Source organism: Pipistrellus hanaki (assembly GCF_964339955.1).
Source record: "Pipistrellus hanaki genome assembly, chromosome: 3".
Lineage (NCBI taxonomy): Eukaryota > Metazoa > Chordata > Mammalia > Chiroptera > Vespertilionidae > Pipistrellus > Pipistrellus hanaki.
In genome coordinates this window covers 178204054-178455963 of record NC_140505.1, presented here as the reverse complement: position 1 = coordinate 178455963, position 251910 = coordinate 178204054, and the positions used below count along the sequence as shown (strand labels likewise).

General features: G+C 52.2%; 2 protein-coding genes across 4 annotated transcripts; one reads left to right on the top strand and one right to left on the bottom strand.

Moving 5' to 3' along the window:
* Positions 1 to 33362: 33362 nt before the first annotated feature.
* On the bottom strand, positions 33363 to 235264 carry CHST11 (carbohydrate sulfotransferase 11; the record flags this gene model as incomplete). 2 transcript variants are annotated; one of them, XM_084880143.1, is made up of 3 exons in its annotated part: positions 33363 to 34648; positions 139438 to 139523; positions 235128 to 235264. In XM_084880143.1, 3 exons carry the CDS (start codon positions 235228 to 235230, stop codon positions 33794 to 33796), a joined length of 1044 nt encoding a protein of 347 aa, XP_084736269.1. In that variant the 3' UTR covers positions 33363 to 33793. The 2 variants fall into 2 exon arrangements, with proteins under 2 accessions (XP_084736269.1, XP_084736268.1); XM_084880142.1 differs by having other exon boundaries at positions 33785 to 34648; positions 235113 to 235230.
* Positions 235229 to 239490, top strand: LOC311620614 (uncharacterized protein; the record flags this gene model as incomplete). Of its 2 annotated transcripts, none has more annotated exons than XM_084880146.1 (2): positions 235229 to 236172; positions 239217 to 239490. In XM_084880146.1, 2 exons carry the CDS (start codon positions 235229 to 235231, stop codon positions 239227 to 239229), a joined length of 957 nt encoding a protein of 318 aa, XP_084736272.1. In that variant the 3' UTR covers positions 239230 to 239490. The 2 variants fall into 2 exon arrangements, with proteins under 2 accessions (XP_084736272.1, XP_084736271.1); XM_084880145.1 differs by lacking the exon at positions 239217 to 239490 and adding an exon at positions 237313 to 237420.
* Positions 239491 to 251910: the final 12420 nt, after the last annotated feature.

The window sequence follows — 251910 nt, the reverse complement described above, 5'->3', positions numbered from 1 at the left end:
TCTGATCTAGCATCCAAGTGTGGCAGGCATCCTTTCCCCTGGGCACCGTCAGTTTCACCCTAGAAGGTCTCCCTACCCTCTTGCAGGCTCCGTGCCACGTGCCAGGCAGCCCTCTGGGTGGGCACCCACTTCTTCCTCCTCGGAAGGCTTAAGGACCACTCTTCTGTGATTGGCCCTCCCAGCTAGTATCCTCTCTTCCCCTCTTCCCTCCAGTTGGTATGGTGATGTCTGACCTCTATGGTGAGGTCAGTCTTAAATTGCATTGGACAAGGAACAGCCATTCATTGTATGGATGGGACCATTCTTCTCACTATGCTCCTGGGCCCTGGCCCAGCCTCCCCACTGGCGACAGTGTGTGTGTTAGGCAGAGGTTGTTGAAGGAAAAAAATTCAAGGACCCTTGTTAAGATGGTAAGGTGGACTTTATTCAGGACCGTCACGAAAGGACCACTGCAATGGGATTCTGCAGTGGGGAGAGACATGGGGCTCAACTCCAAATGCAGACCTGTGGGAATTATAGCCAAATATCGGGGTGGGGTGAGTGCATGGAAAATGCCTATGAAGAAACAGCAGAGGTAAAGGCCATTCTGGCTAAGTTGGCCTGACAGGATTCTTCGCTAAAGACAGGCCAGGGTGCTCAGACGTGGCTTGGGGGTGGAGGATGAAGAAGATGATCAGATATTGAGAGTGTTCAGGTTCAAGGGTGAGGGTGATGGTTAACCTGACCCAGGAGCGTTCTTGCTAGGAGTGGGTTTTACAGGAAGTTTAAGGGACCTGACCAGCGTTGGAATCTGTCAGCATGCACTGAAAGGAATCACATCCGGAAATGCAGGGACCACAGCCCAGAAGTTCAAGACGGGACATGGATGCAGTGTGTTAGTCTATACTTACACTAGAGAATTCCAAACAGTAAAGTTAACATGATGAGAAAAATTATCCTCCCCTTTTCCTACACACTTTCTGGTAATATTAGCATTTTTGTCTTCCATAACGAAGTACAGTAACAACCTTTGAGAAAGTCCTTGGAAGTCAGTATTCATGGGATAGGGGTGGTGAGGGGGGAGAAGGCTGGGAGTTGGTGGCGGGTTCTGAGGTGGATGATGTAACATGAGCAACAATAGATACAGTATTAGTTGAGTGGTGTTAGGGAACTGCAGAGACCAGAAAATCTATCGTTTCAATACAAATAGGTTCTGGAGAGCCAGGGCGTTGCAAGTCATCATCACAGTTCTGCTATCTCTATCCTAACAGTGGGAGAGAGTTGCCGGGAATGGCGTATTGGACAATAAATAATAACACAGCCGATTGTGCTTGGGCACAAGGAAGAATCTTTGTTTGCCTTTACTGGACAATCAACAGATATATAGGCTCCTCTTTTCTACTCGTCTTATTAAATCTTCCTTGGATATTAAAGGAAGACATGACCCAGGAGGCTGCCACGCTCGAAGCTGTTTGGGGAACACGAGAAAGAGAGACCCATCCAGCGAGGTCCCTCAGCCAGCCACCCAGTCCAGCTTCTCCGGGCAGAAAACCTAATGGACTTGTGTCAGGCCTGACATCCAGTCAGCTGAGGCCAAGTAAGGGCAGGGACACAGGGTAATTGGATGCGTCTTCCTCTCACCAAGCGAAGAAGGCAGAGGAGACGATTGTCACCTCTGAAGTGACCACACGCCAGTCTGCACATCAGGGGGAAGGTGGCCCGAAAGGCCATGTTATCAGCTGCTAAGAATGGGTCAGAAAACCACCTTTGTCTTAGGCCTTATGCAATACCGTAAGCAGGCACCTTGAGGAGTGAAAAAGACTCAGGTGATTTTTTTTCAATGGTAACTCTCCGGTGGCCTCCAGGTTGCTTAGGAAGCAGGATACGCTTAGATGGAGTTTGGCCAAACCTCTTTTCCCATTGCATCAAAACGAGGGTTTTATTCAGTAAAACAGGCTGGACACAGCTTCAGAAACTCCTCCTGGGATGCAATCTAACTCGGTTGAGTTGTATTTCTGCAGCAGCTCTGGGCCCAGGGCTGGGCAGATAGTCAAGTCCCAAGTGGATAAAACTATAGCCTTTCATGGTGATTTCTGGAAGTTTTCCACTCCAAGGCAGTGATCAGGTAGCTTCAGGATCTAAGAATCCTTGGTCTTGGCAGTCTACTTCTCTTGATGGCTCAGCAGTTGGTTTTCATATCATTGAGGCATTGCCATCACACATAGAATAAATGTGTGTGTGCCTTGTGCACAGGTACACGTATGCTGCTTGCACCTGGCTGTCGAGCCTGCTCTCAATGCTGTGATTTGCAGTTGATGGTGTGTATCGGCACCAGGAGCGCAGGGAGGGTAGTTAGTTTATGCCAGGTAATGCCTGTGGTTTTTCAGCAGTTCCTCTGAACAGGGGACTTGGTTGCTGGCACCATAAGTCAACACGCATGATGCATTCATTGCAAAGTGTTTTTTTTGTTTTGTTTTTTTAAATCATTACTTGAGTTTTGATTCTCTAGTAGGTACCCCAATGGTCTCTGTGAATAGCGTTTCAGAAATTGAATAAAACAAAACACGAGATGCCTCTTTACAGAGCGAAGAGCTCCTGGCGGATGCTAATTGGACTTGGCATGATCTGGCGATCTCCTGTCGCTCAGTGTTAGGGAGACGGGTTTGATAGGCCCCAGTGGAAGCTGGCCTGGGCCGTGAGTGAAGTTCACCTGTGAAACCCCTGCTCTCAGCACGGAGGGGAGTTCAAAGGATGGAGCAAGGTCCTTGCAGATCATGGCAAATTATCTGTGAGCGGGTCAGAGATTAATGTCTGAGAAAAGTCATAGCAGATACTGATATGAGTAAAAACGGTAAGGCATCTGAATGTCCAACAGTAGAGGGAGCGTTAAAAGTTTAGGGTACCTAATTTACAAAATATGTATAAAATACGTATCATTACAGATAGTCATACTTTCCAAAAATATTTAATGACATGGGGGAGAGTCTCACAATATAGTGAAAAAAATCAGGATATATACAGTGTGATCTTATGGTGGACTAGAGGCCCAGTGCATGAAAATTCATGCACTTGAGGGGGGGTCCCTCAGCCTGGCCTGCCCCGTCTCAGTCTAGGAGCCCTCAGGGGCGGGAGGTGACCTGACTATCAGGGGAAGGTGATGCCCCATTATACCTCTGCTGCTGCCACTGCCTTGGCTTGCCCTAGTTACCTGAACCTCGGGTGGCCAGGCAGCTGCCATCTGAGGCTTGCCTGGTCCTTGGGTCGGCCTTGGATGGTTGGGGAGCTGAGGGAACTGCGGGACTCTGGAGGCAGGCACACAGCAAGGCTGGGCTCCCAGGTGGGCACAGCCTTGCTACGAGCCTGCTGCCCTGGTGGGGCTGAGGGGACTGGGCACCGCCATCTTGTGGCTGTGGGCACCACCATCTTTGAGGGTGGGGCAGTCAATTAGCATATCCCCTCCTTATTGGCTGTGGGCGCTACCATCTTTGCCATGGCATGAGGGTCAATTAGCATATCCCCTCTTTATTAGATAGGATTGCCTTCCACCACCCCTGCCCAGGGATCAGGGAGAAACAAAGAAGCCACTTTCTCAATTTTCCCGGGAAGTCAACGCAAGGACACAAGTGCAACCCAGGCAAGAAGTATATGCCTCGGGAAGGAAAAGAATCCTCCCTGAGAGGTCAGGTCTCTAATTTCAGATCATATTTTAGGAAAACGGCCTCAGAACTCCACTTTATCCATACCCCCATGGTCTCCGTCTCAACCCCCTCACGCCCCAATCAGTGGTCACTGAGACCCGCGCTCACTGCTGCCCCTGATGGAGTCAACAGAAACTGCCACCCACCTGTAGCCCTCCTCGGGCTGTGAAATTTGCAACGCAGGCAGGAGCAGGGCTTAGAGAGCTTGCTATTTCTACAGGGAAGAGTGGCAGTGTGCTCGAGGGGAAAGGAGCAGGTTGGAGAGACCACGGGGAAGAGGGAGAAGAGAGGAGAATTCAGTGAAGTCCCGTGTGGCACTGCCCCGAAGGCCTAGCCGGCATGTCTCACTACCCCACATTCAAGTCCCCCGAGGGCCTATAAAAGCACTAACTCCGAGACCCCCTAATGAGTCAGCTGTGGGGCCAGCCACCTCATGGTCCTAATGCAGCCAGGGATGCGGCTGATCAGCTCCCCGGCCCCTCCCACGTCAGTATGACTTTGCAACAACCACTGAGCCACTCGTCCAAGGCCTTCCGGTCTCCTTGGTGGCGTGTGCACCTGGTTCAGAGAGAGGGTCCATGGAGGCGCTGGCCTCCTGCTACCTTGGGTGAACCGTGGCAGCCCCCTCACCGTGGACCGCTGAACATTGGGGGGCATCAAATAAAGGCCCCAACTTTGCTCTTCCCTAACGGCAGCTCAGACATGCTCCGGACTCATGGAAGGGGCTTCCACAGGACTCAGTGGCTTTGAGCTGGAGGAGAGATAAGAAATATATTGATGTCATAATTTGATGAACGAGAATAGATCCAGCCGAAACCGGTTTGGCTCAGTGGATAGAGCGTTGGCCTGCAGACTGAAGGGTCCCGGGTTTGATTCCTGTCAAGGGCATGCACCTTGGTTGCGGGCATATCCCCAGTGGGAGGTGCACAAGATGCAGCTAATCGATGACTCTCTCTCATCGATGTTTCTAACTCTATCTCTCTCCCTTCCTCTCTGTAAAAAAATAAATAAAATATATTAAAAAAAAAAAAAAAGAATAGATCCAGAGACAAATGGGACGGGGGGGGGGGGGGGGAGGAGATGGGGGCATTCAGTTAGAGAGCAACCAAAGGACTTGTATGCATGCACATTAGCATAACCAATGGACACAGACACTGGGGTGTTGGGGGCTTGCCTGGGGTGGGAGTGGCTGGGGGGAGTGGTCAATTGGGGGAAAAGGAAACATATGTAAAACTTTAGACAATAAAAAAAATTTTTAAATTTAAAATGAAATATGTTGATGTATAGCTGCATTTTTAGAAGATTGGAAGGAAACAGCAAAATAATAACAATCTTTAATGGTAAGATTTTAGGTGACAATTCCTTTCTTTTCATGCTTTGCTAATTTTCTCAAATCTCCTGCAGCAAACATGTATTTTTATGATTGCATTTTTTTAAAGCTACATAACCTACAAGCAAAAGCAAGCCTAGCCTTCCGAAAAGCATGTGTTCCGAACGGGGTTTTCCAATGAAATCTGCTGCTGAAGCATTCCCATAGCTCGAGAGGTTATGACAGAGGCTGTCTCTTTGTCACCCAGGCTACCACCTGTCTCCGCCTTTAGTGCTAACTTAAGGCTGATTGACATCATCACAGGATCGTGATTTAAAGATTTCCCGCATCTTTTTACGCTGAGTAACTAACACTTTTAAAATATATATATATTATTGATTTTTTACAGAGAGGAAGGGAGAGGGATAGAGAGTTAGAAACATCTATCAGCTGCCTCTTGCACACCCCCTCCTGGGGATATGCCCACAACCAATGTACATGCCCTTGACTGGAATTGAACCTGGGACCTTTCAGTCCGCAGGCCGACACTCTATCCACTGAGTCAAACGGGTTTTGGCAACTAAAACTTTCTGCATGAAATGTCCAGGGCTCTGCATTGCATTTCCTAGGCTTCAAAACCCCTATCAAATATCTCTATGGCAAAATATATTCTAACTTGTTCTATTAATGAGTATTACACACCGCAGTATCTACTGAAGCCCTGCAAAAAAGCATATTAAATACAGCTTCGGTTATTAATGTCTCATTCCCGATCAAGTAATTGGAGTGTGCCATCCTTTGGGTTCAACCATATCCGCCATGCCCATTAGGATGGCCATCAGAAGTAAGATGGTGCCCTTAAGTCTATTCATCACAGAGGCCCACAAAAGCACGGGGTTAATTACAGGAACATCGGGCCCATTCAGAGTGGTAACCTGAGGTGACTTGCTTAGCTGGAGAAGATCGTGGCTCCTGACACTACTAGCTCAGATGACAAAAGTCCTTCTTCCAAAGGATCTGCTCGGGGGAAGCAAGCCTTTTCTCGGGTGTCTATCTTTCAGACCCCCTGTGATGGGGAGACATGGGGAGGGGTGATGTTGAGGTTTCATTCAAAGATGCCATGAAGCATGTCCCATGAGGAAGAAATGCAGACTCCTTTGCTATTTATCCAGAAGGCTGAATCATCTCAGGGCAAAGGCACATGTGGTTAGCGGCCTCAAAGGAATCAGTGCAGTAAGCCATCCCGCAGGAATTGAGAATCGATTCTGTGCGAGTTAATGGATACAATTAACACCAAAGCGAGACGCCATCTGTAAGTAATTGGGGCTGTTTAACGCCGTTATTGACTGTGAGTCTCTGGGCTGCGGATTAGGCAGCCTCACCAGTCATCAGAGGGGGTAATTAACAACACTTGATTGGATTTTAGTGTTGGCTCCAGAGCGGATTGGAAGGGAAGCACCTTGGTAGGTAGTTTTCCCTGAGAAGCATGCCCGAGGTGTCATCATTTGGATGTTTGCTTTAAACTGGGTCAATGTCTACTTTTAGATAGCTCCAGTTTACCCAAATTTATGCTAATTCTCATCACACCCCTCCCATCCCTCTTTCCCCCCACTTCCTTAAGAGGCCTTTTCTGCCCAACCACCCAAGCCCTTCATGGTTCTCCCCGTCACTCATTCGGCTTTGACACAGGCCTGGCTGGCATTGGGGCTGGCCTCCTCCTTGTCCTTTGACCAGCGGAGCTCTCTTCTTTTTTTTTCTTAAAAAAAATATATATATATATAATTTTTTACAGAGAGGATGAGAGAGGGATAGAGAGTTAGAAACATCAATGAGAGAGAATCATTGATCAGCTGCCTCTTGCACACCTCCTACTGGGGATGTGCCCGCAACCAAGGTACGTGCCCTTGACCGGAATGGAACCTGGGACCTTTCAGTCCGCAGGCTGAGGCTGTATCCACTGAGCCAAACCGGTTTAGGCCGAGCTCACTTCTTGTTTTCCTCCCTGTTGCCTCCTGTCCATCAGCGGGCCAAGAGGCATTTATTGAGAAAAATGGAGCTACAATAGGGGAGCCCGTGGAGAAGGGATGCGTATTTGAATCTGCAAGGGAGGCAGGCGCGGTAAAAGCTTTCCTGAGATCTAATCGGACGGACCCTTTTGTGCAAAGGTTTTCCACGCCTGCGCCGAGCTGAGCATTGGAATCACCTGGGAGCTTTCAGAAAGGCCTGGGTCTCCCCTGGGAGGTTCTGAGGAACTGCTTGGAGGTGAGGCCCAGCCATCCCAGTGCTCTCCCAACGCTCAGGTGGTTCGGAGGGCAGCCAGGTGGAGAACCACGCCTTGGGGACAGGGCTGGGCCCACGCTGACCTGCAGGGAAGTCACGGGCGGAGGAGGGGGGGGGGTGCGGGGGCGGGGGAGCGTCAGGACGAAGATTCTGGCTGGGCAGGCGTGGCGTGCGGCCTGGCGTTTTGCATTCCTGCAAAGTCCCTAAGCGATGCATCCGATTCCACCTGCAGCCTCTCTCCAGGCCTGGTCCATCTTCTTCGTCCCGGCAGGAGAGGAAGAATGTTGATTGGCTCCAAACTGGAGAAACTGCCTCCTGACACTGAGTTTCTCACTTACTGGAGCGAGATGGCCAGCGCTGACGGATGCGGGGGCCGGTGGTCCCGAATCTCACCAGTGGGAGCATCACCCGCTTCGGATTCTTGCAGGATGCACCTGGAAATGAAAAGTCAAACACTACGGAGATAGAGTCTTGCTCTCCACTCCTTCCCGGCTGCTCCTAGGTAAGCCCTTTCACTCATTTCCATCTCTAAGTCTTCCCGTGGCTACCGCCATAGCTCCAAACCCCAGGCACACCTCGGAGGTATTGCGGGTTCGGTTCAGGCCATTGCAACAAAGTGAGTCCTAATCTTCTTTGGAGGAGGTTCCCTGCCTTCAGTGTGTAAACACGCCACCCGGGGCAGCGCAGTAAAACCAGGCACGCCTGCACATGCTTACCCCGTGCCTCAGGAGTGCTTGGTCTTAAGCCTGTGTGTACTAATGGCCAACATGAAACATGCAGAATCTAATTCACACCGTCTCCTCCTGTGACACCTCCCTCTGCATTTTGTTGGTTATACTTTTTAAAGAACGGGCTGTTATTTTGGATACTTTTATAACTATAAGTAATTTGTTTACATGTCTGTTTCTTGATCCTTAATTGTTGGATACTGTTCCTTTACTCACCAACAGGCAAGGCAAGAGCATGTGTACCCCTGCCTTTCCCTCCACTTCTCCCTCCTTCCCAAGTCCCGTGCGCTGTGTTGTTACTTTGTCAAGTTTGTCTAAATGGAAAACAGAGCTTAGGAAGTTATGTTTCAATTAAACCATTTAATGAAGGCCCAAGGCAGGTTGACTGGATGCTTAAATAGGAAATCTAGTCCTACGGTGCTGCCGCTCACACTCATGCCATCAAAGGGGAGAGTCAAAGTCAAGGTCAAATTGACCCTCTTCCCTTCAACCCCATCGAATACTCTGAATTGTTTTGTGGTTGTTTGTGTTGCTTTTGGAATTAGTATTCTTGTACTGGCTTCCCACCGGGTGTTTTAAAATTATCTTCTTGTTGATGGGAAACCAATTTCTCTATCATTAATATCTTCCAGCTGTTTAATACATGTTGAGCATGCTAATATACCCTGACTTCCTAGGCTCGTTTGCATAGAAGTTGTCCTGGGATTACTTTTTGTTACATTCTTTAATTAGTTTCACTGTACTTGGAGCTGATGTTATTGTTTCTTGGATTTGTTTTTCCTTTTGACACAGTAGATCCTTAAGTTACCTTTTCAGATAAAGAATATAGGTGTTTGCGTGTCTGAAATATAGGTGTTTTTGCATATCTGAGCTTTTGCATGTCTGAAAATGTATTAAATCCTCCCCTACTCCACTGGATTAATATTTTGGGTAATTCTACATTCAAAACCATTTTCCTTCAGACATTTGAAGGCATTTCTCTACTAGCTTTTAGAATTTGGTATTCGGAAAAAAAGAAAAAAAGAAAGAAAGAAAAAAAAAAAGCCAAAATGGTTTGGCTCAGTGGATGGAGTGTCGGCCTGCGGACTGAAAGGTCCCAGGTTCTGGTCAAGGGCATGTACCTTGGTTGCGGGCACATCCCCAATAGGGGGTGTGCAAGAGGCAGCTGGTCGATGATTCTCTCTCATTGATGTTTCTAACCCTCTATCCCTCTCCCTTCCTCTCTGTAAAAAAATCAATAAAATATATTTAAAAAAAAAAAAAAAAAAAAAAAAAAAAAAAAAAAAAAGCCATGGCCAAGGGTACAAAGCCAGACTGGTTTGAATCCCAGTTCTGTCACCTACTGGATGTGTATCCATGGGTACGTTCCTCTGTATTTTCACCTGAATAATTATAGTAGTAAGTCATAGAACGATTGTGAAGATTAAATTAGTAAAAAGTGATTAAAACATCTACTTGCACATAGTAAGCCCTATAAAATATTAGCTTTAAAAATTAATTTAATCATCATTACCATCTTTATATTTATCCTGGGTGTTCTGAAATTTCATAATAGTATATAGCTATGTGGGCCTTTTTGCACTCAATGAACTTGGAATTTGAAAGATCCTTTCAAGTATTTTCCTTAAGTTCTGGGAATTAAAAATTTTAAAAAAAATTATGCCTTCTATTTTCCTCCCCCCTCCCTTTGGATATCTTGGTCAAATGTGGCCCTTTTGGATTGAGATTATATGTTTCTTATCATTTTTATCTCAAATTTTCCACTTCTTTGTCTTTTAGTCTTATCTTCTGAGAGTTTTTTCCTCATCTACTTCTTCCACCTAACGTATTACATTCTTAATGTCTATATTTATATCTTTATCGCAAACTGTTCAGATTTGCTTTTGGTTAACAACTTGGGGTTTTGAGTGGATATAATCTCCATATCTCTTTGTGGCTCCAGAGATTTGTTTTATGACTTCCGATTTCTGCTACATTATCTCAGTCCCTTTCAGAATGTGATGAATAATATATTTATAGGTGCCTCACGTCTTTCAAACACTCTCTCTCGATTTTTCCATGATATAAATTCCACTCTCCCAACTCCATGTGACTAGGACATAGAATATGCTCCTTTGAGAGCTTTGACTCTACAGTTAGCTCCTCGGGGAACTGCTGGCACCCCGGCACCCCTCTTGCACTGGGGGAGGCAGAGGCCGATCCTTTACCAGAATAGTTCTGCACGGTCGCTCTGGGCATTGTTCCTGGAGACGTAGCCCAGGATCCATTCCTCCAGGCCTTTCAAAGATTGTCTCAGATGCCTAACATCCAATAATAAATACTTTCCTGATGGATGACTTTCCAGCTGGATGTACCCCCCAAATGCCAGATTTTGTTCAAACTTCCCACACGACCTTGCCACATGGACATCCAGTGAGTGTGCCCACCTCTTGGTATTCATGCCCTTGTGTCATCTTCCTTCCTTGGGTGTGGGCAGGCTCGGCATATTGACTCGCTTCTGATGAGTAGAGTATGGCAGACAGAATGGGATGTCCCTTCAGTCTTGGTGCTCGTTCTCTCTACTTCTCTCTTGGGTCATTCTTCCTGGGGGAAGCCAACCGCCGCGATGTCAGAAGGCAGCCCTGCGGACAGGCCTAGGTGGCAGGAAAGTGAGGCCTGCAGAAACCAGGGGAGCAGATCCCATCCATCTCAGTTGAGTTTTCAAATGAGACCATTGCCCCAGCTGACAGCCCCTCTGCTACCTCAAGAGAGACCTTGAGCCAGAGGCACCCAACTAAACTGCCCCCAAGTTCTGACTCACAGAAACTGTGAGACAGTAAATGCTTGATGTTTTTCAGCCACTAAATTTTGGGATAATTTGTTATGCAGCAGTAGCTAACTAATACAGGTATCACAGATTTAACTTGTTCAAGTAATGCTCCTCCCTCATAGTCTCCCCATCTTAACAAATGACTACTCTATCCTTCCACTTGCTGAGGCCAAAAACTTGGAGCCATCCTTCATTTCTCATTTTCTTTTTTTACAGGAACAAGAAGGGGTAAATTCAATTGCTCAATGATATGCCCCTTGGTGTGGTATTTTTTGTTTGTTTGTTTGTTTTAAAAAATATATATTTTATTGATATTTTACAGAGAGTAAGAGAGAGGGATAGAGAGTTAGAAACATTGATGAGAGAGAATCATTGATCAGCTGCCTCTTGCACACCCCCTACTGGGGATGTGCCCGCAACCAAGGTACATGCCCTTGACCGGAATTGAACCCAGGACCCCTCAGGCCGACGCTCTATCCACTGAGCCAAACCGGTTTTGGCTGTTTGTTTGTTTTTGATTCATTGTACTTAACACATAGAATTCCTCCTTCTGGGGACATGTCCACTATTATTTGATAACTTCCTACTCACTGTTTTATCTCCCTGGAATTCCTATTACTTGGCAGTTGTACCTCCATGAGAGATTAACCTCCTGTCTCATCTTTCTTTTCTATCTTTGTATTATTTTATTTTATTTTAATTTAATTTAATTTTATTTTATTATTTTATTTTTTTACTTCTCTTTGTGAGGTTTCTTTCTCTCCCTGTCCTTGGTTGAATTTATTTTGGCTATCCTATTTTTCATTTCCAAGAGCTCTTTTCATTTCCTGTTCATCCCCTGTTCTTGGTTGGCATTTCTTCTTTTATGAATACAGTACCCTCTCTTACCTCTTGAAAGATACCAGCTCTACCTGGTACTTTTTATATTTGTTTTAATCTTCTCCATTTCCTCTGGATTTATTTTTTCTCTTTCCTTGGAGGGCTTTCTTTTGCTTTGGATGGGTTTCCCAAGTATTTGGAGATTCCTAGGTGGTGTGCTTTGTTAAAAGATAAACCGAGGCATATTAAAACTTTTAAGAGTCGATTTGGCCAAAAACAAATTCGAATTGGGAAGCACCAAACCAGACATGGTTAGGGGTTCTCTGCCCACAGGAGTCAAGGGAAGACTTACAGAGAAAAGGCACAAAAGCAAAGAAAGGAAGTTAGTTGACTGGGTACAGCTTAACGCCTAGCTGGCTGTTTGCAATGGGCTGTCCTTGGCATTTTGATTTCATAACCTTGAGGCATTTACAGGCTTATATTTGGATTTGCTTTGTGTGGGTTGCCAAGGTATTAGACCCACTTCAGTCTAATGGCCTCCTTGTTTAATTAACTTAACAGCTTCTATTCAAGAGTAAGCCCAGGCCTGGGCTTCCTTTGTTGACTAATGGATTTCACTTTAGAATAATTAGGACAATTGAGCATTTCTATGGGGAGCATTTCTCTGGGATCCGGAGTGATATGTATATTGCAAGAGGCTTATTCTCACACTGGGAGGCAAAGAATAAGAGTCAATCATACCATGGAAAATGTCAGAAATTACGTATCGCTGTCCAAACATGATTTCCATCCAAGATCCTGAGCTTTTGCCCTTACCATATTTTGCTATTCATATCCTATAACCTGTGACCAATGAGAGGACACACACTGCTATTTATTCACCTTTATATTCCTCGGTGTCTCAATAAATGCATGTAGAATGAATGGATATGCTAAGCCCCACGGGGATTTACTTAAAGCCTTGCCCAGCACCTCGAATTAACACCAACCCAACACTGTTGGCTGGCTTACTGCTGGCTGCTCAGTGGTCCCTGCCCAGGCCCTGAGTGACCCGCTCCCAGTGAGGCAGTTCCGACCTCACGCGACCGAGACAAGGGTCTGCCTGTGCCCAGGGCCCAGCAGGCGGAGAATGGCCTCCCACTTGGCTGTGTCACGGCTCATTCTTACCGACGAGGCTAGGTTCATGGTTGGATCCATTTTTACCAAAACTCAGCATGAAGATAATGGCTTCCAACTATAGAGTGAACCCAACTCCCCCCTCCCAACCCCCCCCCCCCCCCCCCCGTCCCTTGGCCTTCCCTCTAGCCCGAAGAGCCACTTGTCATCTGAAAACATGCCTTCCTTGAGACCAACACTGAACCTTATATATCGATTTTCCATCCAGGAAAAGAAACTTTATATCCCTCCTTACTTTCCCCTCTGTAAGTCAGGTTGTGTCACATTTTCCCCCACGCCAGATAATTAACATTTTTATTGGCTTTCTTCAAACTTTCTGGAAGCATCAACAGATGACGCCTTCCCCGGCGAAGCACGTGTTACTCATTTGCATCGAACTGGGTGCAATCGTGGCTGAAGAGAAAAGCGTTCCCTTCAGAGCGGTGCCGTCAGGAGGGGGGAAAGCCTACCAGCAGAACTAATATAGGTCTGGCAGGTATTATATTAGTTCTAACACCTCAGACACAGAGTGCCGGGGATGGAGAATAAGCCAGGGCTCTCTCTGTGACCCGCGCTGGGTTTCTACATGGCTGTCACATGTGTGAGTCACATTTAAAATCGGGAACATTACCTGGTGCTTTGCTTTTGTAACTCCCCACTTGGATTTGCAAATAAGCAAATGGATAAATTTAAAACCAGGACATTGCCGTGTGTGCTTTGCTTTCCCGCCGCCCCATCCTGATTTGCAAATGAACAAATGGAAAACTGAAGTGACAGGCAGGTGGGAAAGAGAAACAGCTGCTTTAAGGAATAATATTGAAAACGCATAAAAGCTGTTAATAAATAAAAAGAAGCCCATATGCGTATTTAAAAAAAAATCCAAAAAACACTTCTTTCCTGGCTTATTCATAATCTCTAAGTGTAAATAACCTTTAAAAAAATTTTTTTTTTTTTTTTTTCCCTCGCTGGTTTGGCTCAATGGCTAGAGTGTCGGCTTGCACACTGGAGGGTCCCGGGTTCAATTCCAGTCAAGGGCACAGGCCTGGGTTGTGGGCTCCGTCTAACGTGCAGAAGGCAGCCAATCAATGATTCACTCTCATCATTGATGTTTCTGTCTCTTCTCCCTTCCTTTCTGAAATCAATAAAAATATATTTTAAAAAAATGTTTTTTTAACCAAATCTGCCCAAATATCCAAAGACCCTCAAGGAAGCATAAAGAATAAGGTATGAGTTGATGTAAAAGGTTAAGAATGATGGGTGTTAGAAAGGAAGGCGGAGCAAGCATGAGAGACAGAACCACGGCTCACAGTGTAGCTGGGGGGACCCTGAGGTGATGAGGGTTGGACCCAGGAGAGCAGCTTGCCTAAGACTCCCTTGAGATTAACGCTGAGGGGCTTCTGAGTGTTCCTGGGGGACTGAGCCTCCTCCACCGCCGAAGACCAGAGCAGCTCTGGGGGTGTCTCTTTTTCAGACTGGACTTCTGCACAGGATTTCGTTAGGACCCGCTGTTTGGCAGTTCACACAAAGTGTAAGGAAGGCTACTGATTCGGCACCAAGAGCCACTTAAGGGTGGGAGGGGCACCTGTATGCAATCTAAGGCAAGACCCAATCACAGAAGCCGGCGGTGTAATACCCGCCAAGCAGATGGAAGGCACCTGATGAGCTAGAACAAGCCGGCCCCACAGTGTCTAGGGCAGTGTTTCCCAACCTTCTCTCATGATGAGAATCACCTGGTGGAGTTGTTAAAACACAGATTCCTGAATCCCAACTAAGAAGTGCTAAACTAGAATTTTTGAGAACATATAGGTAAAATTGCATACCTAACTTAGTGCTCTGTATATAAAATCTGTCTTAGAGCACTAGTTAAGTATACAATTTTACCTATATGTTCCCAAAAATTCTAGTTTAGCACTTCTTAGTTGGGATTCAGGAATCTGTGTTTTAACAACTCCACCAGGTGATTCTCATCATGAGAGAAGGTTGGGAAACACTGGTCTAGGGCTCCAGAGGAAAGGCCAGGGTAAATGGAAGTCATTAAAGATCAGTATTCTAAACCGAACGGCAATCTCAATTTAAGTCATTTGGGAGGGAATGGCAGAGAAACCCACCTCGGTGCAATGTTCCAAGAAAGAGTTTCTGAATTATAGACGGGGTCTTTTAAGGAGTTAAGAAGAAGCATTGAGACGTAAATACAAAACAAATTTGGAGTTTACTTATCCCTTAACTGTAAAAAGTAGAAAAAGAAGGCTTTGGGGGAAACTTGCACAAAGCTAAGAGAAATGGGATTGTCAGTGTTCATGGGGCTGTAGGGTTGGTTGGGTTAATCTTTGAAGGTCAAATTGACCTTTAACCTGACCTTTAGCATAGACTAAAGTGATTGCTTTTTCAGAAGCCAAAAGGAGCTTTGTAATAATGGTAAGAATTGCCCTGGCTGCCGTGGCTCAGTTGGTTGGAGCTTCGCCCTGTACAACAAAAGGTTGGGGGTTTAATTCCTAGTCAGGGCACATATCTAGGTTGGGGGGTTCAACCCTTAGGGACACATATGGAAGGCAACCAATTGATGTTTCTCTCTCTCTCTCCCCCCCCTCCCTCTTCCCCTCCCACCATCCTCTCTCTCTCTCTCTCTCTAAAAAAATAAAATAAAACAACAACAAAAACATCTCCTGTGGTGAGGATGAAAAAAATAAAAGAAGAAAATCTAACCATCTGATCCTGGACAGTGTGGCTCAGTTGGTTGGGCATTGTCCTGTGCACAAAAAGGTTGCCAGTTCAATTCCTAATCAGGGTACGTGCCCAGGTTGCCAGGTCCATCCCTGGTAGGGGAAATGCAGAGGCAGCTGATCATGGTTTGCTCTCACATAAATATTTTTCTCTCTCTCTAAAAAAAAAAAAAAAGTCAATAGAAATATATTTTTTTAAATCTAATCATCTGTTACTTAAAGAGACATATTTAAAAATGAAAGGCATATGCAAACTCTTTAAGCTATGTGAAAAACAGAACAGATAATAGCATACTGTCCTACAAAATGTAATGAGGTTCTACAATTTAAATGCCATTAATTCCTCTTGCTACATCATCAAGGTTGATGAACAGATGAGTTTATATACAAGAAAATCCAGACGGATTTTTATATACAAGAAAATTATCTTACGGGAAAATGCACAATTTTCCTAGCAATGTAAGAAAAAAATAATAAACGGAGCTATCTTCTAGGCACCATTACTCATGGCTTCAACTAATGAAAATAAATTTAAAAGAAAAAGCCCAATGCTGGTAACCAAGAGAAATATGTATTCATATTACAGTGCTATCCAGGGGCAATTAGAAACTATTGCAACAAGGACTATAAAATTGTTCATATCCTTTGTTCTAGTAACTCTAATAAGTCTCAAGAAAATATCCTCTAAAGAAAATAAAAGGTTTTTTGTTTTTTTTTAATAACAATGTTCATATTGGCACTGTTTATAATTGCTTTAAAATTAGAGTTCTTAGTGTTAAGGGATTAACTAAATTCTCAGGGTTAAGGGATTAACAAAATAAGCTGTGTAGTATTGACTTCACTATTGCTTTTGAAACAATAAGCAGACTTCTGTATGGGACCATGAAGGATAAACACAGTGCAGCCCCACCTCCAACCCCCAACCCTAAGAAAGGAAGCCCTAGAAAAATGGAAAAATACAGAAAACAACTATTTCAGACATCAGGCACCAGGCTGAAACAGACTGAGATCCCTGAAAAAAGGGAACCATTGAGGTGCGGTCTACCATGGCCAAGGCTTCTGTCTGGTGGTGATTCCCAGACTCAGTCCATTCCTTCTGAGTTGAGGAGTAGACTGAAGTTCTGAGAGGCCAAGGTGTCTGGGATTGTCAGAGTAAGGGTACCTGAGTGAGAAGAGCTACAGTAAGAAAGAGCTTCAGAAATGTGGAGAGAGGGCCTTTCACTGAATACTGGTGAGTGCCTGTATAGGGTAAAACTCCATCAGATGAGACAAGAACAACTTCTCGGGGAAGGACAATTGCTGGGGAACTCTACAACCAGTAGTTCCCAGGGGTCACTCAGTGCCAGGTATTATCTGAGTTGCCTTTAGCCAGAGTGAAAGAGTTCATTGAATATTTGGGACCAGACCTTATCCATGGAGCTTAATTAGCTCCAGAAAAAAGTCTACTCTAGGCCCCTCCTGAATGAGTTTAAAAAATTTTTTTTAAAAGGATCAATCTAATCCACAAGTAATATAATTGCTTTCTATAAAGTCCAACATCTCTCTCTTCTTTAAAATATATTTTTATTGATTTCAGAGAGGAAGGGAGGGGAAAGAGAGATAGAAACATCAGCGATGAGAGAGAATCATTATTGGCTGTCTCCTGAATACTGTACACCCAGGATGGAGCTTGCTGGTAATAGAACCATGACCTACTGGTTCATAGGTCAATGCTCAATCACTGAGTCATGCCAGATGGGCCAACATCTCTTAAACAAGGGATAAGGAAACTTTTTTTTCTGCAAAGGGCCATTTGGATATTTATAATATCATCCCTGGGCCATAAAAAATTATCAAATTATCAATTAGCCACTACATTTGGTCAAACATTTAATTAACTCACCCCTAATGCCTTGGCAGGGCCAGACAAAATGATTTCGTGGGCTTTATATGGCCCATGAGCCAGACGTTCCCACCCCTTTCTTAAAGGAATGCAAGCACTCAACAATGTAAAAAATACCAGCATCAAATTAAAAGTTGGTAGACCTATGAAAAGGCAAGAAAATGTTAAAAATCAGTCAATAGAAACAGACCTCCCAATGGCATATGAGAGAATAGCAGACAAGGACATTAAAGAAATGTATAAATAATTCCCATTTGCAAGGATATAAAGGAAAATGGGATCACTCTAAGGAAAGAAGAAATGGAAGATTTATAAAAGACACAAATGGAGCTTACGTATTTAAAAAATATAATGTCTAAGAGGAAAATTCCACTGTGATCAACAGCAGAAAAGACACTGTGGAATTAAGAACCAGTGAACCTGAAGACATAGCAATAAAACAAAGTGAAGCACCTGCAGAAAACAAAAACTAAAAAATAAGTAGCACATAGTGATGAATGGGACAACGTCAAGTGGCCTAATATTCAAGTGGAGTCCTAGAAAGAGGATATAGGCAGAAAAAAATGTTAATCAAGTAGTGGCCACACATTCAAATTTGATCAAAAGTATTTAGACAAACAAAAGATGAGAGGACTTATTGCCAGTAGGCCCGCAGTGCAAGAGATGTGGAGGAATGTTTTCAGGTTGAAGGAAAATGAAACTGGATATTTAGAGTTATGCAAAGAAACAATGAGTGTCAGAAACGAGATGAATATTACAGTTTTTCTCATCTTTGGGTTCTGTAAAGAATAATTGACTGACAAAGCAAAAATAATAGCAATATATCACATAGTTTATAACAGGCAGGACAAAATGTATCACAGCAATAGCAGGAAAGAAAAGAAGTAGTCTGCTGTGGAGTTCTTATGCTAACTGTGCATATTGCATAATATTATTTTGAAGGTAGACTGTAATAAGTTTAAAAATGCACACTATTCATTCTAAAGCAATCACTAAAAACAAATAAGCCAAGAGTGAAAAAGTGGAATCATTAAAAAAAAAAAAAAATTAAATCTAAGAAAATGAAGGGAAAGAGAAGAAAAAGTAAAAATAAAAGATACAGTAATAGAAAACAAATGACAAGATGGTAGATTCTTTTAGAAATAGAAGGAACACTTCCTATGTCATATTATTAGGCCTGCATTACCCTGGCACCAGATGAAGACATTATAAAAAAGAAAACAATAGGATAGTATTTTCCATGAACATAGTTTCAAAATCCATACTAAAATAGTGAGTTGGCCACTTCAATTTATTGATAGAGGGCATCTACAAAAGACCTACAGCTGTGTTCATACTGTATCATGAAAAATTAAATGCTTTCTACCCGCTTTTATTCAACCTGGTAGTGCAATGTAAGAAAAAAAATAAAGCATACCGGAGGAAAGTACTCTACATGATTTCAAGGCTTCCTGCAAAACTACAGTAATTAAGACAGTCGATATCAGCATGAGAACAGGCATGTAGATCAATGGAACAGAGTCCAGAACAATACCCACACACATGGGGTTTCTTGATTTTGTGTGTGTGTGGTCACTGATTTTTTTTTTTTTACAAAGGCACCAACATGAGAAAAGTACAATTCTTTCAACAAATGACACTAAAAAAAAAAGCACTAAAAAAAACACTGGATATCGGTATGGTCTTTATGACCCTTACTTTATACCATATACAAAATCATCTCTACATAGATGTAGATTTAAATGTAATTATATATAAAAGCTAAACCATGACACCTCTATGAGAAAATATTGGAGAAATGCTTGGAGACCTTAGTTGGGAAAAGATTTCTGAATAAATGGGACATAAACCTGCCATAAAGTAAACATTGGTAAATTGGACTTAATAAACATTTCAAAATGATTGCTCTTTGAAAGATACTGTTAAGAAAATGAAAAGGCAAGCCACCAACTGGGAGAAAATATTTGCCTAACGTTTCTGACAAAGGACTCCTATACAGAAATGTACAATATAAAGAATTCTTATGATTCAACTAGAGGCCCGGTGCATGAAATTTGTGCACGGGCGTGGGGAAGTGGGGTGGGGAAGTTGTCCCCTCAGTCAAGCCTGCACCCTCTCCAATCTGGGATCCCTCTCATAATCCTGGACTGCTGGCTCCTAATTGCTCACCTGCCTGCCTGCCAGGTTGCCTCAAACTGCTCTCCTGCTCCTGTCCTGATCTCCCCTAACTGCCCCCTCCCCCCCACGCTGGCCTGGTCATTACTTACTGCCCCCCCCCCTGCCAGCCTGGTTGCCTCCAACTGCCCTCCTCTGCAGACCTGGTTGCTCCTAGCTGCCCCCTCCCCCCCACTGGCCTGGTCGCCCCATGCAGCCGGCTTGTTCAGTCATTTGGTCATCCCTCACTAACCCCCCTGCCGGCCTGGTCGTAGGCAGCCATCTTGTGAGGGTGTGAGGGTTAATTTGCATATTACTCTTTACTATATAGGATAATAAGACAAACCAATTTTTTAAATGGGCAAAAGATTTGAATAAACACTTCTCCAGAGAAGATATCCAAATGTGTACATCAAATAATATAAAGTGGTAAATACACTTAAATGTGTAATTCATGTGTACACAATGGTGGGAAGAATCAGAAATGAGTCAGTAGACATCGTTGAGTTCAGTATTTACTGAAGTATTTTCTTTTAAAAATCTTTATTGTTGAAAGTATCACAGATGCCCCCATTTTACCCCCATCATCCCCTTGTAGCCTGCCCCCATCCCCCACCCCCCACCCCAGGCCTTCACCACAATATTGCCTGTGTGCATGGTTTATGCATGCCATTTTAGAGTGTGCACAGTTTCAGAGGTGACTCGCTGACTCTTGTCTGGCCGACAATTTCTAGCTCTGGGTTTATTCCTGCCAGGAGAATAAAATCTGTCCTTTGTTGAAGGAGCAGAGGAATCGGGAGCAAGCCCTGGTTCTGAAGAGATGACAAAGCACAGGGACGCGGTTGGTTCTCCAAAGCACTCAAACGTCTTTTCAAGAAAGAATCGGTGTCGGACCCGCCGCAGGCCCCCGTCTGTGGGAGGAGAATAGCGCCCCAGGAGCCGTCCCTGCTGGTTGGCCCGCGTTGGCTTCGTCTCCATCACGGGTACAATGAGCGTTCGCCGCTTTCACTCCTTTGGAAGGCTGCTGGGTCTGTGTCGCCCAGGAGGCTGGAGCCGATGGATGCTGCCATCCCGGGGGCCTGGCTTGGGCGCAGTGCGGTCAGAGCACTCAGAGGCGCCTGTCGAAATGGGGAGCTCAAGGGTAGGGACTGGCATGTGATACAGGGGAGCCATTGTGTTACCAGAGGCAGGTCCTCGTGCCTCTGATGCTGGTTTCTGTCTGAAAACATACAATACATAGCCTGCGGGGAAAAGGCCTGGACCGTGGACTCATCAGCGTGGTCCTCAATAAGCTTTTTGGAACAGGTGTGATGCGGAAAGAGGGCAGGGTTTGAACCGTGGCTCCTTCATGTGCTTAACCTCTCTGAGCCTCAGTTTCCCCACTTGTGAAACTCGGGTAAGACACGTTCATAGCTCTTACCTGAAAACACTGGATCAGATGTGTTTGGGAACTCAGAATTTTTCAAATGTTAGAAGAACAATGCTGTGGGAATGGCTTGTATTACCCAGTCCTCTGGGGGGTGGGAGGGGGCTGTTCCCCTCAAGAAAACATGAGTACTCCCTGCAGGAAAATGTATGAATTTTCACAGTACGTGGGATCAGTAAAAACTATAATTAGTCGCATGTCAGCGAAGGCCAGCTTTTGCTGCCAAGTGGGCTCGCTGCGAGTCTACGAAAAAGCCTTTGGTTTTCAGGGTTTTGTAGATTTTAAAACTGCAGGTGACGTGGAACTGGGCTTTTGTGCAACTTAGAACAGTACACCTTTGGGTGGTCAAAGCCCCTTTGCCCATTACCGACAAGCAGGGTAAGAAAAAAAATGCATCCCTTCCTTCGGGGTCAACGTCAAATGGCTCCCTCACCCAAGTACCTTTGTGCCCCACCAACCAGACCCAGCGGCTCTCTTCATACTCGTGTCAGGGAGGGTGGCAGAACAGGCAGTGATGGGCAATGGTCCCTCTCCCCTTTGGTCTGTCTCTTGTGCATTAGACCAAAGCTCCTCAGATGGGACTGTACATATGAATCACTGGCTGCTTAAACTACATTGAGTGACCAGATTATTATGATCTCTGAACACATACTGATCTGGCCACTCAGTATATATGTATTAGAGGCTTGGTGCATGAATTCGTGCATGGCCAGCCTGGCCAGGGCGAGAGGACATGGGCAGTTGGCCGGCTTGCCTGCTGGTAGAACTCCTGGTTGAAGGGACAATTTGCATATTAGCCTTTTATTATATAGGATATACACTGAGGGGCCAGATTATTATGCATTCAGAGATCATCATGATCTGGCCACTCAGTGTATAAGAGGTTTGGTGTAGGGCCTGAAACACCGCCTTTCTGGCAAGCTCCCAAGTCATATTTATGTCCCGGTCCGGGAACCACACTTTGAGCAGTGAGTTCCAGACGCACTGCCCCATCTCTCCTTGGATGGCCCACGTGAAATGAGTTCAGCATGGCCTCCCCGGAGCCTGCTCCTGATGACCGGACCTTCATGATGGCCCCAAGCTCCAGCCATGGTTTCCAAATTGGGATCATGCCACTCCTCCTCGCTGCCTTCTCCTTCTCTTCGTCACCCGCACATCCATGGGTCACTAAGAGCCACAGAGTGTACCCTCTTAATATTTCTCGGTCAGGGTTTCCCAGCCTCCGCATTTTTGAGCCAGACAAGTTTTTGGGGTAGAGATCTGTCCACCAGGGGGCAAAATCACTCCCTGATGAGAGCCACTGCTCTAACCCAGGGACTTGCAACTGCAGGGTTTTCTAAAAGCCATGCAATACCTGACTCTTTAGTCAGGGGCACTGGCCTCTCTTCCCTTAAAATCTAAGGCTTAGGTTGTCAAATTAGGTTGTGTTCACCGGTCAACACAACGAGAGCCATCCAGTGTGAATGAATCAATATTACACCTACTTTTTTTTTTCTTTTTTTTTTTTTTTCTTTCAGATGGGCAAAAATACTTTTTGGTGTGGGGCAGAATTTTATTAATTAGTTTATGTGTGCTGTGAGATGAAAGAGGTTGAAAATTGCTGCTCTAATCCCTCACCTTCTGTTTCTCCAGTTTACTGACTTGGATTGCTTCTTTCTGAGGCAGAGTTTGCATATATACTGAGTGGCCAGATTATTATGAACTCTGAACGCATAAAAATGTGGCCACTCAGTGTATCTGTGTGTGGGGGAGGTGGGGGTCCAGCCAGCCTGGCCAGGGGGAGGGGACATGGGCAGTTGGCCAGCCTGCCTGCTGGTTGAAATCCTGGTCGAGGGGACAATTTGCATATTAACCTTTTATTATATAGGATATACACTGAATGGCCAGATTATTGTTATTAAGCTTTTATTATATGGGATATACACTGGCTACTCAGTGTATATTTTGATTATCTGTTAACATTTCTGTGTTTTCCTCTTGATTACAAGTCCTCAGAAACCCCATATTCTTGGCATTGTGCATGGGGTCTGAAACAGGCAGGTGATTAACACATGCTTGAATTGATGAATTAATGAATAAAAGAATGAATGAACACATCCTCGGGCAGCTGCAGGTTCCTAGACAGGTGGGGAAGCCCAGCACTCAACTCACAGGTCTGCCCAGACCAGGTGGCGCCTAGCACACCTGCTGAGAGCCCAACCCAGCAGAGGGCGCTGTGGAGACCAGAGCCCGAGGTTGTCCACAGCTGTCTGGGCCCCAGGATACACTCGTCTGCCCTCCAGCCTTTCCCGCTTCACCTGTTGTCCTCTGGCCTCTGTGCCGTCACCCCAGGGTGCACTGTGCAGCGCCCTGCGATGGCAGCAGCTGCTGGAATACAGTGTCTTCACCCTGAACAGCCAGCCACCTTTGAAATTCAGGTTGGGGCTGATGGGTGGCACCAGGTTGACCTGCTCTGTCCAGACTGTCAGAATGCTCAGGGCTTAGTCCATTCAGCAGGCCTGAGTCCCCTAATTTAAACTTCACTTCAGCTGCCCGGTTTTTATTTGAAGTTCAGCCTTTTGCTGAGTAGTTTTTCCAAATGTATTGATTATTAGCCCAGTTGTTTTGGCAAGATACTGGAATAGACAACTGTGATACATACCTGTCCTGGTGCCTGGCACAGAGCTCGCCAAACCCTTGTAATTCCCAGGCGATCAGAGCGCCAGAGGCCTCTGCCGTTAGGATATCGGCGCCCTGCTGCTGACACGGAGCTCCTACATCCCCTGGGATTTCCTGGGGGATGGCAGCGTCTTCTGATCCCATAAGGTGATTCTTGGTGAGCTCCTGGCGCGGGGCTGATTCCCAGAAAGACCAAAGCATGACTGGAAGCTTGGGTTTCAGCCCTCCCCCCGTTACTCGGAGCGGGAGAGGGGCCGGAAATGGAGTTAACGCTCGATCATGCCTAAGGGAGGGGCGCTCCATAGCAATCCCCCCAGTGTGGGTTCCGGAGAGCTTCCGGGCGGGTGACCCCAGGAAGGCTGGGGCTGTGGAGGGCTGGGAGGGAGCATGGCCAGCCGGTGCCGCTCCCACAGACCGCGCCCTGCGCCTCTCCTCCGCCGGAGGCTCATCTGTAGCCTTCATCAGATCCTTTTATGATAAATAGCAAGACAACTGTTTTCCTGAGTTCCATGAGCTGCTCTCGCGAATTCGTCGAACCCGAGAAGGGGTCGTGGGAACCTCTGATTTATAGCCCATCGGGCGGAAGCCCGGGTGATGTGTGATTGGCATCTGAACGGGCGGGAGGTCATCTTGTGGGTGACCCGATGCTGCCCCACTGTCAGTGTCAGCGGAAGCGAGTCTGGACGAGAACACCCCCCGTTTTAGTGTACCCCCCTTGGAGTCAGACAAATCCTTCCGTCATTGTAGTGGGTCTTACCCCCCTCCCACCTCCTCGCACACCTGGTGTCAGAGTGCCGAGTGTGACACTGGTGTGTGAGAGTAAAGGGAAGCAAAGAGGGGGCTTTCCTATGTCAACAGCACAGGCAGAAACTTTATTTTATTTTATTTTAAAAATATATTTTTATTGCTTTCAGAGAGGAGGGGAGAGGGAGAGAGAGAAACACCAATGATGGGAAAGAATCATGGATCTCCTGCCTCCTGTACGCCCCACACTGGGGATGGAGCCTGCAACATGGGCTCCATCGAACTTCGACCTCCTGGTTCACAGGTGGACACTCAACCGCTGAGCCACGCCGGCTGGGCAGAAACTTAGTTTATTTAGATAGTCCTTTAGTTTTCTCTGACTTTTGTCTGACTCTGCCCTTTCATTCCTCCAGCTTCTCTTTTTAATTCTCTTCCTATCTTTCAATTGTATTCCATCAGTTTTGGCCACTTTTGGCTAAAGTGTTCATCTCTCTCCATGTCTGTCCGTAGCACCATCATCCGCAGATTTAGACGCCTGGCCTCCGGGCTTGGCCTAAGGGATGCTGGTTCCCTTGGGCTGGGGAGTCAACCGGACTTGGTGTGAGCCCTGGCTCTGCCATTCATGACAAAATCAGGGCAGGTTACTTAGTGACTCATCTTTTCTATTCCCCTTTCCCTGTAAGAGGATAAAAGTACACCCGGCTGGTGTGGCTCAGTGGTTGAGCAACCAGGAGGTCACCATTCAATTCAATTCCTGATCAGGGCACATGCTTAGGTTGCAGGCTCGATCCCGTGTGGGGCATGCAGGAGGCAGGTGATCAATGATTTTCTCCCATTATTGATGCTCCTATCTCTCTCTCCTTTCCCCTCCCTCTCTAAAATCAATAAAAATATATTAAAACACACACACACACACACACACACACACACACACACACACACACAAAGGGTACAAGTGTTTGGATGTTAGGAGGAGTAAATGGAAAACATCTTAACACATTACAAGGCACATTATAAACTACATGAGTTCATAGAAGTTAGCCACTTTTATGGCCAACTTTCCTTATGGAACTAGATATTTTTGGAAAAGATCACATTAAAAGCAAACATCTCCCAGCCACCTCCCGTCCAGGTTGTGCTCCTTGTGCAGCGATGCTCGGGGCACCGGTGTCGCAGTGAGAGGTCCTTTCATTTCCTCTGTAGGTGTTTTCCTTCGCCCTGCTGCCAGTTTGGTCCCAGCACCACGTTGCTTCTGGTGTGATCTGCCGGGTGGAAGTCCCAGGCTGCAGGCAGCTGCAGACAAGACCTCCCTTCCCGGCTGGCTTGTCCAAACCAGCGTGAAATCCAAGGCCCTTGCTATTCCCTCAGAATGAGATGCTCTCATTTTTAAAAAAACAGAGGCAGATGAAATACAGAGTCTGTTTTTCTGGTCGAGTCTCTTCTATTTCAAATGAGAGAGGTTTTGTAGGGATCTGGAGCCGCGTTTCCCTGGTAGACCATTTGGAAAGAGGCGTGTGAACTCTGCTTCCCATCTTGTTTCCTGCGTCTGCCTTTAGCTTCTAATCCCCCCCCCCCCCCCAATTTCTTCTCTCATATTGTAATCTCATTCAAATGCCTTAACTCCCTTCTTAAAGCAGTTTTTACGTCCAGGGGACTAGTTGCTAAGGGGCCTTTTTGGCGTAAAGCCACAGAGCGAGTCACAGAGGAAGATTTGGGTAGATCATTAGAGCATGTCAACGCTTGGAAGGGCTTAGCGGGCATCTAACTTAGTGGTTCTCAAACTGTGTTCCTTGGAACCCCAGCGGTCCAGGGAATTCCATTGGACCTTTACAGGGAAAAGAGGCTCTGCTGGGCCTCACGCTATTCAATCCTGACCTCTCTGCTTCATTTGTTTTAGATCTGAGTGTTCAGCATAAAATAATTTAAGGGGCTCATTTAAGAAAAATTAAAAAATCTTTTCATTTTGCAAATGAGGACATTGAGGCCCAAATGATTGCCTCTAGGTTATGAACAATTCCTTGGTGGTTGAACTGAGGCTGGCGATCTCAAAGGCGCGCTCGCGCTCTCTCTCTCTCTCTCTCTCTCTCTCTCTCTCTCTTTTCCTTTTCCTTTGTTTTTGTTGTTAATCCTCACCCAAAGATACTTTTTCCATTGATTTTTAGGGAGAGCGGAAGGGAGGAGAAGATAGAAACATCCCTGTGAGAGAGACACATCCATTGGTTGCTTCCCACAAGTGCCCCATCCTGGGCCAGGGATTGAGCCTGCAACCGAGGTGTGTGCCCTTGACCAGGATGGAACCTGTGACCCTTCCGTCTGAGGGCCAATGCTCTAACCACTGAGCAAATGGGCTAGGGCTCAAGGGCTCTTATTTATGTCAACTCTGGCATCATTCAGATGTTCCTGTTTCTCCTATGTCAGAGGAAGAGGCTGAGGTAGTGTGTCTGTGAACAGTTCTTAGCCAGCTACGTATTCGGGATCAACGGGCAACTTCCATCGACAGTTGCTGTGATGTGGGACGAGGCTGGCGCTAGGAGAGGATTATGGGATGGGGGAAAGGTTGTTTTATTCCCATGTCAGTTTTGCTAGAAAGTCCTTTTTTTTGTTCTATATTGAAATGTCCTTCACTCTGGGCCCAAGACATCTGATAAGCTCTCTATGGTGAATGAACACAGACCAGTCTTCAGCTTCTTGTAAGCCACTCAGGACCTCAGGGATCCAAATGCGAGAGCAGGCACATGGGTACCAGCTGTGCAAAGCTCAGCACTGCACCCCAGGAGGGATTTCCCTGGAATTCTGTTCTCCACCAAGCCCTCGAGTTTCTGCCCCTCACTTCATGTCTCTAATGCATTCGTGGCCAATGGTTCTTGGTCTTTCTGGATGTCATGACTTTTTAAGAAAATGTTTGAATGACTTTGGAGGCTGAGAATGGAATTGCCAGCATTTTACTTTCTAATATCAATGCACATCTACCGTTATAAAAAACTATTTGGACACCAAAAACGTAAGCAAGACATCACTTGAGAAAGGAAAGCTCTTACCAGGAAAGGACACCTGAGTACCGTATGCTAATCATTCTGCCAGGTGCAATTTTTGTTCATTAGGTGGTGGATCAGTAGTGACCCCGCCCTGGCCTGGCCTGGCCATGGTCTAGGCCAGTGGTTGCCCACCTTTTGGACTTCATGGTCCACCCGTGGTCTGCAGACCACCTGTTGGTGACCGCTGGTCTAGGTTCTGTGGCTTCTGTAGCTTCTACAGTGCCAGACAGTGGGCACCTGTGGCACCAATGAAGTACCAACTGGTTAGCTGGCCACTGACAAGAGGCCATTTGTCTTACCCCTAGGGGAGTAAACTAAAATTGGGGATGTTCTTAAGATGGACGGGGGCAGGGAATGACACAGTTCTATCCACTTACCACATTAAAAAGGAAGTGCATTTTCCATTAATTTCAGACAACTAAGCTCCATGTCTAGACATTTCCCAACCTTATGGGATCAGAGCAAGGGCAGCGATGACACCAGGCATGGGTGGGAGCCAGGCCACTGGTGATGAGAACCATGCCTATTAGGGCTGAAATATGAAATATACTTTTTAACCCAATAGTTTTGTGTTAAAATGTTTAGATAACACATTTTAAAAAACAGTAGACTACAATACGACAGAGAAACAACTTTGAGGGATTTCTTCTTTAGCAAAATGTAAATAAATAAATCGTGTTTTTTAATTTTTTTTAATTTTTATTTTTTTATCAATGAAGCTAAGAAATGTCCATCCATGGAGCAGAAAAAAGCTATATGAGAGAGGGGCATCAGAAAAGGAATGGATTTAGAATTGGGCAATTGGAGATTGAATGACAGGACTTCTGGACGGTGGGACATTTAAAGAGACATGTCATTTAGTGCCCAAAGCATGGGGGATTCTGAAGGTGCATCGACCCAGGTTCCTATACTGGCTGCCACCAATACCACTTAACCTTTTGGAGTCTGTTTCCTTATTATTAATCAGAGGCCTGGTGCACGAATTCGTGCATATTAAAAGGAAATTAGAAGGTGGCTGGTGGGGCGGGACTCGGTGAGACAGGCCAGGCACACCCTGGAGCCAACCTCCCCGGTCTCTCCCTGGCAGGCTGTACCTGGGGTGGTGCCGGGGCTCGAAGCAGGGTCCCTCCAGCAGGTGGGGTCCCTCAGCCTGGCCTATGAGGATTGGGCTGAAACTGGCAGTCCAGCATCTCCTGAGGGACTCCGGAGTGTGAGAGCTCAGCAGCTCCTGCATTGAGTGCCTGCCCCCTGGTGGTCAGTGCGAGTCATACCTACCGGCTGGTTGGTTGGTTGCTTAGCCTTTTATATATATAGATTGTTACGGAATTTTAGACAGAAAAGGAGAAAGAGAAACATCAATATGAGAGTGCAACATTGATCGGCTACCTCCTGCATGCCCCTTACTGGGAATCAAGCCTGCAACCCAGGCATGTGCCCTGACCAGGAATTGAACTGGTAACCTCCTAGTGTGTGGGGCGACATCCAATCAACTGAGCCACACCGGCCAGGGCTGTTTCCTTATTTTTCACGTGGCTGGTAGGACTGTGTGGTCATGGCGGTTCTCCTATCCCATAGTCTACAAAGAGTTTCTAGACAAGACAGAATAGAGCAAGCTCGTATTCATCCACTAATCAGGAAGGTTCTGGATTGATGGTGGTCTTTGCCTTGGCCAAGACAGGGGTCTGCATCCTGGACTTCCTCCATTCTCTGCGGCACCCCGGCAAAGTAACACAGCCCAGCCCACCCCGCCCGCCGTCTGCCAGGGAGCCATGAACAAACCATACACACAGAGAGAAGTTTCTTTTTCTCTTCAATTTAATTGAAGTTACTTAGAAAAATAATCAGGCTTGAATGGCTTTTCCCGAAGGAAGGTTCAGGAACATTTCACGCTTCTGTTGGCAATGTGGAATTCAGCTTCTCGAACAGAAGATACAGGGAGAGTTTTCTACAACAAGCCCTCTACTGCATACAAATATGTAAAAAAAAAAAAAAAAAAAAAATCACACTCCACAGAGATGTTAAATTATATGTCCGTATGCCGTACGGAGCATGCTCCTAAGAAAACAGTACGGGCAGCCCCTTCCGTACCTGACAGAGTAGCAGACGGCAATGTGCCTGTTGACGGCCAGCAGGCAAGCTGGCTGTAGAAGGTCCTGTTGCCTGTTCATAGGGTCCAGCTGGCTGTGAGGGGAAAAGGCTGGAGGAAATGTAGGAACATGGGGAGTGGGGAGGTCAGTCCTGCTGACATAGGAGTGGGCAAGGGAGGGATTCTGCTCCCCAGGACTGTATGTGCATGCACGTGTATCTGTGTATGTGTGTGTGTGCATATGTGTGCACATGTGTGCATGTGTGTGCATGGGGAAGGACTGGGCTGAGAGATGTGCTCTGAGCACCACCCACCGGGACAGAGTCCCCCGGCTTCTTGCCAGGTTTGAACAGGGACTTTTGCAATCACCAGGCCCCACCAACTAAGTGGGCTAGGGACTAGCTTTGAGCCCAGCACTAGTCCAGACCCCACCAGCTAAGTTAGGGGATTTGCTGGCTTGGTTAAGGGAACCTTCTATGGGCAGGATTCAGACCCTGGGCTTCCAGGCCTTTGCCATTAGAAGGACTGGTCTGACTGGACTTTCCACTGCCTATCGCTCTCCTGTGGCATCCGGGTCCTGAGCAAGCAGGACGGTGACGCTCACCTGCTGGACAGGTAGGAGGGAAGGAAGGAAGGCCCCCCTCTGAGACACCGGGGTCAGCAGAATGCCCTTCTTCCCAGACCAGCTGGGGAGGCAAGGGGGGCAGGTTTCAGAGAAGATGCAGGGATTCCAACGCTGTGGCCAATAGGTCAGCAGGAATGTCCTTGTCAGCACGGCCCTGACGGCACCTGGTTTTGCACACCCGGTGGGACCCTCGAAAAGTGGCTCGGAGGTGGGCCCCCTGCCTGTACTTTTCTCCAGCGAAGCACGCCCCAGAAAGCATTTCTCACAGTTCTCTTTAAACAAAACCCCACCAAGTTTTGTTTTCCAGGCACATTGTTAACCATGAGTTCTTTTTTAACCAAGGACACACTATTTTCTACATTCGGCAAAAAAACAGTTGAGTCAACTAAAAAAAATGTTTATCCCATTAGAAAATGGAACCTGAAGACAGAACGCAAGGCGCAAGAGTCGCTGCAGAACCATAGGAGGCGCCATCCCCCGAGGGACAATCTTTCTCGCTGTAGAGAGCGCGGATGACAGAAGGTGGTCTGCACACAGCACCGAGCTCGTGCACACGGCGGATCAAAGGCAGGCACGGAAATGCGAAACTCAGGAAACCCAAGTGACTTCCCACTTAGAAACCAAAGAACACACAGCGAATAATTCCATCCGATGGGACTGAAGAAGCACACATCAAGCGTGGAGCTCACTCCGCTTGCATTGAGCAGCCTAAGGCTTGAGGCATAGGGGGACCCCTGTGGCCTTACACCCCACCCCCTTCTGTCCTTACCGCCCCAAACTTCCCTCCACTGGCTTGGGAGGGATGAAGAACCATTGCACGTAAGGAAAAGTTGAATTTGTTTGATAAGGTACCTCTGTTGCTTGGACACTGTGGTGCTGTTCTTTGATTTTGTGTTTGGTTTCTGGAGAGGGGTTAAGGAGAGGCAGTTCTTATCCTGGAAGAACGAAATCATTTGGGGCTAAATCAACCTAACCAAAGTATGCTGCCCTGCGGGACGCTAGCTCTGGGAGATGATCTGCAAAATAAGAGCACGCTGGTCCTGTCCGTTCAGGAAATGCTGCTGACGCAACGATCCTCTTGGGAGTCTCAATGCGCAGCACACATTCGAGGCTCTGAAAAGTCCCGCAGAAAGAAAACCGACTTGACTTCGTTTGCCAAGGACATATGACCACAAAGCTCTTAGTTGGCGTCCCGTGAACTTGACACTCCCTGGGACCTGTGTTCTGTAGGGCACACATTTTAAAACGCTGGACAACCTGTTTGACCCGCAGAAGCCCTGTCTCTGAGGAGAACAGTTTCCTCAGCTGGAAATGGAGTCCAGAGTCGCGGTTCCAGGGCCGGCCGGAGACGGCTGCTCTGCGGGTAAAACGGGTTGCATCCATCTCTGTCCATCCAGGGTAGAGTCCCTGTGCCCTTCAGTGAGGGAAGAAGGTGCACAGCGTTTATAAATAGCTCCGGCCACTTCCTCCCGGGCACACCTCACTCACATTCAATAAAATAATTTCCTCGCTGAGCTGTGGCAGCTGCTGCTCACTGAGCTGGCTCCGAGCTTTAGCATACAATTTTAATAGTTTCTGTGAATAAATTATTCAGTTTTTTTTGTTTTTGTTTTAGAATAGTCTTCTTACCCCTTTGGCTATAGACTGCATCAAAAAAAAAAAAAAAGCAAAACTTACCCACACCCCAGTCCATCCATCCCCTATTATTAGAACTATTATTATTATTATTATTATGTACAGTATCAGCTACCAACTCATTCACTAGCTGTAAGAGAGGTGTGGCTCCAATTTCAACCAAGATGTGGGACGCGGCTGCAGGTGAGGGGCGTGAGCAGGTGGTCGTTAGCCAAGAACAGGAAGTGGGCGTTTCCAGCCTTTCGGAGGAAAGGGGCATGAATGACCATCCTGGGAGGCTGTCCTTGCTGCTCGTGCCTGGCGATCACACAGGTGCTGATGGCCTCTTAGCCTTGGGAGGACTTGAGAGAGGGCACGCGTGTGCACAGATATGTACCAAGAGTCCACCCCTAACCTTCATGAGTTCTTCATGATGGGTAGAAACGCCAGAATCCTGCCATGGTATTGTGCGGCAGGAACAGAAAACAACATGGAGACATGGGTGCTGGGCTGGAGGTGACAGGAGGCAGCACTGGGAGCAGCTGAAGCTCCCCTTCCCTCACCCAGAGCAGACATCACTAATCGATCCCCGGGCGCTTCTGAGCAGTGCCTGGCAAATCTGCTCTGGGGTTAAGAGTGGACACTACCCATACATTAGAGCAGGCACAGGATAGGAAGTGCTTTTGCCATCTATGGTGTGGGGGCCTTGAGCGTGGATGACGCACCATGTTTGGGGGCCTGCTGCAAGCATGTGGCTTTCAAATTTGGATCATAGAAAAATGCAAATGTATAGGAGTCATGGACCTGCTTATAAACAACCCAAGATATCGGAAGTTTGGTAATTGTCAAGCTGGATACCCGGTGTCCATGTAAAGCTTCTTGAGGGCTGAGACTACCAGTATTGTTCAATGCTCTCTCTGCAGGGCCTGGAACGAGGCCCAGCACATAGTAGTTGCTCAATAAATACTTGCTGACTATAAAGCAACAGCCATCTCCTCTTCATCACCACTGGCACTGCCAGTTAGAAATTTCTTTAGAAAAGCTTATTCTATCAGAGTATTAATTCTGGTGGTGGTGGTGGTGGTGGTGGTGGTGGGGTTGGGAAGGGGGGGGGAGCTACAGTCAGCTCTCCTTGGGTTTAAAAAAAAAAAAAAATCACAGCCGAAACGGGTTTGGCTCAGTGGATAGAGCGTCAGTCTGCAGACTCAGGGGTCCCAGGTTCGATTCTGGCCAAGGGCATGTACATTGGTTGTGGGCACATCCCCGGTGAGGGGTGCGCAGGAGGCAGCTGATCGATGTATCTCTCTCTAGCTCTCTATCCCTCTCCCTTCCTCTCTGTGAAAAATCAATAAAATATATTTTTAAAAACATCACATTTCTTTAGGGCAAGGGACTTTGGGGTTGACGGAAAACCGGTGTGGAATTCGTCCCTCGCAAAGGTGCCTCTCTTCCGGTTTATTTCCGGCAGAACGTCCAGCAGGGTGGCATCCACACCCGTCCCAATGGCTCTGATCACACGGGGAGTCTGTGAGCGGCGGGTGAGAGCATCCACAGCCCCGCATGCGCGAGGAGAGCAAGCGCAGGACGAAACAACAGATCTCTTAATGCTGCCACACCAAGAAACCTGTACAGACACGTACGTTTAAATAACTATAAATAACATTCATTAGAACGTATGGAATGCACAGTTCGTGGAATTCCCCGGAACACAAGGAAACCTTGGAGACAGTACTCTGGTCTTAAAAAAACAAAAACAAAAAACACCAAAACAGGGACCCCCCCCCACCCCCAACCCAATTCTCCCTGCCAAGACGGCCGTCCTCCCCGTTCCCAAAGGGTTTTAAATAACTCTCACTTTATGCTGCTCGCAGCAATCATCCCCCGAAAGAAATATTACTTTACAAAATAACCCCATATGCATATAATTCTTTTTGACAAATAAAAAAATCTTAAATTAAAAAGCAACGCTTCTCTCCCGCGTCCCCCCTCCCCTCCCTCCGCCGCCTCTCCCCTCCACCCCCCCCCCCCCGCCCCCCGCCCCTCTTCCCTCCTCCCCTTCCCCACCCTCCCCTCTATTCCAGTTTCAGGTAGCTTGGCACTGAGTAGTTGAACATCAGAAAGTCGAGCTTGTAGACGTCGTACAGCTGCGCCTGGTGCTCGGCGCTGATGTTCTGGAAGAACTCGGTGGTCATCTCGTCCGTAGTCCGCGTGGACTTGGCGTAGGTGGGGAAGCGGAGGGCGCCCCCGACGCCGGCCAGCCGCAGCACGAGGTTGGAGTCCTCCTCCAGCGTCTCGTACTTGCCCACGAGGTCGTAGCGGATGTGGCACGGGTGGCAGAGCGAGTGCACGGTCTGCCAGTGCTCGTTGAAGGGCTCCTCGCGCCGCGTGTGCGGGTCCACGAGGTAGGCCACGAACTCCTCGAAGCGCACGTCGTCGCCGCGGCGCAGGGCCTCCTGCGTGGCGTTCCGGCGCTGCCGCCGGATGATCTTGGTGCCGTAGCGCTTGTGGAAGGACGTATTGTACTTCTGCGTGAACTTGTTGCGGTAGGCCGACACCAGCCGCTCGAAGGGCTCCCGCACGAACAGGAACTTCAGGTAGCGCTTGAGGCGGTGGTTGATCTCGGGGATGCTGTACTGGTTGAGCGTCTTGAGGTTGGCCGCCACGTGCGCCTCGCTGGCCGGGATCTCCATGGGGTCGCTGTACTTGCCCCGGCCCGTCAGCACCATCATGAGGCGCTTCCAGTTGGTGCAGGCCACCTTGGGCACGTAGCAGTAGATGAGCCCGTGGTCCTCGTCCACCACCAGGTGCTTCAGGTCGCTGGGCGTGAGGACCCGCCGCTTGCGGCTGGCCGCGCTGCTGGCCCGGCAGGCGTCCGCCACCTGGTCCCGCCGCATCTGGTGCAGGACGGCCGTGCTGGACAGCTCGAGCTGCAGAGGGGACACAAGAGGGGGCGGAGGGGTCAGTGCTGGGCGGGATTGGTAGGTGCACGGGGCCACCGTGCGTTGCCGTGGTGGCCGGAGCAGGCCACGGAGACAGCTGGCGGACCACTGAGTGGCCTGTCTCCGGCCCCTATTTTTTTTTTAAAAAAAATATAGATTTTTTTTTTTTTACAGAGAGGAAGGGAGAGGGATAGAGAGTTAGAAACATCAATGAGAGAGAAAGAAACATCGACTAGCTGCCTCCTTCATACCCCCTACCGGGGATGTGCCCGCAACCAAGGTACATGCCCTTGACCGGAATCGAACCTGGGACCTTTCAGTCCTCAGACCGACGCTCTATCCACTGAGCCAAACTGGTTCCGGCCCCTATTCTTGCTCTTTGTTCCATGCCGGGAACCGAAACCTAACATTGTCACTGGTAATAAAATGTAAAAAGAGCTAGCCAGGCTTGATGAACTATTTTTCCAGTCTCTCTTTCCATTTTAGTGTGCGGCCTTCTCCAGAAACCGGACCCTGAGTGGGCCCTGAACCACGCGGGTCGTGTTAAGGGATCCCACAGTTCCACTCTCCTTCCTTTGTGAAATAACATAATGATCGGCTCTATAACGTATGCATCACCCTCTCCATGCCTGGCATTTTGCTATGGCTACATACAGTTTTTCTTTTTTAAAACATATTTGTATTGACTTCAGAGAGAGGAAGGGAGCGGGAGACAGAGTGAAACATCAATGATGAGAGAATCATTGCTCTGCTGCCTCCTGCACGCCCCCTCCTGGGGATGGAGCCCGCAGCCCAGACATGTGCCCTTGACTGGAATCAAACCTGGGACCCTTCAGTCCGCAGGCCAACGCTCTATCCACTGAACCAAAGTGACTAGGGCTATACATTTTTTCTTTTCACTGTACAACAAATTTGAACCGTTGTTATTTATTTAATACTAGAGGCCTAGTGCATGAAATTTGTGCACTCAGGGGAGGGGGGCCTCAGGCTGGATTGAGAGAGGGCGCAGGCCAGGTCAAGGGGCCCCACTGGTGCAGGATCAGGGCCAGGGAGGGACACAGGAGGTTGGCCAGTCAGAGAGGGGTCGTGGGAGAGCTCCAGGGTGTGTCTGGCCCATCTCGCTCAGTCCTGATTGGCTGGACCCCAGCAGCAAGCTAACCTACTGGTCGAAGCATCTACCCCCTGGTGGTCAGTGCACATTATAGTGACTGGTCAACCAGTCGACTGCTCCCTGGTGGTCAGTGCACGTCATAGCAAGCAGTTGAGCTGCCTTAGCATATCATTAGCATATTATACTTTGATTGGTTGAATGGCTGACCGGACACTTAGCATATTAGGCTTTTATTCTATAGGATTACCAAGTACCTGTCATTGTACCAAGCATCATGCTGCCAGGCACTGCAGATGCATTAATAAAACAGTACACCCCCCATGTCCAGCACCCCATCTTCCTAAAGCAAGCACGCAGGGCTGACATTTGATTATTCTATTTTGATTGTGGGGGGAGGGCACTGTTCCTACACGCCCGTCACTGTGGACATCTGTTGCTTGTTGCTTCCTCTGGCACCAGGGCCTCCATTTCCCTCTGGGAACCTGTTCTCCATTCTCAGTTCCCTTTTCTCCCAAGCTGCAGAGCTGTGTGGATGGCCCCCCCTGGGGCGTGGGGACGGGAATGAAGGGCGCGGAGCAGAAAGACACAGGGACGTATCCCGGTGACATCATCTGAACACCTAGGCCTGTATGAGGCTGACACCAGACCCCTGACTCCTGGGCTCTTGTTATGTCAGTGAGTACAGTTGCTTTGCTGTGTAAGGCAAGTTGGAGTCTGGATGATATTATCTGCAACAAAAACATCTGGGTATTTGCACGCGTCACCTCTGAGCTTTTCGTTTCCGCCATATTCGTGTACCCAGTCAGATGTGCGCAGACCTAACCGTGCACGAGGCCCTCCCTCTGTTCTGCTCCGCTGGGAGCACGCCCTCTTCCTGCAGGGCTCACAGGCCAGGAGGGTGCCAGGGAGTCAGCAGCCTCCATCGGGCCTCGGGGAAAATGTGTGCGCTCCTCTACCTTCCAGGAGCAGAAGTTCCTCCCCAAGAGGCTGTTCCCTCCCAGGCTGAGCCAGTTCTCATGAACCACCTAGACCAGAGGTTGTCAAACCACAGCTCGCGAGCCACATGCGGCTCTTTGGCCCCTGGAGTGTGGCCCTTCCACAAAATCCCACAGGGCGATCGAAACTTCGTGGCCCATGCACAGAAGTCGGTGTTCGGCCTGGGCGAGGCTATTTTGAAGAAGTGGCGTTAGAACACCCAAGGGGTCAAAGAGCCGCAGGTGGCTCTCGAGCCGCGGTTTGCCGACCACTGACCTAGAATCAGAGACAGGAGACCAGCCCGCCTTGGCGCTCTTGCAGCTTGGCCTCCAACGCCTCCCTATTGTTCAGCCCCAGGTCACGGACTCACTGTTCATTGTGAACAGGAAAACGATGACCTTTGCACACCCTGACTTCTTAGCAGATCTCCCCCTCACCCGAAGAAGAACGTTCATGCCACTAAAAACAAAACAACCCATTGTCCTAAAGGAACGAGGAGGGCCGGGAAGGAAAAGGGCCCATCCATTTTGCCCACTTGAAATGCGACAGACAGTTCTGAAGGCAATGCATTATTAACAGAGCGGATAAACGGGGGCCTCAGCACCCCTCCCGCCCGCCGCCTGTCCCCCAGCTCCTTTCAGAGGGAGACAATTCTCTCTGCCTCCTGCGTCCCCGGGGAGGCCGCATGTCAGTGAATACCGCAGTCAGGACCACAAAGCCATGCACCGTGGAAAGGACAGCAGCTATCGCTTTACGCCCCATTGTAGAGCCGGGAAAGAACTCCTGGGGCTTCGCGATGTGGTATCTGAGGTTCCTCCCTCTTCCATTTCCCCCTCCTTGGCGCCAGCTGGAGTGGCGAATGGCACACCGGTAGCAGCCAGGCACGCACCGTTTCCCCAGGACTCAGGGGCCAGAGTGGAGAGAAGCAGCCCCTTCTCAATCGCATTTTCATAGCCAGGCCCCTTCGAGGAAGTCCACCCGGGCTTCCAGTGTTGAATGTTTTGGACAAACTTTTTTTGTAAAATTTTTTATTTTAAAATAAATACAGACGGGTGTTGATTTAACGTATTAAAAAAAAAAATTACAATGTTACTGCCAAAACGGGTTTGGCTCAGTGGATAGAGCGTCGGCCTGCGGACTGAGGGGTCCCAGGTTCGATTCCGGTCAAAGGCATGTGTTTTGGTTGCAGGCACATCCCCAGTAGGAGGTGTGCAGAAGGCAGCTGATCGATTTTTCTCTCTCATCGACGTTTTTAGCTCTCTATCCCTCTCCCTTTCTCTCTGTGAAAACTCAATAAAATATATTATAAAAAAATACGTTACTTAAAAGATGCACAAATGTAAGAATAGGAATACGTGACCCACACAAATGGGAACATGGGAACAGATATATTAATGGACGGACGATGTGGTTTTACTGGAACCGAAGTCCTGCTGAAAACATGTCGGGCACTCGCTGTCTGCCACTCGCCGTCGGCCGGGGGCAGGTTCCCGGCCACCTGATACTCATTCCCCTGTGCACACGAGGACTCAGTTTCCCCACCGCTTCTCATTTCCAGTTCCTGTAAAACCCAGCCCCTGTAACACCGCATGCTCTTTACTCGCTACAGACCCCTCCTCTGTCTGCTTTCTGTCTTTGCCCATTTCTGATGACCCCAACGGCGATTTTCAATATTTTTTTTCATTCATGGCACACACAAACTAATTACTGTAATTCTGCGGCACACCAAGAAATAGATGATGTGCTGACCCGACCAAAAAATAGGTATCATTTTGATTAATCCACACCGGATGGCTATTGTTGTCCTTTTTTTTTTTTTTTTTTTTTTACTTGACAATCTTAAGACAATGGTTGGCAAACTCATCAGTCAACAGAGCCAAATATCAACAGGACAACGACTGAAATTGCTTTGGAGAGCTCAATTTTTTAAACTTAAACTATATAGGTAGGTACGTTGCTATTAACTTAATTAGGGTACGTGGTATTTTGTGGAAGAGCCACACTCAAGGGGCCAACGAGCCGCATGTGGCTTGTGAGCCGCGGTTTGCAGACCACGGATCTAAGGGAAAAGAGGTCAGTGCCCTGACTAAATAGTCAGGTGTTGTGTGTTGTAAAAATTCTTTCGGGCTCGCGGGTTGAAAAACCACAGGCAAACAGCGAGTTCTAACCTTAAAAACATGCGAATCCGGTCCTGTCACTTCCACACTGGTCCCCAAGCAGGGCTCACAAGAGCTCCAGTAAGAGTAGTAACTCCAGCAATGGACACGTCCCCTCAGTATCACCCACAGGGAGGGAGCAACAAGAGGACAAGGGCATAAAGAGGACTCGCTGATGGACAGTTTGCTCCCTTGTCACTGAAAGAGAACACCTGTCTTTCCCAGCCAAGTTTTACCAATTCACTCAGCAGAGGATTGTTGATCTTGTAGCTATCTGAGCTGTGAGAGGAATCTCTTTCTTCTTTCACTCCCTTCCCCTCTCCTTTTTTTTCCTTCTCCCTAAAGGTATTTGAAGCCACCACGAAGGATATAGAAGCCAATATAAAACTGAAATAGGAAAATATATATATATATATATATATATATATATATATATATATATATACATACATACATATATATATATATATACATATATATATACACACACACACACACACACACACACACACATACACACACACTAACCACATGGGCTGTGCTTAAAGATCTCACTCAGTTGTGGGCTTCCTAGTAGCAAGAGCAAAAAGGGAAATGTGATTAAAGTTGTTTTTTTTTTTTTTTTTTTTTTTTTTTTTTTTGTGCTCAGAAAGGAGCAGCATTCCAAATGCTTGGGGTGGAAAATGGACGAGATTTTAAGCGACTCAGAAATTCCAGTCATTGAGGGAGGCTCTTGGATTCCATTTTCTCACTTTATTATTTATTTATTTTAAAATATATTTTATTGATTTTTTACAGAGAGGAAGGGAGAGAGCTAGAAAAGTCGATGAGAAAGAAACATCGAAAAAAAAAAAAAAAATAGAAACATTGACCAGCTGCCTCTTGCACAGCCCCTACTGGGGATGTGCCCACAACCAAGGTACATGCCCTTGACCGGAATCGAACCTGGGACCTTTCAGTCCACAGACAGAAGCTCTATCACTGAGCCAAACCGGTTTTGGCCCATTTTCTCACTTTAGAGTGTTAGGAGGGTTGCATGCCCCAGCTGACTGAATCCCAAGGTTACTCTTCACCACCACCTAAAGTCCACAGAATGTTCCAGCACTTACAGAACACTACCGCATACACCATCTCATTAAAGAGCCCGCTGGAACTTCTCCGGCGCCTACTAAAAGAAGGTTTATATATTTAACACACCAGACCACGTTTCCAACCACATGCCATTTTGGGGGGGCTGGTTACCGCCAAGTATTAATACTTCATGTCCGTGGTTCTCAGCCACCAGCCCACGTGGACATCACCTGGAGGGCGTGTGAGCATGCAGCTGCCGATGTGGGAGGTCAGGGCTGGGCCTGAGAACTGGCATTTCTAGCACATTCCCTAGTGCGCCAGTTTGCTCGGGCTCCCATACCAGAGTGTGGGCAGCACAGCAGAAACTTACTTCTCACAGTCATGGAGGAGCGGGCAGGGGTGGCCTCTCTCCTTGCCTTGCATACACTGAGTGGCCAGATTATGATGATCCCTGAACGCATTATAATCTGGCCACTCAGTGCATATCCTATATAATAAAAGGCTAATATGCAAATTGTCCCCTCCACCACACACACACACACACACACACACACACAGAGTGGCCAGATTACTACGCATAATAACAAAGATCATAATAATCTGGCCACTCAGTATATGTCTGCCTTCTTGTTGTTCATCACCTGGCTGTCCCTTCCTCTTTTTTTTTCTTTCTTTCTGGGTCTTTGTCTTTTTTATTTTATTAATATATTTTATTGATTTTTTTACAGAGAGGAAGGGAGAGGGATAGAGTAAGAAACATCAATGAGAGAGAAACATCGATCAGCTGCCTCCTGCACCCCCCGCACTGGGGATGTGCCTGAAACTAAGGTATATGCCCTTGACTGGAATCGAACCCGGGACCTTTCAGTCCGCAGGCCGATGCTCTATCCACTGAGCCAAACCGGTTTCGGCTGTCCCTTCCTCATCTTACAAGGACACCAGTCCTACTGGATTAGGGTCCGCCTTAGATGAACTCAATTTAATCACCCCTGTGAAGGCTCTGTCTCCAAATCCAGTTACATTAGAAGAGGCCGGGGGATGGGACGTCAACGTGTGAACTTGGACTTGAGGGGAGCGCATCCCATGGGGGGGGGGGGGAATGCTGCTGGCCGGGGCCCCGCGCTGAGAACCACGGCGTTGCACTATGGGGGAAGGACTGTGACATGACACCCCTCGCCCATGCGCAGCTACCCCTAATGACAGAACACGGGACCCAGGTCCGCCGTCCGCTGCCAAGGGTGTCCCAGAGCGGCCTCCGGTTCCTGCCCCGTCCCCCCTCTGCCCTTTCATCTCCCGAAAGTATCCATTAGGCCCGAGCGAGGGCTGGTTGTAGGAAACCGTGGCCACGGCCGCAGGCTCTGGGCTGGGGCCTGCCTTCTCGCTTGGATGCCTATGTTTAATTTGGACATTTTTTTAAAAAAGGCATCTATAATCAGTTCAGGTGCCACATTGAGGGACGGTTTGAAAACGTCTTTCAAACTTTCTTGCGCTTCATCTTAGCAGGAAGAGAAGCTGGCTGCCCTGAAATGAAAACATCCTCTGTGGTGTTTACATGTCTCTCACGCAGGAGGACCCCGCCGAAGAGCAGCAGCCTCCCGGAGAACAGTGGAACCCCAGAGAATAAGGTAAATTCGGAGGCATCAGGTGATGGGGGGGCTGGGCGAAATCTGCAGTTAACAACCGTTAGCTTGGGCCCAGCCTCGGTTTCTCCACTTGAAAATCCTAATACAAACCTTCCACCCCCCAACCCCTCATTGCTCGACCATCCATCAGCCTGTGGTGTTTAGGATCGGGGAGGGGCAGAGGAGACGCCGACCGCCTGACCTGCTGTGATTCTATATTGCTTCCAGGTACAGAAATTCCCAAACTCTCACGAAAAGGGCAAGTCACAAGGAATCACTGGTGACACCACACCCACAGCCAAAAGGAGGCACACAGCATAACTAAGCATACTTGCTACCATTGACTGAGCACTTACTATATGCTCCAGCCCCTGTTAATCCTTAGCGTTCTAAATAAGATTAGTGTTCCCAATTTATGGATGGGAAAACTGAGGGGCAGGGAGAATAAGTAACTGGCTGACGGTCAGGCTGCTAGACACGGGGGCTGAGGTTCAAATGCAGGCAGCCTGTGCTCTGAAAGCACCCCTGTGCAGCCTCCCACGGTGCGAAGACCCGCCTGGGGGTCAGGAGCTCCAGGGCAGCCCTGAAATCATGAGTCTCCACCCTGGCTGCTCCCTGGGGCCACAGGGGAGCTTTAAACTCCAGGGAGGCCTGGGGCCCACCTCAGAGATCTGGGGCACCTGCTCTGGGTGTGCCCAGCTCTGGGGATGCTAGAGTAGCCCAGCTTCAATGCCAGAAGCTGCAACCTAAAGCCCAGACTGGACTCGAGCAGGGACCTGCATGTGGCCTCGGGCAAGTTGCACCTTCCTGGCTCTCAGATCGAATGGAAATGGGCTTTCCACTCAACAGGGCCAGAGGTCAAAGGTCTAGAACACATGTGTCAAACACAAGGCCCGCGGGCCAAATCCAGCCCGCCAGGCCTTGCAATGTGGCCCGCACCGCGCTGTCATCACTGCACTCCGCTGTCAGTTTATGACATTGTCAGTTTATGACTGTTCAGTAAACCATTTGGCCCGCGATTTAGGCTGGATTTTAGATTTTGGCCCCTTCTCTGATTGAGTTCGACACCCCTAGTCTAGAAGGTCAGGGGGTCTCAGATGTCTTTGGGCGTGTCCACAGAGGACCACTGGGAGTTCTAGAATGCTTACACGTCCATGTTTAGAAAAGAAAGGAGAAAGATATTGGGCCTTTAAAGAACCAATCTGGTTCAGGAAAGAGGGGATTCCCGGTTAGCGGACAGGAACATGGCCAGGGGAATGGGTTTCGTAGGATTTGAAGCCACCACAAAGGGAAACACCTGTTTGATTGCAAGGATGGAATCTCTTTCCAAAGCAAACGGAAGGAAAAGGTGCAGTGGGTGGGAAGCCCTGGGCGATGAGGCGGGGTGCAGGAGGCGTCTTGTGGGGTGACTCAGGGCTGACACGGCGAGCCAGGCTCTGAGCTCCGGGGGCAGAAACAAGCGAGCCCAGGAAAACCTCGCTCTGAGGGGCTAATTCCGGCGAGGGGGTGTCTGGGAAAGCCAAAAGTTCGCTATATAATAAGTAGGTTTTCCGAATGTGTCTGTTAAAGAATTGACAAATTATCAATAGTTAGTTACTTGTTTTTACTAATGCAGACACATTTGTGTAATTAAAGTTAAGTATGCATGAAAGGTTTAATTTCACAGAAAAGCTTTCTATACGTATGACAGTAATTTTAAATTTATACTGAACAGGCCTAGTTAATGCGTGCATCCACCAGTCGCCATGAGTAAACAAATGCATGTGGCGGGGGCGTGACTTAGGGGGCGTGGCCTCAGCGCGTGGGAACATCTGCTCCGGCAGAAAGGTCTGGAGACACAGGACAGGACGGATTACCGCTTGCAAAGCAGTACGGTCACGGGTTAATCCTTCCCAAACTCTGTTTACGGGAGACGCCTCTTGGGTTTCAACACCTAGACTTGAGTTGCAGATATGTAACATTTATTTATGCCGGCGAAATTACTACCGTGTGTTTTCCAACACATGGCCTATTCGCTAAAATTTACCAAAAAATAACACTGAATTAATAACGACAAAAAATAATCTGTTAGTTCAAGCAAATCTTGGTTAAAAGCATTTTAAAATTGAACAGGGTGTTGATTTCCCCGTATGACATACGGATCAGAAATTCTGTCCGTTAAATCTGAAGTCTGTGAAATGGAGGCCCGCACCTTGGAGGGTTTCCTGTAGGATCCCTTTAGGCTTGTGGGTAAGGTACCTCTTTTGTGCGCAGGGTTTGAATCTGGTGACCTCGGTTAGGGTCACACACTCAGCTGCCCTCCAGCGTGTCCCTGGGCCACTGGGAGGTGGGAAAATGGGGACCCCAATCAGCCTTCCCCGCGTGGTCATGAGGGAATGGGGACCCCGTCTTTGAAGGCCTTTCAGTTTCTGGAGAGAAGCCAGAAAGCCAGACTGTGTGTGTCATCCCTGCGTTCTTTAATGTTAGCTACCATTGAGATAATTTTTTTTTCTTAAACTTTGTGGGCCAAACCTTGCTTATTGGGGCTGCAGGCCACCAGTTGGCGCCCTCGCCCGGGCATGTGAGGTTGGGGCCAGTGAGGAGGGCCCTCGTGGAGCCCCTGGCCACCTGCCTGGCTCAGGGGGGCAGTGCGGGCGGGGAGCCGGGTGGAATGGGCAGACAGACTGCAGGGGCTCCAGAGTGCGGTGGGGACGCTGACCGTCAGCAGCAGGGACTGAGAGAAACCGGTGGAAGCCCAGCTCTCTCGGCCCTTCCCGCCCCACACCTCACCTGCCTCTGTAATCCTCGACGCAGTTTCCACACTTATTCTGTGTGTCTCTGCCTTCTAGAAGGCAAGCTCGGGGGGCAGGTGGCTTCTGTCTTTGGTTCACTCTGTATCCCCGGTGTCTGCACATAGCAGGCCCTTAACGCTTTGCACTCCGCTGTCCCCTCTCAGGGGACATCGGAATTCTAGCATATCACTCAGATGTCCCCTCTCAGGGGACATTGCAGTTTATTAGTGATTACGGGGAATTGAGTTATTTCAACGCACGTTTCCGCCGCAAAGTAGCGTCGAGTAGCTGGTAGCCAACGTCCAGAATGGTTCGGAGTGCAAAGGGTTAAAGTAGCAGTTGCTACCCTTTCGGACCTCACAAACCACCCGTGTCCATGGACCGCTGGTTGGCGACTGCTGCCTTAAAGCTTTGTGGAGTGAATGAATGAATGAATGAATGACTGGGGGGCAGTGGGGATTTTAAGGCCACCACATGCCTGATGAGGCTGCGCAGGCTTCCTGCCCCTGCGGCCCGCCCTCCCCCTCCCTCCCCCCTCCACCCCCCTCCCCACGGAGGGTTCTGGCACAGATCCTGCAGCCGAGCCAGAGCTCAGCATCGGCCCGGCGGCTGGAGGCCAAGCGGGGAGAGGCAGCTGGGCGCTGGGTGTCGGGTGGAAACGGGCTCCGGTGGCCGCAGCAGCCTCTGCTGACGGGGGAACGGGTACTTTCCACCCATCTGGCCAGGCCAGGAAACGGGAGGAGGGGTAGGGGCCGCCCGGGGCTGCCCTGGGGTTTTGGCACGGGGTGCAGGCTGCCAGGCTCCCCTCCAGCCCGGCCAGGTGCGGCGAGGAGGCCTCCTTTCCGGCTCGGATCAGCTGCGCGGGCTTCCGGAGGCCTGGGCAGGCGGCGGGAGGGGCACGGGAACAGGGACGGGGCGGCTGCCAAGCTGGACGGCTCCGATGAATGGTGGCCCGGAACGGGGACAATGGTGGGGAAGGGACGTGGTGCCGGGGAGGCTGGGTTTCCTGGGAAATCAGAAGTCAGAGGGCGGGCAGAGTGTGCACCTGCAGACGGGGCTGAATGCTGGCCGGAGGGAGGGAGGAGGGTTCCGCTGCGCAGCCTCTAACCGCTGAGGGCACCCCAACCCATTGCCCCCCCCACCCCCAAAGGCAGTGCTATTCAGGGCGCTGTGACACCCCCAGCTTCTCCCTCTGCTCTCCCTGCCTTGGGCCAATGGGCTCTGTTGATTCTTCCTACTTCTCTTCCTGGACTCACCAGAATGTTCTACCACTCATACTCTGTCCAGATCACTTGACCTTTTCAGGCTTGCTTTCCCGTCTGTGAAATGGGGACCATTGAGAGTGTCTACTCCTCTGGGTTGCTGTGAGGGTTCAGCGGGAGCCCACCAGGAAAGCACTAGCCTGCCACACAGAAGGCACGCAGGGACCAGCAATTCTCCTCATCGCTGTACGTGTGTGAGGGCTGCTTCCTAAGGCTGGCAGCATAGCAGGGATGTTGCTCTGCCTTCCTCTGCCTCATAGCAATTCTCAATTTTTTTCTTTTTAAATATATTTTATTGATTTTTTTACGGAGAGGCAAGGAGAGGGATAGAGAGCTAGAAATGCCAACGAGAGAGAATCATCGATTAGCTGCCTCCTGCACACCCCCTATTGGGGATGTGCCTGAAACTAAGGTACATGCCCTTGACCGGAATCGAACCCGGGACCCTTCAATCCACAGGCCTACGCTCTATCCACTGTGCCAAACCGGAAAGGGAGCAATTCTCAGTCGTCAGTGTCGCTGAGAATCACAGCAGGTGCTTGGTACCACGGGGACTCCTGAGACACTGTGACTCAGTGGGCCCGGGTGTCCTCGGCACCTGCTCCTGACCGCGGCCCCGGGGGAGGGGTCCTGCGAGGCTGCTGGTCCTGCGTCTCCACTGAGAACTGCTGAGGCAGCATCTGCTTTCCCGCGAGCGGGTCTGCGGTTAGCATCCGACACATCTGTCATCTGTGCGAAAAGCCTGGCGCGCGGCCACTCCGTCTCGCTGACACAGGCGACAGGCGGAGGCGAGGGGCGGCAACATGGACCGGCAGCTGCTCAGCACAGGGGCGCTCTGCAGCGCCGTTTTCCCGGTTCGCAGGGATTAGCTACGCATGTGTCTCAGTACGGAATTCCGAAGGGAACTATGGATGGAGAGGTCCAGAGAGGTCAACGTACTTTTTTTTTTTTTTTTAATATATATATTTTATTGATTTTTTACAGAGAGGGAGAGAGATAAGTACCGCGCGCTAACCGATTGCGCCACTGGAGCTCCGAGGAAGGGAGAGATATAGAGAGCTAGAAACATCGATGAGAGAGAAACATAGACCAGCTGCCTCTTGCACACCCCCTACTGGGGATGTGCCCGCAACTCAGGTACATGCCCTTGACCGGAATCGAACCCGGGACCCTTTAGTCCGCAGACCTACGCTCTACCACTGAGCCAAACCAGTTTCGGCTCAACGTATTTCTTAATCAAGCAGCACGTTTCAACAGTATCCCATGTCCCTTTGTTCCAAAGGCACCCTCAAGATACGCTCTGGGGATTTCAAAGGGCGTGTTTTGTGTGTCTTTCTTTCCTAAAGAGGTGAGGCTGAGCCAGCTCTGCGAATGGGGCCCCGAACCCTCCTCCCACTCCTGCCCTGGAGCACTGCTCCCTCCTCCCCCACCCCCACCCCCACCTCACCTGGGCCCCCATGGGGCCACCTTGACCTCTGCCTTAAGCTGCTCCACCCTGGTCACAGTTCCATCCCCGAGAACGAAGGGCGTTTATCGCACATCCCTCCTCCGGGGCCTCAGGACAGGGCCTGGGCATCTCCCCGCCCAGTGCCAGGCGTCCAGTGCCCAGCACTTGCAGGGCTTAGACAAGGGTGAGCAGCTTTGTGCCCACACATTAGGGCCTTTCCAGCGCGAAGATTTGTCTGCCTCATCACCTCACTGCCTCTCCCTCTCCCTCTCCTCCAAGGATGGTCCACTTGGGAGCTTAATGGAAGGCCACCGTCAAGCACTTCAGGGGCAAACACATCTAAATGCACCTGCTCTGTCCTGAGAAACGTACAGATTTTTTTTTTTTTTTAAATCCTGGGCTGCCTCTCAGATCACGTCTGGGGCATACAAATACATATGCCACTCCATACGTGATGTCCTGGGTGGGCTTCAACCTGGGGCGCAGACATGAATAAGACGCCCCAGAGCTTTTGAGTGATCCACTGCCCTGGAGCCGTGGTCGGCAGATGCGGCCTCAAGAGGCCAGAGGCGCCAGGGCCCCTGTGGGTGGGGCTCGATGGCGGTCCCTGAACACGCCAGGCCGCCCAGAAAGAAAGCTTCGCAGAGGCGATGACACCGTGGAGCGACGGATTCTCCTTTTATACACCAGGCGGCATTCTCCGAGACAACGCAGCGAGCAGCGAGGGACAGAAAGCAAGTGGGTCAGGGCCTGGGGAGGGGAGCCGATTTCCATGGATGAATCTGCTCCCTGTGCTGGCTGAACCCGCACCGGAGGCCCTGCAGCTCCAGGAGACAAAGGCACCTGGGGACGGCAGGGGACGGCGGGGGACAGGCCACCAGCCTTCCCGGGGGAGAGCCAGGGCCCACCCGCCCGCCCCACGGCTCACTTTCCCTTCCCCTGCTCCAGGCGGGGCCCTGGGACAAAAGCAGGGAGGACAGCACTTCCTTGCCTTCATTTCTTCTGAAAAAGTGTAAAAACTAGTCACTCCAAAGGAGGCGGGGATGTCTCCAGTCTTGTGTCTCCTGCACTGCCCTCCGGAAGCACTGGGCAAAGGTCTGGAGGAAAAGAGAATGATCTAGAAGAGTCTGGACCCACTGACCACGCATTGGCAAGGCCCACGACCCCAGGGTGGCCCACAAAGTCACCTGCAGGCTCGGGCGGAAGAAGGAGGAAGACCAGGCGACGCAGTTCCTGAGGTCAGTGTCTAGTGAGCGCACGCCAGGTGGCAGGGGAGGGGCTGGGTCCCGTGGGGGATGGCAGATGGTGGGCACAGGGATGGACCAGGACGACCCCAGGCTGGGAGACTTGGGGCTCTGCGTGGAGGTGGACTCCTGCCTGGAGGAGGACCAAGCGGACTGAGAAATTAACTGGCACTTGGGAGCGCCTGCCTCTTTATTCTCTGCCCTTCAACGGAGACATGGATAATCGGAGCCAGAGTGACAGCCAGAGGACCAGCACGGAGTGACATGATGCTGGCGGCCACTCCCACTGGCACGCACCTAACTCTCTCTCATTCTGGTAACTCTGTGCCGTGTACGCCAACACCTCCATTTTGCAGATGAGGAAACTGAGGCCCAGAACGTTAAGCAGCTTCCCAAGGCCGTCGGCCTGTCTTTGCTCGCCGACCCGGCTGAGCTGTCATTTGCTCTGTTGGGAGCCACGGACACGCACGAGTGGAAGCCCAGCCTCGTGGCCTGAGAAGTCTGTCCCGTCCGGGCCTCCTCACAACACCCTCCACCAGGCCTGTGTGTTCTGTGCCCGAGCGCAGTCCGCGTCCCACGGGAGGCGCTGGTGGGGCCTGTCTGGTGACGGGGCAGGGACTGGGTGCCCGCCAAGGCCACTTGCTGAGCACTTGGCAGTTGCTGTGCCAATGAAGGCTCACCAGAACCTGAGAAGAGTTACCCCCACTTCACAGATGAATACACTGAGGCCCAGAGAGCTTCACCACAAATCTCCCTCTCTCCCAGGGAACACAGCACACTCAGCTCATGTGGGTGACTGAACTTCCTGCCTTCCACCTGGGACGCTCTTTGCCCGGATGTTCAGAGACAGGCGGGCAATGGTTTTGCAGGGAGGACCCTTCCCGGGGGAGCAGAAAGCCTGGCCTCACCTTCCCGTTGGTCATCACCCAGCCACCCCCGCACAGGAACCCCAAACTCCCAATATCTGAAAGTGCGTTGTCACCTGCCTCTTCCCCCAAGTCCTTGCCTTCGGGCATGGCACTGCTCTCTGCCCAAGTGCCCTGCCAGACCCCTGGACATCCTCTCCCTCAGCCTGGCCGCTCCTGCACAGGCTGGCAGCCTGGGCACAAGTCACACCTCCTCCGGCCTGACGGCTGCTCCAGACCCTCGGGACCAGCTCAGTCCCTCTAAACCCGGCCCGGAGTCCGTCGTTCCTGCCCTCTAAGAAGCCACCACGCGTCTCTGCGGCCTTCCACGGGGAGTGCAGCTTGGAACACAGGCCCCGAGTGCCCGGTGCCGTCTTTCCCTGGCTCCGTGCAGGGCTGCCCGGCGGGCACGGCCGACGGCCGGGGTTTCCCAAGAAGCGCTGGGTTTTCTCTCAGGGGAGTGAGTGCTCCTCGGGGAAGGCCACTGTTTCACTGCAAAGCACATTTTGGAATCATTACACGCAGGACAGGACTGCACAGAGAAGAGAGGGGAGGGGAGGGGAGAGTAGGAGAGGGGAAGAGAGGGAAGGGACCCAACATCCCAGAAACCTTTCCTTGGTGCTGGAAATCTGGAGAGGGATTTCCAGAATCCCCTCAACCCCGAGAGGCTGACTCATGGAGAGAAACATCGGTAAGAGAGAAACATCAATCAGCTATTTCCTACATGCCCCCTACTGGGGATTGAGGCTGAAACCCAAGCATGTGTCCTGACCCGGAATAGAACCGGTGACCTGATGGTGTGTAGGTTGATGCTCAACCATGGAGCCACACCGGCCAGGCCCTCCCTGTTTTCTTGAGTTGAGCCAGGGGGACCCCAGCACCCTGTAGCCAGCACTTATCACAGGGACATTGCAAAAGGCAGAGCACTATTGAGAATTAGTTTAAAACCCAGGTCCGGGGACTCTGAAATCCACCCTAGCCTCAGCCGGGTGGGTGGCTCGTGTCTGAGATTGCTACTCCAGTTCCTTGCTTCTTAAGGAGAACAGACTCTCAGCTGATGCAGACTGACCTCAAGACTCTCCTCCCTCCCTCCCTCCCTCCCTCCCTTTTTTCTTAAAAGGAGTTTGGATTGAAGACCCTTTGGTTATTCCAGATGCTTCTGAATCAGGACTAGGAAGCCCCGTGTGCTGCCTGTGGGCACGCTGACTTCCTCTTTTCTTTTCATCAGAAATCCAGCAGGCCCCTCAGGGTTTGATTTACACAAAGTCACCGCTTTGGGGAAGCTTTAAGGCCAAGCCCGAAGGTACTTGCAAATTAGTTCCTTGGAAGACTTCTGAATAGAGCTAATTACAATCTCTATTTCTGAAGGGACCTCTCACTTTTTAGAGCTGCAGCCCATGAAAAGGAAGTGAAAATCCTCTTGACAGAGAGCAGTGAGCAATTATTATTATTACTGTTGTTGTTTCCTAAAATCATGCTATGCCTCAAGGCCATCCACTCTTTCAATACTGAGTTTTACCCCAACACACTCTCTGCTGCCTGGGTCCACTTCTCCCTCCCCTTTGCCTGCAGAATTCTAGCTTCCCTGTCAGGCCTCGGCTAAACAGCTGCTTCCTGGGAGGACTTTCTTTCTTTTTTTTAAAAAATACATTTTATTGATTTTGTATAGAGAGGAAGGGAGAGAGATAGAGAGTTAGAAACATCGATGGGAGAGAGTCATCGATCAGCTGCTTCTTGAACCCCCCCCCCCCCCAACCAAGGCACATGCTCTTGACCGGAATCGAACCCGGGACCCTTCAGTCCCCAAGCTGACGCTCTATCCATTGAGCCAAACTGGTTTCGGCCTGGGAGGACTTTTCTGAGCTGATGCTATGACTATGTGCTTGTCCCCCCGCCAGTCCATAAACTCTGTCCTCAAGGGTTTGTTTGCTGTGTTCACGGCTGTGTCCCAGAACCTATAATATTGCCTGGCACATGCACCGAGTGGCCAGATTATTATGCGTTCAGAGATGATGATAATCTGGCCACTCAGTGTAAATCCTATATAATAAAAGGCTAATATGCAAATTGTCCCCTCAACTAGGAGTTCAACCAGCAGGCAGTCTGGCCAACTGCCCATGTCCCCTCCCCCTGGCCAGGCTGGTCAGACCCCACCCATGCACACATTCATGCACTGGGCCTCCAATATCTCTCTCTCTCTCACACACACACACACACACGCACACACACATGCACACACACACACAGACACACACACACATACTCTTTCTCACACACACTCACACACACACACATACACAGACGCGCACACACAGACACGCACGCACAGACACACACGCTGAGTGGCCAGGTTATTATGTGTTCAGAGATCATCATAATCTGGCCACTCAGTGTAGTAGGTGCCCAGTGAGTACCCATCGGGTGAGACTAAATGAAAGACACCGGAGGAGAAGCTTGTCTTCCTTGGGTCCTGAGTGTAGATGTCTGTGTAAACCCGATTATAAAAGCCATGAACTCATTCATTCATTCAGCAGTTAGGAATGGTGGCAGAGTGTGTAGGATGGTGGACTGGCGGGTCCAACCTCATCACCTCCTCCACCACCCTCCAAGAAACCACGCCAGGGTGCGGTTCTGGATCCCGGAGACCCACCCGCTCACAATCACACTGGTGGCCTACGGCGGCTCCGAGGACCACACAGGACTGCCAGCGGCCAAATCTGTCCTTCCTAATTATTATGCTCATTACGTAACCACCTGACTCGCCCTAGACGTGTCCCTGATACCGTCCCTTTTCCGTCTACCCAACGTGATCCTGCCCCAGCGTTCTCCCAGGGGTCCTCAAACTTTTTAAAGTGGGGGCCAGATCACGGTCCCTCAGAGAGCTGGAGGGCCGGACTATATGAACTACTAATTCCTACTGTAACACCTCGGCTGCGCTCACTGCCCAAAAAACCTGGCGGGCCGGATCAGACTCCTCTGCGGGCCGCATGTGGCCCGCGGGCCGTAGTTTGAAGACCCCTGTAGATGAGATGGTTCAGATGCAGCAAACCTTGCTGATGGGTTCCTTAGCGTATTCCAATCACTCACAGCAAAGCCCAGTTAGTTACAAAACATGTGTCTAAGAAATCCTTGAGAAATTACCCTGTGATGTCTCAGCCCTCATATCTTACTTAGCACACCCCATCCTCATCCCTACCTCAATCACCAGGATCACCCTTTCTAGAAAATTCCACTCTGGAGCTGACCTCCTTTGCCCGGGGGAGGCGGGGCCGGGGGTGTGGAGGTGAGAGGGCAGATGCCTGCTGACTCTCGTTTTGTGGTCCCCCATCGCTGGGATCCTCCCGTCTGCCTCACGGGAAGAGTCCATTTTTAGCTTCCCTCGCAGGTACCACTCCCAGGCCTCTGGCTCCCACCACAGCCTTTTAATTACAAGCCCCCGAGGTCCGCCCGGGACCCAGCTGTCCCTCCCCGCACGCAGAGGGGCAGGTCCGTGTCTCCTTCAGGCTCGGCACCGGGACCTGCAACGTGGTCCTCGCTGGTCAGCAAGGACCACCCAGACCCAGCTTCTAAGCGTTCCGTCAGATAATGAGAAGGGCAGAAACGCCTTTGAACTTCAAAGCTGGACCTCCAGCAAAGGAGTAAGCGGTCTTCGGTTATGGGTTTTGCTAAGGATTCTAGACGGGACACTGAGAAGAACCCCTTACATGAAATAGGCAATCAACCTTCTCGGTGGTGCACAGGGCGGCATATCTGTCCCCTGTCCTGCCCTTTGGCTTGTTAAGGGAGGCAGAGTAGGGGCACACGGGTCTAGAATACTCTAAAACAGGTGCTGTCGTTTTAAAAAGCCCCAGAGCAGTGTCCAACCAGCTAACACTCCACCGCGAACACCCTCCACTTCCTGTTTGTGTGATTTATTCTGTTTCTTTTCTTCTTCTTTTTTTTTTTTTTTTTTTTTTTCCCCCCCCCAATTTAGCTTTCTCCTGCTCATGGATCCTCTCCAATGTGTTTTTCTTTTCTAATTAAAGAGCAAATCAAAAGGAAAGCGAAGGGAAGCTCGCAGTGTTCTCCCTCAAAGACCAAGCGTCTGTTGGCTTTGTTCGGCCTTGGCGGCCACCCCAGCAGGTCATACTGTCGTTTCAGATCAGTAGCTGTAATGATTCATCTTAGGGGACGTGGGTGCTAGATGGCTGTGATCCTGGGGAGACCCCCAGGGTGACAGGTCTTGCCCAGACCATGGGGTGAGTGTGGCTGCAGCTCAGACCCTGGCCCCTCCCCCGGGTCCCGCTGTCTGAGGCGCCTGCAGGACAAAGCTGGAAGGGGAGGCTGAGTCGTAGCCCTCAGGGCCAAGAGCAACACGGAACCAAAGGCAAACATACTTCCCCCAGAGAGGCAGGGACGACGGCCCGAGCCTCCAGAAACCGGGGTCCGGTGTTTGTCCGCGGTGGACAGCATGAATCCGGACCCCGCCCCTCAGTATTACTAGGTTGTGGACAAGCTTACAGAACCTTCCTCGGTTCCTTCTTCCTCATCCGTGAAAAGGGGAAAGGCATAGTACCCGCCACCTGCGACTGTGGGGAGGGTAAAATCAGATGGCGTGGGTAAATGCTTGGCACACAGTAGGGCCTCGGGGAAACGGGGGCGGGTCCAAGATTCTGACACCATCCTGCCTGCTCGGTGGGCACGTTTCAGGAGGGGGTGTGTTTCTGGGGCCCCACCAGAGAGGTCCATTCATTCCATTTACAAAAAGCAGCAAGTCTGCAAGACCACACGGCCTCAGGCCCAAAGGTGTGGCGGAGCCTGGAAGGCAGGAAGGTCTGGAGGGCAGGGTGAGTCCCATTCTCACAGTCCAGGAGCTGGGTGTAAAGCTGGGAGATGGTGGCTTGGGCCGGTGGTTCTTGGCGCTTCGGGGGAGGGGAGGGGCGGGGAGTGGAGCCTCAGGCCCGGCCACCCTCCCTGACCACCTCCAGGGGCCAGCCCCTTCTCCGGCCTGCTCATCCTCCGCGTCCCACCCCTGGGCCTGCGGGCCACCCGTTAGCTCTTCGTTCTGAGAAATAAATGAGGAGTTGCAGCTAAAGGGGGGTGTTTATAACTCAGAAAGTGCTGATAGAGCTACCAGCCATGCACCCTGAAGTGGGTATTAGCCAGAACAGCATTTCTTAGAATTAAACGAGAACTATGAATAGACAGTGATGCTGTGTCTGCAGGCAGGGCCTCCGATTAATGGCAGGAAGCCTATATTCCTGTCGGACCGCAGCCAGCATGGTGTGTGTGTGTGTGTGTGAGAGAGAGAGAGAGAGAGGGAGGGAGGGAGGAAGAGAGAGGAAGAGAGAGGGAGGGAGAGAGGAGAGAGGGAGAGAGAATGAATGATGGTGGCACGGGGCCAGGGGAGGATATATTTGATCTCACAGAGTCATCCAGAGATGCAATGGACAGGATTTCACACAGTAGGGCCTGGGGAAACTATTCTCATGCCAACACAGCGTCTCATCGCACACCCCTTTCACCCAGAAGGGGAGGCTGACATCACTGCAAAGGGACATGGGGACCCCAGAACTCAACCCTGGCCCTCCCAGCCTGGATGCCAGCTGCGGAGGCCAGAGTCACAGGCCCAGGAGACAGTGCCCTGGGGGTGACCTTGCACCGGGTTCCCCATTCTGGAACCACTGCAGCCCAGGATCCGGGGGCAGGGCACAGCCTCCTGCAGCTCGCCCTTCAAGCCTTTAGTACCTTCTGCCTTTTGGGGGAAAACCTCCTTGTCTTAATTTGTAGCAACAGGATTGAAATTGTTATGCTTTTACAGAGAGGAAGAGAGAGGGACAGAGAGTTAGAAACATCGATGAGAGAGAATCATCAATCAACTGCCTCTTGCACACCCCCTACTGGGGATGTGCCCGCAACCAAGTTACATGCCCTTGACCGGAATCGAACCCGGGACCTTTCAGTCCGCAGTCCGACGCCAGTCCGACGCTCTATCCATTGAGCCAAACCGGTTTCGGCTGTTCGTTATGCTTGCTCTCAAGTGTGGTATCTGCTTGCTCATCGCAACCTACAGGCCACTGGCTGAAGGCAAGTCCTGGGGGCAGGGTAGAAACACCATGCAATTCTCCTACAGAGCAGCGATCACCTATTTACCTAGATCACCTATTTACCTACAAGGAGGAGGGGTGGTTGGGTAGGATTAAACAAGGCCAACACTCATGGCAGGGGCTGGAGGCAGGGGAAGGGGGGGGGGGAGGGGGCCGAGAAGACGATGAAAATATTTTTTTGTAAAATGAGTTCTTCACCAGTAACCCACGGTGAGGCAGCTTAAGAAAGAGCCTAAGTAGGGTACTTAGAAGCCGGGAATGTTGGGCTGGCCCCCAAGCCATCTTGGCCTCAGTTTCCCCATCTGAGCAAGGGGGATTCACAGGGCGTAGACACTCCAGAGTCACGCCCCCACCTTCGGGCCAGCACCTTGACTTTCCTGAAGACCCTCTCCCACGGTGCATCTAAAACGAGAGGGGATGGGGACAGGCCCAGAGCGGGTGCAGGTGTGACTGCCACCCCCAGGGGTCCATCTGGCCCAGAGGACGGCAAGTCCCCATGCGAGCAGGTGCCTGGGGCACCGGTTCTGTGGCTGAGGGTGTGTGTGTGCGTGTGTGTGTGTGTGGACGTCCATGCTAAGGAGGGTCCCGGAGCCCTTGGCACCCCCCTTTGGAAAAGGAGCACCGCCAGACCCATCGGAGCCCTTGGCCTGCAGCCCGCTCAAGGCTTGGCAGGGACCCCACGTCTGAGCCCGCGCGGGGCCGAGCCTGCCCACCGTCCACGGGCCTCTCTTGACTGCTCGTTCCCAGCGAGCACAAGGCCGTCCATTTAAAGGCCGATCCCACGCCGCTATCCGCTGGGCGAGCTCATCAAGATTCATAGGGTGATGCTCACGCGACGAGAGCCAGGCGCGGCGCGCATGAGCTCATTTCTTCCAGCGGCAGCCGCTTCCCGGCCCATTCATCCCTGAGCCACGCTCCCCGGGAGGAGGGGCATTGAGATGGCAGAGCTCCCTGCTGGGAGGGGAGGGGGGGTGAGCCACAGGGGCCTAGGTGAGGGCGGGAGGGGCCGGTGGGCCTGCAGGCTGCCAGGAGCTGGCTGCCTTCCCTCCATCCACACCTTCCCCACCTCTGGGGCCCGGGTTTCCACATCCATCACATGAGGAACAAGCACAGCCTGCCTGATGGGGTCGGGAGGACGAGGGGAGACAGAAGGGATTGCTTTGCTTGGCGGCTGGCACCTGATGAGTGCGATAATGCCGTGTGTCCTATTGAATCCCTCACAGTGGCCCGGACAGAAGGGACCACGAGGGTCTCCACCTCACAGAGGAGGAGCTAAGGCTGCCTGAGGGGCTGGGACTGGCCCATGGCTGCCCGGCCAGGCAAGGGCCCGGGCAGGATTCACGCCCGGGGACTCCACACTGGGCTCTGCCTCTGGGTCCGGATTTGGACATTAGGCCTCGAGGTCCAGGCAGGTGTCGGCAGCTGCCCCACGCCCGTGACCTGCCGTTGGAAACCCTTGTCGAAAATACTGTCCAGAGTATGGGCGAGGCACTGCATACACCTGGAACGGGGGCCCCTGCCGGGGTTTGGGGGGCATACCCATCATGCTCAGAGTGGGCAAAGCCAGGAAGGCAGCCCTGCCCACAGGATGCTGTCTGGGGGGGAGGGGTGCCTCCATCTCCGAGGTGCATATGCCCACGGTTCCATCGTGGCCACAGGGTGTCGCAGGGAGCCGGGCCACGTCCAATCTCCAAGCAGAATATACGCAGCTCAGCCAGGCCCTGGCATATACCTGCCGGCGCTCCGGGGAGGGCCTGGGCGGGACTGACCACAGCCAGGCCGTGTTTGCAGAGGCCGAGCTCCCAGCCCGGCGGACAAGGCAGGACCTGTCCTCCGCAGCCGCCGGGAGAACCGAGAGCACCCTGCGTCCTCCCAGCCCGGCCGCCGCGGGCCGGGGGCTGGGGTCCCCCCACCGAGGGCATTTCCCTCTCTCTCTCTCTCTCTCTCTCGGGGTTCCTGTGGAAGGAGGCTGGGAGAGGGCCCGGACGTGCTCGCACAGAACGATTGTCCCCCGAAGTAACACACCCCCTGCTCCCAGCCACGGAGAACCGCCAGCCGCACGGTGCAGCGCTCAGGCTGGCATCACCTCATAAATCCGCTCAGCCCAGGAGGAAGGGCATTTATGCTGGCAGAGGAGAGGGGTGAGGCTGGAGGCGCGGTGACCTCCGCTTGAAGAGTCTGCATGCGGTGTGGAGGGCCCGTGGAGGGAGACAGGCCCTGGCTACACAGGACTCCTCCTGGCTGGTAGCTCTGGGGGTGAGCAGCCCATCCATCCGCGGAGACCTGCCCGGCTGCCTTCACACCGAATGCTGTCTGCAGGGCTCTGGGGCCACCGAGGACCGGGGGGCTGATGGGGCTCTGAAACCAGCCAGACTGGAGCTGTTATCTCAGCGCCGCTGCTGTCGAGCTGTGTGACCCTGGACAGGTTACCTAACCTCTCTGGTCCCGACTCCCCGCTCTGTGAAGGGAGGGCAGAGCGGAGCGGTGAGGGGGCTGTGAGGAGCACGATTTCAGAAGGAGCATCGTCTGTTCTTTCTGCTCCTGACCTCCTCCTCCGGGGGAGCTGAGGAGCGAAGGAGTGGGTTCCAGGTTTTACCTCTCAGCTCACTGCCTCGGTTTCCTCAGGTGCACGATGAGAGTAATAAAACAGTACCCACCGCAGAGACACCAAAGGACACCATTTATAAGACGCTCACGCAGACCCTCAGGCACGGCGGGTGCCGGGGGGAGGGGGCTCTGCCTGTCTTTTCCATCCTCACAGCTCCCTCCCGGCCCTGCCCAGCCCAGCCCTGCGCTGTCAGCCCAGCAACACGTTTCCAAGGAGATTCAGCTTTTCCAGAGACGCCGATTCCTTTCCCACTGACGTCTGGTGCTCCCCACCGCACCCTCCCGGAACGCTAATTTGGGGGATCAGAAGAAGCACCGGCGAGCTGTGGCAGATGCATCCATCTGCGGCGGTTTCTCCTTTCCCCTCAGACGGCCATCGTGGGAGGGACCGAGCCCAAGGTTAAGGTGACCAGGCGTCCCGCTTTTGGCGGGACAGTCCCGATTTTTAACAATTTGTCCCGCGGCGTTTTTAAAAAGTCCCGATTTTTGTCCAACTTTTTAAAAACGCTGCGGGATGCAAGACAAATAGTTAAAAATCCTTCTGGTCACCTTACCCAAGGTGGACTCGGAACCGAGCGAGGCAGGTCCACCGGGGCCCGCGTGCTAGTTGCTTAGTGTTTTACAAGTTTCCAGAAGCATCCCCCCTCCTCAGAGCGCCTGGCCGCCCGGTGGCCCCAGCCCTCTGGAGGCCCGGCCAGTCCCGCCCCCCCTCGGGGACCCTGCTCAGGAAGGACACGCCTGTGGCCGCGGAGAGAATTCGCCCCTCATGCCCCACCCCCACGGCCCAGATTTGGATTCAATTAGCAATTGTCTGCCGCTGCCCTTGGGTCCTTCCCAAGATTAACAGAAAATCAGCATTAAGGGCATTAAAAAAAAAAAAAGAAAAAAAAAAAAGAAGAAGAAGCCTGGCTTTGGGTCTCGGAGGAAGGAAAGAAGGGCCGCTTCTCAGTGCTCTTTCTAGCATCTTCTGGTGATGTCCCCGCGGAGGCTACGGGACAGGTGTGCCAGCAAACAGACCAAGACCCCGTGGGACGCCACCACGTCAGCTTTCTTTGTGGTTTTTTATTATTATTATTAAAAAAAAAACTTTTATTCATTTTTATAGAGAGGAAGGGAGAGGGATAGAGAGCTAGAAACACTGATGAGAGAGAAACATTGATTAGCTGCCTCCTGCACACCCCCCACTGGGGATGTGCCCCCAACCAAGGTACATGCCCTTGACTGGAATTGAACCTGGGACCCTTCAGTCTGCAGGCCGACGCTCTATCCACGGAGCCAAACCAGTCAAAGCTCTTTGGGATTTTTTAAAAAGCCCTTGCTATTGATTTGGATACAGAAGCTATTCAAATGGTATGGGAGTGGGGTGTAGGGGGGTGGGGGCGGGGAGAGGGGATGGGGGCAGCGGCAAGAAAACACCAGGCCCTCCACACTGTATGCAAATTCTTCAAGTCCAAGCCATGGGGGCATTTCAGGCACTGTTTTAAAAGGGACCTCCTTATTTTATTATTTTTTTAAAATACATTTTTATTTATTTCAGAGGGGAAGGGAGAGGGAGAGGGAGATAGAAACATCAATGATGAGAGAGAATCATTGATTGGCTGCCTCCTGCATGCCCCGCACTGAGAATTGAGCTTGCAACCCTGGCATGTGCCCAGACAGGAAATCAAAACCGCTACCGCCTGGCTCACAGGCCGACACACCATCACCGAGACACACTGGCGGGACGGAAGGGGCGTCTTTAAAAAGCATTCACAGGGCATCTCAGGAGGCCATTCCGTGGACAAGCCCCTCCTGGCATGAATAGTTTTATTGAGTATGACCCACTCCTCCAGGGAAGATGCGGGGGTCTGACCTCCCGTAAAATCTCCATATATATATATATATATATATATATATATATATATATATATATATAGATATATATATAAAAGCCCAAGCAACCAAATGACCGAATGACCAGATGAGAAGACCGACTGACCGGTTGCTATGACATGCACTGACCACCAGGGGGCAGACGCTCAACACACTGACCACAGTGGGAGCGCCGCTCAGCTTATGGATGGGTGCCAGATGCTGGGCTCATAGCTGGCAAGCACAGCGGTACAAGCCTCTCCCCATCTCCACTACCGAGCGAGCGAGAGTGGACTGGCCCGGGCCCAGGCTCCTCCCCGCTGCCTGCTGCTTCCCGCACAGTGTCTTATATTAATTTTTGCTCCCAAAGATGCGCTAGATCTTATTTTCAGGGGATGTCTTATTTTTCCATGCGCTAGGTCTTATTTTCAGAGGATGTCTTATTTTCGGGGAAACAGGGCAGCAGCCTGACATCCCTGAGGGGTCCTGGATTGCGGGAGGGCGCAGGCCAGGCTGAGGGGCCCCGCAGTGCACAAATTCGTGCGCCAGGCCTCTAGCATTCTCTAACTGTATCAGGATATTAAAATGGGAGTTTCTGCTGAAGCATGAGGCTCTATCAGGAGGCTCGACCGAAGCAGGCACTGAGCTACAGGAGGCTGGGAGGGAGGCACTAAGAACTGAGCTCCCGACTCTCCACCCTGCTCCACAGTCCCACCCGGCCTTGCCCACGTCCTCGCAGAAGGCCAGGTTTACTGCAGAGAGCGGCTCTAACGCCACAGGCACCGCCTGCCCACACACCCCAGGCGGAGAGGTCTGCCTTTCATCTTAAAGGGAGAGAGGGGCTTCGAAATCACCAGAGAATAGCGTACGTGTGCCCCTACCACGTGCCCCCGGCAGTCACCATCTGCCTGAGGCTCGCACCTGCCACTCCCCAGCAGCTACAGGCAGCCCCTCAGACCGCATCGGGGAGGGGGGAGGGAGGTGGCTTCCCGGGGACCGACGAGGGGCCTCGCTCGGAGGAGGGCTGCCAAGGATCCACGAGGATCCACGAGGAGCTGTCTGCAGGGGGAGTGACTATGGGATCTCCGGGCCCTGGGGCTGCAGGGGCTGAGGGACCAGGTGGAAGCAACAAGCCGGGAGAGTGTCTCATTAAGGAAACCGAAGGCCAGCGATGCCCAGGTCTGGGAAGTGCCCAAGGACCCCAAAGCGCCATGGAGGGAAGAGCCGTCGGAGGTACGTGCCTGGTGGAGAGAGAGCCGACAGCAACTCCAGACCGAGTCAGCCGTCCAGACTTCCCTCCCATCTTTTCCACTCCTCCCACCTTCCTCACCTAGAGGCTGGAGGAAGGGAGGGAGAGAGGGAGAGGAGGGGAGGGGAGGGGAGAGGAGAGGAGGAGAGAGGAGGGGAGAGGAGAGGAGAGGAAGAGGAAGGGGGAAGAGAGAGAGAGAGAGAGAGAGAGAGAGAGAGAGAGAGAGAGAGAGAGAGAGAGAGAGAAAGAGAAAGAGAGAGAGAGAGAGAGAGAGAGAGAGAGAGGGAGGCTGACCCAGCTGTTTCCCAGCTGCGGGGACAGGCCAGCTGACAGAAGGGAAAGAGGGCTCACTTTAAGTGGAAAACGTTAGAACCGCTTTCTTTTTCCTTTTGAATACATTTTTATTGATTTCAGGGAGGAAGGGAGAGGGAGAGACAAACAGAAACGTCAAGGATGAGAGAGAATCACTGACCGACTGCCCACACTGGGGTTGGAGCCCGCAACCGGGCCCGTGCCCTTGAGCGGGAATTGAACCCTGACCTCCTGGCTCATTGGTCGACGCCCAACCACTGAGCCACACCGGCCGGGCTAGAACCACTTTCCTGAGATACAATCCACCCATTCAAAGCGTACTACTGACTCAATGCTTTCCGTCTTTTCTCAGAGGGGGAGGTCGGCCATCACAATTAATTTGAGAACAACTGGCATTACAGAAAGAACCTGTACCTATCACCCCCCCGCCCCCCCCCTTAGCTATCACGCCCCATCCGCACCTCTTACCCACCTTCTGTCTCTGTGGACAATTCCTAGCAATGGACGCCCCGGCTCTGCCCCTTCCTGGTCCCGGCCCCGCAGGCCCCAGCAGGCCCTTCCTCTAGGGGAGGTGGTTCCCAGCCTTCCCAATGCCGCGACCCTTTAACACAGCTCCTCATGCTGTGGTGACCCCCAACCATAACATTATTATTATTTTTAAAATATATTTTATTGATTTTTTACAGAGAGGAAGAGAGAGGGATAGAGAGTTAGAAACACCGATGAGAGAGAATCATCGATCAGCTGCCTCTTGCACACCCCCTACCGGGGATGTGCCCGCAACCAAGGTACATGCCCTTGACCGGAATCGAACCCGGGACCTTTCAGTCCGCGGGCCGACGCTCTATCCGCTGAGCCAAACCGGTTTCGGCCGTAACATTATTTTTTGTTACTGCTTCCTAACTGTAATTTTGCTCCGGTTATGAATTGTAGTGTGAATATCTGTGTTTTCCGATGGTCTTGGGCTCTACAGCAGCGGTTCGTGACCCACAAGCTGTGGCTGGGGGTCACCACCACAGGAGGAACTGCATTAGAGGGTCGCGGCATTAGGAAGGCTGAGAACCGCTGCTCTAGGGGAAGTGGTGAGGAGGAAAGCAGATGTCCCCATTTCACCGCCTCGCGCGACGGTGTCCTCTCCCCGCCCCGGCTCGCCCGGAGCTGGCGGTGAGACCCATCGCCCAGCACGCCCGGGGCCCGCCCAGGGCTGTCCCAGCGCCATGTGCAGACATCTGTGAGGCCGGGTCTGTCCCCCGCGCTCCTGTCCCCCAAGGCGCCTGGCACGGCGGGCACAGACCGGAGCCTCAGCAGCACTTACTCGCTGGCGGCTGAGGATGGAGGGAAGCGGGGGAGAGAGAGGCCTGCAGCTCACGGGGTGGGTGAGCGAGGCGGCTGGTGGGTGAGGGGGTGGGTGAGGGCACAGCAGCCCCCGGCCTCCCTCATGGGGACGCCTCTGGGAGGGCCAGGAGGCGGCCACTCTGCTCTCTGGCTGGGTTTTCAGCGTCCTGTGAGTCTCGGGCTCTTTGGCACGGACACCCGCTGCTCTGTATGGCTCTGGTGTGACTCCCCATCTTATAAACGAGGCCCCCAGGACCCGGGAGCGGCCCACGTCACACAGCGGGAGAGGCACGTGGTCCCCACGTTCCTGCTGGGCCTCGCGTGCCCACAGCGCGTGCCCGCGGCCAGCCGACCAGGAGGCAGGCGCGGCCTCCATCACCCCCATGCCCAGCGAGGAACCGGGCTCCGTGAAGCGCGGGCGCCTGACTGATGCCACTCTGCCAGGTGCAGAGATTCGAACCCACGTCTGCTGGACTGCCAGGAGGGGCCGGCTATGCCCTGGGGCTCCCGGCCGGCCGGTGTGCAAACCCGAAATGGCCCGGGGTCTCCACGGTGGGGGAGGGAGGCGACAGCATGCGAAATGGAAGAAATAAGGATGCTCTTGTGCACACACGTGTGCATCTATGACTGTGTCTGTGTCGATGTATACATGAGTGTGTGTGAGTGTATCTGTGTGATGCGTGCAGATGTGTGTGGTTTGCATGTAGATGCATATATGGATCACTGTGTGTGTGCTGTGTGTGGATGTGTCTGCGTGCATCCGTGTGTGTCCATGTGCTTGTGTGCCGGTGGATGAATGAGTATGTATCTGTGTGTGTTTGTGTGTCTTTGTATGTGAGTGTGTCAGTAACTTCACGCGTGTCCGTGGAGACGTAGGAGGTTAGGTCCCCTCCACAGTAGAACGTTTTTCATTCCCTCTCTTCCCCCCAGTTCACGGGGAACAAAGGCACCTTTTCTCGGTTCTGCTCGGGCCCCGGAATGTAAACTTGACGGGACTGGGTTCACAGTCTCGAAGGGGAGAATGCTCCCTTTGAAGACCGAGCCTGAGGGAGCTGGGGATTCACTGCTGCGTTGCGCTGCCGCTGCTGCGGTGAGAACTAAAGTGCCATTCCGTGGGTATAAAGAGAATATATAGGTACGTGCATGCCTAGTCCTGAAAAACAGTGCTTCCTGTGTGTAAGGAGCTCTGATAGCTTCAGTTCTTCTCTATTCCATTTTTTAAAAATGCCACTTTATCTGTGGGTCACAAAACGGAGGTCCCAACCCACTAATGGGACATAGCCTGCAGGCTGAGAAATTCTGGTCTAGGGTGACCCCCCCCCCCCAGCTCTGTGTGAAGGGGTTTCACCCACTCATTTCGCCAAGAAACACTTGCAATGACCAAGAAGCAGTTACTGGGTGCCACCTGCTTTCCTAGGTTCGTGGGAAAAAAGTCTCCTGCCCTCCTGGCGATCTCACCCTAACATGGAAAATGAACCTCACATGCCAAACTACCTACCTAAGGTCACTTCAGGTGGCGATAAGGTCTCTGAGGATAATTCCGTGGGCTGGTCAGGGAGGACTTCCCGGAGGAGATGACATTGGCGCCGAGACCCGAATGATGAGAAGGAGCTGGCTACGCAAGGGGACGGGGAGAAGGCCTGTCCCGTGTCCTGTCCTGTCTTCACTGTCAGAGATTAGAGACTGACCTTGATCCGGACACTGGCCGTGATCCCATCCCTCCTCCCCAGCCCCGTCCTCCCCGCTTCCGGCTACGTGCTGCCCCAAATATTCCACATTAACGTTTGGCAGCCCTGCAGTGGCACACATTCACTCTTTCCCTGGAACATTTAAAAATAACATTGGGTCCGACTAATTCCATTATTCAGACAAAACTCCTTGGAGGGAGGGTGATTCGTCTGGTGAATCAGGCTTAGAAATGAAGGCGCAGACCAGCCGGCCTGGCTCAGTGTTGAGAGTCATCGACCTATGAACCAGAAGGCCACGGGTTCGATTCCCAGTGAGGGCACATGCCAGGGATGCAGGCTCCGTGCCCAGTGTGGGACTTGCAGGAGGCAGCTGAACCATGATTCTCTTTCATCATTGATGTTTCCATCTCTCTCTCTCCCTCTCCTTTCTTCTCCGAAGTCAATAAAAATATACTTTTAAAAAATATAGATATTTTTTATTGATTTTTTTACAGAGAGGAAGAAAGAAGGATAGAGAGTTAGAAACATCGATCAGCTGCCTCCTGCACACCTCCTAAGGGGGAGGTGCCCACAACCAAGGTACATGCCCTTGACTGGAATGGAACCTGGGACCTTTCAGTCTGCAGGCTGACGCCCTATCCACTGAGCCAAACCGGTTAGGGCCAATAAAAATATACTTTAAAAAAAGAAATGAAGGGGCAGAGGCCAGGTGTTGGGGCTCAAAGAGCCATGTCTTGAAAAGCCCTCGGCAAAAGATGCAAAGATGATGATGACGGAGGGCGAGCCTCCCCCGAGGCTGGTCCATGTGCTGCACGTCACCCAGTATCTGCACAGCCAGCTCCCTGGCCACCTGCACGTTCTTGCTCCATCACCATCGACTCAGAGAGCTTCCCCTGCCATGCTCTTTACCCTGCAGCCCGCCCGCCTGACTTACCCGTTTTACTGTTCACCTGGCTCTCCTCTGGCTCTCCATCTAGAACGTTTACTCCACTGGGGCAGGGGGCTTTGTCTGTGCTACTCTCCATCTAGTACACAGTCGGTGCTCAATAAAGAGCTGTTGCACAGAGCAACGAGTAACAGCTCCCGTTGGGGGACTGGGCACAAAACGGGGAAGGGGCTGAGGAGTGCAGATCGGCCGTTAACAAAATCATCACGGGGATGTCAAGCACAGCCCGGGGAATGCAGTCTATGGTGCTGGAATAACCACGTATATGGGGCCAATATTCTGGAAATAGTGGGGGGAACAGTTTGCGACTGTTCGAACACGACGCCTGTACACCTGAAATGAACACAAAATAAGACTGACTGTAAACTACCACCGGAAAAGGACACGGTGAGACGCGGACTGGAGAAACGGAAACACGCACACATACACGGAAAGACATCCCGGCTCCCGCTTTCTGAGCACCTAGGGCAGGGGTCCTCAAACTTTTTAAAGTGGGGGCCAGATCACGGTCCCTCAGAGAGCTGGAGGGCCGGACTATATGAACTACTAATTCCTACTGTAACACCTCGGCTGCGCTCACTGCCCAAAAAACCTGGCGGGCAGGATCAGACTCCTCTGCGGGCCGCATGTGGCCCGCGGGCCGTAGTTTGAAGACCCCTGACCTAGGGGTTGGGCTCTTGCCATACCAGGTCCCTCGTCCTGACCGAGACCCTGCAAGGCGGTGAGTCCCGCTCCCCCGTTATGGGTGATACAGAGATGGCTCCCAGACGTAACGTGAAGGCCAAGAGCAAGCGATGCCCTTGGAGCCGAAACTCGACGCCAACCCCCCCAGGCCATGAAGCTCCCCCTCCCAAAACGACGTTGCATAAACCGCACGACCGGAGCCAAGATCCTTCTGGAGCCGGCCCCTGCCAGCTCGGCGGGCACAGGGCAGGCTGCCCATCGGCGGGAGGCTTCCGGCCAGGCGGAGGGTGGTCACCCCCTCGCCGTGGGGGGAAAGCCTCACGGATTGTTATTCCCGGGAAGTTTCCATGTCTTTTTCTTTTCTTTAATATATTTTATCGATTTTTTTAGAGAGAGGAAGAGAGAGGGAGAGAGAGTTAGAAACATCGATGAGAGAGAATCATCGATCAGCTGCCTCCTGCACCCCCCCCCCCCCCCACTGGGGATGTGCCCGCAACCACAGTACGTGCCCTCGACCGGAATCGAACCTGGGACCTTTCAGTCTGCAGGCCGACGCGATACCCACTGAGCCAAACCGGTTTCGGCTTGCCTTTGTGTTTCCACGCGCCGCAGCCCACAGAACACAAACAGGCAGAAAAAAACTTGCCACGAACCCGGAGGCTGAAACTGGGTGTGGGCCTCCGAGGGCCATGCTAAGGTGACCGGACGTCCCGCTTTTGGCGGGACAGTCCCGATTTTTGTTAAAAATCGGGACTGTCCCGCCAAAAGCGGGACGTCCGGTCACCTTAGCCATGGGGCGTCCTGGGGGGAGGAGGGGGCCCTTCGTCCCCTCCGTACATCGGGGACCAGCAGCCGAGGTCCAGTTCGCCAGAGGAGGCCTCCGAGGCCGGGGTCCCGGACCCCCGCGGCCTGGCTCTGCAGGAGGACAGCAGCTGCTCCAGATGATGAGCTGCTCTGCACGGAGGAGGACTCACAAGGTCTGCCAGCCCTGGGAGGAGACCCGGCCGCTCGGGCCACAGCCTTCGTCTGCGAAAAGGCCTGACGTGGTGACAGCAGGAATTCCTAGGTTGCCGGGGCGAAACCGGGCCACAGGTGAGGTGTGGACCCGGCCACCCAGCTCCTCTCGGAGGGAAGCTGCCCCATCTCTCTCTCCCGGCCCAGCCACCCCACACACCTGGTCAGGAGCTCAATGCCCACCGGGAGACCCTGCCCCTGGCTCTCCCCATGGCCTGGGGCCTGGAGCCGGGAGCAGGGAGCTGGGAGCCGGGAAGCAATGGCTATGCCCTCAGAAAGGGACCCAGGCTGGGTACTTCCCAGCGGGCGGTGGGGACCGGCAGGAAACTTGTCCCCGGAGGGCGCAGAGAGGGTGGGCTCTCATCTTTTTCCCAAACTGTGACATTCTCGTGGCCTGTGCCGAGCGGGGCGTGTGTGCCTCAGACGGTTCACCTCGGCATCTTCCTTTTGACAAGCATTTGGGTCCCCACTGGGTGCGGCACAGGCCGGGCCCCGGACGTGCAGCCTCAGTGTCTGCTATCCGTTAGGTCCCATGGCCCCCTGATAAGAACACAGCAATAACCAACAGCCAGGGAGCCGCCCGATGTTCTAAAAAATGCTTTTCACGTGTTAATTCCCTCATCGCTGGGAGCCATCCAGAGTGGCTTCTAAGCAGAGGGCCCCAGGGAAGGGAGGAAGGTAAACGAACCAGGAGCATACCTGGGGAGGCAAGACAGAGGCAGAGTTTGGTATGTCCCTGGCGTGTGCCCAGCAGGTGCCCGGCGTGTGTGAGGAACCGCAGTGAGCCCGGAATGGGGAGGGCCCGGGCCTTCCTTCCGAAGCGGAGGGGTGAGTGCAGGACAGACGTGATCCGACGGAGGCTCTAGAGCCGCTCTGGCTGCAGCGGGAGGGAAAGGGGGTGGAAGCTCAGAGGGTTGGGGAGACGGGGGCAGGGGCAGCAGGATGGGGTGGGGGGGTAGGAGGGGAGGGGAGGAGAGGGAAGAGCCACCATACTCCTGGTCTGTGTTGAAGGTGGAGCTGAGAGGCTCTGCATGGGGCTGAAGGCGTGGCATGGAAAAGAGGGTGCTGGGGGGGGGGGGGCGCTCTGAGGATTTTGCCCAGGCCAGCTGAAAGGGGGGAGGGGTGCCCTCTGCTGAGCCGGGGAAGTGAGAGGAGAGGTGTGTTATGTTAGTAACGTCCAAAGCAGAGCCCCAGCCAGCAGACGGGGCGAAGGGCCTGGAGTGCCAGCGGAACCCTGCTATGAACCGAACCTCAAACGCTTCCCTCACCAAACCCTCTCCTGCGCAGGCCCAGCGGGGAAGAATGAGGCATTCCCGGCCTCGCAAATGCACAGGAACCAGCAGGCCTGGAGGTCCTGAGGGCGGCCAGCGAGGTCGGGGAGCCCGAGGGCCAGCGTTGCTCTTTATTGGTCCCAGAGGGGAGGGGGGGGGGCGGGGAGGGGCCAGGAGGCCAGCCATGACCACCGCCTGCTGAGCCCTCCAGCCCGCCTCGGGGCCAAACTCCTTGGGTTGCTTGTGCGTGCGTGCGTGTGTGTGTGTGTGTGTGTGTGTGTGTGTGTGTGTGCAGCGCCCCACAGCTGCTAATGCACCAGAAGGACGCGGGTGCCAGGCTCGCATGAGATCTGAACGGCGTCCAGTCTGCTGGAATCCATTATCGGCTCTGGCTGGCCCGCTGTCTGGCCTTGGAGAAAAGTCCAAACTATATCTGAGCCAACAGCAGCTCAGATGAACAGCAGGGCCAAGCTAATGTTTCCAGCGTGCTTTAAGACACTGCCTGGGGGTGGGGGGAGGGGGAGAGATGGAGAAACTGGGAAGGAGCGGAGGGAGAGATGACAGACCCCCTGGGACAAAGGACTGTCTGCCCCCTTCCGGATGCTCCCTTAGGGGCCTGTGGAATCACCTGGCCCAGTCCTCCTAGACCCCATCGGTCTGTGTCTTCCTTCATGTGCAGTCAGAGCATGATGGGGGACCCCCCTTGCCAGATGCATGGCTTTGGGCAAAGGACTCGACCTCTGCATGCCTCTCCCAGGGCCAGCACCTGTAACCCAGGGCCTCCGTGAAATGTCACCGGTGGTTCGGTGAAACGGCACAGAGCAGGCCCGAGAACACTGTCCGTTGAGCCACACACAGAGAAAGGACTTGCTAAGGGTTAGGGCTGTTATTGAATGAGCATGTATTGATAGAATGTGGCGGCATTCAGGATTTCTCTGAAGCGGGCAGCGGACAACTGGGCAGATGGCCTGGCGGACGAAACACGATCGAGAGTTCCCCAAGGCACACGACGGTTCTCTGAAAATGGGGGGAGGCAGACTTCTCGGCCTGCTCGTCCGAGGAAGACGGGCTTCCAGAATCCCAGGGGACCTTGGTGACCACATGACCACGACCCGAGCCCTGCCCTCCCAGGCCCAGCCTGGCTGCCAGGGGTGAGAGCCTGCTGAGTCCCAACCTGGGTGAACTGGGCTCAGGGAACTGCTAGAACCCAGGACTGGGCCACACTGGGTCCCTGCCACGTGCCCGCTCCCAGGTGGGCATCAGGCTCCATCTTCTCTGCTCAGTCCCTCTGGAACTGAACACACTGGCCAGCCTTGGGGGGCCCAGGTCCCGGCTTCCTCATTCCTGACTCCATCCTGAGCTCTCACCTGGAGCCACCTCCTTGGTCTGCTCAGTGCCCAGAGTGCCAGACGCTGCACCTTCAGCCTTGATTCCTGCAGGGTCAGGGAGCTCCCCATACCCAGGCAGCCGAGCCCACCATCCTGCTTTCATCATCACCTGACACCCCCGAAACCCCTGGTCCTTCCGGGACAGCCCCACCCCCATGCAGCAAGCCCGGGGGTACTCTCCCCAGCAAGCAGGGCCTCTGGCTCCAACCTCGGGGGTTTGGTTTTGCCTGCTCTTCCATCATGTTGGGGATGAAAGAGTTTTATTAAAGGAAAAGACTTGCAGACACGTGGAAGGGATGGATCCCAGCACCTTGACAGAGAGAACTATGAAGCAGTAGAAAGAGCAGAGATCTTGCCGAAACCGGTTTGGCTCACTGGATAGAGCATCAGCCTGTGGACTGAAAGGTCCCGGGTTCGATTCCGGTCAAGGGCATGTACCTGGGTTGTGGGCACACCCCCAGTAGGGGGTGTGCAAGAGGCAGCTGATGGATGTCTCTCTCATCGATGTTTCTAACTCTCTATCCCTCTCTTTTCCTCTCTGTAAAAAAAAAATCAATTAAAAAATATATAAATATATATTTTAAAAAAAGAGCAGAGGTCTTGTCGGCTCAGGTTTGGACTGGACCTGGCAGCAGCAGGTTCAGCCTGGACTCCGCCTCTGAGACGCAGTGACTACAACACCGGGGCGAACGGCGTGGTTGTGAAGATGAAACGAGACCACGTGTGTGACCAGCATGACCCAGCACTGGGACTGAACTACGGCGGGCGTTCAGTATGACTGTTCTGATTATATTTTGTCTAGTTCCTAGGACTTTTCCTTTCTGGATCTTATGGCTGCTTACACCCTTAATCCTTTCACTGGGCCATTTTTTTCCCCCCCCATAAAAGCTGCTATCCTGGGGGAATTTCCCTTCTCTGTGATATTGGGGGTATACCTGGCATAACACTGAGTGCAGAATAAAGGTTTTTGAAACGACAATCATAACATCACCAGCAATAATACCCATATGTCACCAGGTGCCAGGTAGCGTGCTAATTGCTTTATATGTTATTCTCATGGAACTCTCTCCATCTTACACATGAGTTTATTATTAGTGTGATCCCCATTTGAAGATGAGCAAACTCAGGCCCTGGGCTCATTTGCTCACAGTCACATAGCCAGTAATTCGTGGGGATGGGATGTGAGCCCGGATGATTGGAGCTTGCCCTCTGCACACCATACTGCCTCGTGAGTACACAACCCTCAGAGCAGGGTGGAAGGGTTTTGAAAAAAAACAACAACACAAAAACACACAATGATGTTTCATCTGGCACTTCCAGAGTTGAGTCAGGCATTGGTAATGGGGTAAAAATGAGTAACAGACTCCAGAAGCTGTGTAGGTTCAGCTGCAAGAAAGATGGGCAACGCAGCTCACAAGAGGGGGCGGGGCGATGCCTGGCTCCAAGGGAAGCCAAGAGGTGCCCCGGGGAAGGGCTGCAGCAGAAGATGGCATTATGGGGGATTCCCGGGGAGGCCTCTGACCTCAGGTCTCATCAAGTAGGGGCGGCACCGTTTCCTGGCCCCACTCGGCTATGCTTCTCAGTCACTGTTAGTGGAGGTCTAAGACCCTTCCTCCTAATTCACTGGCAAGATGCTACAAGAAGCGGATAACAGGGCTTCGGTGACTGCCCATTTTACAGATGAAAACACAGAGGCCCAGGGAAGTCTCCAGGCCCACAGAAGGCAACAGGAAGATCATGTGTTACTGGTCAACTGCATTCATTCATCCATCCATCCATTCATCCATCCATCCATCCATCCATCCATCCATCCAATGGACACTTAGCGAACACCAACTATTGGAAATTCACCAGGAGGTAAGCACCATGTTCTTAATGACTCAACAATCCCATGGAGATAAAATGCAAGTCACACTTGTAATTTAAAATGCTCTAGCAGCGCCTGGCTGATGTGGCTCAGTGGTTGAGCATCAGTCTATGAATCAGGAGGCCATGGTTCCATTCCTGGTCAGGACACAAATCTGGGTTGAGGGCTAGATCTGCAGGGCAGGGGGGGCCTACAGGAGGTAGCCAATCAATGCTTCTCTCATCACTGATGTCTCTATCTCTCTCTCCTTTCCTTTATTAAATCAATAAAAACACATATATGAAAAATGCTCTAGCAACTACAATAAAAGTTAAAAGAGACAGGCGAAATAAATAATTTAGCTCAACAGATCCAAAATCTATTGTTTTGACAAGTCCTCCCTATTTAAGAAATATTAACAAGGGGAGCATTACGTCTTAGAAATTGGTGGTCTTTTTCACCACCAGCACATCTCCATGTGGACTGAATGCATTCCAGGTGGCCAATAGCACATGTGATGAGTGGCTACCAGGCAGGGCAGCACAGACCTAGGCCCATGGTTCTCACTCTCACTGTGAGATGGAGTCAAAGGGAGAGCTTGTTAACAATGCAGACTTCTGGCCCCACCCAGGGAGATGATTCATTAGCTTGAGGACCAGGCCTGGGAATCTGCATGGGGTCCCCATGCAGCTGGAGTCAGTGAGCTGACAGGATGCAGCCCAGGCATCTGGTGCATGTCACACACAGACTGGCCGGCCAGCCAGGCAGTAAGGTCTCTTTCCCCAACTCGTATTGATTTGGAAGAGCTTGATCTTAATTAGCAAAATCTGAATTAAAGATGGGTTGATTACATCCAGTCGAACTACTTTTATAAATAGAGAGTCAAATCAAGAGTTTTCAAGTAGAGAGTGTTTGCTTTAGATAAGACTTCCTGATTAAAAATGAAGACTATTCATTCATCACTATGTTCAACTCTTTAAAAAACCAATTACTTTTCTCGAGATTAAACAAACCTTCAGTCATGTCTACAGCACTAATTTGCTCAACAGAAAAACTTCCTGAACAGATAACGGCTGGTCAGGTGGCCGCGCTGCCTCTACTGACCTGGTAAGAGCAGCAGAAAAGGAGTTGGGAGATAGTCATCAAAAACTTTCATTAAGCCCTAACTGGTTTGGCTCGTGGATAGAGCATTGGACTGTGGACTAGAAGGTCCTAGGTTCCATTCTGGTCAAGGGCGCATGCTTGGGTTGCGGGCTCGATCCCCAGTAGGGGGCGTGCAGGAGGCAGCCAATCAATGATTCGCTTTCATCACAGACTAAGGCCCGGTGAATTTGTGCATGGGTGAGGTCCCTCGACTTAGCCAGAAATCGAGCCGCAGGAGGTTGGCCAGTGGGAGGAGGGGCTGCGAGAGGTTGGCTTTGGGAGCGTACTGACCACCAGGGGGCAGCTCTGCATTGAGCGCCTGCCCCCTCGTGGTCACTGCGCATCATAGCGACTGGTCAACTGGTTATTCGGTCATTTAGGCTTTTATATAGATATAGAAGTTTCTATCTCTCTCTCCCGCTCCCTTCCTGTCTGAGAATCAACAACAACAAAAATACATTAAAAAACCTTTAATTAATCACCTTCTGCATGCCAGGCACAGTCCTGAGCCCCGAGGCTAAAGAGGTGGCTGGTGAAACAGAAAACGACGCACGGAGCTCTAATGGAGCATAGAAAGGAAAAGGTGAGCTCCATCTTGGAGCAAGGGGGAAGCTCCTGGATAAGAACCAAGCCGAGCCTCACGTGACCACAAAGCAATGAACAAGCACTGACCGGAGGGAACATGGGCAGAGGGAGTAAGAACAGTGTCACCATGAGTTTGCAAAACTGAGGGCAAGGATATTGGATGCCGGAGTGGATAAGATGCTGGGGGAACAGTGGAGGTGGGGTGGGAAAAAGCCTCGAAGGGCAGGCCACGGCATCTGGACTCGATCCAGCAGGTAACGAGGGGCTGTAATACACAGATGCACATGGCAGGCTTCCGTCGATGACGGGTGAATCAATGGGCTGGTCACGGATTGCATGAGATGAATGGAAGCACTAAGTGGGGGGTGGGTGGGGGGGACTGAAGCTAAGAGGCCAGTGAGGATGAGGGGTGTCTGTGCAGGTGAGAGGTGGGGGGCGAGACGTGGACCACGTGCTGACCGCAGGCGGGAGATGCGGTGCGGATATTTTCAAATGTCCCGGAGTGGGAGAGTCAAGGCTGGGTGAAACTGCTGTGGGGATGCCGAAACCGGTTCGGCTCAGTGGTAGAGCATCGGTCTGAGGACTGAAGGGTTCCGGGTTCGATTCCAGTCAGGGGCATGTACATTGGTTGCAGGCACATCCCGGTAGGGGGTGTGCAAGAGGCATGATCGATGTTTCTCTCTCATCGACGTTTCTGGCTCTCTATCTCTCTCCCTTCCTCTCTGTAAAAATATCAATAAAATATATTAAAAAAGAAAAGAAAGACCGGGTGGAACTGCTGCGGGCAGACGCCTTCACTCGGCCGGGCCAGGATGTGGTGCTGCTGGCAGGATGCAGCTCAGGTGGGTGGGAGGCTGAAGTCCCAGGAAAGGGGGCGAGGACGCTGTCTCCCCCAGAGGGCTCAGCTCCCCAGGAAGGGAACAATGGAACTTTCTTTGGAGAGCCAATTTTTTTAAAACTTAAACTTCTTCTAACGCCACTTCTCCAAAATAGACTCGCCCAGGCCGTGGTATTTTGTGGTATTTTGTGGAAGAGCCACACTCAAGGGGCCGAAGAGCCGCATGTGGCTCGCGAGCCGCAGTTTGCCGACCACGGCTCTAGTATAAACAACGCACAATGGGGATCTCTGTGGGGCCTCTTTATGCTCTAGGGCAGTGTTTCCCAAACTTTTGACACATGTGTACCCCTTCTGTAATTTCCGTAACGCTGAGGACCCCTCGTACTCATGAGAACGTAGAATTCGGCGCAGCTAAGCACGGGGCAGTGCATATCCCCGCCAAACTCCGGTGCAACGCGTACCCCTACCAAACTCTTCCCGTACTCCTGGGGGTGCACGTACCACACTTTGGAAACACTGCTCTAGAGGAATTCTCCAAAAGGGACTGCAGACAATGAATTCCTGTCTCTCTCTCTCTCTCTCTCTCATTCATTCATTCATTCATTCATTCATGTCTCCTTTAAGGCGGGCCCTTTCTCGCTGTTTCTCTCCACTGGCCAGAGGAAGGCCCCGGATGCCAGTTTTCATGCTTCCCCTTCTCACATGAGCTGGAGTCGGAAGTCACTTTTTACTGCCGCCCAGCAAGGAAACGGGCAAAGACAATGAAAACACCAAGTCACACCGATTTCGGGGAATTGAAAGGAAAAATACAAATGAAATGATGCAACCCTGGCAACACGGACTCCTGCAGGGGGGCCTGTCCTCACGGCCCCGCACACTCTCCTGAATGCAAGTGCGCCCACACACTCCCCTTGGGGGGAGCCGGCAGCCAGGTTCCCGCCTTCTCACAGGCACCAGCTGTCTGGATGAAAGTGAAACCCTGCGGCTCTCTCTTCCCGATCCTCCCTCTGCCCCTCTCTTCCCGATCCTCCCTCTGCCCCTCTCTTCCCGATCCTCCCTCTGCCCCTCTCTTCCCGATCCTCCCTCTGCCCCTCTCTTCCCGATCCTCCCTCTGCCCCTCTCTTCCCGATCCTCCCTCTGCCCCTCTCTTCCCGGTCCTCCCTCTGCCCCTCTCTTCCCAGTCCTCCCTCTGCCCCTCTCTTCCCAGTCCTCCCTCTGCCCCTCTCTTCCCAGTCCTCCCTCTGCCCGCTGGCTTCCTGCGGCTGCTCGGGACTGACGCCTGTTTCAGTCTCCGCGGTCACAAGAGCCTTCGCCCACCTGACCGGGGAGATGCTTGCGATGAGACAAATTAAAAATACTCTCCACATCGAGTCGACCCAGTTTTGATCTAAATTATGATTTCTGCACAGCGGTTTTAAATGAAAAAAACATACACTAGCATTTTGTGAAAGAGGGATATGTGAGTGTGTGTGTGTGTGTGTGTGTGTGTGTGAGTGTGTGTGTGTATGTGTGTGTGAGTGTGTGTGTGTGAGTGTGTGTGAGTGTGTGTGTGTGTGTGTGTGTGTGTGCAGGAGGGGGACAGGAAAGAGAAAAACGGACAGAGAGAGGGCTGGGGAAAGGGCATGCTGGGGTGGGGTGGGGGGCTGGGTTTTTCTCCTGAGATCTGTGTGTGTGTGGGGGGGGGGGGGGGCAGGGTGGGGAGGGAGGGAGTACTCTGCCTCTCCCGGGGCAGCCCTCCCTTCTCCCCTGTGCTAAAGGCCAGGTGCCTCCCCCACCCAGTCTCTAGCCTTGCACGGGGACCAGGATGTCTTGGGCTCTGTTGTAACACAGCACCTAACACAGTGCCTGGCACAGGGCAGCATCAGACAAACGCAGTTACTGCCACTCGTTCTGTGAGTAGCTACAGGGAGCGCTCAGTGAAAGGCTGTCGAATGAATGCATGAAGAGAACCGTGACCAGCTCTGCTCCCCTCCCCTCAGCGTCAGGCTGTGGAGGTGCGGGCTGTCCTGCCTTCCCCAGGGCACACTCACACACCGGGCCCAGCTTCACACGGGGCAGGGGGTCACGGCCCCCACCCTGGGCAGGCGATGGAGAGGCACCCAGTGTACGTCGAGCGGAGGGGAGCAGGCAGAGGGGAGGCTGCAGGCGATGGGTGGCCCTGAGGCTGCAGGCTGGGCCCGAAGGGACAGGGGCGAAGTCAGAGACCAGGATGAGAGCTCCAGGCATTTTCCTGGACCCAAACCCACCCTTTCTAACAGCAAACTTTCCATCCAGAGTTAAAACCTGGTGGACCTGCCGTGCCCTGAATGCAAAGGGTCAGGATGGGACCCGCAGGCCTCCAAGGTCCTCCTTTGCTGGGACGGCCTTCAAGCCACAAGGTCCCAACTGCCATCTAAACTGTGATCCATACTGGTTTTGCCCATCTGTGTGGTCCCTTCTGCCCCCCTCCCAGCCCCGCCCTGCAGTGCGTGAGAGCTTCTGCACAGCCTGCCGACACTGGGCACTGTCAGTCCTTCCGGTTTAGCTGTTTTGAAAGGGGAGCCACGGCCTCCCACTGTGGCTGTCATTACAGCTCTCTGACGGTGAACCTTTCCCCACGTCTGTGTGCCACTTGCACGCTGCCTTTCATAAAATGACGGTCGATAGCATTTACTTATTGTTACATGGATACTGGCTGCTACTTCCCTTTTATTTTTATTTTTTTTAAATACATTTTATTGAGTTTTTACAGAGAGGAAGGGAGAGAGACAGAGAGCTAGAAACATCAATGAGAGAAAAACATCGATCAGCCGCCTCCTGCACTGAGGATGTGCCCGCAACCAACGTACATGCCCCTTGACCGGAATCGAACCCGGGACCTCTCAGCCTGCAGGCCGACGCTCTATCCACTGAGCCACACCGGCTTTGGCTGCTATTGCCCCTTCGGATGAATACATAAAAGGCATGAGTCTAACAAAGAGCCACGCTGGGACTTCAAACACAAAAGCCCACACCCTCACACGTTGGTATTCTTCTCAGAATTCCAAGGCCCAGGCGAAGCCACGTCGGGCAGTGACACACGAGAAACCACCACACCGTTGCCCGATTCAAGTTAGAATGTTAAACGCCTCCCCCCCCCCCCACTCCACACACACACACACACACACACACACACACACACACACACACACGCCGGCGACCAGCAGGAAGCAGAATGACCACGCAGTCTCCTCACCAGGACGACACACGGTCGGGCCTGACAACAGCAGCTCCCGCCGCAGCTGACCGCATCGGGGCTGCTGCGCAATAAGAACGGTCATGAAAATCGGACTTTGTGGGAGAACTTTTCCTTTGCAGCTACCAGGGATACGATCATTCTGGGCGGAAAAGGCCACTTTTATTTATTTACTTTTTAAAATATATATTTTATTGATTTTTCACAGAGAGGAAGGGAGAGGGTAGAGAGCTAGAAACATCGATGAGAGAGAAACATCGACCAGCTGCCTCCTGCACACCCCCCACGGGAGATGTGCCCGCAACCAAGGTTCATGCCCTTGACCGGAATCGAACCCGGGACCTTCCAGTCCGCAGACCGTCGCTCTATCCACTGAGCCAAGTCGGTTTCGGCAATACAAACAACTTTCAAACCAACCCCAGCCGAGAGACAGGAAAACTGATTCACAATAGAAAACCTTAAAAAAACAAACAAAAACAAAAAAAAACCCCACCAAGATCAACAATAACAAAAATAGCCTAGGCCTCCTTCCTTTTGACAGTGCCCACAGGGACAAGCCGGGTCCAGAAGACGGGAAGTCCAGGGTCAAGAGCCCACGGGGAGCGGCACAGAGGAGCTGCCTGTGCGGAGTCAAGCCTCCGGCCCTCGCTGACAGCAGTCCTCACCCGGCCCCTGGTGAGGTGTCCCCCGTACCCGGGAGAGCAGCGACGTGCAAAGGATTGCCCCTTAGCGTGTGTCCGTCCCTCAGCCTGCCGTTCGGGGACAGCCCGCCGAGCCCTGTGTCACAGCGAGAGAAGGCGAGCGGCTGTCCACGTGACTGTCAGGAACAGTCAGGCCAACCCTGTGAACCGCTATGTAGGAGTGCTTTCAAGGGTTTCTGGAACCATCAGAAATCCCGGGGCTGTCTGCCAGAGGTGCCCAGGCAGAGCGCAGGGGAGTGGGGTAAGACGGTGCCAGTCTGGGGGGGCGCACAGCGCCCCCCAGCGCCCGGAGCTGTGGCTGTCATCGAACGCGCCCCGGATAGGGGTCCGGGCCCAGTGTCTCACACAGAATCCTCCATCGGCCCACCCACAGCGACAGTGCTGCCGAATAGCATCCACGAAGTCCTTCTGCGCCAGGCACCGCACATGCATGATTGCATGTCACCGTCACAGGGGTCCTGAGGCGGGGCTCACCGAGCGATGAATCCGGAGCTCAGGTAGCCCAGAGGCTTGCCTGGCATCATACTGCTAAAGGGTATTTGAGTCCCTGGTCACCGATTCATATATTACGCCTTAATGATCAATGCTTAAACATGGAAAAAAGCCTGGCCAGTGTGGCTCAGTGGTTGAGTGTCAAACTATGAACCAGGAGGTCACCGTTCGATCCCCAGTCAGGGCACAGTTCGATCCCCAGTGGGGGGCATCCAGGAGGCAGCAGATCAATAATTCTCTCTCATCATTGATGTTTCTATTAGTATTTCTTTTTTAAAAAAATATATTTTATTAAATTTTTTACAGAGAGGAAGAGAGAGGGATAGAGAGTTAGAAACATCAATGAGAGAGAATCATCAATCAGCTGCCTCCTGCACACCCCCCCACTGGGGATGTGCCCATAACCAAGGTACATGTCCTTGACCGGAATCGAACCTGGGACCCTTGAATCTGCAGGCCGACGCTCTATCCACTGAGCCAAACGGGTTTTGGCTAGTACCTCTTCCTCTCTCTCTCTCTCTCTCTCTCTCTCTCTCTCTCTCTCTCTCTCTCTCTCTCTTCCCCCCTCTCCCTCTCCCTCTCCCTTCCTCTCTGAAGTCAACACACACACACACACATACACACAAAGAGCAGACACAACAAAATAAAAATGGAAAAAAAAGTCTTCATCATTTATCACTGGATGATAAATCATAGCTCAATTTTCCTCAGTACAAAGCAAGTCTAAGTCACAAGCATATGCATTAAGAGTCATAAAGTTGAGGTAGTTTATACCACACAAACTAGCTCGCTTACCTGTACATATAAAGGGGTAGGAAGGCAGCGTTTTCAAGCCACCGCTGATACAAAGCGTGCGGCCCCATGCCACCTCGATATCTTAAAGAGTTTTAAAGAGCCTCACCCCTAATGCTTCTGGAGCAATAAGACGGAGGACTGGCTTTGCAGATTCATCTTCGCAGAAGATCATGCTCACCATGTGGCTGGATAAGATAACCACACAGCCATAAAACCTTGGCAACCTCCAACTTAAGAAAGATTGCCTGGGAGCGGAGAGGAGAGGAAAAAATCCATGCTGTCTGCTGGAGGAATTCCACAGCGATCGCAGCGTTTACTGAGACTCTGACTTGCTCCCGCCCTTTCCTCATAACCTATTTGCCGCGCGGGGGTCTGCAGGCCGCCTCGGGGGAAGCGGCTGTATGGACAGTAATTCCTTACAGCTGCGGAGCACCTGGATGGAACCGAGGTGCCCGCTTTTCTCTGAGCTTTCCCTGGGCCCTTAGAGCTGGGGAGGGGCAGGGTTTTTTTTGTTTGTTTGTTTGTTTGTTTTTAAATATATTTTATTGATTCTTTACAGAGAGGAAGGGGAAGAGATAGAGAGCTAGAAACGTTGATGAGAGAGAAATATCGACCAGCTGCCTCTTGCACACCCCCTACCGGGGATGTGCCCGCAACCAACGTACATGCCCCTGACCGGAATCGAACCTGGGACCAGTCCCCAGACGATGCTCTACCACTGAGCCAAACCGGCTTTGGCAGGGGCAGGGTTTATCGTCCTCTCTTTCCAGACGGCAAGACTGGGCTCGGAGCGGCAACAGGCCGAGAGCTCTGACACTCGAGACCCGTGCTCTTTTCACAACCCGCCCACCCGTTCCCCTACCTGTTGGCCCTCCTGTACTTCCTACCAGTAAGCAAATTAGGATTTTCTAAGACTTTCCGCAGGGTGGGGCCCCGTTTCATCTTTTCCCCCCGCCCGGTGGTGAAGGACACGAGTCATTTCCAAAGGAGAGACAGAGAGCCGCTGACTCCAGGCGGGGGTCCCTGAGCCTTCGGCCCGGCCTCGCTGCCCGGGGAGGGCTGTGTTTGGAGGGTGTCTCTCTGTTCCCATTCCCTCTCCCCAGAGCCGCGTGCAGGGCCGAGGCCAGAGCAGAGCACCGGCTCCCGAGCCTCATTCAAAGGCGCCCATGGCTGGTGAGGGACATCCAGGGCCTGCGGCAGCGCTGGTCTAGAGAGAGTAGGGGTTCTGGCCCTCGAGGGGTTTACAAGCACACATCCCCTGTCCTCCCCTTGCCTCTCTCCTGTGTGTGTGTAAGGGGTGGGGTGGGGGTGTCTAAATGTGCAGAAGACATTTGGGTCCGGACAGCATGGGCTCGAGAGGCCGGAATTGTCTGGGCTGGAATTTTTTTTTTTTAAAAAAAATGTATTTTATTGATTTTTTACAGAGAGGAAGAGAGAGGGATAGAGAGCTAGAAACATCGACGAGAGAGAATCATCGATCAGCTGCCTCTTGCACCCCCGCCCGCCTCCCCGCCCCCACTGGGGATGTGCCCATAACCAAGGTACATGCCCTTGACCGAAATCGAACCTGGGACCTTTCAGTCTGCAGGCCTAGCTCTATCCACTGAGCCAAACCGGTTTCAGCTGGGCTGGAATCTTGACTCATGTGCTAGCCAAGTGACCTTGAACCAAATCTCTCTCAATGTCAGTGTCCTCGTCTCTGAGCAGCGATGGCCACCCTCACAGCGTGGTGGGTGTCCTTCCTCCCTCATGCACTCAGCCGACGTTTCGGGAGAGCCTCCTGTGACCCAGGAGCTCAGCGTCGGGTAGAGTCTTTTATCTGGAGGATCGCGGCAGAAATAAAAATAGAACTAAGATTGTGAGCCCAAGTACCTTCCCCTCCCTCCGTCTCCGCCTCCCACGCGGATGGAACGGGGCTGGCTGGGGCTTAACTTCTCAGGGCTGCCGTGAGTGTTTAAAAATAAATGTATCCAACTCCGGAGACGGAATCCCAGCAAGATGTACATCATAAATAAGAATAAAATGAAAGGTGGCAGAATGGCCTGGCGCAGGATGGATGCTCGGTGAATCTTTATTGCGACTCCCTGAAAATATGAAATGCAGTCTGGTCTGGCCGGCGTGGCTCCGTGGCTGGGCATCAACCTATGAGCCAGGAGGTCACGGTTCTACTCCCGGTCAGGGCTCATGCCCAGGTGGCAGGCTCGATCTCCAGTAGGGGGCATGCAGGAGGCAGCCGATCAAGAATTCTCTCTCATTACTGATGTTTCTATCTCTCTTCCACTCTCTGAAATATATATATATTTTATATATTGCATGAAGAAATAGGGTGTTTTGACAACTTGCATGGAGAAATGGGGTGTTTTGTTACACGGAATGGCTGTAGCAATCGACAACTGTTACAGTTGCTAAATTAACTCAGCAATACCTCTAGGAGCAAGAACAGCAAAGGCTCAGGTCCTGTGGTGGGAACTAGTTTGGCAGGTTTGATGAACTGCTGGGCCAGAGGGCAGGGTGAGATGAGATTGGGTGGCAAAGGGATGGGGAAAGACCAATCACCATCCCTTTGCCACCCAATCTCCAGCTGCACGGTCCCTAAGGAGGGCCAGCCCCGCATCTGAACTGTGGTGACCGCACAGAGGGACCGGACCTCCTCCTCCTCCTCCTCCTCCTTCTCCTCCTCCTCCTCCTCCTCCTCCTCCTCCTCCTCCTCCTCCTCCTCCTCCTTCTTCTTCTCTCTCTCTCTCTCTCTCTCCCTCTCTCTCTCTCTCTCTCTCTCTCTCTCTCTCTCTCTCTCTCTTGTTCTCCACTGGTTTCTCCCACTTCCCAATGGGCCGCCTGAAAGATTTATACCCAATTCCCCCTGGAAACACCGTCTGACCCGTGCGAGGCTGATCAAACAGCGCTGCTATTCAGGGGCCATAAAATATCTCGTGCCTCTTTTCAAATCGACGCGGTTCCAACAGGCCGCCGTGCTCCGCGGCCTTCACAATAAAATACTGTTTGACAAGCTAATCTGCGCCCCACTTCCCCTCGGCTCCACACCTATCCTCCGCCGGCTGAATGCCGCCTTTGTCCCCCGCACCCGCCCGCCTTGCCCGCCCGCCCGGCCTGGCGGCCGGCCCCGGGGCCGGTGCTCTCTCCTCGGGGCGGGCCAGGATCAGGAACCCCGAGACCCGCACGCTCAGACCCTGGTTCGTTTTCACCAAGACACGGGGCTCTGTTTGTTGTTACGGGAGCATTAAAAATAATTGAAAAGCCATCATCGTGGAGAAGAATGGCTCCCATTTTTTGAGAGCCAATTAGGGCCAGGCGCTCTGCACACTCTACTTCCTTTTGGGCTCCGGAAGGCCCTGCGACACGGGAATGGGAGCCTCAGTTTTTCCCATGAGGGAGGGAGAAAGTGGAGCTAAGATGTGACATGCCTGGGGCAGGGGGAGCTGAGACTGGGACTGAACCTGCCAGGCCCCAAAGCCAAGGCAACGCCACGCCAGGCAGCGCCCCAGGGGTCCGTGCCAAAGGGCGGGTGCGCATCGTGCTGGGCAGAATGACGGCCCCCGGGGCCCAGCCCCATCCCCAGGGCCTGTGCCTGGGGGACCTTCCCCGCAGGAGGAGGCCTGGCAGGTGGGCATTAGTGAAGGATCTGGAGATGGGAGATCCTCCTGGACCCGACGCAACTGATGTCTGTTATAGTTTCTCAAGGAGACCGATTTCAATGGTAAAATTATTCAACGATGACGCTCAGCCTCATCTATTTCTGGTTTACATCTGGCCAGAAGACTTCAATATTAGCGTGTTCCCCACGAAACTGCGGTGTAGTACTACACTTATCTAACCTAGATTTATCTGAGGAAACGAAATGTAGTAAAAAAAAATATATATATATCTTGAGAGTTGTACAGCACCTTTCTTTAGAAAAACACAAAGTATCTTTATATTTTACTTTTCAAGTTCAATTGTATTGAGATGTACTATTATTGAGCCTCACACTTTACAATGAGGGTGGGCAGATTATTATGATCTCGGAACACATAATAATCTGGCCACTCAGTATATATATATATTAGAGGCCCGGTGCATGAATTTGTGCATGGGTGGGGGTCCGGCCAGCCTAGCCAGGGGGTGGGGACATGGACGGTTGGTCAGCCTGCCTGCTGGTCAAACTCCTGGTTGAGGGGACAATTTGCATATTAGCCTTTTATTATATAGGATATATACTGAATGGCCAGATTATTGTGTTCAGAGTTGGGCACAGGTGTAGTAGAAGTTGGGGTGGCACAGGGGAGGTGCCCATCACTCTAGCCTGGGGAACAACGGATTGGCTAGGAGGCCGAAGCCACTGCAGGCCCGTGAAATCTTGAAAGGTTAACCGCCCCCAAACCAAGATTTCCCTCTCTTGCCTTCTGGTTCCCCATTTCCTCTCGCTTGCTCTGGGACCCTGCACTGGCCTGCCCTGGGGTCTTAAGACCCCACATGCGATGGACCGCGGCTGGGAATGCCACCTGAGCCCGCCAGGAGCTGGCCTGGATGGACTTGAATATGAAGCCAAAACTCTGGACACGGCTTTTCATTCCAGCCCTGCCGAAGGCAAGCTTGGACTTCTTCCAGGGTGGACAGACAGAGATGGGACACTGAGGGGGAACCCCCTTAATTTCACATCATCAATAAAGCTTTCTACAGGACCCCATCCTCCCCTGGGGGCCTCAGAATTCTTTTCCCAGCGGCTCCCAAGAACTCCACTTCCACTGACAACAGTCTCCGCCAGGGGGCGACGGAAACACCCTAACCTGCGAGCAAAGAGGGACGTAGGTTCCTCAGTTCATATTAATTAATTGACATTCCACATTCAATGAACTCCATAAAACACTGGCAGGACTCTGTGCTTCCTAGAAATGGTGGCGGCCATTCCTGAGGGGCTGGGGGGTGGCTCAAACACAGCTGTGGAACTCCGGTGCCCGGGTTCAAATCCACCGACCAGCACCTGGGTGGGGTAACGGGCAAGCAGCAGCTGGAACCTGGGGCCTCATTTCTTTCCAGGTTTGTGACATGGAGAGTGCAATGGTCCCTCCTTCACAAGGAGGAAACAGGGAGTGCCCAGGACAGCGCCGGGCAGGGAGTGAGCGCTCTGTAAGGGTGGCTGTTGTTATAGAAATACTAGCTGCCCCAGGACTTCTGATCCGGTCACTGCCCACCGTGACAGACCACCGAGGGAAAGGACGCAGCGTTTTAAGGAAGGAGCAGGTGTTCTAAGCACACAGAGTTAGAATTTACCTGGGAACCTTTTATTTATTTATTTATTAAATATATTTTATTGATTTTTTTTTTTTTTTTTTATAGAGAGGAAGGGAGAGGGATAGAGAATTAGAAACATGGATGACAGAGAATCATTGACCAGCTGCCTCTTGCACACCCCCCACTGGAGATGTGCCCACAACCAAGGTATATGCCCTTGACCGGAATGGAACCTGGGACCTTTCAGTCCGCAGGCCGACGCCCTATCCACTGAGCCAAACCGGTTTCGGCTACCTGGGAACCTTTTAGCTAACGGCACAGCTACCGACGGATCAGATCGCTAACACACTTTCTCCCCAAACATACGCCCTGGGACTGCCATCTGGAATGCGCAGCCTTATCGGTTCCCGACACGGAAGAAAAATTTGGCTCTGAGGTGGAAATGGACTAAAACTAACAGCGAGCCGCTCACCACAGGCGGGGAGAGCGGGCAGCGGGGGAGGCCACGCCGCCGTCAAGGCTCCCGCGGGGAAGGGAGAGGCCGCCAGGTGTGCAGAGCAGCAGCCGCCGGTGACCTGCTGTCTCTCACGGTGCAGCCAGCGGAGGCCGACGCCGACCAGATGCCACATGACCGACCCCTTTTCACTTTTTTAGCAGCCCTTCCAGGCTCAGAGAGGTTAAGGAACTAGCCCAAGCTCACACGGCAACATCTTTCTTTCTTCCTTTTTTAAAAAAAATATATTTTATTGATTTTTTACAGAGAGGAAGAGAGAGGGATAGAGAGTTAGAAACATCGACCAAAGAGAGACATTGATCAGCTGCCTCTTGCATACCCCCCACTGGGGATGTGCCCGCAACCGAGGTACATGCCCTTGACCGGAATCGAACCTGGGACCTTTCAAGTCCGCAGGCCGACGCTCTATCCACTGAGCCAAACCGGTTTCGGCAGCAACGTATTTCAAGCTGTATTTTAAAAAATATATATATTTTATTGATTTTTCACAGAGAGGAAGAGAGAGGGATAGAAAGTTAGAAATATCGATGAGAGAGAGACATCGATCAGCTGCCTCTTGCACCCCCTCCCCCCCCCACTGGGGATGTGCCCGCAACCGAGGTACATGCCCTTGACCAGAATCGAACCTGGAACCTTTCAAGTCCGCAGGCCGACGCTCTATCCACTGAGCCAAACCGGTTTCGGCAGCAACGTATTTCAAGCTGTATTTTGACTAAGCCAAGAAGTGGAGACATAGAAGGCCAGCACGCTGGAAGAAGACACTGAATGCTAGGTGAGTGGTCCAGGCTCACAGATAGAGTGGACAGACTGATGGTTACCGGAAAGGAGGAAGATTAGGGAACTGGGTGAAAAAGGTGAAGGCATTAAGATGCACAAATAGGCGGTTATAAAATAGTCACAGGGATGTCAAGTACGGCACAGGGAATATCCTATAGAATAAAAGCTTTACTATGCAAACTGTCCCCTCCACCAGGAGTTCTACTGGGAGTTTGACCAAGGAGTGGGGCTGGCTAGCCAACTGCCTGCAGCCCCTCCCCCCGCAGCCACTTCTGCCCTGGCCAGCAACCCCTAGGGACCCTACTAGTGCACGAATTTCGTGCACTGGGCCTCTAGTAATGAATAATATTGTAATAACTATGTATGGTGCCAGGTGAATACCTGAAATATTGGGGGGGGGGGCATTTTGTAAAGTATATGATTGTCTAACCACTCTGCGGTACACCTGAAACTAATACAAAATAACATTGAATGCAAACTATAATTTAAAAAAAGATAAAATTTTTAAAAATGGCAAAGTACATAACTGAATAAATGAGTGGTCTAGGAAAGCCTTGTTGTCTGGGGGTAGGTTCCAATGCGACTATGACCCCATGGTAACCACCATCAGGAGAGCTAATATTTAAAGAAGGCTTGCTGTGTGCCAGACAGTACTCAAGGCATTATTCCTCACGTGCATTTACTCAATCCTCACGGCAAGCCTACATGTCGGTGCTACTATTCGTATTCCTACTTACAGGCGAAGAGAGCCAGGCCCAAAGGGGTGAAGTCACTTGCGCGAGTCACACAGCTGGAAACGAGTTACCAGATGTTTCTTCTTGGGGAAATGCCCGGGGCTGCCCACAGAGAACCTCCTCCAGGCAGGGCTAGTCCGTAAGGCTCATCTTGCCAATAAAAGGGGCCACGGGCTGAATGTGGCCCCAAAGACACACCCACGGCCAAATCCCCAAGAACCTGGGAATGGCTCTTAGAAAAGGATCTTTGCAGATGTGATTAAGGATCTTGAGATCAGCCCAATGACAAGTGTCTTTCTAAGAGACAGAAGACACAGAAGATGGGACAGACTGGGGGCGGGGGGTGGGGGTGGGGGTCAGAGGCGCCCCTCTCCCTAACCAGGAGCTGGAAGAGGAACCGATGAACCCTTCCCTAGAGCCTCCAGAGCAGGGGTCCTCAAACTTTTTAAAGTGGGGGCCAGATCACGGTCCCTCAGAGAGCTGGAGGGCCGGACTATATGAACTACTAATTCCTACTGTAACACCTTGGCTGCGTTCACTGCCCAAAAAACCTGGCGGGCCGGATCAGACTCCTCTGCGGGCCGCATGTGGCCCGCGGGCCGTAGTTTGAAGACCCCTGCTCCAGAGGGAGCGGGAGCTCGCCCACACCCCGATCTCAGACCCTGGCTTCTCCAACTGTAAGAGAGCTGTTTCTGTTGTTTTAAGGCACCTAGCTTCCGGTCATTTGTCATGGCAGCCTCAGGAAAGTCATGGGAAAGGTATGATCCAGCATCAGGAGTTCAGCTAACCTTCAGCCTGGCTGTCTGGGCGGAGCCGTGGGTGGGACAGGGTGCCATGCGGGTGGCATGGGAAACCCGGGGTAAGGTTCACTGTAGGAGGAAGACTGGCAATCAATACAAGGAGCCAGCTCTAACCGGATTGGCTCAGTCGATAGAGCGTCAGCCTGCAGTCTGAAGGGTCCCAGGTTCGATTCTGGTCAAGAGCATGTACCTTGGTTGCAGGCACATCCCCGGTGGGGGCTGTGCAGGAGGCAGCTGACCGATGCTTCTCTCTCATCGATGTTTCTAACTCTCTCTTCTTCTCCCTTTCCCTTCCTCTCTGTAAGAAATCAATAACATACATATATATACATATACATACATATATATATATATATATATATATATATATATATATATATATATATATGGAGCTAGTTTCCAGCCAGGAGAGCCGCCTCGCAGTGTGTGCACTCCTGGTCATGTACTGAGCTGCTGTCACGGGGATAACCTCGCCCAGCTGGGGGGGGTGTTCCTCCCGTGGTCTCTCTTTGGAGGCCGACCACACACACGTTCTAGCACTGAAGGACCAAGGCCGGGCGGTGGCCAGCTCAGGTCACATGGTATCTCATCAAGCCGGGCTCCTTCAGAATGTTTGGTCCAGCTGAAACTGGTTTGGCTCAGTGGTAGAGCGTCGGCCTGCGGACTGAGAGGTCCCGGGTTCGATTCCGGTCAGGGGCATGTACGTTGGTTGCGGGCACATCCCCAGTAGGGGGTGTGCAAGAGGCAGCTGTTCGATGTTTCTCTCTCATCGACGTTTCTAGCTCTCTGTCTCTCTCCCTTCCTCTCTGTAAAAACCAATAAAATATATATTTTTTAAAATTAAAAAAAAAAGAAAAGAACGTTTGGTCCAACTGCAGTATTTCGGAGGAACCTGCCCGGAAGCAGAGAGCAGCATCCTCTTTATCCTCCAGGTCTGCAGCTGTCTGCTCCTTCCACCCCTCTCTCTGCGCAGACATCGCCGTGGACAGCTGGGACCCTGCGTGGATGCGTCCGTGCGACTCACATGAGCTACGATGCCTCGGGCTGGAGCTGACCCTGGAGCAGGGCCGTGCCCCCCTCCTCCTGCAGCCCCCCAGCCCCTGTGCACACCCCTAGCTTCCTGTGCTTCTAGAAACAACCGTCCTTGCACTTCCCTGGCATCCGCAGGCACGCCACAGTCAAGGAGGAAACACTCGGGCTCTCTGAATCCTCTCACACGTACAGCCGGAGCAGGAGTGCTGGCGCTCTCTCCTCTGGGCGGACAATGAAAATGTTTTCTAACCGGTGACGTGGCCACGGAGCAGGGACCCCGAGGACATGCTGGCAGTGCCCCCCAGCTACAGAGAGGAAACCACCGTCACTCCGGGTGTGCCAGCCTCACTGTACCCCTGGCTCACACCTGCAGGGGGCGCCCGCAGGGCTGTGGAAACTCTCCCCACTTTATGCAATGGCGGGGGGGTGGGGGTGGGGGGGAAGGGAGCGGGGGAAGAGAAAGCAAAAATTAAGTTTGGGTGAAATGTCTAAAAATATAACTTAAAGGGGGCCTTTGTATTAGTAAAAGATTCTTTTGTAAACAGAGTATCGGCTGGCGTAGAACAGTGGCTTTTTCATCGTTGTGGTCCTCCTCCTCCGACGTTGAATGAGAGACTGTTCTGATTTTTTTTAATTTGCTGCCAGGCCCTTGAGGGTCTAATAAGTGCTTTGGTGACCAAAAAAACAAAAACAAAAAAACAAAACAAAACAAAGAACACACACACAAAAAATCCCCCAACAATAAAAGTAATAAACTCACAAAAATAACACTACGAGCAACAGGAAGACAACGTGGCCAGCCAGCGGAGCATCTCACTGGCTATTCACAATGACCCCGTGAAACAGGGGCGGAACCTGACCCCATTCTGCAGGGGAGGAAATTAAGACGCAGCAAAGCCAATGAGCTTGCAGAGCCCAGGTTTTTCAATCGAGCAGCCTGGCTCCGACCTGCTCGCCCACATCCCAGGGGAGCACAAAAGCACAGCGCCCAATCAGAATGGAGATCATGGGGGGCTTCCCGGAGGCGGGGGTGCGGGCCAGCAGAGTAGATGTCAGCTGACCAGAAAGAGCACCTGCCCGCTCCACGCCGCCAGGAGAAAAGATAACGCTGGCCGTGCTTTCACGGAAGCCTTCCAACCTGGCGGTGTTTTCTCGTCTCCATACATGGTCGTAGGGGTTTCTGGTTTGCCCATCACCTTCAGAGGGGCAGGGTGAGGGGGATCCCAGGAGGAGGGTGCACAGGGAACACGGGGGAGATGAAAGGATTTCATGGAGGAACTGGAATGGAAAGGGGAGGAAGGGCCACTGGCCAGGGGCGGTGCCGGGGCAGCCGGCGCTCACAGACTCTGAGTGTGGGGGTGTCTCTGCCACAGGCAGGCCCCCTCGGGAGGGTCCCCCTTAGCCCGGCCAGGACAGAGGGAAGCCAGCAGACCAGGGGGCCTTCTGGCCAGGGCGCACCAGGGCATCCTTCTCCGTCTCTCCCCGTTAGGGCAGTCAGACCGTGAGCAAGCCGAGTGCAGAGCACAGATTCTTCAACATCTTGGCAAGCTCCCACTACTGTCTGGCCACGGGCTTGTTCAGCCTTTCGGGAAGGCGGAGGGGGTGGGGTGGAGTGGTGGTGGTGGTAATTTAGATTGATCAAGTGCCCCATGCCAGGGGAGGAGGTGTGTGGTGTGTGTGTGTGTGTGTGTGTGTGTGTGTTATCTATCTATCTAGCTAGCTAGCTAGCTATCTCATTTAGCATTGGTTGCATTGAGCACATTCTATGTGCAGGCGCTAGCACTTTATTTTTTAATTTTATTTTTTAAAAAATATATTTTATTGATTTTTTTTTTACAGAGAGGAAGAGAGAGAGATAGAGAGTTAGAAACATCGATGAAAGGGAAACATTGATCAGCTGCCTCCTGCACACCCCCCCACTGGGGATGTGCCTGCAACCAAGGTACATGCCCTTGACCGGAATTGACCCCGGGACCTTTCAGTTTGCAGGCCGACGCTCTATCCACTGAGCCAAACTGGTTTCGGCTGGCACTAGCCCTTTAAATGCATTAACTCAGCCAGCCCTCTCACTCCCTTTTGAGAACTCCCTGTCATTTTCAACGTAAAGACAACTCAAAAAAGAGACAGTTAGGATCACAGAACGAGGTAATGGCAGAGCTGGGGTTTGAACGCAGGTAGTCTGGCCTCCTGAGCAATAGGAAGGAGCTGGGATTGCACTCATTTTACAGATGGGAAAATGGAGAAACAGAGAACGGTGCCCACATGGCTCATGGCAGAGCCTGGCCTGACCTCGGTGGGCCTGGATCCGAAGCAGGCTCTCTGACCTCCAAGCCCCCTGCCCCGCGTGCTGGGAACGCTCACAGCCGGGTGTGTGCGGGATGGGGAGCCGTCTGCACACAGGAGCCCGGCCGGGGACGGGGAGCTGTCTGCACACGGGAGCCCGGCCTGGGACGGGAGCCGTCTGCACACGGGAGCCCGGCCGGGGACGGGGAGCCGTCTGCACATGGGAGCCGGGCCTGGGACGGGGAGCCGTCTGCACACGGGAGCCCGGCTGGGGACGGGGAGGCGCCTCCTGAATGTTTATGGACAGCCTGAATGGAGAATGAACAGAACCTCAGCACAGGCCCCCAGGCCTGAGGCTGCCCTCAGAATCCGACCTCGGGGCAGCGGAGGGACCAGAGGCATCCTTTGCAGAGAGAGAAGAATCATGTGCACCGTTTCCGAAATCCGCTGGGGGAAGGAGTGGGGAGAGGAGGAGGAGGAGGAAGGGTGCAAAAACAAGCAAGGCTCCCCACGCGGCGATAAATACCTTCAATTACCCAGAGAGTTTAAAAGCCTCCGCGCTGCTCCCTTTCCCAGCAAGGAAACAGGCTCGCGATTGTGCGGCCCCGAATGGAACATTCAGCGGGTGCGGAGCCGGCGGGGCGGGGGAGGGGGGGGCAGGGACAGAGCCCGGTGCCCAGGAAGGCTCGGCCCAGCTGCTGGCGGAGACAGAGCGGGCGATTGTGCGGGCCGGGCTCCCGGAGGAGTGCCTGTGGCTAAGGCTCGCTGGGCTGGGGGCTCCCTCCGTGCCTGGGCCCTCCTCCCGGCCCGCAGACATGCGGGGAGAGAAATGTCGGGGTGCGATGGCTGCCTGCGGCTTCTCTGTGTCCTTACGGGAAAACTCCTGGGTCCATGCGAAAGAATGAGAAGTTCCCGGAGGACCGTGAGCCCCCAGAACCCAATTCCCTCCGAAAAGCACGGGTTTGGGGTGAGCTTCTCTCTCTCTTCCTCCGTGACCACGACATCTCTGGAAGCTGCAGTTTCTTTCTTTCTTTCTTCCTTCCTTCCTTCCTTCCTTCCTTCCTTCCTTCCTTCCTTCCTTCCTTCCTTCCTTCTTTCTTTTTTTAAATAACAGCTCTATCTTTTTAAAAAAATATATATATTTTATTGATTTTTTTACAGAGAGGAAGAGAGAGGGACAGAGAGTTAGAAACATCGATGAGAGAGAATCATCCATCAGCTGCCTCTTGCACACCCCCTACTGGGGATGTGCCCGCAACCAAGGTACATGCCCTTGACGGGAATCGAACCCGGGACCTTTCAGTCCACAGGCCGATGCTCTATCCACTGAGCCAAACCGGTTTCGGCGAGGTTGCAGTGTCTGAGGCGTGAATTAGTGCCGTTCACCCAGGAGGAGCAATAAATGGTTGCAGCCGAGACAGACAGAAGGACCCAGGATGCCTCTCTCCTGGGCCCCACAGCCGCTCTCCAGCCCCAATGAATGAACATCATGTCCAGAGCACGTGTCTGGGCCCACGTGTGTGGTCGGCTGCAGCCCTCGGATGGGGCAGACCCCTGGACTGGACACTCCGCTCAGCGCCGCGTTCTGTGCTCCGTGAAGGGAGGGGCACGGTCTCGGGGAGCGGGTCCGCACGCCTGTGACCTCAGAGAATGCCCGTGTCTCTGTGTCTCTGCGTTCACCTGTGGATGGTGAGAGCACCTACCACCTCAGGCTGTTATGATGATGAAATGAGTCACAAGATGCTTATCACGTATCGGAGGCTTCCTCTGTGCCAGGCGTTTGTAAGACCTGGCATGTTTTTTTTTTTTTAAATGTATTTTATTGATTTTTTACAGTAGGAAGGGAGAGGGATAGAGAGTTAGAAACATCAATGAGAGAGAATCATCGATCAGCTGCCTCCTGCACACCCCCTACTGGGGATGTGCCCACAACCAAGGTACATGCCCTTGACCGGAATCAAACCCGGGACCTTTCAGTCCGCAGGCCGACGCTCTATCCACTGAGCCAAACCGGTTTCGGCGACCTGGTGTGTATTATCTCATTTAATCTCCATGGGACTCTACGACAGGTGCTCATCTTGTCCCCGTCTTCTTGTTGAGTAAACTGACTTCCAGGGGAGTTAAGTCGTGGCTCGAGGTCAATGGTCAATGGCTGTGTGTGTGAGGAGGTGGGAGGCTGGGGTAGGGGGGAGTGCTGGGGTTAGAACCCATGTATTCCACTCCAGCTCCTATGGGTTGGTGGTGCTGGCTACACTGCCTCCCAAAGAGAAGGCTCCGTGGATCCAGTTCCTTTACAATAAGTTTAAGGCCCAGCTGAGCCTGCCATTCACCTCTGAGGATGTAAAGCGTAGGAACTCCCAGGCCCCTGTCTCCAGAGTGTCTGATTCTGATCTCTGGGCCTGGGCATCTCAGGTCTTTGAAAAGGCCCCCAGGAAACTCAGACGTGAGACCACAATCACCTGGGCCCTCAGGCGGTGCTACGGAGCTGACGGCCCCGATCAATCCTCAGGAGCTTTCAGGGTAGGGTCATTCTGGCCCTGCGTGACAGAGGAGGGAAGTGAGGCCCTGGGGAGTTCCTGGATGCCCAAGGTCAAAGCTGAGTGGGAAGCAGAGCCGGGGTGAATGCCGGAGTCTCTTCGAGTTCAAACACCCTGCTTTGGGTGGAAACACGGATGGAGAGCGAGGTCAGGGCCATTCCCGAGTGCAACACTGCCTCTGTGTCCACTGGGCCCTTCCCAGCACAGGGCAGAACCCTGCTCCTAATTGAGAGGCAAACTAAGGCTGATACGAAACACAAGGGCCAGAATTTCCAACAGTATGTGTGTCATTACCGCGTGACGTTTACCTAGAGCCAGACCCACGTTCTAGCAAATCCCGTGAGAGACAAGCGTTGGCTGGCCATCCCTGAGCCAGAGGACCTGGGAGAAATACACCACCAAGTCCCTGGGCTGAGGCTGCATCACTAACATCTCTATATATAAAAGCCTAACATGCAAAGTGTCCCCTCAGGTTCGACTGACTGGGAGTCCGATTGCTCGCTATGATGTACGCTGACCACCAGGAGGCAGCACAGAATGGAGGAGGGCCCAGCTGGTGGAGGGCAGCTGCTAGGGACCCTACCTGTGCACCAATTTTGTGCACTGAGCCTCTCGTTTTATTGTAAAAATAGTGGTTGGGACATCTGTAGGTCTCCATGGTGCTGCTGTCAACTTCTTCTGAGGGGCTAGAAGAACCTTCATGTTTGCAGGCTAGGGTAGTCACCCATCCCTGGCACGATTTTGGAGAACAAGGTAATTTGTCATTCTGGCTCTGTCCCGACCACAGCACACACAGTGCTGGAGAACTGTGGACATGGGGTTACCAGATTCCTCCCCACGCCTCTGCAGGGACCTAGCCCCCAACCTGCTGTAACATGAGACCCTTCTTCTCCCCTCCCCTCCTCTTCCCTTCCTTCCCCTCCCCTCCTCTCCTTCTTAGTTTAATCAAGAAACAATTGTTGGCCACCCATTGTATTTCAGAGCGAAATTCGTATTTCATGCATGTTGGGCCTTGAATACTGAATTTGAATACCAATGACGCAGGATGCTCATATTATTCCATCCCGTTTTATTTGTCCATAATCACACCCTCTAGAATTGAACATGCAGACAGATGCAAATAAATTACAAAAGTGCAGCGTCCCAGGAACAAGAGAAGGAAATTGAATAGTTTTATCTTAATAAGATCTGGCTTCGGCAAGGCAGAGGGGTGCAAGAGGCTGCTCACGTCTCACAATAACCCCTGATCTCCTGTACTGCGTTTTTGTGGGGGGAAATACACCCAAACTTCCCTTATTAAATTTCAGGTGTGGGTTTTTGTTTTGTTTTGTTTTGTTTTTTGGGGGGAGGGGTGTGAAGAATCTATAATTGCCACAATTTCAAAGTATTAAATATATCTTTTAATCAGTTCAAACTGATCTTGCAATTGACAGCTATTTAAATTAAGTAACCTGATGCCAATTCTATATATCGATATGTTGGTTCAAATATGCTAAGGAAAGAAGGAAAGGAGGAAGGAAGGAAGGAAGGAAGGAAAGAAGAAAAGACTAAATGGGTTTTTGTATCCAGAGGAAATCACAAATTTTTGTTTCAAATTTACATGTAAAGTCTTCGATAGGCACACAAAATAAAAAAATTAGAAATGCTACTACTCACAGTTATAGAACATATATGCGCCAGACACTGCCTGGCATTTTAGGTTGATTACCTACGTCAGCGATTTTCAAGCCACGTGCCACAAGAATTTTTAAAACATGCAACATTTGACAATTTAGTCAGGGGCACTGCCCTCTTTTCCCTTAGATTGCCACACACACACACAAAAATGACAACAGACAACACAACAAGAGCCATCCCTTATGAATGAATCAAAATTATACCTTTTTTTTTTCATACTGGCAAAAAATATAACATGTTTTGGTGTGCCGCAGAATCTCAGTAATTAGTGTCTGTGTGCCATGAGACAAAAGAGGTTGAAAATCGCTGACCTCAGTTAATCATCACAACATCCCCATGAGTAGTCGCTATTATCACCCCAAGTTTACAGGAGAAAAGGGAGGCACCCCCCCCTTACCTAACACCCAGGCAGTGCACCTGCAGACTCTGCACTCGTAACCTCTACCCTCGGCTGCCTCTACAGAGATGGCACAGTTTGACGCGAGACTTTCCAGACTACGAAACATACATTTTTACAATTCTTTAAAAAAAAAAAAAAAAAAAAAAAATATATATATATATATATATATATATATATATATATATATATATATATATATATATAATTTTTTTATTGATTTCAGACAGGAAGGGAGAGGGAGAGGGAGAGAGAGAAATATCAATGATGTGAGAGAATCACTGATTGCCTGCCTCCTGCATGCCCCCTACTGGGGATCGAGCCAGCAACCAGGGCATTGCCCTTGACCAGAATCGAACCTGGGACTCTCAGGTCCAGGCCGAAGCTTTATCCACTGAGCCAAACCAGCTAGGGCTGATACATTTTTAAATGATGGCAAAGGGGTGTTCCCTCTCTCTCTCTCTCTCTCTCTCTCTCTCTCTCTCTCTCTCGCTTTCTTTCTTTTCTTCCTATGCTCCCCTTCCAAAGCTCTATTTCCCCCCAAATCCTGAGATGAGTGTGGTTAGTATACACCTGCCTTTTCCAGATGCAGAAATAAGCCCAGATGCATAGTAATTTAACCAAAGCCATGCAGCTAGCAAGAAACTGGGCAAACAGAGTCAGACCTCAAGGCCTTTTGTTCCGAAATGTCCAGGCCGTGCCCATACACCTGCCACCCACCTCACAGCGGCCAGATGACCAGGGAGAGAACAGGGGGGAGAGGATGAAGGCCAGAAGGCTTGTGAAGGTGGCCGCTGGGCCACGCCACGGGGAAGGTGTGACTGCGGCACAGGAAGAGCGAGAAGCCACTGTCTGTCTGTCTGTCTGTCTGTCTGTCTTTCCTGAACAGCCTGAGCGTTGGCCACATCCTCTGAGGTTTGCCTCGGGATTGGGCTTATTAAAAAATATTTTAGGCCGAAACCGGTTTGGCTCAGTGGTAGAGCGTCGGTCTGCCGACTGAAAGGTCCCGGGTTCGATTCCGGTCAAGGGCCTGTACCTTGGTTGCGGGCACATCCCCGGAAGGGGGTGTGCAAGAGGCAGCTGATGGATGTTTCTCTCTCATGGACGTCTCTAGCTCTCTATCTCTCTCCCTTCCTCTCTGTAAAAAATCAATAAAATATATGTTATAAAAAATATATATTTTAGTATCTTTAAAAAAACACACCCACATACGGTGTCGATCCATTAATGGAACGAATGGGCCCAGGTTGGTGACATGGAGAAAGGTTTGCCTGGAACGGCTCTAGCACCATGTTCGTCAGTGGCACATGTGAAGCTGGAGGATGTCACCGAGACCCGCTGGAGAAACGCGTTCCCTGGCAACCTGTGCCAGCCTGGGGGGGTCGACATGGCACCGCCAGAAAGAGAACCACCGCATTTCCCCGGCACACGTGCGGCCCCTCTGTCCCAGGGGGCGGGGTGCTCACACTTAGGCCCTTTTATTTTATTTTTATTTTTTAAAATATATTTTACTGATTTTTTACAGAGAGGAAGGGAGAGGGATAGAGAGCTAGAAACATCGATGAAAGAGAAACATCGACCAGCTGCCTCCTGCACACCCCCTACCGGGGATATGCCCGCAACCAAGGTACATGCCCTTGACCGGAATCGAACCTGAGACCTTTCAGTCCACAGGCCGACGCTCTATCCACCGAGCCAAACCGGTTTCGGCACGTAGGCCATTTTGCAGTCACTACTGCCGGCAGCCAGTGAGGGCTTCCTCCAGTGATGCTCCCCTATATATTCCCCCCCCGCAAAATTAACCTTACCTCTTCACACAAAGCCCTGCTTCCCTAGAACAAGTCACAGGGAGGGGAGAGATACTGCTTGAGCCTAGAGAGTCAGCCTTGCTGCCTCTCAGAAACCTGGAAGACCACACCAAAAAAAAAAAAAAGGCAGAAACACTAAAGTTATCAAGAAGTTGGTTGTCAGCGTCCCCATTCTTCTCTGATGTATGAGATACAGAATCGCCGTGTTGAGAAAGGGCTTTTTAAAAATGTTGCTGCCGCCACTTCAGCCTCTCCTCGAATGTTCAGCTCATTTTGTGGCCTCACGCAGCCCGGGGCCGTGGTGTGTCGGCGTTTAGGGATTTATAACCAGGATGTGGTACAGCTTCTTCCCTTGAGAAGGAGGGAAGGAAGAATGACCTGTTATACCCCTGGTTTTCTGCCAAGGAGCGGGCTGGACTGGCGGATCCCAGGGTGGGGAACACAGATGGAGGTTACCATCTCCTGCCCGGGGCAGATGGAGATTCTGGATGGAGATTGGTATCTGAGTGGGCAGGGGCTGCATCATGGACCTCTCTGTACCCTTCCCACCAAATCCAGGGCCTGCCACAACTCAGTTGCTTAGTACGTGGGATGGGCGGATGGGTAGATGGATGGATGGGTGTTTGGACAGAAAGAACAGCTGGACAGTATGCTGAATGGATAGTTGGATGGGTGGGTAGGTGGATGGATAATTGGGCTGAAGAAGGACAGAGAGGATGTTAGATGAATAAATGAAAGGATGCATGCATGCATGCATGAATGAATGGATGGACAGAAGGAAGAAAAGAAGGGAACAGAATCACGAAGTCATCCTCAGGGACTTGTTAAGCAGAGAACCTTAAGTGGACTAAAGAAAGGACCAGAGGCATCGATATTATGTCAGTGCCCTTGAAATGGCATTGAAGGAGCCCAAACAAAAATGCACAGCGGCAGGCAATGCCACTGTCTGCAGGGGCACGAGGCACGTGGGTAAACCATTCCCAGGGCGTTACCCGCTCTTAGGGTTGGTCTGCCCACCCCCCCTTTGCACATCAGCCCTTGACTATTGTGGGGGAAAACTGCTCAAAAAAGATAAATGGGTAAAACAAAACAAAAATATAGGCTATGTCCATTTAAAATAGAATAAAAACCCACAAAGATGTGTATCAGAGAAAACAGTCTGGAAGGATATTTATCAAAATTGCTAACCGTTGTTATCTCTAGAGGGTGGGTTTGCTGGTGAATTCTAGTTCACTCGTTTGATGTGTCTATTTTATATATTTCCTGTAATAAATATCTCTTTCCTATCCGAGAAAGAAAGAAAGAAAGAAAGAAAGAAAGAAAGAAAGAAAGAAAGAAAGAAAGAAAAGAAGAAAGTCAGCAATTGCAAGCAATCTCCCATGGCACCCGAAACGAAAAAGCAAGAGCCAAACAAACCCACTGGCCCCGTCTACACCACAGACTCAAGACCCTGTTTCCCCGAAAATAAGACAGTGTCTTATATTAATTTTTTCTCCCAAAGTTGCGCTAGGTCTTATTTTTGGGGAAACACGGTAGATCATCACAAGGTCAGAGGAGCTGTGAGAGGGTGTCGGCCCCCGCTGACGCCGGGGGAAAGCGTGTGCAAAAGCCTGGCAGCTGCTCTGCACGACGTGAGGATGCCGCGACGCCGGTCCCTCCACCCCAGCCGGTACACCTCGCCAGAAGCGCAGAGGTGAGGGCAGGGGGACCAGGGCTTCCCGGACCTCGGACCTCAAGGAAGAAGCCCAGCCTGGAGGACCTCACCCAGACCAGCCTGCCAGCCCCGCCTGCTGCTCCCCCAAGGCCTTGCCCAATCCCCTGGGAACCCCTCCTGCTTTTCGGGGTGGAGGAGAACCGTCGATATTTGTTTTCCCTTTGCCTGTGCTGAGACACAGCTGCAGCACGCAAACCGCATGAAACGCATGGCCCCAGCGTGGGCTGTGGGCACCGCTTCTCATTCATACAATGCCTCCCGTTTTGCTGTTTCAACTAAATCATGTATCCATCCCTTCACGGATGTCAATACACCCCAGCATCTGGGGGCCTGTAAGCATTAAAATAAGGAGCTGTAAAAAATATTAGTGAGCCAATTAAAACCTCAAGTAGCAATAAACTCGACTCGCGTTACACCTACAAAACAAAAACAGGAACGCCCCCTCCCCCCTCCTGAAATTAAATAAACATTCGCTATCAGCCGTTTTTTCCAAAGGGCTTTTTCTTCCTTCTCACCGAGAGCTCCTGCTCTCCCAGCTGCTGCCTCGGGGAGCTGGGGACTCCCGTACGGACCGGGCAAGAAGGCATGGGAAGAAGGAAGCCTCGGTTTCTGTTCTCGGGAAGCAGACGTGGTTGGTATTTGGTTGCAAGAGTTGGGAGATGGCCTAGACACTTAGCGTTTGAGAAAAAAATCTGGGTTGAATCATAACTGGGAATTGACTAATGTTTACCCAAATCAAATAAAAAAAGAGGCACAAAATTATTATCATTAACGATAGCAATTAAGGATGCGGCGCGAATACTCCGTGTTTTGCCATTGGCAAAGCCCTTTCATTTCGGCATGCGATCTTCGTGACCGACTTTTAAGATGAGGGGTCCCTGGGCTCAGAGATGGAGCGTGGCTTGCTGAAGGGGTCGTGGGCTCACGAGAGACCACACTAGTGCTCAAACCCGGGTCTAGGCCTCCAGAGTCCTTTTCCTTTCTTCTACCGCCTGCTTTAGGTATCATGCCAAGGACAAGGGACCAGCTGTGGCCCTACTGTGTGCCTGGTGCTGTGTGCCTGAGGTCCTACTGTGTGCCAGGTGCCGTGTGAGCCATGTGGACCTCTGGGTGTTGTCAATAACCCCTGTGGCCATCTGAGTTTATATTCCTATTAAAAATGACTTCCCGCTCCCCTTCTCCTCCACCCGCATGGAGCTCACTTAATCATCCCCAAATGGGAAGTGAGGCTCAGGATGTTTAACTAGAAGGAATATCTCCTCTTGGCCAAGATTCCTTGTTCTAATCCCGACACAAACAGGAAGCGCAGGTGGCCCTGGAGAGCCAGGCAGAAGGACTGGGAATTCCCGGCTTCCAGACTCCCTGTCTGCCTGGGAGAGAACTCTTCATCGGGGTGTGTCATCACATCGGGGTGGAAATCTTGTGTGTGCCAGAGACGGCCACAGAGCCCGGCCTCCCTGTGCCCCCCTGTCCTGCAAGAGGAAGGAAACCCCTGCCCTGCTGCCACCTGCCTACCCCGCTCTGGGCACCGCCTGGTGGTGTTCACGTATTACCTCAACCCCCACAACGAGTCAGGCTGGTGCAACTATCCCCACTTCTTTTCTAAAATATATATATATTTTATTGATTTTTTTTTTTTAAACAGAGGAAGAGAGGGTCAGAGAGCTAGAAATATCCATGAGAGAGAAACATCAATCAGCTGTTTCCTGCACACCCCCCACTGGGGATGTGCCCGCAATCGAGGTACACGCCCTTGACCGGAATCAAACCCGGGACCTTTCAGTCCACAGGCCGATGCTCTATCCACCGAGCCAAACGGGTCCCAGCAGGATTATAGTTTTCACGTTCACAAGGCTCAGTGGGAGAATAGTTTTCACGTTCACAAGGCTCAGTGGGAGAATATTTTTCTCGTTCACAAGGCTCAGTGGGAGAAGCCGCATCCAGAAGAGGACCTCGGCCTGGGTGGAAATTCCCCCGGGCCCTGCTCTCCTGCTCGCCGCGCACAGCGGTCCCTTTCACGGGCCTCCTGGGCCTGTGAGGGAGCCTCGTGTCCTCTGTGCACACCGGCTTCTCTCACCGGCTGAAAATAGACGAGACGCCACCACCGTGCTTTCCCGTGGGCTGACGAGCGGGGCCCCCACCGGGGAGCGAGGCCCAGCCATCAAACCCGCCATTCAGGGGGAGGCCGGCCGGAGCCAAGGCCAAGGGCAGTGACAGCGCCACGGGCCCAGAGCGCTGAAAACTCCAGCTCCCCCTGCTCCTGGCTTAACGCCCTGAAGACTTTTCTGGGTCTAAGAACAGAGCATCTGTATAATCCAGGGGTCCTCAAACTTTTTAAAGTGGGGGCCAGATCACGGTCCCTCAGAGAGCTGGAGGGCCGGACTATATGAACTACTAATTCCTACTGTAACACCTCGGCTGCGCTCACTGCCCAAAAAACCTGGCCGGATCAGACTCCTCTGCGGGCCGCATGTGGCCCGCGGGCCGTAGTTTGAAGACCCCTGGTATAATCAAAAGTACATCAACTATATATATAATATATTTTGATTTTTTTTTTTTACAGAGAGAAAGAGAGAGGGACAGAGAGCTAGAAATATCAATGAGAGAGAAACATCGATCAGCTGCCTCTTGCACCCCCCCACTGGGGATGTGCCCGCAACCAAGGTACATGCCCTTGACCAGAATCGAACCCAGGACCTTTCAGTCCTCAGGCTGATGCTCTATCCACTGAGCCAAACCGGTTTCGGCTCAACTATATATTTTTTTAAGTCTCTTCTATAAGGCTAGGTAGGGTCTGAGAGAGGAGTGGGATAAAGCAGTGGACAAAACAGATGTGATCCTTTGGGCTTCCGGTTTATAGTCTAGATCGGCACTGCCCAGTATGAGTTACACATGTCACCTTATTTATTTTATTTTTAAAAAAATATATTTTTATTGATTTCGGAGAGAAAGGGAGAGGGAGAGAGAAATGGAAACATCAGTGATGAGAGAGAATCATTGATCGGCTGCCCTCTGCGCGTCCCCTACTGGGGATTGAGCCCGCAACCCAGGCATGTGCCCTAACATGGAATCGAACCGTGACCTCCTGGGTCAATGCTCAACCACTGAGCCACACCAGCCGGGCTACACAGGCCATTTTAGATTTCCTAGTAGCCAATAATAAAGTTTAATAAAGTACAACGAGACAAACGAATTGTGATTATATATTTCTTGTGAACCCGATATATCTAAAACGAGATCACTTTAGTATGTAACGAATATAAAAATCATTGAGATAATTTAGATTTTTTTGATGTTATACCTTCAAATTATGGTGTCTGTTTAGCCCTTACAGCACATCTCAGTCATGCTAACCACACTTGAAGGCCTTGAGGCTACCCTCCCAGACAGTGTGCTCGGCCTGTGCTGACAGAGAATGAGGTGGACACAGGGATGGGGGGTGGCTCTTTGAGGAAAACGGTGAAATAATGTCGCCGCCAATAATACTATTTACTCAACAGTTACTCTGTGCTGGCCTCTCATGTGCCCTTTCCAAAGCAACCTTGAGAGAAGGTCATTCCCGCTTCACAGAGGAGAGAAGTGAGGCACAGTGCGGCTCTGTCACTTGCCCGGGGTCACACAGCTGATAACCACGGACGCACAGATGTGGAACCCGGCGCCTGGGCGCTTACCCCCTGCATCAGGCGGATTCCTGAGCGCGGAAGCTACGAAGGGCTTCGTGCCAAACACCGAGTCTGTTAACTAAGGAAGTAGTTTATCATGTACCCCCCTCGGCCAGACGGCGAGGGTTCAGATCCTGGCTCTCTCCCTGATGAGCTGTGTGACAAGTGACCTAGCCTTCCCGTGCCTCCGTGACCTTGTCTGTACCACCAGAGCCTCGGCCAAGGGTCGCTGAGAGGGTGACGTGAATGGAGGGCCCAGAACCGTGCTTGGCACCTCAGGAGCGACCAGTGAGGAGTAGCTCTATGGATTGTGGTGGAAACAGGTTCAGCCGAAACCGGTTTGGCTCAGCGGATAGCGCGTTGGCCTGCGGACTGAAGGGTCCCGGGTTCGATTCCGGTCAAGGGCATGTGCCTTGGTTGCGGGCAGGTCCCCAGTGGGGGGTGTGCAAGAGGCAGCTGATCCGACGTTTCTCTCTCATCGATGTTTCTAACTCTCTATCCCTCTCCCTTCCTCTCTGTAAAAAAAAAATAAAAAAATCAATAATATATTTTTTAAAAAAGCCCTGCCCACACCTTGACCCTGGACTTCCAGCCTCCAGAACAGAGACAACACATGCCTGTTGTGGAAGCCACCCAGTGGGGGGGGGGGGGGGGGCTCTGTTCGGCAGCCGGAGGGCACGCGTACACCCGGGGACACACATCTTCCTCGCCCCCCTGGCCCAGGACGCTGCAGGCGGAGGTCCTGCGGCAGCACCGGCCGGCCAGCCCGGCCCCGGGGCGCCCGGCGCGCTTGGAAAATCTCCGGCGCCCGGGCCGGCCTGTCGCCGTGGAAAACTACCCGGGAAGGTGGGCTGTGTCCCTGAACACTGCGCACTCTGTTTCCCCGCTACCTCCACACCCCCGCTGCCAGCGGAAAGGGAAAGAAAGCCCGTCTTTATGGGGCCGGGCTCCCTGAGACACCACGCTCCGCAGCCCGAGCCAAGGCGGACACAGTGGCTCATTGAGCGAGGCTCTCCCTCTGCGTGTTCCCCACACCGGCCCCGGAGCCCGGGACCCTCAGGAACACACCCCGGACGGGCAGCGGCAGCCGCGGGCGCAGGCAGGAGCCGCTCGGGTCGCCGGGGCCGGGGTGACCTGTGGATTCCAACACGCGAGGCCCTGGGGGTTTTACTTTTTTTCCCTTCCATCCCAGTCCCCAGTGATCTGAGGCTGCGATTTGCTAATTTTCCAAGCTGGGCAATAGGACGTGTGTTATTTCTCACATGCTGATCGCAGTCGGGCCTGGGCGGGTGGGGCCTGGGAGCATGCCCAGGGGTTTCCTCTCCTCTCCGCAGGGAGGAGGGAGTGTGGGAGGTGGGTTCCTGCTATTCTCCCCCGGCTCAGCTCAGTGTCCCATCAGTCCCGCCGTTCCCCGGGAGAATCAGTTACAAGTTGCATGTCTCCACCATCAAACGCAGGGCACTGACCACATCACATGTGGGCAGAGGGGCATTTCGGGTGAAGGGCGGGAAACCTTTAGAGTTTATTCTCTCGCTGAAACCGGTTTGGCTCCGTGGATAGAACATCAACCTGCAGACCGAAGGGTCCCGGGTTCGATTCCAGTCAAGGGCACGTACAGCCCTCTCTGCAGGTTTCCCGTCCGTGGCTCTCCCCCACCGAGTCTGTGGGCGTCTTCCCCCGGAGCTCATCCCCGTGCTGTTATGACAACCACGCAGCTTCTCTCGCACGCCCGCCACAGAGCCTTTCTAGAAAATTCTACGGGAGGAGCCGATGGAAAGAAAGTCTTTGGGCTCCAGCAAGTGCTAGGAGAAGCCCAGAGGATTCGGATGCCGGGGGTTATTTGTCCCAAACTCCAGCGGCTCGGGCAGCCAGGAACGCCCCTCCTCCCCTGGCCATTCTATTCAAAGAGCTCCCCCTAGCCCTAATCAGCGTGGCTCAGTGGATAGAGCGTCAGACTGTGGACTGAAGGGTCCCAGGTTCCGTTCCGGTCAAGGGCATGTACCTTGGTTGCGGGCACACTCCCAGTAGGGGGTGTGCAGGAGGCAGCTGGTTGATGTTTCTCTCTCATGGATGTTTCTAGCTCTCTATCCCTCTCCCTTCCTCTCTGTAAAAAAAAAAAAAAAAAAAAAAAAAAAAAAAAATCAATAAAATATATATTTAAAAAAAGAAAAGAAAATAGCTGATTAAAACAAAACACAAAAAACAAAGAGTTCCCCCTAGGACGTCAGGGCCTTGCCTTCCAGATCGGCTTTGCGCCCCCTACTGGTGTTGATCTCCTAGTGCATGTTAGGTGCTCACTAAGTACTTATGAAATGAACCCCGTGAACCTGGCACCCCTTACCTGACCATGTGCAGACAGCAAGGGGCCCCATGGGGTGCCCAGCACCCTGGGCCCTCCCTGGCCTCACACAGCACCCTGTTACATTCTGCCAACTGGGGGACTCCCTGTGCGCTCCAGCTTGGGAGTGGGGGTAAGGGTGGGGGAGGGGGAGGGGCGTTCAACTGCCCTGGGAACAGGGTCTTGGGCCCCCGCCGATGTAAGGGACACTGAGGTGTAAAGACAGCGCCCTCCTGAGGCTTCTCTGTGGGTCCCTGCAGCTCTTATTGGGGAATAGAGGCGGGGACAAAAGTCTGGTGTCATTCGTCAAGGCTATTCATTCCGCAGGGAAATGCCTGGGAAGCTTTTTCTGGACCCTCCTCAGTGCTTGGACCCGAGACTTCACGGTCTGACTCCCCACCCACTGCTTAGCAATTACAAGCCCAGAGCCCGTCTGCCCGGGTTCTAATCCCGCGTCTGCCCCTCCCAGCTTAGTGACCTCGGGCATGCCACCCCATCTCTCGGAGCCTCTGCTTCCTCACTGGAGATCATGGTACCACCCACTCTATAGGGTGGTTGGCATGGCTACACGAAATCATGTAAAAGGATGGCATGAACACAGACCTCAGCCCAGGGCCTGGCACACCCTGGCACATGGAGTAGGGGTGCTGGGGGTAGCAGCTGACAGGGCACCTTCCCCCTCAGTAAGAGCTCAGAAAATATTTGCTTCAAAAGGGTCAATGCAGGTGGAAGCAGCCCAAATGGTCACTGATGGATGAAGAAAACGTGGCTGGCCCTGGCTGGTTAGCTCAGTAGTTAGAGCATCGGGTCCGGGGTTCAATTCCCATACTTTGGTTGCAGGTTCCACCCCTGGCACATGTGGGAGAGGCATCCAATCCATGTGTCTCTCTCACATCGATGTTTCTCTCTCTGTCACTCTCCCTCCCTTCCATTGTCTTAAAAAAGAAAAAAGAAAAAAAAATATCCTCAGGTGAGGATTAACAAAAGAAATAACGCGGCATGTACATACAACGGACGATTACTCAGCCTTCTAAAGCAAGGACCGCTGTCACATGCTACAACATGGGTGGACCGGGAGGACACGAGGCTAAGTGAAAGGAGCCAGTCACCTAAAGGCCAGCACTGCCTGGTTCCACCTGCAGGGAGCTCGAGAGTAGTCAGGCCCAGAGGAACAGGAAGTAGAGTGAAGTTGGCGGGGGCCGGGGCGGGGGGGGGGGGGGGGGGGAGTGTTGTTTGGTGGGGACAGAATTTCGTTGTGCAAGACAAAGACGCTCTGGAGATGTGTTGCACAACCATGTGAATATACTTGACTGCATGCGTAGAAGTGGTTAAGGTGGTAATTTTTGTGATGTGTTAACAAAATTTTTAAAAAGCTTAAACACCACCCTAGGCAGAAAGGGAGGTTTTTTTTGGGAGGTGGGGGGGGGGATTCCTCAGGCCCAGGGTAAACTGATGGCCCGTGGCCTGGGCAGGGAGCATGGCTGGAGCAGGCCCTTGGGACCTGCCTCTGGGTGGGGCACACGCTCAGGGTCAAAACCAAGAGTCGCCAATTCTTGGCCTCATTTCAACCTGGGGGGAGAGAGGGAGGCTCCGGGTTTAGGGCTGTAAGTGCTGTCTTCTGTCCTGGCCTTAGGAGTGTAACAGCCACCCTGCCAGAACGGGGCGAGTTCACAATGGACGCAGCAGATGTGAAATATTTTCTAAACTAACCCAAATGCACGGGCCGTTCTCCAGGCGACCCGGCAAGATGCACACCAGGGATCATCATGTGCTGGCTCCTTGGAACCGTTTCCCCTGCAGACACGCTGAGCCCATCCCCTCACTGTCCCTCCCCCTCACTAGTCCCTCCCCTCACTATCCCTCCCTCACTGTCCCCCCCCCTCACTGTCCCCCCCTCACTGTCCCCCCCCTCACTGTCCCCCTCACTGTCCCCCCTCACTGTCCCCTCACTGTCCTCCCCCTCACTGTCCCCCCCCTCACTGTCCCTCCCCCTCACTGTCCCTCCCCTTTACTGTCCCTCCCCTCACTGTCCCCCCCTCACTGTCCCCCCCCTCACTGTCCCTCCCCTCACTGTCCCCCCCCTCACTGTCCCCCTCACTGTCCCTCCCCTCACTGTCCCTCCCCCTCACTGTCCCTCCCCCTCACTGTCCCCCCCCTCACTGTCCCCCCCTCACTGTCCCCTCCCCCTCACTGTCCCCTCCCCCTCACTGTCCCCTCCCCCTCACTGTCCCCTCCCCTCACTGTCCCCCCCCTCACTGTCCCCTCCTATGTCCCTCCCCTTTACTGTCCCTCCCCTCACTGTCCCTCCCCCTCACTGTCCCCCCCTCACTGTCCCCCCCTCACTGTCCCCTCCCCCTCACTGGTCCCCTCCCCCTCACTGTCCCCCCCTCACTGTCCCCCCCTCACTGTCCCCCCCCCTCACTGTCCCCCTCACTGTCCCCCTCACTGTCCCTCCCCCTCACTGTCCCCCTCACTGTCCCCCCCCTCACTGTCCCTCCCCTCACTGTCCCTCCCCCTCACTGTCCCTCCCCTCACTGTCCCCCTCACTGTCCCTCCCCCTCACTGTCCCCCCTCACTGTCCCTCCCCTCACTGTCCCTCCCCCTCACTGTCCCCCCCTCACTGTCCCTCCCCCTCACTGTCCCCTCCCCTCACTGTCCCTCCCCCTCACTGTCCCCCCCTCACTGTCCCTCCCCCTCACTGTCCCCCCCCTCACTGTCCCTCCCCCTCACTGTCCCTCCCCTCACTGTCCCTCCCCCTCACTGTCCCCTCCCCCTCACTGTCCCTCCCCTCACTGTCCCCCTCACTGTCCCTCCCCTCACTGTCCCTCCCCTCACTGTCCCCTCCCCTCACTGTCCCCCCCTCACTGTCCCCTCCCCCTCACTGTCCCTCCCCTCACTGTCCCCTCCCCTCACTGTCCCCCCCCTCACTGTCCCCCCCCTCACTGTCCCCTCCCCTCACTGTCCCCCTCACTGTCCCTCCCCCTCACTGTCCCCCCTCACTGTCCCTCCCCTCACTGTCCCTCCCCCTCACTGTCCCCTCCCCTCACTGTCCTCCCCCTCACTGTCCCCCCCCTCACTGTCCCTCCCCCTCACTGTCCCCCCCTCACTGTCCCTCCCCCTCACTGTCCCTCCCCCTCACTGTCCCTCCCCCTCACTGTCCCCTCCCCCTCACTGTCCCTCCCCTCACTGTCCCCCTCACTGTCCCTCCCCCTCACTGTCCCCCCTCACTGTCCCCTCCCCTCACTGTCCCCCCCTCACTGTCCCCCCCCTCACTGTCCCCTCACTGTCCCCCTCACTGTCCCCCCCCTCACTGCCCCCCCTCACTGTCCCTCCCCCTCACTGTCCCCCCCTCACTGTCCCTCCCCTCACTGTCCCCCTCACTGTCCCTCCCCTCACTGTCCCCCCCTCACTGTCCCCCCCCTCACTGTCCCCCCCCTCTCTGTCCCTCCCCCTCACTGTCCCCTCCCTCACTGTCCCTCCCCCTCACTGTCCCTCCCCCTCACTGTCCCCTCCCCCTCACTGTCCCCTCCCCCTCACTGTCCCTCCCCCTCACTGTCCCCCCCCTCACTGTCCCCCCCCTCACTGTCCCTCCCCCTCACTGTCCCCCCCTCACTGTCCCCCCCCTCACTGTCCCCCCCCTCTCTGTCCCTCCCCCTCACTGTCCCCTCCCCTCACTGTCCCTCCCCCTCACTGTCCCTCCCCCTCACTGTCCCCTCCCCTCACTGTCCCTCCCCCTCACTATCCCTCCCCCTCACTGTCCCTCCCCCTCACTGTCCCCCCCTCACTGTCCCTCCCCCCTCACTGTCCCTCCCCCTCACTGTCCCTCCCCCTCACTGTCCCTCCCCCTCACTGTCCCTCCCCCTCACTGTCCCTCCCCCTCACTGTCCCCCCCCTCACTGTCCCCTCCCCCTCACTGTCCCTCCCCCTCACTGTCCCTCCCCCTCACTGTCCCTCCCCTCACTGTCCCCCCCTCACTGTCCCTCCCCCTCACTGTCCCTCCCCTCACTGTCCCCTCCCCCTCACTGTCCCCCCCCTCACTGTCCCCCCCTCACTGTCCCTCCCCCTCACTGTCCCCCCTCACTGTCCCTCCCCCTCACTGTCCCCCCCCTCACTGTCCCCCCTCACTGTCCCTCTCCCTCACTGTCCCCCTCACTGTCCCCCCTCACTGTCCCCCCCTCACTGTCCCTCCCCTCACTGTCCCTCCCCCTCACTGTCCCTCCCTCACTGTCCCTCCCCCTCACTGTCCCCTCCCCTCACTGTCCCTCCCCCTCACTGTCCCTCCCCCTCACTGTCCCTCCCCCTCACTGTCCCTCCCCTCACTGTCCCTCCCCCTCACTGTCCCCCCCCTCACTGTCCCTCCCCCTCACTGTCCCTCCCCCTCACTGTCCCTCCCCCTCACTGTCCCTCCCCTCACTGTCCCTCCCCCTCACTGTCCCCCCCCTCACTGTCCCTCCCCCTCACTGTCCCTCCCCCTCACTGTCCCCCCCCTCACTGTCCCCCCTCACTGTCCCTCTCCCTCACTGTCCCCCTCACTGTCCCTCCCCCTCACTGTCCCTCCCCTCACTGTCCCCTCCCCTCACTGTCCCCCCCTCACTGTCCCCTCCCCCTCACTGTCCCTCCCCTCACTGTCCCCCTCACTGTCCCCCCCCTCACTGTCCCTCCCCCTCACTGTCCCTCCCCCTCACTGTCCCCCCCCTCACTGTCCCCCCCTCACTGTCCCTCTCCCTCACTGTCCCCCTCACTGTCCCCCCCTCACTGTCCCCCCCTCACTGTCCCTCCCCTCACTGTCCCTCCCCCTCACTGTCCCTCCCCTCACTGTCCCTCCCCCTCACTGTCCCCTCCCCTCACTGTCCCTCCCCCTCACTGTCCCTCCCCCTCACTGTCCCTCCCCCTCACTGTCCCTCCCCTCACTGTCCCTCCCCCTCACTGTCCCCCCCCTCACTGTCCCTCCCCCTCACTGTCCCTCCCCCTCACTGTCCCCCCCCTCACTGTCCCCCCCTCACTGTCCCTCTCCCTCACTGTCCCCCTCACTGTCCCCCCCTCACTGTCCCCCCCTCACTGTCCCTCCCCTCACTGTCCCTCCCCCTCACTGTCCCTCCCCCTCACTGTCCCTCCCCCTCACTGTCCCCCCCCTCACTGTCCCTCCCCCTCACTGTCCCCCCCCTCACTGTCCCTCCCCCTCACTGTCCTCCTCAGAAACACGGGTGGGGGTGGGGTGTCACACGGTGAACAGAGCAGGTGTTCAATAACGTTAATTAAATGATATGCTCCCCAACACCCTCCCCGGGGGTCACAGTCTTGGCTCAGTCGAACTCCCCGGCACAGATCGTGTCCACGTGAACGGACGCCGAATCGTAAGGCAGGGCTCTGACGTCGGTATTAATTCTTGTCATGCCGATAAGCAAGGGGCACAAAGCTTTAGATTCATTAATTTGGAGATTAACCCGATGGCGCTGTGCTGAGTGGCTGTGACCAGGAGAGGCGCTGACCACTGGGCTCCTGAGAACACCCTGCCGCACCGGCCCCCCTCGCTATCTGGAAGTGGGGCCAGAAATTTGGAATAACAACAATGACTAACAGCCACCCTGTGCCCAGCTCTTCCCGAGGGCATGGAAGCCTGGTACAACCCCAGGGGGGAGGGCTATTGTCATGGTGACCGAGGATGGGATGTCAAACCCAAGCCCTGTGGCTCCCAAGGCCTCATTCTTACCCGCCCCTGGCTAGGCTCCGAGCCATGCTGCCTGGAAAGTGCCTACTGTGTGCAGGTCCCCAGATCCATGTTCACCAAGCACTACTGCACCTCCCACATGTTAGGTTCAAGTAAAATGGTATTTCTTTTAAAATATATATATATATATATATATATATATATACACACACACACACACACACACACATATATATGTATATATATTTTATTGATTTTTTACAGAGAGGAGGAGAGAGGGATAGAGAGCTAGAAACATCCATGAGAGAGAAACATCAACCAACTGCCTCTTGCACACCCCCTACCGGTGATGTGCCCGCAACCAATGTACATGCCCTTGACTGGAATCGAACCTGGGACCTTTCAGTCCGCAGACCGACGCTCTACCACTGAGCCAAACCGGTTTTGGCTACAAAATATATATTTTTATTGATTTCAGAGAGGCAGAGAGAGGGGGGAAAGAGAGATAGAAACATGGATGATGAGAGAATCATTGATCAGCTGCCTCTTGCACGCCCTCTCCTGGGGATTGATAATTTGCCAAGATCTGGAAGGTGTGCCCTGACTGGGAATCGAACCATGATCTCCTGGTCCATACATAGGTCGATGCTTTAACCACTGTACCACACCGGCTGGGCTAAACTTGGATTTAAATTCCAGTCCATGTGGAATTGCCCCATCAGGCTGGCAAAGGCTAGGATGGGAACCTGGTCCCTTCTTTTCTGCCCTGGAGACTTTGTGAAACCATGGGCTGCCCCCTCCTCCCCCTGAGCCCTCCTCCCCTGGTGCCTGCATCTCCAAGAGAAGGGCCGGGCAGTAACCAGAGCGCTAAGGCATTGCAGTCACAGCGCCCAGAGCTTGGCGTAGCCACAGAAGACTCTCTGCCCGGAGGAGACACACACCTCTCTCCAACCCACCAGGCTTCCGACTGCCCAGGAAGCCCTCCCCAAAGCCCCTCCTCCACCTGGGTGACCCCCAGCCCCTCCTCCCCCCTGCTGTCATCCAGGCCACTGCCCCCTGGCTGAAGGATGTCATAAAACCAAACAGGGAAGTTCCTACGTTGTTGTTTTCTTTTCATCATCACATGCCCAGCACTGAAGACAGAGCGGGTCCTTTCCATGATTGCGAAATGCCGAGTGCAAAGGGATGCCATTACGTGGCGTCTCTCTCCATCCCTCCCCCACCCCGCTTCCCTCTAACCCCCTCACATCCATCGAATCGTGTGCAGTGCGGGGACACACACACACACACACACACACTTTCCTTCTACAATAGAACTGAGTGCCTCCTGGGTGCCCGGGCTGCCAGGACACTGTGTGCAGGGGGGCCGGCAAGCCTCGTCCCTCACCGGCGGCCCCCGGACGATGGTTTGCTGAGATCTGGACGGTGACCCCGCCAGGCCAGCTCCCCGCGGGAAGCACCGAGTTCCCCGTCCCACCCTTCGACTCGCCTGCCTTGTATGCGCTGGCCCAACACCCATGATTGGACAAACAGACGATACTCTGACTTCTGGGCCACTGTCCAGATGCGTTGGTGTGTTCAAGACTATATTCTTCTTTTTAAAAAATTGCTCCATGGTAGGATAAGCGATAGAAGGCTTTTGCAGAAATCACGTCTATCCAGCCCCTCCGGCGGGCCGGGCCGGGCGGCGCTGGGGGAAGTCCCTGGGGTTAGAATGGAGTTGGTTGGGGCTCCGTCGAGCTCTGCGGCTCATGGGAGGCCGGGCCTTCATCCCCCTCCGCCTGGAAGAGGCTCGCAGGAGCACGTGCCTCACAGACCGGCTATAAAGATGGGAAGGAGCCCGTGTAAAATGCCCTGTAAAATGCCCTGTAATGTAATACACTGCCCTGGACATGGAAAATACTTAGCACGTTACGGCTAAGCGGCTGCTGGGATTATTATTAATAATAAAGGCGCCCCACATCTACAGCCTGGCAGGGGCTGGCTCCCTCTGTTTCAATGCGTTCTTTTGGGCCCGGATGATAGGCAACCAATACTGACGGGCGATGAGCTGGTTAGCTCCCGTTCCTCTTCTGCCCGCCTCCCGTTCATTCTGCACGGTTCGCCCTTCCCCGGGAAGGGACCCCACGGACCATGCCAAATGGGGTCCTGGTGGCTGCTGCTTGACTTGTTTCAGTTGGCCAATAGGAGGAACCAGGGAAAGGGAGAGAGAGGGGAAAGGAAGAGATGGAGGGAGGGAGAGGAAGAGACAGAGGCAAGGAAAGCGAGAGAGAGGGGGAGAGAGAGAGGGAGGGAGAGAGAAAGAGAAACAGAGAGGAAAACAGAGAGAAGAGTGGACAGGGGAGATCGGGGTGCACCCGCCCTGCTTCCACTGCTTGGGGCGGGTGTGTGTGTGTGTATGTGTGTGTGTGTGTGTGTGTGTGTGTGTGTGTTTGACTGCCCTGCCCCTTCAGGCCTCAGGGTGGCAAGGGCTTACCTCTTGCCGTCTCACGTCTCACGTGCCTCATGTCACCTTGCTGGCTTCCTCATCCTCGCTCAAATCTCTAAGTGGTTTCTTCATTCGAGTCTCTGAGCTCAATTCTGCTCTCCCCCCCTCCCCCACCCCCACCCTGCTAACCCACTGAATTCTACGGGATCCCCTCAGGGGCTCGGAAATGAGTGCAGCTTAACGCAGGAGCCTTGCTAGCCTCACTCTATTCCTGGCCTGCTCCATGCCTCCCTCCTCCCCTCCCTCACTTTATGAATGAATGAATAAATGAAAGAGTGGTCAAAGGAACGGTCCCATAAGATAAATGGAGCAAACACTTGAGGAGAGTGATGATCTGTTTTGCAGCCGAGGGCGTGGGGTTCTTAGGAGGTTAATGACGCGTCGAGGCCAATCAGCAGGAAGCAGCCAGGCGTGGGCCCAGACCGAGATGGGGAAATAGACATTAGCCGGCCGGCCCCAGCACAGAGGGAGACCCATCCCGACGCCTGATGAAGTGCCTCAGAGCAAGCAAAGGAGGCTGCCGCACCCCCCCAGCACATACACAGACGGCAAGAAATAAAACGACCCCAAGACACTGTCAGAGTAGCCGAAACCGGTTTGGCTCAGTGGTAGAGCGCTGGTCTGCGGACCTTTCCGGTCAAGGGCATGTACCTTGGTTGCGGGCACATCCCCAGTAGGGGGTGTGCAAGAGGCAGCTGGTCGATGTTTCTCTCATGGACGTTTGAAGCTCTCTATCTCTCTCCCTTCCTCTCTGTAAAAAATCAATAAAATATATTTTTTTAAAAAGAAAAAGAAAAAGAAGAAATTGTCAGAATAAAAATACCCAGAAGCTGAAATGAGGAGAGATCCACAAGGAGAGATGTGGAAACAGCGCAAGATTTGTGGGCGCATCGCAGGGGATGGACAGAGAGCAGACCCCGGGGGGCTCTGGGAGACCCGAGGCTGAGCCAGCTCCTCCTCCCTCCCATCCCCTCTCCTCGGCCCCGAGAAACTCATTCCACACAACGACACCTGGGTTCAGAAGGAAGGCACCGCCACCTCGGAGAGCCTCAGGGATCAAGCAGCCGTCAGATCACAAGCCACCTTTCACCCCGAGAACCTGCTGTGCACCTACTGTGTGCCAGAAATTCATGGTACGTGGCAGTGCCCAGTTTAGAGCCTTTATGAATAAAGCTATCAACAGCCATACACAAATTCTGTGCCGTGACTGGCTGTTTTAAAATATTTTGTTATACTGCCCAAACCGGTTTGGCTCAGTAGATAGAGCACATGTGTCAAACACAAGGCCCGAGGGCCAAATCCAGCCCGCCAGGCCTTGCAATGTGGCCCGCACCGCGCTGTCATCACTGCACTCCGCTGTCAGTTTATGACATGGTCAGTTTATGACTGTTCAGTAAACCATTCGGCCCGCGATTTAGGCTGGATTTTAGATTTTGGCCCCTTCTCTGATTGAGTTCGACACCCCTAAGATAGAGCGTCGGCCTGCGGACTGCAAGGTCCCAGGTTCGATTCCGGTCAAGGGCATGTACCTTGGTTGTGGGCACATCCCCAGTGAGGGGTATGCAGGAGGCAGCCTGGTCGATGATTCTCTCTCATGGATGTTTCTAGCTCTCTATCCCTCTCTGTAAAAAAAAAATCAATAAAATATATTTTAAAAAAATAAAATATTCTGTTCTATTAATCTTCCACCTGTAATACACAAGTATACCCTAGTATCGTCCAAACCATGTCCACGGATTCCAAGAATGGCAATATACAATGTGACCACAGACCTGAATTTCAAAGCATAGGTATGTGTCAGCCCCCGCCCCATAAATGGAGAACACGGGCTCCCTGAGGACAGGGGTTTGTTCACTGAAGTGCCTCACCAGCGCCGGCCACACAGTAGGCGCTCAATAAATACGTGTGGAATGAAGCGCTGGAAAAGCAAAGCATGAGGAGGGAGCCCGGCGAGTTGGGGGCCGGAGAAAGCTCTCCTGGGGAAGCCCTCTCCCACGGAGCTGGGACCGCGGGCGGCGAGGCAGGCAGAGGGCACAGGCGGGTGTGGGGCAGGTCACGAGGACCAGAGGGCGTCTCCTTGGAAACAGGGCTCTGAGGTGTGACCCCAGGCAGGCCGGGGTCCGACTTTGCAGACCACATTTAGGGATGCTTCTGAAGCCTGACCCTCCCCCACCCATCCCCCCACCCCCACAAAAACAATTAAAAAAAAAAATCCAAATTACAACAGTAGAGGCAGAGAGGAAAATATGAAGCACTCTCGCTCTCTTCCCGCTTCCAACACGACGACATGATGAAAAGGCATCTAATTATATTCAGAGACCAACGTGTGCCTGCGTTCATAAAAGACCTTGAGGAAACCATGAGCCGTTGCCACAAATGGGATGTGTGTCAAGGGAGGATAATGAGCCACGATCGGCGGGCACTCACACTGAACTTGACCCCAGGGCTGACTAGTTCAGGCGAGAACGAGTGGGCAGGGCATCAAAGGAGAGGCGGCCCCTCCTCCCGCCTCCTGGCACAGCCCCTGCGCTCAGGGCCTGTGTGCACTCATTCCCGGAAGGAAGAGCGATTCCCTCCCGCCCGGGGCCTGCTGTGACAGCGAGGGATGGCCTCAGCCTGATGCCCTGGATGATAAAGGAGTGGTCCAGGGCCCGCGCAGAACCACACATTTCAACACCGACCCCTCCCTCGGCCGGCGCCTGCACTTCCCGGCTCCTGGGGGCCCGGGGAAGGCGGTGGGCCCAGAGCTTCGTGGTTCCGGGAAGCCCGTGCTGGTCTGTGGGCTCCCGGGAGAGGAGGGGGAGGAAGTGAGCACCCTCGGCCCAGCTCTGTCACCTGCCAGGTCAGGGGCCGCCGGAGGGCCGCAGAGGGACCCGGGTTCCTTCCGAGGAAGAGCCCACCAGACGTGGCAGAGGGTTTAACCGTGTGCTCTCTGAGCAGACCGAGGGGCTAGGCAGGACTCGGGGGCCAACCACAGGGCTGGTTTTCCGAAGGTTCCCTCCACCAAATCAACCCGGAGAGCGTGCCCGTTTCTGAAGTCCCACAATTACAGAAACCTTTTCTCTGAGGTGAGTTTCTAAGATCCCTAACACCGAGTGGTGAATTCCAGACTCCCCCCCACCCCACCCCACCCCCCATCTCTTGTACTTCCTCTCCCCCCTTCAGCTCAACTTCCCTTGCACAGAACTTGACCAGAGCTGGCCTGTAAGCACCTCTGACCGGCCACTCGCGGGCAGGGACTTGGTCGTCTTAAATTCACATCTTCTGCCCGAAGCACACAGGAGGCACCTGCTACATAAACACAAGTCCCACCTCCACTCCTTTGCTCACGCTGTCCCTCCCACCCCTCCCCCATACACGCCAAGTTCCCAGGGCAGAAGAGAGAAGCCTGGCCTGGAAGCCAGGCGCCCTCACGTGCTCCCAGACAGCACTTCCTCCCACACGGCTCGCTGCGGGTACCATCAGGCTTTGCCTCCTGGTCAGACATGTGATGAAGACATGTGATGCAGACATGTGATGCAGACGTGTGATGCAGACGTGTGATGCAATGATCGGTGCCTTCATCTGACTTCCCTGGGCTCCAGGAGGAAATGCTTGATGCGTAAGCATTTTAGAATCCATCCAGAACAGAGCTCAGGACGAGAATTCACACACAGTGACTTAATGAGGGGCGAGCCCAGGAAAGCAGGGGGCGGGGCGGGCAGGCCAGTGCTGGCTTGGTAGGTGTGCGACCTGTGAAGTCACCCGGGGGCCTGTCAATCACGTGGGGCCTGCCAATCAGAAGGCTCGTGCTTGGTGTAACACTCCGCTATCGCTGTCTTGAGATTCTTAGTTCTTAAGAACATTTTAACCAGGGGCTCTGCCAGTGACATAGCCGGGCGGGAAATGAAGAAGCCCAGGGAGAATGTGATTTCAGGCGTGACAGCGAGTTCTAAGCCCGATCCCACAGGGAGCGTGGGAGCATGACAGGGTTCCTCCGAGGTTGCCCCCCTCGAGGTGGGGAAGCCGGGCTAAGTCAGAGCTGCCCAGGAAGCGGGAAATGCCTGGATTCTTGCCCTTCTCTCCGCACAAGAGGAAGCAGCTCCAGGAGCCCAAATGCAGCCTCTGAAGCAAGTGCCAGGTTCGGCCGTTAGGTAAAGGCAGGCAGACCCTGGCGGAGGGGCGCCCAGAAACCACCGGGCACCCAGGGGGGTCTGGCAGGGCATCCGTGGTGCCCACCACCACCGCCAATAACATGACTGAGTTGAATCATCAGATGCAAAACATGAGATGTAAAGAAGAGGGAACGACCTGGCCCAGGGGACCCCACTGAAAGGGGTTTCCCTGACACAACCTCCTGCCACAGAGAGAAATGTGTCACCTCTCTCTCTCTCGCCGTCAGCCGGCGCACGCACGCGCCACCGTGAACTTGCTTCATGGGCCCCCCTCGCCGTCTCCCCACATTTGGTTAACAGCTCCCCAGCCTGGTCACCAAGCCGATGCTTCCCACTCTCCAGCCTCGTGCCTGCATCACAGAGCACACTTCTAGGCAGACCTCCCTCCAGCCACATCGCATCCTTATCTTTTTATTTTTTTTAATATATATGTTTTATTGATTTCAGAAAGGAAGGGAGAGGGAGAAAGAGATAAAAAACATCAACGATGAGAGAGAATTACTAATTGGCTGCCTCCTGCAGGGCCCCCCATGGGCGATCGAGCCCGCAATCCAGGCATGTGCCCTGACTGGGAATCGAATCCTGACCTCCTGGTTCACAGGTGGACGCTGAACCACGGAGCCACGTCGGTCGGGGGACGCTTATCCTTTCAAACTGAACCAACTGGGAGCCGTTCTTTGGGTCAGACCCACATTCTGGGTGCAGCTGCTTACAGACGTTGCCCAAATGCCCGCTTATGTGCACTGCTTCATAATTAAAATGTCAATCTTGATTCAGATCCCTGGCGTAACGGACCTCTAAGCTCTCCGAAGAGGCGGCAGCATGACTCTTCACCGTGGGGTGTTTGGTGACCGGAACTGTAATGGGGGCACATGTGTCCACTTAGACCCAATTTGTTTCGGTAATTTGACACAGCTTTCTGCCCGCCTCGCCCGCCTCCCAGCTGCGGAGGGTTCACTGTCCTTCCTCTCTCAGCTGGCCGGCTTACCAAGCTCACCGATACCCTCCTGCCTCTCCTTCCCCTCCATCCTGGCTTCTCAGATTTCATTTTCCAGCCGGTTGGTGGGAGTGTGTTTCTAAGCATGGATCCCACTGGCTGGGCTGGGATTCTCTTAAAAAAAAAAAAATATATATATATATATATATATATATATATATATATATATATATATATATATATATAATTGATTTTCCACAAAGAAGAAGGGAGAGGGATAGAGAGCTAGAAACATAAATGAGAGAGAAACATCTACCAGCTGCCTTCTGCACACCCCCTACCAGGGATGTGCCCGCAACCAAGGTACATGCCCTTGACTGGAATTGAACCTGGGACCCTTTAGTCCGAAGGCCGACGCTCTATCCACTGAGCCAAACCGGTTTCGGCAAGAGTTCTCACTCTTAACTGCCTTTCTATTTGCTGCTCTAGATCCGGAATCTAGAAATGGGGTAGCCTGGTCAGAAGACTCAGCTGTTCTAAAACGGGAGGTGCTGAGTTCTCGCCCCATCGGCCCAGCACTGGGCATGGTTCAGGAGCTACACTGGGCATAAAGCAGGCCCAGGGGCAGCCATGCTGGGCCTTAGCATCCAATGGGGAAAGAAAACAAATAATAAGAAAATAAAGTAAAACCATTATAATGGGCCAAGGGCTATAAGGGAGAGGAGAGGCTGCTAAGGAAACATATAACAGATTCTAGGAAATGCCTGGCTTGAGGCTGGGCAATCGCAAAGGTAAGAAGGAAGAGAGCTTTCTAGGAAGTGGGAACAGCATGTGCAAAGGCCCTGGGGCAGGAAAAGCAAGCACAGCAGAGGCACTAACTCAGGCCCTGCGTGGCTGGGAGAGCAAGAGGGGCCCACGATGAGCCTAAAGGAGGAGGGAGAGGCCAGCGCATTGGAAATGCTGCTGCTCATTTTAGCAGCTGCTGACCCTCTTCCATCAGGATAATTCAGCACCACCATTGCCCTGGACAGTGGGAAACACACGTCACTGAGCATCCATGGCCCAACATCAAAACTCCTTTCTGAGAAGGAAACTGGAAATGCTTCCAGACTCGACACGCCTTTACCGGGATAGGCTCATGGGTGACCCTGGCAGCTGAAGTCCGAAATCTTCTGCCCTTGGTCTCCTTTGGAATGTAAAACACTGAACCCTAAAGAGACGGTCTGGGCATGTGTGGTCAGGGGGCTCTGTGAGGTAAGGGGCCATCCGTCAGCAATTGTCAAGTTGGAGATAGGCCCCTAGAGGAAGCACAGGAAGAATGTGACGTTTGGGATTAAGCAAAAGACCTACAGTCTCCTGACCTCAGACTTTACGGAGAACGTAGGGGCTCTGCCTGGCACACTCCGCTCCGAGCCCATTGAGTCACCGTAATGAGAGTAGCATGCATCCAAGGACTTAAGAGTCTTGGCAGATGGAGACTGAGAGCACTGTGCCAGGCAGCAGTGTGGGGTATAAGGGCAGGAGACTACCTCCCGCTGTGATTACTTGCCAGCTGTGTGACCTAAGGCAAGTTATTAACCTCTCTGAGCTTTGGCATCAACATCTGGCAAATAGAGTAGGGTTATGATGACTGAAATAGTGTGTGCAAAGCACCAGCATAGTGCCTGGTGCAGAGGAAATGTGTAAGGAATGTTATCAACAACCATGACTATCGCTGCTACCACCACTGCTACATCATCATTACCACCATCATCATCACCATCATCACCATCACCATCACCATCATCACCATCATCACCATCACCATCACCATCACCATCACCACCATCACCATCACCATCACCACCATCATCATCATCACCATCACCACCATTGTCCTACCAAGAATAGAAATGACTTTATGCTGAGAGGACACTTTGGCAATAAGCCTTAAACTCCCATAATCCAGAGTTGGAGTTGAAGATACATTAAATACCCAGGAAGGAGAGAATAAGAAGCCCCACCCCAAATACTTGAGTGTTCCATTCCCGTGGGCCATGGCTGCGGCAGAGAATTCCTCAAGTTCAAGGCTAAGGAACGCCTGTCAGGCTGTCCGCCTCGCCGGCGCTCTGCACCTGGGCTCAGCGAATAACCCGCTGATGGGAGTCTGGTGCCCTAAGAGGCCTGACTCCCGAGCGGATGTGCTGATCTGCTAATGAGAACGTTCCCTTCCTTGTGGCAGTGCCAGTTGGATTTAAATTAATAAGTAGCCATTTCATTTATTTTTTTTTTTTTAAAAAGTCACATGGAAACATATTCCCTAGGGAGGGTGCTAGGAAATGCTGCAGCTGCACCCACAGATACATGCTGACCACTCCTGGGGGTGCCCACGCCGGAGACGGCGGGGAAGACAAGCATACAGCATCTGTGCCCCCTCCCCAAAGGCTCAGAACTCCTTCACCCGCATTCTTCCTCTCGCTCGGCCCCAGTCCTGCAAAGTACTACCCTCCTCCCTGCTTCCCGGGGTTCGAAGAATGCTCCGCTCTCAAAGTTAACATGAATAGACCGAGTTCTGGTCCTTCCAAAAGAAGCTGTTGGTGACATAACTGTAAGAGGGAGTGGAGTGCTGGTTAGAACGCGTTGTACGGGAGGTTTTATGAAGTCTTTATTATTACTAAACAACTATAAAACCTCACCCAAATAACTCAGACTGCCTTGGGAGGAGGCCAGTCTGCCTGAAATGCAGAATACTGTTGTTAAATGCACGTGTAACGCTCCAAGTCCACACAGTAAAAAGCAACCACAGCCCGTAAAGTGCCCGTGCCTCTCACAAACAGGGTGCCCTGAACGAGGCCGGTGTCCGCAGGGAGGATCAGCACTCCCCCTGTGTGAGCCGGGAGGAGCCACAAGGTTTTCCTTTGCAAAGAAACGAGCCACCCAGGGAAGGGAACGGACGGGATCATCTCCAGGGGCCTCCCCGCTCCACCCGACGCGTCCTTCCTCACGATGCTCTCGCTGTTCACGTGCTTCTCGGGTTCCTGCCTCACGGTGGATGCGGAGGAAGCAGGGGCCACGCTAACGAGCTTTGCTGCCTCCCAGGCAGATTCGGAGATGAAAAGGATGGAGAGAGAGACACCACCCAGAAGCGCTCACGCAGGTTCATGCGGCCGGCTTCCACTCCAGGGGCATGTGTGTGAGGGAAGCCGATAAAGGGAGAGTTCAGGGGATTGGCTTTTTTGGGGGAAGAAAAAAAAAGCATCCGTGAGTTGCCTATCTCTGTAACGGCGGAGAGTAAAAGGATGGCCTCTGGGGTCTTTGGGGGAGCACGGGCGCAGGTACCCCACCCGTGAAGGGCACGGGTTCTTGGAAGTCCGTCCAATTTCTACAACACTCCCATCTCTCGTCCCAGGAAAGGGTTACTTCAGTGGTTTTCAGAGGTTTTCATGCAGCAGCTCAGTGATCAGGCTGGGCCTAATGATTCTTTAACTAGTTTTCTTTGAAAGTCTGATTCTTTACCGGTAAGTATTATAGACAGAATTGTGTCCTCCCCAGATTCGTAGGTTGAAGCCCTGACTCCTACGTGGAGACAGGACCTTGAAGGAGGTAATTCAGTTGCAATGAGGTCCTATGGGTGGGGCCCTAACCCAATAGGATTGGTGCCCTCAGACAAAGGGGAAGAGACACCAAATCTCCCTCTCCCTCTCCCTCTGTTTCTTTTCACAGAGAAGAGGCGCCATGTAAGGGCCCAGCTAGAAGGCGGTGGTCTGCAAGCCAGGAAGCGAGGCCTCACCAGACAGCAACTCTACTAGGACCTTGATCTTGGACTTGCCAACCTCCAGAGCTTAGCAAAGCAATGCCTATGGTTTAAGCCACCTAGTCGGGTATCTTGTTGTGACAGCCGAAGCTCACCAGCGCACCAGAAGAAAAAACCTACAGATAATACTAGCGAAGTACGAGTGTCTGCCAGCGTCAGGCCCTGGGCGAAGGGTTTGGGGTGCATTAGTCCATTGAATTCTCACACCAGCCATACAGAGGGTAGGCACTGTTAGTATCGTCCTTTTACATGGATCGTTGGCTTATTCATTTGTTTGTTCACTCATCCCTTCTTCCTTCATTCACTTCCTTTACACAAGTGGCAAGCGCCGATCATTCGCTCCTTAGACAAACGTGTCCCGAGCACCACACTGTAACTTCCTACAGAGCAAACGGCTCTCATTCTAAGAAGGCCTATTGAGGGCACCACAGCCGCCGTCCACGTGGCCTGCATTTGACTCTGAGGCCACACACACGTGAGCCCTGAGTGATGGGGTATCTGCCTCTTTACATCCCTGCCTCCTCGCCACCACCACCATGGAATAAGTATTGTTTCAAGCCATCCCCCTTCTTTCTCTTCGCCTGCCAGTTATACACTGACCCCTTTTCAAGGCTCAGAATTGAGGTTTGCACGTAATTGCTCGGAACAATTCCCCTCGCACCAGAGGCCGGGGCAGCGCGCATCTTAATGAGACGCATAATTGGCTCAGCACAGTCCTTTTATTCGCCTCTGTTCTGTGGTTCTGCTGGGCAATTCATTCACCACCCCGCTTCCCTCCACGGAAGCCTCCAGGTTTCACTGCTCCCGCCTGAGACGTGGGGGAGGGCGGCACTGTGTTTCTCTGGAGCCTCCATTCATCACAAGCATTTCGCTCCCATTGCATTTTTCAGAATGGAGATCAGCCCGGGCTCACCCACAGGCTTTGTTGCTGGGTTAGACCTCTCCTGGAAGTCAAGGGGAGCTTGGAGAGAGGATGGTGCTTTTTTCCTCTCCCCAAAATAAGATGGGCATCGTGGACGTGAAATAGCCTTTTCCTGGCTTCATAATGCACCTGCAGCTGGTCAGCCGGCACCCAACATCTTACACCAAGTGCCCGTGCATTGCTTCATCGACGGCAGGCAGCCCAGACCTTGACGGTACCTCGGCCACCAGGGTGGCTGGCTCGCAGCTTAGATCTGTTCTGCGTTTTCACAGTCCCTCCGTTTACGCTCTGCCCAAGGCGGTATCCCCACCAACATCATCCGTCTTCCCACTTTTCACACTCACCACGTGATGGCTAGAGTCACAGGCCCAGCCTCTCCCAGGCCTGCCTTGGACCCTGGGCCTGGGTGCTCACGGATTAGTTTCCTATTGCTGCTGCAATAAAACCAGTGGCTTAAGACACAAATCTAGCCGAAACTGGTTTGGCTCAATGGATAGAGCATCAGCCTGCAGACTGAAAGGTCCCAGGTTCGATTCCGGTCAAGGGCATGTACCTTGGTTGCGGGCACATCCCCAGTAGGGGGTGTGCAAGAGGCAGCTGATTGATGTTTCTTATCGATGTTTCTAACTCTCTATCCCTCTCTCTTCCTCTCTGTAAAAGATCAATAAAATATATTTAAAAAAAAAAAAGACACAAATCTAGTCTCTCACAGGTCCTAGGGTCAAGGTGTTAGCAATCCCTTCAGGGGGCTCTAAGGGAGAAACCATGTCTGTGCCTTTCTCAACTCCCGGAGGCCACCTGCACCCCTGGGCTCATGGCCCTATCCTCGCATCACCCCGACCTCTGCTTCCACCCATCTCCCCATCTCCATCCAGAGATGCGGACCCTCTTATCACCCTCTTATTTACACTGGACCTGCCCGGATAATCCAGGATAATCTTCCCATCTTAAAATCCTTTACTTAATCACATCTGCAAAGTCCCTTTTGCCATTCATAGCCTCCAAGAACTAGGATGTGGACCTCGTGGGTTTTGTTGCTGTTGTTGTTGTTGTTTGTTTTAGGGGGTCCATTCTGCCTATCCCAGTTTAAGAGGAGGCAAGTAACTGCAGGCTTTGGGGTTTGAATGACCCTGAGACAAGGGCAAAGTCAAGGGCAGCACCAGAGAGGAAAAACAAGATGTCTGCTCTGGCTCCCTCGCCTGGGTTTAGCAGCTCCGGCCACAGGCGATCACCAGGCTGGCTTTTATCCCCCACCCAGATCCTTTTCCTCGGTCCTCGATGAAGGTGCCCCTCAAACTGATGGCCACGGTCTGGGGGACTTCCTGGAATCCCCTGTGTAAAGCTGGAGAGAGGATGCACCGTCACCTTCTGCAGGTTTGGCCAGATTCAGACACTGCTCTTTAGCAAGTGAAATGAGAACAACTGAACTTATAAAGCCCAGCCAGCTCCTTAGGCTGGAGAAAAGACTGCATCCCACGCGCTAATCAGATAAACGAATGGCAGCAATTTGCCAGGGGCTGTTGCTGGCAAGGCCTTATCTTAACAAGATACTTATCACCTCTTCCCCTCGCATTGAGTTACACCATCGTAGCCTGGGGGAAGGAGACTCAATTATCAATGGCAATTGACTCTCATTCTCCTAGCTCCCGGTTCTTTTTGCAAGATTATCTAGGCTTGAATCCCAGTAATTTCTTTTTAGGAAAAAAAAAAAAAACCATCACAATGTCACATGTTATTCAGTGGTTAGACAATGAACAAACCAACCAACAAAATATGCTCATTTTACTACTTGCTAAAAAGACACTTTAAATAATTAAAAAAAAATTTTTTTTTAAAGAATTTTGGTTGCTCGCTTCTCATTACAATAGGGTTTGGCAAATGAGTCCTTCTTTACTGATCTCTCAGGACCTCGGTTTGGAAGAGAAGAGTGAGTCAGCCTATTTCTTGGCACTGGCTAAAGGCCTGTTGAAAGAGAAGGCTATTGATTATCACGAGGTCTGGAGATGATCTGTGGATTTCTGTTTCTCATCTCATCCTTTTCCCCCGTGACCGTGAATAATTGGATGTCAGCTGCTTGTGAACTTCCCTAGTATCTGCCAGCGCCTTATAAAAGTCGCATTTCTTTCCCAACATCAGTGCATTTATCCTGTGAAATGAAGGAAAACCTACCGAGCGCGAGACGGAGACTCTAAACGGAGAGGAGAGGAGAGGGACCCGGTGTAGCGAGTGGGAGAAGGCAGGGTTCCATCTGGGAGTCAGTCAGTCTATGGGGCGACTAAAACACCTTTGGGGGGACAGGTCCTGAGACAACCTCCTCATTTCCAAATGTCACTCTAGCGTGCAGTTTCCCTGCAAAAGGCAATGGCCTTTTCAAGTAGCTCCATCAGTGCTGGGATAAAGGTTCCTCCGGGCATAACAAGCACAGGATTCCTCAGCGGCTGGGCTGAGTGGGGCGGGAGGAGGCTCGCTTATTAGCGGCCGGAATCGCTTTCTCTGATTCACACGTGTCCCTCTGCAAAGATGACCAGTTACTCCTTGTTAGCGGACTTCTGGGTTGCTCTTGCAAAGTGGAACCCCAGAATGCTCCGTCCGCAAAAACCAAGGGCTTAGTGTGAGTTTATTTTATTTTTATTTTTTAAAAATATATATATTTTATTGATTTTGTACAGAGAGGAAGGGAGAGAGATACAGAGTTAGAAACATCAATGAGAGAGATGTTAACCTCCAAGCTGCCTCTTGCACACCTCCTACTGGGGAAATGCCCGCAACCAAGGTACATGCACTTGACTGGAATCGAACCCGGGACCTTTCAGTCCCCAAGCAGACGCTCTATCCATTGAGCCAAACCAGTTTCGGCTTAGTGTGAGTTTATTGAAAACCTCACCACTAGGGGTACATACGTGGGTGTGAGGGGTGAGCTGACCCTTTCCTATAATTAATTCTTTATACCAGCGACGGCGGGTGGTCCATGCAAGGCTGTGGAAGTAATCCAGACCCAACAGAAACCCAATGGGTCTTCCCAGCAGTGCGGCCAGCCCTCCTCAGTGGTGCAGGCCTGCCCCCGGCTTTCCCCAGCTGCCTGTGCGGGGCTGGCTCCCACAGGCTCTGTGTTCTGTTACTGGGAAAGAGACCCGAGTCACTGCGCTCCTGTCTGAACTCTGATTCTTGGTTGGTGCTTTGGTAAGTGGATCAAAGATGACCATCCAATGGTGTCTCCATGGAGCTGCTCCTAGCAAGCCCGGGGTGGTGGAGGAGGTGGGGGTGGGGGAAGGGATTAAGGAGAAAATTGCAGATGGTCACTGTTGTTGAGCTCACCCCTGCCTAGGTCTCTTCTCCCGGAGGTGAGCCAGCTGTGAGTGCTGTAAGCCCCCCAGAGGAGCGAGAGGCTGGCCATCCCTTCAGCCCACCTCGGGACTCGGGCCCCCCGCCACAGACAAGCACGCCCTGCTGCATCCACACAGCTCCTGTTTTCCAGTTTTTCAGAAAGCAGACGCGTGCCAGGCTCGGGGACAGGCGAGGCCGCTTCTGGTTTCCCTGGCTCCCGAACCCGCCACCTGTCTCGTTATCTGAGGCACCGGCCAGCTGCCTCTCCGCGGGGCCCCCGAGAGCGGCTGCTCCCCAGGAGCCTCTCCCGCTATCGCTGGTGCAGGCCACTGACAGCCCCGCGGAAATGCAGGTGTCCCTCCAGCAGGCGGTGGGGGCCCAGGTCTGCATTTCCAACAAGCTCCCGGGTAGGTAGTGCGAGGGCTGCTGGTCCCCAGGCCTCTCTGAGTAATTCATCCTACAGCAGCGGTTCTCAAACTCAGCTGCACGGGGGAACCAACCGGAAACTTTCAGAAAGCATGGATGCCACAGAAATTCTAAATTAGGAAGCTGAAGGTGTGGCCTGAGCACTCGGATTTTTTTTTTTAAATATATATTTTATTGATTTTTTTACAAAGAGGAAGAGAAAGGGACAGAGAGTTAGAAACACCCATGAGAGAGAAACATCAATCAGCTGCCTCCTGCACACCCCCTACTGGGGATGTGCCCGCAACCAAGGTACATGCCCTTGACCAGAATCGAACCTGAGACCTTTCAGTCTGCAGGCTGAGCCAAACTGGTTTTGGCGCAAGCAATTGGATTTTTAAAGAAATACATATTTTTATTGATTTCCGGGAGAGAGAAACATCAATGATGAGAGAGAATTATTGATTGGCTGCCTCCTACACACCACCTACTAGGGATCAAGCCCACAACCAGGCATGTGCCCTGACTGGGAATCGAATCCCAGAATCGAATCACGACCTCCTGGTTCATACGTCGATGCTCAACCACTGAGCCACACTAGCTGGGCGATTTTTAGAATTTCCCTTTAAAAAAAAAAAAATTCTAAAGTTCCCTTTTAACGGGCTGCAGGGAAGCCTGTTTTCGGAGTGACCTGAACTTCACCATGCTCATCTGTCCTCGGGGATCAACTGCTCCTTCCCGGCCTTCGTGCCTGAACAATAATAAAACGGCAGGAACACCATGTTGGCCTCATTCAGTGCCTGACATCACTCTAAGCGCTTCACGCGTCTGGACTCGTTCAGTCCTCAGAAGAGCCCGATGAGGTAGGTGCTGGCCTGGGCCTCAGGTTACGGCTGAGGAAACTGAGCCACGGAGAGAGTAAGACGTTTCCCGAGGAGGGCCGGTCCCAACCCATGCTCTGACCACAGCTAGGCTGTTTTCTCAGAGCTTTTCCCCAAATGCTGTGGTGGGATGGGAGGCCTCGGTCCCAGCAGGCACCGAGCCTGCCCAGCTCTCAGATGCCAAGCTCTGCTCCGTGGATACGTCTGTGGACATGGCCTTCAGGGAAAGGGCTGCAGACGGAACGCCGGTCAGGGTCAGAGCGCTCTCCCCAGCATGCAGGAAGACTGCCAGAACTGGGCGCTGGCCCTGTGTGGCTTCAAACCCCCCACGTAAGACGAGGAGAAGGAGACTCTGCCGTGGGCCATTTTAGGCAGCACCACAGCCCGTCTGGCCGTCACACCCTGTGGCATGTTCCAGAACGGCCAGCTCCCTTCCAGGCCGGCCCGGCACCTGCCAAGGCTGGGGCAGGGCCAGCCTGGCAGAGCCTCGCGGCGTGGTCACGTAGACGCTGGACCGCGGACTGGCTGGGCCTCGAGCGGCCGTCCTCTCTGGAGCTCAGGAGCGACGGAGGCACCTGGTGTTCACGCCTCCGTGGCTCCTGTCCTAACCTGAGGGGCATGGATGGAGGGCCCCGGGACCATGCTCAGGCCCTGGACAGATGGGGCGTCCTCACCCCTATGCCCAGGTTTGACTGTGCACCGGAGGGTGGAGTCCGCCATCCGGCCGTGTGCCATCTCTCCTGTGCCTTTGCCCAACGGGGCGACGAAGACTGTACACACATGAGCACACAGATATGCACACACTCCCACGTGCACACGCTGAGCCAGGTAATAATAGTTCATCCCTACGTCCCGGCAGCATCGTGCACTGACTTCGCACAGCCATCGTTTCGTAAGTCAGTTTACTGCCAAAACCGGTGTGGCTCAGTGGACAGAGCGTCGGCCTGCAGACTGAAAGGTCCCAGGTTCGATTCCAGTCAAGGACATGTACCTTAGTTGTGGGCACATCCCCAGTGGAGAGTGTGCAAGAGGCAGCTGATCGATGATTCTCTCTCATCAATGTTTCTAACTCTCTATCCCTCTCTCTTCCTCTCTGTAAAAAAATCAATAAAAAAAAAAAATATATATATATATATATATATATATATATATATATATATATATATATATATATACACACACACACATATATTTTAAAAAGAGTCAGTTTACTGGCCCTTCGCTGCCATCTGAGTCTGAAATAACAGAGGGCCAGGCCTTCTCGCCTCCAGAGCCCCAGCACCCAGCATCCAGCACCCAGCACCCAGCACAGTGCTCCGCACCCAGCACCCAGCACAGTGCTCCGCACCCAGCACCCAGCACAGTGCTCTGCAAGTGTTAGGCGTTGCATGGTGTCCGCCCCTCCGCTCCCAGCTCCTATGTTGCAATCCTGGCCGCAGGACCTCAGAATGGGACCTTGTTTGGAAATAGGATCACGGTGGCTGCAATTTGTTAAGATGAGGTCATACCGGAGGAGTAGGGTGGGCCTCTAACCCCATGTGACCGGTGCCCTTATAAAAGGGGGGATTTGGACACAGACAGGCACCGGGAGAACGCCGTGTGCACACGAAGGTAGACGCTGAGGTCACACGTCCACGAGCCAAGGAATGCCAAGGAGCACCAACGATGGCCAGCAAACCTCGGGAAGCTGGGAGAGCGGGGCAGCCAAGCTCCGCACGGCGGCGGCAGGAGGAAGCGGCCCTGCCCGCACCCTGATCTCACTCAGGCTTCCAGCCTCCAGGCCGCCAGGGTCAAGTTCTGCTGTGGAAGCCCCAGCCATGGCCCTCTGTCTGTCACGGCAGCTCTGGAACCCAGCACAGGGGGCTCCAGGCAGTGGGGGAGGGATGGGGGGTGCAAAGGAATTCCGGTTCTGTTTCATTCGGGGCACGTGGAGCGAGCTCCTGCTTGTCTCTCCCGAGCCCCTTCCAGCATCCGACCCCCTGCACTGTCCTCTCAGCCTCCCACCCCGCCCCGCGCTGGTCTCCAGAAGGAATCCTGTGGAGTCGAACGGCACCTCTGCGAGGGGCCCCCCTTCCATGGGATTGGCACTTACACTTCAGGAAGGATGCTTTTCGAGGACCCGTCAGGTCCCGGCCTGGAGCAGGGACAGACCCTCCACAGCAGGGACCTCACTGGGCCCCAGGAAATCTCCCTCCCCCCTCATGGTTGGCTGCCTCGGTGCCTCCAGGGGCACGAAGCCCTGGTCATCTCCTCAGCACAAATTTCCACACGGCTGAAACCGGTGTGGCTCAGTGGATAGAGCGTCGGCCTGCGGACTGAAAGGTCCCAGGTTCGATTCCGGTCAAGGGTATGTACCTTGGTTGTGGGCACATCCCCAGTAGGGGGTGTGCAGGAGGCAGCTGGTCGATGTTTCTCTCTCATCGATGTTTCTAGCTCCATTTCACTCCCTTCCTCTCTGTAAAAAAAAAATCAATAAAATATATATATAATATTTTTAAAAATCTCCACACGCTGGGCTTGCTGGAGGCACGGGAACACAGAAGGTGCACTCAGAGCCCACACCTCCTGAGCCCCATTTCTGTGACTGGCTGGGTAGCCACTAGTTACCCCAAGATGAATAAGACACACACACACACACACCCTTCAGGGGCGCAAAGCCTAGTAAAGTCATGTTCAGGGCGTGAACCAGTGTCATGAACAAGGGGAACATGAGCATGGGGTGGGGATAAGGGACCCGACTGGACCAAAGGACAGTCGTCACCAGCCACTGTGGCTACTGTGCACATGACATGCGGCCAGTCTCAAAGGAGATGTCTTCATCAGAATCCAAAGGCTTAGAACGAAAACAAGATAATAAAATACCTTAATAATAATTCTTGTTGATTACCCGTACCTGTGGAAAGGATCATGTTTTAGATACACCGGGTTAAACAAAACACGATTAACATGAATTCTACCTGTTTTCTTGTTATTTTTTAAAAGGCAGCTGCTTGAAAATTTCAGATTACATGAGTGAGTCGTATTGTACTGTGAGTCGGCAGCACCGACCGTTCTAGAAGGACCTTTAACCTGAGCTCGGAGGAGGGAGAAAAATCAGGGAGGGCTTCCTGAAGGAGGCTTCATCGGAGCTAATCGAAGAAAATCGGAATTGACTGAGCAGCTCACCGCATGCCTGGAACTTTCTATATATATTTTCTCACTTAATCCTTAATAACGGAACTGCTGGCATTTTGCTTCTATTTTACGACCAAGGTTTCCAGTTCTAGGAAAGGCTCAGCTCTTTGCCCCAGATTTCACTGCAATTAGCAGTAGAGGTAGAGGAAAAACCCTTCCCCCCCGCCCCCCAGATCTGCAGGCCCCGACTCTGGGAGGCAGGAAGAGAGCGCTTGTGCCCACACCCATCCCAGCCAGGCTCCCCCGCAGAAAACCCGAGAACAAGTGAGGGCTTTGTTTCCGCTCCAGCCAGGCCAGCGAGGTTAAACCCAATGGGCCGAGAAGCTTCTTGAATTATGTAATTTACAAAAATAAAATTTATTAAAAAAATCAAATTATGTAGAGGCCTCTTATAATTGAGGGCAATTTAGGAAATAACTTCCGAAAACGGCAGGTTTTACGGCTGTGTTACCGTTTGGAAATGGCCCAGGTCGCTGGGTCACCCGAAGGCCCTTCTATCATGGAAACGGGCCAGGGTACAGTCCCACAGACTGGCACGGAGCTCACGCTGCGGGATTGAATGTACTGGGCCGCGTTAGGCTTCCTGAATCAGAACAACTGCCCACAAAGACAGCGGAATGAAGGTGGATCCATCGATGAGATCAGTGACACCACATGAGCAGGGCCCAGAGATGGGCCTTATTTCACAGCCGTTACCCAGGCACTTGGCGAGGTGCTGGGGGTATGGCAAACAGCCCCAGGAGGCCTTTAAAATTTAACAGCTGTTGGCTCAGTGTATAGAGCGTCGGTCTGGTCTGTGGACTTGGGGAGGGGGGGGTCCCAGGTTCGATTCCGGTCAGGGGCATGTACATTGGTTGCGGGCACATGCCCGGTGGGGGGTGTGCAGGAGGCAGCTGGTCAACGTCTCTCTCATGGATGTTTCTAGCTCTCTATCCCTCTCCCTTCCTCTCTGTGAGAAATCAATAAAAAAATATATTTAAAATTTAACAGCTGTCTCTGCCCATTTACACACACACACACACACACACACACACACACAACCTTCTAAATCAGCGCATCAAGCTTCCTAACAACCATCTACCAGACAGAAAACATAAAGCAACGTGTTTTTAGGAAGTGCGCACAATGACAGCTAGTAGCTTCCAGGCAAGAGGGGATCATCTATCGTATTATTTTTCAGCAAAATTCCAAGGGCACATCGGCAAAATGTCTGAGCCTGCAGTACGAGGGCACAACCTGGCCCAGACCTGGTCAGACCAGTCCCAGGTTACCAAGCTCAGCTCGTGAGCGGTGGCTGGTTAACACCAGCTCTGCCCTTGGCCCTGTCCTAGGTGCTCTTTAGACACGATAGGATCTCACAAACCCGCAGGCCTGGCCTCTCAGGCCTAGGTTACCTACCTCTCAGGAAGCCAAGGTGTGGGGGGCTCAGGAATAGCCCCAGGCCGCACACCTGGGCTGGGTGTCCCCCCACCCCCGCTTCCTCTGAGCATCCAACCCTTTTTCCTCTGACTCCGATCATGCCCGACTCTGGACTCCCCATCTGTCCTGGCTTGATTGGAAATCCAACCGGGTCACCTTTCCGGGTTCAAGAAACAACGGAGCCACTGGCCGCCCACCGTCCTTGGCTTTCCAAATGGGCTTTGCTCGCCCATTGTCATTTGCAATTAATAATGAAGCGTTCTCCCAAGTGCCGTGTGTAAGATCAAGTTAATGTCATATTTCATCTTTGCCAGCCAGCTGCCGTTCTGCCAGGCTGACAGTAAGTAATATCTCTGCACAGGGAGCCCGTCCTCGACTAAATCAATTAATCCCTCTTCGGCTGGTCGGCAGCTGTTGGGTCAAAGCGAGATAATGAGACGGGCCCGTCATTTACCAGGTGGCCGGTAATGAAGGGATTCATTGGCCGGAGGTGGGGCTGGACAATGTCTGCTCTCTCTTGCCGTCCCCAGTGGGTAGGACCATTCAGCAGCGTTCTTCCTCAATGACAATGCAAAGGGCAGGGAGCCCTTCTCACCTTCTCAGACGCGCCCACCGGACACCTGGCATGGGAAGCGCCTGGGGCTTGTGTGTCCTCACACCGAGGGGCTCAAGTGTCCTCACGCAGGGCTCCGCCCAGTTCTCTGCCTGCCTGGGGCTCTCTGCTTGGGTTTGTCCACAAAATACTGGCCGAGTCTACAGCGCTCAGGGCGTTGACCCACAATGATTTCCAGAGGGGGAGGGGTCCTTTCAGCCGTTCCCGTCCAGGGCTCCGGAACTCTGCTGCCCATCGGATAAGGTGACCAGACGTCCCGCTTTTGGCGGGACGGTCCCGATTTTTAACAATTTGTCCTGCGTCCCACAGCGTTTTTTTTAAAAAGTCCCGATTTTTAAAATCGGGACTTCTTTAAAACGCAGTGGGACAAACTGTTAAAAATCGGGACTGTCCCGCCAAAAGCGGGACGTCTGGTCACCTTACCATTGGAATCTCCTAGGGCCGTGGTCAACAAACTTCGGCTCGAGAGCCACAGGTGGCTCTTTGGCCCCTTGAGTGTGGCTCTTCCACAAAACACCACGCACGGCCTGGGCGAGTCTATTTGGAAGAAGTGGCGTTAGAAGAAGTGTAAGTTTAAAACACGTGGCTCTCCAAAGAAATTTCAATCGTTGCACTGTTGCTATTTGGCTCTGTGGACTAATGTGTTTGCCGACCACTGTCTCAGGGGACGTGGAGAAATACTGACATCCGGTCCTATCCCAGACCAGCCGGTACCATCAGAACCTCTGGGGGAGGCCTGGGCTCTGACATCTGCTCAAGGCTCCCTGAGGGTCCTAATGGAGAACCACAGTCTAGTCCACACCCTTCATCTTGTAGATGAGGCCATGCAGGGGCCAGGGGACACGGCCTGCCTTAGAGCAGCCCTGAGGTTAACAAGCAGCTGCGTCAGAAGCAGAAGCTGGCCCATAGGTTGCACACTACCATCTGCTGGCTCCTCAGGGCCTCCAACCTGATGGTGGATAAAAACCAAACCTTCCGGAACGGTGGACAAACCCTGTCCACCTGCACCCACCTCCTTCCCGGCCTTGTCTCCAACCAGCTCCTGACTCCAGCCATAAAAACTCCTCACTGTCCAACCAGCTCCCGACTCCAGCCATAAAAACTCCTCACTGTCCAGCCAGCTCCCGACTCCAGCCACAAACTCCTCACTGTCCAGCCAGCTCCTGACTGCAGCCACAAATTCCTCCCCGCTCTCTGAATGTGCCATGGGCTGTCCTCCCTGTAGTCCGTGTGCCTGCTGTCCCTTCCCTCTGTGACGTCGTGCCCTCTTCTCTGTCAGGTGAGGTCAGATGTGTTCTCAAAGGCCTGGCTCAAATGCCACTCCCTCCGTAGTGCCTCCTGCTGTGCCTGGCATCTCGAAGGGTTAACTCCTCACTGCTGATCGTCCCATAAAGGCCTAAAAGCCTCTCACACGGCACCCATCATATCCTATTACCTTCGTGCCTCTCATCCCCACATCTTTATCCTCAGTTTATTCTTCAAAGGCCTGCAGGAGAAGCATCTTTTGGCAAGAGTGGCTGAGAAACTATTTTGGTTGGGACGAGGCGAGTTCCCTAGCTTTAATCGATTTAAAACCTTTCAGCAAACAGTGAGAGCATTGGCCTGCGGACGGAAGGGCCCCAGGTTCGATTCAGGCCAGGGGCCCATGCCCGGGTTGCGGGCTCTGTCCCCAGTATGGGGCTTGCAGGAGGCAGCCGATTGGTGATTTTTCTCTCATCATTGATGTTTCTATCTCTCTCTCTACCTCCCTGTCTCTCTGAAATCAATTAAAATATATATATTTTTAAAAATTGCTTAAAACCTCCAACCGAATCAAAGACTCCGGCTTCCAAATCTCACGAAGGTGTGCTGTCCCATAGTGGAGTTCTTGGAGCTGACGCCTGCTTAGCGTGGCTCTAGCCAGCAGACAGTTCTCTCCAAATATCGGGTTCAATAAGCAAAACACCAATTTGCAACCATTTGTTGGACAACTGCTGTGCATCCCATCCCATCCCATCCCATCCCGTCCCGTCCGGTCCCGTCCCATCCCATCCAATCCCATCCCATCCAATCCCGTCCCATCCAATCCTGTCCCATCCCATCCAATCCCGTCCCATGAGCCTTGGCCCTGGCTTTGGCAATTCTGCAACTATCCTGGGCACATCCCAGGTCTCAGCTTAGTCAGAGGGGTGTGTGTGTGTGTGTGGGGGGGGGGGGTGAGTACAGAAAGAGTCTCCAGGAAGCATTTTTGTCCACCCAGGAAAGATAGTGATCCGCTCTGACCTCCCTACAACCCCCCCAGGCTGGGTAGACCCGGCTTACCATTCAGAAACTGAGTGATCCTAGCAAATACCTCAGCCCTTCTGAGCCTCAGTTAACTTATCTGCAAATGGGGTTATCCCATACCTCCCCTTTAGGGCTGCTGTGAAAACTCAGTGAGAGATGTATGAAAAACGCCTAGAATAGTTACTGAGATGCATTATCTATTCAATGAATAGTACCTTTCTCCCTCTTTCCTTCTCTCTCTCCCTCTCTCCCTCTCTCTCTCTCTCTCTCTCTCTCTCTCCCTCTCCCTCTCCCTCTCCCTCTCTCCCACTCTCCCTCTTCCTCTCTCCCTCTCTCCCTCTCTCCCTCTCCCTCTCTCCCTCTCTCCCTCTTCCTCTCTCCCTCCCTCCCTCTTTTCCATCTTTCCTCCTACCTTATGGAGAAGTAAATCTACTTTAACACATTGAAGAACGGACCAGTAAGGGTCCGATTTTATTATTCTGTAATAAAACACTGACGGGTCCTCAGGGGCCCCCTAGGAAAATGCCTGTAGACCAGTGAGGCTCGCGCAAGCCTCCCGGCTTCAGCGCTTGTGAATTCCTGGTCAGCCCGGGGCTGTGCATCTGTCTTCTCGAACGAATGCGGTAATCACAGGGCGAGTGTAAATGCTAAAGAAAGAAGCAGGCAGGGCGGGGCCGAACCACATGAGTGATGCTGAGGAGACTCCAGGGAACCCGCGAGAGGGCCGGGAGGTGGGCGAGGCAGGAGGACAAGCTGTCTCGCCCTCGCCGGCGTTTAGGGACAATTATGCCCTGTTAACGGCTGACATGGCTGACATCGGAGCTCTGCCCTGCGCCCGCGCGGCCCCCAGATGTGCGCGGCCCACAAATAGGCACTTGGAAAACTCCTGAACTCCCAGTGACTTGACGCCAGCTGATCTGATCGGCAATTACGTTTTATTTTTGGGGCCAGGGAGGCAGCAGAGAACCGGGAAAATTATAAGACAGCGGAGGGCAGTTCTTCTAAGAATATCAACTACAAACATTTTTAACCGATTGTTGTTTCAACGGTTAGAGGTTTGCAAGGCACTAAAATAAGAAAGTTCGGGACACTAAAATCAGATGATAGCCCATTTTCCCAAGAGAGGTTTTCAGCTTTTGTCCAACAAAAATCTGTATTTTTTTTTCCTTTTCTTTCTTTTTTTCTTTCTTTCTTTTTTTTTTTTTTGAGGGGACAAGGGATAATTCCTGCCAAGACAAGTTTGCTGGGGACAGTGAGCGCAGCATAGAGACACACAGATGTGTCGTCTGCTCTGTGTTTGAACCTTGGCTCTGCTTCTTCCTCGCTCTGTGACCTTGGACACGCTGTCTGACCTTCCCGGCTCCAGTCCCCGCCTGCATAAAATGAAGGTATGATCCCTAGCTTGGGGCGTATTATAAGCACAGGACGAAATGCTCACAAGCATCTGGCCTACGGGCTCAGGACACAGGAACAAGACAGCGCCTTCTCGCGTAATGCTGGTTTCTTATCGTCTGAAATAAACGGTTCCTCTTTTCACCACCCTCTGTCCAACGCAAAGAACCAATCAGCATCAAAGGGGGGACCCGGGTCTCCGGGAGCAGTTTGGTTTCTAGCAATTGAGGGGGTTGTCCTCTGCCTCTGCGATAACATCAGTCCAGGCTGAGCAACGCCAACTAAGAGAAACGCGAGAAACCAGCAGCCAGGCCTGATCAGGTGCAAAGCGGCAAGTGCCTCCCTCAGGGACACAAAATCTGACAGAACTCAGCAGGAACGCTGGCTCGCTTCTCCTCCTCAACGCCCCCGGGCAGCCCAAAGGGGCACCCACGGTTTCTCCCAGGAGCGCCATGGACTGGCCTTGTGTGGGAATGGCACGTAATTGCAGCTTGTAAAGGAAACCAGCCCGAGGAAAAACATCCCGGGCAACATCCCGAGGAAGCGGGCCATCTTCCTGCAGGGACACTTTCCCGGTTACCGGCAGTGACGGGGGCCAGACGGCGTGCCCTTGGCATTCTCGGTGGAGGAGGGCGGTGACTCACCCTCCTCCGCCCTCACAGCTGCTCCCTGAGCCGCCTGCCTCTCCAGCCCCATCTTCCCGCCCAGGTCCGGGGCCACGGCTGCTGCGTGAGCATCTCACCCACACGAAATTCCCACTCCACCGACGTGAGAGACGGACTCTACCCAGGAGGGCTCTCTCGCCTCTGATTGGTTTACTCGCCCGGCATCTCACGCGGGTCCATCCTGGGATGGAAGCGGATGTGTAAGGCTCACCACACGCACGGCTCACCCTTCTGTGCCCGGCGCCTGGCACGGAGCTGCCCGGAGTGGGTGCTTGTAATAATAGCAGGTGAAGGAGTGAACGAGTGAATAAATCTGGGGATGAACAAACTCCATAAGAGGCTCTGAGGAAGGCACATCTTCTCATGTAAGCCTGTAAGGCTGGCATTTTTTGTTTTTAATATTTTTATTGATTTCAAAGAGGAAGGGAGAAGGAGAGAGGGAGAGAGGGAGGGAGGGAGAGAGAGAGGGAGAGAAACATCAATGATGAGAGAGAATCAATAGTCAACTGCCTCCTACACATTCCCAAACTGGGGATCGAGCCATGTGCCCTGATCAGGAATCGAACTGCGACCTCCTGGTTCACAGGTCGATGCTCAACCACTGAGTCACACCAGCGGGGCACGGTGGTATTTTGAGGACCATGTTATAAACGCAGGAAAGCGGCCTCAGAGGGGTTACGTGTCTTGCCCACATTCACATAGCTTATGAGTGAGGAAACCATTCTTTGAACCCAGTCTGACGCTAAAGTCAAGACTTCCAACACTGAATCCATCCTCATGACCATGGTACTGATGAATCACAGTTACACAGCCTCTGACACATCGAGTTACCTCACCGTCCCGCCGTCCCAGGGAGACGGGAAAAATGAGCCTAAAGGAGTGCTCACTGTGCATCCAAGGTTGCCGCACCAGGTGGCAGTGAGGTAGGAACTTGAACCTGGACCTTCATTTTTTCCATCACAGACATGTGGGGGCATCTGCTACAGACCCTGCGTTAGGGCTGGGTGCGGGGGGGCTGTTTCTCTGATTTCTGTCTGAAAACGACAGGTTTCTGAATGGAGGAGCTGGGGATTAAGAAATATTGAAAACAGAAAGAGACAAGGAGGCAGAAATAGATTCATCAAGCTGGGCACTAGGTGGGGGCCATCTTCTCTGATGGAGAGGCAGCAAGCAGACCGATTCACGCAGCAGGTTTATTTTACAGGGTCAAATAAAATAAAGGCCCTAGCATTACTGGATTTACATATCTAGACCCGCCCCTGCTCACACCTGCACAAAGATACTCTGCCAGTGCCTCGGGCTCAGCTGACAATTTAAAGAATGTCCATGTGCCTTCTCAGGCGGCCCTCTACACCACAGCCGCGGACTTCCTCTCCAGAGGGACATCTACTTCAGAACAGTTGCAGTGGCCTGGCCCAGTGGTCGGCAAACTCATTAGTCCACAGAGCCAAATAGCAACAGTACGACGACTGAAATTTCTTTGGAGAGCCACATTTTTTAAACTTAAACTTCTTCTAACGCCACTTCTTCAAACTAGACTCGCCCAGGCCGTGGCATTTTGTGGAAGGGCCACACTCAAGGGGCCAAAGAGCCGCATGTGGCTCGCGAGCCGCAGTTTGCCGACCACGGGCCTACCCTCCCTGGCCCAGTCACACCGAGCTCCGAGGGGGAGGGCGGAGCTGACGGAGGCTCGCATCGACCAGGCTGGGCCACCGGAGATGGGCAGCCTCCGGAGCCCCCTGGTCCAGCAGGAAGTGCCGGTGATTGACAGGGAAGAGACAGGGACCTGAACGTCCGCAGGCTCAGCCCTCTGCAAAACTTCTGCGAGCCCAGGACCTTGGAGGACCTCGCAGTGTTGGCCTCCACCAAGCCACTTGGTCTGCAGACACACTACGTAAAGAATTTGGTATGAGATAAAGCTCAGAGACGGTGGCCAAAGCAGTAACTCTTTTCCCCTTTCCTAACAGCGATCGCAGGTCAGCGGACGGGCCGCGGGTGGTTCACTCACCGGTTCTCAGCGTCAAGGTCACGTGCTAGTGAACGTTCCCACAAAAGGACCAGCCTCAGAGCCTCCTCGTCGAGGCCCACGATCGCCGCGAAGAGCACTTTCCCGCGGCTGGAGCGGATGTTTGCTCAGAGGAGCTCTTTTCATAATCAAGCCCGATGTACACCGTGACAGTCACTTAGCAAAAGTCCCCTGCCCAGAGGACGCGGTGAGGTGGAACTCTTGGGGCTTTCATGATCACCTTCACCCCCATGTGCACCTCCTTTGGGGGTGCCACCGGGGAGGCGGCACAGCCCGCCAGCTCTGCCATGGAGTCCCACTGCCAGCACCCATGTGGATCTCGGGGGCTCGCTCCAGCAGAACCCCACGGAAGTATCTAACCAGAACCATCGTGCAGAGAAAGGGTGAGCCAGAAAGCAAGCACTGGAGGTATAACGCCAGGCAGTGCAAGAAGTTTCAAACCCCCACAAGCATAGATTTTCGGAGTTTTTCATCGCCCCGTCCCCCCGCCGCTCCCCCAGAATCGATGCACGGAGACAACAAGGAAGCTCGTGGGCTTACCTGGGTCGGGTTGTAGAGCTCCTGCAGGGGGCTCCGCGACCCCTTCCGGCAGCAGATGTCCACGCCGAAGGGGTTCCTCCGCATGACTGAGGAGAGAAAGCGGGGGCTCATCAGAAACGAGCAGCACACGTGTGTGGTCTGACAGAGGCAGAGGCAGAGGCAGGGGGAGGGGAGAAGCAGCGGGTGGGAGGGCAGACAGAGAAGCGGCTCTAGCACAGCTGTACCTTCCGTGGCCCCGGGGCCGCCCTGCCTGCCCGCCATCCAGGCATCCCCACCCCCGGTGGGGCAGAGAGGATGCCAGAAGCTCTTCCCAGCAGATACCACGACGACAACAACAACACGGGCCTCGCACACCCTGAAATGAAGCTGCTTCTGAGACAGGGAGTGGTGCCAGCACCAGCCTGGGCGACCTCGGCCTCCTCCCTCAACCGTCTGTCAGCACCTCCTGCTCCTGGTCCCCGAGGCATGCGGTCCCCGGAGCAGTGCCGTGCTCCCCGACCCCCCCACGAAATGAGTCAGGGGCCTGGCCTCCTCAAAGCCTCTAGCATAGGGGTGTCAAACTCAATCAGAGAAGGGGCCAAAATCTAAAATCCAGCCTAAATCGCGGGCCGAATGGTTTACTGAACAGTCATAAACTGACAATGTCATAAACTGACAGCGGAGTGCAGTGATGACAGCGCAGTGCGGGCCACATTGCAAGACCTGGCGGGCTGGATTTGGCCCGCGGGCCTTGTGTTTGACACATGTGCTCTAGCAGATGAGGTTCTTCGTGAGAATACCGGCCGCAGGCGGACAGGAAGAGCGTGCCCCAGACAGACACGGGGGGCGCGGGCCATGGACCAGAGAGGGGAATGAAGGGAACTCCTCAGAAGCCCAATGTCGAGAACGATGTTTAAAGGGAAACGATAGCTTTCAGGTTTCGTTCTTCTTGTTCTCAAACACCCTCACGCGGTGCAGCCCCTCGTAGTTAGCCGTTGGATAATCATTTGTTGGAGGGAGGGAGGGAGGGAGGGAAATGAATGAATGAACAAGAGCCTTCCTCGCACACAGGAGGCGATCTTCTGGTGCACGGGCAGGGTGGGGACATGATGGGAAGGAGCCAAGCTGGTCCTGTCACAGTCTAAACATCCCACCCCGACAGAGCGGCGGCAGGACATTCTCCGCAGCAGACGGCCTGGGCGTGGACCCTGGCTGTCCCGCTCACCTGCTGTGTGACCTTAGGCAAGATGCCTAACCTTTCTGTGCTTCTGTTCCTTGGTCTGTGAAACAGGGATGAGACAAGGGAAACCAGAAAAGTCCGCACACGTGCTACCCGTCACTCCCAGAATCAGGAAGTTGCTTCTTGATGGGGGCTTTCTTCAGGCGGCCGGCGATCTGAGAGGATGGGGGGGGGGAGGGGGATATGGACCCTAAAAGACCGTCTTACGTCTCATCTCAAGCCGCCAACCCCTTTTACAAAGAGAAGGGACATGGCGGGGGAGTGTCTGGGATTCAGGGGAAAAGGTTCATCAGAGAAAAGCTGCCGCGGGGTGATTCTCCGAGCATCCCTTCGTCAGCAGACCGGGGGCTCCGGATCTGCATCTGGAGCTCCATGGCTCAGGCCCTGTCTTGGCCGCTGCCGTCTTCCTGGGGCACAGGGGTCGAATCCCTTGTGGGTCTCCTCAAGTCTGGCCGGGCCCGGTCAGACATTCCAGCCCCTGGAACAATAGCTCCCCCCATGCACCAGTTCCCAAGCCTTTTAACGGCGTAACCAAAAGTAACCATCTTTCACCGTGTGAGTTCCCGTCAGAAGGACGTGGCTCCCTGGGTTGGGTGTGAGGACTAAATGAGTTACTACTATATGCAGAATGTTTTAACTGGGTGGCAGCAAAATAAATAAATAAATAATAATAATAATAGCCGAAACCGGTTTGGCTCAGTGGATAAGAGCGTCAGCCTGCGGACTGAAGGGTCCCGGGTTCGATTCCGCTCAAGGGCATGTACCTTGGTTGCGGGCACATCCCCAGTGGGGGGTGTGCAAGAGGCAGCTGGTCGATGTTTCTCTCTCATCGACGTTTCTAACTCTCTCAATCCCTCTTAATTCCTCTCTGTGTAAAATCAATAAAATATATATATTAAATAATAATAATAATAATAATAATGATGATGATGAAGTGTGTGTGTTAGAAATTTCAGAAGCTACTGGAGATCATAAGCTAGATTTGCCCAGAATACATGACAAACATCACTCCCCCTGAGGGGATGTGGGGACTTCATTCTTGAGCCATCGAGGGAGCTGGTGAGATGTTGCCAGCCCTCAGGCCGGCCTCGGGATTCTCTGCCAGGAGAGCCACACAGACCAAGCCGAGGTCCACGAGGCGAGGGGAGCTATCACCAGGAGCCGATTCCTTCTGGAAGGTTCCCAGGTGAACCCACGCCTCACGCAGTTCCCCTTGGACCTGCCTCTTGGAGCCACGGGGAAACCCCCCAGGGTACACCACCCACTCGGGGACACTCCAAGCTGCCTTTTCTCTCTCTCCTCCCTTCCCTCGGAGGGCCAGGCCAGCAAATGTCTCTCCAAAAGGCCAGACGATGCTCTGGCTTTGTGCCATCCGGTCCCTGCCGCCCCTTCTCCCCTGGGCCACGCAGACCACGTGGAAATGAATGGACACGGAATTCCATCGGTGGGTACGGAATTCCATCTCGCTTGCACAGGTCAGGAAAGACGACTTTTCTTTTGCTTTCTTTTCACCGTCTCACAGAAACAAAGGATGGGCCAGATGGGGCCTCCCCGGCTGCCGTCAGCGGTGTGATCCCCAACACACCGCGGTGACCGACTCTCTGGACAGGAGGCGATGGGCATGCAACTGTCCGCACATAAAGGCCGTTAAGGTGTGATCAGGAGGCGGATGGGGAAACACTGGCCCTTTGTTCCTCCCCAGTTGCCTCGAGAAGAAGGGGGGGGAAAGAAATCCATGTTGTGTTTTTCTTTAATTTACTACTTCATTTTTCATTTCCACCCACAACGAGGTACACCGTGAAACGCACGCACGCTGCCCTTCGGTGCACAGTGACATAGCAACACTTCGGAGGAGGAAAAAAAAAAAAACACACAGCCCTAACGCTTGTAAAATTACGCCCTCGCCGTGCAAGACGAAGCCCTCCCCGCGGCGGCGGCAGACGGGCTGGCCGCGGCCTGTGGCGGCGGGACCGCCACGGAGAGAACCCCGGCGCGCAACCCATTAAAAGCCAGCTTTTACGGGGGGCAGTATTATTTAATTGGTTTATTTTTCTAATACAAGGCCTTTACAGCGCTCTGACCGTGTGGGGCCTGCAGCACGGGCCCTGGGCGGGGCCGCCGGAGCCGCCCGGACCCCGCCAGGCGCCGCCGGGAAGCGGCTCTGGCTCCCCAGGCCACAGGAGCCAGAGGGGCCTGTGTGCTCTCTCATGGGAACGATCACAATCCACCATTTATGGGCGCTCTCACCGCGGGCCGGCACGCGGGGCAGCGGGACCCTTCGCCCAGCGAAGGGAGGACCTGCACGGCACAGATCACCGCCCACACGGCGGGAGCCTGACCGAGGTCAAGGCCACGTGGGCGGGAAGTGGCCAAGTGGAGACTCCAACCTGACTCCGGACTCTTCCCAGCCAATGACGGGACCTCTGCGGGCCCGGGAGACACGTGAGTCTGACGATCCTGTGTGTGTCTTAGGTAAGGTGACCACATCGTCCCACTTTTGGCAGGACAGTCCGGATTTCTAACAATTTTTCCTGCGACCCGGGAAAGATTCTTTCCAAAAATTGGGGCTTTTTTAAAACGCCGTGGGACGCGGGAACAATTGTTAGGAATCTAGACCATGGGTCCTCAAACTTTTTAAAGTGGGGGCCAGATCACGGTCCCTCAGAGAGCTGGAGGGCAGGACTATATGAACTATTAATCCCTACTGTAACACCTCGGCTGCGCTCACTGCCCAAAAAACCTGGCGGGCAGGATCAGACTCCTCTGCAGGCCGCATGTGGCCCGCGGGCCGTAGTTTGAAGACCCCTGATAGACTGTCCCACCAAAAGCGGGACAATCTGGTCACCTTAAAGGGAAAAATAGGCATCAGAGGAGACTGAGCAACCCATACACACAGACGGTGGCACTGACCGTTCAGAGAGCGTTCAGGGAACACCGAGAAGTCACACGTGTCATCGGCACAATAGGCTGGATCCCACGACTGTCCCCACTTCACCGATGGGAATACTGAGCCACCGAGGTCACGTGCCTAGATCTCAAGACCAGGAAGAGGGGAAGACAGGATGCTGGCACAGGCAGCCTGTGCGCTCAGGTGCCACGCCGGGCCAATGTCAAGTGCCCAGCCCACCAGGTCTCCACAGTTTCTTCCTGGCCCAAGACCTGGTTGGCCGGCCACTTCCAGGACAGGCGATTTAACATGTAATCCAGCGTGACGGGATTCATCAAAAGGAAGTGAGAGGATGGCCAAACGATTAGCTCACAGTGACTACGCTCACTTATCCTCCAACTAATTCTTACCAAGCACCTACTATGTGCTGGGCATCTCATTCATGCTGTTTCTCTGGCGCGTGGCACACAGTAGGCACTCAGAGAAGTTTATGAATGGTCTAGGTAGGACTTAAGGCTTCCTTTATGCACAGCGGGGAGCCTGTTTCCGGCTGTCTGTCTACGGAGGAAAGTTCCAGCAGCATCAGGAGGCCGTCCTTTTTCCCCTTTGAAAATGGAAGGTTTGACGATCAAGAGCCCTGGCAAAGGAATCCCTGCGGACGGCTGACGGTGGCCTCCCACTGTCCGCCCACCACCGCGAGTTCTGTTGAGCAGCAGCCCTTGCTTTCTCCTTTCGAAGCGCGACTCAATGAAATTCAAGACCGTTTTTGGGAGAATCTAATTCGCTCCGTTTACAGTACGATTTCTTGGGACCAGGAACAGTTGTGTGTGTGTTCCAAACACAGAAACGAAGCTAAAATTAAAGCGAAGCCCCTCGCGTCTGTTTCTCTATGGTGACGAGCGCATCGTTTGGAAGGGGATGCTTCGCTCCCAGTGAGCTGAGAGGCCGTGACGGAAAGTCGGCTGGAGACGAGGGAGGGGGGCCCACTCCTCCCGGGGGCGGCTCCCCACGCCCCTGCCCGTGCTCAGGGGCAGAAGGAGCAGCAGCTGCACGGCTCAGGCAGGTCTGCAGACACAGAGCGGAAATGCTGTGGGACTCTGGGTGGGAACTTGCCGTTGATGCATTTCATAAAACCGATTCTGAGGGCTGGAACGCAGGTCTTAAAAAATGCAGCAATCGCTAATAATGGTCATCGTGAAAAATACACACTGATTGAGAATTTACCAAATACACATTGATTGAGAATTTACCCTATGCCCGAGATGCCTGATACAATGTTAATTAATAATTAAGCCCCTCCCCCCCCCCACATTGCTTCCTTAAATTCTCATAAAAATCCCGTTGGAAATAATGAATAATAATATCCCTTATCCCCACTTTATTTATTTACATATATTTTTTTAAAATCTTTATTGATATTTTTAGAGAGAGAGGAAGGGAGAGGGTGAGAGAGAAATATTGATTTGAGAGAGAAACACTAATTGGTTGCCTCCTGTACACACCCCGACCAGGGAGCAAACATACAACCTTAGGGATGTGCCCTGACGGGGATCGAACCAGCAACTTTTCCGTGCATGGGATGATGCTCAATTAATTGAGTCACACCAGCCAGGGCCATTTATATTTTTGATGCTTCATTTTTTTTTATTTCCCTTCTGCCCTCCTATCCCCACTCCTGATGATGGTTGTACCCATTTGAGTAAGCTCCGAGAGATTAAGTTGCCCAAAATGACAGAGCCAGCAAATGGCAGAGAAAGAAGCAAATTCCAACCTAGGGCTATCTGTTTCTCAAATCAGTAATTCTTTAAAAAAAAAAAAAATGTTTTTATTGATTTCAGAGAGGAAGGGAGAGGGAAAGAGAGAAACATCAATGATGAGAGAGAATCATTGATCAGCTACCTCCTGCACACCCCCCACTGGGGATTGAGCCCACAACCCGGGCATGTGCCCTGACTGGGAATCGAACATGTGACCTCCTGGTTCATAGGTCAATGCTCAACCACTGAGCCACACTGGCTGGGCTAGAATCAGTGGCCTTGATGCTTTTACACTTAGCCCTCCCACAGCAAAATCCACTGTTCTCACTTCCCTCGACATTCAAAGTGAAGTCGCCTGGACTGAGTCACCAGGTCCAAATGGTCTCCACCCGTGTCCCTGGCGAAACAGCCCTGACACCCAGCTGACTTCAGACGCTTCCAAGTCTGATTTCCTAACAGCCTGGCACGGGTCCTCCTCTTCCCCACGCTCTGAGAGTCCGGAGGGGCGCTTGTAATTACAGAGATGTTTTCTCCAAACGCACAGACTCCTGCCGCCCGGCGTGGCCCAGTCCGTCTGTCACAGGGCGCGGAGGTGGGCAGCGTCCCGGTCAAGCTTAGCGGGTTAGAAGGAGGGGGAGCCATACCCAGCTTGCCCCGAGGGAGCCGCTTCTGTAAGGACAGGCCGCTCTGCTTTGTAACCGTGGGACCATGGTCTGCGTCACAGCTCTCCCCACCCGCTCTGGAGGTCACCCTGCTGAAGCCAGAGTGACCGACTGTCCTGGTTTGCCTGGCGCCGAGGACATTCCCAGGACGGGGGGGGGACTCTCAGGGCTGAAACCAGGAAAGTCCCAGGCAAACTGGGTCACCAGGCAGCGCCCTTTGGGATGAGAAGACGCAGGACTGAACTGACCAGAGCTGGATCAGGAGCCTGGCTTCCCTATGAACTCATCCTGGGAATCGATGAATGCAGTCATCAAGCCCGTACCCGAGGGTGGTGATGGGAATTCTATGAAAACATAGAACAGCTGGACACGTGGCATCCAAAACCGCCCACGTGGCATGTCACAGGCCTGGATCCTGCCTCCGGCTCTGCCACCGAGCTAAGGGCCTCGCCTGGGACAAGGTCTCCCCGGGCCTTAGCTTTCTCCTTGGTTGGGCGAAGAGGTAAAACCAGGTGAGCTCTAAGCCCCTTCCAACTCGAAATCCCTAATTCCTAAGCACAGAGCAGCGGCTCTCCCCAGAGACATGCGGATACTCAGCCTGGAGAAGTGCTGGGGGCGGGCAGCTGAGTGTGAGGGGCCGGAGTGTAGGGTGGGGGTGGGGGGTGAGGGGCAGAGCAGTTAAGCAGTAACAGGAGGAGGGAGAGAGAGTGTAGGGGGCTCGGAGAGGATGTAAAAGGAAAGACACATCCTGGCTGTGAAACAGATGAGCCCTCATGTCTTCCCAGCTGACAATCCATGACCCAAGGCCAAAGGCCAGCACCGTGGTTAGAATGACTAGGGTTCTCATATGGGGAAAAAAAAAAAAAAAAAATGCCATCTAATCATAATAGTAATAACTATAGGGACTCCCTTCCCCAAAAAAACCTTATAGAAGGCAGAGCGGGTGGCCCAGGCTGGGGAGGAGCCAGGGAAAAACGTGCCCTTGATCGGAATCGAACCCAGGACCCTCCAGTCTGCAGGCTCACGCTCTACCCACCGAGCCAAACCAGCTAGGGCCGGACCACCTTTTAAATGCAACGGGAGAGTCTCCTTTGAGTGACTACGGCTGGAACCTGAATTCTTTGTTCTGCCTCAACCTCTAGAAGGAACAGTCAGAAGAAGAAGAAAAAGGAGAGTGCAGGGAGGGGTCAGGAGGGGCGGGAGGGAGGGATGAGGCGCCAAGGGTTCTTCCTGTTACCATCGGGCCCAGAACCGGCCCGGTCCTGCGTGGCCCTCACAAAGCTGAACAAGAAAGAGGGGTCAGGCAGTCCTCAGAAACACTACGACACGTTAAGAAATGTTTTCAAATGCTCAAGAACCTGTACCTCTGGGAGATTTAGTCTCCGCCCCCCCATTTAAAAAAATTAAATTTATTGGGGTGACATTGGTTAACAGGAGATTTGCTTTTATTTAAGAAATCCGAGGCGTTTTGAACCCAGTGTGCATGTGCTATGCTCTCCTGTCTGGATAGGCCCAGGTTTTAGCGTTCCTTGTGTGCGCCTGCCCAGCAGAGAATAAAGAATCGGGACTCAGGTTTGGCATCCAGAGGGTCCTTATCTCACATCTGACCACCGCCGCTCATTTCCAGAGGAGAAAACGTCCCTGCATCGAGACTGAACACGCTTAGAAGGTTCGGTAGCCCAGACTAAAGCATCTCTTGCCAAAGGGGTGCGGCATGATCAAACTGCCAACCACGGCGGAATGCTAAACTCGGCTTTCTCACTGTCCTGGAAGAGCTTTGCTCAAAGCTTCCCTTTAAGCCCTTCGCTTTTCTGGGGATAAAACGGAGCTAAGCACTCTCGTTACCAGACATTTGGTGGGTTTTAATTTTTATTTCTGGAGTAGATGTGAGAAATGTCAGATTTGAATGAGCAATTAACACAAAGCACAAGCCCTTTTGCACAGTGGGAGTGGGGGTGGGGGTGGGGACACCAAAAACTGGGGCGGCCCAGTGAGGAGAGGAGGCAGAATGGCCAAAGGTCAAAGGTCCCACAGGGGTAACTGGGAGGGCAGGACCAGCCTCTCCTAGGCTGGCTCATCCCTCCCTCACTCCTCCCCAGCAGCTGAGCCCCAGGCCTACCTTGTGGGCCCTCCCTCTCTGCCCTCTGCCTAAGCCTTAGTGCATAGCAGGTACTCGTCACACTGGTGTCAAATGAATGAAAACAGAACAACAGGTCAAGTGACCTGAGGTATTTTTTTCTGCTAATCAGGTCAAACCACGGGAATCAGGTCAAACCACACATTCACAGCCAAAGAACAAAGAAGCTGGCACGCTCTTAACTACCAGACTTCCTCAAAATTATTCCCAGGGCCTTCTTAGTCAAAGGCGTTGAAACAAAAACGTAAATCAAAACAAACTGGATGCATTCTTGTGGAACTGCCAGGTGCCTTAAACAACTCTACACGCACTCGATAAACATCCATCCTTATTCGCGTCTCTCCTCCATTCCTCACAACCACCCGGAAGTAGGTGGCGTCACGCCCATTGTAAAGACCAGGAAACCGAGGCTCGGAGAGGTGGAAACCTTTCCCCAATGATACAGCCTGTAGGCGGCAGAGCCGGGATCCAAGCCCTGCACGCTTTCCCCCATCGCTCTGAAATGAGCCAAGTTTGCAGCTTAGAACTGTCCAGGCCTGGAAGAGGCCAAGCAAACAGGCCGTGCTGAAGGCTGACCCAGCGTTCTCCCGCTAACCCGGGCCTCTGGGTGCTTCAGGGACATTCACACACCAGGAGCCCCAAAGCACTGAGGTGGGGGCAGGTTCGCCCTAGGCTTTCATTAACACCATGATCCAACTGCAATTTTCCAGCTTCCGATTCCTTCCCGCTCGCGATCCCCGGAGTAGGGACAGCCCAGAGCCATTCAAAACCGGATCGGTTCTCCTTATTGGAGCCCCGGAAGCAACGGCTAAAGAATACGGGGGGATTCGAGGTTTCATTTCATTTGGGAATAATCTGAGCCTAATTAGAGCTGCGTTCCATGTGAGTCTCTCCTCCTACTGTGAGCTCCTCGGCGCTCCCGATGCCCAGCCCGGCAGGTGGTTGTAGAAAAAGCAAATTAAACTTTCGGCAGAGGAAGGCCAAGGGAATAAACCTGCGAACTAGATGAATGCACTTGGTGTAACTCGGGAAGAGAAAAGACACGGCTTCACCGAAAAGGCAGGCAATTCACTGCCACAGAAGCCTGCCCCAGGGGTGGGACCCTGATACTCAGCTTTGAAGATACACTGTCTGCATCACAACATGTACCTGCCGGAGGAGGAGACCTGGCCACCAAATACATGCAAATCATACCAAAACCAGGGCCTCTGCCGTCAACGCACTTCCTCTTCTGGATGATTCTAGCCCAGCGGTCGGCAAACTCATTCGTCAGCAGAGCCAAATATCAACAGGATGACTGCAATTTCTTTTGAGAGCCACATTTTTTTTTTTAATATACTTTTTATTGATTTTTCACAGAGAGGAAGAGAGAGGGATAGAGAGTTAGAAACATCGATGAGAGAGAATCATCGATCAGCTGCCTCCTGCACAGCCCCCACTGGGGACGTGCCCGCAACGAAGGTACATGCCCTTGCCCGGAATCAAACCCGGGACCTTTCAGTCCGCAGGCCGACGCTCTATCCACTGAGCCAAACCGGTCCCGGCGAGAGCCACATTTTTAAACTTAAATTTCTTCTAACGCCACTTCTAAACAGACTCACCCAGGCCGTGGAAGAGCCACACTCAAGGGGCCAAAGAGCCGCGTGTGGCTCGAGAGCCGGTTTGCCGACCACGGATCTAGCCCATCTGCAAAAGAACATGCCTGGAGAAGAGAAGGTGGTGCCTACTTCCAAAAAGCACAGGGTCCCTGCTCAAGTGCCAACCAGCTGCCCCTCAGACAGGTGAGGGCGGAATCAGGTGCACCTCGGCCAGGAAGGGTCTGGAGAGACAATGGGGTCCGATGCCTCTCACCCAAGCAGAGAAGAGGAGCTGCACTGCGCTACGCCCTTTGATGTAAGGCGCTTGAGTGTCTGAGGATTTCGGTACCATGGGGCGGGGGTGTCCCAGAACCAATCCCATGTGGATACCAAGGCACAATTACACATGATTGAAGGAAAGTACGCTCAGAAATGGTTCTGATTAAGCAAGAAGAATGGCAGGATGCAAACCTGAAAAAATGGTCTTTCTGGCCAGTAGGTTTGCAGTCCACCCCCTGAGAGAGATGGAGAGGTGAAGGGAGAGCAATGGAGGGGGAGGGAGGGCTGGTGCCAGGCATTCGCAGTTAAGGAACCCCAGTCCAGTGGAACTAACTGTATCCCCTGCACCAGGCTATAGGTGGAGAAGTGGGCATCCAGGAGCTTAAGGGATTCGTTCAAAGTCACAGCTGGTTAGAAGCAGAGCCGAAGCTAGAAAGACAGGCCCCCGATTCCTATCCGTCTCTCCTCTGCACCCAGTTTGCCCATACTCATACGTGTCCATTGAAACAGCTCTTATCTTGACTAGATGCGGTGGACTGACATGGACATTTTCTGTTCGCCTCTGTTTTTTAAATACTAGTCACAATTCCTTAAATGGATTTCGCAGCCCACCCATGGGCGGTGACACCCTGTTTAAAAACCCCTGATGGCCGAAGCCGGTTTGGCTCAGTGGTAGAGCGTCAGTCTGCGGACTGAAGGGTCCCGGGTTCAATTCCGGTCAGGGGCATGTACATTGGTTGCGGGCATATCCCTGGTGGGGGGTGTGCAAGAGGCAGCTGGTTTCTCTCTCATCGACGTTTCTGGCTCTCTGTCTCTCTCCCTTCCTCTCTGTAAAAAATCAATAAAATATATATTTTTAAAAACCCTGACGGAGACATCTTGAAAGAGTCAAGGACAAAAGTGTCTGTTCAATCTGGGGGTGGTTTGTGCGCTGAGTACATGGATTACTAATCATCAGAACTCATGGCTTCCACCCGTACAGGGTCTCGCCCCTGGGTTCCCCGTTGGGGTGAATGCCACCCACCACCATGCACCTCGCTATGCAGACCTCGCTAGGGATCAGATCACCAACGTCAGGCCACTGAGGCAGGCACCCCAAAACTGCTGGGGACCCCAAAATCGTTTGAAATGGCAACATTGTTTTCTTAAAAACCCCAACCCAGCACGATTTCAAGGTAAATACGGAAAATGTCCAAAACAGGCCAATATACAGCCAGAAAGCAGGCTGGGGGTTGCCTAAGGCCTGGCTGGGGTTGGGATGGCGAGTGACGGTAAAGAGACACAAAGCTTCTTTTTAAAGCGATGGAAATGTTCTAAACTTAGGTCGTGGCGATGGCTGTACAACTCCGCACACATACTGAAATTCATTCAGTTCCACACTTAAAATAGGTGAATTTTGTGTCTCAATGAGGCTATTTAGAAGAATAAGTACAGAAATGTTTAAGAAGAAAATCCTTCAGATGACTATATTTTAAGGCTATTTAGACCTATTTGAGTAGGTCTACCTTACAATAAACAAAATGAAATATTTAATTAATTTATTTGCCTCTCGATTTTAAGTTGAAATCTTCTAAGTTTACATGTAATGTTGGAGCATTGAAGAAACTTAAGAGACACTGTATTTCTAAGTTTTAGGTATTAGATGGACATTATGTAAGTATTTCTTTGTCAATCAGACAACTGAAGTACTAAAAAAAGGATATTAATACACTAAATTTAAAATTTTTTTTGTTAATTCTCACCTGAGGATATTTTTCCCATTGACTTTTAGAGAGGGTTGAAGGGAGAAGGAGAGAGACAGAGAGAAAAACATCAACATGAGAGAGACACATCAATTAAATGCCTCTTGCACGCATCCCAACTAGGGCAGGGGGTGGGGGTGGGGGTGGAAGAACAGGGTTGAGCCTGCAACAGAGATGCATGCCTTTGACTGGAATTGAACCCATGACCCTTCAGTCTGCCACCCATGACCCTGTTACACTGAACAAACCAGCTAGTGCAATATACTAAATTTTTTAATGCAATTAAAAATGTTAAAGAAAGTTAAGTTTATTAAAGGATCAAATATGAACCAAATACTATCCTATGGAGAATATAGTAAAAAAAAATATTGTAATAACTCTGAGTGGTATCAGATGGATACAAGATTTACTGGGGTGATCACCTCATCTGCATATATAAATGTCTAAACAACCACTGCAACCGAATGGATGACTGAACAGGCTGCATGCAGTGACCAGGTTTGTGTGTGTGTATGGGGGGGGGGGGCAGTGAGGGGCGACCAGGCTGGCAGAGGGGGACAATTAGGGACAATTAGGCAGGTGAGCTGTTAGGAGCCAGTGGTCCCAGATTGTAAAAGGGATGTCCGACTGCAGGTTTAGGCCCAATCCCCAGGATAAACCTGCAGTGAGACATCCTCTGAAGAGTCCTGGTTTAGAGAGGGTGAAGGCTGCTGGGCTGAGGGGGGACACCCCCCCCCCCGCACGAATTTCATGCACTGGGCCTCTAGTAAGGTATATAAATGTCTAATCACTGTGTTGTACACCTGAAACTAATGTGTACATCAACTATAATTGAAAAATAAAAATAAAATTGTTTACAACAGTTACCCTAAATGGAATGGTTAGCTTTTTACTACATTTATAAATTGAAGAGTAAGGTTCCCATGATTTGCAGCTTTCGCCTTTTCAGAAGTCTTTTCCATACACACCTGTCACCTCGGGGACATAAAAACGCTCTCATTAACGGAGAATTAACAGGAATTGGCGCCTTCAGCCCGGTCTGAGGGCAGAGGGTCTGAGTGTCTGGGGTGGAAAGAGATCCCGCCTCCACCCTCAACCTCAGCGCAAATTCTGCCCCGAACACCCGGACGGGGCAGACGGATTTTATTGTTGAGAAACCTAAGACCCTGTGGAAAAACAGTTCAAGGAACTGGAATTGGCAGTTAACCTAGGAAAGCCCTTATAAATTACGTTTTATGTTCACTTAAATAAAACGAGAGAGACAGCCCCGGCAGTCCAGATCCTGTTAATTACATTCCACACACTTTAAATGAGTGACTATGGGCGCTGTGCACTCACTTTCCATGTACCCGCCCTTCCCCCTGGAGAATTTCACACACTTCCCCATCCCCCACCCCCGTTTCCCTGGAATTTTTTTAAAATATATATATATATATATATATATATATATATATATATATATATATTTTATTGATATTTTACAGAGAGGAAGGTAGAGAGATAGAGAGTTAGAAACATCGACCAGCAGCCTCCTGCACACCCCCCACTGGGGATGTGCCCGCAACCAAGTTACGTGCCCTTGACTGGAATCGAACCTGAGACGCTTGAGTCCGCAGGCCGACGCTCTATCCATTGAGCCAAACCGGTTTCGGCAAGAACACAGAGTGTTAAAATATCCCCACATGCACTGCGTGGCTGGCGCCGGGAAGATGTTTACCGCCTTCCCCTCCAGCGGCTCCCCTCCTGGGAGATTACGCCCAGGCAGGATTTGAACAGACGCTGAAAGATGTATGCACAGAGACGGTGACTATAAAATACCTCCCTTTCAATGGCCCAAAACCGTAAACATTCTCGGTGTCCGAGATGAGAGGAAGCATTCCATACATCACAGTTCACATAGGGGCGTCCTTAGTAAATCAGAGCACAGGAGCCACTCAGAGCGTGACGGTGTGGCTGCAGGGAACAACGGGGAAGGCAGGGAAAGGGGTCGAAGTGAAAGCCGAGGAATTCGAACGACCACGAGGCTCGGGCTCTCGGCTGTGTCAATATATATACTCGGTGTAAAAAGGAAAACAATGGTCAGAGTGGCTTTTTGCTGTTGTTCTTGTTAATCCTCACCAGGGGATATGTTTCCATTGATTTTTTTAAGAGAGTGTGGAAGGAAAGGGGAGAGACAGAAACATCAACGTGAAAGCAGCACACTGATGGGTTGCCTCTGGCGCACACCCTGCCCTGGGCTGGGGTTCGAGCCTGTAACTGAGGTCTGTGCCCTTGACCCTTCAGTCCTCGGGCTGACCTCTAACCTCTGAACCAAACCAGCTAGAATGGTTTTTATGCTTCTTCCATGTTGTATATTATTTCCCCCACTTAAAACAGATGGCTTAGCCCTAACCAGTTTGGCTCAGTGGAAAGAGCGTCAGCCTGCAGACTGAAAGGTCCCAGGTTCGATTCCGGTCAAGGGCATGTACCTTGGTTGCGGGCACATCCCCGGTCGGGGGTGTGCAAGAGGCAGCTGATCGATGTTTCTCTCTCTCATCGATGTTTCTAACTCTCCATCCCTCTCCCTTCCTGTCCGTAAAAAATCAATAGAATATATAAAAACAAACAACAACAACAAAAAAACGGATGGCTTCAATATAATACTAGATCCGAATCAACTCTACGAGTTAAAGATGCTGCCGAAAGCCAGGGCGGTTCTAAAGAGAGAGAGTTTTCCTGAAGAAAGTCCCAGAATTATCTGCAGCCACTAGGGCAGACATTTCTCCTTCTCCACCCCCCACAGCAGATCTTTGGAAATAGAGAGCACCATCGTGTGCCAACCTGTTGCCTGTCCCAGACCATCACGCGCCTAAGTACCTGCTCAGCTGCCGCCATCGGGGTGCCATCGGGTGCGGGAGATAAAGGTGCTGGGAAGTGGGTGGGGACCCCGGGCTGGGGGCAGAGAGGCACTCGGGGCCCTGGGGGAGCCATGCGGCGCCTCAGCTGTTATTCTTCCCGAAGTGCGGTCAGAGGCACCGGCCACGGCAGCCTGTTAACAGCCCACACTCCCTTCCTTCCAACCGGAGCAGCAAGCCGCAGGGGACTGGGCACCCTTTCTTGACAAGCATCCTCTGGGCCCAGGTACATGGTAGAAGCAGGAGAGAACAGGTAGAAAGAGAGAAACTGGGCCTCTCACACAGCCAGGGCGTTTTTAACGGGTCACAGTTCTGTCTCTGATGCAGAGGCTGAAGGCCCCGGTGCACGTGTCTGCCGTTCTCTGGCTGGATGTGACGCCGAGTGTTCATTCATTCCCACGTCTCTCAGTTACCTACAATCTCCAGAGGGTTTTAGCTCCAACTCAAAACAAGAAATTGAGTCTCATGGTATTTGGACTCAGACAGCCTAACCTCCCAGTGGTCGGCAAACTCAATTGTCAACAGAGCCAAATAGCAACAGGACAACGATTGAAATTTCTTTGGAGAGCCACATTTTTTAAACTTAAACTTCTTCTAATGCCACTTCTTCAAAAATAGACTCACCCAGGCCGTGGTATTTTGTGGAAGAGCCTCTCAAGGGGCCAAAGAGCTGCATGTGGCTCGTGAGCCACAGTTTGCTGACCACGGCTCTAACCTAATTTACCTAACTAACCCCCACCCTTTTTCATGTCCTGAACTTTATTATTCCAGCCTGTACACAGAGTCAAAGCTTTTGGCTTTCCTGTGGTCGAACAGTACTGGAAACTTCCGTCAAATTCAGAAACCAATCTTCACTTCCCGTTTTCTTTTAGCCTCTGACTTAGCCTGAAATCTTTTGTTAACAGAAACCGAAAAAGGCATTTTAACCTATAATGTATGGGGAAAAGTGACAAATGATTTCTAACTTCAATCCCCAAATGAAGCCACTAACGGGTGGTGAGAGCAAAAGGCAAAAGTGGTTTTTATTTTGAAAAAATAAAAATGTATTGATTTCCGAGAAAGAAGAGGAGAGGGAGAGAGAAACATCAATGATGAGAGAGAATCATTGATCGGTTGCCTCCTGCACGCCCTCCACTGGGGATCAAGCCTGAAACCTGGGCATGTGCTATCGTATAATACATAAGGCTGCCATAAACACATATGGGGGTGCATATATCTTGCTGATTCGTGTTTTTGTTTCCTTTGGGAAAATACCCGAAAGTGGAACTGCTGGGTCAGACAGTAGCTCTATTTTTAATTTTTTTAAATGTATTTTATTGATTTTTTTTACAGAGAGGAAGAAAGAGAGATAGTTAGAAACATCAATGAGAGAGAATCATCGATCAAGGTACATGCCCTTGACCGGAATCGAACTTGGGACCTTTTAGTCTGCAGGCCGATGCTCTATCCACTGAGCCAAACCGTTTTGGCTCTGTTTTTAATTTTCTGAGGACTCTCCATACTATTTTCCAGAGCATCTCTCATTCTGTAAAGACAGCCAGGAGACAGAAACATGGCATGAAGCCCTTTCATAGGTACTCGGGCGCCTAACTCCACGCCTCTTCCTCACATCTGAGGCCGTGCTAAATTTCTTTTTCTATCCCCTATTTTGAGTGAAGCCAGCACAAAATAGGTCCTCAGTGAACACCCCGGGGTTAGTCGGTGAATGAATCCAGCCCCGCAGCTGAGAGGCTGGCATGGCCCGAGAGCCCAGGACCTTCCTCGTTTCTGCTGGGAACACGAGGAGGGCCTGACTCTTCCCTTGGGACTCAGCCCGTTTCCCAGGCCTCACCCAGAGTCCAAATCGCAGAAAGGCCTGTTGAGTCATTTCTGTTGCTTACATCCAAATCTCTTCCCAGACTAAATAATATCCGAGGGGCCTCCAGACCGCCGAGAGAAGATAAGCCACGCCAGAGAGCCGATGACTCAATTTTCCACTCTCCAACCAGCTGTGCTGCCATCCTGGGGAGAGAGAGTGCGCCAACGCAGCCAGGGGGGCCTCCTCAGAACCGAGGGGGCAGGAGGGGGGAGGGGGAAAGGGGAGGGGGGTGTTCAACACGTAATCAAGAAGATAAAGACCTCGGGAAAGAAACTCAAATGGGAAGCTCTGCTCTGGAGCAGCGATGGATCCTGCCCAACCACAGGAGAAGAAAACCAGGGAAGTCAGAAAGTCCACGAAGGAATCCTGGCGAGACCTTTGGATTCAGGGGCACTTCTATTGTCCGCGACCGAAGCCAGGGTTCAAGGTCCAGGAAGGTCTGAGGCGCTGGAGAGCCAGAGGACTGAGCGCCGAAAGCCAGCACTGGGCTGAGTTCGGATGAGGCCTGTGAACTTGGAACAGGACCCACCCCCCTTTCTAGGTCCCAATATCATCCTGAAAGATCCCTCCCAGCTGCAAAATTCAGTATTTCTGGAACTCTGCGTCCACCGGCTGATTCATGCCCTCCCCACGCCGCCGTGAGCCTCGCCAACATCCCACTGGCAACCAGCTCCACCCCTGAACGGGCCAGCTGCTGCGGGCTCCTCAGAGCCTGGCAACCACAGAAATAAACCCAGATGCCCCAACACACAAGTGGGTCGTGAGTGCTCCTGCACGTATGAAGTCAGCAGTGTGACCTGTCTAACAGAATCGCCTACGGATCTCTTTTGTTGATACACGGTTAAACACACACACACACACACACACACACACACACACACACACACACACACATCTCCTCTTAAACATAAAAAGGCCATTTGTTTGCTTCTCCGCCAGGCCCGTCTGCAGTGGGCAGCACTGGAAACCTCGGTCCCCGTCCTGACCGTGGGCTGCCTCTCACCCACCCATGGGCTGGGAGGAAACTGGGTTTATTTTACTGAGATTGTCTCCGTCACGGGGAGGAGAGGGGGAGGCAGGGGAAGTGGCCTTGGGCATTAACCAGACAGTGAACTCATCGTCCTGCCGGGCCCGGGAATAGAAAGTGGACGTTAGGACATGGCTGGCCAGCCTCTCCTTCACCACCTCAGCCTGAGGTTAAGTTGCTCACAAGGAACTCAAAAGCGGGGATGCTTACTAAATGCATCACAATAATGTACACTATCACCCCCATAATTCCCAGGGCTCCACTGTCATCCGAAAGCATTAGTAAGCACCTACTGTGTGCACAGCCCTTCCTTATTTCCTTCCTCCCTTCCTTCCTTCCTTTCTTCCTTCCTTCTTTCCTTCCTTCCTTCTTCCCTCCCTCCCTCCCTCCCTCCCTCCCTCCCTCCCTCCCTCCCTCCCTCCCTCCCTCCCTTCCTTCCGTATTGCCAAATGAGCCTTCTAAATTGGGCTGCATGCATAATAAAGAGAATGTACGTAATGCCACTAAACTGAACGCTGAAAATGGTTAAAATGGTAAATTTTATGTTATAGATATTTTACTACAAAATTTTTAAAAGTTACCCCCAAAAAATGTTAGGATGAGCCCCCAGACACACCTAATCACACGGATACAAACCGGAAACACTGAGCCACTGAGCTATTTTCAGCGCGTCCCCACACGCCTGGGGCGGATGATATAAGGGCCTCTCCCCCGCCAAAGCATCCACGGTCCTGGGTCTAAGCATCAGAGTGAACCTCAGAGTGAATCCACGGCCATTTCCACCCCTCGGGGTCTCAGTGCTGAGGCCGAGACCAGTGGTCCTCTCACCTGAACCCCTCTTAGGGCTGCCCGGGGTGACGTCAACGCAGATCCCAGGGCTGGTGAGCAAGAGCCTGACCCAAGAGGGGCCCCTCTGCAGGCCCGGAACAGCCCTTTGAAAGGGGGCTCAGGTGAGCTGGGGGGATCTGGGGTGCACGAAAGGTCCTGGGACATCGGGCTGCACAGAACAGGGCAGATGAGCCAGAGGCAGATAAGCCATCGGCTTGAGAAACATCCAAAGGGGTGTGGCCACGGGGACTGCTGCCCTGCTCGCCAGGAAAAGGATGCCTGGGGCTGCCTTTCCCATTTCCAGGAACAAGACAGGGAAAGGCACACAGGAGACAGTTGTGAGTCCTGGAACAAGACAGGGAAAGGCACACAGGAGACAGTTCCACCCCCTCTCCCATTGCCAGCAGACCATCAACGGGAACCGGGACACCCCGGTTCCAGGCCCAGCTCTCTCACGCCCTTTTCAGCACCACACCTCAGTCTTCTCCCTCTGTAAAATGGGTGCAGTGATACCTGGCCTGCTCTCCCAATGGTATGTCCTTAGGCTCTTTACACTTCACCTCTCCTTTTTAAAAAAAAAAATATATTTTATTGATTTTTTACAGAGAGGAAGGGAGAGGGATAGAGACCCAGAAATATCGATAAGAAACACCAACCAGCTGCTCTCTGCACACTTCCCACCGGGGATGTGCCCACAAGCAAGGTACATGTTCCTTGAACCCGGGACCCTTCAGTCCACAGGCCAACGCTCTATCCACTGAGCCAAACTGCTTTCAGCTACACATCACCCCTCTTGACCTCAGCTTTCACATCTGGAAAGTGGGCACCCATCAGTCCTCGGCTCGAAGAGTTGTCTCAGAGGCCTAATGCAACAAAAGCCCTCCACCCAACGAGGCGCATACAACACAAGGAGGCCCTAAGACGGGTGACTGTCACCGCTGCATGTGGATGTGCTTGGGAGGGGACAAACCTCAGAGACGGCAGTTTTCATACTTTCATCGTTAAATAAAGGCCCACAGACAGGCAGTCATGCCATCCACCCTGTGGTCACAAATCATGGCCTTTGGCTTAGAGGTGACAAGAGTGCCAACCCTTTCCTTCCAACCGTGAGTTTCTCCACCCTCCAGGCAAGCGGCCCAGGGATGCCTCACTCAGTGATGAGCGAGCATGTCTCACCCCTGTGGCTTCCAGTAAAGGAGGCCCCAGCCCTGCAGCTTACAGAGCAGCCCCCTCGGAGGGAGCCACACGGTGTCCACCTCACCCCGATGAATGTCACCCTTCAGCCGCAGAGAGCCGCTCACAGGTCGCAGAGCACATCCAGGACATTCTGGTCCCACCCTCAAGCTGTTCCTGCTTCTAGAACTTTCTTTGCCTTCTGTGGCCTCGGCCAGGGCCCTCTCCACCCAGATGATCACGTGGACGGCAGCTCAAGTGTCCCCGCTTGAGGGAGACTTCAGGGGCGCCCTGTGGTCCCACTCTCCTGTGTGTTTTCCTCTAGCGCTCTCCCCTGCCTGGAGGGACCTACCTCATCACGGTCCCCGTGCCCTGAGCATCGAGCCTGGGGGTCCCTCTGTCCGGCTCACTGCGACCCCGGGGCCCGGAAATGCTGCTGATGGACCCACACATCCCATTTGGGGTGAACACAGAACCCAGGCCCCCGGATCACCCCACTCCGTGCCTGTGTGCGGCAGTCACAGTCAATCTCTCTCCCTTCCCCTCTAACATGTGGCTGGGTTGGGGACAAGTCTGGCACTGCCGTAGCGAGAGGGGCTAGGGCCCAGGGGTGAGGAGCCTGGAAGCTCTAGAATCATGCTTTATCAGTCCCATGCTGTTACGCCCACCGAGTGATTCCCGGCAAGTCGTGGCCTTCTGGTAAAACCATCCCCGTAGCATTTCACGGAGACGGAAAGATAGTGGGCGTAAGCATTTAGCACGTAGTAGGCGTTCAATAACTGTTACTACTGCCGATAATCTACACTAATAAAAGAGTAACATGCTAATTGACAGTACCTTCGTGATGCTCACCGGCCAATTAGGAGTGAGTATGCAGATTAAGCCAACCAAGATGGCAGGTTAATTTGCATACACAGGCATTCCGCACCACCCCAGCCACTCTGGGCTCTAGGTAGTGTGGGAAGGCAGAAAGGCAGCTCTGGGTGGAGCAAAAAGGTGGCTCCGGCCAGAGTGAAGGCTGTGCCGGCAGCCAGGGGAAGGAAGGCCCATTCTTGCATGGATCTTCCTGCATCGGGCCTCTAATAATGGTTATACTATTGTTTGTCCTCTGAAGACAGACCGTCCGCCACACCACCTGCTAGCTATGTAACCTAGGCCCACTGACGGATGTTCTGGGCCACTTTCTTATCACTAACAGGAGAAGAAAATCCCCAACTCTCAGGGCTGTGTGAGGACTGGATGGAACTGTGCAGGGAAACCGGTGCCTCGCGCATTCCGAGCGCCTGATAAACCGCATTTAGTAACATCCCTACTGTTGCCTTTCCTCCCAGATTCATGAGCCCCTTGAAGGCAAGAACCCCGTGCACTCACTTCTCTTCCCAACACGGAACGCCTGGCACATGTTTCCAGAAGGAAGGAACGCTTTCTGAGGTCACCCCATGCCCAGCACCACCCAGCCCGATTCCCGGCGGGAGGGAGAAAGGGAGCGGAGGGGCCCAGAGAAGGCGCGTGGAGCGGGTTGGATGCACAGCGCCACGGAGTAGAGAGAGAATCTGCCGGGAGGGTGACGAGCTCATAGATGGCAAAATCCCCAGCTGCTCACAACACACCTACTAATGGGAGGGGGAGGCTTGTGAAATGTTAAAAATGAGTCAGTTTTCTCTTAGAACAACCACCAAGAAGGTGATGGGAGAGGAATACTCAGGGTGTGGGTGGAGGGGGGAGAAACCGGCACCTGAACCGGGCTCTTATGAAGCTTAACCCTTTAGGAATAAGTGTGGGGTGAGGGGGGAGGGGAGAGGGGGGCGGGCTGACTAACTTAGACCCTCCCAAAACCGACGTTCATCTCATATTCCACGTACACCACTGTGGCGGTCAGACATGGGGCGGGGCGGTGTTGTAAGCTGTCAGATAAGTCAAGACCGTTAACTGTCTCTGAGTTTAGCAATCTGGCAGATGGCGGAGAGGGGGCTGCTCAGATGGGGCCAAGAGCTTTGACTGCAAGGGGAGTTTCTTTCACAACGTGACATCTTCTGCCAACTGTAAGCTAAGGCCATGAGGCCCAACAAGAGGGCTGTGCGGAGCGCGGGTCCTCACGGGGAAAGCCAGGGGGGGTGCTCCCGGCACAGGGTGGTCCATGGTACCACCCAAAACCGCCTGGGCCACCATCCCCTCCTCTGCCTGCCCTCCCAAGACTGATCTCCCAGAGACCCCTGCGCGGGGACAGGTAGATGGACAGGCTGGGACAGCATAGAGTTTGTAAGGCCAATCCCCAGCCTGGAATCTCCCCACTTTGCTATGTTCTGCTACAGGAAAAAACACTTCCAATTCCCATCAACCTAGCACGTCCGCTGTGGTGGGCTCAGCCACAGCGCTGTGTGGTAAGGAGATTACAACATGGCCCGAGACAGCCTCTGAGCTCTGAGCTCTGAGCTGAGTTTTCAAAGGAACCGCTCAGAACAGAAAACTGAGCATACGGGATACTCAAATGCAGGCGAACTGTCCACAAATCCTGGGGATGGCTGCTTTAAATGAATTCAACAGGTTGTATTTGTTACACGCCTTTTATTTTCATTCTGAATAGAACGCATTCTGAAAATTGTGAGGGGTCTCATAAATTGAGCTCTGACCACTAATATGGCTACTTCCAAGAGTGTCCTCTCTGCCTAGAATTCCTTCCACCGGGAAGTTTGTCTTGTTTAGATGTATAAGCTAGTTTTATTTATGTGTGTGTCATCGGAAGCCACACTACTGGGCTCCAGTACTGGCCTGTCACATCCTAGCCCTGTGACCTTCGATGGGTTATGCCTCAGTTTTCGCTCCTGTAAAATGGGAATAACAGTAACATTCCCCCCCCCCCCCACTCAAGGTTGTTGAGAGATAAATAAGCTATTATGAGATCACTTAAAGCAGGGGTCTTCAAACTACGGCCCGCGGGCCACATGCGGCCTGCAGAGGAGTCTGATCCGGCCCGCCAGGTTTTTTGGGCAGTGAGCGCAGCCGAGGTGTTACAGTAGGAATTAGTAGTTCATATAGTCCGGCCCTCCAGCTCTCTGAGGGACCGTGATCTGGCCCCCACTTTAAAAAGTTTGAGGACCCCTGACTTAAAGAGTGTATGGCATACCTTTAACTACTTACTTTACTAAGGTAATACTTAAAACTGAAGCTTTATGGTTATGATAGCACTGACTTAAAGAGTTAATCTCCTATTTTTATTTTAAAAATCTCTATGGGTAGGTTTCTACTTTTATTCTAGAAGCAGAAAAGCAATGTACAATACTGGTTAAGAGCACAGACTATTAAAGCCACATTGCCTGGGATAAAGTCCCCCAACTCTTCGTCTGGTTTGCTGTGTGACCTTGGGCAAGTTACTTCACATCTCTGAGATTTAGTTTCTGCATAAATAAAACGGAGAATATTGCCTTCAGGCTTACGTGGGTTAATGAAGGTGAAACATATAGCAAGGAATAGCTAAGTATGACAGGTGTGGCATTTCTAGGTCCCATTAGCAATGCCCATGGTCACATCTACACAATGTCAAGATGGCCTTCCAAGTCTTAAGAAGCAACTGGGTAGCCAGCCATGAGCCACTCTCACTCCATCTTAGCTCTGTTCAGAGTTACTGACTGACAGTTCATCAGTAAAGGTATAGCAAGTAGAATTCAATTACAATGGCTCCAGTGCACAGCTCCAGTCTAGTAGCCTTGGCATTCTGCTAAGTCCAAGAGACACAGGGGGGATAAAACGCAGCCCCGAGTTCAATGTATTACGGTTTAATAGAGGGGTTTTCATGAAGGCCAGCACCTTCTTTAGAATAGTGGTGACACAGTTTGCTACAGGCTTCCTGATTCTTTACGGAGAAACAGAACAGGGACGGCAGCTTCAGAAACCACACCAGCAGAAGTTAATGCCGAATCACTCAGGATCACTCAGAAAGAAGGGGAATTGAAACGAGATTCTGATCTTCTTCCAAGTTCAAGCCAGGTGTCTTTTCTGCTACCCAACTATAAAGCATCATCAATTGCTAGTGCTGTCTGCTGGGCCATGACCATCGCTGCCACCTGTCTCAAGAGGCTTTCCCCATGCAGGTCCAAGTTTGAGTTCTAATTTACCCCACACAGACAGGCTTCCTAAAAGGCACCATGAACCCCACTATGGCTCAACCAAACCCTCCTATGGTTCCGCCACGTTGAACTCCTAGGTTAACTCCAAAGCTGTCTCTCTGTATAGGGACAAGGGTAAACTGCAAGCAGAGTTGAGAAGAATAGTGTTAATACGATTGCCTTGTCTTTTTCCAGTTCAACTTCAGTTTCCCATAGGCCCTTGATGTGTACCCAGGTCATTGTCAACCTGGATTAGAAATGATTAAACACCCAACTTTGACCTTTCAGGCCCTGTGTGATCTAACCCTCTTCCATCAGTGCCTTGGCTCAGGCCCTTCTCATCTCTCCCCCAGGCTGTTATACAAGACTCCTGATGGCACCCAGAGTCCCCTCTTGTCCATGCCCCTTCCCCCAAAAGCTCACCAAGCCTGTCTGAACACCCATCCCCAATTCAGATCCTTCAATTCCCCCCAACCCCACCCCCGCAATACACACAACTCTCCATTGCCTAGTCTAGGACTGAGTCCAAAGTTCTAAGCACGGTCTATAAGCCCTCCATGAGCTGGCTTCTCCAGCCTCCGGGGTTGTAGCTCTGAATGAGCCCTAACCACCCCCCTATTCCCACCTTACTGCCGTGTCCAGTGTTGTGGGTTGAACTGTGTACCCCTGAAAAGATCTGTTCGAGTCTTCGCTGCTGGGAACCCATGAATGTGACTTTATTTGGAAAAAAGGTCTTTGCAAATGTCGTCGAGTTAAGAGGAGGTCATACAGGAGCAGGGGGGCCCTCATCCCATGACCGGTGTCCTCATAAAAGGGAAACGTGGACACAGAGACACTCAGAGGAGGAGATGACGTGAAGACAGAACTCGTAGGAGAGCGTCGTGTGAGGACGGAGGCAGAGATTGGAGGGATGCCTCTGGAGCCAAGAACACCAAGACTGCCAGCCACCAGCCAGAGCTAGGAGAGAAGCACGCAACACATCCCCCCTCGGAGCCTCCAGAAATAACCAAGCCTCGATGCCAGAATCCTGGCCTCCAGAACCGTGACAGAACACATTTCCGTGGTTTGTGGTCATTTGTTAATGGCAGGCCCAGGACACCAATGCATCCCCCCCATCCTCCTGGGCTCCAGGGCGATGGAGGGCCCCTTCCCCCACCCGTCATACTCTCTCAGCTGGTGCAACGGAAAAGGGGGTACCAAACGTGGCTTCCCATCTTAGCTCCATCAGCCCCCAGCCAAGACACTGCAACTGGTCCCTCGAGGTCTCTGAGCTCCCTTTTCCCCTCTGGACCATGGAGGCTCTGAGGGATCCTGGGTATTGTCGATAATATACATAACGAATGTGCACAGAATGGAAGCTAACTAAGCACCAGCTGCTGTTCCTACGACCCCTCTTTCTGGGAGGTCTTTCTTGTCCTTCCAAAGCTCATCCCAGGAACATACTCCACACCCATCACTGGAGATCCCAATGACCGCAGCCGCCTCGGCCAAGTGTCCCAGGGTCTGCCTGTGGGATCATCTCTCCCATCTTCTCTCCCCGCTCCCCCTGCTTTCTCAGGAACCCCTTCTCCCTGGGGGCAGGGCTCCTTTCTGCCCGCAGGCTGTGCGAGGGCCCCGGACCCCCTGCTGGGAGAGCAGCAGGGAGGCGACCTCCCTGGAGACGTCCTTTGTGAGCCTGCCAGCACCCAACCTGTTGCTTTTAAAGGCCAGGCCCTTTGCCAGCGCCATCTGCCTCAGGGACAAGCTGTTTAACGGAGCAGGAGCTGGCTCCAGGGAAGACATTAAATTTTAATGCTTCCGGACGCAGCAGGCGGACAGAATCTAGGCATCCAGGCATGGCCAGGAGGGGCCTAGGAACCCCATGGACCGACCCCCTCCTCCGCACTGGAGCTCGGGGTGGCCGGGTGACTTGTCCAAGGTCCCACAGCTGGATCCTGGCAGTTAGTTCCAAAACTAGGACCAGCTGTCTCTGAGTTCTACCAAAGAACAGCATCTTTTTTATAGAAGTTACCAACATGCAGCGATGAAGACAGCAAGTGAGGGGGACAGAGAGAGGAAAAGGGAGAGCGTGGTGTGTACCTCTAGTCTCAGCGATGCACAGAAGGTTTTTCTCCTGGGTCACTCCAGGTGGCTGGACTTGAACCCACAAGTCCAGAGAGTGAAAACCCTATGACAAAAGTCCATTTCCCTCTCCTAGGGATCAAGTCCTCCTTACCCTGCTCATCTTCACTCTGCATTCCTCCCATAAAAGGGAGAGACAGCAGAAACCGGTTTGGCTCGGTGGATGGAGCGTCGGCCTACGGACTGAAGAGTCCCTGGTCCGATTCCGGTCAAGGGCATGTACCTTGGTTGCATGTGCATCCCCAGTAGGGGCTGTGCAGGAGGCAGCTGATGGATGATTCTCTCTCATCGATGTTTCTAGCTCTCTATCCCTCTCTCTTCCTTTCTGTAAAAAATCAATAAAATATTTTTTTAAAGGGAGCGTCAATGACCCTGATACAGTGATATCAAAGGAACACTGAATCACACACACCCCCCCCCCTTCCTCCAGAGAGCAAGTCACAAGTGAACAGAAACTCGATGATCACCCGCCTCCTAACACGAACGTCCTCTTCACCTGCTGTGTGTTAACCAAGCACATCGGAGCGGAGCCTGAGGGGGCCCCAGGATGACACTGAACCCCAGGAGCCCACACGGCACTGAATGAGTCAACAGATCAATGACTGAGTGAGTGCGGGAATGAGCGGAACTGACAGCTCTTCTGATGACAAGCTTAGACACTGGGTTTTCCGAGAACTCAGTAGCCCACGTCGCCACCAACTCCACCGCAGCTTCCAGTCCCTCTCCCTCCCACTTCTTCCTGGGGCGCTCTGTGCCGGTGGAACTGGCTGGCTCAGGGGCTCAGGTTCTGGTGTTGACTCAGCTCATATGAATCCTAACAGAGCCCGGTGGGGCCCGCTAAGAGGGCCCTCCGAGAGCAGCTAGTCCAGGCAGGCCCAGCCTGTGGAGTCATGGAAGTCTCCGTTAAAAGAAAACCCTGGACAAAAACAGATTCAGAGACAGAGAAACATCAATCAGACCATCAAACCCCAGAGGGAAGGTAGGGGAGGGTGGGGGTAAGGGGGAGAGATCAACCAATGGACTTGTTTGCATGCATATAAGCCTAACCAGTGGACACAGACACAGGAGGTGAGGGCATGAAAGGGGAAGAGAGGTAATGGGAGGATAAGGACACATATGTAATACCTTAATCAATAAAGAAATTAAAAAGAAAGGAAGAAAGAAAGAAAGAAAGAAAGAAAGGGAGAGGAGAGGAGGGGAGGGGAGGGGAGGGGAGGGGAGGGGAGGGGAGGGGAGGGGAGGGGAGGGGAGGGGAGGGGAGGGGAGGGGAGGGGAGGGGAGGGGAGGGGAGAGGAGAGGAGAGGAGAGGAGAGGAGAGGAGAAAGAAAGAAAGAAAGAAAGAAAGAAAGAAAGAAAGAAAGAAAGAAAGAAAGAAAGAAAGAAAGAAAGGCACAAAGTGCTGGTTTTCTCACAATCTTACTGGGATGTGATTACATTTTTGAAATGTTAAAAAAGAAAGAGGCCATACTCACAGCAAAGCAAAGAGTACAAGGCACTTTGCATTCTGCTTAACGAAAGATCAAGGTGTTTGGCTGGTGGCCGATTCCCCACCATCCTGACCTCTAAACTTAAACGTAATGTTGCCTTTTAACACAACAGGATGGACCCGCCATGCGGGAAGAGGCCAGGTGACCGGGAAAAACACTACACATAACAAGGACCCATCCTGCTCCTCTGCTATGGGTTGTCGGTTGTTTCTCTGGGAAAAGCCCCGCCATGACATCACCATTCCTCAGACCAATTTCCCTTGGACGCCCGCTCCGCACGGCCGAGGGGGTGCCTCTGGCTCAGGGTCCCAAGGGTGGTCAGGAGCGGTCCCTCTCGGACGCCCGGGGTACAGTTCACAGCCTGCTGAGAAGCGACGGCCCCTTTGCAACCCCGCTCTCCGGCGTGGCTTCCAGCTGAAGAGAGTCCTCGTTTCAAAACCCGGTCTGGGTCGCAGAGGAGTTATCCTTCTCCCCTTCAGCTGGGGCTCGCCCGTCACCGGGCCCTCTCAGCAAATCATTAATCTCCCACATCTCTCCCTTCGCTGCCTCTGCACTCCCCCTCTGGGCTTCTGATGAGGGGGAACCAGTAAATAATTCACAACTTTTCTTTTCTTTTTTTAAAGAAATTCACACCTGGATATAACATCTGTAAAGATGCCCTGGTTGGTTTGACTCAGTGGACAGAGAGTCGACCTGAGGACTGAAGAGTCCCAGGTTCGATTCTGGTCAAGGGCATGTACCTTGGTTGCAGGCACATTCCCAATGAGGGGGGTCTGGGGATGTGCAGGAGGCAGCTGGTCGATGTTTCTCTCTCATCGATGTTTCTCTCTATCCCTCTCCCTTCCTCTCTGTAAAAAAATTAATAAAATGTATTTTTTAAAATCCTGAAGATAATATAGAAATGTTCCTTAGCATAGTTCTTGCCTTTTTTTTTTTTTTTTAACCAACAATGGTTCCAACTTTGGTTTTTTTCCTTTACCATGTATTTCCCACCTGCCAGAGGTTGGTGATAACTCTGGACTCTGAGGTGAGCGATTTTCAGGGAGAACACGTAACGGAGGAAGTTGGTCGGAAAGGAAGGACACCCCCAGCCACCTCTCCTCCTCACTCCCCACAGCCAGTCCCTGCCCCAAACGCAGGCAGGACTGCACAGCCCCCCAAAAAACCGTGAATCCGCACACGGGAGCCCCTGGCTTCTCTCCCGGGTGCTCTATTGCCCCCGCGTTTTGGCGATCTGCAATATTATATCTTCCTTTCTGCCCACCTGAGTTATCACTCTGGCTGGAATCGGTCTGAGAAAACCAGCCGTTCTACTGAGAAGGATGAGGTCAGGTGATGACGTCTGGGATGGTCTTTGCGGAGGAGGAGGAGGAGGAGGAAGACGGGGAGCCCTGTGCAGTCTGGCTGGTAAGGGCGCTAGTTGACTCTGCTGAAAAGGCAGTTTGGGAGTCTGAACATGAACCCGTTCTGCTTGGCCGGTCTTGCCCTTTGGACGCTCTCCATTGCCCTCCCACAGCCATCTTCACCCCCGACAGGTGCCAGCCTGTGTCCAGAGAGGCAGGGGCCAGCTGTCGGGATGGCTGCTGAAGGGTCTGTGCTGGGGACAGCCCACTCACCCTGCTTCCCGAGGTTCACTGTTCCCTGCTTCTCCTGCCGCTGGGAAAAGCCTGTGACCCAGGTTTCTGGAGAAGGCGGTGTAAGAAGAACACAGGGAGGGACCTGAGGCAGAACCCAGCCCAGAGTAAGTTCTCTATAAACTTTAGATATTGTTACTGTTGTTATCATTACCACTAATAGGAATTTTAATAAATCCTTTCCTTCCCTTTCCTCTCCCCCTCCTTTCACTCTCTATCCCTCCAGGGGTGAGCCGGGGCTGTCTGGACCATCTCATAAGAGCTGAGTTCACCATCCTCTCCTCGGCCACGATGGGAATATTTACACCTGGAAATGGGCAGATGCCACCAGTCCAGACTCTTCTCCCCAGAGAGAGACAACAGTTAAACATTTACCAGCACACCACTTGCACCTGCCTCCCTCCCTCCTTCCTCTCTTTCCAACCACCCATCTTCCCGTCTTAAATCACTGAGTCCGTACTGTGTGCAGGGCATTGTGCCAAGGTCTCTTTGAGAGCTCCAAGGTCAATAAATCATTGCCCTGCCTTCAATGAGTTTACGGTTTAGTGACCAATTCCTATCCATGATGGTGCATTTAGCTGCAAATAGAAAACTTAACCAGCAGTGGTTCACTTAAAACGTCTAGAAGGCGGTAGGCATTGGCCTGGCCACCCAGCCATCCTTTGCGTATCAACTCCCCCACCACCACCACCACCACCACCACCACCATCCGCTCCTCTGATCACTGGCTCATGGGCCAATAGAGCTGCTGCAGTTCCAGGCATTTAGACTGAACCCAAAAGCAAAAAGCAGAGACAAAGGCCTTTTACTTTTTATCCAGGAGGACAGTCATTTAATCCTCCTAACAAATTCATAAGGTAGCTTTTTTTTTTTTTAATGTATTTTATTGATTTTTTACAGAGAGGAAGGGAGAGAGATACTAGTTAAAAACATTGATGAGAGAGAAACATTGATCAGCTTGCCTCCTGCACACCTCCTACTGGGGATGTGCCCGCAACCAACGTATTATACATGCCCTTGACCGAAATCAAACCCGGGATCCTCCAGTCCGCAGGTGGACTCTCTATCCACTGAGCCAAACTGGTTTCGGCTCATGAGGTAGCTTCTACGACTAATCTCCCTTTATAGGAAAAATTGAAGACCCCAAAGATGAAATAATTTGCTCCGGGCCACATAGCCTGAGCAGCTAGAATATAGACCCAAACATTCCGAGCCCAGAGCCCTGCTCTGTGTCAGAGGCACCGCTCACCAGAGATGCTCAAGCAAGACCATGCAGCCCGCTGCTTACTCACACTGTCTTCTTCTAGTCCCTACCGTTGCATGGTCTCCTCTTCCGCCTACGACTTCCTGCTGCTCAGGGGTGGGAATCCCGTCTGCGCGCTCTTCTGTGACCCCTGCCCCCAGTCATGGGCACAGCATCAGGCGTTTGTTAACTGACACACGCCCAGCTCAGCTCTAAGATGATCCTACCTGAGCAGGGAAATCTTGCTGCTCCTGGCGCCAGCAGGCCTGCGCTTGGCTCCTTCCTGCTCTAATTACCCACTTGAAGACCTGGGCTCCCATCCACTTGGCAATCCAACCCTCTGGACCATCTGCCTGTAGCCGCACCCCCGCCCCCTCTCTGGGGCTGCATTCCTTCTTTATTGTGCCCAGTGCTTGAGAGGAGCGTAACCATGTGTACCATCCCAGCTACTCCCCTTGGCAATAGAATTCAACCCTCCGCACACCGGCATCCCTCTCCGGAACCAGCAGGACGAACATGTCAGTACTTGTGAGAGCGGCCAAAAGGCTTGAGTACTTTATGACTGATTTTTTTAAAAAAAAATAAATAAAATTTATTGATTTTTTTACAGAGAGGAAGAGAGAGAGAGATAGAGAGTTAGAAACATCGGTGAGAGAGAAACATACATCAGTTGCCTCCTGCACCTCCTACTGGGGGTGTGCCCGCAACCAAGGTACATGTCCTTGACTGGAATCGAACCTGGGACCCTTGAATCTGCAGGCCAACTCGTGCTTCGGAGGACGAGGGCCTGCTCCCAAAGGTGCAGCCGGGGGCTGTGTGTGTCCCGGCCAGTGTGGGCTCACTCCCTGGGCGAGGGCCGAGGGCCGAGGGCCGAGGGCCCTAGCGAACACGCTGGTCCTGCCCCCACTCCTCTCACCTTTGGACTTTTTGTGTGGCGTCGTTCGGGTTTTGCTGAGGAGGGATGAGGGTGGGGGTACTGAGGTCGCTGCCGGAACCGCCAGGAGCCTGCCGTGATGGAACTGTTCCCGCCCTGGGAAGCAGAACCAGGTGCCACACGCGCCCTTTGGGGGCCAAATTTCAGCTCCCTTTTCACTAAGCGTGGACGCGAACCCCAGACCTTCCTCAAAGGGCGGGGCGCTCGGGGTTGCTCAGAGTGCCCCTAGGAGGCCAGCTCAGAAGAACGTGGGGAGGAGAGCTAAACCCTTTTCCTATCCCTGACGGATCGGAAATATCGAGAACTAAAATTGGTCACTTATGGTTCCAGGACCTTGGGCAAGTCACTTTGGGGCTCCCTCTTCTCAGGGGTAAGTCCATGCTTGGGCTCTGGAGCCAGAATATCTGGGTTCGAATCCTGACTCCGTCTCTTACCAAGTGAAATCTTGGGCGAGTTACTTAACCAGTTCTGTGTCTCCGTGTCAAGAGTTTTTGTATCTATTTAAAAAAAAAAAAAAAAATATATATATATATATATATATATATATATATATATATATATATATAAATAATTTTTTTTTTTTTTTTTTTTTTTTTTTTTTTTTTTTTTTTTTACAGAGAGGAATAGAGAGTTAGAAACATCGATGAGAGAGAGACATCAATTAGCTGCCTCCTGCACACCTCCTACTGGGGATGTGCCCGCAACCAAGGTACATGCCCTTGACCAGAATCGAACCTGGGACCTTTCAGTCCGCAGGCCGAGGCTCTATCCACTGAGCCAAACCGGTTAGGGCTCTCCTTTTAGAGTATTGCTGAGAGGAGTAAGTCTGTCTACTTTACACATAAAACACTGAGACGAGAGCCCAGCATATGTTTGTAATTAATGTTACTTATTATTATCATCTGCCTCACCAGATTTTGGGAGGACGACGGAAAATAACATATTTAGAACATAGAGTTTCCATTCAATACATATTAGTTTCCCCTCTTTAAAAAACAGACTAAGCATCCTAATATCCATTTGTTCTCTATGTAAGCCTAGGTTTCTAGGTAGTCAATCAGCCACGCATGTGCCCGACGGCCAGAGACAAGGGCCGTTATTCTCCAAACCCTGACTCAGAGCGGTTTTTTTCCCTCCATCCTCCATCGGAACACAGTCCACATTCATTCTCCGAAGGAAACCAGGACAGACTCCGAAAAGGAATGCCGGCCAGCCCCCAGGGTCCCAGTCTCCCCCTCTCCGCCGCCCCCAAGTCCAGCAAAGCCAGGACCCAAGTTCAGCAAAGCCAGGACCCAAGTTCAGCAAAGCCAGGAGCCCTCGAGGGGCCACTCCCTGGGTCCTTTGGCCTCACCAGGACAGCAGGACAGAGACGCTGAGAGGCAATGGATGGATAGCTCCCCCACCGTTTGTGCCCAAACTCGCCAGGGGTCCTTTTCTCGCTTCCATTCTGCAGGGAACATCAAGGATGCCCAGCCAGGACTTGTGCCTGTTTCTGGGGATGTCTCACTTCCCACAGAGACACCCCACACAGAAAGGACAGTGTACCCCTCATTCCCGGACACCACCCACTTCTCAGGCTGGCTCTCCTAAGCAACACCTCCCCACTTCCCGGCCGCGGGGCAGCGTGGCGGCATACGGGCAGACCGGGCAGTGCTGTGCGAGGGCCAGCCCCCACCCAGCGCGCTCACCGCAGTGACTCAGATGGGACTGACAATGACTTCGTTATTACTGCCAGAGAGCGGAGAGAGAGCACCTAATCCGTTACCTCCGGGGAAGGCTGGTGACCACCAGGGACCCTTAAGGCAGCTCACACCCCCAACTTCCCACAACAGCAACACGAATTCTCTCCTCTTCCCTCCCCTCGGCCCACCAACCCGGTCCTTTTCCTGTGCCGATACGAGCCACAATCTCTATAGTGTACACTGTCCTCAAATAGTCTTGACTCTGCTCATTCTTTTCTGAGCACTGTGTCCTTTAAAAAGAAAAAATTATGTTTTTATTGATTTCAGAAAGGAAGAGAGAGAGAGAGAGAGAGAGAGAGAGAGAGAGAGAGAGAGAAACATCAATGATGAGAGAGAATCATTGATCTGCTGCCTCCTGCACGCCCCCCACTGGGGATCGAGCCACAACCTGAGCATGTGCTCCTGACTGGAATCGAACCCGGGACCCTTCAGTTCGCAGGCCGACGCTCTATCCACGGAGCTAACCAGCTAGGGCTCTGAGTAACTGTCTTGACAACCAGGAAGGTTCTCTTCAGAAAACCTACGTCCGTACAAGCAATCAGTTCTAGTCATACTTCTAAGCCGGTGCCCAAAGTAAACGAAGGGCAGAACATCAACCATCAGCCCCGCGCAGTGGAATCTGTGGGTTACTGGGGGGAAGGGAAGGGTGGGGGAGGCAGAGAAAGAGACAGGAGGAAGCGAGGAAACCATGCAGTGACTTTAGTGACCATCCCCTCTCTCTGTGTGTGTGCCTCATGATGCTGGAGATAAAGCACATGAGGCGGGATTCAGCCGCAGGTGTTCATTTCCCTGGACTCGCACCTCCGGGCGCTTGTAAGACGGAGTCAAATCCAGGGCAGGGGGGTGAGGGAATCACCACCACATTCCTCTGCAGAAGAATTCACAAGATACGTCAGGCCCGAGGACAGCACCACTCCCCTCTCCCCCACAGGAACAAACAGGACATCACGCGTGCAAAAGCTGGAAACACGCCCCGGGTCACCTCCCTTTTCTAACCAACACCCCCCCCCACACACACACACACACTCCGGGTCCTTGGGGGCCTCCCAGAGACCCAGGGCCAGCACATAACACAAAATGCACCATTTTCATCCCCGTTGGCGTTCAGGGCATTAGGAACATTCACGTTATTGTGCAACCATCACCATCACCATCACGCATCTACACAATTTCTACATCTTTTTTTTTCCTTTTTTTAGAATTTTTTCATCTTTCCAAACTAAAGTTCCATACCCATGAAATAACTCCCCCTCCCCCCGCCCCCACCCCTAACCCTGGCACCACCATTCTACTTTTGTCTCTATTTGGACTATTCTAGATACTTCATATAAGGGGGGTCAGCCAGTATGTGCCCTTTTGTGACTGACAACTCCTTTATCACAACGTGTCCAAGGTTTATCCAGCACTTCCTTCCTCTTTAAGGCTGAATACCATTTCCCTGTGTGGACAGACCCCCCCCCCCTGTGTTACCCACCCACTTCTCCACAGACATCTGGGTTATTTCCACTAGTAGGCGGCTGTTAGAGGGATATAAACACTGGTGTACAAACACCTGTTTGAGTCCCTGCTTTCAATTCTCTCAGGTAGGTACGCAGACCTGCATGCCGCTGGTCACTCCACGTTCAAGTTCTGAAGAACCGCCAGGCTGCTTTCCGTGGCGGCTGCCTGTGGACTGTATCTCAGACCGCTGTCAGCATCTTCTCCACCATGTTCTCACTCTCCCGTCCCAGGCACGCCTCACTGTTCTCAGTTGAGGACTGTCAGTTTTCTCAGTTGAAAGATTGTCTGTTCACCCCAACTTGACCCCTCACATCCAGGGTACTGTAGAGGGTAATGCAGGGGCGTTCTTATCCAGGGACACTGAGGTATGCCAACACCGGCAGGCTGGCTGGTGGACTGTGTGCCTGAGACACTGCCTCCCCTCCAGAGGAGCGGTCCTGACATACGTTCATGGTCCTTTCCTCAACCGCCTCCCCCCCCTCCCCCGCCCCCTGAAATGGAACGAAGAGCCAGGGTGTCCCTTAACAGCAGACAAACGCATCCTGAGTAACCTGGCAACCACCATCCTCAGCCGTGGGACTTGAAAGGAAGCGGTAATGATCAAAATCCTATTTCGGAGCAGCCACTGGCCACCATGGGAGCGGAGCACACGTTACAGAGAACCACTCCGTGCACAGCGCTACCGTCCTTCCTGCTGTCCTGCCTGAGAAGGAAGAGCGTGGGAGGTGACAAAGGACAGCGAGCTGGACACGCGAGCTGGACACGGGCCACGTTTCGTGATAAGGGTCTCGGAGGCAGAGAGGAAGCCCCCAGGAGGGGTGTGAAGGCGGCTGCCATGGGACGTGAGTTCTCACACAGGGATGAGTCACTGCGGGCGGACACCATTCCGGGCAGGTCACCTTCGAGAATGTCACATCTCTGGCCCGAAGCCAGAGGCTGCCGGCTCATCGCCAAAGGAGGACAGCATGACCAGGGCAGGTAAAATGGTGTGTGTGTGTCTGTGTGTGTCTGTGTGTGTGAGTGTGTGTGTGTCTGTGTGTGAGTGTGTGTGTGTGAGTGTGTGTCTGTGTGTATGACTGTATGTCTGTGTGTGTGTGTGTGTCTGTGTCTCTGTGTGTGTGTGTGTGTGTGTCTGTGTGTATGTCTCTGTGTGTGTCTGTGTGTGTATCTGTGTGTCTGTGTCTGTGTGTGTGAGTGTCTGTGTGTGTGTCTGTGTGTGTATGTCTGCCTCTGTGTGTGTCTGTATTGTGTATCGGTGTGTGTGTGTGTGTGTGTGTGTGTCTGTGTGTGAGTGTATCTGTGTGTGTGTCTGTGTCTATATGTGTCTGTATTATGTGTCTGTGTGTGTGTGTCTGTGTGTATCTGTGTGAGTCCCTGTGTATGTGTGTTTATATGTGTGTCTCTGTGTGAGTGTATCTGTGTGTATCTCTGTGTGTTTATGTGTGTGTTTATATGTGTGTCTGTGTGTCTGTGTGTCTCTATATGTGTGTGTATGTGTGTTTGTATGTGTGTGTCTCTGTGTGTGTGTGTGTGTGTGTATGTGTGTAGAAGTTGCTGCATATAATCCCAGAGATTATCCTTACTTTGAAAACATTCTGTGGGATAAAACTTGAAGCTGCGTTTAGATTCTTGCTCTCAGAGGCCGGCCGGCAGGGCTGCATCAGCGACTCAGGCTTCTCTGGAAAGTCCCCGGAAGGCCTGCCGCCGGCTCCACGCTTTCGCCATCAAAATGCAGCAGAGGAAAAGGTGTTTTTTCTGACCTGACTTCAACCTTAACTCAAGGAGCAGAATCTTAGAGGGAAAGCTCAATTTCCACTCCACTTCTCCAGTGCAACACACACCGCGCGAGATTAGATAAGACCACGTTCCAGAGTGAGCCGGGGCGGAAAGGGCAGCGCAGTCCCCCGGCTCACCGGGCCCCCGGAGCCCGCACCCCCAGTTCTCATCAGCTCAGTAATTGGAGGCGGCGGCCTGGCCTTCCCAGGCTCCGCACTGTGGTTTCGCCCTTTTGCAAGTTTCCCCAGAGGTCCTTGACATGTCATCAGTCGCGTGTGATTTTGCTGTGACACAAATCTGAGCCAAGAGCATCCAGGGGAGGGTAGAGGGGGAAGAAGAGGGCTGCCAGGTCACCAGAGACCTGCCCTTGGGGCCCCATGGCTGCGATTGCCATCTGGTGCACGCTCACACTCTCTTTCTTCTTTGGAAATATATGGCTTTCCCCAAAGAGCTGCCGGCCAGAGCCCCAGGCAGAAGCTACCATTGCCAAGGCTGGGAATCGATGGTTATGGTTCTTAGCTAAAATGGTGACTCCCCCTAAATATGAGGTGCTACCTCTATGCTTCTTACAGATCCCAAATGACAAAACCATTTAAAGACATAGGTCAACGTTGTGGCGAGTTTTATTTACTCCTGTTATTTATAACCTTGGCGGTTACGTTCACATCATGAAGTCTGAAAAGATAACCGACGTTTTTCAATTTATGCTTTACAATTTGGGGGACAGGAGGCGGCCCTGACATACCTCCCTCCTGAAGGGCCAGGGTCCTGACTTGTCGTGACTGTTAGTCCCTACCCTATTGACCCCTCCCCACACACACACCCCTTCTTTTTCAGCATCTTATAATCCCGCCGTGTGGCCCTCCTACTTGGAGAAGATGATCCCTGTTTTAAATATTTCATCTTTAGGTCTCCCTACTGATGCTTAAAAGTCTTTCATCCATGTCTCCCGACTTTTCATTCAGAAAGTAGGGGCAGTTTTATTTGTAATATAAGATAAATAGGAGGTTTGGTGCTGCCCATGCCTTATCTTAACAGAGCCTCTGACACTGTCACCTGCATTTTGCAGATGCGGAGACCGAGAAGGGAGGTGATCTGTTGAGGTCACACAGCGGGCAGGGCCGGAGCCAGGAATAAACACAGGCACTGCACTGCACGCCAGGACTCGGCCGACCCAGGAGGAAGGTGGAGAGTGGCGGCGTCAGCTGGTGTGGGTAGCCGGGAGGAAGGTTAGCAAAGAGTCATCACTCTTTGCTTTCCAAATTCTATTGCCTGGCTCTGCCAAGTCCTCCCTGGGCAAGCCCGGGCAACACCTCTCTGTGCGCTACGGTTCTCTGTGCCTCGGTTTATCCCTCTGTGAAATGGGGATAACCACAGGGCCTGCCTGCTGAGGCTGCTGTGTGCATTCAATGAGCTAGCACAGTGGCTGGCAAACTGTCTGTCGCTCGTGAGCCACATGCGGTTTGCTGCTCTGTTGACTACTGAGTTTGCCGACCACTAACCTAGACTCTCGATTCCAATAACTACAGGCTGCTGTTGTTCCTTGCACTTAAGCCCCTATCCCAGTGGTCGGCAAACTCATTAGTCAACAGAGGGGCAAACTGTGGCTCTCGAGCCGCAGTTTGCTGTCCGCTGACTAGCCCATGTTAAGTGTGAACACTGCGTCTGGCCCAGGAGAAGTGTGAGCAGGTGTGAGCTCTCATTATTACTGAACTTCTGAGGCCTCGATTACTCAACACTTCTCAAAATACGGGTCAGAAGTACTCCCCAAGGATGGAGGCTGTCACACTGAATTACGGTGTGAACTGGAAGCCGGGGGGCTGATCCCAAACTTCAACTCATTTGGCCACCTGACCTGCAATGTTTACACAAATGAGCCCCGAAGGGAAGAAACACAGTGGATTTTTAATGAGATGCAGGATGTAGAAACCGCTGAAGACGGGGTGGGCCATTTTGTCTTTAATTCTCTTGAACACACCCTAAGGCAGGGGTCTTCAAACTACGGCCCGCGGGCCACATGCGGCCCGCAGAGGAGTCTGATCCGGCCCACCAGGTTTTTTGGGCAGTGAGCGCAGCCGAGGTGTTACAGTAGGAATTAGTAGTTCATATAGTCAGGCCCTCCAGCTCTCTGAGGGACCGTAATCTGGCCCCCACTTTAAAAAGTTTGAGGACCCCTGCCCTAAGGGCAGGCTGCAGAGAGTGACTTCCTCCCGAAGGACACAGTATGGGAAGGGGGTGGGGGTGGGGGGGACAGTTTTAAAATGGGGGGAACCTGACAAGCCCTGCCCCTCCCAGGTGCTCAAGACAACACCAACAGCGACAAATCCAGCTGAAAGTACAAACCTTTGCTCTGAGGTGACGATAATGGCAATGGGCCTCTGGAGTCTTCCTCCCCAGATCCTGAAACCCCAGCCAGTTCAGGAGATAAACATCAGATAGACGCCAATGAAAAATATTCCACCAAATACCTGGCCACCAGTCCTCCCAACGGCCAAGGTCACCAAAATCAAGGACTGCCTGAGAAACTAGCCCGGCCGCATACCATGTTGAGTTTATTCTTGTGTAACGAAGGTGATCTAGTTTCACTTTTATTTTTTCCTCACACATCTGCCCAAGGTTTCCAGCACCATTTACTGAATAGACTAGCTTCACCCCTTGCCTCAGAAAGGAGGTGGAGGGGTCAGCAATGTAAGGGACTAAAAGTCACGGCTATATATATATATATATATATATATATATATATATATTATATTTTATTGATTTTTTACAGAGAGGAAGAGAGAGGGACAGAGAGTCAGAAACATCGATGAGAGAGAAACATCGATCAGCTGCCTCCTGCACACCCCCTACTGGGGATGTGCCCACAACCAAGGTACATGCCCTTGCCCGGAATCGAACCCGGGACCTTTCAGTCTGCAAGCCGACGCTCTATCCATTGAGCCAAGCCAGTTTCGGCAGGTCACGGCATTATAAATAACTGTCGCTGGGCTCGGGTCTGCATGGGAAGGACCCCAAAGCCTGGGGGCAGGTCAGCCAAAGGCCCAAGGCTCCCCAACATCCCCTCCGTCTGCCTCCCCTGCCTCCCCTGCCAGCTGCCCGTTAGGCTCAGGCCCTGAAACAGCCTTTGGTGGCATTTGAGTTGCATGAGGTCAGTTCTCACTGAGTCACTAGGTGGAGGCGAGTGGTGTTCACCAAAATGATACGGGTCCAAACGCAGTGCCAGTGCTGGCTCTGAGGCCACGCAGCCCACGTCCCCGAGTGCCCCGTGGCCGGCTGGCAGCCACCAGGCGCCCGAGGACATCTGTGGCAGGGTGGGGCCTCAGCGAGTCATCAGGCTGAGGCCAGCGGAGTTTATCAGACCAAAACTTACCAAGATTTGGTCACCTGAAGGGAGGGCTCTGGACGGGTCAAGTGTGCGAGGGGAAAATTACTCCCATCCTAGAGCCACACGACTCAGACTGTCCCAGATTCTACCGGGACCTCCTGGACGGCCTGAGCTCAGCAGGGTGGGGCCACCGGGAGTCAGGAGGGTGGGACTGGTGGGCCTCCTAAGAGAGGAAAGCGCAGGCCAGGCTCGGGGTGAGGTGGGCGGAATGGCCCCCACCCCAGAGCCACACAATTCCATCACTAACACCCCTGAGTGTGCCTGGACCGCTACAGCTACAGCCCAAGGCCAGCCAGCTGATTCCTCTGCAGGGCCTGAGCTCCACAGCATGGGCCAACAGGAAGTCCAGAGCCCTGGCCTACTGCATTCCACCAGGCTGATGCTGGATGCTCCACCCAAGAAAGATGGCGTCTGCAGGGCAAGTGACTCAGCACTGAGCCCTCAGCGGCTCTCCCCTCAGCTCTCTCCCCCTCAGCCACAAACCCCCGTCTCTCCTCACATGACTCTTGAGTGGCTGCGGAATAAATTGTGTGAGTTGGCCCTTTAAGAGGGCACCTGTGTGTGCCTCCAGCAGACGACCATCTCCCCTGGTAGACAGAACCCCTGACTTTCACAGCCAGACCTTGGGTGGCCGCCTTCTCCTGGCTCTGGTGCTCCGGGCTTGGGAGCCTGGTGTGCGGGCGGAAACCCACGCTGCCCACGGGGAAGCTTACAGCTGAGCCATCCCTCCGGAATCTCAGCCACCGCCCAGGAGCCGGCCAGCCCTCTCCGCATCGTCACCCTTCCTACCAGTCTCCGTGTGGCTGCTTCTGCAAATCCTCGGTTATCCCTAAAGCCGTTCTCGAATTAACAAAAGGCATTCGGAAGACTTTTAACATTCCTATTGAATAAGTCAACTCCAAACCTCAAGGACCAGCCAGGGCATGGATTCGCCTACGGTTTTCAGGGAGCGGTGAGGTTCCGTAACTCGCCTGTGATCTGTCTGCTGGAAGAAGACTGAGTGGATAGTTCAACACTGGCCATCGAACCCCAAAGCCCAGCCAGCTAAAACCTGGCCCCACCGCCCCCTCGTGTGATGGGAAGCCCATGGGACTGTCTCAGAGCAGTGCTAGCTCGGTGCCGGGCACCCACGAGGCCTGAGGTTAAAAGTCCCAGCCGATGGACCGTGTGTCCCTGGAGAAGCCCAGCCCACCTCCCTGGGATCTGCTGCTTGAGATCTTCCGTGTCTCACAACCACAGCCCCTTCCGAGGTGGCATCTTCCCCGGTCGATGGACAATTCAAACCGATTTCAAATGCACCGGAGCTCGTCTCTCTCCATCGCATTCCCCAGGGACGCGGTGATGGAAACTGAGCCGGTGTTTTCTCAGCAACTACCCCCTTCCGGTCCCCACACCTGTGTGCAACGTGGTCTGTCCCCGAACCTGACAGCGAAGGAACAGTCTCAGGAGAGGCTTCCAGAACGCTCCCCAGGGGGCTTAGTGTTGAAGGCTGCTGCTGCCTCTGACTCACCCTGAATCTCCCAAAGATCCAGGATGTCCAGCATCAGACGCTCCATCGTCACCGACCACGTTCCAGGCACAGAGAAGGGACGTGGAGGAACACAAAGATGAAGCTGACAGGAAGGCTCTTGGAAGGCAGATGCGATCGGCAGGGACCTGCGGCACCAACCTCACCACCCACACGCATAGCCCCCATGCGCGGTGGGACTGGCTCTTGGGGGAGTGTTTTATAAAGACCTCTTACTGGCTGCTCGAAAGCCCCCTCTGAGCTGGGTGCTCTCATGCCCACTTCACGGATGAGAACAGCGAGGCAGAGTGCTACAACGTTCACGGAGCAGAGCCACCCTGAGCAGAGTCATGGCCCGACACCTGGAGTCCTCACCGTCCGCGGGCTAATGTGGGTAACCAGGGAGAACGGGGAAGCCAAGTGCGGGGCAGATCCTACGAGGGCATCCCCTGGGCGGGGGAGGCCCAGGACTCTGCACGTCCGACATCTAACGACAGTGGCACCGACGACACTGGTCCTCAGACCACGCACCCAGGAGGAGCCCTGACCTTGTCCCGAAGGCCCTCGACTCAGGGCCGGTTCCCTGTGAAGAAGAAGCTGGACTCCGTAGACCAGTGTTTTTCAACCGCTGTTCCGCGGCACACTAGTGAGATGTTGCCTGGTGTGCCGTAGGTGCAGACAAGACAAGAATTTTATAATTTTTCACTATTTTGTTTACTTAATATTTCATAATAAAGTAATTATAAAATACTTTCTTTGTGCTTATTTGATTCCTATTCAAGAGAATTACTTTATATATAGTCAATATAGGCACAGAGTTAAATTTTTTAACATTTTCTAATGGTGGTGTGCCTCGTGATTTTTTTCATGAAACAAGTGTGCCTTTGCCCAAAAAAGGTTGAAAAACACTGCCGTAGACATACCCCCTGGGGCTTAAGGGAAGTCACACGGTCCGACTCGGCCCTGAAAGGGGGTGAGGAAGTGCTCCCCTCATTTCTCACGAATGCCCGGCATCATTTCTCAGCCTTTCCGAACGCACGTCCCTAAGATGCTTGCTTGCTTTCTTTCTTTCTTTCTTTCTTTTTTAAAATATATTTTATTGAGTTTTTACAGAGAGGAAGAGAGAGGGATAGAGTTAGAAACATCAATAAGAGAGAAACATCGATCAGCTGCCTCCTGCACACCCCCCACTGGGGATGTGCCCAAAACCAAGGTACATGCCCTCGACCAGAATCAAACCTGGGACCTTTCAGTCCGCAGCCCGTTGCTTTATCCACTGAGCCAAACAGGTTTCGACCCTAAGATGCGTTCTTAGTCCATCTTGCCCCTGCTAGGCAGGAAGGCTGGACCAATTAAATGGATTCACTTTATCCAATTACAGCCTCTCCCCGTTTCCAATGCACATCCCTTCTAAGTGCTGCTGACCCGCAAAGAGCTGAACGAACAGATGTCACGAAGGAAAGCTAATGTCATCTACCCGCAAGGATGGCCCTTCACAATCCAACTGTGCCCAGCCCTCTCGAATGAATCAGTTTATCCTTAGCACCGAATCCAAGGCCGGGACCCGTGTCCTGCTCTCTGCCTGTCTGTGTAAGACACACATTATACACTGGGATTCCGATAGCACCCCACAGGACTGCAGGGTCCTGGTCTGGGAAATAATAGCCTGGTGTGTAACTCTGAGGTTACCTCTGGGCAAACAAATGTCATCACAGACACACACACGGGCAGTGTGCCCTCGGGCCCCGGGTCGCCCCGTGTGCTCGGTGTGCCCAGATGGATTTAATTTTAGTCGACGACGCCGAGCCACCTCGGCCGGAGGAGACGGGAGTTCTTCTCGAATGCCTCCCTTTCACAGAGCGAGGTTTATGCTGCGGGAGGTAAACAACATTCCACATCGCTCCTGGAATGCGGCGCTGTCAAAGAGTCAGTGTGGGCTCTGGCCCTGAGGTCTAAGGACACGCCAACCTCCTCCTCCTCCTCCTCCTCCTCCTCCTCCTCCTCCTCCTCCTCCTCCTCCTCGGGACGCGCGGATCGGCGCACCCAGACACGGCGCAGCTGACACCCTGGGCACGGCGACCCAGGAGCACCCGGGACAGAGCCTCCCAGAGACAGGCTGCCGCCCGCCCGCCCCGGAGACGGTCCCAGACACCGCAGCCGCTGCTGGTGTCTTTTCATTCCACACCCCTCCCCGCACCACCCCTTTCCACCCTGAAATCCAGGAGGGTGAGGGAGTCTCCATGGCAACGGCAAGGACAGAGCTTCTGACCTAGAACTTGGCCTACAGACCCCAAAAGGCAGTGAGGCCTCTGAAAAGAGAATGAGAAGGTGCAGGTCACATGTCCAAGTCTTTTTTTTTTTTTTAAATATATATTTTATTGGTTTTTTTACAGTGAGGAAAAGGGAGAAAGATAGAGAGCTAGAAACATCAACGAGAGAGAAACATCGACCAGGTGCCTCCTGCACACCCCCTACCGGGGATGTGCCCGCAACCAAGGTACATGCCCTGGACCAGAATCGAACCTGGGACCCTGGAGTCCGCAGGCTGACGCTCTATCCACTGAGCCAAACCGGTTTCAGCTCCAAGTTTCCTTAGAACCAGAAGAAACAGCTCCCGCCACGAATGTGGTTACAGTCCAAGAGGACATAGTCTTCTATCCAGAGTCTCTGCCTGCCTCAGCAGCTCTATAAAAATGCAAATGTGCCGGTGCTTAACCATAATTAGCTACTTTTCGAAAAACATATAATTCACGTTTTCAATTGCCTAATGAAGGTGGGGTGGCACAGCTCATCAGAAACCTGGCTTGTGTGAACTAAGAGAAATGGAGCTCCTTAATAAAATTAAGTCAATAAAAATGTGTCCTTCTGATAACTAACAAACCAGTATGCAAATGAAAATGATCCAATCAAAAAAGCTCCATGCAGAATCACTCCACACCTCTATTATTCTCCAATCCAGCAGCCTAGAATCCAGAGCTTCTAGGTCCTGCATCTTTCATGGAAAGAACCACACATAGCCAACATGGGATTACACACCGAATCCTCTCCCTCCCTCCTTTCATTCCTTCCTGGGACCCTTATGTGATGGTTTGTGGATCCTTAAGGCTAGTTGGAGAGAATGGCAGTGCAGAAGCCCATAGCATACGCTGATCAATAAGCAACGAGAACATCCTCTGAGTCACTGATGTCCACAGTGAGTCACACGTAACCTTTCCAGAATTGTCCTTTTTCTAGTGTTTTGTTTTTGTTTTTGTTTTTTCTCAGAGGATCGCCACTAACTCAAGACCTAACTTTATTATGGAATAACTTTAATCCCAATTAAAGTATGGGGGGACCGGGGGGGGGGGTGAGTGTGGCCAATAAATTAAGCTTCACTCTAAAAAGATGCCTTCATATTGCTTTGCTAAATACGTTTATTTACCTTTAAAACTTTATGTCACTATTACATTAATAATTTTTAAGGAAAAAAAGAGTCAGTTGCTTCAAAACAAACCCTGCCAAATGCCAAGAAAACCACATTTGAGTTCTTTTTTCTAATTAAAAAAAGGATCTTTACTAACTCAAGACCTAACTTTATTATGGAATAACTTTAATCCCAATTAAAGTATTGAGGGAGGAGGGGAGGCAGTAAGTGTAAGTTTCACTCTAACACAATTTGGGAGGAAAAGTACGGAGAAGAATCCTTTTGGAATGCCAGCAACCCTCCCCACTTCCTTTTTTACCTATTTGTTCTGTTCTGTTCGGCAAGTCCAGATTAAAGGGGTGGCGAGAAACAGCCATCAAAACAGCATTGATGTTCCTCTCTCTCTCTCCCTTTCCTCATGGGCCCTACCGCTGGTGCTTCACAAAATACCAACACATTTATACTTCACTAGAGGCCCGGTGCACGAAATTGTGCGCGGGTAGAGTCCCTAGGCCTGGCCCATCAGGTTCCCCACCTCCCCGCCTGCCCCCCTCCCCACCACCACTGCACTGTTCCCTCCCACCCCCACCTCCCCATCTCCTCCTCCCTTCACTCCCTCAGCACCCCACCGCCACCGCTGCTCACCCGCCATGCTCCGTGCCACCCCCTGGTGGAAAGTGCACATCACAGCGAGCGATTAAACTCCCGGTCTCACGGTAGAACTCCCAAGAGGACACTTTGCATATTAGCCTTTTATATATATAGTTGCCAAAATGAGGTGCAACATCGGCTAAACAGCAAATGGGTCTGTAATGCTGGGAAAGCTGGACCATGTCCAAGGGTTCATTCACCTTCTCTCAGTCCTGCCGAACTCGGGGACCCTCAGCTTCCTCAATTCTTGGTGCGTAACCCAAGAGGGAAATGAAGTCCACCACCCACTATGCCAACAAGGACAGTAAAGGGAGGCAGTTTCAAAATCAGACGGACACTCATAAGAGAGCATCACCGAGTCTGTGGGGTATAGGGTTTGAGTGATTTGTGGGTGTTCAAGCAACAAGCATGACCAGAAGAGGCATGAACAGGCTTTCATTTTAGAAAGAGCACTGGTGGGGAGAATGAATGGGATTTGGGAAGAAAGAGCATACAGGCAGGGAGGCCGCTGGTGCAACAGTGCCAGGAGCAGCCTGGGGCACATTTGGGAGCTTGGTGGTTTCGCTCAATTCCAAACACCAGTTGGGGACCCGGGACCCAAGGTCTGAGCATCAGCCTTCCTGGTGGACAAACAAGAGCAAGCGCTCAGGGTCCCCACTGGCCCATCAAGGCCCCTCTAACAAGCGCCCCTCACAAATAAAGCCCCAGCGGGAAGCCCGTTAACACCTGACAGGGGCCGACCCCAGGCCTCAGCAGGAGAAACTTCAAAGACATCCCTTCGACACAGAACCCCAGAAACATCATTAATCAAGGGCACCATCCCAGGAAGTAGCCAGCTGAATGGGGAAAGGAGTCAAACACATAAATCCAATGTCCCTGAGCCCCCATATGGCCCTCGATTTATTACCAGGGAGGCCAACTGTGCTCCTGACATTTAAAAAGGATCAAGGCCTCTATAAACAGTGTAGGGAACTACCTCCCATGAAAGCAAAACAAAACAAAATGAAGCAAAACAAAACACCCAGAGAAACTCTTCTCTTTCTCAAAGAAATCAATCCTTGTGTTAAAACAATGCCCACCACACGGAACTCTGTGCCTCCAGCGTTAGCATAAAATCCAACCTGCTGGCCGGCCCTTTATGAAAAGAAAAAAAAGAAAAAAAAATTCATATATATATATATATAATGTCAGTTACAATGAGCAATAATTGCCGCTTTGATTTGTTGAAATTCATTTCAGGATCAGATTTTTCTCAGGAGTGGCTGGCCTGCCTAATCCTAAGGCGTGTCAGGTGAAAAACGATGGCTCTGCTTAGAGGTTTAAAACTCTCTCTCTCCTCCCACCTCTCCACGGACACAAACACGCACCACCCCCTTCTCTGCAAAACTAGCTTGTCCGCCATCCATCCCCGTCAAAGCCACGGTGAAAACAAAGACGGTATGAGAAGCGCGGGTATCTCTCCGGGGACTGCTGGTTGTGCAACCCCAGAGGCCGGTGCCATCTCATTCCACCCGTGAAACGACAAGTTGCCAAGATTTTTCTTTTCTCTTTGGAGTCATACAATCCCTTTGCTCCCGATTAAAAAAAATAAAATCAAAACAGCGAGATGGGACTGCGCAGTATGCCAGCCTGCATCAGCACTTTGCAAAATCTCCAACCTCACTCTGTCCTCATCCTCAGTCCCCCAGGGGAATACTGTCACTATCCCCGTTCTAGAAAGAGGAGAACGGAGGCTCAGAGAGGTTCAGTCCCTTGCCCAAGGTCACGCGGGTAGAGGGTGGCAAAATGCAGATCCAAACCCAGGGTCTGCCAGGCTCCAGGCCTCTGCTCCGAACCACTCGTTTTAATCCGATCCCTGTGCTAATTTGAAAGATGGGATTCTCTGCCTCCCAAATGGCCTTCAAATAATAGATGGAGAAGGTTTGCACTGTAATTTACCCAAAGCTCAAAAAGGGGTTTTGAATAATAAACAGTCTGAGACCTAAAAAAAAAACAAACAAAAAACACACTAAAAAACTGGAATTCCAATGGATACCTTAACACATGTTGGCGCTCCCAAGATTTGATCTTTTTTTTTAGGACCATGATTTCGCCTCTCTTTTCCTGTTGAATTATACAAACACCGACTCCGTGCTTAGAGTTATGCAAAACCTGAAACCCAACTCTAGAACCGGGGTTTACGAAAACAACTGAAAATGTCACAGCGGTCACACGCCGTGCTTTGTTCAAAAGAGATGGGAACGAAAACAAAATAAAAATAAAAATAGGGCGATGTCGGGTAAGAGGTTGACTTCAAATTTAGGAAAACATCCTGCATCTTAGACTGCTGGTTCCTTCAGGACAGGGTTGCTGTCTCATTTGACTTTTTTGTCCCTACAGCCTAGCACAGAACAGGCGCATAGTAGGTGCTTAATAACCACTTGCCAAGATGGGTGGATGGATGGATGGATGGATGGATGAGTAGATAAATGGACGGATGAGTAGATAAATGGAGCGTGAAGAGATGCTTATACCAATGGTGAAAATACTGAAATTATCTGTAAGGAACTTCATCTCTAATATTTCTAGGTCTAAGATTGTTTTCTGGCCAGATACACATTTTTCCACAGTGAGTCCTAGAATCAGATAAATGCTGGGCCTGGCTGCAGAGCCCGATAGCTCAGTGAGGACGGGGCCACACGGGGGCTGCTGCTGAGCTACAACCTTCCCCAAGGACAGGCAGACAGATGCCCCCGGAACAAACACGTGTGCTGAATGCGAACGATTTTTCTGGAAGGCCGCCCCATTGGTTGGCGCCCAAACCTATTTGCCATCTTTTCCGTGCGCCCTTCTCCTTCTCGAGTCGCTGGAGTAGGAAGCAAACACGGACCCACAGGAGGACACTCTGGGCTAGTCACCACTCCGTAAGCAGGTCCTTCTGTAGAGCCGTTCGGCTCCGACTGAGAAGCCAAGAGATGCTTCCAGAAGAATTGTCTGGCCTTGCGAAGACGGCAGCCCAGAGCAGATTCACGTGACACCCTCTGCCCTCCCCAGCAAACACGGCCCAAGGGGTGGATCCTAAAAGACTGCACCAGGGGTGGGATTCGGGAACCCCACCCACGTGAGATGTGAGATTCCAGAGAACATTTCATATATATATTGAATAAATGAATAAATATATATTATTGGGTTTTTTTACAGAGAGAAAGGGAGAGGGATAGAGAGCTAGAAACATCGACCAGCCGCCTCCTGCACACCCCCCACTGGGGATGTGCCCTTGACCAGAATCGAACCTGAGACCCTTCAGTCCGCAGGCTGACGCTCTATCCACTGAGCCAAACCGGTTTCAGCAGAACATGTCTTCAAAGGGTGTGGGCGCTGCAGGTTCCCAGGGCACTAAAGATCCCCCTCTACTGCCCCCCCCCCCGAAAAAAAAAGGAAAAAGGAAAGGAAGGAAGAAACATATATACAATGTGTTATGTTAAACGTACAGAGAAATAACGGATCAATAACGAGCAATAATGCTGAGTAGTACAACTAAACATCCCTTAGACCACATATGTCAAACACGAGGCCCGCGGGCCAAATCCAGCCCGCCAGGCCTTGCAATGTGGCCCGCACCGCGCTGTCATCACTGCACTCCGCTGTCAGTTTATGACATTGTCAGTTTATGACTGTTCTACTGAAACCATTCGGCCCGCGATTTAGGCTGGATTTTAGATTTTGGCCCCTTCTCTGATTGAGTTCGACACCCCTACCTTAGACAATGAGGTGACGCGGCTCTGTGGTTTACGAGAAACAGTATTTCACCCGGGAAAGCTCAGGAAAGGCATGTGAACACCCGTTTCACCACCAAGGGGACCACGGCTCACTCTGTGGGGTCCAAAGGACGTGTTTTGGGTCACAGAAGCAGGAAGCGGAAAGGGACACTTGGCACCCTGGTCTGGGACATCTCTCATTGCTCAACAGAAGCACGTCAGGCCTCACGCTGCGTGCCAGGCTGTACGCAGGTAAGCTCCTCCGTGGGAACTGTTCCCTTCCCGGGACATTGCCAGCCATCGAAGGGCTGGCGCCAGAAGTTCAGCTGGCCTGCCTGGCTCCACAAACACCACGGTCCTCCAGAAAGTGACTGGGTGGCATTCTCTCAGAGGCTATGGCGGCAGAGGAGGGAGAGGAGGTGGAGGGAGAGGGAGAGAGAGAGAGAAGAAACCCCACCCACCCATCTAAAAAGGGCAGGACACTGTGAGCTGCCTCTCACCATTCCAGCTCACAGCTATCTCAGAGACAAATCGGTGTCCAGGAAATAATCTCCTGAGTGGAGATAACTCAGTTGTCTTTAGTGATAAGACGAAGGCCTTTTTAAGGAGCAGAGTATCCGTTTCTAGTTAGCGAAGCATCACAGCTTCCTTACTAGACAATGTTTAATGATCCCATTTCCCTCCCCAGCTGTCCAAACCAAGCAGGAAAAATGGCCAGAATATGTAAATCCTCCACGCATTTATACCACGCATTTATCAAAGATAGTTAGAAAAAAGTAAAACCCATCCTGCAGAGGATCCCAAGCATAGCTGGGGATCAGAAGCAGATTAGGGAGCCTTTTTAAATGGTAGGATGCTGGCCCCGACTGGGTAGCTCAGTTGATCAGAGCCGTGGTCGGCAAACTGCAGCTCCCGAGCCACAGGCGGCTCTTTGGCCCCTTGAGTGTGGCTCTTCCACAAAATACCGCGGCCTGGGCGAGTCTGTTTGGAAGAGGTGGTGCTAGAAAAAGTCTAAGTTTAAAAAATGTGGCTCTCCAAAGAAATTTCAATCGTCGTACTGTTGAGAATTGGCTCTGTTGACTAATGAGAGTTTGCTGACCACTGGGTTAGAGCATCGTCCTGATATACCAAGGTTGTGGGTTCGATTCCCAGTCAAGTTCAAACAAGAATCAAACAATAAATGTACAAATAAGTGGAACAACAAAAACTGATCTCTTGATCTCTTCCCAACCCCCCACCCCCGCCCCTCTCTCTCTCATAAAAAAAAAAAAAAAAAAAAAATTAAAAAAGAATTTGTAAAATGGTGGGATAGTGGGCCCACTTCTGGATATCTGATGAGTATGTGGCACTGGTGGTGCTGGTGTTTTTAATGGCGCTGGTGTTTTAAGAACCACCAGTAATTCTGAGGATCAGCCTGCGTGAGGACCCCTGCAACACACCTACACAGATCATTCCAGAGCGAGGCCGTCTGGACAGCCCCACCTCCATCTGTAGGCTCACCAAGGATCAAGCCCTGAGGGAGGCCTGTTCCCCACACACAACACCATCTCCTATCCTCCTCACACCGCCTTCCTCCGTCACAGAAGGGAGCACCTCACACCGCCCTCCTCCTCACATCGCCCTCCTCCTCACACCGCCCTCCTCCTCACACCACCCTCCTCCGTCACAGAGAGGAGCACCTCACACCACCCTCCTCCGTCACAGAGGGGAGCACCTCACACCACCCTCCTCCGTCACAGAGGGGAGCACCTCACACCGCCCTCCTCCTCACACCACCTTCCTCCGTCACAGAGGGGAGCACCTCACACCGCCCTCCTCCATCACAGAGGGAAGCACCTCACACCGCCCTCCTCCGTCACAGAGGGGAGCACCTCACACCGCCCTCCTCCGTCACAGAGGGGAGCACCTCACACCGCCTTCCTCCGTCACAGAGGGGAGCACCTCACACCGCCCTCCTTCCTCCGTCACAGAGAGGAGCACCTCACACCGCCCTCCTTCCTCCGTCACAGAGGGGAGCACCTCACACCGCCCTCCTTCCTCTGTCACAGAGGGGAGCACCTCACACCGCCCTCCGACGTGCCGGCCGGTTTGGATTCCCGGGCTTTCCCAGGGACGCGGGCTCTGAGCTCCCGCCGTGCACAGAAACATTCTCTCCCTTGGAAAACAGCCGGAGCGAGCACCGGAGCACAGAGCCCAGAAGCAGGTCGGAGAGGCTGGCACTGGTTCAAGGACCGCCTTGACTGAATTTCCTACGATTGACAAATACAGGGGGAAAGAGAAGCTGGCGGAGACAGACCCCGGGTTTACAAGCTCCAGGGGAGCCACACTTCCCGTGCGGAGGGAGAGGGTTAACATCCTGCCTGGGACTCCACCGGCGAGCAGGAATTCGGACAAACAAGCTGACCCGGCAGCACCCTGGGCCGAGCCCGGTGTCCCGGGCAGCAGCCACGCGGGGGGAGAGGCGGAAAGTGCCCAGGGGGGCAGGGAGGAGGATCCGGTTCGCCAGGCTGAGAGGGGGGACCCATTTCAACCAGACAGTGAAAAGGACCCAGATCCATTTCCCCTCAGTGCCCACGGACCCCCCCATCCCCCATACCCCCCCGCCCAGGAGGGCAGACACCTTCTGCAGGACACCTCCCTCCAGGGTATCGTCTCTGCCGGGGACACCCTGGGACGGAAGTCGCAGCCTGCCCTCCTGGAATTGGTCAGGGCTGGAAGGAGGAGGCAGGAGACGGAGGTTTCCACCGTGCGGTCCCCTACGTCAGTGTGTCCCTGGGCGAGTCACTTCACATGGGGCCTGAGTTTCTGACAACGCAGAGGTGGCCTGAGACCACGTCTGAATGCCCCGCCAGCTCTGACAATCTGGAGAACCCAGGCCCTCATTCAGTAGCAACAGGGCGGCCAGGACAAGGCCCACAGGGGGGCTCCCCAGCTGCTGTCCACAGAGAAGCCGCGGGAGAAAGGGGACCCCACCGGCTCATAGTCACACTGGCCCATGCTCACCTGCAGGCTACGCTCAAAGAAGCAGCAAGGGGTTCCATGGGACAACGAGGGGCTGGGAACCCAGAGGAAATGAGTTGCTTGCCTCTAAGGTAAGGTGACCAGACGTCCCGGTTTTGGCAGGACAGTCCCGATTTCTAACAATTTGTCCCATGGCATTTTAAATCGGGACTTTTTTAAAATGCCACGGGATGCGGGACAAATTTAAAGAAAAAAACAACAACAACAACAACAAAAAAAAAAACTAGAATCAACCCTGCACCTGCAAGAGAAACTTCACTGCAACCAAGGGCGAAGGCTTTGCGCTTTCAGAACAGCTGCCCTGGTCCCGGGAGGGAACCTTCACGTTTTGGCAAACCCCACGGCAGCCACGTCCCCACGCTGCGGCCTCGGATGAACGGAAACGTCCCTCTGAGCCACGCACACCCGACAGGCGATCACGCAGACGGCTGGTGTCAAACCAAACCTCACAACCAGTCATTACCCATCAGGCGAGGCCGGAACCATGGCCCCCGGGGTCACTCCACTGAAGGCAGCGAGGCGGTGACGAAGGCGGGAGCTGGAACTGGGTAAGTACGACAACAGCCATCAGAGTGAAGCCTTCCCCTCGCCTTTCTGCTGACATCCCTGCCACAGCCCCCAAACAAACCTCCTCTCTCAGGTCCTGGGTTCGATTCCGGGCAAGGGCATGTACCTCTGTTGTGGGCTCCTCCCTGGCCTGGGCCCTGGTCAGAGCACTTGCGGGAGGCAACCAATCGATGTGTTTCTCTCACATCGATGTATCTCTCTGTCTTTCCCTCCCTCCTCCACTCTCTCTAAAAATCAATAGAAAAATATCCTCAGGTGAGGAGTAAAAAGGAAAACTACAAACCACAGGCACTGCGTAGCTGCCCCCGGGCCCGGGCGAGTCTCGGTGTGCTGGGGCAGATTTCAATCTGGTACACGGTGCCCCTCTAATTTTAAAGGAAGTCGGCTTTAGATAATGGTCTGAAAGGTGCTTCCTTTCCAAACTGCTGTAATTAAACTAGAAAAACATTAATTTGTACCCTCGTGGTAAGAGCACTTCCTGGAAATTCCTTAAAGGAAGTCTGTAATTGATAGTGTGCACATGTCATACACACACAGCAGAGAGAAGGGGGAGGAGGGGGGGGAGAGAGAGAGAGCTCAGGATTTTCAGCACTGGGCCTCAGATCTCCTTATGATATTACTAGCTCTGACTCTATCATTCGATTGAAGAGAGAAGCAAGCATTAAAATATTTTCTCAGGAAAAACAATAGTTTCTATTAAAATGCAAAGCACCACCTTTCAGAAGATGAAAAGGCTTAGCAGAAACACCTTACACCTCAGAATTACACAGTAAATTGCATCTTTTGTTTAAGGCAAATGAATATCGGATCACAGATTTTTAAAAATAAGCCCTCCAACGTGCCCCCACAGACGCTGCTCTCAGGATGCAGGCTGGGGTTGGCTAGCATCACGGTCCCAACGGTCCTCCAATCCTGTCTCTTCTCCAAAGGGACACACACATGGTTTCCTGGCCTCCAGTTTCTTCACAGGAGCCACCCCATGCAGAGCCAGGGACAGGCTCGGGCGTATTAACAAAGGTTAATATGCCCAGGACCCTCCCCGCTGAATGCCATGCTCAGCCCTCACGGGTCTGAGAGGGAAGTCCCCTTCAGGGCGTTGGGCGGGTCAAATGGAATCTGGTCCAAGGCCATGGACAAACCTCCTTCATGTCCCTTCCCGGCCTCCGAGGAGCTGAGTTCCTCAGAAGCCAAATAACTAGTGAAGGAAACGCTGCACGGAAACCTGAACCTAAACCTTCCCAGCTCAGCCCTGGCAGTGCGAACGCGGCTACAGAAGATCCGTCAACAAATGAGTGTGGCTGAGTTCTAGGGAAACTTGATTTGAGAACACTGAAAACTTGAATTTCATGGAATTTTCTTTTTTTTTTTTATAATATATATATTTTATTGATTTTCTACAGAGAGGAAGGGAGAGAGATAGAGAGTTAGAAACATTGATGAGAGAGTCATCGATCAGCTGCCTCTTGCACACCCCCCACTGGGGATATGCCCGCAACCAAGGTACATGCCCTTGACCAGAATCGAACCCGGGACCTTTCAGTCCCCAAGCCGACACTCTATCCATTGAGCCAAACCGGTTTTGGCAAATTTCATGGAATTTTCATGTGACAGGGAATAATATTCTTCTTTGATTTTTTCCCAACCATTTGCATATATATATTATTTCAGAGAGGAAGAGAGGCAGAGATAGAAACATCAATGATGAGAGAGAATCATGGATTGGCTGCCTCCTGCTCACCCCACCCTGAGGATCAAGCCCACAACCCAGGCATATGCTCTGACCGGGAATGGAATCTTGACCTCCTGGTTCATAGGTCGATGCTCGACCACTGAGCCACACCGGCTGGGCTCCAACCATTTTAAAAGGTAACTTTGTTCTTAGCTCACAGGCCACAGCACACCCGGAGATGGGCTAGAGTTGGCGCATAGGACACAGTTTTTGCTCACCCTTGTTCTGGTCCTTCCTGGATTTGGGCGACTTCCCCAATAAGAACATTACACCCCATTAGAACGCCCCGGAGTCCTTTCCCCATCATCTCATTCATCCTCAAAACAACCGTGGGAGGCGGGTCTTCCACATCCCTGTCTGCCTCAGTTTACCCTGGAGAAAACCGAGGCCTGACATGACCTATCCGAGGCCACGGCCTTGGCCTTCCCAGCCCACTGCGAGAATTCCGCCTGCACTTTGGAGCCCGCCGCAAAACCCGTTAATGACCGAGAGGACGCCTCCACTCATCCATCACTGACTCCAGAGAATGAGCAGGGCGCACCCCAGCACAGTGCCCCTCGGGGTCATCCAGGATTCCCGTGTGGAAGCACACGCGCCACGCCAGCGGGCGGGCAGTCACGCGTCACCCGCCTCACAGCGCACACGGCGGCTCCCCTCACCTCGGAGGAAGAGAGCGCGGCCGCCTCCCTCCCTTCGGTGCTGCCGGGGAAAGCTAACGACGCAGAAAATCGCCTGTGCCGCCCCGGACTGCAGGCGGGAATTCCAAAGGCGGAGGCCTGGCCAGGAACACACAGGGTGACTGACGCTTTCATACCTAAGGCAGGCGTGAGCCTGCGCCACCTCCATTTCACACACGGCCTCCCCGCATCGCATGGTCATACGGACACTCCCACCGAAGGCAGGCACTGGGGCCGGAGAGGGCGGGGGGGATTCACATCGCCAAGTACAGAAAGTCTGAACGTACATTCCTCATGATTGCTGTCTTAGAAATAAACAGAAGTAAACTGTGAACGTGCATTCTCATCAGCTTCTAACACTTCCCTAGATCTACCGCAATCACTGTCCTCTCGGAGTGTGGGAGACGTGGGATCAAAAAGCAGAGCCCGCCAATGGCAATCACTATGTCAATGTGGAGCCCCCTGCCCTCCCCCCACCCCATAATCAGATCATTTTGAAGCACCCATGGGAATGCAAAGTCGCCCGGAGCTTCACCCCACAGGGCCTGGGCACCTACAGTCTGCAAGGAAACGGACATAAAAACGAGGGTAATGGCCCAGCTCCGCATCAGTGACCCTCCCTGGCTGCTTACTCCTCCAATCCCTCTGCCAGAGAACTCTCAAGGCCAAGGTGAAAGCCTAATTGCTATGTCCAGCCCGCAGGGCTCAGTGGCTGAGCGTTGGCCTATAAACCAGGAGGTCATGGTTCGATTCCCGGTCAGGGTATATGCCCAGGTTGTGGGCTCAATCCCTAGCAGGGAGGGATCCCTAGCTAATCCTCACCTGAGGATGTTTTTCCATTGATTTTTAGAGAGAGTGGAAAGAAGGGGGAGAGTCAGAGCAAGAGAAACATAGATGTGAGAGAGACAAATCGAATGATTGCCTCCCACACACCTCCTGACCGGGGCTGGGGATCAAGCCTGCAACCAAGGTACATGCCCTTGACCAGAATCAAACCCGGGACTCTTCAGCTGGCACCAGGATGTTTTACACATGTGTCAAACACAAGGCCCGCGGGCCAAATCCGGCCGGCCAGGCCTTGCAATGTGGCCCGCACCGCGCTGTCATCACTGCACTCCGCTGTCAGTTTATGACATTGTCAGTTTATGACTGTTCAGTAAACCATTCGGCCCGCGATTTAGGCTGGATTTTAGATTTTGGCCCCTTCTCTGATTGAGTTCGACACCCCTATTTTAAAATCTCTCATGGAGAGTGACTTTGCATGCAGCACTAATAATGAACAGCTGTTATCAGGTACTGGGGCCTGTGTGTGTTCCTTACCGCTGAGGAGCCTTGTGCACATCTTCCGGACAGCCCTGGCAAGGAAAGCTGGGCATGTACCTACACAGTGAGTGAGGAACCCGAGGCTCGGCAAGGAGACATCATGCACGGGAGGTCACAGCCTCTGGCCAACCGCACTCCCTTCCACCGACTAGGAAACTGCCCAAGCAGAACATCTGTTCCAAAGGTTCCTTTTCAAACCATTGCATGACCACAGCAGATGGCATACCATTCAGCAAACGATGCAAAGCCTTGGAATTGGCCACTGGCTGTCGGTGGTACTTACTATACACTGAGTGGCCAGATGATGATAATCTCTGAACGCATAAAAATCCAGCCACTCGGTGTATATCCTATATAATAAAAGGCTAATATGTAAATTGTCCCCTCTACCAGGAGTTCGACCAGCAGGCAGGCAGGCTGGCCAATTGCCCGTGTCCCCTCCCCCTGGCCAGGCTAGCAGGACTCACCCATGCATGAATTCATGCACCGGGCCTCTAATACACACACACACACACACACACACACACACACACACACTGAATGGACAGATTATTATGTGTTCAGTGTATAATATCACGTGGAGTCGAACTAAATGACAAAGATGCAAAAGAATGCCGGCAGGACGTGGATAACACGCAGCACAGCCCTCCCCTGAGAGAAAGCAGGAAGGCAGGAATTGGCAGGTGGATTTCTAGGCTCCAAATTGATTTTGCTGGCCAGTGTCGTGCATCGGATCCCCAAACAGAATTCCCTAAGGGATGGAAAGAAGTGAGCCACCGCTTTCGGGGGGGGGGGGGGGGGGGGGAGGAGGGCGCGGACTCTGGGAGGAGGGGGAAGAGATTCTATTATAAACAAAACTGAGGAGAGCTGCATTTACAGAGAGAGGGGGATTCAGGCTGTAAACTCCATGAGGGCACAGAGACTGACTGAGCCTTCGAAGGGTTTGCCCCAAACTGTTCTGGCATTTTGTTCAGCTACTTTTTCTCAGTAAAATTCCACACAGCCAAGTCTAGAGAATTCATCTCCCATGATGCTTTGATTTATGGCATCGAACCCAAGAGGTTTGAGTCAGGCCTGGAATTGGCTCCCATCACTTCTGCCCCCTTTCCCCTGGCCAGAGCTTGCCAGTTCCAGCAGGCACTGTGCCCCCTGCTCTGACTCGGACTCTGCCTCGGCCACGTGGCTTGCTCCGGTCAGTGGGGTGTGCCCAGACGCTTGCACCTGTCACGTCTGTGAGGACATGCCTGGCCCCCTCCCCCAGAGCCAGAGGAAGAGGCACGGGAGGCAGTCAATACCTCAGCCATCCCGCAAGGCTGGTCCGGATTAAGTGACTCTGACACGTGCGCAAGGCCAGCCAAGATCGCCGAGGCCTCTGACCACCCGGATGTGTGGAAAACACTAGTTTATCAGAGTGTTCTAGGCAGGCCTCCTGGTGGTGTGCTAGGCAGTATTGCTGTGGCAATGACTGAGAGTGCCAAGTCCCCATCCCCACTTTATGGATGGAGAGACCAACGCCCAGAGGTACAGTAACGTTAGCGGGTTGCCCAGCCAATGTGTAGCCAAGCTGGCAGTGGCTCTATCGTCTTTGCTCTGATCCCTTTCCTTCACCTCCATGTCTCTCGGTAAAGCAGTGAGAGCTGGATCTCTCTCGACGGGAGGCACAGTGCTCTCTGCCAGGTCCCAGATGGGGCCCTTCGGGTGGGGAGAAGGGAGCCTGCGTGTCCTGCTAATTGGCGGCAGGCACCTGCCTCTAGTCATGGATTTAGCGCTGGCAGTGACGGCGGCCATCTGTCTGCCGGGAGCTCTGCGCAGACACTGGGGGGGGGGGATGGGGAGGGGGGGGGTTGAGGGGAGAAAGTGGCTTGCACACCTGAGCTCTCCCTGCCTTTCCCTACACGGCATTCCACGGCCCAAACCTTTTCCTCCACGGATCCTCCGGGCCCGTCCAGGACTTCCCCTCCCCCACCACCACCACTCACCTCTCCCACCCCCCTTGCTCTGTGTCCTCTTTAAAAAAAAAAAAAAATAAATAAAATAAAATAAATTAAATATATATATATATATATATATATATATATATATATATATATGAGATTGATTTTTTACAGAGAGGAAGAGAGAGTTAGAAACATCGATGAGAGAAAATCCCCGACCAGCTGCCTCTTGCACACCCCCTACTGGGGATGTGCCCCCAACCAAGGTACATGCCCTTGACTGGAATCGAACCCGGGACCCTTGAGTCTGCAGGCCGCCGCTCTATCCACTGAGCCACACCAGTTTGGCTGTATCCTCTCTTCGCATTTGCCAGGAAACCCAGAAACGCGTGCGGCACCTGCCCCTGCCCTCTCCTCCCTCGCTCCCACTTCTGACTTCCAGATTGCTGAGGCCGGAGGGCAGCTGTTCTGACAGCCAGCTGTGCACACCCCCGCCCCTCCCCAGCCCCTCCTCTCTCTCTCTCCGAGGAATGAAGGATGGCTTGGCAAAGGAAGCAGAAGCCTCTGCCAAAATAAAAGGCCTGTCAGGACAACTCTCAGGAGCCCGTGAGTCCTCCCACCTCTGCTGGGCACCACGGTGCCCAAGGTGCCCTCTCTCCCCACAGCACGGCTCAGAGTGGCACGCCCGTCCCAGAGTCCCCTCGGGTGACTCCTGAGCCCCACCCGGGCCCCTGGCAAGTCAGACCTGACGGAAGGCGCTCAGAGCTCTGTCCCTAGCTCCCCAGCGTGGGTCTAAGGCACGGACGCAGGCCTAGCACGGCGCTGGCCAGCCGTCCGCGGGGGACGGACACGCTCCATCTCCTGTCAGCCTCACTTCAGCTCCAGAAGCAGGTGCTGTTTTCCTCCCATTTTACAGATGTGGAGACTGAGGCTTTGAGCTGTGACCTCACTCCCAGGTCACATGGCTCGCCCGTAGCCGTGCTGGGCTCCAAATAAAGGCCGGCCCCACGTTCTACACCTGCTCTGAAGTTCTCCTACACTGGACAGCCACTGTTCCCGAATGCTGGTGACAATGGACCTCTAGAGTCATGCTTCTCTATTACCCGTAAGACCGCTGTAGAGTGAACACCCAGGACACGGGCCCTTTCTTTTCATTTCTTTAATTTATTTATTTTTAATATATTTTATTGATTTTTTTACAGAGAAGAAGGGAGAGAGATAGTTAGAAACATCAATGAGAGAGTCATCGATCAGCTGCCTCCTGCACACCCCCTACTGGGGATGTGCCTGCAACCAAGGTACATGCCCTTGACGGGAATCGAACCCGGGACCTTTCAGTCCGCAGGCTGATGCTCTATCCACTGAGCCTAACCAATTAGGGCAAGGCCCTTTCTCTTTAGGAAATCGTCCCCATGCTCCTTCGATGAGGGAGTGCGGAGTACCCGCTACGACTCGCGCACGTGGTGAACGACGTCGATTTTACGCCTCCCGCGCCGGCCTCGGTCCCCACCCAGCGCCGAGGGCGGGTGACTGACCAGTGAGCACGGTCCCAGCTATCTTTATCACTCGCCGTCACCGAGATCATTCCCATCTCCTCCCAGCGGACCCTGTTTTAGCAAAGCGTTTGGCACCGAGGAGGTAAACAATGGAACGCTTGGCACACAGAGCCAAATTGCTGAGCAAATAATCATCGCGGTGATGAAAGGCACAGCCACACTGTCGACGGCTCGCCAAGGGCAAGGACCGCACTGAGCTCTTCACCGAGATTACCTCATCTAACCCCGGTGCCATGACCCCCACTGCACCGATAAGAAACGTCAGTGTCTGGAGGTGAAGTGACTGGCCCAAGGTCACGCAGCCGAGGTACGTGGGGGAGCTGTGATTCCACCCCAGGGGCGCTCGGGCATCGGCTACTGTAGAAAGCACTTGCCATGGGGGGTGTGGCCCCCGGGAGGGCAGCCTCACCATCACCCGGGGGCGTGGCAGGCGGCACCCCAGACCTACTGAGCGAGGACCCAGGGCGCAGGGAAGTCCGAGAAGCCCTGGTCTACGTCAGGGGTTCTCTCCTCGGCGCTGGAGACCTCTGGGGCTGGGTAATTCCTCGCAGGATGGTTAGCAGCTTCCCTTTCCATCTACTCGGTGCCAGGAGTGCCAGGAGCTCCGCCCCTTCCTCCCCTCCGCGGGCCCTGCTGGCACCCTGCCCCGACTCCCCAGCCTCCAGACTTTGAAAAATCAATTTCTATGGGATCTGGGTACTCTGCCCGTATTTGGTTAGAGCAACCCAAAACGGACGAAGACACCGCCGTCACACGCACCGCGGAAGGGACACGGGTGAGGTTTACACGCAGGCCACGCCAGCCACTCACCGCCCTGAGGATGCGTGGACAGGTGTGAGCATCCCAGGTGACAGCAGCTCCCTCTCCCCGGAACTGACAGCTTCAGTTACATGACCCGATCTACAGATGAACACCCCACCTAATGGTACTTCCCTAAGACCTCGCTATGCCGAGGGAGGCCTCCGACCAGCAGCCTCGGCATCACGCGGGAGCCTGGCGGGAAGACTGGATCCTGGGCCCTGCCCAGACCCGCTGCCTGCAGCTTCACTTTAAACAAGTGATTGAGTTAGAATAGGGGTGTCGAACTCAAAGCCTAAATCGCGGGCCGAATGGTTTACTGAACAGTCATAAACTGACAATGTCATAAACTGACAGCGGAGTGCAGTGATGACAGTGCGGTGCGGGCCACATTGCAAGGCCTGGCCGGCCGGATTTGGCCCATGGGCCTTGTGTTTGACACATGTGAGTTAGAATGAGGCCTCATTCTAACTCAATCACTTCTTTAAAGACTCGATCTCCAAATACAGTCACATTCTGAGGTCACAAAGGTGAGGGCTTCAACACACATATTTGGAGGGGACACCATTCAGCGCCTGACGAATGACAAGGACAGTAACTCTCCTCTAAGGCGTCCCACCTTCTAAGCCACAATCGTATCTTACCAGGTATTTGATGTTCCTCAGCTTGTTAAATCTGTGCACAGGTCCCCTGCGGCAGGTACTGTCCTCGGGGAATGGAGGTCTCTGGATGGCAAATTCTTCCAGATCCATCCCGACCCCCGACCCCCCAGTTCCATGGCCCTCAGAAGACACCAAACTCATCCTTCAAACTCTGTCCAGGATTTTTGTGGCAGGAAACGACAAGTCCGCTATTCAAATCTGTCTTTGTCTTAAAAATAAAAGCTTCAGGGCATTCGTCTGTAGAGTCGGGTTTTCAACGGAGCTTTCATTTTATGGTGCCAAAGTAAGAAAAGGGTAAATAAAACATATCAAAGAGGGAGGCACGGGCCTGCGGATCTAATGGGCCCTGCTCGGTGGCCCTGTGCCATTATTTACAAATAGGATTAGCAGATGTGAGTGTGAAATCGCTCCCCTGACCTGGAATAACGTAATGTATTTTTCCTAAAGTAATTCGAAGCACTTGTTAGACGACAGTCCAACACAAACACGGGAACTGATACGGGGAATTACGGCGAGCAGCCACTTCCACCGCACCTACAGGGGACTGGGCTGCATTAGACCCGACCAAGAAACAAAAGTAAATAAGATGGAGATTAACAAAAATTAAACCAAATATTTGACACTGGTAATTCGACAGGCATTCCAGAGCTCCCATGGCTTCCCAGAAAACCTGGGGGAAATCGAAGAATGAGCCTTCTAACTTATTCATTCAACATCTTCCCCTCCTCACACACAGAGAAAATAGAAATCACCATTCAGGAATTGAACAGTGTTAAGGAAAATGTTCAAAATTAGGTGCTTCGGCCCTCACTTTCTCTATTAGTTACTCCAAGAGTGATGGGAATTCGAATCAAAAAACACTGAGTCCTTTACAAGCTACGGGCTTAAAGAGACGTGGCCACCGTGGGGCCTGGCTATGGGCTGCTACGTGCGGCTTTGGTGACGATGGAGGCATAAGCCTTATTCCAGAATCTTCTAATTCCTGAGCCCACCAAGAAACGATTCCCAAGGAAGGAACTTGCTGTCTATACCTTTCTTGGCCTGGGTCAGCTCGGGATTCTACGTAGCTTAGCTCCTTAGAAAGAGGGAGGCGGCAGGGGCTTCCCAGAAAGCCAGACAGCCAAGTTCAAATTCCCAGATGCTGGTCTTTGCCAGGTGTGACCTTGAGTAAGCTACTTCAGTTTTCCTAGCCTCAACTTCCTCATCTGTAAAATGGGGTAAAAATGAAACGTTCCTCATCGAATTGAGGTGAGAATTAAGTTATACAGGGTGCATAGGAGACTTAATAAACAATAAACAGCAGCAATTCATTTCCATTAATGTGTTGGTTACATTACGCATTGATTCCACTTTGAATCAATTACAGCTTCTGGATTGATTACAACAGGAAGTAAAAAGTAATAAAACTGCATTGTTTAACCATAATGAGAAACCACTTTATATCCTCAGGATGGCTACTCTCGGGAAACAGAAAACAACAAGGGTTGGCAAGGATGTGCAGAAACGGGAACCCTCATGCACAGTTGGTAGGAATATAAAATGGTGCAGAGGCTATGGCAAACAGCATGGCAGTTCCTTAAAATATTAAAAACAGAATTGCCATGCGATCCAGTAGCCCCACGCCGGTGTATAGAGCCAAAAGAAATGAAAGCAAGGTCTCAAAGAGATACTTTCATAAATATATACAATATATGCTCATAACACCTACTCTGACTAGGCAAGTGCTGGGAGCAACCCATGTGTCATCTCATCCATCACTGAATGAATGGACAAAGAAAGAGTGTTACGTACATTACAGTGGAGTATTACTCGACTTTAGAAAGGAAAAAGGTCTGCCCAGCTGGCGTGGCCTATGAACCAGGAGGTCAGGGTTCGATTCCCGGTCAGGGTCTCATTCCCGTGTGGTCAGGACACATGCCCGAGTTGCAGGCTCGACCCCCAGTGGGGAGCGTGCTGGAGACAGCCAATCAATGATTCTCTATCTCTCTTTCCCTCTCCTTTCCTCTCTGAAATCAATAAAAATATAAAATAATAATAAAAAGGCAAACGATCTGATACATACTACATACCATACTACATACCATGGATAAAACCTTGAGAACACTATGCTAAGTGAAATAGGCCAGTCAAAAAAAAAAAGACAAATACTATTTGAATCCACGTTATGAGGTATTAAGTAGTCAAAAATCATAGAATCAGAAGGTAGAATGGTGGTAAGCAAGGGCTGGGAGTAGGGGAATTGTTTAACAAATACAATTAGCAAGTTAAAAAAAAGTTCTGAAAACTATGGCTATACATGATACTACTAAACTGACACCTATAATGGTTAAAATGATACATTTTATGTTATATGATTTTTGTAGTTTTAAATTTTTTAGTTGTTCAAAATCTCTTTAAAAAACACACCACCTGCTGGGTTTAAATGTTTCTTTAAATGAACTCTAAATGCCTCTCGTCAATCAGCTAGTCTCCGACCCCCAATCCCAGTGTTACTATTCTAAATTCAAGGTCACTTACAGAACGAATACGCCTACAAAATTGCTGAAGTGGAGGTGAAGCATAGCAATGATCCCTCCTTTGGAAAAACTGCTGTTTGAAACTGCTGTTTGAAATTCTCTGCTATTTTTAGATAGTCCCTTGCTCTGTAAGTCAACTATGTTATTTTTAGATGGTGTCTTATTCTGAAAAAAATGGCTTTGTTTTTTAGCTGGAATAATAGAAAACATAAACTGAACCATCTAACCTTGCAAGCTAGCCATCCAAAGGGGCTGATACACCAATACTGATAATAACTCCCACATTCTCATGCCACGTGTTTGTTCGTTATGTGTCCAAGGTTACAAGTGTCTGTATAGATAGGATATGTACTCAAGGTTACAGGTTGTCTGTATAGATATGATATATACTCAAGGTTTCCAGCTGTCTGCCAAAATAACTTACACAAAGACCTAGAAGGACGTAAAAGGGGAACACTCCTTCCTGTGGTTGCTCAGAATTTGACAGAGGACTGTTTTGTTCCACTTGCTGATCTTCCTTTGGTCAAGAAAATCTAACTTGGCTGAAAGTCAGTAAGAGAGTTATAGTGTAGATATGAATTCAACTTGAAATTTTCCTCAGTTACATCCTGGATTCTTGTTTAAAAAAAAAAAAAAAAAACTTAGATCAACTGATGCCATGCCCCACAGTGCTACCTCCAAGCTGAGTCTTGTTCCAGGATCACACATCAACAGCGGAAAGCATTCACTTTAAAAAGGAATTCCATTCTTGACTCACTGCTGCCCAAGGGCATTCGAAGAGATTTATTCACTCCATGAGTCAACAATAATGTTCACTGAGCTCTAACTCCAGGGCAGGCACTGGGGTAGTGTCGGGGATACATGAGGAAGATGAACAGACAATGGCTCTGCCCTCTGTCTGTCTACCATGATTTGAAGAAAAAAGAATGGTCTGGTCGGTGTGGCTTAGCAGTTGAGCATCAACCTATGAACCAGGAGGTCATGGCTCGATTCCTGGTGGGGGCACATGCCCTGGTTAAAAGCTTGATCCCTAGTAGGGGCAGAGAGAAGGCATAGTGTCAATTATTCTCTCTCATCTATGATGTTTCCATCTCTCTCTCTCTTTCTCTCTTTCCTTCTCCCTTCCTCTCTGAAATCAATAAAAAACATACTTTTTTTTTAATAAAATATATTTTATTGATTTTTCACAGAGAGGAAGAGAGAGGGATAGAGAGTCAGAAACATCGATGAGAGAGAATCATCGATCAGCTGCCCCCTGCACACCCCCCACTGGGGACGTGCCCGCAGCCAAGGTACATGCCCTTGCCCGGAATCGAACCCAGGACCCTTCAGTCCACAGGCCGACGCTCTATCCACTGAGCCAAACCGGTCCCGGCTAAAACATACATTTTTTAAAAGGGGTGGTGTTATAACAGGTAATTTTTCAGAACAGATGGTCAGATTGATGGAAATCAGGCAATCTTCAAGAATATCATTTCCAATAGAGGGACCAGCAAGAAGCAACCAATGAGTGCACAAAGAAGATCTGAGACAAAGAAGATTCAATGACTGGAGCACAGCAAGTGAGACCACAGGAAGCAGGAGACGATCATAAAGATGGACAAGGCCTAGGTCTTGAAGAGCCTTGTAGACCCTATAAGTGGTAAAAATTTCAGCCCAAGTACAATTGGAAGTTCTGGGACCCCCTTTAAGGAGGAACTAAAGTAAACTGACTTTTTTAAATTTTTTTTATATATTTTATTGATTTTTTACAGAGAGAAAGAGAGAGGGATAGAGAATTAGAAACATCGATGAGAGAGAATCATCGACCAGCTGCCTCTTGCACACCCCCTCCTGGGGATGTGCCCGCAGCCAAGGTACATGCCCTTGACTGGAATCGAACCCGGGACCTTTCAGTCCGCAGGCTGACGCTCTATCCATTGATCCAAACCGGTTCTGGCTGACTTTTGTTTTTAAAAATCTCTTTAAGATTGCTCTGGGAAGAACAGATCGTGTGAGCTGGTGGCAACTCTCCATTATGTAGATTTTACTTAAGGGCTCCTGGCTATCCTACTCTCAGTCATTCTCAGAAAAGTCTGCATCAAATGAAGTGGGTGTGGTGGATTGGGGTGGCAATTCTCTCTGATGGTCATGAAGGGAGACTTCTGGGGGAAATCTAACAAGATTTAACATGGACCTAGTGAGAGGCTACTTGGAGTGAGCTTCACACCATGCCTAAACACAGCGGGCTCTCAGAAATATCTGTGGGATAAGTGGGTAAGTGGTTCAACGTAGTGTGTCCACGAGGCTGAATGCTTAAGAGATAAGATAAAGAAAAAGAAAATATCCTCAGAGACCTCCCCTCGCATCAGATGACAGAGGGGCTGGCTCTCAACCAATCATAGAAACGAGTGACATGTGAGCAAAGCGAAAGGCTTTGCCAAAGAGAGCCCTGTATTTCTCCTCTCTGAACGATGGTCGGTATTTTATTATTTCTCAAACCTTACTCTAGAATTTTGGAAGCAGTTCAAAAATATGTACTCCTGAGTTCTACACGTCTCCCCAGACCCATCACACATCCTTAACCATATATAGATACTTTTTGAAATGTCAGTTCTTGTGATGAATCCATCCTCTCTTTTCAAAGGGAGAAAACAGAAACCCCGTTTCTGCTTCTCTAATTCCCCTGGGCAATGTTCGGCAGAAAACCGTTTCAAGACTTAACATCTCATAAGAATGCGGCGTCAGATCCAATCCCTCTCTTGATTTTGTTGAACGTTTCAAGACAGGAAATCACCATGCTCATACCTTGATCTGGGGATACTGCAGGCTCAGGGCTAAATGCTGATATGGTGAAGTTTTCTGACAAAATCTTATGTTGTCTGCAATTTGCCTTAAAATACGGTAGGAGCAACTGGATGACAGAGCGGCGCAAGCCGCATGCGGCTCTTTGGCCCCTTGAGTATGGCTCTTCCACAAAATACCTGAGCGAGTCTATGTTGAAGAAGTGGCGTTAGAAGAAGTTTAAGTTTAAAAAATTTGGCTCTCCAAAGAAATTTCTATCGTAGTCCTGTTGTTATTTGGCTCTGTTGACTAATGAGTTTGCCGACCACTGACATAGTGTATGTCCATTTGACACTAGCTGCAGCCAGGTAATATGTAAGGCCCCTAAACAGGAAACACACACTGCCAGGGTGGTTAGTAACTGAAAGATCACAATCAGGCCTTGGCTGGGTAGCCAAGGTTTTGGGTTCAATCCCCGGTCAGGGCACATACAATGAATGTGCAACCAATGAATGCACAAATAAGTGAAAAAACAAATTCATTCTCTCTCTCTCTCTCTCTCTCTCTCTCTCTCTCTCGCTCTCGCTCTCGCTCTCTCTCTCTCTCTCTCTTCCTTCCCCTCTCTTCCTCTCGCTCTCAAGCCAATAAATAATTTTAGAAGGAAGGAAGGAAAATAGGAAGGAAGGAAGGAAGGAAGGAAGGAGGGAAGGAGGGAAGGAAGGAGGGAAGGAAGGAGGGAAGGTGGGAGGAAGGGAGGGAGGGAAGGGAAGGGAAGGGAAGGGAAGGGAAGGGAAGGGAAGGGAAGGGAAGGGAAGGGAAGGAGGGAGGGAGGGAGGGAGGGAGGGAGGGAGGGAATCAGAAGCCTACTCCCAATTGGCGGTCTAACAGCCCATCCACCATGTTTATCTCCCAAATGCACCAGAAGGTGGGAAATTTAGCATCATGAATATTAGAAATAATTTCACAATGGTGAGGTGAGAGGTGCTGAGGATGTATGGTTTGACTAGACTTGTCTGCTTTTCCTTGACACCTTCTAGGCCAAGATTGACATCTGTCAGGAGACGCTCTGGCCCAGAGTCCCGCCAGACATTTGCCGGGAATTCTGTTGCCTAATCCGATGGCTGCCCCTGGAACTTTCTCGCCTGCTGTGAGAGGAGCTCCCACGCAAAGTGCTGACGGACAGCCTGAGATCACACCACCGGGTCTTCCTCGGGGTCCAAGCAGACACCACAGTGAAGGCTGACATGGCTGGTACATGAGGCAGGACTTGGCCTAAGGCCTGCTGTCATCTGAACATCCCCATGGTGGATAATATGGAGAGTTGGCACCCGTGAAATGCTGGAGGCATGAATCTCTGTCCAAATATGCCGGAGACCAGCCCTTCAAAGCGGCGACTCTGTAAAATAAGGCTGTGATGGTAGGTGCTAATCCAAACTGACTGGAGTCCTTACAACAAGAAGAAATCCGGACACACAAAGACACACCAGGGATGCATGCACACAAAGGAAAGACCGTGTGAGGACACAGCAATGGGCAGCCATCTGCAAGCCCAGGAGAGAGGCCTCCGAAGAAACCTCCCTGCCAACACTTTGATCTTGGGCTTCCAGCCTCCAAAACTGAGAGAAAATAAACTCCCGTGGCTGAAGCCAGCCAGCCTGTGGCATTTGGCTAACTAAGGCAGCCTGAGCTGACACAACGGTGAGCAGCAAACAGGCGTAGGAGCACTTAGATATGGAGTCTCCATGGTGCCGAGCTGGGCCCGCCTCCTTGGACAGAGCAGGCCTCTGTCTCCTCCTCCTTCCCTGAGGCACGCATCCTCTGGGCGAAGGCCCATTCCCAAAAGTCTTGGGCCCCTGACACATTAGCTTAATTAAAAAATAATTTAAAAATTAAGTTGTCGGACGTCTGCCTGCTTGAGAATTTTACCGGTAGTTTAGGCATGCAAAGGATACATAGTAGAAAACACAAATAATAAAATGATCTGTAACCCCTCCTCCCACCAAGGGGGGGACATTTAGCTCTTACTTTTTTTTTTTTTTTTTTTTTTTTTTTTGACAAAAATGAGTCCACACTATTTACAGGTGCATTGTAACGGGGTTCTGGAACCTGCAGGAGCCAGCAGTCTATGTTCGGCTGGTGACCTTGAGAGAAAAGTTCTGCCTCTCTAAGTGCAACTTCCTCGGCTGTCACGTAAGGACACCGCGAACCTCTCCGAGGCCATTGTGTTACAAGACGCTGTGTCTCAAGTGGCCAGGACGGCAGTCACAGGCACTCGGGAAGAGGCGCCACTGCTATTAGTCTAGCCATTGTCGGGAACAATGGGGTCCTTTGAAGCATGAATGTCTGACAGAGTCGTGGATGGGGAGAAGACTACATGCAGGCAGGCAGACCTGCTGTGTTCCTCGCGTGCGAGGGGCCATGAAGTGACCCGTGGAGTCACCAAACCCAAAGTGAGACTTTAAAATATCTCACACGGAGCCCAGCTGGCGTGGCTCCATGGTAGAGCGTCAACCTGCGAACCAGAAGGTCACGGTTCAATTCCCGGTCAGGGCACATGCCAGGGTGGAGGGCTCCATCGCCAGTGTGGGGCGTACAGGAAGCAGCCGATCCATGATTCTCTCTCATCATGGATGCTTCCATCTCTCTCTCTTCCTCTCCCTTCCTCTCTGAAATCAATAAAAACGTATTTTTTAATCTCACGCTGAAATGTGGCTTGCTTTTGTTTATTCTTCACTCTGTCCAGATGTGCCTCTTTGTGAAAACCCAGTTCTACGAGGCTGCTAAATTGGACTGCTCTGTATTTGCATAAGGAAAGTAGAAGGCCAGCAAGCTTCCCACCTCACCCGGTGCCTATAAACACACACACACACACACACACACACACACACACACACACACATGCCTATAAACACCCCCATCAGAAACCCCTTTCAGCTGTAACAGGAGTGGAGTTGGAGCCCTGAGTTGGGGGTCTCTCTACTCCCAGGAAGGTCTCTTCCCTCTGATTTGCTGAGGGGCTTTCCAGCTCAGAGGCGTCAGGACCCTATGACTCAGTTTCTCCTGCCGAGCGGCCCTGGCAGGCCGGCCTCTCAGGTGTGGTCGTTAAGCAGGCGCCGTGGCTCAGCAACAGACAAGTCCCCGGGACTCAGCCTCCAGACCATCTCCCGGCCCAGGAGAGGGGACCAGGACACGGAGCTCATGAGCGTGGCCGGGCAGTCACCCCCACACGCATGTGCGGGCTGATGAACCCCACAGACCAGCCAGACTGTGCTGCCAACAGGCAGACAGCCAGACCCCCAAACAGCTGACGTCATCACCTTCAGGAGCCGGGCGCCCCCGGGCCATCCTCAGGCTCCCGCCCTGGCAGCCAGGAGCCCCGGCAGCCAGGAGCCTCGGCAGCCAGGAGCCAGGGCTCGGTCCTCCCAGCTGATGGGCGTTTCTGTGCCGTGAACATGACCTTCACACTAAAACGCTTTCTCCAGGGCCGGGGAGTGAGGCGGAAGACGGTGAGACACCGGCTCAGGAGCACAGACGAACGATCATATTTTCCCCGCAGAGAACCATCGAAAGGTCAAGCAGGAATGACTGGTGGCATCATGCGCTGGACGTCACCCAGCAAAGGAAACTCCGCGCAGGAAGCACGGAAGCCCAGGCAGAGAAGGCTGCGAGGGAGAGGAGGAGACAGACAGACACACACAAACACACACACTCACACACACAGCTGTGCGATGATTTACACACACACACACACACACACACAGAGCTGTGCGATGATTTACACACACACACACACACACACACTGTGCGGTGATTTACACACACACCTATGCAAGGACTTACACACACACACACTTACACACACACACACACGTGCAATGATTTACATTCCAGCTTCAAACCAAGACCCCATTCACCTCAGATCGCCCTGCCGCCTAAAACTGGGATGGCAGGTGCCCCCAAATGGAGGAGGAAGGTGGGCCAGCAGGAAGTCTGCATTTGGAGACCTTTTCACTTTCCCACCATTTCCATTTTCAGCTCAAGAGTCCCCAAAAGCCCCACTAATCACAAAATTGCGGTAGATACTGCACTTGAGAGATGCTCTGAGTTGGAATTCAAGGTTCCCGTGTGTGGTAGGCAGCTAGACAGACATGAGCAGAGCAAGGGCCGTGGGCCAGGTACAGAAGGTCACCGGGGGGGAAAGCCCTGGGTGTCTAGCAGAGGACATTTGTAAGATGGGACCTCACCCCAGGGTGACCATTCCTCCCCTAGCATGTCACTGGTCGTTCGGTTTGGACCCCTTGACCTTTCTCCTTACAGACAACATCTAGGCTTCAGTTGTATTTCACCTCCAGGCCCAGAAAAGTGGCAAGTCCAGACCAGTGACCCCACGCTGACCTCAGGACCAGCTGCATTGGATGATGACCCCTGCCCTGATGCTGACCAACCCATCAGTGGAGTCCCAGACCCTGAAAGGACACACCTGCAAAGCTGATGGACATTCTATTGAGATCATCCCCTGGGACCTCCCCTAAAATCTCCACCCTTAAAACCTTAGGATGGAGGACCCAGCGCCTCTCCCTCCTGGGAGCACGCCCCTGCCTTCCTCCTCCTTTCCTTTCCTCCTCCTTCTCCTCCTCCTCCTCCTCCCCCCAGGGCACTACCATCACCTTCCTCACTCCCAAGCTCCCAGGGCCCTTCCTTTACGTCTATAACTGGCTTCCTAAGCCCATTTCTTCTACAAAGTGCTTCTTCTGCCTCGGTGATTTTCCACATAAACGTTCTCTTATGGTTCCAGTCTTGGCTCTGAATTCTCTCCTCGCGGGAACTCCAGCACTGAGGTTACTGAGCCCAGGTCCAGCGTGGCCCCAAAGGTCTGACACCGGGCCGTTCCTGCCGCCTCCAACATGACGGTGTGTGACTTGGACTGTGTGTCAGGATTCCGAGAAGCCACCCAGGACCACCTCGCAGACCTGGGCCAGGGTGAGGCCCCAGCAGCCTCTCCAGCATCCGAGGCCTTGGGCAGGGTTTCTTGGAATCCCCGGTCTCTGGGATAAGATAAGAGGCTGACTTTCTCTGAGCTGGTTGTTTTCTCTCTCTCTCTCTTTTTTTTTTTTTAAGGGTTAAAGGTTGAGAGAACTGAGGCTAAAGATAAGGATTGAGATAACTAGGGAGGGAGAAAATCTGACTGTGGCCCTTGGTGACCCGGGACCAAAGGCAGCCATGATGCCATAGGTCCCTGAGTCATACGTGGAGTGAGCATGCTGAACATGTCACAGCGTTGTCTTATTTTTCAAGAAGATTTCAGCGGCCACGCTTAAGTCTCTTATTTCAGTCACAAGATACGCGCTGGCAGCTCTTCCCCGAGCTCTTCAATCAGGGCTCGGGAGGGTATAGGGTTCCACATCCCGGCTAGAATGCCTGCTGCCCCGGCATTAGGCCGATGGGTGCTCATGGCCACTCTGGTTTTGCTAGAAGGCTCCTCCAGTGCTCTCACACAGTCCAATGCCATTGGTACAGCTCCGCTCAAATGCCGGGTGATTTCTGTCCGACATCATATGCCCCGTGTTGGGTAAGAGCACCCCCCGTCTGCTTGGGGAGCCATTCTCTCCTACACTCAGCACAGCTCTTGGACTGGGCACGTGACCCCAGCCCCACCAATGAGATTCATTCATTCATTCATTCATTCGCTCGCGTATTTACTGAACAATTACTATATAAGCCAAGTACTGGTCCAGGGGCTGGGGCATGTCAGTAAACAAAATAGAAAAATCCTTGCCCTGGTGAGTTAGCATGCCAGAGCTCTTGTGGAAACTGCTAGGAATGGGGGGGGGGGGGGGGTAGATGGGGGGAGGTGGTAGGGAGTAACTGTTCTTTCTTTTTATTGATTTCTGAGAGGGTGGGATGGAGGCTGAAAATGTTGGCAGCCATCTTGCCACCAGGAGGAGAGAGAGGAGGCATGAGAGACCAGATCTTAGGATCCTTGGACTCTGAACCAAAAAAAATGAAAATTAAAAAAGTCCCTTTTCTGCTTCAAACCAATGTGAATGGAATGATGGGGAGGGATAATTTACACCGAAAAGATTCCTGGCTAATACCTTAAGACTTCCTCGGGAAAGAATTTGAGACAAGTCTGGAAATGCCAAAGAAAGACAGGCAGGTTTTCTGAAAACGGCCCATCCATCAGCATACCTCCCCCCAGGCCCTGCTGAGCAGCTCTGTCCATGGTGTCATCTCCAGTAGCAAAAATTCAGCAACAGCAAACGCCCTCCCTCCTATGGCCTCCTAGACCAGAGCGGCACCTTCAGGGGCTCACCCACGGTGCATGAAGAACAAAACCGTACCCCCAGCCCCCAGTGGCCCTCCATGAGATGTACCCACAGCCCCCCGTGGCCCTCCATGAGATGTACCCACAGCCCCCCGTGGCCCTCCATGAGATGTACCCACAGCCCCGCGTGGCCCTCCATGAGATGTACCCACAGTCCCCAGTGGCCCTCCATGAGATGTACCCCCAGCCCCGTGTGGCCCTCCATGAGATGTACCCCCAGCCCTCCGTGGCCCTCCATGAGATGTACCCACAGCCCCCCGTGGCCCTCCATGAGATGTACCCACAGCCCCCCGTGGCCCTCCATGAGATGTACCCACAGCCCCCCGTGCCCTCCATGAGATGTACCCACAGCCCCCCATGGCCCTCCATGAGATGTACCCCCAGCCCCCAGATGTACCCACAGCCCCCCGTGACCCTCCATGAGATGTACCCCCAGCCCCGCGTGGCCCTCCATGAGATGTACCCCCAGCCCTCCGTGGCCCTCCATGAGATGTACCCACAGCCCCCCGTGCCCTCCATGAGATGGACCCACAGCCCCCAGTGGCCCTCAATGAGATGTCCCAGCTGCCTTCAGGAGCTCCTGAAATCGCCCGCTGCTGCTGAGGCCTCTGGGTAACGTCACCTTTGCTTCCCACACGCTAAGCCACAGTGGCTGTCCTCAGCTAGCGTGTGGGCCCGGTGTTTCTGATAACACCTTTCCGTCCCGGGCAGGCCCCCCGCTGCTCCGGGCACGCGGTGTGCTTGCTGTTAGCCACGTCGGAACGAGACACACAGATAACGGGAGTTAACTGACCACATCCTACTGAACAGGAAACCTAATAGCCAGCTATTTTAGACCCGTTCTCACTTCCCCTCCTCTGGTTCTACCGCAGCGCTAAGTGGATGGGAGCCAGGGTGTGCACAAAAGAGACTAGGAGGCCCTGGCCAGTTTGGCTCAGTGGACAGAGCGTCAGCCTGTGGACCAAAGGGTCCCCAGTTAGATTCCAGTCAAAGGCATGTACTTGGTTGCAGGCTCCTCCCAGGCCCGGGCCCTGATCAGGGCTCATATAAGAAGCAACAAATTCCCTCTCTCTTCCTCTCTTCCTTAGAAAATCGATGAAAAAATATACCTGGGAGAGGATTTTAAAGAGAGAGAGAGAATATGAGGAGAGGGACAGTGACCATTCTAAAACTCTGATACAAAAAGGCTTATGGGAGAGACCACCGGAGAGGAGAGAGATGCTAGACACTGCATTTGCATAAAAAGCACTGCATTTCTCCTAAGTGTGACTTTGGGGTGGGTTGGTGGAAACTGTGGGGACCTAAAGTTTCCCCCACACCACCCCTGGGTGCGGCCGCTAGAGTGGTGGGCAGCCAGTCTCCCTCTGGTGTCAAGAAAAATGGTTTTCCATGACTGCTTCAATGACACGACATAAACTCAAAGACTGATGTGTAAGGATGTTTATCATGGCATTTTTTAAAGAGAAAATCTTGTGAAATGTTTAAGAAGAGAGAATGATGGGATATATCCAGGGGTCCCCGCTGGAAATCCCAGCAACAGAGATGCCACACAGAAGCCACATCTGCTGGGCACACAGGCATGTGTACATGTGTGTATTTGTATTTGTGTGTATTTGTGTGTGTGTTTATGTGTGTGTATTTGTGTGTGTGCGTGTGTGTGTGTGTGTGTGTGTGTGTGGTATGTAACTATCTTTCACTTTTGCAAAAGAATAAACACAGTCCCAGGCTGGGTTTGGTTTTGCTTTTCTCACCCCCACTTCCTGGTGAGGGGAACCTGAGAGCTTCGTCGAGAAGCAGTTTCCCGGAGGGGTTCCATTCTCGGGGCCCTGCTAACCACCACCCTTCTGAGCGTGGCAGGACACAGGGAAGGATCAATGCCACGGCCTGGCCCGGCAGCTCAGTTGGTTAGAGCATCATCCTGATAGGCCAAGGTTTCAGGTTTGAGTCCCAGTCAGGACACATACAAGAAGCGACCAATGAAAGCATAAATAAGTGGAATAACTAATCGATGTTTTCTCTCTCTTCCCCGCCTTCCTCTCCCTTTCTGCCCTCCTCCCCCATCGATAAATGGGGGGGGGGGGGGGAATCGGTGCCACAGTATCTTGATCCTTGTTGCTACATGAACTCCCTCGCATCCGAATCCCTTCCTCACGCCTCCGAGGACCACTGGGTGCACAATGCCTCCTGGAGCTATCCTGTGCATTTGCCCTCCAGCACAGGGATCATCCTGCTATTCCAGCTCAGGGAGCATCCCACTACACACTTTCCCTCTCATCACAGGAGGAGAATTTCACACAGACACCACCCTGGGGTCTGCACTCAGAGGTAAGATCTTAGTAAAGCATTTGAAGTCCAACAGACGTGGGAATCCCAGCTCTACTGCTTACCAGCAGTGTGTCTTAGTCCATGCTGGCTGCTATAACAAAACTCCACAGACTGGGTGGCTTAAAAAAAAAAATTTGATTTCTCCCAGTTCTGGAAGCTGGAGTCCAAGATGAGGGTGCCAACATTGTCCGGTGAGGGCCCTCTCCTCCCGTTCATGAGGGTCTATCCTCCTGAGCTAAGCACCTCCTAATATCATCCCACTGGCAATTCTAGCATATGAATTAGGCTGGGGGGAGGGGAGGAGAGACAGGGTTTGGGGAGGAGACACAAACATGTAGACCACAGCTCTGTGTTATCTTAAATGAATTACAAAACTTCTGAGTCCCACCTAAACATGGGGATGAAGAGAGTGCCTCCCGGGTCAGGCTGCTGAGAAGACTAAATGGTACCCAGGGAGAAGGCAGTCAACTTTGCATTGAACTTCAGCCCTGAGGATGGTCTAGCTGCAGGCCTTGGACACGCACTGAGCTGGTGGAGGTGACCTCCAGACAAGCACTTGTCTGTAATGGGCTTCCCTTCCCCTGAAAGGCCCTTGACAAGGTGCTTTGGGACAAGGACAGAAATCCTATTGTCTTCCCACTGAAACTGCCCCGTTCTCCTTGGCTCATTCGTTCGGACACACAAGCACATACTTAACAAACGTGTATTTCATGGCAAGTCTGTGATAGGGCAGGTTCTGGGGACATGGTCTGTAACCCAGTGTGGACCAGAGACCAAGCAGGCCCCATGCAGGCTGAGACTGAGGTTGGCTCTGAGGCATCCAGACCACAGCTACATGAGGCTGGCTCAGACGTCACACATGTATGTACCCTGCTGGCTGGAACATAAACGGATACAACCTTCCAGAGAACAATGTGGCCACGCCTCTCCTACGCCCCCAACAGTCTGCAGCCCATGCATTCTCCCTCTGAAAATGTATTTCAAAGAAACTCAGACAAAGATTAATGTACAAAACGGTGCGTCACAGTAATTTTTTAAAAGGGAAAAAGTCTTTTTCAAAATTGTTCAACGAAAGAGAATGACCATATGATGGACTCTTAGGATGTCTATATGATGGAAGGTTGTGGTGTCTTCAAAGAAAACTGGATGACACGAAAAAATGGATGGAGGGGTGGATGGAGGGGTGGGTCGATGTCAGTCTGTTCCTACTGAATTAGCAGGAGTTCTGCACGTTAATCATGCTTTACCCTTAACTGTACGTGTGTGTGTCCATTTGGAGAACCGTTAACAGAAGGAGATCTGCGTTGGGGAAATTGTCTTAGAAACAGCGAGCAGTCAGCTGCCAGGATGTTGATGGCTTTGGCCTTGAAACACGTTCCTTTAGCACGATTTCACTCAGAAACCCAAAACAGACCACAGCCAGCCGGGCTGGGAGGCACTCTGATAAGGGTGGGCTTCCTGAAACCCTCCTGGCCCGGAAATGACCTGCTCTGGACCACACCGCCACCCACCCCGGGGGTGAAAGAGCAACGTGGACATTTGTTAGTGACTCGTGAGCAGGTCCCCAAGAACCAGGGCCTGACCTCCTGGCCTGGGCCTTTGCTGTCCCTGCTCCGCCTCTTCCTGTCGGGGTCGCTGTGTTTTATAAAGAATCAAACACTCGGCGAGGGCAGCAAAGGCTTCTGGGCTCAGAGCTCGTCACTCGTTTCTTTCCTACTACAATAAAGGAAGAATGTCCCGCTCTCGACCCTCCAATGACAACATCCTCATGTCCCCTGGAATTCCATTTTCAAGAAGGCACTTGCTCTCAGATCTGTGTTTGTTTTCTTTAGATCTCAATTTGCTTTTACAGATGCAGGGAACAAAGCCTGGGCAAACCTCAAAAGAACTCTCTCTCCCCAGCCCCGAGCCTCTCCCCGCCTGAATTAAAGGGATTCGCCGAACAGGAGCGGGGCTGCTGGGACTAGTTCGTATTTTTAAGCGCATCGTTGTCTTTTAGCCGAGGGCTCACGCGCTCCCAACAAACGCTGCTGCATGACAAGGGGCTAAAAGATGGCCTGCTCCGTGTCTGATTTCAAACCAGCACTTCCGTGTTTAAAGAGAAAAAGTGCACCCAGAGCTCTGCCATAAACCCCGAGGCCTTAGCCTGGGATCCCCTATCTGATTCTCCCATTTTCCAAAGGACCTCCATCCCAATACTGTGGTAGAGGCGTCCAGGAACAGTGACTGCCTTAATGAGACCTTCCGACCCCGGATCCCTCCCTACATCCTTCAACGTTTACACGTGTGAATCCAGGATCCTCTGGAGCTTGCAGGACCATGCGCCCCCTTGAGAAACACTGCCCGTCTGTAATGACAGTGTATTCCTTTTTGTTTGTAATGAAGCCTTGGGGAGAATTCCCCCTGGGTGTTTTGGTTTTAATGGGGGGGGGGGGAGGAGGGAAGAATGGGGAGGTCAAAGCTGGTGAGATGCCCTAGGAGGACACCAGCCCCGGGATATTTATCCCCAGCTGCCAGGCTAGCGGAGGAATGAGGGGGGCCCTCCGTTTTGTACAAGCACCATGCCCCCCAGGAGTTATCTGAAAGCCAGAGACCCCTCTTTTCTTTTCTTTTTCCTTTTCTTTAAATCCTCACCGAAGGATATTTTTCTGTTGATTTTCACAGAGAGTGGAGGATAGAGGGAAAGACAGAGGGAAATATGGATGTGAGAGAAACACATCGATGGGGTGCCTCCTGCACATGCCCTGACCAGGGAGGAGCCTGCAACCAAGGCACATGCCCTTGACCGGAATCAAACCTGGGACCCTTCGGTGCACAGGCCGATGCTCTATCCACTGAGCCAAACTGGCTTGGGCCAGAGATGCTTTTGTATGTCGTGTATGAGCTCCGCAAGTCACCCATCCTCCCTCCCACAGCCCGGGGTGTCCTCTGGGGGCTCCCAGGAAGAAATGGGTGACTTTGGACCCCGTCTACACTGCTCAGCTCGGGCCAGTCCCCCTGCTGCACCCTGACCCCAGGCCGCCCACGAGCTCACCTCGAAGTGAGAAACTCTCCCAGTATCTCCGGGCACATTTCCCTGCTCCTGTCACTGCTGTGGGGCCTCAGGGGTGACCCAGCGAGAAGTGGGAACTCAGCCTACCATCTGGGCACAAACAATGCAAACAGTGGAGTTTCAAATCCCACCCGAGTGCCTTTGAGCTATTTCTCATTCTGCACGCTAGACATTCACCGAATAAGCTTACCTCCCGTCAAATGATCACAATAGCAACTGTTTCAAAGTGGCCCAGGGTTCATTCTGAGAAAGTGAATTTAAAAAGTCTGACCTTCCAGTGAAACCAACGTGTCATTAAACCAAGCTAAGTTCCATCATCTGTAACACAGCAGACCCTATAGCCCTCCCGTCCCAAGAATAAAAAATAAAAAAATTTTTAAAAAAAGGCCTCAAACTTCAGAGCTTCAAGGGGGGGCCTCCAGGCCATGCCAACCACGTGATGCCCTGAGCCCACTCTCACCCTGCCTAGGCGGGTACCCTCCCTGGAATGCCTGTCCTCCCCTTCTCCCGTTTCCCCCTGGCAAATCCCCGTCCTCCCCCAGGGCCAGGGCAACCTCGCCTCTCCTAGGAAGTCCTCCTGGGCACCCCACTCTCTTTCAATCTCCCCCTCCTCCTCCCCCAGCAATCTGTCTCTGCGTAGCCCCGGTCACATCTGGCCCGTAAGATGGTTCGTCACAGGTGCTTCTGTCCGCCCGGCAGAATGGATGTTCCCTGGGTGGGTCCCCACATGCCAGCATCTGTGTGAGAACCATGTTAAGCCGTTTCCTGGAGCCCTCGAGTTTCACTGCCTTGGGGCTGGCGACTGATTAACCAGAAGGCTTTGAAGATATCTACATCAGGGGCCTGAAATACCTTAGCCAGTCCCTAGGACTCAGCAGCTAATCTCTCTGATTGAACAGGAAGTCCTGGGAGAGTCAGCAGTCTCCCCAAAGGGTGTAGCTTAAAGCCGGGAAGGAAAACCTGCCCTTAAATAAAGGGATGGGGGGGGGGGGGAGTGGGTAGGGGGGAAAGGCAAGCATAAAACTGCAATCCAATGCATGAAAGGATCTCTAGTACTTCAGAGCTGCAGAACCCAATATGGCAGACAGCCATTAGCCAGAGGTGACCACTGAGCACTGAGGTGTGTTATTAATATACAAATCTGCACTATATATACATAATTTCCAAATGTTCTGTCAGCTATATGTGCAACTATGTTTCCTAGTAGCCACAGTGGAAAAAAAAACGAAAGAAACAGGTGAAATTAATGTCTAAAATGTTTCCATTTTCATAGGCAATTAGCATTAAAAAAAAAAAACTATTGAGATTTTTTTTTTTTTGAACTAAGTCCTCTGAATCCTAAATGGGAGGTCAGACATCCCTCAAGGGGTCCCAGATTGGAGAGGGTGCTGACTGGGCTGAGGGACATCCCCCCACCCCCATGCACGAATTTCATGCACCAGGCCTCTAGTACTGTAATAACTATGCATGGTGTCAAATGGGTACTAGTGGGGTGCTCACTTCATAAGGTATATAAATGGCGAATCACTATGTTATATACATGAAACTAATATAATATTGTATGACAAATGTAATTGGGGGGGGGGGAAATGTTTCCTTTTTAAATAATAAAAAGTACAGTGAAATTTTCCAAGCAATCTATAATAAAAAAAAAAAAGCATAATATACTAATTAGATCAGACAGCCAGACAACCTTCTGCACACAGCTGCGGCTGCAAGGACCAAGCCCCTTGCGCGGCTTTCGATAAAATAAAATTTATCGCTAGTAACTATTTAAAAAATAAGAAAACCTGATGTCTAAGACAATTAATACTAAGAGGTGGAGTCTTTGGGTCATGAGGGTGGGGCCCTCAGGAATGGGATTAGTGACCTTATAAAAGAGTCTCCAGAGATACAACAAAACTCAGTGTCCCAGAAGAGAGCTCTCACCAACGGTGCCGGTACTCTGATCTCAGACTTCCAGCCTCCGGAACTGTGTGGGGAAAACTCCTGTGGTGCATGAGACACCTAGCCTGTGGTTTTGCTGCAGCAACCCAAAAAAAACAACTACTATGCACCAGGCTCTCCTCCCGATGTTGGGATACTATGGCAAACAAGCCATGGCCTGCCCTTACTGAGCCAGCACGCCAGAGTGTGTAATAACGGAAGTGTGCACACACCAAGCACCACGGGACTCTGAGGAGGACATCCATCCCCTCCGTCTGTCCGAGAGGGGGTGAAGGTTTCCCACAGATGTAACATTTGATCTTAAGACACATCCAAGTTAAAGAGAAGAACGAGTGTCATCTGAACACAGGTGATCTCGCTGGCCCTCTGGGGATGAGCTCACCCAGGGATAGAGTGTAGGGTAAGCAGAGAAGGGGCTATCACTGAATGTCCCACATAGAGTCTGCGGCGAGGTTAAGGCTCTTGTAAAATAATTGCCTCTTGACCTAATTAGCTGAGACCAAGAACACGCACATGGGGAATAACGGCGAGGTATAGAGAGTGGCCCTTGTGTCCGTCAGACCTGAGCCAGGATCCTGTTCCGGCTTTCCAGTTCTGGGGCCTTAGGCAAGCTCCTTAACCTCTCTAGCCTCAGTCTCCTCATCTGTGCAATGGGACTGGGAAAGGCTCACCTGACAAGGTTGTGGTGAAGATTCAATGTTACGATCCAAGGATAGCAATTCCCAGGAAGTGAGCGCGGTCGGTGTTATTTTTAGGGACGCGTCACGAACATAGTGTACCTCAACGAGGGCTCCCTATGATATTCGGCACTGGATGATTCTCACTGAGGGCAGGGGGGGCTGTCCTGGGCATGGTGGGATGGTGAGCAGTCTCCGGGGCCTCTACCCCGTCCATGCCAATGGGACTCCCCTCCCCAAGTGTGACAACCACACTGTCTCCAAATCTTCTCTCCCTGCAGGTAGGGAGAGAAGGGAGCCAAATGGTTCCCAATGGAGAGCCGCTGCTATAAACCGGTAATGAGCTGAGGCAGAAAGTTCACTGGAGGGTCGAGTGCCCAAGAAGAGAGAGACTTTTTCAACGTATAAAAAAACCCTAAGCACTGACTGCTGGAACCGGTTTGGCTCAGTGGATAGAGCGTTGGCCTGCGGACTGGAAGGTCCCAGGTTGGACTCCCGTCAAAGGCAAGTACCTTGGTTGCAGGCACATCCCTGGTGGGCGCTGTGCAGGAGGCAGCTGGTCGATGTTTCTCTCTCATCGATGTTTCTAGTTCTCTATCCCTCTCCCTTCCTCTCTGTAAAAAATCAAGAAAATATATATTTTTTAAAAAAAAAAACCTAAGCAGTGACAGACGCCTCACCCTCGGTAAAGTGCCAAGTTCAGCAGGGACTGGCTCTGAGGGGCGAGGGGCAGCGCAGGGAAGGGCATCGACTATGCCCATAGCCCCAGGCTGAAGAACCCTGGCCTCCCCCACCTCAGCATCGCCGCCTTTTAACTCGGGTTCAGTCCCTGCTCCGGTGACAGTGGGCAGAAGCGGGCCTCCGCCCTCCCCCAGAGCAGCGACTGCGAACAGGTGTGTGTGCCTCAAGACTGTTTAAAACATGCAAAACCTGACTATTTAGGCAGGGGCGCTGACCTCTCTTCCTTTATGGTGTCAAATAAGAAAAAGGACAGCAGCCAACACAATAGCTGTCCAGTGTGAATGAATCTAAATTATACCTTTTTTTCCTTTGTCTGATCGGCAAAAAAAAAAAAAAAAAAAAAAAAATTACACCACATTTTTTTGGTGTGCCGCAGAATTTTAGTCGTTAGTTTATGTGCGCCATGAGATAAGGAAGGTTGGATATCGCTGCACCAGAGGAAGTGGCTCAGTGGCTAGGGCATCGGCCTACAGAAGGAAGGGTCCCCAGTTCGATTCCGGCCAAGGGCACGTGCCTCAGTTGCAGGCTGGATCTCCAGTAGAGGGTCATGCAGGAGCCAACTGATCGATGATGATTCTCTCTCATCATTGATGTTTCTATCAATCTCTCTCTCTCTCCCTTCCTCTCTAAAATCAATAAAAATATACACTGAGTCGCCAGTTTATGATGATCTCTGAACGCATAATAATCTGGCCACTCAGTGTGTATCCTATATAATAAAAGACTAATATGCAAATTGTCCCCTCGACCAGGAGTTCGACCAGCAGGCAGGCCGGCCAACCGCCCATGTCCCTTCCCTCTGGTCAGGCCCCCACCCAAGCACAAATTCATGCATGTACACACACACACACACACACACACACACATACATACACATGCATGTGCACACACGCACGCGCACACACACTGAGTGTATATATTTTTTTAAAAGAGTGGGTGTGACTGGCCCCCGGGCAAGAGGACAGAGTCCCCTCCGCATACAACAGGCTCGAATATGCTGTCCTGTGCCATGAGCCGCCCTAAGCCTGGCACCACTGCTCTGGAAGGGCGGCTGCTACCCGGTTCCTTTCCCCAAACGGACTTCTCCTCCTCCTCGGAGCTCAGCTTCAGAAATGGGCGCCCCGTGTTGTTTTATTTTCCAAGCATCACTTTTTCAAGCTCCTGGGAACCTGAGGGGTAATGACGTGTCTAATTGTGGGCGGGGGAGCGATGGCCTTTGCATTCGGCATGAAACCACAAGGCTGACTTTTCACCAAATAAACTCTGCTTTCGCAAAGCACCGCACGAGGCAGAGCGCGGCCGGGCCCGGGCCGGGAGGAGCGCCAGCTCCGCAGAGGGTGGTTCGCTCGGAGAGAAGACGCACCCGCAGTAACCCTCACCCTGCGGGGCACAGAGGAGAAGCCCTGGCCGGGTTTCCAACAGGATAAAATACAGCAGCACTTTGTCAACAGGAAGATGAAAACCTGAGGAGGCGGCTCCGCGGTGCATTTGTTGTAAGAAGTTCGTGTGCTGTGTCTGCCCCTCTTTTCCATGCCCTTTCACACCCGTCTTCTCGTTTTCCTCACTCAGTCCTCACCACCACGTCAGAGAGGTCATGTGACACCCGCCACCTGGCAGGCGAAGGGACCGAATCTCTGAGTCTGTGCCTTTCACTCGGTCGATCAATTATTAAGACCCTACAAGGTGCCAGGCTCTTGCCCAAGCCCTGGGGCGCAGACAGGCCCCGTGCCAGATGCTGCCGGAGGTTATTTCTCCAGGAGGAGCACGTTGGCACGTGGGCGATGATTCCTGGATGGGCAGAAAGACCCCACCCTTTGAGGATGTCTAGCATCCGGGGCCCTCCCCACTGAGCTGATGCCTTCAATCCCTGAGACGGTCAAGAGCACCCACACACATTTCCAAATGTGGGGGTGGGGTCCCCCAATGGACAGCCCCCACCAGACATTTAAGAACAGGCCTTAATCAGACCCATGGTTTAATTCCAGTTGCATCAATTCCTCTCCAGTGGGACTTCAGACACGTGACATTTTTTTCCCCTTTCTTTTTTAATATATCTTAATGTTTTTTTACAGAGAGGAAGGGAGAGGGATAGAGAGTTAGAAACATGGATGAGAGGGAAACATCGATCAGCTGCCTCTTGCACACCCCCTACTGGGAATGTGCCCAAAACCAAGGTATGTGCCCTTGACCAGAATTGAACCTGGGACCCTTCGGTCCATAGGCCGACGCGCTATCCACTGAGCCAAACCGGTTCAGGCCAGGTGACATTTTCTGTGCCTCCATTTCTCCCCTATAAAACGGTGATAAGAACAGTGTGTGCTTTATAAGACGCCTGTGAGGACTAATATACACTAAACACCTGACCCAGGTCAACCTTCAGGAAGTAAAACAAAACCTGTGTTATTTCACCAGCTCATCCCCTATACGGCCTCGTCTCCTGGATCTTTACAGCCATGGCCACCGGGAGCCTCCCTCACCACCTGTTTGAAATCGCTGCCCTCGCTGCTTGCCTTGCACAGCCTCCTCCTGGCTTTATTTTTCCTCCGAAGCACGTGTCATCATACGGCATACTCTGTATTTTAAACATGCATTTGGTTATCATGCCCCCCCGCCCCCAGTTGTATGTACCATGAGGACACAGATTTTGGTCTCTGTTGGTCCTCACTGTGTCTCTAGTACCTACAGCACAACCTACCTCATAGGAAACATTCAACAGAAATATGTTGAATGATGTTGAGTGGATAAGGGGGAAAGGGGGGGCAGAAAGTGGGTCTCCGGACTGCAATTCTGGGCTCTTCTCACTATGGCGAGTGGCCACGTACCCGATGATATTGAAGGTAAAATGCGTGCACCAGTAAGAAGGCAAAGTGTTCATTACAGCCCGGCCTCGGAGGGGCCTTTGTGCTGTCCTTCGTTGGGGTTCTTTGAAGTTCACAGCATCTAACCCACCCTCCTCTCTCCCTTGCGTGGCCTTTGTGGTGTGTGTTTTTCTTTCCCAGAGCTTTTAAGATAATCCCTCAAGCCAGCGATTGATAAGGACTTAAACACAGATATTTCTGGGTTTCCTTATCTCTATCCACGGGCACCTGAGTTAGAACTGAACTCCTCATGCTATTTATCTAAAGCCAAGCCGGACTCCCCAGGGCTGGGACCAGCCCTGGTTAATACCGAACTTCTGCTCCAAGTCGACTGTGACGGGTCTGACAATCTCCAATTCCATTCATGCCAAGTCTGGATCTGGGGGTCCAAAGTCGAGTGGACATGCTCCCCGCCACCAAGGCACCTAGGAAGAAGACACCAGGCCTTCCATTGTACTTACTGGGGGTGGAAAACGAATTCAGGTTAAAAACAGGAAGTGAGCCCAGCTGGTGTGGCTCAGTGGTTGAGTGTTGACCTATGCTCACGGTCAGGGCAGACGCCTGGGTGCGGGCTCAGTCCCCAACGGGGATTGTGCAGGAGGCAGCTGATCAATGATTCTCTCTCTCATTGATGTTTCTATCTCCCCCTCTCGCTTCCTCTCTGAAATCAATGAAACTATGTTTTAAAAAGGAATTAATGTTACATACAAATTGGCACAGACACCCCCACCTAACCCACCATATCAGGTTAGGAGCCATCTATGAATCCTGTGAAAAGGGAGCTGGAAGGCCACACTCAAAGGGACTCGCCTCAATAACCCCAGGGCTCTGAGCACATTTCAATGGATCCCCATTTACAACTGAATCACAAATGGGCTTACCGGCAGCACTATCTACTTCCACCTGACTTAATCCTCACAAAATGGAATGGGGATTTAAGGAGATCCCAGCCAGGAAACCAGGGTGGGGAGATAATACACACACACACACACACACACACACACACACACACACGAAAATGACGTCCCTCTCTCCCCAAAGCACCGTGTGCCACGTGGCAAGGTAAGAAGGATGACAGCGTCAGCGCTGACATGGGGTCAGCCGACGGAACTCTCCAGACAAGAAAAAACGTGTGGATTGACAACCACTTACTGCTAGAAAGTTAGAAGTAGCCTTATCCCAGACACTTAGTTCCTGGTAGCAAATAGGCAGAAATCGTCTAGAAACAACGCAAGCTGGGGATGACGGCTCGAGTGTGTTTCACCAGCAGGGTGCGGTGAGAACTACGGATGTTTCATCACCCATCCCACCCCCTCCTGCACCGTAAGGCCTTCCCCCACCGCAGAGGCTGGTCTGGTCGTGTAAAAGCCGTATTCCCCAGGCTGCCTGGAAGCCAGGTTTGGGGATGTGGATATGGTTCCCTCAAACGGAAGCACTCGTTCACGACCCGGGAAGCATGAGCGAGAGGCCAGCTCCCTGCCTCCTGGGCTGTGTGCTGCTGGCAGAGGAGGTGATGGGGGCGTGAGGGTTTGGGGCTGCAGCCTGACAGGGTCAGTTCTCCAGTTTTCTGGGTATCGACAGGCAGCTGCTGCGGGCGAATGTCCCAATTCTGAAATAAAGGATTTCTGATGGGTCATCAATTTGTTCCAGGGGACATTCTTGGAGGTAGCACAACCCCCGGAGGGCCAGTTTTGAGCAGCCATACCAGAACACGTGTGCTTCTAAAATAAAATGATTGCATCTACGACGCTTCACTGCGGCTCATTCCTGAAGGCCCAGCGAGATCCCAGCGCCTGCAGAGCCCCCCACCAATTCTACACGCACCAGAGTCTCTGCATGAAATACTCCCCCGCTTTACATGCCTAGACCGCTTCCTATTCCCGCCCTGAGTCCTGGCTGACTCCAAGCGGGCCAGGAGCAAAGAGGTCTGGGACGAGTGGGATCAACCACGCAAGCAGCAGTTTGGATAGGAGAGGCCAGCCTGGCTCTGTGCATATTGGTGAGGTGGCAACAGGAGCGAAGAGGTGTCTCCCAGGACCACTTACAGTCGAGGATGGACCACGTACACGACTGCGGCCCCATCTATAATGTTAAAGGTGTAATATGCTAATTAGACTGGCTATCCTTCCAGACGACCTTCCGGACGAAGCCAGGGTTTGGAGGGAAGCGGGTGCCAGGAGCTGGCACGAAATTCGTGCATGGGGCCTCTAGTAAGATTATAATGGGACTGAAAAGTCCCTACGGCCCAGTGACATGACAGTATTGTAACAACATAGCACAATGCCTTACACCCCTGCCTATATATAAAAGCATAGCATGTGCAATGATGTACGATATATAATACTTAATATTAAACCACTATGTTACTGGTTTATATATTCATTGTACTATATTTTTTATTATTATTATTATTATTATTATTATTCTAGAGTGTGCTCTTTCTATTATAACACAAAAAAGTTTTGCTCTAAAACAGCATGCTGTGCTACATCAGCAGCAGCTTCATCTATCTCCTTTATGATGTGTCTCTGGACTGCCATTATATCTTTGCTTTCTTTAATCTTGTGCTGCTTGACAAGTTCAGTGCGGCCTGAAATGTGTCCCCTTTGAAGTCTGCAGCAGTGCCCAGGAATGCCTCAGGCCCGTGGTCGGCACCTACCCCACCATATCACGTCACAAGCCATCGATGAATCCTGTGAAAAGGGAGCCGGAAGGCCACGCTTAAAAGGACTCCAGTGGTACGTATCTGTATTTCCAAACACATGCAGCTCTCGAGCCGCATGCGGCTCTTTGGCCACTTGAGTGTTTAACGCCACTTCTTCAAAACAGACTCGCCCAGGCCGAAAACCGACCTCTGCGCGTGGGCCTCGAAGTTTCCATCGCACTGTACGTGCGCGCCCGCACACGGTATTTTGTGGAAGAGCCACACTCTGGGGGCCAAAGAGCCGCATGTGGCTCTCGAGCCACGGTCTAGCGACTGCTGCGCTTACACCCTTTGCATTCACTCACCACTCACTCACCCATTCCCCTCCCAAGGCCAGTCCTGCTAGCTCCATTCGTGGCAGGTGCCCTGTACGGGTGAACCACCTTTCTCTTGTGTATTTTCACGGCGCCTTTCCTCTGTGTGCATGTGTTTGGATACACACATACGTGCCATTATGTTGCAGTGGCCCTCAGGATTCAGTAAAAGAACAGGCTGTGCACTGTATAGTATACAGGCTTGGAGGCTGGGAGCAATAGGCTAGACTACCGTACACATATAGCGCAGTGCCGAGTATGCTCCCCCTCCTCGGTCTGTGTACGTGCCTCTGTGAGGTTCACACAGGATGAAACCGGCACATTTCTCAGAACACACTCAGAGCATATCCGCATCTGGTGCCTCATGGGCTCGGCAGCGCATGCCTGCATGCGCTCTCTAAATGCCTCTGAAACCCCCTGGGCCCAGCTCGGAGGCAGAGCCTCCCCTGCTGACTCGGAAAGGACAAAGCACACGTAAGCAAACGACCACAACACATTTCTAAAGTAAGGTGACCAGTGTCGTGACAGTGCCGACTTTTTTTAATATATATTTTATTGATTTTTTACAGAGAGGAAGGGAGAGAGATAGAGAGCTAGAAACGTCGATGAGAGAGAAACATCGACCAGCTGCCTCTTGCACACCCCTGACCGGGGATGTGCCCGTAACCAAGGTACATGCCCTTGACTGGAATCGAACCTGGGACCTTTCAGTCCGCAGACTGATGCTCTACCACTGAGCCAAACCGGTTTCGGCAACAGTGCCGATTTTTAACAATTTGCCCCGCGTCCCTCGGCATTTTAAAAAAATCGGGACTTTTTAAAAACGCCGAGGGACGCGGGGCAAATTGTTAAAAATCAGGACTGTCACAAATTGTTGAAAATCGGGACTGTCCCACCAAAAGCGGGACGTCTGGTCACCTTATCCGAAGGCCAGGAGAGCTCAGCGGAAGAGGCGGGGAAAGGACCTAACATCCACCCTGCGACCCTTTCCCCAGGAAATGGCCCCATCTACCTCCATTCGGACTTCCAGGCCCACGCCCCGAGTTAACGAGCGTCCCCTCCCTTCCCAGTCTCTCCCCAACCCCATCGCTCCTCGGAGAGACAGAGAGAGAGACGCCACCTGCAGGCCCCGAGGCTCTGGAAACAGGTGCAATTCCCCCGTCAGGCTGAGCAGGACAGCCTTCACAGCGGCCTGGCCTGGCCTGGCCTGCGGAGGGCAACGGTGGGCAGAGCAGAGAGGAAGCAGGGGCCATGGCCTACCCCACAGGGTCCTTCCTGGGCCGGAGCCTGGTCCTGCGGGAGGGCCTTCCCCGACCTCCCCACAGTTATGGGGAGGGTTCAGGGCCACACAGGTGCCGCTCTGCATTCCCCTGAAGGAGAAACACCTGCCGCCGGGGGACAGCAGTGCTGAGACGCCACAGGGACCGCATGGCCAGGTCTCAGGAGCATGAGGAAACGAGTGTCTCACCGTGACTCTCGGGGTTCGGAAGGGGGGACCCCCACGCTAGGACCCAGGTCTTCCCCTCCCAAGTCACTGGTGCATTCCATCTCTGCCTTTTCACTGAGGGCCTCCGTGAGTCAGGGCGACCTCCGATGTCTTTAGTGATGGATGCCTTTTCCCAGCTCCGGCTCCGTGGAACATTCTCTCAAGTCCCCTTTCCTGGTTCGCACAGGACTGCTTCACAACAGGAGCAGAGGGCTGGTCTAACTTCACCGAGTGCACTCAGCTCAAAGGTACAGGCAGCTGTGCTGGCTGGTTTGGCTCAGTGGGTAGAGCGATGGCCTTCGGATTGAAGGGTCCCGGTTTTAATTCCGGTCAAGGGCACATGCCTGGGTTTCGGGCTGAATCCCCAGTGGGGGGTGTGCAGGAAGTAGTTGATCAATGATACTCTCTCATCATTGATGTCTCTATCTCTCCCTTCCTCTTTGAAATCAATAAAAACATGTATTTGTTAAAAAATAAAAAAAGTGCAAGAAGCTTCCACCCCTGTCCCATGCCCCTCCTGCCAGTGACCCTGCTCTAACCCCGCCATCTCCTCGCATCCCAAACTCAGTCAAGGCCAAGGCCAAGGCCCACCCAGTCTCTTTTCAGCTCATAACCTGCGGCTGCTCCCTCCCTCAGGGCTGCCGGCCATGCACGTTCCCACCTCAGGGACCAGCCGGGGCTGCTCTCTGCCCGGGGCCTTGTTCCTGGGACAGACACCTGGCCCCTTCTCCGCCTCCTTCTGGTCTCCAGTGTCATCTCCTCAGTGGCATTCCCAAATCACCTCTGCGGCACTGCAATCCCTGCCTCTCACCCCCCTCGCCCACCTTCTCCGCTTCATTTCTCTCTCTTCACACGTCTGGCAGGCCACACGTTTTTATTTCTGCATTTGCTTCCAGTCTGGCTGCCCCACTAGGATGCGCGCTCCTTGAGGACAGAAATGGATGTGTGTGTTGTGTCCCCGGCGCCTAGAACAGTATCTGGCACCAAGCGGAAGAGAGAGATGGAGAGACGGAGAGAACAACTCTGCTCTCCAGTTCTGACGGGTTCTATTGGATCTAAGATGCGTCACATTACAAATCCCAGGACCCTTTTGATGGACCGACCAGACTATCCAATAATCTCCTCGGAAGACCTGCCTCTTGCATCCCCCGTGATAAAGACGAGGCCTCAACCGTTCAGCGGAGGAAGAGCTGCACAGAGAAAATGAGTCAGCGTCACAGCTTCCCGTCTATCCTCAGAATCTGAACTTCCGAGCGGCCGGCCTGCCGGCTACGACTTTCTAGGGAGCCCTTTCCCCTGACCCTCCCCAGAGTGAGAGGTCTTCGGCTGGATTTAGGAAGGGAAAGGGTGGTGCCTCTGGCTTCCTGTTTCTGCAAGGCCGTGCTCATAGAGCTGGTACTAAACCAAAGGATGAAACGACGTGTCAGCCAGATAAACATCAACAGAAGCTGTGGCTCCCGGGCCCCATGCCCCCGAGACACGCCCCAGCCGCCCTTTCTCGGGGGCCTGATCACCACTGCTGTCTCGGAGGCAATGGAGGAGGACTCCTCAGCAGTGGCTAGAGCTGGCTCGGCTTGGGGAAATTGCCTTATCTGACTGCAGTTGTGAGCACGCCCCATTGGGGCGCAAACACTTAAAACTGCCAAGGGGCCACCGCACAGTGCAAACGGCTCATCCTGTCAGTTATTGAACGCTGTTTCGGGGTTCACAACGGTCTCCTGGTTAGACCTTTCCAAAGGAAGCTGCAGATGGAGAACATGAGCCCCTGCAACTCCGAGACTCATTTCGTGAATAAGGTTCTTTAAATTAGCAAAAGAGAAAGAATATTAGACTGATATCTTGCAAAGGAGGTGGGGGAGGGTAGCGGTAAGTGCAAGTCTGTAGGTGGAAAAGGCTGTGGTTACATTTTTTGGTCTTTAATAGCCACCCTCGTGGTGCATTTGTAGCCAACAGGGTACAAAATGCATGATGTGATTGCAACTACTTTTTAAATATTATATACATTTTTTTTCCATAATACATAGAAAAAAAGTACCCGTTGCCCACGGGTGCTGGACTAAGGAAGGGCTGTTTCTCTTCCACACTTCCTAAGTTTTCTAAAAGGAGCACGCATTGTTTATAAGTGGGTGAGAGTTGCAGCACCAAAGTGTTTGAAATCTCATCGGAGAAACTCCAAAGGGGTAACTCAAGAAGTCTGTAAGGGAAGAGTGTGGCCTTTCGGTGCACTCGCCCTCAGTCGCCCCAGGCCGCAGTGAAAGGAAGCCTGTGGCCAGAGGGAGGAAGGGCTGCAGTGAGAGGAAGGGATCAAGGCAAAGGGCTTTCTCCTCTGCAGGCGGCCACGCACAGGAGGAGCCCAAGAGGAAGGTGCGAAGGAGCGGGGCGCTGGGCATGCAGGCAGCCCGGGGGGTGGGAGGGGGGGGGGTCTCGGCTTTGCCTGGCACCACGTAGCTCCTGTAGAGACCAGACAGGCAGGGATGCGTCCACACCGGGTAGAGCCAGATGGACGGATGGACCAGGCCTTCTTGGCAAGGGCTTGGCATGCATCCCTGAACACCGGAGAAGCCAGTCTTCTAGAGTTTATTTATTTATTTATTTATTTTAAATATATTTTATTTTATTTTTAAATATATTTTATTGATTTTGTACAGAGAGGAAGGGAGAGAGATAGAGAGTTGGAAACATCGATGAGAGAGAGTCATCAATCAGCTGCCTCTTGCACATCCCCTACTGGGGATATGCCCGCAACCAAGGTACATGCCCTTGACCGGAATCGAACCCAGGACCCTTCAGTTCCCAAGCCAAAGCTCTATCCAATGAGCCAAACCGGTTTCGGCCAGTCTTCTAGAGTTTAGTCACTTCATGCATTCATCCAGCATTCAACACATAGTAGTAGGTTCTCAACATGTTTTATTGAGAACCTACTATGTGTTGGCATCAGGATTGGAACGGGGTCTAAAACCTGGTCCCTGCCCGAAAAGATATTCTTAACACACACACCGTTGGCTCCAAGCATCAGATTTAGAGAAAACGACTCTACTGATCGACAAGGACCCCTTCTGCTGGCCCTTCCAGCCAAGTTAAAGCTCAGACGCTCAAGTGCACAAATTACTCAAGTTTATGAAAGACAATGGAACCCAGATCAAATTCAGAGTAAGAGACACCCCCTCCACCACCACCGAGAGGTCTCCTTTCACTTTCTCTCCCAACTCATACGCCCCAGGTAATCTCCAGCCACCCATGAGTCCATGTCACTTAGAATACCATTTTTCTATCTCCGATGCAGGTCCTCGGAACTCCTGCCAGAGGGCTCCAAATTTTTAGCAACACAATCTGTGCCCCGCTGTGCCTCCTGCCTCTTGCAGGGCGATCTGGGAAGACTAAAGCGGAAGCAAGCGCCAGGGGAAAAGATCGCTTATCATTGCCCTACATCCTTCGAGGAAGCAAAGATCAGCTGCCTTTCCAAGGAAATCAAAGCGGTAGGTCAAAGAGTTAGCATCTGCCGTCATCCACAGATCAGTTGTTGTTGTGTTTTTTTTAATGGAGAAGCAAGAAAAATGTTTCATATGGATTTCAAAGCATATGTGTATGTCCCGTAGATCAATCAATCATGGACACGGAGTTTTTGCAGAACCAAATTGTAATCCAAAATAAGGAAGACGTCTTAGCCGAGCTAGCCACAGCTCTTTTCCACATTCCATAGGATGTACTGCACGTGGCGTTTGCTATGGGCTGGGGAGGAAAACATCAGGACAGCCCACTCCTACAGAGGAGACCAACAAGCCAGTGCCGTTTCTTAGGAGGAAATGGAGCCGGGAAGGGAAGCAAAGGCTGAGAGCAGAAGGTCAAGGGCAGAGGACCAGGAGAGCCTTCGAGAGCATCTTCCCGCTGGTCCCAGAGGCCCAGGCGGACAAGGGCTGATGCCACTTTCCGGCCGGCTTCCGGCTCTCCACCAGAGCTGGGAATGTCAGCCACAGGCCGTTACAAGCTGAAGTTTCTTCCTGGCATCTCTGGCTAGAAAGTTAACTTCCTAATTCTCATGCAGGAAAAGAAAAAAGCCGCTGAAACCGGTTTGGCTCAGTGGATAGGGCGTCAGTCTGCGGACTGAAGGGTCCCGGGTTCGATTCCGGTCAGGGGTATGTACCTTGGTTGCGGGCAGATCCCCAGTGGGGGACGTACAAGAGGCAGCTGATCGATGACTCTCTCTCATGGATGTTTCTAACTATCTCTCTCCCTTCCTCTCTGTAGAAAATATTTTTTTATATATTTTTTTTAAAAGAAAAAAGCCCAGGAGGCATGGAAACCATGGGTGACAATGATAGTAGTATTATTCCTATGTCCCTGGACAGCTAACAGGTACAGGGAAGTTAAAGGGACTCGAGGCTGGCATTTCCCCCTGTCCCGGGCATCTCTGCAGAGAATTACCTGGCATGTCAGTCCAGGCAAAACTTTAAGTGGCCTAACCACACCTCCAGGGTCTGGAGCAAAGCACTCGGTCCTTTGTTTAAATTGTTTGAGCCTCCGAGTACATACACACCGCCCAGTCTTCCTCCAGCCCTCGGGGTGGAGCCCGGCCTGGCCTGGCCTCCAGGATGCCACTGTCTGTCTGGTCCTGCCCCTGCCAACCACCCCACCGCGGGACTGCGGGCGGTGCAAAAGCAAGGTCCATTTTTAAATTCCCTTAGAAGTTTCACAACCACTGGCTTGGGTGAGGCGACAAACCCTGCTGCTGACCGTCCTTTGCCGACGGGAAACTAAAAATACCCCACGGCAAACAAAAGCCATCTTTTTTCCCCCGAGGCTGGCTCACTCAGATGTCCTGAGGTTACAGGGGATGGTGTCAGACCGTGTCCCTGAGAGCCCTAACCACTGCTCCTCCCGCCCCGGCCAGGGGCCATGCTGTCCCCCGCGCTGCCAAGGAACCTTGCAGTTGGCAGCCTGCCTATAGGGTGGAAAGAGCAGCTTTATCCCCCTGCCATCCACCCAGACGCAGGCGAGGTGAATCCGGGGCTGCTGAAGGTGTTCAATACATGCAGAGTGGAGAAGACGCAGGCAAAAAGAAAAAAAGAAAAACAGAAAAGAAAAGCAATCTCGTTTCCCTGGAAGGAAACGTGTTTCCAGCTCCCTCCTCCTTAAAATTAGAAAAGCAAATTTTCTGCTGCGACTAGACTATGCCGAGAAGACAACTCACATGTGTAAAACATGGGTTTCAGAGTCAGTGCTGGGAGTGGGGCACCCTTGGTGGGGCGGGGAGACCAGGTACCCCCGAAGCCTGCTCTGGAGAAGCTTCTTTCTACCTGTTGGGCTACAGGGGTGAGCTGAGGACCCCGGCTGCCGCTCTCCAGGGTGTCTGACCCTCTCCCAGGTCCCAAACTTTCCCTCGCGCCCTTCGGAAGGGAAGGGGGGCCTTGGCTCTCTCCCTCCAGATTGCAGAGGCGAAAGCCCCTAAGCCCCGGGGTCTGCAGGGAGGAGGGAACTCATCCCCACGCGGCCCTGGGCCTCCAGGTGCTCGGAGCCCAGGAAGGGGGGACGCAACCTGATGGTCAGCCCAGGTCCCGGCAGAAGTTTCCTCCAAAACTGCGGTGGCCCAGCTGTGACCCAGGAGCGCCCGGTTCCCATGGGCGCAGGGTGGGGATTGGGGCGCGAGAGGCTGGGGCAGGGGGCAGGCGGCAGGGGGGGCAGCAGACAAGGGGCACGGCAGCCGGAGCAGGCCCAACGGAACCAGCCGCAAGGTCACTGCGGATCCGGACCCCGGGGGCCAACAGCCAGCGCCAGGCCCCTTCCCCTGCCCGCCGGGCGGAGGGGCAGCAGCGCCGGGCACCCCACCGCTCCCCACACCTGCTCGGCGGCGCCCAGCCCGGGACACGTGGACCCAGCCCCGGGCTCCGGGGCTCGCGGCAGGGACTCCCCACCTCGCCGGAGCCCGCACCCCCGCCCCCGGCACCCCCGCCCGCGGGAAGGGGCAGGAGCCCGAGCGGGCGCAGCGCGGCGGCTCCCGGCGCCTCTTCCATCCTCCGAATGGGGAGGAAGTTTCGTTTTCTTCCAACCGACACCCCCGCTCCCCAATAGCTCCCCGTAGCCTCTACCTTTCCCAGCTACCTCGAGGACGGACAGACAGGAGACACAAAGAAAAAAAAAATACAAAAAACTACCGCCCCTCCTGGTCCCATCCTCCAGCCCGGAGCCGGGAGGACGCCGAGGAGGGAACACCTCTTCCCTCCGCCTTCATCCCATCCCGACGCGGTGACCCCGGCAGCAAGGGGTGCGCTCCCCCCCCCCGAACCGGGCAGCAAGGAGGGCCCCCCCCCCGCCCCAGGTGGCCGAGGGAGAGAGGAGGTAAAGGCTGGAAGAGGAGGCAGAAGCCAGGCGGAGCGGCCCCGAGAGCGCGCGCGAGAGAGAAGAAAAAATATCCAACAAAACCACGCTAACGCGCCCCCTACCTGGGTGCAACATACTTTGGAAATAGAAGATGACCAGGATAAAGGATCCCAAGCAAGTGGCCAGCACCATCCGGCAGATTCTGTTCATCCTCATCACTTCCAGCAGCGCCGGCTTCATGGCTTTGTCCTGCCTGCCTGCGGGGGCCGGGGTCCGTCCGGGGGGCGCGCCCGGGGCGCGGGAGCGGGACCCACGCCGCGCGGAGCGGAGCCGGGCGGCGCAGCGCGGGGCTGGGCTCCGGGGAAGGCTGGAGAGGAGAGGCTCGGGGCTGGCTCTGCGGCGGCTCTCCGAGCCCCTAGCCCCGGGGCCGGGGTGCGGGAGACGCCGGAGTTGCTCTGGGAAGTGCCAGCAAGATGCGTGGACCCGCCGGCTGCGCGCTCGTATCCTTCGGATCCTCCGGCTCCTCCGGCTCCTCCGGCTCCTCCTCGTCTCCCCGCCGCCGCTACTGCTGCCTCCTCGCGGGCCGGGCGGCTCGGGTGCGAGCGGTGATGGTGGTGCTGGTGCTGCCGCTGCCTGTGGCGCTGCCTCTGCTGCCGCCGCGCTGGCCGCTGTGGCTGTCGGACCGGCCACCCTCCCTCCCCTCCAAAGCCTACTTCATTGCGCTCCAATGATCTATATATTCCGGGGCTGGGCTTTACCAAAGGCCACTCGCAGCCCCCGGCGAGGGGAGGCGGGCGCCCGCGGAGCGCCGGGCGGAGGGAGGGCCCAGGGCGGAGGGAGGGCCCGCGCGCAGGGGCGGAGCGCCGGTCCCCCCGCCCCGGCCCGGACTTGGTCGCGTCCAGCTGTTTGCCGGGGAGCGCGGAGCGCGCCGCTCCCGCAGGGTCCCAAAGGCCCCCCGTCCCCGGCCGGCCGGCCCGCTGCGCCGCGGTCTGTCTGGAGGTGGTGTCAGCGTTTCCATGACAAAACCCGGAGGAAAAAAATACGCATAAAAACCGCCTCAGTGCTGCCACCCACCCACTCGTGCCCGGCGTTCGGACGGAGAGGTGGCGGGAGCCCGTGGGGCGCCGGGAGCGCGCAGGAGGCTAACGGGACGCGATGGTGTAAAATCCCTGGACAGAGGAGGTAGCCGGGAACTTGTCCCTGCCCCTCGGGGAGAGAGTACCCTTTCCCGATTCCCAGAACCGGGTGGTTCCCCTTTTATTTTTGTTTTTGTTTTTATTTTTTTTTCCTTTTAAATGACGGCCCAGTTTGAGCGAAGTTTTGGGAAGGGGTGCAAGAGGCTGACTTCAGGTCAAGGTTAGGGAAGCTGCAAGCACCAGCAGGGGTCAAGCCACGGCTGAGCTTTCCCCAGGGATGTAGGCAGAGCCTCTGGCACCCACCCCCTCCGCGGGGCAACGGGGGTGTTTTGTGTGTGTTTTTTTGTTTTGTTTTGTTTTGTTTTGTTTTGTTTTGTTTTTGGGGGGGGGGGGTGCCTGTGGATTTTAAAGCTCTGGCTTCCTGAGGGGAGAGCTTCCTGATCCTAGCTCGGCCTTGTGGGTGTGTGTGAATGTGAGGATGCCGGGCCGAAGCCACTCTCCTCCAAATCCAAGCACAGCTGGGAAAACCAAGTCTGCCCCAGGGTAAATGGAAAGATGGGGTCGCTTTCTTATATGGCATGAAGTGATTTAAAATGTCCCATTGCATGGTTCTTTCGCAAGCAATAAAGTGGGTGCAGGCAAATACTGTGCTCACCCGCTCCCTGACCCAGTCCACCCATCTACCACCCCGAACCCAAGACCTTGGTCTTCTGGCCTTTGGGGTTTCTGTAAGCAGACTCAGGCACAGCCCTCTCCTTCTATGTTCCTTTTAAATGTATGCAGTTTTTTTTTTTTTTTAAGTTCAAGCATTATTTAAGTTCTAACAATAATATATACCAGGAAAAATATTATTGTAAAGACTCTCCCACTTTTGTGCCATGTTATCAAGTCGCTTACTACTATTCACTTTTTTTAAATATATTTTTTATTGATTTTTTACAGAGAGGAAGGGGGAGGAAGAGAGAGTTAAAAACATTGATGGGAGAAATCGACCAGCTGCCTCCTGCACACCCCCCACTGGGGATGTGCTGGCAACCAAGGGACATGCCTTTGACCAGAATTGAACCTGGGACCCTTCAGTCCCCAGGCCCACACTCTATCCAGTGAGCCAAACCAGCTAGGGCTTACTACTATAACTTAATGATGAAACAAGATAATGTGTCTTTCCATGCTTCTCCCATAATAGGCATTTGACGAATACTGGTTGAGTCTGAGTGTAATGGGCCTCATCCCCTCAATACATTGGAGACACAACTCGCAGATACAGGCGGCTGTAACCTCAGTTCCCTTCCCCCAGCGCCTTCCTCCAGCAGGCACAAAGTGGGGGCGCGCAGCGGAGTCAGCAGCCTTGCCTTTGATTACAGAAGACAATCAATTACAGCACATTATTTATGTAGCTGGTTTGTGCGGTGTCCACGGGGGCTCACACGTGAATGCGTTGCTTGCTAAAGGCAGCCTAGCTCCGTGGTCGGCAAACTGCGGCTCGCGAGCCACAGGCGGCTCTTTGGCCCCTCGAGTGTGGCTCTTCCACAAAATACCACGGCCTGGGCGAGTCTATGTTGAAGAAGTGGAGTTAGAAGAAGTTTAAGTTTAAAAAATGTGGCTCTCCAAAGAAATTTCAATCGTTGTCCTGTCGATATTTGGCTCTGTTGGCTGATGAGTTTGCCGACCACTGACCTAGCTGAACAAGCACCAGCACAAAGTCATTCTCCAGTGATTACCCTTAACTCCTGCTTTTACTTAGGGCGGTGCGGGGAGCAGCTGTGTGAAGGGATTTGCTCATTCCACAGGCCCCTCACCTTCTAAGGCAGAAACCACACCTTACCTGTACAAAGGCCTGGGCATGCATAAAGCAGTGTGGGAAGTCACAGGGCCCTGGGAAAGGTCAGATGTCAAATCCTGGCGGGTCATGGGGGAGTCGAGGTGGCCCGCGTGGTGAGGAAGGATGGTGAGCCAGGCCCAGCATTCCACAATCAGGATCTGGCCTAAACACACAGGGAGGGGTAAGGGTCTGACAGGGAAGCTACCGCCTCTTCCAAGAAGCCTGCCCTGATTTCCAACCTGAAGTGGCCTCTTTCCTCCTCTGTTGCTCTGAGCACTAGATCTGGACCCCTCTTGAGTCCGTGTACCTACCAGGCTGAGTTTTGTTCCTTTCTGTCTCTCTGTGACGCTCAGCATAGCAGCTGGCACCTGGCAGTTACAAACAGGTCAGAGATGGAGAGTGATGCCTTCTTGGGCTAGGAAGTTCAACTAGTTGTTCTATGTACAGTAGGGCTGAGGGAAAAGCAGAGTCACTGCTTCCTTTGCATTGGTATCCTAACAAAACCTGGTGACAATTTTTGTGCATGCTGCGTGATAAATATTGGTCCCATAGAGGACAGTGTTGACTGGTAAAACTGTGGGAAAGGGAGATTTGATCCTTTGAACTTGGAGGAGAGGGAAACAGAAGTTTGCCTCTCCAATAAAGCTTTTTGTCTTCCCGGTGTAACAGTCAGATGGGCTGGTTTTGCTGCAGTAACAAGCATGCCCTCACTTCAGTGGCTTACAGCAACCAGGGCTCATCTGTCACTCCACCACATGCCTGCGGGATCCGCAGAGGGGCTGTACAGGTGGCACCGTACAGAGATCCAGCCCAAGGAAGCACATACCTCTCTGTCCATTATTGATCAGCCAGAACTACCCACGTACTGATCCACTCCATGCCCAGGCCGGCTGTCAGAGAGCCTAACGTATGTGGGGTCCCGTCTTCCTGGCTGCAACTGCGTAGTCCCTTTTTAGATCTTCTTTTCCCTCATTTTTCTTTTTCTTTTTCCTTTTCCATATATATATATATATATATATATTTTTTTTTTTTTTAATTGATTTCCGAGAAGAAGGGGGAGAAGTAGAGAGCCAGAAACATCAATGATAAGAATCACTGATCGGCTGCCTCCCGCATGCCCCCCACGGAAGATCAAGCCTGCAACCCAGGCATGTGCCCTTGACCGGAATCGAACCTGAGACCCTTCAGTCCGCAGGCCAACGCTCTATCCACTGAGCCAAACCGGCCAGGACTTCCCTCATTTTTCTAAACTCGTTTTGCCCCAAGAGCTTCTGCAGATAGTCACCGCTGCTCATTGTGGGACTTGGCTTCACCTTTGGGTGGATCCTGAGGCATGACCCTTCCTCGCCAAATTCGGTAACATGCACATGAAACCGGGGCCTGTCTGTGTCAGTGCGGGGTACGGCCCCGAAACACACACATCGATGGAAAGACCTACGTATATGGATCTCAGATCATTCATAAGGAGAGGAAGACGTGGGTGGATGCCAAACCCAAATTCCGGCCCGTGCGTGCCACCCGCGGTGAACAGACATATTCACCGAGTCCTGCAGGCCGGGGGCTGCCTCATTCCGCAGACACCGCCTTCAATGCACTGTCTTATGCAGATCCTGCGGGGCCTGCAGCCCTGGCCCTTCCCATACGCCGTGGGGGAGGGGAGCGGGCCCGGGGCCTGGTAGACAGAGCGCTCCTCAGCATCCATGGCGGGGCGGGGAGGGAGCATGTGTCCTGCCAGCACCGGCCAGGGGCCCCACACGGCTCCTCCGAGCACTGGCTCTGCCCATTTGCATCTCCTCCCTGTCACCTCCTGCACAAAGTGCGCTCAGTTGCCCAGAGCACAGTAAATATTTGTGGAGCGGAATTAAAACACATGTGTCCGCGGCGCGCGGCGATCCAGGGTACAAGCCTTCTGCAGGTAGGTAAACCGCAGGGACACAGGCGGGCACTCATGACAGCGGAGAGCGGGCCGCGCGTCTGGGGCCTCTTAGAACAGGGAGGGGAAGAGAGGGGCGGGTGGAGGAAGGGACAGAGAAAGGGAAGGAAGAAAGGAGAGAGGATGGGAAGAAAAGGAGGGAGAGGTGAGGGAGGAGGAAAGAGGAAAGATGTGCCCACGGCTGCTGGTTCACTAGCAGATGCCGCCGTGGCTCCTCTGCCCTCTGCCTGAGGAGACAGGGCTGTGGCACCGGACCCTGCGCCGTGCCCGCTCCGCCTGCCCCCAGGTCCCTCCATCACCCTCCCTGGCCCCTCGGACCTGCTCATCCTTCTCCAGTATTTCTGGAGAGGCAGCCCCTGGTCAACTCCCAAACTCCCATCCAGATGGCACAGAAGCTCTCCAGCTGTAACCAAAACACCTCTCCCCTTTGTCCCCCCTCCCCACCCACCGGGCACCCCACTGAGCCAGGGAGAGCCTCCATCTCCACAGCTCTCTCCAGCCAGGTCCTGCTCGCCAAGCATTTCCCCTGACCCAGGCCCTCCAGATGGGCCAGTGTCCCTCTCTCACAGAGGAGGAAACGGGCGCAGAAAAGGTGGCCTAACACCCAGGGGCCCACAGTGGTGTTGGCTGACCCACAGCCACAGAGCCAGAGGCCAGGCAGCCAGCGCCCGTGGCCCCGGGTCCCTTCTCTCCTCTCCAGACTGTTTGTTAGTCGGGCTGAGGGCGCAGACAGACCAGGTGGGCCTGTGTGATCCGGAGCAGGTCACCGCTTCTCTGAGCCCTCCTGTCACCATCTGTAAAATGAAGGAGGCTGCAGCCGCCTCCTTGGCCAGATGCCAGAGAGGGTGACATGGCACTCGATGGCCTCAATGATGCTTGGGCTCCTGCCCGCCCCTCCGAGAGCCCTGTGACCCGTCTCCCGGGCCCCCTGCCCCCGCTGCTCCTCAGGACAGTAGCAGTACTTAGGCACACGCTGACATTCCTGAGCGGGACTGAATGACGTATTTGTGTTTATTCCCTGTATTTTTTACTTCTCCACTCCCCCTCCATTTCACATAAGCTTTGTGCTGCCCTGCCTGAGGAAGCTGATAAAGACTTCCTTGGGGGGGAAAAAGTTAAGCTATGACAGAGATACCCTGGCCAGGTAGCCTCATTGGTTAGAGTGCCATCTGATATGCCAAGGTTATAGGCAGGGCACATGCAAGAATCAACCAATGAGCCGAGACCGGTTTGGCTCAGTGGATAGAGCGTCAGCCTGCGGACTGAAGGGTCCCTGGTTCGATTCCGGTCAAGGGCACATGCCTTGGTTGCGGGCACATCCCCGGTAGGGAGTGTGCAAGAGGCAGCTGGCCGATGTTTCTCTCTCATCGACGTTTCTAACTCTCTATCCCTCTCAATTCCTCTCTGTGTAAAATCAATAAAATATGCAACAAAAAAAAAAATCAACCAATGAATGTACTAATAAATGGAATGAGAAATTAATGTTCCCCCCCCCTTTCCTTTTTTTTTTTCCCTCTCTCATCAAAAGAAAATTAAAATTAAAAAAATTAAATAAAATAAAAAAACCTATGGGAGAAATAATGCCAGGGAGAGGAGGGGAGCTTTGGGGGACATTTCTGAAGGGAGGAGAGGGCGCCCTCCAGCTCCGTGCCCCGGGAGGCAGAGGGTCTCTGCAGGGAAAAGGAGAGGCTGGAGCAGGCACACTGGCCCCTGAGCCAGGATCCCCGTGCCCCCAGCAGGGCTAGAGGTCACAGACCCGCCGGTCTGAGGGAGCTCGGAAGACGAGGCCAGCAGATGCCTGGGCGGTGCCCAGTGTGACCCAGGCCTGGCCCACGGCGCCTGATTAAGATGCTGAGAGCCTCATGCTGGCCCGCTCCACTGTGCAACTCAAACTAGAAATCACACCAAAGCCGGAACAGATACGAAGAAAGTTCCAATTGTTTCTGATTTTTTTTCTCCTTTTTTTTTTTTTTAAGTATAATAAACATAAATAAACCCCCTCATCCTCAGTATCATTTGCAGCAGCAGCACCTTCCAGCCTGTGAGGGGGACGGCCCTCCCCGCACTCCGCCGTCCACGCCATCCTGTACAGTTGCAGGGTCACTCGGTGAGCTGTGCCCTATCGCCTAGGCCAGTGGTTGGCAAACTGCGGCTCGCAAATGCGGCTCTTTGGCCCCTTGAGTTTTTAGCAAAGGCCAGCTTAGGGGTACCCTGATTTAGTTCCTAACAATGTACCTACCTATATAGTTTACGTTTAAAAAAAATTCGGCTCTCCAAAGAAATTCCAATCGCTGTACTGTTAATATGTGGCTCCGTTGGCTAATGAGTTTGCCGACCAGTGGCCTAGGCCTCCCCGAGTGGAAGCTCGTGAAGGTTGACTCTTGGGACCGTTGTCACAGACCTGGTGCCAAAGCACGAAGCAGACGACCGCCAGCCCCTGCCCGTTCATTTCCCGATACGTTAGAACGGGCTCCCTACTGCAGGCCGGGCTCTGCTGAGCTCTTACAGGCCCCTCCACCGGTCCTCACAGCAATCACACCGGACAGCGCGCCTCCCTTACACAGGTGACGACCCGGAGCCTTCGAAGGATGAAGGGACCTGCTCCCATTGGCACAGCTGTTCAGCGCTGCTGGGCCGTGGGATACGAATCAAGGTTATGTGGCACCAAGACCCATGCTTTAGAGCACGGACCATGCCGATGTCTTCTACAGACAACCAGCAGCCTCTGTTCTTGGAGATCATGGAGATCAAGTCTTCTCAAGACCCAGCTGGCAGGAGCTTGGGGGCAGAGGTCCCATTTGCAGGGGAGATGGGAGGTGGGCCCAGCTATAGGGGCACCTGCCTCATCGGGGTTCCTGCCTTTGCACCTCACAGTCATGCTCCCTCTCAGAGCCCTTCCTTCCTGCAGCTCCAGTCCTGGTGACCTTTAGACCAGGGCCTTAGCATCCTCTGTCCTCCTCTCCTCTCTCCCTGCAGATAGTTGTTTACATGGGAGGGAGGTTCAGATGAGTCTGTGTAAATCACTGGCACAATGGTCCCTTGTCCTCGTTTCTTTGCCCTGGGGTGTAGTGAAGAACCAGGCCTCTCAGAGTGGTTTATGGCTCTCCATCTCCAGATGAAAGAGCTCACGGAAGACCTATTGACCCAGAAGTATTGTGCTCTAGCGAGGCGTGAAAAGGGGGCATTCTCTGAGCATCCAGTGCCAGAGATGCTTTGCCCTAAAACAACCCCTTGTGTTATGTGGGCAGCCCGAGAAATACTTGCGAAGTGTTTGTTCCTGAGATGTGAAACTCCTTTGTGTCCAAGGAAAATGAACACAGTTAAACGGCAATTGAAAATGTGATGAAAATATTCATTGGGGAAGAAAGGAAAGAATGATGAAGCATTAAGTCCCTTTGCTGTAGAAAGCGCTCAGAGGACCAACTAAGATGATGCCTCTGAGACCTCACTAGACACACGGACAAAAAGCGTGGGTGGGCTCCAGTCCTGGCGACCTTTAGACATAGCTTGATAACAGAATACGGGGGAATATTCAGCCGCATCATTAAAGAGAAGAAAACCAAACCAAGAAGACACCATCGGAGTCTATCCCATCAGCAAAGGTGTGCGTGGAATGATACGTGCCCCTTGATGCTGGGAAGGCTGGAGTGAGAAGGGGACAGACAGCCTTACCTCGTGGGTAGAAGCCACTGGAACAGCCCTGTGTCCTTTGCCGAGCAATGGGGCTGAGGCACCAAATGTGGTTCCTGGGAGAATGGGCTGTTGAGTCAGGCAGACCTAACTGCCTTGGGCGAGTCATGTAATGTCTTCAAGCCTCAGTTTTCTTGTCCGTAAAGTGGGAATAATAATGCATACTTTTGGAATTGTTATGAGCCTGCACACATCGAAGCCTGACCAGTCAGAGGCACCCGCTGCGTATGCTGAATCAGGAGCTGCTGATGCCAAGAAGCAGAGACAGCAGAGGATCGAGTTAGTGGTGGCAGCTGCGGGATCCAGCGTCCACAGCAGTGGTGGCCTCCCTGGATGGCCTCTGTGCTGTCATAATGACCACAGACACTATCTGTCGTGTCTCCCGAATGTTTTAGCTATTTTTTGGCCCTTCGGGCTTTTCTCTGAGTTACCCACTATCCTCTTAATAAACTCCTTTTCTGTATAAATCATAGTAGGCTTCTGTTGCTTGCCACTAAGGACTCAGAATATACAGATGACAAAGTATAGGTGGAAATGAAGAACTTATAGTCAAGCCACTGATGTATCTGAGAGAAATCTGTCAGTGACCTCCCCTTCTGTGCTCCATTTCCTCCTCTTCTCTGCCCCACTCCTGCCAGGCAATAAGCTATCACAGACCTCTGTGTTTTACCTTGTGACCCAGCATGTCCAAGTTTAGTGCGAGTTGAGCTAGGAGGTGGTTTGGGAGCCAGGGTGCCTGCCCTCAAATCTCAACACGTCTCAGACTGTGTGATGGTTATGAGCTAAATTGTGTTCCCCCAAAACTCATTTTTGAAGCCCAACCCCAAACGTATCTACATCTTGGAGATGGAATCCTAAAGAGGTAATTAAGGTTGCGTGAGGTCATAAGGGTCAAGCCCTAATCCAGTAGGACTGGTATCCTCAGAAGAAGAGGAACAGACACCAGAGCTCTCTCTGCCAGCACATAGAGGAGAGACCACATGAAGACTTGCTGAGAAGGAAGACATCTATAAGCCGAGGAGAGAGACTTCCCAGACACCAGCCTTGCCAGCACCTCCATCTTGGACTTCCAGTCTCCAGAACGATGAAAAAAATAAATAAATGTCCATTGTGTAAGCGACTCAGTCTGTGGTATTTGTAATAGTAGCCTGAGCACACTACTAATACACTGTCTTTGGGGAAATCACCTTTTTAGAGGACGCCGGTCGTGTTTAGAGCTCCCCAGCGTCCTTGAGCATTCCTTATTACAAGCCCCTCCCACGCAAGGTAGAAGCCAGATCCTGGAAGTACACTGCCAGGATCCCTTGCAGCTAGAGTGCAGCCTGTGACGTAGATTCTGCCAATCAGACATGTGAGCTGTGTGGCCGGGGTGGTGGCAGAGGGGTCTGGCTCTTTGGAAGAACTTACAGGATGCAATCTCAGGTTCACCCATGCACCCAGTGGCAGTACATTCATTTCCTGTGACTGCCCTGTCAAATGACCACAAACTTGATGGCTGAAAACAACAGAAATGTATTCCTTCACAGTTCTGCAGACCAGGAATCCAAAATCAAGACACCGGCAGGGCGGCACTCCTGAACACTCCAGAGGAGAATCCTTTCCTCTTCCATCTTCCATTGGCTCCAGGTGTTCCTTGGCTTGTGGCTGCATCGCTCTCATGTCTGCCTCCATTATTCACTTGGCCTTCTCTGAGTCTGTGTTTTCTCCTTTCTGCCTCTTATAAAAAAAATGCTTGTTTTTGGTTTTGTTTTAACTTGAGGCCCACCAAGAGAATCCATCTTGGTGGATTTTGATCTCATCTCGAGGTCGTAACCTAATCGCATCTGCAAAGACCCTTTTTGCAAATAAGGTCACATTCTCCGTCTCTCTGGATTACGGTGTGGATATGTCTTTTTGGTGGCCGCCAGTCAACCTATTCTGATGGTAACAGCGATGTCTTTACCGGAGCAGCCCCATAAGAGTCTTGTTTCTTGTTGACGAGGCACATACCTGCTCCTCTCACCCTCCTGGAATCTCTGTGAGCTACCTAACATCCTTTAAAATAGCAACGTTCTTCATAAAATGAGCAGAATAGTAATAGCCTTTAACCAAAAACGCTGATATTCCAAATCTCACTTTTCCAACTGGAAAAATGCAATGGTTGATGCATATTTCTAAGTGAAAGAAGCCAATCTGAAAAGACTCTATGATTCCAACTATGTGACATTCTGGAAAAGGCAAAACTATGGGAACAGTAAAGAGACCAGTAGATGCCAGGGGTTGAGGGAGGGGGGGAAAGGAATGAATAGGCAGAGCACAGAAGATTTTTAGGGCAGTGAAAATACTCTGTAAGCCACCATAATGATGGGTACATGCCATTATACATTTGTTCAAACCCATAGAATGTCCAACACCAAGAGTGAACTCTTAAATGCAAACCACGGACTTTGAGTGATGATGAGATGTCAACATAGTTTCATCAACTGTAACAAATGCACCCCTCTGGTGGGGGATGTTGATAATGGGGAGGCACATATGTGGGGAAGAGGGGACACAGGAAAATCTCTGTATCTCCCCCTCAATTTTGCTATGAACCTTAAATTGCTCTGTAAAAAAAAAAAATAAAGTTGCCGAAACCGGTTTGGCTCAATGGGTAGAGCGTCGGCTTGGGGACTGAAAGGTCCCGGGTTCGATTCCGGTCAAGGGCATGTACCTTGGTTGCGGGCATATCCCCAGTAGGGGGTGTGCAAGAGGCAGCTGATCAATGACTCTCTCATCATTGATGTTTCTAACTCTCTATCTCTCTCCCTTCCTCTCTGTACAAAAGCAATAAAATATAATAAATAAATAAATAAATAAATAAATAAATAAATAAAATGTAAGCTAAATTATTAAAAAATAAATAAATAAATAAAGTCTTGCCCTGGCCGATGTGGCTTGGTTGACTGAGCATCGTCCAATGCACAGAAAGGTCTCCAGTTTGATTCCTGATCAGGGCACATACCCTGGTTGCACGTTGGATCCTTGGTTGGGTGCGAATGAGAGGCAACCGATCAATGTTTCTCTCTCACATTGATTTTTCTATCTCTCTTCTCTCCCTCTTTCCAAAATCAGTAAGAAACATATTTTTAAATAATAAAGTCTTAATTTTAAAAAAGACATCTTTAAATTATATTTAACAAGTATAATGGGGGGGAAAAGCAAAGATCAGACTAGGTAACCTCTAAGAACACTTCCTGTCCTGACACTAGGGTGAATCTAGAATTGTCTGCTGAGCTTGGTTCACGGAGCTGTGTCAGATCAATGCCGTCAATATCAGACACTCAAATGGAGATGCTCTCAAATATAGGATATGGCAGTGGGTATCTTGCCCATCAAAGTGATGTTAAAAAAAAAAAAAAAAAAAAAAAAAAAAAGCAGGTTGAATGATGGGTATTGGTAAACAACAGTAACCTTGGAACACAAACCTTATTCCGTAGAGTCGTATTTTTAATATTCAAGATGTTAGTAATCTCATTATGATAATGACCAACCTCGGGCTCTGGAAATGAAATTAAGAATGCTGATCAACAAGGGAGAGCAGCAAAGACTAATTGCACACTGCGGTGTGTGAGTTTCCGGAGCCTTGGAGGGGGAGGGAGAAGGCTCCCTCCGGAGCTCCAGGCAGCACGCTGGAGAGAGCTCGGTGCTGGGGGTTCTGATCCCTGCTCAGCCACCAGCTGACCATGTGGCTTAAAACAAGTCATTCCCCTCTCCTGGGTCTCTTTGGCCACAGGAGGTAAAGCAATGTACCGATATACAAGTGTTAGGATCTCTATGCACTAGGACTCCCGCAGTAACTCTCAGCTGTAACATTTTATGGGGGGGGGGGGGGGGTGTCCTATTTTCTCCCTGCCTTTAATTGTATGGTTAATGCCATTGAGACAAAAACATGGCATATACATATACATGAAAATATATATGATTTTAGAGAGGAAGGGAGAAGGAGAGATAGATAGAAACATCAACAATGAGGGAGAATTATTGGTCTGCTGCCTCCTGACACCCAAACTGGGAATCAAGCCTGCAACCCAGGCATGCACCCTGACCGGGAATCAAACCCAGGCATGTGACCCCCTGGTTCATAGGTTGACGCTCAACCACTGAGCCATGCCTGCTGTGCTGGCTCCTCTTGAGCAGTACTAGATTCTGTTCAGCAGTGTTGAACTTCAACAAAATCAATCATCAACATTTTTTAGTTGACTCCTTACCAAGCAACTTTTATATTAAGTCAAGAACATTTGAATTTAGAAACTCCGTGCAGAAAGAAGTCAACCCAGCCAACCTGAGACTATTTGTGAGGGTCCTTGTCTGGCTTCTGCGATCTTGGCTTGGAGGAGGAGTCTCTGCGTTCCCAGAGCTGACAAGAGTGGCTCACGGTGCCCAAACTCTGTGCACAAACAATATGGCTTGCACTGAACACCTGCCTCCCTTCTGGAGGCCGTGAGTTTTGGTAGATGATAGGCAAAGGGGGCCTATAGGACTGACCCCCAATAAAATCCCTGGACACCAGGGCTCAGAGGGGCTTCCCTGACAGAGACCATTTCACACCTGTTGTCACAACTCCTTACTAAATGAATTAAGCACATCCTATGAGACTCCGTTGGGAGAAACTTGCAGCTGGTTTCCTCTGGTCTTTGCCCCCGAGGTGCCTTTTACCCTTTGCTGACTGTGTTTTATACTCACCCATTGTAATAAATCACCGCCAGGAGTATAATGATATGCTGAGTCCCCTGAATCCATATATATATATATATATATATATATATATATATATATATATATATATACACACACACACACACACACACACACATACACACACACACACACACACACACACACACACACATATATATATATATATATATATATATATATATATATATATATACATGTTGGTTTTTTTAACATCTATAATAATAAAAGCATTATATGCAAATCGACTGAATAGCCAAATAGCGGAACGACCATCCGGAGGACCTTCCGGACATCCTTCTGGACGAAGCTGGGGCTGCAAGGGCACAGATTTCGTGTATACGGCCTCTAGTGTGTATAAACCTGGTGGCCTCCATCTCCTTATCTGTCAAATAAGAGCTAGAATGATAACATCTAAATTGTTACCACATGATCTCATTCATTTATGGAAAATAAAGAACATTATAGCCTAATGAACAAAAAGATAGATACTGAGGCAGTAAAGCACCGAACAGTCTGTCAAATTACAGCAGGAAGGCTGGGGAGTGTTGGGGAGGGAGGGAAAGAGATCAACCGAAGGACTTGTATGCATGCATATAAGCACAACCAATGGACACAAACACTAGGGATTGGGGGGCGGGGCATGGGACAGGGGGTACGGGAGGCTGGGGTAAGGTCAATGGGGAGAGGGAGGAGATATATGTATTACTATTTGTAATACTTTAAACAATAAAATAAAATAAAGAAAAACAATAAATAACTTATTTTTTAAAGTATTTTATTGATCTTTTTTGCAGAGAGGAAAGGAGAGGGATAGAGAGTTAGAAACACTGATGAGAGAGAAACATCAGTGAGCTGCCTCCTGCAAACCCCCTACTGGGGATGTGCCCACAACCAAAGTACATGCCATTGACCAGAATTGAACCCGGGACCTTTCGGTGCACAGGCCAATGCATGTGAGGCCACTTCCTGGCTGTAGACAGTCGCCTTCTCACGGTGTCCTCAGAGGACAGAGGGAGGAGCGAGGGGGAGGCAAGCTCTCTCCTGTTTCTTCTTAATAAAGGCACTAATCTCTTCATGGGGGCTCCACCCTTGTGACCTAATCACCCCCCAAAGGCCCTGCCTTCAATAACCATCACATTGAGAATCAGGGTTTCAACATACGAATTTTTAGAGGGGCACCATCATTCAGTCCATCACGCATACACTACATTTCTCAGTAGGTTTAGAAATATTTAAATTAAGCTTGCCTTTATCCTTCAGAAAACCCCATGATTCTCTTAGAGAAATTATATTTATATACAGATTCATTAAAAATTCAGTGTTGTCTTGAACATGGAGAATAAAGTTTGTATTTGTCCATTTATATCTAGGTGACTTAAAAGCAAATACCTTCAGCATTAAAACTTTCTGTAAGGCCCTGGCCAGTGACTCAGTTGGCTGGAGCATCATCCTGTACACCAAAAGGTTGCAAGTTCAATCCCTGATTGGGTTGCATATAAGAGACAATCTCTCTCTCTCTCTCTCTCTCTCTCTCTCTCTCTCTCTCTCTCTCTCTCTCTCTCTCTCTTCCTCCTCCTCCCCCCCTCTTCCTCCTCCTTCTCCTCCTCCTTCTCTTTCTCCTCCTCCTCCTCTTCCTTTTCCTCCTCCTCTTTCTCCTCCCTCCCCCCCCCCCATCCTCTTTTTCTCTAAAATCAATAAAAGCATACCCTCAGGTGAGGATTTTAAAAAGTGAAGTTTTGTAAGTAGGAAAAAATTCCCTGAAATCCAGGCCATTCCATAAAGCGGTGCCTGGGAAACATTAGCCTTGCAGACCTCAGAAGTCCCTGCCAGCTCTCGTGCGCTGTGATCTTTCCTATTAAATTCACAAAGGCAGGTGTCTGGATTAGCAAGTTCCTTTGCGATGCTATAATTTCATGTTTCTTAGATTTATGAATCCCTCTTGAACACCCTCATTTTTTTATTTTATTTTTTAAAGGTTTCTAATTCTCCTTTTATATTTTAAGGAAGGAAATGCTTAAAAAACACCCAACAAAATTTGGAACAAATTAAACAGGTAAAAAGAATAACATGTGACGGGAAGAAACTTGGCCTTCCTGAAATAATTCACAAAAGGATTTTCTTTTTAAAATAGCACATTTGTCTAGCACATATATATCATGGAATTTGACTGACCAAAATTCAATGTTTTTGTCCAAGAATTTTTGGTATAAAGTGAGGCTTACCTATAACAGCAACGGCAAGCCCACTACCCCTCGGAAGACTGAGTGCTGCTGGGGACTCTCCATGGGGCTCTGGGGAAGTCACAACACCCTCAAACACCCCCCCTCCCGCCCCACCATGATGCTTCCAAATTTATCAGCTCTGCGCCCACCCAGCCCCTGAGCTCCCAACTCAAATATCCAGCCTCCTGCTTGACCATAGAATCTCATAGATGTGTAATGGGCATCTCAGTTGGGATTAATTAAAGAGAGCTCTAGATCTGCACCTAATTACACCCCCCCCCCCCCCTAGTCTTCACCATCCCTTTAAATAGCAACATCTATCCAATTGCTCAAGTTAAAAAGTTAGGAGTATCCACAATCTTTATTATGGAAATCAGTAGCAAAGGCAGCCTTTTGTTCCGTTGAGGGGTACCAAGGACCCCAAATGACTGTGGCTTAAACAAAACAAAAATGCACTTTGTTTATTTCTTCCCCCTGGAGAGAAGAGAGGTAGGCAGTCAAAGACTGGCCAACATGACTCGACTCACAAAGTCCCCAGGGACGCAGGTACCGCCCACATCATTGTGCCACCATCCCCAGGTGTGATCCACCTCTTCGTGATACAACAGAGCAGCCGAGTCCCAGCCATTGCATCAGAGGTCCAAGCAGCAGGATGCAAGGTGATGGGTGGGGGGGAGGGGGGAGAACGAGGCAAAGAGCGGTTTTGAAGAAGATTATTTTGCTAACACCTTATTGGCAGAACTTAGTCACATGACTTCTTAACTGAAAGAGCGGCTGGAAGATGTAGTCTTTAAGGCAACTATGTGCCCAGTTAAAAGTGGGGTTTCATTACCGTGGAAGAAGGCTAGACCAGGTGTTGGGGGGGCGGGGAGGGCTGGCCAGCAGTTCCTGTCTTAGATGGCTGGTAAAGCCCTATGTGATTGGGCCCCTCCCTGCTATTTGACCGCATCTCTTTGACCTTGCTTAGCACAATCCCACCACTCTGCCCTTTTCCGATGCTCTTTGAATTTGCTGTGCTTGTTCCTGCCTTAGAGACCTGCTGCTCCCTCCCCTGGGATGCTGGCCCCAGACATGCTCATGGCCACCCTGTCACTGGTCCAGCCTCAGCTCCAACGGCAGTTCCTCACCGGGGCCTTCCCTACTTTCTAAGGTAGTGTCTCCCCACCAGCCAGCCTCAATCGTGATCACCATTTCATTTCGTCAAAGCACTTGTCGCTCTCTGAAAATACCTTTCACTTGTTGTTTTAGAACACACGGTCCTTCAGGGCAAGGGCGTCACCTGCCATGTTTAGAATTCGTGCTCCACTTCAGCACGGAGGAGCTGCCCAGTAGCTAGGTGTGAAACAAATGAGTGACTTCATTAATTCATTTCTTCATCAATACGTTTGAAATTGAATG